The sequence below is a fragment of the Trematomus bernacchii genome, unplaced genomic scaffold, assembly GCF_902827165.1.
Source record: "Trematomus bernacchii unplaced genomic scaffold, fTreBer1.1, whole genome shotgun sequence".
Taxonomy (NCBI): domain Eukaryota; kingdom Metazoa; phylum Chordata; class Actinopteri; order Perciformes; family Nototheniidae; genus Trematomus; species Trematomus bernacchii.
Genome location: NW_022987739.1, coordinates 28,299,206 through 28,587,563, shown reverse-complemented (window position 1 = coordinate 28,587,563; position 288,358 = coordinate 28,299,206). Strand labels below are relative to the sequence as shown.

General features: G+C 39.6%; 11 protein-coding genes across 27 annotated transcripts in view; 10 read left to right on the top strand and 1 right to left on the bottom strand.

Annotated features, from left to right (window-relative positions):
* The window catches only part of LOC117495402 (mitogen-activated protein kinase kinase kinase kinase 4-like), a 113,729-nt gene extending 92,815 nt beyond the window's left edge, over positions 1–20,914 (top strand). For 8 of the 10 annotated variants that reach the window (XM_034146625.1, XM_034146630.1, XM_034146627.1 and 5 more), the window contains 11 exons: positions 271–379; positions 1,651–2,004; positions 3,545–3,659; positions 4,919–5,086; positions 6,936–7,079; positions 9,805–9,939; positions 13,595–13,695; positions 15,430–15,579; positions 16,182–16,341; positions 17,609–17,748; positions 19,801–20,914. In XM_034146625.1, the coding sequence (XP_034002516.1) occupies positions 271–379; positions 1,651–2,004; positions 3,545–3,659; positions 4,919–5,086; positions 6,936–7,079; positions 9,805–9,939; positions 13,595–13,695; positions 15,430–15,579; positions 16,182–16,341; positions 17,609–17,748; positions 19,801–19,884 (1,660 nt within the window). In that variant the 3' untranslated portion in view covers positions 19,885–20,914. The remainder of the gene's footprint in view (positions 1–270; positions 380–1,650; positions 2,005–3,544; positions 3,660–4,918; positions 5,087–6,935; positions 7,080–9,804; positions 9,940–13,594; positions 13,696–15,429; positions 15,580–16,181; positions 16,342–17,608; positions 17,749–19,800) is intronic. The other 2 variants (XM_034146629.1, XM_034146635.1) reach the window with 1 other exon arrangement.
* A 5,759-nt stretch (positions 20,915–26,673) lies between these two features.
* Positions 26,674–39,296, top strand: LOC117495401 (interleukin-1 receptor type 2). 2 transcript variants are annotated; one of them, XM_034146624.1, is made up of 10 exons: positions 26,674–26,851; positions 29,190–29,283; positions 30,015–30,276; positions 33,089–33,263; positions 33,607–33,763; positions 35,667–35,762; positions 36,623–36,688; positions 36,795–36,930; positions 37,584–37,729; positions 38,146–39,296. In XM_034146624.1, the coding sequence occupies exons 2-10, from the start codon at positions 29,199–29,201 to the stop codon at positions 38,289–38,291; spliced, it is 1,269 nt and encodes a 422-aa protein (XP_034002515.1). In that variant the 5' UTR covers positions 26,674–26,851; positions 29,190–29,198; the 3' UTR covers positions 38,292–39,296. The 2 variants fall into 2 exon arrangements, with proteins under 2 accessions (XP_034002515.1, XP_034002514.1); XM_034146623.1 differs by having other exon boundaries at positions 30,012–30,276.
* An 18,363-nt stretch (positions 39,297–57,659) lies between these two features.
* On the top strand, positions 57,660–64,572 carry LOC117495400 (interleukin-1 receptor type 2-like). Its single transcript, XM_034146622.1, has 8 exons — positions 57,660–57,769; positions 59,389–59,466; positions 60,373–60,625; positions 61,182–61,374; positions 62,114–62,285; positions 62,949–63,011; positions 63,459–63,594; positions 64,051–64,572. The coding sequence occupies exons 2-8, from the start codon at positions 59,391–59,393 to the stop codon at positions 64,229–64,231; spliced, it is 1,074 nt and encodes a 357-aa protein (XP_034002513.1). The 5' UTR covers positions 57,660–57,769; positions 59,389–59,390; the 3' UTR covers positions 64,232–64,572.
* A 9,981-nt stretch (positions 64,573–74,553) lies between these two features.
* Positions 74,554–92,760, top strand: LOC117495398 (interleukin-1 receptor type 1-like). Of its 3 annotated transcripts, none has more exons than XM_034146616.1 (12): positions 74,554–74,670; positions 79,294–79,371; positions 79,890–80,142; positions 80,700–80,892; positions 81,802–81,973; positions 82,642–82,704; positions 82,890–83,025; positions 83,717–83,886; positions 87,207–87,350; positions 88,856–89,023; positions 89,982–90,271; positions 92,235–92,760. In XM_034146616.1, the coding sequence occupies exons 2-12, from the start codon at positions 79,296–79,298 to the stop codon at positions 92,520–92,522; spliced, it is 1,953 nt and encodes a 650-aa protein (XP_034002507.1). In that variant the 5' UTR covers positions 74,554–74,670; positions 79,294–79,295; the 3' UTR covers positions 92,523–92,760. The 3 variants fall into 3 exon arrangements, with proteins under 3 accessions (XP_034002507.1, XP_034002509.1, XP_034002508.1); XM_034146618.1 differs by having other exon boundaries at positions 74,555–74,670; positions 83,717–83,871; XM_034146617.1 differs by lacking the exon at positions 74,554–74,670 and adding an exon at positions 76,599–76,628.
* A 3,488-nt stretch (positions 92,761–96,248) lies between these two features.
* LOC117495399 (interleukin-1 receptor type 1-like) lies at positions 96,249–120,647 on the top strand. 2 transcript variants are annotated; one of them, XM_034146620.1, is made up of 12 exons: positions 96,249–96,362; positions 106,510–106,587; positions 108,730–108,982; positions 109,693–109,885; positions 110,972–111,143; positions 111,888–111,950; positions 112,396–112,531; positions 114,609–114,763; positions 116,307–116,450; positions 117,950–118,117; positions 119,330–119,622; positions 120,168–120,647. In XM_034146620.1, the coding sequence occupies exons 2-12, from the start codon at positions 106,512–106,514 to the stop codon at positions 120,453–120,455; spliced, it is 1,941 nt and encodes a 646-aa protein (XP_034002511.1). In that variant the 5' UTR covers positions 96,249–96,362; positions 106,510–106,511; the 3' UTR covers positions 120,456–120,647. The 2 variants fall into 2 exon arrangements, with proteins under 2 accessions (XP_034002511.1, XP_034002512.1); XM_034146621.1 differs by lacking the exon at positions 96,249–96,362 and adding an exon at positions 98,907–98,998.
* A 3,095-nt stretch (positions 120,648–123,742) lies between these two features.
* LOC117495567 (interleukin-1 receptor-like 2) lies at positions 123,743–144,854 on the top strand. Its single transcript, XM_034146863.1, has 12 exons — positions 123,743–123,781; positions 125,818–125,876; positions 133,412–133,622; positions 134,637–134,796; positions 135,965–136,127; positions 136,649–136,714; positions 137,132–137,258; positions 138,246–138,385; positions 139,064–139,198; positions 139,733–139,894; positions 140,514–140,720; positions 142,648–144,854. Exons 2-12 carry the CDS (start codon positions 125,822–125,824, stop codon positions 142,836–142,838), a joined length of 1,617 nt encoding a protein of 538 aa, XP_034002754.1. The 5' UTR covers positions 123,743–123,781; positions 125,818–125,821; the 3' UTR covers positions 142,839–144,854.
* Positions 144,855–146,426: 1,572 nt separating this feature from the next.
* Positions 146,427–165,093, top strand: LOC117495565 (interleukin-1 receptor type 1-like). Its single transcript, XM_034146859.1, has 12 exons — positions 146,427–146,571; positions 148,376–148,439; positions 149,116–149,353; positions 149,453–149,621; positions 150,928–151,078; positions 151,779–151,847; positions 153,567–153,684; positions 153,876–154,030; positions 158,120–158,257; positions 160,174–160,338; positions 161,683–161,822; positions 164,081–165,093. The coding sequence occupies exons 2-12, from the start codon at positions 148,379–148,381 to the stop codon at positions 164,327–164,329; spliced, it is 1,653 nt and encodes a 550-aa protein (XP_034002750.1). The 5' UTR covers positions 146,427–146,571; positions 148,376–148,378; the 3' UTR covers positions 164,330–165,093.
* Positions 165,094–171,221: 6,128 nt separating this feature from the next.
* On the top strand, positions 171,222–182,100 carry LOC117495568 (interleukin-1 receptor-like 2). 2 transcript variants are annotated; one of them, XM_034146864.1, is made up of 9 exons: positions 171,222–171,291; positions 172,996–173,158; positions 173,670–173,735; positions 174,153–174,279; positions 175,266–175,405; positions 177,741–177,875; positions 178,410–178,571; positions 179,201–179,407; positions 181,312–182,100. In XM_034146864.1, exons 2-9 carry the CDS (start codon positions 173,044–173,046, stop codon positions 181,500–181,502), a joined length of 1,143 nt encoding a protein of 380 aa, XP_034002755.1. In that variant the 5' UTR covers positions 171,222–171,291; positions 172,996–173,043; the 3' UTR covers positions 181,503–182,100. The 2 variants fall into 2 exon arrangements, with proteins under 2 accessions (XP_034002755.1, XP_034002756.1); XM_034146865.1 differs by lacking the exons at positions 171,222–171,291; positions 172,996–173,158; positions 173,670–173,735 and adding an exon at positions 173,791–173,968.
* Positions 182,101–185,517: 3,417 nt separating this feature from the next.
* LOC117495566 (interleukin-1 receptor-like 1) lies at positions 185,518–201,083 on the top strand. 2 transcript variants are annotated; one of them, XM_034146862.1, is made up of 12 exons: positions 185,518–185,664; positions 187,528–187,591; positions 188,379–188,522; positions 188,622–188,790; positions 190,097–190,247; positions 190,948–191,016; positions 192,724–192,841; positions 192,961–193,109; positions 194,223–194,360; positions 196,264–196,428; positions 197,686–197,825; positions 200,103–201,083. In XM_034146862.1, exons 2-12 carry the CDS (start codon positions 187,584–187,586, stop codon positions 200,349–200,351), a joined length of 1,500 nt encoding a protein of 499 aa, XP_034002753.1. In that variant the 5' UTR covers positions 185,518–185,664; positions 187,528–187,583; the 3' UTR covers positions 200,352–201,083. The 2 variants fall into 2 exon arrangements, with proteins under 2 accessions (XP_034002753.1, XP_034002752.1); XM_034146861.1 differs by having other exon boundaries at positions 188,285–188,522.
* A 6,644-nt stretch (positions 201,084–207,727) lies between these two features.
* Positions 207,728–233,343, top strand: LOC117495986 (probable ribonuclease ZC3H12C). 2 transcript variants are annotated; one of them, XM_034147635.1, is made up of 6 exons: positions 207,728–207,772; positions 229,016–229,888; positions 230,390–230,529; positions 230,616–230,850; positions 231,229–231,335; positions 231,515–233,343. In XM_034147635.1, exons 2-6 carry the CDS (start codon positions 229,128–229,130, stop codon positions 233,026–233,028), a joined length of 2,757 nt encoding a protein of 918 aa, XP_034003526.1. In that variant the 5' UTR covers positions 207,728–207,772; positions 229,016–229,127; the 3' UTR covers positions 233,029–233,343. The 2 variants fall into 2 exon arrangements, with proteins under 2 accessions (XP_034003526.1, XP_034003525.1); XM_034147634.1 differs by lacking the exon at positions 207,728–207,772 and adding an exon at positions 219,581–219,660.
* A 6,310-nt stretch (positions 233,344–239,653) lies between these two features.
* Positions 239,654–282,966, bottom strand: LOC117496121 (radixin). The gene is made up of 15 exons (XM_034147823.1): positions 282,733–282,966; positions 274,940–275,040; positions 260,945–261,028; positions 251,990–252,085; positions 251,501–251,623; positions 250,350–250,501; positions 249,311–249,394; positions 248,822–248,968; positions 246,444–246,540; positions 246,189–246,352; positions 244,743–244,873; positions 243,517–243,677; positions 242,007–242,099; positions 241,033–241,239; positions 239,654–240,314 (listed from the first exon to the last, which is right to left on the bottom strand). Exons 2-15 carry the CDS (start codon positions 274,949–274,951, stop codon positions 240,150–240,152), a joined length of 1,716 nt encoding a protein of 571 aa, XP_034003714.1. The 5' UTR covers positions 274,952–275,040; positions 282,733–282,966; the 3' UTR covers positions 239,654–240,149.
* Positions 282,967–288,358: the final 5,392 nt, after the last annotated feature.

Below are 288,358 nucleotides of genomic sequence, written 5' to 3'. Positions count from 1 at the left end.
TCAAAAGTTGAACATTGCTCAACTTTGAATCCTGAAAATCCTGAGAATCTCCGCTCGCCTGCCCACAATGCATTCCGGCGAAAAGTGAGGGAAAGTGACGTCACCCCATTCAAAGTGAATGGGCAGAAGCGTTTCAAGATTTTTTAACGCTGCTGTGGAGACGGCCCGTAAGAGACAGTCTTTTAGATCTCGCTTGATCTTTCAACGCCTCCATTAAAAAAAACATTTTCCCCCAATTGCTTGTGTTGTAAATCTTCTTTTCCCCTGCAGTTCTTCCAGGCTGAGCAATGGAGAGACAGAGTCGGTGAAAACCATGATCGTTCACGACGAGGACGCCGGCTCGACGCCCTGCAAAGACAGCACTCTGATCGTCAGACAGGTACCAACGCGGAGGAAAACTACAGGACACACACCTTCATCATTCACCACACACACCTTCAGCTGTTTTGTTGTGTATTCTGTTCATTCATACCCCCAATGTTTTCCCCTTTTGTTTTTATGTTGTGTTGATTTTATTCTGTTGTTGTATGATTTCTGGTCAGTGGAGAGCAGCTGAATTAGCGTAGATTGGATATACAGTACGATAATACTTTATTGGCAGATTAAGTCTAAGATGGTTATTGCATCACAGCAGCTCCATTTGCAACGTCGACAAGGACAAATATTGAAGACAAGACATAAAAGGAAACAAAAATGTAACAAAACATCACGATCAACAACTGCATGGTCTCGTGCAACGAACGTTTCAACTCATAATTCAACTTCAACTTAATCATGCTAACATAAAAGCCATAGCTGATATAATAATGGGGATAAACTACATTTGTTTTTACTTTAATTTAGGTCTTGATGGTTTTCAATCCATTTAAAACAACTAGTTTTTGAAGTTATTTAATCAGAATTGCAGTTATCAGATGTGTTAAGTTCAGATAAACACCACTAAATGATCATATTATCTTAAAGGCCCCCTATTATACTGTTCTTCATCAATATATTACAGGTCTCAGATATATACAGAACCTGTCTCTGATTGGCTGAAACACCAAACAGATCATTGCAGCATTACCCATAATCCCCTCTGTTTCAGCCCTGTTTCAAAAGTGCTGATTCTCTGTCTGTTACTTTAGATGAAAATAAGGAGCCCCTCCCCACGCCCCTCTGACAGAGATTTGGTTAAAAAGAACACAATGGTGCTCTAGGAGGAGATTCAGGTGATAAGGTGGGGGGGGGTTACCTTGGTTGCTGATTGGCTAATGGTTACACAACCCTAAAAATTGTTATGACATCATAAAGTGGCCAAAATCTGATCAGCTCATTTTCAGACAGGTTTTTATAGAAATGGATCAGGATAAAAAGAGAGAGAATCTTTGTTCCTGAAACTTTCAGAGTCTCTTTACACAGAGGGGACACATGTTGATGTAGAAGAGACATGAACAAGTGGATTTTGCATAATAGGTGACCTTTAAGTTCAGATAATCAGCACTAAATGACCATCATTTTATCTTAAAATCGAATGACTAACGAGAGTTTTCCTTCCGCCTGTAGAGTAGCTACTGTAGTCGGCCCTTCGCTCTAGCAAACGCCTTCCCTTCGCCTCAGCTGCTCAGAATCACATGTAGACCCACAGTCTGCCCCTCTTTCTACTTCCAGAGTGCAGGTGACCACAGAAAGCGTCAGACAGGGGCTCAGACCCCCGGCCCGCTCCCAGGCTTTGCCCCTCACCCTGGCATCGTGTCCAGCCCGGGCCTCGGCCAGCACACCCCCAGCCCCCCCCATCATCACCACCATCACCACCACCACCATCACCCCAATCTACCCACCACTCAGCACCCGGACAGGAACGGGTTCTCTGGGCACATTCACCACCTCCCAGACCTGATCCAGCAGAGCCACCATTCCTCCCCCTCCTCCTCTGCATCCAACTCCCCCTCCTCCTCCTCCAGCCTCTCCAGCCCCGCCATGTCCCCTCAGAGTCCGCTGGATAAACTCACCCTCCTCATCGAGGTACGTGGCCCCCAGCCCCCCAAAACAGACAGGACTCTCGCTTCAGAAAGGGGACGTTTCTTGTAAAGTCTTGAACAGGAAGTGACAATCATCATGGCTGCCAGAACTGGGATCACAGTACAGTAGAAACTAGTCTGGACTAACCTCATTAGCATTATAATGTAGCTGTGATGAAGTATTGCTCACAGGTACGCGACGTATTGACTGACCGCCGCTACCATTTTTTAATTATTTTTATAATAATAATAATAATACACTTTATTTATATAGCACCTTTCATGCTTGACGAAGCCCAAAGTGCTTTACAGAGTATGACACAAAATCACAATAACAAATGAGGAACATAATTAAAATATTTAAAAACAATAAAACACTAAAACAAGAACAGTGGTACTACTACAAATGATAAGCCAAATTAAACAGATAGGTCTTTAATTTACTTAAAAAAGATCCAATGGGAGGCCGTTCCTCAGTTTGGGGCGATATACAGTAAAAGCAGAAAGCAGCCTCTCCAGTTTTCTTGTAATGTACTTTTAAAAGTGTAACATTGTGTCCTTGTGTCCTCCTTATGTTAGTGTGTCCTCTGTGGAGGCCTAAAGACACAGATCTATTCTTTCACTGCCCTCTTTTTGGTGGAAGTACAGTAAAGGGAATCGTAGGTGTTTTCACCAGAAAGGGGGCGGGCTGACGATGACCCTGCTCTCATCATCTAAAAAAAAACTATTTACATTCTGTTCAGTTCTGACCGGCCATGATGATAAGAGTCTTCTCCTGCATCTGTTTTTGAGGCCCTCTGCTGGTACTGGTGATTTTTTTTTTTATCCAGCCCTTCATGGCCCCTCGTTTGTTCTCTCTGCTGACATAGAGCTTCTGCAGAGAGATGTTGGTATTGGAGTGGTGTGCGGGGTTTTAGGGATCATTTGAAAGTACGATTCTTTAGAAAAAAGCACTTTATTTCCAAGATGTCTCCCCTGGTAACATCCTGTTACATCAAATCGTCTTTCGGGTAACGACTCAGCTGTAGTCCCATCGCTCCTCTGTGAATATTTTATTTATGATCCAAACAGACATGCTAGATCTGGTTTTTTTCTAACGTGTCCTCTGAGGTCAGCTGTGGTTTCAGAAGCATTCCCACCAAACATCTAAATCTCATTTTATTCCTTGTTGTTGACTATTTTTAGCCAACGAGTCATATTCTCACATTCCCCAGACAGTAGATCAGTTAGGAGCTCAACGGCAAGTATGTTTCCCATGGAAATACTTTGATGTTGTTTCCCCTATTTTTCTTTTTGTCAACACAATATATTCCATATGTTTTACCCTCCATTGTTTCTGCCCGTTTCCACAGTATTTATATTTTACCCTCCACTTGAATGCCCATTGTATTTGCATGAAAAAACCCTCAGTTTGACTGCATTGTCTTGTTGATTGGTTACATTATTGTTTATCTGCAAGCAACTCATTCTGTAAATATGTTTCTGATGGTTATACAGAGAGTTGATGTTCTGTCACCACTAAATCCTGTGTTCTCTCGCTGTAGAGCCAGTCCAGTAACAACATGCAGAAACACAAGTCTTCTTCCTCCTTCACTCCGTTCATCGACCCCCGCCTCCTGCAGGTCTCCACCTCTACCGGCAGCGCCCTCAACAACATCGGTAAGTCCCGCCCCCCCCCACTAGCTGCTGTGTAAACAATACCAAAAGTTCACAAACACTAAGAGTTTTAGGACATTTTTTAAAACGTCTTATCCTTCAAAAGCTTCCCATCTAAAGATCAAGAACTAGAGGAAGCTACAAAAGCTGTTTTGTGTGTGTTGAACATGTTTTCATATGCAGCTCAGGACCACCAATTACCAGAAAATCTGAAGTTATAGAAGCCCCTGTTATGCTTTTTGGGGGTCTCCCTTTCTTCTAGTGGTTTTTGTGCATGTAAACGGTCTGCAAAGGCTAAAATCCCAAAGTTCCCTAAAAAATAAAGTCCTTTTTTGAACCTTAAAGCATGGAAACATGTCACAGTAACAGAACAATATGTCCTCTTTAATATACATTTCTGTTAATGCGTCAGTTAGCCAAGAGGCCATTTTTCACCTGTAGTTCCTGGACAAATGTTGTAAAGTCGCCCTAAAAACATATCTAATTTAATTTAAAAATATCAAGCTAGAGACTACAAGTGGTGAGATACTGCTCTTTTATAAAACGGACAAGTCAAATCAAGCAATCTGATTGGTTCTTAGCCGTGATATAATGAGCGTATATCACGGGTAGAATTGTAGTTACTTTTCACAAGTCATGTATTCCTCCACGTCTGAGAAAAGCTACAACCGTTACAGCTGTTACATTACGTCCGTTACGAAACTGACTAACTAACAAAGATTAAGATGGAAAACACAATCTTGTGTTTTTGACCGATCACCAGTTGTTATTTGGTGGTTTTAAGCTTAAAATCACACTTTAAAGCTGTGGCTATTGAAGCAAACTTTGAAAAATGGGTTCCTCCGGAGCGAACAGGGGTAAAGAACCTACACAATTGAACTTAAAGGAATCTATTTACATAAGAGAAATTAAGACACAAGAAATAAACAGTCCAAAATATGTCAGAAATAGCATTAAAATAGCATTAAAAAGTGTATATATATATATATTGATGTGGCCAGGGAAAGGAAAGTTTGGGGCTCTCTGCTGGAACTGCTACCTCCGCGACCCGACCACGGATAAGCGGGAGAAGATGGATGGATGGATGGAAATATATATATACATGTGGGAAAATATACACCTGGAAATACAAAATGTGCATAACACAATGACACAAATACAGAATACACACAAACCAAAAGATTGACAATAAAGTTGACTTTGACTGAATTCTACTTCCTGCACCTAAGCCCCTCCCTTTGACCTTCCCTTTGACCTTGTAGGGTACGCTAACGACGCCCGGCTGGCGGAGGCTCTGCGGGCCGACCCCTCCCGAAAAGGATCCGTCGTCAACGTGAACCCCGTCAACACCCGCCCGCAGAGCGACACGCCCGAGATCCGCAAATACAAGAAGAGGTTCAACTCCGAGATCCTGTGTGCCGCACTGTGGGGTGAGGATTCAAACCTAACTTTATTTATTTATAGACACACAAACACTAAACACTAAATTAAAGAGAAGCACAGGACTTTGTGATTGAAAACAAAGCACTTTATTCCAACAGAATAATAAAACAAAAATTAAATACAATTAAGAAAATCATAAATAACCTTCACTTTTACCATCATTATCAAAGGTTGGGAATTCCCTAATTATGACTTGTTCACTACACAATGGGTCAGGTTATTAGTGACTTTATAGTATATATATATATATATATATATATATATTAAATAAGCTTGTCTGTTTGTCTTAAGGTATGTCTTTCATTTTTCAACCAGACCCCTCTACTTTAAACACACTTTACTGCCTTACTTTACTATTACTGCAACTTATTCTGTATATTTGTATATTGTGCACTCTCTAGATCAGGGGTCGGCAACCTTTTTGATATGAAGTGCCATTAAAAAAATTAATTGTTATCAGCGTGCCAACGATCGAGAATTATCAACGGGGGGGGGGGGGGGTTGAGGAGCTTGACGCACGTGAACTATCAACAGGAGGGCGGGGGGGCCTCGCTGCGGGGAAGCAGTATGTGGACCTGTCAGCGCAACTTACATGATGCCGAATTTAACAAACACATTTAAATAATTGGTTTAAACGGCATAATAATAAGGACGATCGTCCGTTCTGTGATTCTCCAGAACACACATGTTATGATATTAGGGTCATGCAGAGTGAGATGAGATCGCTGTCCCTTTAAGAGAGAGAGAGAGGGGTGTGGCGTGTGCATGTGTGTGTGTGGATGGTAGAGAGAGAGTGAGCGAGTGTGTGTATGTTTCTGGAAGTGAAACGAGGCAGCAGAAAAACAGGTCTGTGATGTATTTTGTGAAACAGAAGAACAGCTAAATAAATGCAACGGCCTCCCAAGAAGAGCTCGCCTCTCTCCAGTAATTTAAGCTAAAGTGGGTTATTGAACCTGAAGCTTGTTGCTTCTGCCCTCCTCGACTACGGTCTGGGAGCCGACAGGAAAGTTCAACACACAGATGGCCAGTCCGCCCCTTTGTAGCATATTATTTCAATGAGAGATGAGCAGATCGCCACTGGGCTTTCAACTAAAGACACACACAGCCACGCAAAAACTGCGGCATTTGTAAAGCTCCTTATGGGTACTGCAATTTGTGCTTTCCTCCGTGGTGAAACGATCAGCCCTGCACCACGGAGGAAAGCGGCAGAAAGTCACCTGGAGTTAAACAGAGCGGGGCTGCACTGGCACGCGTGCCAGGGGTTGCCGACCCCTGCTCTAGATCATGGCTATATATCTTTCTATTGTTAACATACATATATATATATATTAACTTTGAGTATTGTATCCTTAAGTCAGGTGCAATTACTTTTTTTTACATGCTGATGTAACAAAATAATTTCCCACATTTTGATGAATAAAGTTAACTAGTCTATTTTCTCCAACACCTCTCCATAACAATGCATGTGTTTGTGCATGTGTGTATTCAGACCTAATGTGTATAGGTCTTCTGTGTGCTTATTTGCACTGTGTATATATATGTATATAATAATAATGTGTAAACTAAATGCAGTGAAGTCTTCACCACCTGGGGGCAGCAAATCACTGATTACACTGCAGAACACTGTCTAGACTGGATGCTCGATCTCCAGCTGTACCGTGAAGCTGATCTTCTGTGTGTGTGTGTGTGTGTGTGTGTGTGTGTGTGTGTGTGTGTGTGTGTGTGTGTGTGTGTGTGTGTGTGTGTGTGTGTGTGTGTGTGTGTGTGTGTGTGTGTGTGTGTGTGTGTGTGTGTGTGTGTGTGTGTGTGTGTGTGTGTGTGTGTGTGTGTGTGTAGGAGTGAACCTGCTGGTGGGCACAGAGAGCGGTCTGATGCTGTTGGATCGCAGCGGTCAGGGGAAAGTTTACCCTCTGATCAGCCGACGACGCTTCCAGCAGATGGACGTCCTGGAGGGCCTCAATGTCCTGGTCACTATATCAGGTACACACACACACACACACACACACACACACACACACACACACACACAGAGAGAGACCTCAGTACACACACATTTAAAGATTGTTTTATTACATTTAATGCAGCCAAATTACTCCCACTGCGATAAAGAATTGATCTATCTGATGCACTTAAACACACACAAATGTAGAAATGTATTCAAACGCTTGTGTAGAGAAAATAAGAAACACACAGAGATATATACTATTATAGTTAATTATGAGACTAATAAAACGGTTTCACTTCTGTTCATCCTGCTGTAGCAGCTTATAGCACACTGTCATGTTGAAATGATTGGTCTTCCTCTCTTCCTGGATTGTACACACACACACACACACACACACACACACACACACACACACACACACACACACACACACACACACACACACACACACACACACACACACACACACACACACACACACACACACACACACACACACACACACACACACACACACACACACACACACACACACACACACCACACACCTGCAAACACACACCTGCAAACACACACTGCCCCATCCAACCAGAGGTGGGAGAAGTACTCAGATCTTGTACTTGAGTAAAAGTAGAAGTACTCAGATCTTGTACTTGAGTAAAAATAGAAGTATTCAGATCTTGTACTTGAGTAAAAGTAGAAGTACCAGAGTGTAGGAATACTCTGTTACAGTAAAAGTCCTGCATTCAAAATGTTCCTCAAGTAAAAGTAGAAAAGTATTATCATCAAAATATAGTTAAAGTAGCGACAGTAAAAGTAGTCATTGTGCAGATTGGTCCATTTCAGAATAATATATATGATATGTTTTATAATGATTGATCATGAAAGTGTTCTCAAAGCTGGTAAAGGTGCAGCTAGTTTGAATGACTTTGTATACTGCAGGGTAGCTTGTGAATTTACTCCAGGTGGAACTAAAGTCTGATTTAACACTTGATTATATTTCACATCATTCATCCACATCTGTGAAGTAACTAAAGGTATTCAATACATGTAGTGGACAAAGTAGCATAACATGGAAATACTCAAGTACCTCAGAATTGTACTTGAGTAAATGTTCTTAGTTACTTCCCACCCCTGTCTCCTGTTGCATAAATATTATTTGTGCACATGTGGTTCAGGTTTCTCAGATTGAAAGTGCTATCACGCTGCTACTTCTCCTCTTTCTCAACGTGGCGCTCACACGGCAGGCACGCTGTGTCACAACAGATATTTTGAGCTAAACGGATGTTGAGTAAATCTCAGCTCTGTGACTGTGTCGTGTGTGTCTACAATATGTAACGCTGACACACACTTTGAGCTTTCCATGGAAGGAAATCTCGCAGAGGAACACCTCCTTCCATGTCATAGTTTGATTGCGGTGCCAATATGTAAACATTTGCATCATGGAAATATTGTCACTGATTGAGAAGCTAAAGAATGACTGTACACATGTTTGAGAGGAAGCAGAACAACAACATCAGACGTAAGACGTTTTCAATGCCACTGAGAATAACATTGAAGATCAATTTTACAATAAAATACTGAGATTTTCGGGTCTTAGTGATGGTGTTGAGAGCGGCATTTGTTTTTGTTTTTTAAATAGATTATACCGATTTTATATATATTATATTAATAATTATTACTTTGTATTTATTTTTCCTTTTAAAACTTTTTTTAATTTTATAATAATGAATTTATAAACACATTTTTAAATCAAATAAATATTATAATTATTATTAATAAAAATATTATTTATAAAACTGATCTTCCCATGTCATACACACAAAAACCTTGAAAGATTTATTTAATTTTAATACAAATTAAGACGTTTTTTAGATGCATTTTCATCCTTTTAAGACTTTTTAAGGATCATCGTAAAACCCTGCAAGATTTATACAAAGGAATTGATTCCACTTGGGATATACAGTGGTGATACGAGTATATGTTTACATAAAAGGCCATATTTTGTGTCACTCTCACCTTTTTAATTATTCCAATTAAAGCACAGATCTGCTTTTATGTCCAATTACCTTATAGGAGATGTACATACTGTTCAATTGGATAAAACCATTAGGTAGAAGCCTGCTTCATAATGACAATGGCATGGACCTTAGCATATTCTTTAATATTCAGACCATTATTATATCACCCTACAACTTATATTTTTTCAAATTATTATCACATGGAACAATAGTTAAAAGTGGTACTGCTGGCGATGTATTGCTAGTTTGTCCCGACATGACCCGCACGTCCCGAAATGTTGCAAAGCCCTGCAGACCTTCAGGAGGCAGAAAAGTCCCACTGCAGCGTCTAATAATGTTTTTCATTTGTTATATTTTAGACTGATCATGGCAGCAGTAAAGATTCAAATGATATAATTAAAATGCATTTCACATGACAATAATTGCAGACTAGAATAGTAATAATAATCTCTGCAAGAACTCAGCAGCCAATAAAACTATTTTTAGTGGCTACACTTGTAGTTTTATGAATACAACGTGTTTCTGCAGCCTTCCTCAAGGCCTTACACACTGACAATATGCACAATAGAATATACCCTTTACAAAAGACTTACTTTATTCTCATTATCCTTGCGTGGATTCTTATCTGTACTGACCTGTGTTTCACTCGTATCTTATCTCGTCTTATCTTAAAAACAGGCGTAAAGGAGAGACTTTAGCTTTATTTTAGCGCCTATTTGACCTCTCTGATGTACGACAGGTAAGAAGAACAAGCTCCGTGTTTACTACCTGTCCTGGCTGAGGAACAAGATCCTGCACAACGACCCCGAGGTGGAGAAGAAGCAGGGCTGGACCACCGTGGGCGACCTGGAGGGCTGCGTGCACTACAACGTCGGTAAGATCACGTTCTCACCCCTTTTCCACCAAAACTGGTTCTAGGTACAGTTTGGAGGTAGTGCCCGAATGCAAACAAGTTCTTCCTGTTTCTACCGTGAGCTGGCCCCCAAAACTGGTTCGTATTTTGAACCAAAAAACTGTTGGTCAAGAATGTCTGACTAATTCTGACTTTTGAGAAAAAAAACGATCTATTCTTTCTTGAAAATCTTAGAATACTGAGAACCCTTTTCCACCAAAACCGGTTGTAGGTCAAGTTCAGAGCTAGTGCCCGAGTGTAAACCAGTTATTCCTCTTTCCACTATGACTGTGTATGTCATTAAGTATGGTATTCCTGTCACACTATGTTTTTTCTTTATTATTTCTTGTCGTCGTTGTAAGGATGCGTGGAAGGGTAGGACCCAAATGCAGACTATCAGAAAAGGTAAACGGTCTCGAAACAAAAACGAGCTTTATTCTAAAGCTGAACAATAGCATGGCATGAAACACATAGGTTCTATAGAAAACTGACCGTGACCAACATGGTGGGAGACAGGAGAAACAAACAATGAACCGACAGGGGAACACAGGAAGAGACAAGACTAAATACAGAGAGGGGTAATCACAAGACGAGACACAGCTGGGGTAAGGGAGGCAGAAACACAAGGGCAACAGGTGAACACAATCAAACAATCAGACACACCAGGGAAACTAAGGCCCAATCCCAAACCGCCCCCTACACCCTATCCCTACACACTACCCCTCCGTTTGCGCGTTCGCGCGGAGGGTCCGCCACATTAAGTGCTGTTCCAAACCAACGAGTGTGGAGCGGGGTGGAGGGGGAGTGGGCTATCAAGCCCTCAAACAGCGAGTCTGCATCGGTGCTGACTTGAGACCGGTCTCTACCTGACCGGAGTCATGCTGTGTGTGTCCGTCAGGAAACACGCTGTTTACAAACAGTTCCAGCAAACATCCACTGATAAATTGCGATGTTAACAACCTCATGATAACCTCATATTTTTTTTAACTTAGGATCATACCTGTGTTTAGTCTAGAAAAAGGTAAATGTGTGCATTTTGTTATAAAGTTGTGTATATTTACAGACTGTTGCAAAAACTAAGAAGCTTATAAACATCAGGTTTAAAACTAAAAGAGCTTTACAAAAAAGTAAGTGAAAGATGTTTGGAGTTTTATTTGAGTTCTTCATTTACATTTTTTGTCTAAGAGATGCTGATTTGAAACCGTTGTTACATACAGTTACGGCATTTCCTGTTTCTGCCGGAGAGAGGGGAGTTTGTCCCAAAGCTTGCCGCTGTATTTACTCCCTCCATCTGACAGGAGGGAGCCTTGTTGAGCTGCGAGTGTGGCTACAGACGGAGTTCACTCCGCCACGGAGGGGTAGGGTCGAGGGAGTGGTTTGGGATTGGGCCTCAGACAGGAAGGCAAACACAGGAAGAAGGAACAGAGAAGACACAAGGAGGAAAACATTTCAAAACAAAACAGGAACCAGAGACAGAAAAAGACAAGACAAAACACAACACAGACAGATCGTGACAGTCGTCTTCTATGTTGAAAAAGGGAAGCATGATTGACCACCCCAAAGAAGTCTGAACTATTGCTTACACTGGTATGCTTCTTCTCAATACAAATATTTGAAACATTTATTCCTCTTTCCACCACAACCGGCCCCAAAAACTGGTTCGTATTTGGTACCAAAAAATGTAATACGAAAAAATATGATCTACTTTTTCTTGAAGATCTTAGAATTCTGAGAAAAAAGTCAAAAGTGTTCCTCGAATTTTTAGTCAGGATTATGACATTTTCCTCTGAACTCTCAGGCTTACGTCATCATTAAAACCTCACCTGTTCACCATGGCCTTTGACCCCTAACCCATCACAGTCCCCCTGCTTCCACTCCTACTGCTATTTATTACATTTTTGACTTTATTATTTGCCCCTTTTGTTTGTTCACCATGTAAAGCGGCCTTGGGTCCCTTGAAAGGCGCTTTACAAATGTCATCTATTATTATTATTACGTCGTAGGCTGTGGCGAAATTAACCGTAGCAATAACAATTCATGGAGAGAGAATAAAGTTGAATGCAACCACACATTATAAAAAACACATATATATAAAGTCAGGCGACACTAACCAGGCATTTGTGTGATACTGTTTTATTTGTACCTTACTTATAATGACCATCCGTTCACTATGATTGACTGTTTTGAAGAGCAGCACACTGCTTCAGCCGCAGCCTGTTTAAAAATGTTAGGGATTTCAGAAGATAAGGATGGAAGGAAAGCCCTCGATGAAGTAATAATGCAGCGAGGGCGACTGAGTGGACACAACGACCTGTCTACAGCTCAGAATGTCCTTAGTGATGGTGGCGCTGATCGGCACTTCCTGTTGGAAACTCCTCTTCAGAGCAGACATGAAATCCATTTCCTGTCGAGGAAGTTTTATTTTATAGTGTGAATCGATTTTGTGTCAGATTTAAGTTTTATGCAAGTTGGCACATTTTTGGGAAGTAAAGGACTTTCCAAAGAAAACACATTTTAAATCTGTTTTTGTGAAATATTCGGACAAAGCGCCCCAACTGTTCTGTGACATCTTGGTTGAGTTTTCTGCACATTTAGACACATCCAAGTGTTATATTATATACTTAAAACACTTTAAATATATACATATAAAATGTTTTTTTCGACAGATGTTTGGTCAAGGAGCAGCGATGTACTGTAGGGACATTTTCAAAACTGAGACACATTTCTAAATTAAAAATTGCTTAAAGTTGAACACTCTTCTTGTCCTTTTAAATCCCGTTATAGTTACAGAAAAGTATACATTTATATCCCAGATTATATAATTAACTTGTTTTCTTAACCCTTGTGTTGTGTTCGAAAGCTGTTACCCTTCATGGTGTTCGCGGGTCAATTTTTACCCATGATTTATTTCAATCCAAAACACACACAAAAAATGACTATCATCCAATATTGTTTTAACTACATCATAACTAACTTATAATGCATTCATAACCGTACAATCCTGTTGTCATTTTATTTTATGGCCCCAAAACACATCACACCTCATATTGCCCACGTGCATATGTGAGTTCAGGTTCAAGTGTTAGTGTACATATTCTTTGAGAAACGTCGAGTTCCTGTGGGGGGAGGGGGGAAGATGGAGGGGAGACCAGGTGCATGTTGCGAAAAATGATTGTTACAGTGGATGAAGGGGGTGGGGGAGGGGTGTCTAAAGTCAAAGATGGCCAAATCTGACCCCGACTGACCCAAAACAATTCTGCTGGGTCTCCCCAGACCCGAACACCAAATTATACACTTTTTTTTTTAGAGACTTTCAGACTTGGCTAAAATGGTCAAAATCAGTTTTGTAGTGTTTATATATCTGTTGTGGAGGATATCATGAAGCCTTGTTCCGATACAAAAAACTAGAGCGTAGTTATTATATCATTTTAACTTGAAACGCGAGACCCGAACACAACATAAGGGTTAATGACCTGCAGGGACTACCTGATCACGCACCTGGCCATGATGATGGATGAGCCACCAAAGTTGCTAAAACAGTCATCAGCATCAGATCCTGTGTGCAGCTGATGCTAGTTCCTCACTCTCATGCCTTTTTTTATTATTCTAATGTTTGTTTGTGTCTTCTGCTCCCCAGTGAAATATGAGAGGATCAAGTTCTTGGTTCTCGCTCTGAAGAACTCGGTGGAGGTCTACGCCTGGGCCCCCAAACCCTACCACAAGTTCATGGCCTTCAAGGTGAGTCAACGCCTCGCTCAGCTGTGTGCTTTGACAACAAACACATGAGCACTACATCTGTAATGACAGTTTGGGGAGTGGGATCTTTAGTGTGTGTGAGGGACAGGGTTGGGGAGTAACGGATACAACAGGGATTACATGATGAGCCACTGATTTAGGCCTAGGCTCCACGGGAACGAAAACGGGTTGAATCCGCATATTTCTCATGCGTATAGCCCCTTAAGCTAGACGACGCCGTAACGGAAACGTAGAAACAGACCCTGCAAACGACAACGGGTCCAAAGGTGGATAGATCTGGGAACGGAGCGCTCTGGGGGGTCCAACGGGGCCGTGTGGTAGCCTATACGGTCATCCGTTTCTGATAATGACGACGCAATAGCCCCGCCTCTCCCCACCTCTCCCCGCCTCTCCCCACCTCTGCTGCTCACCCCCGCAAAAGTACACTGCACACTGAATTCAGATTATTTATCTTTATCTCGATATGGACATAAACGCGAGTGAAGTCTAATCTGACAGGACGGAGACACGCAGCTCCTCCCACTGTGATGCAGCGGGAGCAAAACACACACTTCAAGTCAGATCATCACCCTTAGCTATTTTAATTACCTCTCAAACTACCTAAACTAGTTATAAATATGTTTATTTTTACTGTCGAGTCATCATTACTGGATCAGCTGCTGCATGAGACAGACACTGACGCTGTGAGAAGAGAGGAAAAAGAGACAGCCTCCGTGTATTTTATTATTATATATCATTATATAGAGTCGTTATTCATTTGTTTTAAAGCTCAATAAATAACAATGAAGACCTTTGACCGGCACTTTTATAATTTTGTCCGGAAGATTTCAACTTCAACACACGTTGACCGGCGAAAAACTCTGCCCGGATCCCTCGGCCCCCACCGCAGAGAATAAACAGAAGTGCAGCCATGACAACCATTCTTCTTCGCTGCTTTTGTGGAGGAAGTTGCTGCTTTTGTGGAAGAAGTTACAGCGCCACGTACAGGCTCGGCATATGTACTGCAGCTTTTCCAGCGGTTGGATGTAAACGGAGCCGTCTCGTAGAGCTTGACACAATCCGGTGTATATTGTGTGTGGGCGGAAGCTTTTTTGCGTTTGCGTTACTCCGATGCGTTTTGCCGTATGCGTTCCCGTGGAGCCGGGGCCTTATATTCCATGGCAGGGTGCTGTTTGCCTTGGTGAGACGGCGGTGGACTTTTTGATTGTTAAGATGACGTTTTGCTGCCGACGCATAACTTGTGTCTTTTTGATTACCTTTGCCTGTCAGTGGAAAGGAAGAATCCACTGGCCTTAAATGTTACCCATAGGGCCACACTGTAGAGAAATGAAACCCCATACCTAACAAATGTCCAGCTCTTGTCATGCGATGTGTATACTCTTTAAGGAGAATATCTTAAATTGCAGTCAGCTGATGTTAAATCTGCAGTGGCCTTTTAACAGCAGAGAAACACCAGGGACACATGAATTAACCTGAAACATTTGACGATAAAATTATTATCTGTAAAATTAAAATATAATGTATATGTACATATCATACAAATTGGGGATTATTAGCAGGGTTACAATGCAAGTAAAAACCTAAAAAGAGCATTTTGTGTTTGTTGCAAAAGGGTCAGATGTTGTTCAGCTTGCTATCAATACTGATAACCTCCACCCTGGCAAATATTTACCCTCATGATGCTCGAGCTGTTTTTCTGACCTGTGTGATTCTCAGTCTTTCGGTGACCTGGTGCACAAGCCCCTGCTGGTGGACCTGACCGTGGAGGAGGGTCAGAGGTTAAAGGTCATCTACGGCTCAGCTTCAGGCTTCCACGCCGTGGACGTCGACTCTGGGGCCGTGTATGACATCTACCTGCCCACACACGTAAGAACACGCATGCATTATGTACACACACATGTCCCTTCAAAGGAGGTTTCAGAAGACAATCATTTCTGGGTTCTGGGTTAAAGTCTGACTTCTGAGAAATAATAATAACTATTCTCAAAGTATCAGAATCCATGATAAAAATGTGACATTCCGAGAAATAAATAAAAAAATCCTGAAAATCTCAATAAAAAAAAAAGTCAAATTTCAGAAAAAACAAATATATTTATTTAATTCTCAAAATATGAGAATTCTGAGAAAAATGTCAAAATCTGAGACATTAAAAAAATATACATCTGAGAAAAAAGTAAAAATTCTTAGAAAATATTTCTTTTTTTTCCTGAAAGTCTCAAAATAATTCTATCAGAAGAAGAACATCACATTTGGTCAGATCTCCAAATAAATGTCACTTGTCCTTGTCCCTGCCCTAATCCTCGTCCGTAGAGTTTCCCATTGTAGCGTCTAAATTATAAAAGGATCCATATCTTACATAATCCTCTGCTGAAGTTGATCATGAATGCCAAAGGTGCATTGTAATAAAATCACACATTTTCCCAGATAAAACTCATCACCAGACACCATGTTGTTTTCTGTTTCTGCAGATCCAGACCCACATCCAGTCTCACGCCATCATCATCCTGCCCAACACCGACGGCATCGAGCTGCTGGTGTGCTACGAGGACGAAGGAGTCTATGTCAACACGTACGGACGCATCACCAAAGACGTGGTGCTGCAGTGGGGCGAGATGCCGACCTCCGTGGGTGAGTCGCAGGGGGGCACAAGTTACACAAACACCTGTACTTTCTACTTCTTACATGTTGAACACAAACACCTGTACTTTCTACTTCTTCCATTTTGAACACAAATACCTGTACTTTCTACTTCTTACATGTTGAACACAAACACCTGTACTTTCTACTTCTTACATTTTGAACACAAACACCTGTACTTTCTACTTCTTACATGTTGAACACAAACACCTGTACTTTCTACTTCTTACATGTTGAACACAAACACCTGTACTTTCTACTTCTTACATGTTGAACACAAACACCTGTACTTTCTACTTCTTACATGTTGAACCCAAATACCTGTACTTTCTACTTCTTACATGTTGAACACAAACACCTGTACTTTCTACTTCTTACATGTTGAACACAAATACCTGTACTTTCTACTTCTTACATGTTGAACACAAATACCTGTACTTTCTACTTCTTACATTTTGAACACAAATACCTGTACTTTCTACTTCTTACATTTTGAACACAAATACCTGTACTTTCTACTTCTTACATTTGAACACAAATACCTGTACTTTCTACTTCTTACATGTTGAACCCAAATACCTGTACTTTCTACTTCTTACATTTTCCAAACAGGCTGGTTCCTTTAGTTTGAATGTGTGTTTGGTGGCGTGATCATTATTATTTAGAGTCATTGCGTGCCTATTGATTTGAACACGATCCGTGTATCCATCATTTCCTGGTCTTCTCTAAAGAAGAGGGACCAATGAAAACGTTGTCATGTTGCCGTTGTTCAGCATGGAAACATTCATGAGCTAACAATGACATTATTGTTCTATTAATATAAAGGGAGGTCAGGTACTCTTTAAAACAGCTGCTAGTTATGGGTACTTTTTACTTAAGTACATTTCAAAGCCCATACTTCTTTACTTTCACTTGAGTAAAGAAGTTTAGTCAGTACTTCTACTTTCACCAGAGTATTTTTAAACACGAGTGTCTGTACTTCTAGTAAAGATGTGTGTACTTTTGCCATCTCTGCACACCTTACAGTTTATGATGAAATGTTCCCCGATGTATTGCTCATCATTGATTAATCATTAGCTAACACATGCTAACAGCTATTGTATTTCACCCACACAACCTCGAACATTGATCATTCGCCCTACAGCTGCACTGTAAACACACACACTCTCTCTCACACACACACACACACACACACACACACTTGAAAGGCATCGGAGCATCAGTATATCGATTGGTTAACCTAAATACCTTTTTGCAGCCTACATCCGCTCCAACCAGATCATGGGTTGGGGGGAGAAGGCCATCGAGATCCGCTCGGTGGAGACGGGACATCTGGACGGCGTCTTCATGCACAAGAGAGCCCAGAGACTCAAGTTCCTCTGTGAGAGAAACGACAAGGTGAGACAGTCAACAACACATCCTGTACAGTGGGATAAGTTACTGTTCAGCGTTGGGCCTGTGTCCACATAGTGCCCTTTTTTTTGGCAGAAAGGCATCTCACCAAAAATACACTATCAGCAATATGTTGACAACGTACCACCGCTGTTGACAGGCTAGTTTCGCCCCCTTGGGTTTTATTATCTGCTTGTGCTTTCATATATTTGTTTAGGACATTTGAGAGGACACAGCTGTGACACCGTTGTCTTATTACAGTCACTTTCTTTTGCTCAGCTCTGAGAGTTGTGGAAGTACCTGCTCTAGTTTCTCTTCTCCCTTTAACCCACTTTTCAGGTCTGTTTGGACATACGAGAACAATTGTTCTTTCCTCTGTGGTTCTTTAGCGGTGCCTGAATGGGAAATGATGAGAGCTTTTGGGTACTGTAGCATATACAACGAGTTTCATTTCCAGAAAAGTGTCTTAGTCCACTTGTCATTGATTAGGATTCTGAGGATAAGTTGTCAATATATATATTTTACAGATAACTAGTAACTGTAACAGCATTAACCCTCCCAACCCAGGACATGGGAGTAACTGGGAGGTTTCCTGTTTAAACTCAAACTGCAGCTGAGTGAATAATGACAGATGATTGCACCTAATTAAGTAAAAAGTTGTCATCTTGCAATATGCTAATTTATATAAATAGTTATCACCGCAATAAACCGTATTTATTTTTTTTCTTAATTTACATTATTTATATTCATATTCTGTTCTTGTACATATCCCATATTCTATAGACATGTATATAGACTTTTTGCACTACTTTTTATTTTGTATTTTTGTATTTTATTATATATGATGCATTGTTGGAGGAGCTCAGAGGCCTGTACTACGAAGCCGGATTTTCCTAACCTGGATATGTTGGAGTTAGCCGGTTGGCCCAATCCAAAACATACGCGCTCTCGCTAAGCTGTACTACGACGCTGGTTATCAAGTGGATCGCTCAAGCCAGCCGTGTCCTATCTAGTTAGGTGCGCGTTCACATGAAAGGGGTGGTATTTGGAGCATTCGACCAATCACAAACACGGAGAAGCGTACTGACAGCGCAGCGTCATACTTCCTGAATGAAAAGTGAACTTTAATATTAGTCAAATATGAAGAAGTTAAACTTTAAACATCCATGACTTAAACACTTTATCCAGGATAAAAGCCACATAGCTGCACCTGCAAGGTGAATACAGCTGGTAAAAGAAAAAGTGTTTGAATGCGTACATTAACAGGTTTATGAAATCACTGCCCCGTCCAAGACACGAGTGGATCTGACTTTAATTAGGAGAATTTGACTCGAGTGTTTCGTCAACTTAATGTGTTGCTTAAAATAATACTTCTGCATACAGTATGTGACACTGTGAGTGTTGCACGGCCAGATACGGCTCAAGAAGCTGACTCAAATAAGGAAATATATGATACATTATGATGTGATATGATATGAATGATATGGGACACATCGACGTCTGCACTCACAGTGCCGCGGACTGTACTTAATGTTACTCTGATCCGGTTACTTATGTCGTGGCAGATATTTAAGTAAGCTTTCTTAACGCTAATGTTATAATAGTCAGATTGCTCTGAAGATGGGAGGGGATATTCTATTAATTTTCACGTTCACACAGTCAGTTGATTTTGGCCGGCCGTCTTTCCTGCAACGGCAGTTTTTCTGTATTTCCTCTATCCTGTAATATGACTTGATCGCTTTAAACTCCGCACACGGAGCTCTGATTGGTCAGCAGGCGGTGCTTTCACTGAGTTGATCTCTTAGCCTGCAACCTAACCTCCTCCCGAGGAGGTTTGCCGCTCAGCATAAGTTACCATGGAGATCTAGCCCGCTAAAAAGAGAACCAGCGTCGTAGGACCGGAAAGCCCGAGTTTTCCCTGAAGTCAGCCGGCTAAGCGAAAATCCGGCTTCGTAGTACAGGCCTCGTCAGAAGAATTGTATTGCCATTTCTACACTGTAGCTTTGAGCACATGACAATAAAACCTTTGAATCTAAAACCTCCATCTTTCTCCTTCAGGTGTTCTTCGCCTCCGTTCGGTCCGGAGGCTCCAGCCAGGTCTACTTTATGACTCTGGGCCGCAGCAACCTGCTCAGCTGGTAGAGGTCCACTTATTTTCCTCTCCCTCCTCCCTCGCTAACACTGGATCTCAGAACCCACGGTCGATGTCTTTTCAGCCCTTCGGACAAACCAAACCAGAACAAAAACCCACGAGCAACCAGCCCTTTTTTCTCCAGTGTCAACAACAAAGACTTCACCTTTCCTCCGGAGCAGCAGCCGAGCTCCGGGGCCGCCTGCGACGCCTGAAGTGACGACATAAATGATTATCAGATATATGAATGAAAGTAGAAATATATTAATGTGAATTTAAGAAAAAAAGGGGGTTAACTACTTTTGGTTTCCCTCTCCGTTTTATGGTGCGATGGGATTTCTTCTTTTTTTTTACGCTACATCCTTTCTCCTGGGCTGGTCAGTAATCTGGAGGTCTTCTACCTACTAGTACCACTTGTAATGCTACTACCTTCTGTCTTTAAGAAATCCCCCCCCCTTCGCTCTTTCATGTGAGTGTTTAAGAGGCCGGTAGGGTGGCAGTCTGTTGTATTAATACTACAGTAGTGTGTGTAAATGTACTTCTGTTTGGTCCAATTACTGCTGACATGCTGGTTAGAGGTGGAGACGGTCAGCCTGGGGGAAACTTGTAAAAAAACCCGGAGCAAGTGGGACTGGAGAGTAAATATTTGAGGTAGTACTGTAAGTCTGATGGATGGGACTCGACAGGTGGGTGTGTGTGTGTGTGTCGTTCAAGTATTGTGTTGTTTGGACAGGTGCTTTTAAAAAAGGAGGGTGATAAAGAGAGAGAAAACGCCGAAGCAGATGGATTTCAGAATAGTATTTTTTCAATTATTACTATTATTATTCCTTGAAGATAAGTGTATCTATGTGGAGTAAAACATGTCTTTTACCTTGTTTTGTTTTTTTAAGATTTACGCACATCCACCCCACAGTTAGCTTGCTTTTACTCTGAACCCTCAGAAGTGCAAGGTGTGTTTGTCTAATAAGAAAAGTGATGTGGTCCAAAAGATTTATTGAAATAAAAAAGGTGTCTCTGTATAATAAAGTTAATTGAATCTTCCAGATAGTGTCATGTTTTTAAACAGGATGAAACATGACTACATATACTCACCTCGTGCAACTCGAGAACTCAAACTGCTGTGAATAGTCAAGATATCAATTTTAAAAAAAGATATTAATGGTGGACGAAGGAGAGGAGAGAGTTATGCGTGTGAGGTCGGAGAGTTCAGTGTCATCGACAAAATGTTTTCTAGGTGGCAGAGAGATAAACGCATGGTCAGCAGAGGAGTGTTTTTGTGGATTTTCTATCTTTCATTTCAAATCATTTCCCATTTGTATGAATGCAATGCACTAAGTGTCAAGAATGTAGAAAGACGTATATTACTGTGTGGTGGTCCAAGGCATGAGATGATGTTATTTTTGCTTTGTATCTTGTCACAAGTGATCCTAGATGTTCAATTTCAAGTAAAGACAATTGAGAACAGCGGAGCCTCTACGTCAGGTGTAGATATTTTCCGTGGTGTGAGGGGGGGGGCGGGGGGGAGCCTTTTTCCAAATGCCTTGCAGAGCTGAGGAGGGTTTTTTGTTCAGACTCTGGATGTCAGTGTACCTGTGATGATGGGAAACCAGCACCACGGAGCAGGACTTCTCCTCACGGCTGTCTGCGGAGACGGAAACCCACTTTTACGTGGGAAGGAACCCCTCTTTTTTGTTTCCCCCCCCCCACCCCCCCCCCTCGACTTCCTGCTCCAGCTGTTATTTAAGTTGTGTGTATATGTGAAAGACTGGGCGGCAAACGGCAGCATCGATCTCCTTCGGGCTGGACTTTCCTCTGTTTCATCTGACATGACGTGAACTCACCTCATGTCAACACACGTCGGGTCACAAACAAAGGGTGTGCTTTCCCCTGACGATGACATTTAAACACGAGGGCACGGTCCGTCAATCTGTTACCTGCCCTCTTACAGAAAAGCAGTTCTGATCCCTCAATGCTGTGTCGTCTGAGGTGTGTGTGTGTGCAGTACTACCCAGTGTGTGTCTCTTATGCATCAAAGCCTTGATGAATGGCTGTATTGACTTCTTAAAAAATTGTGGTTTTTATTAATACAAAAAAAAGATGAGAGATAAGTCTGAAAGTTGCATTGGAACCGTGCCATGGGGGCAGCATTTAAAACATGTTAACCTATTGTTATGAAAACCACTACTTGGAAATCCATTAAAAAAAAAAAATCACTTGAAGCATTGTGTATTCTTAAGTTTTAGAGCTAGTCGGAAAGCTTAACAATAGTTTCTGTCGTTTCTGTAAGTCTATGTACACGTAACTATGCGACTGCGGTGGTTTAATATTATTACGCTCACCATAGGTGGAGAAAATGTTTACAGAGGCAATGTTTTGTTACACTAATGTGCATCACGATATTTATGTTTTAATGCATACGAGTCTTTAATTCTTTGTTTTTGAGCCCGGTTATTGCTGGATATTTTCTTTTCTTTCGTCATCCCCCCCTTCCCCACTTAATAACCTACTTACAAAACAATAAGAGAACACACGTGTTGTTCATTTCAGGTATTCACATAGCGCTGCTTCACGTGGAAACATGCAGTAACGCTCGCTGCAGGCTTGGATGTGAGGCAACGTGTTTTTCCTCTGCTGTTTCTTCCATGCTACTCTAACTTATGTCCTCTCCGTGTACGACAGGAAGTCATGTATTTTCCTGAAGGTTTTTTTCTTTGAATAAAAGTAATTTTAAAACAAAGAGTTTGTCCTCTCTCTCTTACATGCCTCTTGCTAATGTTGGTTCCCCAAAACACACATGCAAACATGTTGAAAAGAGACGTGTTGAAACGCTTCTCACACGTCAGGTGCAGGTTTCAACAGGTTTTCTTCATATTACCAAAGACACAACATTTTGCAGATGTTGGTTTTTACATTAACCCACACTGTTGAGCAATACTCGAATTATATAACATCTAAAAATTACATAAGCTTTAGTGGGTCGTAACTTCAAGTTCTTTGGGGTTTTATGTGTGGTGTTGCTTCAGTGGCTGTCTGAGCTCAGCTGAAAAGAGAAGGGTCATTTTCTGAGGATGTTATGTAAAAAGACAATTATTCGCATGAGCAGTTTGATACCTGGAAGACAGGGTTTGAAACCACAGTCTTTGGTTTCAGTGAGGTCTGGTTACAGTAGGTCTTCAATCTAATGTTAAAAACTATTGTGGTTGAATGCATGTGAACTAAAATGTCTCACTCTTGGTGACGAAACAATGGCATTTATTTTCTGTGTAGTTCCCTGTGAGAGCAGACCTGAGGGATGTCTTCAAATCTCCCTCCAACTCCTTCCTGTATCACACATTTAAAATAAGCTTCCTTAAAGAGGCCATATTCTGCAAATGCTCAGGTTCATATCAGAATGTAGTGTCTCTACTGGGACATGTCTCCATATTGTTCTCATACTGCCTGTGCTGCAGCACCTCTTTTCACCCTCTGTCTGAAACCAGAGCCCAGTCTGCTCTGATTGGTTAGCTGGCCGGCTCTGTTGTGATTGGGCAACCGCTTAGAGATGTCATGTACAATGTGTTGGAGGGCTAGCCAATAGAAGCGTAACATAGTGATGTCACTATGTTCAGGAAGTAAACAAAGGTGTAGCGGCCAAAATCATAGAAAAATAAATGAGAGAATTAACTTAAAAGTAAACTGCTGCTGAGGCACCAGATAGTGAATATTATGCAGGGGGAAATTAGAAACTCCTGGAGGGAACAGAGGGATTTTAGGATGTTGCAGACCATTTACATGCACCACAACCTATAACACACAACAGGAAAGGGAAACCCTAAAAAGCATAAAATGACCTCTTTAAAAATGTTAAAACAACGCAATACGCCTTATACATTTTGACTTCTAACTCAATTGTTGTTCCTGCATTCTCGCCAAATGTCACCAAAATAATCAGCAGTTTTTATTATACACAGCTATGCAGTTGATTCATAATATTTGGACAAAATGATTACAAGATGGGCGAATATAATAACACTGTGATTGGTGCCCGGGAGGTGAATTCCTCAGCGGATGAGAAAGAAACCGCTCGTCTCTCAAAGTGTTTAGTCATGGGTCCAGCGAGTATCAGGTCATCACAGGTGGTGAGCATATCTGGAGATTTCCCAGAACACGCAACACGTCTAACTTTCTCAATCGGCCGTGTGTTTATGAATGCAATGTTCTGTGTCGGTCACCATTTAACCTGTGGTAAATACACTGGGAGAACACTGCGGCCTAATGACTGTTTTTACTTGCTCATTTTGTACAGACTATTTCCCCCCCAGCAGACAAACATGAATACACATCAAGTCCAGGTAATGATTACACTCCCCAGGAGAAGAGTTCATGTTGTCATTTGAGTAATATTGTCATGAAGAATATTGTAGGAAAACACTGATTTTGGGGATAGAGATTTATGTTTTAGGAATAAAGCTGCAACTTTCCAATTAATACATTTGAGTTTCAAGATCAATTACAAACAAAGAACTGTATAAGATTTTACAGTGTATATAATTACCAGAAAGTAACAATATATAAATGTTTATGTATTCTATTCAAATAAGGTTCAACAGTCACAAAACATATAAAGTATTTATTTTTTAACTCACATTTTGCTGAGTAAAGGAAATCCAAAGTGCAAGGAGTCATGGGCAGAAGAAGGCAATGTGAGCAGAACTAGAGTATACACTTATATAAATGTGTATTTATTCTATTCAAATAAGGTTCATCAATCACCTATAAAGTATGTGTGATTAGTTCTGCATCCATTGCCATGCATGAGGATGGATCAGAGTATAAACTAGAGAGTAGTTGGCTGTTTCTTAACGTGATCCAGTATCAAGTGAAGTAAGCCTTTTAGTTACAGGAATGAAGAACTCCAGACTCTAAAGTATTTACTAAAGTATGTCCATGGGATCACAGTGTGTCCAATAAAGATTAGTCACATTGATTTAGTTTAAAAGTGCAGGTTGTGCTTGTAATCCGTCTCTGTAAATCCAAACAATAAACATTGTTCTGCTTCTACTCACATTGAATGAAATGCTCTTGCACTGGATCCAACCATCAACCTCCCCCAGGTATGGGATTGATGCCATGACAACCAGGCCAGACTATCTTAGATTGCAGAAGAGTACTCGTGTCATAAGTGTGTCTAATGTCTATAATGGAAAACCATCAATGTGTCAGCAGAACTGACTTATCCACAATAATGCACAATGGGGGACACCATGGTTTCCACGCAGGGAGATGACAGAGCAGTGAGTCACATCACTCTGACACAGCTGTTCCTCAACGTGTGTTTATACAGGAGAGTTGGTTTCTTCCTCTAGCACAGCCTTCAGTTCATATGTATGCAAGAATGTAACTGCTTTGGCAACAGTCTGCTCTGCACACAGACACACTCATGTCTGGGAGAATAGTATGGTGCTGAAACCAGAGGAAACTAGCCTAGATTAGCTTAAAAACTGGAAGCAGAGGCGAACAGCTAACATGTATGGACCCAAAATTAAAAAAAGAGACCATCACATGTTTCACTGTTTTGTATAAAAAGGTTAAGACACTTAAATGCAAGGGGTCCCTCAACGAAAAGCAATACATTTATCCATTAGATTGTGGAATATTGCAGGAAATAATATCTTTGGCAAAGACACGTACATGATACTTACATGTTTTGTTCAACAGGATAATCCTCACATATTAACATCACTTTTGAAACCTAAATGCAATCTGCAGAAGTATATAACTATGAACTAACTACGTGCATCACCACCGCTAAGCTAAAGGCGGACTCTGTCAGCGTGATGATGTTTAGCAGTTTATTCAGTCACTTATTATAAATCTCTTATGATAGTAGGGACAGATCTTTCAGGCAAAACACGTTCCAAAAACTTCCAGACTCATTTCTGGATATGAAGACTGACACACACACACACACACACACACACACACACACACACACACACACACACACACACACACACACACACACACACACACACACACACACACACACACACACACAGTTACAGAGAGAGCAGCTCTGGGAGAGGCTTCAAGAGATGGTGGAGTATGTTATAAAATGTTGTTGGTAATAGTTGATACACGATTCAGTCTTCAAATGGACCCTGTGATCGGTGAGAGATCAGTATTGGCAGATGAGCGCTGTCAGTGACCGGCCCCAAAATACAGATAACTTTTTGTGGAAACAGAAATGTCTCAAACACTGGGTCGTAAAAGACTAAACTATGTGCATGGCTATCTTCTTTATTTGACTAGTTTAATTGACAGTGCACATTAATAGACATTTCTGTAAATGTGCCAATCTGTAGTCCATAGACAGATGTTGTGAAGTCACCCTGAAAACAAATGACATTTAAAATAGCTAGAGACTACAAGTGGTGAGAAAATGTTCTTTTATAAAATGGGACAATCACAACATATTGATTATTATTCTCTCATGTGTAGATCATTTTATGTTTTTGTGCTAAAACATACAGAGTCCAATATTGACGCAAGAGGCAGATGATGCCAGAGGAAGAGCCACAACACACACTCTCAAACTAGACAGCTGTCTTTTTTCAGAATGAACCTGCAGGAAACAACTGCAGCTGTGTGTGTGTGTGTGTGTGTGTGTGTGTGTGTGTGTGTGTGTGTGTGTGTGTGTGTGTGTGTGTGTGTGTGTGTGTGTGTGTGTGTGTGTGTGTGTGTGTGTGTGTGTGTGTGTGTGTGTGTGTGTGTGTGTGTGTGTATACTGTGTAATGTATGTGTGTGTGCTGAGCAGTGGTGAGCTGTACGTACACTGCGTTACATTGGGAAACCTGAGAAATTTCCATTTCAGAGGGGGTGGGAACATTGAAAAGAGAACATAGGTTCCCCCTGAGCCGGCAGGGAAGAGACCACAGGCGACACCAGACACACACACCGACTCACACACCTGCCTGTCAACACCGTCACCTGTACACCGTGAGTACTGCTCTTTGTGTGTCTATTGTGTATGCAGTGTATTTAACGTATATGAAGAGAGTGTGTGTGTGGGTGTGTATTTGTTGTTAATATAATATGTGAACTATTTTTATACAATCTTTTAATGCACCCTTTTTAAATTGTAGCATTGTCACTATTTAATTAGTATTTTTTTACACTATAAATGTGAGGCTAACTTTAATCAAAAGTTTGAGATTCTGTGTAAAACCGTTTGATGTACATTACAGAATCTATTTAACAATATCTCGGTCTTCTTAATTGAATCAGTGAATGATTCCACATATTATATCCACAATTCATGAATAAATATAAGTATACAACTACACATTGTTGGTGAACATATATGTATTTTATCATAAAAATAAAATACAAACGTAGCAAAATGACTGCAATGAGGATTACTGGAACTGACTCATTAACCCTCTCTGAACAGAAACTGAATTAAACACCTACATACAGTATTATAAATCTATTATGTAATTGACACAGAGTGAGGTATGCGTGATTGTCAGGAATTTGTAGGATATTTTTAATAGTTTCATTTGATCACAGACGATGCAGTGCCTTGTGATTCATACGATACAAACCCAGTTACACCATGACACTCCCACTGGTTTATGAATGGGATTGTGCTTTGACACACTGATCCAATAAATGATTGGGGAAAAGGTTAATGACTGGTGCTGTGCGTGTGCGTGTGTGTGTGTGTGTCCTAGCATTACTATCCTTGTGGGGACCTACATCTGTTTACACAGTCACGTGTGGGGACTCGCCTCCCTTATGGGGACATAATTCCCATGAGGGGAATCATTAATTTTAGGGTGAAGACTTGGTTAGGGTTAGGTTAAGGGTTAGGGTTAGGCATGTGTTGGTTATGGTTAAGGTTAGGATAAGTCTCCAGGAAATGCATGTAAGTCAATGTAATGTCCCCTGAAGGGATGTATACATGGTATGTGTGTGTGTGTGTGTGTGTGTGTGTGTGTGTGTGTGTGTGTGTGTGTGTGTGTGTGTGTGTGTGTGTGTGTGTGTGAAAGTGCTGCCTGTCATCTGATCCCGGTAATCACAGACGAGGAAGCAGAAGTGAAAATTATCTGGTTTCTATGGAAATTATGATTTCACTGTGGAAACAAATTGGAGAATTGACCTTCCTAAAAAAAGAAAATACAAACTGAAGCAGAACAATGCAGAGTATATATTAAAATGTGTATTCCGAGATAGAATATATAGCATGTTGTGTATACAAATATATGTTATTGCTATACATATAATCAACATAATATATAACCTCATGGTAAAGCCTATTATCATTTACTCTTGTGTTAAGGAAATACTTGACATTAATGTAGGATTTTCTGATTCAATTAAAAATGGTATTACATATTATATTACAGAATCAAACAGACATCTCAGAGTAAGATAATAGTTTAATTTAACTACACTGGGCTAGTGTTAATAATAATTTTAATTATCAATTAAGACGGCATCAGAATATTTCTCTATATGATTTCCTCATGATATGACGATGCTGAAAGACAAAAGCAAACCTTACTTTCATGTTAATAAAAGTGAAACTCATCCAAATATAGGGGGCTTCTATAACTCAAAATGAGGTCTTTAATTATTTGACTAACAGCATTTTGTCCTGCTAAGTCTTAAGTGGCTTCTGGAGAATAGTTATCAGATAAAATGTCAACAAATGTTTGTATTTCTGTAAGTAAGAACCCATTTCTTGGAAAAACACTGACTTATTCTTTGCAATAGGAGTAGCAATTATCAAACAAATCACAATGACTTGGTTAAACTTGTTATAACTTATTTAATTCAGATTGGAAGAATGTGGTAAATGAAAAGGAAAAAATAATATGAGAATAAGAAATCAAGTCCTTTTCTGATTTGTTGATTGTTTTTTTTATTTACCCTGTAAACCATATCACATCCTTGGTTGATTAAATCTATTACATTATTGAATTCTTAATGTTTGATAAAGCTATTAAAGTTGTGTTTAAACAGCGGGGAAATCAAGCTTATATTTGAATTATGAATAGGCTAAATGTCTAGTTATTAATTTGCTGACCGCTGATATCCGTGGCCTGTTTAAGTTGAGTCACCTCATGTGATGCAATCGGTAAAGCCCCTGGTTAAATGTGGCTGTTGAGAGTGTGTGTAGAGAGTGTGTGTAGAGGGTGGGGGGGGGCAGGAGTGCCGGCGTTTCGATGACTACTCTTGTGATGTAAGAAGTTTAGGAAAGACTTTAAATGAAACCACGTTGGTGCAGTGTCAATCTCAGTGTCATGACTGTGAGCTGTGTGTCCTGCAGACTGCCGCCATGCTGCACTCAGGGTGGATGTTCGCTGTCATCTTCATCCAAAATGTCGCTGGACTTCCTCTACTACCTGCTCTGACTGTCAAAGGTGAGCATGCTGTGTGATCTGTCTCTGCACATGTTGCATTCAGGCATGGGGAGTAGTGGATTACATGTAACGGGATTACAGGATTCATAACAAGGCAACTGTATACCGTTACAGTTACATAAAATAATCAGATTACTGTTACATATCTAAAAATGTGGGAGTACGAGCAGGATTACAGTGTTCCTAAAAACCTAAAAAGAGCATGGTTTTCACTTTCTTTGCTTCATTTGTTCTGTTTTTAATTCAGCAGGTGAACCTATATGTTCATAAAATAGTGTGTGAGCTTAACTGTGTGTGTTAAACTAAAACGGAGCATTTTCTGTCAGCTCAGATTTAATTTCTGATTTTTTAAACTGTAGAATGTGCTCATGTGTTTCAGTGTTGGCGTATAGGCTACTGCCTGAATATGCTTCATGAAAGGCAGGATTTACTACATTTTTTATCCTAAATATATTTGTTTCTTCTTTTCTAAGGTTACATTGTTCTGTCGTCTTACAAAATACACTCAAGTCAAAAACATTTTATTCTTATTTAATTTCTCTTGTATTTAATTGCATTGCATTTGATAGTGAGGTCATCTATAAGTAGCGGAAAGTAATCAGGTTACTTTTGAATATTGACATAAGGTTACTGATTAACTTTTATTACAGGTAACTAGTGCTTTATGGACTGTTAACAGAACAACTATAAATGTAGATTTTAAAATGTTATTCTCTGGTTTCCCCCAGCAGACGGCTGCTTCCTGGCTACTGAAGGTGAGGTGGATGTTTTTGTGTTGGAGGGTGAGGCTATAATCCTCTCCTGCCCAATATTTGACAGAGTGCTCGAAGTACGTAACATCGCCCCCCCAAACGCAAACTACATCATCACCAAGGACAATGGGACGGAGGGCGTGTCCTTTCAGGGCGAGGGCCGTGTTCAGCAGAGGGACAAACAGCTGAGGTTTCTCCCAGCACAGGCCTCCGACTCAGGGTTATACATCTGCACCTACAGGTATGCATTAAGAAAAGATATATCCCTCAGCTGTGCTGACATTATCTTTACGCTGAAGAGGACATATTATATTCATTTTCAGGTGTATATCAGTATGTAGTGTCTCTACTTTAAAGAGTCCTCTCCTGCTGATGTTCAGGTGTATATCAGTATGTAGTGTCTCTACTTTAAAGAGTCCTCTCCTGCTGATGTTCAGGTGTATATCAGTATGTAGTGTCTCTACTTTAAAGAGTCCTCTCCTGCTGATGTTCAGGTGTATATCAGTATGTAGTGTCTCTACTTTAAAGAGTCCTCTCCTGCTGATGTTCAGGTGTATATCAGTATGTAGTGTCTCTACTTTAAAGAGTCCTCTCCTGCTGATGTTCAGGTGTATATCAGTATGTAGTGTCTCTACTTTAAAGAGTCCTCTCCTGCTGATGTTCAGGTGTATGTAGTGTCTCTACTTTAAAGAGTCCTCTCCTGCTGATGTTCAGGTGTATATCAGTATGTAGTGTCTCTACTTTAAAGAGTCCTCTCCTGCTGATGTTCAGGTGTATATCAGTCAGTAGTGTCTCTACTTTAAAGAGTCCTCTCCTGCTGATGTTCAGGTGTATATCAGTATGTAGTGTCTCTACTTTAAAGAGTCCTCTCCTGCTGATGTTCAGGTGTATATCAGTCAGTAGTGTCTCTACTTTAAAGAGTCCTCTCCTGCTGATGTTCAGGTGTATATCAGTATGTAGTGTCTCTACTTTAAAGAGTCCTCTCCTGCTGATGTTCAGGTGTATGTAGTGTCTCTACTTTAAAGAGTCCTCTCCTGCTGATGTTCAGGTGTATATCAGTATGTAGTGTCTCTACTTTAAAGAGTCCTCTCCTGCTGATGTTCAGGTGTATATCAGTCAGTAGTGTCTCTACTTTAAAGAGTCCTCTCCTGCTGATGTTCAGGTGTATATCAGTATGTAGTGTCTCTACTTTAAAGAGTCCTCTCCTGCTGATGTTCAGGTGTATATCAGTATGTAGTGTCTCTACTTTAAAGAGTCCTCTCCTGCTGATGTTCAGGTGTATATCAGTATGTAGTGTCTCTACTTTAAAGAGTCCTCTCCTACTGATGTTCAGGTGTATAACAGTATGTAGTGTCTCTACTTTAAAGAGTCCTCTCCTGCTGATGTTCAGGTGTATATCAGTATGTAGTGTCTCTACTTTAAAGAGTCCTCTCCTGCTGATGTTCAGGTGTATATCAGTATGTAGTGTCTCTACTTTAAAGAGTCCTCTCCTGCTGATGTTCAGGTGTATATCAGTATGTAGTGTCTCTACTTTAAAGAGTCCTCTCCTGCTGATGTTCAGGTGTATATCAGTATGTAGTGTCTCTACTTTAAAGAGTCCTCTCCTGCTGATGTTCAGGTGTATATCAGTATGTAGTGTCTCTACTGTGACATGTCTCCATTCTTTAATGTTCAAAAAGCTCTTTATTTTTCTCATACTGCCTGTGCTGCAGCACCTCTTTTCACCCTCTGTCTGAAACCAGAGCCCAGTCTGCTCTGATTGGTTAGCTGGCCAGCTCTGTTGTGATTGGTCAACTGCTTAGAGATGTCCCGCCCCTTAGCCTATCACGTGCAATGTGTTGAAGTGCTGGTCAATAGAAGTGTGAGTGTTATGGCGCATTTCCACTACACGGTCGGCCTCGGCCACGCTCGGTACGGCTCGGTACGGCTTGGCCGCGTTGGGCCTTAACAGGGCCGACTCACTTCATGCTGCGCTTCCATTACAGTTTAGGAACTGGGGTAGTTACTATAGTAACGCAGTGTAGGCGGAGCCGTGACGTCATCTTCAATGAGAACTCCAGAAACACAACACAGCCGTTAGCTGTTAGCACTCAGAGCTCACAGCTCCTTATATCTGTTCAGAAACTCGACAACAGTTAAACAAGTACAAACCACAGACTGCCTGTGTCATGGCGAATACAGTCGCTGCTTTATTTATGTCTGTATAGGCCGTTGTTGTGAGTGTGGACGGTCGGAGCATATACTGCGTTAGCTTAACCAATCTCCATCTAGAAAAACACGCATTTTAAAAGGTTTTTCACCTGCCGTCTGTCTGCAGACTTGACAAAGCATTAATTCATGGTTTTTACTAACCGGTATCAGTATGTTGTTACTTCGGCATCATTTTGAAGCGTGTATTACAATTAAATCACGGTCAAATATGTCCATCTTGTTGTAGTTGTAGCCCCCTTGCCAGCGCTCCTCTCTCTAGTTTAGCATACTCAGCCCGACTCAGCCCTGTTTGTTGGCCTTGATAGAACCACAATTTTGTCGGGCCAGAAAAGAGGTGAAAAAGTGGCCCCGGGCCGGGCCGGGCCGTGACTAGGCCTAGTGGAAGCGCAACCAAAAACGGGCACGGCACGACACGGCACGCTTAAAGCGAGCTCCGCGCTGTAGTGGAAATGCGCCATTACATAGTGATGTCACTATGTTCCAGAATAAATCATATTATAATAATTATATTATATAGAGATGCACCGATATATCGGTAAGAGATCGGCATCGGCCAATGTCAGCCCTATTCACCACCAACAGCACGTCTGTGATTACAGTCACATCCACCAATGGCAGTCTCCGATGTTTATCTTTTGCGCGGTAACCTGTACTTCCATGTTTGCTATGCTTCATTCTGAACTTTATTTTGAAAAATGAACTTTTTCTACAGTCTTTCAACCATTTAAATGTAATCCTATCTAATCTTTAAGTTAAATACATATTCAGAAAATGCAGAAACAGCTTTCTTTTGTGACCATATCCTAATTTTCTAAAGTGTGTCCTGCTGCTTTTGTCTCCAGAAATGAAACGTACTGTGTGACTGGGAATATAACGCTAAAGGTGTACGAGTCCAGGTCTGTTGTCATGGAGAAAGTCACCAACAGAGTAGAAGTCCTCGTGGGAGAGAATCTGAGATACGCATGTCCGTCTCTGGACGACTTCAACGACACGGAGACACTGATCGGGTGGCACAAGGTGAGAGGACGGATTTAAAACCCAACTTCTGCGTTTTATACAGCAACACAACACGGCTGAGCTAAACTGTTTCATGTCATCGCTTTTACTTGATTAGACTAGTTTCCAAAGCAAATCAGCTTGTTTCAAGTATTTTCTAAAATGTATTTGTTCTCAAAGTAGTTTTGCAATGGGATGTTTTTTAGACACTGGGACTCATTTGTACACGCCGTATCCAACACAGACGAGTGTGTGCAGGTCTAGTTCTCAGTGAACCATGTTTTTAAGTGAGCTGTAAAGGTGGTACGGTATATGTATGTCTGTCTTCTCCTCAGTGAGTGACGCAGTGTGTTTCTTCCTTCAGGACTCGAGGAAAGGCGGACCCTTCAGCCAGCTCAGAGGGAGACTGATCATCCCTGCTGTGAGGCGTTCACACGCAGGTCTGTACACCTGCCGGCTCACTGTGACCATCGATGAGCAGCCGTACAGAGTGAGCAGGAGCATCGCGCTCATCGTGAGAGGTGGGTGACCACATTTCATTTATTATAGTGAGTGACAAGTGTAGTGTACATCAGAGCTGTTATCAGAGACATTTCTATGTTATGTTTTGAAAAGTATTCATGAAATCTTTACAACAAAGCATAGCCAATATTGAATGATCGCCAATAAGATCAAGCATACCCTTTTGTCTTTTCTTTGCTTGATTTGCTGCCCACTGCTCCAAGTGATAGGATGGGTAAAAAGCAGAGACTACATTTCACTGTGTGTGATGTGTGCATGAACATGTGTGATCAATAAAGAGGGTTTCATCCTCCGATTCTATCCATTATCTATACTATTCTATCTATCTATTAGCTGATATCAGATCAGAAACATGTATATGCTTTGTTTTGAAAACGAATTATGAAATCTTTAAAACAAAGCATAGCCAATATTGAATGATTGCCATTAAGATCAAGCATACCTTTTTCTCTTCTTTTTTTTGGTTGATATAGAAGCTTAGCTTGATATTAACGGCAAAAACCTGATTTCAGTCAGACAACTCACGTGTTTCTTAATATGTTTATTAGAAGCAGCATATAGTTTGAGTTTGGCGTCTAGGCTCGGGCCTCATCACTCCACAGATATACAAAGAACATTGAGTGATGATTAGATAACTATCCCCCGAGCCTACAGGTGGAAGCTGGGGTGGAGCTGGGGTGGAAGCTGGGGTGGAAGCTGGGGTGGAAGCTGGGGTGGAAGCTGGGGTGGAAGCTGGGGTGGAAGCTGGGGTGGAAGCTGGGGTGGAAGCTGGGGTGGAAGCTGGGGTGGAAGCTGGGGTGGAAGCTGGGGTGGAAGCTGGGGTGGAAGCTGGGGTGGAAGCTGGGATGGAAGCTGGGGTGGAAGCTGGGTGGAAGCTGGGGTGGAAGCTGGGGTGGAAGCTGGGGTGGAAGCTGGGGTGGAAGCTGGGGTGGAAGCTGGGGTGGAAGCTGGGGTGGAGCTGGGGTGGTGGGGGGGCAGGCAAGCAGCAGCAACATGAAACACAGCAGCAGGAACATGAACGTAGCAGTAGCAAGTGAACACAGCAGTAGCAGCAGCAGCATAGCGAGGCAGAGGCAGGAAGACCTGGCAGCTTAAATAGAGCGGCATGTTTAGGAGAATGTGTTTGGTTGGTTGTAAGAGAGACGCGTCACGTGTTAATGTATCATTGGTGCTCGAGTTGACTGCCTGAACTAGCTCGCAGGCTTCGCCCCATTCCACTGAATAATACTTTTTTTTAAATAGCTCTTAATGGATTTAGCTTATTTACCATAGGGACTGACAAGGGTAAATCAGAGCTGTTATCAGAAACATTGCTATGTTTGGTTTTGAAAACTATTTATGAAATCTTTACAAAGCATGGCCAATGTATAGAATAATACTTACATTTGTTGTGTTTTTTTTTAATGCACTTAATGAATTGAGCTTATTTGAAACTAATGCACCAGCACTTACAATGGTTTGGCTTATTAAAGTAAATATGTCTGCTTTATTCTGGTTTATTGCACATATTGTAGGTATCTTTATTACAATATGTGAATTAATTGATGTTTGTATCTCCCCTGTCATGTTTCTGCTCCCATACATATACAAGAAAACAATTGTGGACTTAAATGTATTTCATTAAAAAACAAAACAATATATTGGGGGGTTTTAAGTTTATACATTGAGTCAGTACAAATAGAAATGTAAATATAAACAAATGTCAGTATTTATTAGCACACCCTGCCCTCTACTGGCCTAACTCCATATTACTTTAGATGTGAAGAAATTGCACAAGCACACAGTTACATGGTATGAATTATTATTATTATTGTGTTATATAAGTAAATGTTTCTGTCATTTTCAAGAGTTGTTTGTTTCCTTGTGTTCACACTCTGTCTAAATGTGTTTGTATGTATAAAGGTGTAGATCCTGAAACACCCAGCACCCCCTCCCCCACTTTGCTCCACCTCTCCTCCACCTCTCACCCAGAGATACTCAGCAGCAGCACTGTTCACAGTAAGCTACTGTTTTACTTTGTACAATACAAATTACCCTGAGTGGACAATAGAAAAACTTAAACTCCCACTGTACCTTTTACATTTATGTTCAATTTAATATTGAATAATCAATTTATTGCACAATTAATGTATATATAATATCCTGCATTATATTTTGTTATTGGAAATGTGTATTTCCACATGTATATTTATTAACTTCTACCTATCTATCTATCTACCTACCCACCCACCTACCTACCGACCGACCGAGCCAGCCAGAGAGCCACCGAGCGAGCCAGCCAGCCAGCGAGCGAGCGAGGGAGCGAGCGAGCGAGCGGAGCGAGCGAGCCAGCGAGCGACAGAGGAGCCAGCCAGCCAGCCACCGAGAGAGCCAGCCAGCGAGCCAAGCGAGCGAGCGAGCGAGAGACCAGCCAGCGAGCGACCGAGCGAGCGAGCGAGGAGAGCGAGCCAGCCAGCCAGCGAGCCAGCCAGCCAGCCAGCCACGAGCGAGCAGCCAGCCAGCCACCGAGCGAGCGAGGCGAGCGAGCGAGCGAGAGCGAGAGCGAGCGAGCGAGCGAGCGAGCGAGCGCAGCGAGCGAGCCAGCGAGCGAGAGCCAGCGAGCGAGCGAGCGAGCGAGCGAGCGAGCCAGCCGAGCCAGCAGCCAAGCCAGCCATCATTCCACCTATCTATCCATCCATCCACCTATCTATCTATCTATCTATCTATCTATCTATCTATCTATCTATCTATCTATCTATCTATCTATCTATCTATCTATCTATCTATCTATCTATCTATCTATCTATCTATCTATCTATCTATCTATCTATCTATCAAAAACTGATGCTGATAATTTAATGTAATCCTTTACAAATCAGCTCCAGTGATTCGACCGCCTGTGATCGTCTCGCCAAAGAATGGAACTGTTTTTGAAAGTCTGCACGGTAAGTGTCACAAATATAAATAGTTGTAATAATACATATATTTGCTAAATGCTTTAATTAAAAGATCGTCAAAGGTCTAATATTGTTGTAATCTGCCTGTCTGTAGGTTCAGGACTGGAGCTGTTCTGTAAAGTGCTCACTGACTGTCGAACAGCAGAGTCCACTGTGGTCACATGGCTCGTCAACGGCCAATCAGTGGAGTCCTCGTACCTTGATGGACGGGCTCTGCAGGGCGGAAGGAGGTAATTTCTGCTTAATTTTAGATTAAACTTTCAGTCAATTTGAAACATGAGGTCGAACAGGTGTGTACTGGTTGTAGGGAAAGTGAATGGGGACTAGCAAAACCTTAAAAAGGTTATAATCATTATTATGTTTCCCCCGAAAAAGAGACCTAGTTTCAAAAAGGAAAATTGCAACTACAAAGATATTAATACAAATATTAGTTTAAATTGGCTGCTTTTAATTGAACTATTCATATCTTACACTGCACTGTAACTTTTATTCATGTATTTTTTCTTTTAATGTTTCTTTGCTTTTTAATTTAAATGCCATTTTCTTAATGTCTTTCATTTTTGTAAAGCACTTTGAATTGCCTTGTGTTGAAAGGTGCTATATAAATAAACTTGCCTTGCCTAAAAACAAAAAAAAGGTGTAAAACTTTTTTTAGGATGCATACCAACAATTTTGAAGTGGGTTTATTATTATAATTCAGATATTACTAAACATACTCGAAACACTATAAAGGAGTGATGCTTGTTCAAAGCTGCTCATACTGGATTGTTGTTATATGAACATCTTGCCTAGGTAGATCCGATAAAAGCTAATAATTGTTTTCCCATGTAACCCACCTGCCCTATCATATATATATGTTTAAAATATGTCTCAATGCTCTCAGGGTAACCAGGGAGTCTGAAGTGTGCCAGGTGGAGTTGAGGCTTCTTGTCGTAGCGATGACGGACGAAGACGTGAACACGGAGCTGAAATGTGTCGCTCAGAACGAAGGAGGGAGACAGGAAGTGGTCGCACTGCTTCAACTAGAGGGTGAGTTGTGTGCGTGTGTATATAGAGTGTGTAATGTATTGAAATTGAGAAAATATTAAGCAGTATCTTATGTATTTTGTTCTTTGTACATTGATGTTGTTTATGATAACTAAGGATGCACATTTCCAAGCCGATACTGATATTTAGAATAACAATTTGGCAGATGCTGATTTTATTGTTATTTATTCCCCTTTTGTGCCAGGGAAACAAATAAATCTTCTAACAGATATCTAAGAGAGAGCTCTAACAAATATTGAACAGTCTTCAGCCCTTGATCACACTAACTTTACTTATTTAATGAGCTCAAAATCAATCAAAAATACATTTATGAACACATATGACTAATGGCCAATCGAAGTTTTAACAGAAACGATCCTCATCTGTATGGAAACATTAATGTACCTCTCTCTCCGCAGACTCCTCGTTCACCTGGCTGGTCGTCGCCGTGGTCGCCGCGTCCTGCTTCCTGACCGTGGTTTCCATCTTCCTTTACGTCCTCTTCAAACCTAAAAGGACAAAGAAGATGGATTACTTCCTGGCTCGGCAGAGCAGCACCTTTTAGCACGCGCTACCTCCACAAACACAAAAAGACCCTCTTTGATGAGTTCACTGTTACATTACATTTCATGCATTGTGTGCATGTGATGTCGTGCAGTGACACCTGTTGGTGATCTACACTCCTTCTGCAGGGACATTATATTTTAAACCAGTGGCTGCACTTCATTGTATACATAACAACAACAGTGATGCTACACAAAATCACAGCAGAACTTCTAATATAGGGTTAAAGAGGCCTTATTATGCATTTTACGCCTCAGACTCATTTGTTTGCTACTGAACATAGTGACACTTTGCAACACTCGGGATTCTATTAGCTAGCGCTCCAACACATTGCACGTGATAGGCTAAGGGGCGGGACATCTCTAAGCGGTTGACCAATCACAACAAAGCCGGCCAGCTAACCAATCAGAGCAGAGTGGGCTCTGGTTTCAGACAGAGGGTGAAAAGAGGTGCTGCAGCACAGGCAGTATGAGAAAAATAAAGAGCTTTTTGAACCTTAAAGCATGGAGACATGTCCCAGGAGAGACAGAAAATACAAATATGAACCTGAACATTTGCGTAATATGACCTCTTTAATACTTGGTAGAAGCTTCTATCTGCTGTATTCAACACAACCAATTCAATGTGAATTTAAACAGTTTTTTTGTCATTCAGACACTCCTTAAAAATACAGAGACTGTTGCAACTATTTAAACATGATTGTGTGTATATTTTTGAAATAAGTATTCTCAGGGGAGCATTAGAATAAACATTTGTAAATGTCTAGTAAATACCAAATCGAACTATGCTGTAAAAAAAAGTACTCTGTGTTATAATATATAATGTTATAACTATTTTTGAATAAATAATGCATTATTTAGTCTTTAAGGGGTTGATGTCTCATTGTTCTGTTTGTTGTGAGCCAGTATTTGTTGGAATTGGAAATGTATAATGAATATTAAAATGGAAATATGAAAAAGGTGCTACGATTTTAAACTATTAAAGTATAAAAGCTACTTAAATAATGGATGTGGTTCTCTATTGAATAATTTACATGTCTAATTGTTTTTTAAAGTTGTTTCCTCATACAGTAATTGTGTGTAAAGCACTCTGTGTTTCCATGTAGGTTTGATCAAATAAATACCATGTTGGCACACATTTAAAATAACCTTCGTAAAGGGGGGAATCCTCTTTTTGCAGCTTACTTATTTAAATGTACAGTATGATTTAAAGATGACATTGTAGTGTTTTTAAATAAGGCTTTTGCACAATCTGATATTTAATTTAGAGGCATTAGAGAAAGGTTTACGCTCTCCGCCAGGTTGAAAACCTGCACAATTTAGCATGTTTTACTGTATGGAGAGAACTAATTTACACATTTTTGAAAACCTCTTTTTATAACTGTGGATAATATACAAATGAATTCTGATCAAATTGGGTGTGTTTACTCATTGAAGTGCGCACAATGAGAATTTGTAATGTTTTCATATATTTAAACATAAAGCAGGAATCATTTACAGGGGCCAGAGAAAGTGGTACTGCTTTGTATAAATCAGGTATGAATGATTACTATGTAAAGTGCTTTGAGGGGTCCACAATACCTGATAAAATACAAAATAAACGATATAAGTACAGTCCATTTACTAGTTACATAAAATTGTTAAAATGCGATATCTATCATTGGTATTGATTTTACTAATCTTAGATGTAATCTTTTTTGGTTAAGCATAGGTTGATCATTTCATTTTCAGGTATTTAGGGTAATAATAATATCCTGCATTATATTTGTTACTGGAAATTTGTATTTCCATATGTATATGTTCCACATATATTACTATATATATATATATATATATATATATATATATATAAAAAACGTTTTAATGCAATTTTATTTCAGAAATATTTTGGACTGTTTATTTCTAGTGTCTTCATTTATCTTATGTACATTGCCTTTTTTTACGCTGCTGCAACGCAAACATTTCCCAAATTGGGATCAATAAAGTACATATCTATCTATCTATCTATCTATTGTTGTGGAAACTTTCACTCGTCAACAATCTGGAGATGTACTAGTAGGCTAGTAATAATAATAATAAAACTGGTCCGATGCAAACAGAGTTGTCTTGTTAGTTCTTTATTTGAAGCGCTTCAAAGGTGCATGTCATACAGAGTATAGAGTAGTCTGCAGGAGTGCACACAGAGTGAAATGTGTGTGTGTGATTTATAGAGGACCTTGGCGCTTTTTTGTAACTGTTGCTGTGCAGACAAAGAGAGATAACACTTTCTGCTGACTGTTATCTTGCAATGCTCTTTTGAGGAACAATAACTGTACTGTTCAAATGTGACCTTGGCAGGAAGCATCTGGGTGAACAACAAGTCGAACAAAGAGACATGTACTGAATACAGTTTTCATCATATAAGTGTTGCATTTGGTTTTACCATATAAAGTAATATAAGAAATTGCCACTACACTATCTCTCTATCTATCTATCTATCTATCTATCTATCTATCTATCTATCTATCTATCTATCAGTCTATCTATCTATCTATCTATCTATCAGTATATCTATCTATCTATCAATCTATCTTTCTATCTATCTGTCTATCTATCTATCAGTATATCTATCTATCTATCTATCAGTCTATCTATCTATCTATCTATCTATCTATCTATCTATCAGTCTATCTATCTATGTATCTCAAGTTGCTTCCCTGTTCAGCCACAAGAGGTCTCAAAATGACACTATTGAAATAAAGCAGCTTCCAATGAAACCATAACAAACAAACACAAGTGTTGGAAATAGCTGAACTCATAGAGATGAGATTAATAATTGCTGGATGGGATTCATAGGAAAGAACCGTCAGTGTAGGACGCAGTGAAATGTGTTTTTGTTTTATGAATTACTTCTAACTTGGTCTGTGTAAAACGTCTGCATGTGGTGTGAAAAAAAGGAAGTCGAAGCTGGAGAGGACACATCTGAGCTAAGATTTGTCTTCTGTTTTTAAAGATGTTTTGACAGGATTTCATGTGACCTGAGAAGGCTGTCTGCCTTTAAGGAAGGACTTCAACAACATCAGGCGGGTGAGTTCTCTCTCTCTAAACTCCATTAACACAGAGGGTGGATTATTGTACACTGTAGGATCAAAAAGCATCAGCATTTCTGTCCGTGACGTAGCTACAGGACTGCCTACTTCACATCTGAAAAGATCAATACTTCAGTGAATGTCAACAACGCTGGACTTTGTTTGGACAAACAAGAACCAGAACTGCTTTAGCACACTTTGCTCACCTTTTTCCCACAATTGCACAATTTGCTCCAAGTCATCTGTAGAAAATTCCACCTTATTGCAGCACTCTCGCCAAATCCTAAAACAATTTCAATAGATTTTCTTCTCCATTAAACATTTGCAAAGCCACTTTTTTCCAATTGATATGCTTTATACAGCACGTCTTTCCTGCTATTTCTTGAAACAACACTGTGTTTTTTGGAAGAAGCCTTTAAATACAAGAACAAACCTCTAAATGAGGCACCTTTAATCTAAAGTGATTGCTCAGAAAATATATCTAGAGTATTATAAACAACGCTGATTATAATTTATTGAAATAAAACATGAAATACTTTCCTAAAGCATTCCTTAAATGGCACATTTGTGTAGCTTGTCCCTGATAGACAATTAGCTTTTCAGAATGCCCTTTTGAGCTCCTCTTCATCTATGACAGCAGTCTTTGCTTAAAAACCTGTTTCACACCTTCCCCCCGGTACCGGGCGGATAAATGCGTCATTTGCAGGAAACAACGTCTAAGGAATCTTAATATTGAATAAAACTATGAATGTGTTATATCCATGTAACGGGAAGAAACTCAGCTAACTGATCTTTTTAATTTTTTTTTTCAAAAAAAAACCCACATTGCTAGCACTCAGCCTCTGAATTAGCCTCAAGCGGAAAAAACGTAACATACTAAGGCAACTAAACTCACTCTAACTCCCTTATTACTTATCCTAGATGCACAACCAACCACTCTTTTTTGGTGTCCTGGAGACACTGAATCTACCGGTGCCCTCCTCAACACTCAGTGATAAACATTCGCGACGCTCTAAACGAAAGCGTACATCATCACATGTGGAGCTAAGAAGCTAAACACGTAAATATGGCTTACCTTGGTCAAAAGTGGTCTTCAATGGCATTAAAACGATAAAAAAAAACGATGCTGCAGTTAATCCATAGGTTCATCCTATGTGTCTGTGCCTTCTTTGAAATTATTTCTGATAATCCATAAGCAATACAACTGCGTTTTAGTTTCCAAACTCCAGAAGGAGACATTCCTCCACTTTGGTTTCGTTTTCCACACGCGAAGCAACCACATTTTTTCTTTACAACGTGTCTGGGTGGGAGCCTCCCCCTTCGATTCTATTGGCTCTAACGGTCACAAGGGTATGTCAACCAACCAAATCGAGCAAGGGGGGCCAGAGATAGGTCAAATCCACCCAAATGACCCCAGATGGCCCAGTTTTTGGCTAAATCTCTCTAAAAAGGTCAAATTTCACTTGTTTTGCATCAATCTTGATACAGGGTACTTATTATATGTTGTACTTTGGATTCCTAAAGCTTTAGTCTACTAACCCATCATCCAAGGGTAGTTTTCACTATCTGTAAAAAATAATTTTTGGACGGACACTATAATTTACAGTTTTTTACTATGTAAAATCTGAATTTTCTTTAAAATAAAAAACATTTATATTGATTCTGACACTTCTACATCCAACTCACAGGTTTATCATTACTTTGAGAACAAAGATTATTAATTTAACCCTTTTAGAAGGGAAGATATGGTCATTTGTTCTGGGAATGTCATTTTCGAGCCTGAGACCTGAAAAACAGGCTCAGAGTGGAACAGGTAATATAATGCAACTCTCTCTTCAGGAGATGTCATTACATGTCTTGTTATGTCTGAGCAGAGGTCAAAAACTTACAATTACAGAATTAACTGTAATTTAAGACCAGGGAAAGCAGAACATTCGTACTTTCTTATGTAATGCTAACACTTTATTGAGCACTGAAAAAGTAATTGGCAGATTAATAAATACATCTAAATCCCCAGATACAATACACTTGTATTTTTAGCATCACAATTCCTAGGCGCTTTCACACCAAGTACTTTTCCCAGGAATAGTCCCCGGAACTTGTATTTCCTGGAACTATCTAGTAAACCGCGTTCACACCGGAATAAGTCCCTGAGGGAGCCGCTGACGTCACTTATTCTTCTTCTTCTGCTTTGGGTTTACTGGCAGGCCGAAAAAAACTTCACGGCGTATACTGCCACCCGAAGTCCCCGGCCGGAAGTCCCCGGAGTTGGGGACCTTCCGAGTAAATCGCCAGAAGCGCCGACACCTCCTCATCACTCCATTGCTCCCAAGTTTTTTTTTTTGTGTTGCCATAAGTTAGTCTCTCTCCGTTGGTGCGCTGGGCTAATGCTAATGCTAATAATGCTAATGTGAGCAAATAAAATGGCGGCTTCACAAAAACTGTTCAGAGTTTTACGGGGCATGGTGGCAATTCGCCCAGCCAATCAGAAATGGGAAACTTTTTCTCCCCAGGAGTACTTTTCCCCGGAATAGTTCCGATAGTTCCTGGGATTTAGCATTCAAACCAAAAAAATCTGGAACAAGAACTTAGTTCAACATTTTCCCCCCTTTTTATTTGCCATTTTATTTGCCAATTTATTTGCTACCATTAGCATTATTAGCATTAGCCCAGCGCACCAACGGAGAGAGACTAACTTATGGCAACACAAAAGAAAACATGGGAGCGGTGGAGTGATGAGTAGGTGTCGGCGCTTCTGGTGATTTACTTACGCTTCAGTAGAAGCCAGTCCCCTACTCCGGGGACTTCCGGCCGGGGACTTCGGGTGGCAGTATACGCCGTGAGGTTGTGTCAAGTGGTTTTTCAAGAACTGTCCATCGGTCTGAATAACATTCAAATGGTGGGAAAACTTCTCCGCGGTCGATCATCCTTCAATCTGGCTTTTAATGTGTGATTGTTATTTTATTGTTCGATTTTAATGTGATTTTTACTATATTTAATTGTTGTTCTTTTTTAGTTGTTACTACCTCTGGAGAGCGACTTTGAGCACCTGTAAAAGCACTTACAAAATAAATGTATTATTATTATTATTATTATTATTATTATTATTATTATTATTATTATTATTATCCTCTCTTTCAGCCTTTTGGTTTCTTCAATTCTTGAAATAACGGTTACTTTTATCAAGTGGTTGGTCGGAAAACTAAGTAATGTTCTCATTTATTGATTTTTAAGAAGATTTAATCGTCATTTTTTAAAATATATATATTTTTAATTATTACTTCAAAGTATCGGAATCAGAATAACTCTATTCATCCCAGAGAGGGGAAATGTACATTGTTACAGCAAAAGTGAAGAGCCAAAAATAGAAAAATAGAAACTAAGAGGCATGCATAACATATTAACGATAAAAAAAGAAATTGCACAAATTACAATTTACAAAAACACACCAAAAAAAGTACCAGTAACAAGATTGTTTTTTAAATATGTGTTAGTATGTATGAAGTAGTGTGATGGCAGCCAGGTAACAGAAGTAAAAGTGGAAGTATATATTGGAGAGGTATTATTTCAGTAGTTGAATCATCTAACTACGAGATAGCAGCCAGTACAAATAATAAATATAAAGTGATATATATACACGATATACAGTATATGGCGCATAGGTGAGTAGTAGTACTGATCCCGCTTCCATCACATTAGTATGCATAAAAAGTGACGGGTCACATCCCCCACTAATTATGCTAATGAGCCCCTTTGATATGCTAATGCGCCCCTTTGTTCGAGGTGTTATCGCGTGTAGGTGTGATATCACAGATAGGTGTGATATCCTTTGATGTGAGGGGTGAGGTGTTGTAACATGTAGGTGTGATATTCCCCATTGTAGTAGATCCTTTGTTGTCTAATCTAATTAGCCTTTGATGTATGCCCCTTTGTTGTCTAATCTAATTACCCTTTGATGTCTATCCTTTGATGTGAGGGGTGAGGTGTTGTGACATGTAGGTGTGATATTCCCCATTGTAGTAGATCCTTTGTTGTCTAATCTAATTAGCCTTTGATGTATGCCCCTTTGTTGTCTAATCTAATTACCCTTTGATGTCTGTCCTTTGATGTAAGGGGGGTGAGGTGTTCTAACATGTAGGTGTGATATCACACCGACGTGTTATAAGCCTTTGATGTCAATCTAATTAGCCCTTTGATGTCAGTCCTTTGATGTAAGGTGGGTGAGGTGTTATAACATGCCGGTGTGATATCGCACCGGCGTGTTATAAGCCTTTGATGTCAATCTAATTAGCCCTTGAAGTCAATCTAATTAGCCCTTTGATGTATGTCCTTTGATCAGTGTTTGTAACTAGTATTAAGACAGTCTCTTTGAAGTTGTGTGAGACTGTCTCGCACCCCGTCCTCCTCCCACCCCGTCCCCCTCTCACCTCTTCTGTCACCCCCCTTCCTTTTGCTGTGATGTCAGAAGATAGAGGTGGGGGTGGAGTTAGGTAAAAAAGAAATCCGTGCAAACTAGATAAAAAGCCAGTCATTTCCACTCACCAAGTCACCTAAACTTTCAAAAACGAAAATGGCAAAGAGACGCATCGATATGGGTTTAATCAGCGAGACGCCTGGGACAACTTACCGCCATCCGTCGGGAGCTCCAGTCAAGAAACGGATGCATTATCTGTGCCGGGTTCAGACCCTCCGCCTGAGGTTCTTCATGAAAAATGGAGTCTGGATGTGTGAGACTGCCTCCCCTCCCTCCCCTCCCACCCCTCCCCTCTCCCAGCCGGTCACCTCCTGATTTGGCTATCAGCCATTAATTTTCACTCACCAAGTCACCTAAAACTTTTATTGTCCTCTCTAAATTAGATTAGTTTTAATATGATTTGTGTTAACTTTGGATGTTCTCTTAAGTTGTAGGGCTTGTGAACTAATGTTTAATTATTTTACTAACTACAACAAAGTCTCTATGAGAGGAAAATAATAATTTAAAGATCTTAATGACCCCTTGATCTTGTCTTTTTATTGTTTAATTACTTTATTAACTATAAGGAAGATTTACTGGTATGCTTCCCTAGATGATGTAAATGGTCTAAGTGTCATGTTAGGGGGACATTACGGAACTCAGGAGCCCGCCCTTTGAGGCGTTGTTAGCATTAACGCTTTTTGCTTTTGTTTTTGTTACTAAGATACTTTTTAGATACACTTTTGAAGTGAGCAACACTTTACAACTGGTAGAAAGTTAAGTACTTTGTATGGAATTGGGTTTTCTTTTAGAGCTGTTTTCAGTGAGACAATGCAGTTTCTGATCATTTTAAGTTTTCAAGTTTCAAGGCTTTATGGCATATGCCCATTAGCTACAGTGTAGATATGTCAATGAAAAACATAGGTCACAGGCTCCTCCAACAGTGCAACAAATATATATATAAATATAGAGCACATAAAACAGATAAAATACTGCAATAGAATGTTTTGATATGACAGATTTGTGGGTAATTCTCTCACAAAGGAACTGTAAGATACACGTTTATGTATGGAAAACTTTATAACTTGGTAAAATATTCATTCATTTGTAATGAATTACTTGACTAACATTATTTTTTTAAATATATGTTTTTAGATGCTTTACTTTTGATTTCTTTCATGTTATTTTAACACAACATTACTTTTTTCATATTTTTCAACATACTGTGAGATTTGTTTTTTCTCTCCTTTTTCCATTATATTTTTGAATATACAGACACTCAACCCAATAAGTCCCACCCCAATCAGCAAATCATCCAAAACTAAGGACCCCCACTAAGACGAACAGATTTTCTTTAAGACTGTGACTCTTAAAGGCACTTTGGGATTTTAGTAAGACAATCCAGTTTTCTGGAAATAACTTAAATGATTTTTGTTTTTTCTCCTACAAAGATGCTTATAGTTACACTTTAATGGATGCAAAACTTTATAACTTGGTAAAATATTCATTAATTTGTAATGAATTGAGATTCTTAAAGAATCAAACTCTAAATGGAGAGTTTGTGATTTTAACACTGTTTCGATGAAACAATGCGGTTTTGATAACTTGACTTGACTAACATAACTTTTTTTTAAATATATGTTTTTAGATGCTTTACTTTGATTTCTTTCATGTTATTTTATCACAACATTACTTTTTTCATATTTTTTCAACATACTGTGATATTTGTTTTTTCTCTCCTTTTTCCATTATATTTTTTGAAAAACTACACAGTGATTTTTATCAAAATACAACATGCAACTAATACATTATACAATATTACGACTTTTTGCGATATTTTCAACACAATATACTTGTACCTTTTTTTGTAGGGCTTCAGGATATTTGGCATGTCATGCATAAAACCGGTGTCATCTTTCCTGAAACTGACGTGCTGTCCGTTTTACAAACAAGTTATCTTTCTGCTTCTTCACCCTCTGAATTTTCCTCCCCCGTCCCTCTTCCTTCAGCCATCACAACAACAATCAAGTCAGATCTGTGAAATTAAACACCTCTTCCCAAAGCGTGACTTCCCTATTGAGGGAGTGGGACAGTAGGGCCTAACCCGATTGGCCTAATATACTAACATGCAGAACGTATGGTATGTTTGAAAAAAAAAAGACTAACCATCTATCCAGTTCAAGCTGTCTTTTAGATGTGACATCGTGCTCTGACTTTTTCCGTAAAATCGTGACAAACTATTACTTATTCTTAAATTTGACCTCTTGCTGCTTGGTTGAAAATGATAGATGAAAAAGCTACAACGCTTAAAGAACTTTCTAAAAACTCTCAATTCTACATATGAATCCCCCCACTCAACGCAATAAGTCCACCCCCCACTCAGCAAATCATCTAAAACGAAGGACCCCACTAAGACGACCGTTGAAAACTAGCCAGGGATCTGAGAAAAACCAAGTCTCCCCCCGCGAGTTGCAGCCAGGAACAAACTCCTGGACTACTATCATCACCACCATTGTGGACACCCAAATCTTGCTGTACTACTGCTGCTGATGTTACTCCTGGGGCCAAGACGTCTCTGTTTTTGAACATAGTGAAATCGGAGTTGGTTGATATTCTGGAGAGGGTGCTGCATCGGTACAGAGAAGAAATCTGCAATGGATGCCGAGTCAGTCACCCCGGCCAGAGGCAACACGATTGTCTGAATGACATTCCAGAATATTTCTTCAGAAACAATTACAACGCGTTAATGAAAAGACTTTGGCTCGCCGACTTCATTACAGTGATTGACCAGAGTCTTAATGATGAAAAACATTTACACGGCTGAATGGAGGATCCAAGGCGCTTCGGAGGCTTTTCTGTACAATCTCAAAAACTGCAGACGCCTCAAGGAGAGACTTGAAAAGATCCATGCCGAGCTGGATGGAGAGGAAGAAGACTAATAACCAGCGGTTGATTGAAGCCAGGGATTTTTTTCGATACTTTGATACTTCTCTTTAAAGTAAAATAAAAAGGGGTAACTACTATGGAAAACAATCTGTATATATTTATCAGAATGCATTCAATACCTGTTTAATAAGTGTGTTGTTGATGACGATTGAAAACAGAATGAATAGTGATCCCCGTGTAAACAGAACGGCTGAAGTTTGTAAACTAGAAGACATTTTGGATATCGTTCATTCTGGCAGTACTATTCCGGGTCATTGGGAAACGATTGTAAACGAAACATTTAAAGTGGTACTGGAATCTTCATTTTCCGAAACATTCTGTAACATTACCGGAGAAATGAAACAAACACCAAAAGTGTATCATGTGCTCGCATTGTATGCTCTGTTTGTAGATGTAATGCATCTTTGTGTCAAAAACAGCATACACATGAATACTTTGGCCGAAGTGCAAAAACTCCATTATAATATTTCCCTTCATCTGGGGGATTCTGTGCTGGAAAAGATCCGGGGGATGTTGCAATCAGTATAAATGTATTATTGATTCCTATGGGGTGAAAACAATCAATTGTAAATATGAAATTCTGCAAATAAAAAAAGTGTTTTTTACATTTTAAAAAACTGTTGTCTTCAAATCATAGTATAGTATTTCCTACATATCATTTTAAAAAAGAGTCACAGTGTAGAATGTCCGAACATTTATTTTAAAAGTACTAGTATAGTATGTTAAAAGTATCTTGAAAAAAGTCCAAGTAAAGTATGTAGTTAAGAATTATATTATATAGTTTGTCTGCAATGTCAGTATAGGATCTCTAAAAAAAAAAAAAAAAATGAGAGAAAGTCATAGTATAGTTTGACAAAAAGATCCTGAAAAAAGTCATGACTTACCATGTGTTGAAATGGTTTTGAATAAACACATCAGTATTTAAAAAAGTAAAATTGTATCAAGTGCATCAGACAACTCAAATTACTCCATTTGAACCATATTATAAATAAGTAAAGAATGGTCATAGTATATAGCAGGGCTGTTTAATAGTTTTCGGTGTTTCTGTGTGTCGGTGTTTCAGTGTTTCAGTGTTTCATTCTTTTGTGCTTCTGTGTTTTTGTGTGTCAGTGTTTTCAGTGTTTCAGTATTACAGTGTTTTGTGTTTCAGTGTTTCAGTGTTTTGTGCTTCTGTGTTTTAGTGTGTCAGTGTTTCAGTGTTTCAGTATTTCAGTGTTTTGTATTTCAGTGTTTCAGGCCCCGGCTCCACGAGGACAAATACGGCAAAACGCATCGGAGTAACGCAAATGCAACCGCAAAAAACCTTCCGTCCCCACGCAATATACACCGGATTGTGTCAAGCTCCACGAGACGGCTCCGTTTACATCCAAACGCTGGAAAAGCTGCAGTACATATGCCGAACCTGTACGTGGCGCTGTAACTTCCTCCACAAAAGCAGCAACTTCCTCCACAAAAGCAGCGAAGAAGAATGGTTGTCATGGCTGCACTTCTGTGTATTCTCCGCGGTGGGGGCCGACAGAACCGGGCAGAGTTTTTCGCCGGTCAGCGTGTGTTAAAGTTTAAATCTTCCGGACAAAATTATAAAAGTGCCGGTCAAAGGTCTTCATTGTTATTTATTGAGCTTTAAAACAAATGAATAACGACGATATAATGATATATAATCATCAAATACATCTCTTTTTCCTCTCTTCTGACAGCGTCAGTGTCTGTCTCATGCAGCAGCTGATCCTGTAATGAGTGACCCGACAGTAAAAATGAACATATTTATAACTAGTTTAGTTTGAGAGGTAATTAAAATAGCTAAGGGTGATGATCTGACTTGAAGTGTGTGTTTTGCTCCCGCTGCATCACAGCGGCAGGAGCTGCGTGTCTCTGTCCTGTCAGATTAGACTTCACTCGCGTTTATGTCCATATCGAGATAAAGATAAATAATCTGAATTCAAGGAGGAGCTCCTGTAGATGTTGCACAAAGAACTGTAGCATGGTCAGTAGCGACTGGAGCACGATAGCAACCCCGCGGGGGAGAGGCAGGGAGAGGCGGAGCTATGAAAACGAATGACCGTATAGGCGACTCCACGGCCCCGTTGGACCCCCCAGAGCGCTCAGTTCCCAGATCTATCCACCTTTGGACCCGTTGTCGTTTGCGGGGTCTGTTTCTACGTTTCCCTTACGGCGTCGTGGAGCTTAGAGGGCTATACGCATGAGAAATATGCGGATTCAACCAGTTTCCGTCCTCGTGGAGCCGGGGCCTCAGTGTTTTGTGTTTTCTGTGTTTCTGTGTTTTTGTGTGTCAGTGTTTCAGTGTTTTGTGCTTCAGTGTTTCAGTGTTTCAGTGTTTTGTGTGTCAGTGTTTCAGTGTTTACAGCCTTTCTTTGCTCTGATCAACCCCCAGGGATCCTCCCCTGGAAGGAATATAGCAGGATGAGAGAAAAACATTTAAAAAAAATTATCTTAGAAGTGGCTATAGCATTTGATGCAATTCTAAAAGATAGTCAGATTCCTAAAAAGTTACAAAACGGATGCTGGAAAATAATTATTTGTTTCTTCAGCAAGGCTTCAAAAATCTTGTTAAATAATTGTTTTCCAGCATCCGTTTTGTAACTTTTTAGGAATCTGACTATCTTTTAGAATTGCATCAAATGCTATAGCCACTTCTAAGATACGTTTTTTTAAATGTTTTTCTCTCATCCTGCTATATTCCTTCCAGGGGAGGATACCTGGGGGTTGATCAGAGCAAAGAAAGGCTGTAAGCACTGAAACACTGACACACAAAACACTGAAACACTGACACACAAAACACTGAAACACTGAAACACAAAAACACAGAAACAAAGAAAACACAAAACACTGAAACACTGAAACACTGAAATACAAAACACTGAAATACTGAAACACTGAAACACTGACATACAAAAACACAGAAGCACAAAACACTGAAACACTGAAACACAGACACACAGAAACACCGAAAACTATTAAACAGCCCTGCTATATACTATGACCATTCTTTACTTATTTATAATATGGTTCAAATGGAGTAATTTGAGTTGTCTGATGCACTTGATACAATTTTACTTTTTTAAATACTGATGTGTTTATTCAAAACCATTTCAACACATGGTAAGTCATGACTTTTTTCAGGATCTTTTTGTCAAACTATACTATGACTTTCTCTCATTTTTTTAATTTTTTTTAGAGATCCTATACTGACATTGCAGACAAACTATATAATATAATTCTTAACTACATACTTTACTTGGACTTTTTTCAAGATACTTTTAACATACTATACTAGTACTTTTAAAATAAATGTTCGGACATTCTACACTGTGACTCTTTTTTAAAATGATATGTAGGAAATACTATACTATGATTTGAAGACAACAGTTTTTTAAAATGTAAAAAACACTTTTTTTATTTGCAGATTTTCATATTTACAATTGATTGTTTTCACCCCATAGGAATCAATAATACATTTATACTGATTGCAACATCCCCCGGATCTTCTCCAGCACAGAATCCCCCAGATGAAGGGAAATATTATAATGGAGTTTTTGCACTTCGGCCAAAGTATTCATGTGTATGCTGTTTTTGACACAAAGATGCATTACATCTACAAACAGAGCATACAATGCGAGCACATGATACACTTTTGGTGTTTGTTTCATTTCTTCTGTAATGTTACAGAATGTTTCGGAAAATGAAGATTCCAGTACCACTTTAAATGTTTCGTTTACAATCGTTTCCCAATGACCCGGAATAGTACTGCCAGAATGAACGATATCCAAAATGTCTTCTAGTTTACAAACTTCAGCCGTTCTGTTTACACGGGGATCACTATTCATTCTGTTTTCAATCGTCATCAACAACACACTTATTAAACAGGTATTGACTGCATTCTGATAAATATATACAGATTGTTTTCCATAGTAGTTACCCCTTTTTATTTTACTTTAAAGAGAAGTCAAAGTATCGAAAAACATCCCTGGCTTCAATCAACCGCTGGTTATTAGTCTTCTTCCTCTCCATCCAGCTCGGCATGGATCTTTTCAAGTCTCTCCTTGAGGCGTCTGCAGTTTTTGAGATTGTACAGAAAAGCCTCCGAAGCGCCTTGGATCCTCCATTCAGCCGTGTAAAGGTTTTTCATCATTAAGACTCTGGTCAATCACTGTAATGAAGTCGGCGAGCCAAAGTCTTTTCATTAACGCGTTGTAATTGTTTCTGAAGAAATATTCTGGAATGTCATTCAGACAATCGTGTTGCCTCTGGCCGGGGTGACTGACTCGGCATCCATTGCAGATTTCTTCTCTGTACCGATGCAGCACCCTCTCCAGAATATCAACCAACTCCGATTTCAATATGTTCAAAAACAGAGACGTCTTGGCCCCAGGAGTAACATCAGCAGCAGTAGTACAGCAAGATTTGGGTGTCCACAATGGTGGTGATGATAGTAGTCCAGGAGTTTGTTCCTGGCTGCAACTCGCGGGGGGAGACTTGGTTTTTCTCAGATCCGTGGCTAGTTTTCAACGGTCGTCTTAGTGGGGTCCTTCGTTTTAGATGATTTGCTGAGTGGGGGGTGGACTTATTGCGTTGAGTGGGGGGATTCATCTGTAGAATTGAGAGTTTTTAGAAAGTTCTTTAAGCGTTGTAGCTTTTTCATCTATCATTTTCAACCAAGCAGCAAGAGGTCAAATTTAAGAATAAGTAATAGTTTGTCACGATTTTACGGAAAAAGTCGGAGCACGATGTCACATCTAAAAGACAGCTTGAACTGGATAGATGGTTAGTCTTTTTTTTTTCAAACATACCATACGTTCTGCATGTTAGTATATTAGGCCAATCGGGTTAGGCCCTACTGCCCCACTCCCTCAATAGGGAAGTCACGCTTTGGGAAGAGGTGTTTAATTTCACAGATCTGACTTGATTGTTGTGATGGCTGAAGGAAGAGGGACGGGGGAGGAAAATTCAGAGGGTGAAGAAGCAGAAAGATAACTTGTTTGTAAAACGGACAGCACGTCAGTTTCAGGAAAGATGACACCGGTTTTATGCATGACATGCCAAATATCCTGAAGCCCTACAAAAAAAGGTACAAGTATATTGTGTTGAAAATATCGCAAAAAGTTGTAATATTGTATGTTGTATTTTGATAAAAATCACTGTGTAGTTTTTCAAAAAATATAATGGAAAAAGGAGAGAAAAAACAAATATCACAGTATGTTGAAAAAATATGAAAAAAGTAATGTTGTGTTAAAATAACATGAAAGAAATCAAAGTAAAGCATCTAAAAACATATATTTAAAAAAAAGTTATGTTAGTCAAGTCAAGTTATCAAAACCGCATTGTTTCATCGAAACAGTGTTAAAATCACAAACTCTCCATTTAGAGTTTGATTCTTTAAGAAACTCATTTCATTACAGATTAATGAATATTTTACCAAGTTATAAAGTTTTGCATCCATTAAAGTGTAACTATAAGTATCTTTGTAGGAGAAAAAACAAAAATCATTTAAGTTATTTCCAGAAAACTGGATTGTCTTACTAGAAAATGCCTTTAAGAGTCACAGTCTTAAAGAAAATCTGTTCAGAAAAAAGTACTCCCTTCACTTTTTGTAACTCTTTCTCATAAAAAGTCCCCTTGATCTCTTCTCCATCATAATCTTTGAGTTTGTAAACAGATGGTTGACGAGGTATGCGTTCGGACGCCGTAAATAATTTGTCGGTATAACTCTGTTCATATTTTTTATCAAAGACCCCCTCTCACCTTGGAAATTCTTACAAGTTCCCCCTCCTTAAAGTTCATTTTCGTAGCACCTTTCCCCTACTGATGCTAGTGACCCCCCCCCCCCCCCCCTTTGTATGCTAATTAATTAATTTTAATGATATTTTAATATAGCATATTGGCGGAGATAATATTTACGGGCCCTTTGAGTAGAATGTTAAAAAGTAAGCTAGTCCCTGACTGTTGTGCCCACTCCTTAGGTTGGCTCCACTTAGGTTAAATTACTTTAGTTAAAATGAGGACATTCTAAATATGGTTAAAGTGGAGTAATTTGAGTTGTCTGATGCACACAAGCCTGTTTTTTGTTTGTTTGCACTGCTGTGTGCACTTAAATTGATGTTGATGGTTAAATGAGTTATTGGTTCAAATGTACTGAGTTCTGAACATGTCATCTAAATATAGAAATACCTTGGGCATATGGTTCTTGTTTAAAAAACAATGCAGCATTTTATTTATTTGTTTGTCCTGCTTTTACAACATACAGTATAAGCACTCCTATGTTGTTGTTGTTGTAGTACTTTACCGTATCTGTAGCTATTAACATGATTGCTCATATTTCAAGCCATATTATTCCTGACCCCTTATTTTGGATCAGTTTTCATCAACCAGCCACCATTCAAAACCGCATACATACATCTGTTTTTTCCCCCTCACAACTCGCCTTTTCAGAATTTTAAAAACCCTAAATCTAATTTAGAGAGGACAGATAAAAGTAGTAGGTGACTTTTTTATAGATCAAGGCTAATTAGATTGACAACAAAGGGTCTGAGAGTCTCACAGTCTTGTCCTCACAACAGTGTAAAATAAATTTGATGCAGCAGTGAGCCAGAGTCATTGCAGTTCATTATGTGTTTGAATATATCAAAATGTTCTAAGAAATGTTTTAAAGCACCCAGGACTCTCATTTTTGCCAAGACATGACTTAATACACGATACAAGTTTTAAAGCTTTGCCTGGAAGTAGCAGATTAAGTGATTTAATGGTGGAGCAGGATTGTTAAGAAACCCAATTCCTTACAAAGTACTTTATATTCTACCAAGAAAACAAATACTAAAATCCCAAAGTGCCTTTAAGAGTCACAGTCTTAAAGAAAATATGTTCGTCTTAGTGGGGGTACTTAGTTTTGGATGATTTGCTGATTGGGGTGGGACTTATTGCGTTGAGTGTCTGTATATTCAAAAATATAATGGAAAAAGGAGAGAAAAAACAAATCTCACAGTATGTTGAAAAATATGAAAAAAGTAATGTTGTGTTAAAGTAACATGAAAGAAATCAAAAGTAAAGCATCTAAAAACATATATTTAAAAAAAGTAATGTTAGTCAAGTAATTCATTACAAATGAATGAATATTTTACCAAGTTATAAAGTTTTCCATACATAAACGTGTATCTTACAGTTCCTTTGTGAGAGAATTACGCACAAATCTGTCATATCAAAACATTCTATTGCAGTATTTTATCTGTTTTATGTGCTCTATATGTATATATATATATATATATATATATATATATATATATATATATTTGTTGCACTGTTGGAGGAGCCTGTGACCTATCTTTTTCATTGACATATCTACACTGTAGCTAATGGGCATATGCCACAAAGCCTTGAAACTTGAAAACTTAAAATGATCAGAAACTGCATTGTCTCACTGAAAACAGCTCGAAAAGAAAACCCAATTCCATACAAAGTACTTAACTTTCTACCAGTTGTAAAGTGTTGCTCACTTCAAAAGTGTATCTAAAAAGTATTTTAGTAACAAAAACAAAAGCAAAAAGCATTAATGTTTACAACGCCTCAAAGGGCGGACTCCTGAGTTCCGTAATGTCCCCCTACCACGGTACTTGGAGGGAGGGGAGGCAGTCTCACACATCCAGACTCAATTTTTCATGAAGAACCTCAGACGGAGGGTCTGAACCCGGCACAGATAATGCATCCGTTTCTTGACTGGAGCTCCCGACGGATGGCGGTAAGTTGTCACAGGCGTCTCGCTGATTAAACCCATATCGATGCGTCTCTTTGCCATTTTCGTTTTTGAAAGTTTAGGTGACTTGGTGAGTGGAAATGACTGGCTTTTTATCTAGTTTGCACGGATTTCTTTTTTACCTAACTCCACCCCCACCTCTATCTTCTGACATCACAGCAAAAGGAAGGGGGGTGACAGAAGAGGTAAGAGGGGGACGGGGTGGGAGGAGGACGGGGTGCAAGACAGTCTCACACAACTTCAAAGAGACTGTCTTAATACTAGTTACAAACACTGATCAAAGGACATACATCAAAGGGCTAATTAGATTGACTTCAAGGGCTAATTAGATTGACATCAAAGGCTTATAACACGCCGGTGCGATATCACACCAGCATGTTATAACACCTCACCCACCTTACATCAAAGGACTGACATCAAAGGGCTAATTAGATTGACATCAAAGGCTTATAACACGTCGGTGTGATATCATACCTACATGTTACAACACCTCAACCCACTTACATCAAAGGACAGACATCAAAGGCTAATTAGATTAGACAACAAATGATCTACTACAAGGGGGAATATCACACCTACATGTCACAACACCTCACCCCTCACATCAAAGGATAGACATCAAAGGGTAATTAGATTAGACAACAAAGGGGCATACATCAAAGGCTAATTAGATTAGACAACAAAGGATCTACTACAATGGGGAATATCACACCTACATGTTACAACACCTCACCCCTCACATCAAAGGATATCACACCTATCTGTGATATCACACCTACACGCGATAACACCTCGAACAAAGGGGCTCATTAGCATATCAAAGGGGCTCATTAGCATAATTAGTGGGGGATGTGACCTGTCACTTTTTATGCATACTAATGTGATGGAAGCGGGATCAGTACTACTACTTAGGTGATATTGCACAACAGAGGTGGTATACTTTGTTGTTATATGTGTGGTTATCTACCATGGTTGTAAAGTTAAGTAGAAGTTGTTATAAAGGTTTCCGCTCAGTAAGGCTGTTTTATTTTGAGGTAAGTTATTGTAGTCAGAAGAAGGGGAAGGTTGTGCTGCAAAAAGCAAAGGAAGGTATGCAGAGATTTGACCGAAGCAATGAAAACATTGTGAGTTATCTGGAGGTGGTACAGAGTTGAGTCAGAGGGGCACGGGTAAGGTTTCCTCTGAGCGCTGCTGTGTAAACGATTCACTCCTTCCTGCGTCTGTTCCCTAACCTGTGTCGCTTTCTCTTAGGTGAGTCAATATAATCTGCTCAATTTTGCTAATCAAGTGTTTAATTTTCAATTTCTGATTTTGTAATAGTTACTCTTGCCACCGAAAGCATGTAAAACAGATCAGATTCAGTTAGCTTTGAGCAGCACACCGTTAAGCATTGCATGTTTAAGAGAAGTGTGTGTAATACCAACCACAGTGTAAACACACTTCCTTCAACATTATGTTAGAGGCACCTGCTGTATGTAAGCCATTCATAGAGAGTGATATACCTAACCTCAGAGGTGGAAGAAGTAGGGAGGCTGTGGCTCAGTGAGTGCGATGAACATCGAATCAGGGGGTAGCAAGTTCGAGTCCCACTGCAGTCAGCATGTCGTTGTGTCCCTGGGCAAGACACTTCACCCCAAATTGCTCCTGTGGGGATTGCCCACAGTATTGAATGTATGTAAGTCGCTTTGGATAAAAGCGTCTAACAAGTAACATGTAATGTAAAAGTACTCATACTTTTACTCAAGTACAAGATCTTAGTACTAGAGTGTAGGAATACTCTGTTACAAGTCCTGCATTCAAAATGTTACTCAAGTAAAAGTAGAATAGTATTGGCAGCAAATTATAGTTAAAGTACCAAAAGTAAAAGTAGTCATTGTGCAGATTGGTCCATTTCAGAATAATATATATGATATGTTTTATAATTATTGATCATTAAAGTGTTCTCAAAGCTGGTAAATGTGCAGCTAGTTTGAATGACTTTGTATACTGCAGGGTAGCTTGTGAATTTACTCCAGGTGGATCTAAAGTCTGATTTAAGACTTGATTATATTTCACATCATCAATCCAAATCAGTATTCTTGCCTTTCTCAGTTTTACAAGTTAGCAACATGAACAAGCTTCTGTAACCACAAATATGCTTTGACCTACGCATTGTTTAACCAACTAAAGCACAAATTACAAATGTTGAGACACGCTCTCAGAGAAAGACATACTTGTGGTAAGTCACCATTTAACGTGATGGGTACTGTTAATCCCACTAGAGCCATCTACAAAGGAAGTCATGCCAAAAACTGACTTGACTTGGCACAATAACTATATGGTTACAAGTTGAGACAGGGCACCAGTTTTCTATGAGGGTTCATTCACAGATGTCACGCAAGGCTGAGTAGGAACGCTCGATTGCATAAGGCGATTTTCAGGAATGCATGGACTCCTTCCAAAGCGTTACGCAGAGGTTTTTGCACAAATGACTCACTAGATATAAAAAACATTTGTCACAACTGTTTGTACAAGTGAGGTAGAGAGAAGAGGGCTTAGACAATTAAAGGATTTTTAATGTCTGTTTATACTTTGTACAATTACGTAAAATGCTTTTGCAAAATATAGGAAGCAGTAATAAATGTATACATAGAGTGAAGCAAAAGTTGCTTTAGAGAGGAAGAGAAGAAATATAAGGGGAATTAAAGTTTGGCTTTAAGAAAAAAATAAATTACATTTACATTCCCTCGTGACCGGTCAGTGTCACCGGACAGAAGAGGTCCAGTAAGTTGTTGGCTGTTTGCCAGGATTACAGGCTATCCCTCTGGTAGCACTTTGACTAAGGCTGGTTTTAAACACTCATCTCTAACTGTTGTTTATCTGTTTTCCAGCCATGGGCCGGTGGTCAACCCTAGGAAGCCTTCTGTTTTTCCTCGGGCTATCTGGGATCTGTACAGGATTCGAACAAGGTGAGTCCCACTGTGCTCTCAAATGACTCTTTACTAGAGCTCTGAGAAAAACATAACCATGTAATGTGCATATATCTTAAAGGAAATTACAGTTTATACGTTTTTTGCCAAGTATGACTAACATCCATCTCCAGTATGTAGAGAAGTATTTTGCTGCCCTCTGATGGCCACTGGTGAAACTGCAGTGACTTATTCTGTCAGTTCTCAGCATTTCTAATAGATGTGAAGGTTGCTGGCTCTAATCCTGGACAGTCAGGAAACAACAAAATTATAACTTGTAAAATGCAAGACATTAAAGGTGGGGTAGGTCATTTTGAGAAACCAGCTCGAGATACACTTTTTGTTATATTCCATGGAATGCTCTTAACATCCCGATAGCAATGAATATCTTAAGTGCTTTGACAAAAAATCCATTAAAAAATGTCATCTGTGGAAGCCGTAGTACTGTAAAAAGCACGACCAATCATTTTAGCCGGCCCGGCGAAAATAACTGGATGGCCTACCTGCCTGTCAGCCTTCCATATGTGCACAAACTTATATCGTGCCCCCATTGGTCATGTGCGCGTTCGTGTGTGTTGGAGGAGGGGCTCTGTAAGGAAGTGGCAGATTTTTTCCGGCTGTGTATTTTCAAATTCTAGCGCACTCGAGCTGGTTTCTCCAAAATTACCTACCCCACCTTTAAGTGCTACAGTGACTCAGCTGGGATAAGAATCTGACCAACTAACCTTCATTTACAGAAACCTGAACCTGGTCAGAGCTACAGACTAAACCTTACTTTTTCAACCTTGTTAGTCCTTAAGTGACTTTAAAGTTAAACACATTGAGTTGTCTTTTAGTAAATGGGCTATACTTGCCTACTTGCTGAATAAATGATGAATCCGTTCTTCACTGATATTTGTTTTGCAGAGAACTGTACCAACTACATGCTCCAGTTCAAGAGGGTTTACTCGGTTCCCGGGGATGTGGCTATGCTAACCAGCACCCTGGCGTCTTATGACATCTTCAACATTTCAGCGGTGCCCTACAACATCACCTGGTACGACTCAAAGACGCGCCAAGAAATAAGTAACGAGACCGGACGAACCGTGGTGCGCGGAGAGACTCTATGGTTTCTGAACACAAAGCTGGGCGACGATGGAGAATACGTGAGCGTACTGAGGTACTGTCACATCAGAAGGAATTCATGTCCTTTTGTTTTGTGTGGCTGTCTTCAATGTAGAAAATACTGAAGAAGAAATCAATAACATCTACATTTTACAAGCATACATATTTTGAGCATGAGACCTCAACCTGAACATTTAGGATTGAACAGTTCTTGCTTTAAAGACTCCTACTTGCCTTGGAGCTTGTGTGTATTATTGATAAGAATAAACAGCTGTTTTCTGACGAAGATAAAATATAGTATCATGTTTTTTAAGTAAAATCAGAAACTTGTGTCGCAGCAGGTATGATCCTTATGTTTCAAAATACTTAAACCTGCATTAAGCTCCTGCTCACTAAAACTTGCAAAACATTGTGGTGTTTGAATCAACATGTAAACAAGTAACAGATAACCTAAATGTACACTCTAGGAATCAGCACCTGCCTCTTCTAAATATCAACGTTTGACTGGTTTTATTTAACCCTTTATCGGGCGAGGAACCATATTTGGGTTAGGGTTACCCAAACATGGTGAGCCCCAGAAAATGCTAACTTCATCTTAATTTGTACACCAGAACTCCCTCTAGGTGCTACAGGCAGAACACCAGGCTGATAGTGGAGCTGCCGGTTCCTGGAAAGTGTGGCAGGCCGAGGAAAGCTTACCAAACGATCACCAAGGGGGTCACCGACTACCTGGGCTGCCCTCTGAAGGAATACATCAGCAAACTGAACAGCTACAACACCACCTTCTCCTTGATGTGGTACAAAGTGAGTTATGGGCAAATCTTGTTGGACACTCACATAAAATATTCTTGTCAATGATTACAATCTGGGGACAACGAGCAGTTTACATGGAGATTGCATACCACATATTTAATTAGAGAAACCAATTGTTGGTGGGTTTTAAATGTAGCAAAATGTTTAACTATATCTGGTAAAAGATACAGCATAGGTGTTAATTAAACATTAATAATTTATACAAATCTTACTTTTACTGTATACACTGCGACTAGATATTTTTTTGTTTTGTTGAAAACTAAGACTTTTCTTTGTCTATTCTGTAGAGTGACTATCCCTGGCAAAGCATATCACCTAGTATTACTTTTGATTATAGAGATTATGTTTGGTCTATATTGATATCATGACTATTCACCATGATTAATGTTTGATTGACTTTTGATAAATAGAGTTATGTTTTTAAAATTGTAAACCTGAATGCATTCTTTTAGTGTTTCTTTTCCAGCTTTTCCCCTGTGTTTTCAGCTGTTTTATTGCCATGTTTCAAACACAACTCCCTTTTATTTGTCATTTAACAGAACTGGCATCCCGTTCACACTGAACAAACGGAATTGTGAATGTGACTGCAGGTTATAGTTAGCATTGAAAATAGAAATATTGAATATAAAATGTGGTATTTTGTTCAAAGAAATTTGCCAGTTAACCATAGGACTGCCTTGAATCATAAGTGTTTTTTTACATATAGTCTCCCTTTTCTTTTCTCCTCTAGGGCTGTGCCCCCATTGTGGATGGGAATGACAGCTATAGCTACGAGGATAACGCCAAACTGAAGATTGATAAGGTGGAAACTAAAAGCCAACAGTCCTACACCTGCACTCTGACCTTCACTCTCGATGGCACCGTCGGATCTGTTTCAGAGTCGATTGAGGTGTCAGTCACAGGTGAGAACAGACTCAGCACTTGACTGTTCAAGTCAGGTTCTTTATGCAGTTTATCCAGAACACGATTCAATAATGAATCCTACTGTGGCATCCACAAGTTAGCGAGGTTTACAACAGACTGACAAGGGCTGGAAATCATTCCTGTTACCTTAAATCAGGGGTGTCAAACTCAAGGCCCGCGGTCCAAATCCGGCCTTCAACTTCATTTTATGTGGCCCGCAAGAGCTTGCAAAGAATATAATACGTTTATTATACGGTTACATGCCGCTTTACAGAATCACCTTGTCCATAAACGACATGCCCCACAATGCATCTCATTTTGTGACATTCTCACTGAAGAGACTTGCAATTATTTGCCCTAGACTTCTGCTTTCAGACGTAGTTAATTATGAAGTTATTACCCTATCCGATAATAATCCAATGCAGAGGCAATAATGTAATATAATACATTATTTTATATATGTATATTTATTTAGTCTTAAAGTTACAACCGGCCCTTTGAGTGCAACCATATTGCTAATGAGGCCCGCGATGAAATGTACTTTGACACCCCTGCCTTAAATTGATAACAAAGAAAGGCTAATTACTCTTTGGTATTATTGCCTACAGTATTTTTCTGTAAATAGATAACCTAAAGCTCCGTCATGTTGTCTGTCTTTTCAGCAAAGTACTCTTTGACACCACAAGTGCGCCAACCAGCCGGTGAGATAATCAAGTCACCGATAGGTAGGTCCTTTCTTGCTAAGTATTTTGAGAAAGATGGGGTTTTAAAGGTCAAAAATGTGAATTGTTGAAACTGACTGAGGCTGCATTCAGATCAACTTTTGCATTGCACAGCTTTACAAAAAGTAATTTTGGGTAGATTCATTTGTTAGGGTATTATTTAACTGTTAACCTTACTTTATATCAGAAAATCAAATGATTTGAGTTCTATAATCCTGATTCATTGTATTATTTACAACTAAGGAGCAAAGCTGTGGCGTTAAAATAACTATGACTTAGACTGGATTTCATCTTTTCAATGGCACCTGTAACAAACTCAGGACTATTTTTGGTATAAAAGCTAGCTCAGGAACCTTGGCAGCACAAAACTATTTCACAGATTTTAAATGTAGGGGTTTATGGATACAGAGACATTTTTTGACTTGTTTTATTGTTTATGCCTGTGTTTAGGGTCAACTTTCAGCCAACTGTGCCAGGTGTTTGTGCCTTGTGTCGGGAAGCCTTCGGTTGATGTTTATTGGTCCGTCCAAAGAGATTTAATTATGGAAACAAACGCCTCCAAACGTGTCTACACATCAGAAAAACTGTGAGCATCCTTACCTTTCGTTTTATTTGTTTTGTTTATTTGGCTGCTTTTATGGTACAAGTGAAAACTATGATGAAGTCCACGGTTGTAATGAGACAACTGACTCAGGTCTGATTCAAACATTTTAACTTACGACAAGTTTGTTCAGAGTTTACAGAAAATTGACATAGTAAACACAATATTTACGCCAATATTTACACCTCCTTATTTTTTTGCAACATTCTGAAAAACAATACCATGTTGAAATCCCCTGGTGGATAACTAGTGAGCATTGTCAATTGTTCTTATAAAGGGAAGTATTAGTTCTTTTTTACATGCAAACTGTTCTGATTGCATGTAGTTACTCCAATTGATTTAACAATGTGTCTTCTACTGACAAAAAATAAACTTTCTCAAATATCAATCTCTAATTAAGCACATTACCATAACATTTTATAATCTTTCTGTGCCCCCCAGGACTAGAAGCCAGACTGTTCCTGTTGAGGGTGTGTGGATGGAGCGTGTGCTGACGATTTCTAAGCTACAGGAGAAGGATTACAACATCAACTACACTTGTCGTGCGTTCAGTGCCAAAGGAAACCCTCTGAGCTACTTTACTCTGCTGCCAACAGGTCAAAACCCAGCGCGTAAAGTTTAAACCTCTGTTGTTTTTTTCATTCTTTGTGGGCTGTCAGGGAAACCTGTGTTAACATCTCCTATTGTTTGTATTATCCAACCAAAAGGTCAAAAAGTAAGACCCTTAGATATCATCATTTATTCACAAGTTAAATAAAAACAAAAGGTACAATCATGAGACGTACTGCGGACACCAGTAGAACATTTTCACCACTTTAAAAATTGCAGTACACATCAAGAGCTGTACACATGCCGCGTTCTTTGCGTGGCTGTGTCTTTAGCTGTAAGCCCAGTGGCGATCTGTTCATCTGTCATACTAATCATACAATAAAGCCATTGAAAAGAATAGGATAAGTACAAGTACTTCTGGGTCTCTGTGTGTCATTCAAGCTGGCCTCTTTGTGTGTGGCACGAGCGCATTTTGTGTGAGTGAGAGAGCGAGAGAGAGAGAGAGCGCACCGGTACCGGGGATTGTTGTTGTTAGCATCTGGTTAGCTAGCTGCGCTAACGGATATAAGAAGCTGTTTCTACAACAAGGTGGAGGAGAGCCCTCTCCTGTCAGACTGAGAGAGATAACTACAGCTCAGTGAGGTACAGGACTCTCTGAGGGTTTAGATAGTTACCTTTAGTTATCTCAGTCTCAAACCTTTAGGTCACTATTTATGTAAACAAGTATTTCCAAGGCACACCTTTATATGATCTTTATAGTTGAAAAAGAATAAGAGAATAAATCAAAACAGGTATGAAATAATTCCAATTCATACTATACAGTAGGACAGTAAAACAAGAATACAGTTTAAAAGGGGAGCGATTAGTAAAATATGCATAAAGAAAAAGTAAATCTGTTTACAGTTCTGTTTCACATGGGTGTTGTTGAGATCTGTATCCATAGATCTAGTCCTTAATTTTGGCCTCAAAGTGCACCAGATTGATGCATTTAACTTCAAAATGTTACCGGGGGAGCATGCCCTGGGACCCACCTTGAGGATGTTAGGTCCATCCCCCAATTAAACATGTTCAAATGGATAGGATACTAAATACATTTACACACTTTTTATATCGTAAACTATATCCATATGCTTCTGTTTTGGTGGTCGTGCCACAACATGCATGCGCGAGTCATAGGTGCACTCCGGCCCTTGTAAAATTAGCACTTGTTGAGGTCTCCATATTAGGTTGAATAATTCAAACGAAAGTTAATATAATCAAATATAATCAAATATATTCTTGTATAACCCACAATGAAGATGCATTATATTTCATGTTGTTCTATAATCACAGTATATACAACCACAAGAGGTTTGTTAAATTGAGTTTAGAAGCCTATTATAGTTTCACTATAGGGTGTCACTGTTTAAAGAGGGGAGACAGTTGTCTTCACTCACAGTTGGCTGTGCACAGGGGGGGGCCCTGACTCAATGGAAAAGTACTGCGGCCCCAAAATGTGTTTAGTCCATGGCATAGGAGAATATGTCTGGACATGTCCAGTCCTGCACACCAGAGGTCATGACCTTTCCCCACATATATGGGTATGAAGGAGGTGTCTTTGGGTTTTTTCTGTCCCTGTGTGGATCATAAAAACACTGGCTGAGAGGGAGAACGCGAGAGAGCGGGGTTTTTCCCCTGGTAAGCTCTCTCCTTGGTAGGTTCTCTCCAACTTGGTAAGGTCCCTCAAATAGATTTGTTGAATGGTTGGAGTAAATTGTTGAATGAAAGTTTGAATGTGTTAGATCCACTGACTATTTATGAGGAAATCCCTCTAAATGGTGTCGGACTCTAGGCTTGAATGTGTTTTTAGCACTGGCGATTTATGAGGAGATTCCTCCGGATTCTGTCGGAAGATTTTAATGTCACAAATGAATTGGGCAGTTGAAGTTACATATTAGAAAAGGACCAGGGGCCTAATTTATAAAGGGATATTCGCTCAAAAAATGGCGTACGCCAGTTTCTACGCAATGTTTGCGATTTATAAAATACTAACTTGACGGGAAAATGTGCGGTCCTCCACGCAAACTCTAACCCATGCGTACGCACTAAGCACACAAACGGGAGAGACGAGAAACTGCGACACCGTTGGCAGAAGGAAGAATGGAGAGAAATATGTGGAAATAATACCATAAATAAAATGTTACCTCTCATTTATCAAATATGAAGAATTCATTTTCAAACATTGATTAAAGCCAATCTTAAAATGATTAAACAAACGCCTGTTTGAGACTCCTCAGTGCACACAAAAACATATAACTTGGAGAAATAAATAAATATATGCTATTTATATATTTATATATTTAAAACCACCTCGAATATGTTGTGTTAATGTTATGAAATGTTTTCTCATAAATGATGCGGTAAGCAGGAGGACAGAATTACGTCTAAACTGACGCCGTTTTGCATTTCTATAGGTTGTAGATACGAGCATGGTTTTATATACTATCACGTTTAATCGTGTTTTATGCCATTTGCCAAGACTTGATAAGTCGCTCGTAAAACACAGGAGGTATGGAAACTAAGAACACCGGTAAATTGTACAGCTAATATAACACAACACATTAGTTGTATTTCCTTTAACTGGTGGATTATGGATATATAGTTGCTGATCGACAGCTGGAACACAAACCACCAAATACAACAAAATAATTCAGATCCAGTCGTCATGACTCCACTCCGGAGGGATTCCCCCATCATTTCTTACAGTTTCTCATCAAGGGGGTGGGTCTCCTGTCCCCGGGACAAACACACTGCCTGAGGAAGGTTATGTGTATTTTTTTTGTCATTAACTTTTTTCGGACCACTTATTTATTTATTTTGGTGACGATCCGACCTCCATGCTGCTGCTCTGGTTCAAACTGCATCCACCAAACAATATGATTTATCTCGACCTCCCCAAAATAACCTAAATCTGACACGGTGTGAGATGTCTTTTTTAGTTGTTCGGTCGTAATTTCCTGCGATCTTCTTCATGCAGTCAGTCAAAATGAATGAATGAATGAATGGGCGTTTCTTTGACTATTTATAGGCAAATATGGGCGTTACGAGTCGATTGTGATTTATAAAGGGAAACAGGCGTAGGAAGTGCCGTACGCACTTCCCTCGCCGGTACGCAATGTTTTGTGAATCGGAAAATGGCGGAAAATGTATGTACCTATTTTTGTGCTTTGTACTACGTAAGCAACCTTCCTACGTCCATCCTACGCTATGTGTTATAAATGAGGCCCCAGAGCATGATATGTTTTGTATGATTGTCATATTCTAACGAGAGAAGGTAAAAACCCTGTACAAGTGTGGACCATTTTTTCTTCAAATAAACTGATCCCACCCTTTCGGATTGGGAGAACTTAAAAGAAATCTGCGCTCTCCTCTCCTGCTTAAAAGGTAAGATTGCACAACTGCCACACACACACGTACTGTAGGACCACACCTTATTACTGATACCAAAATCCTTCGGGATCGCTTAAACAGATTTAGCGTGTCTTCTGATTTGAAACAGCAGTTCATTGAACCTGGTTCTTCAGGAGTTAATAGAGGTGAGACCTTGCTGACCTTGGTGGATCTGAGCCAAGCAGTACACTTACATAGACTCAATAGCTTCTGTCAGGTCAATTAGTAGGTCTGAGTAATTTGCCGGAATAAATTAACAGGCCTCCCGACTCCAACATGGCACCCAACGTGGGGCTCTGTTAAAAGTTAAACTTTTACAGAGTTAAACTACAAGAACCAAATCGGCCTAGTGACAACGGTCAATGAGTTTCAATCAGCAAAATACAGGCTGAAAGTCTTATAAAATACCTACCCAAATCCTAGAAAAAATATTTAAACCTAAAAGTGTAGTAACTAATGTTGATACTATTGCACCGGACTGAGGGTTATATTATATCGGATATTGCTGTCTGTTTAAAGAAGCTAAAGTAGGCGCTTCTTCCCCTAGCCAAACTAGGAAGCCCCTGTGGTCCCTAATGCACAGGTTTGGTGGCTAGTAGTTATTAGTGAAGTCAGCCGTAGGAGCACTGCTCAGTACCTGTCTAATTACTTTGAAACTTATAGGTAGGATTTGACAAAGAGCTGCGGTTAGACCATTTGCGTTAAAACATAACGTGGTGAAGAGTTAATAGGATATTTAATAAGATAAACCATAGGTCTAAAGGGTACCTAGGCTGTTGGAAAAGCTCAAAGCTGGATAGTTGAGGTATCCGCATGCACTAGCTGAATCCAGGAGAGTAACCTAGAACAAAGTGACGGTATAGTCGGACTGATCATCCGGCGTGATTAATAGCCTAGGAACTTGCATGTGTATAAAAGAGTGAACTTAAACCCTTAAAAAATGGCGGATGAGGTTAGAACGCAGTTCAATGACTCAGAGCCAGCCACAGAATGGGAGGGATACACAGAATTCCGATCCGGCCCTTCTGCCCCACCTGGTCGTATTAGCCCAGACCCACGGGCTTGCTGCGACCTAACTACCTACCTTGTAGACTACCGCTTAGACAGAGAGCAACAAGCAGGTGGTATAATGTCTGAGACCCTACCTCCGCCGTATGGAGATGATAACTCACAAACGCCATTTATGAGTAACCCATCTAATACTCCTAGAAGAAAACACATTGTTAGACATGATATTCAGGGCAAAGGAATGTTGAAAATAATAATGGCCGATATTGAACATCTTAAACTGGATCAAACAACCATGTTAATGAACCCTGCTAATATGGATCTCCAACATGCAGGAGGTGTAGCAGCAGCTCTGGCACAGAGAATAGGTCCTAGCATGCAAACACAGAGCAATAATATAATAAGGACTATTAAACTGTCAGAAGGCAATGTGGTCGTCACTCGAGGGGGTGATGAGCCACAAATACCGGTCGTTTTGCATGTACCTTTTAAACATATGTGGGAACTACAAACCCCAACAATATCTTCAAAACCAATATGAGGAAGTTTTTCGCAAAGCTAAAGCTCAAATACTTTACCAAAATCAACAAAACTATGTGCTCTTGACCCCTCTTGGAAATGGGATTTTCCGTTACACAACAGAAGACTCAATCCAGGCCTAAAAGAACGCTTTACAAACAAGTCAGGGAGAGTTAAATGTGGTGCTATGTTGCTCATCTCACAGTGATTTTGCACATGCTTTGAGGGTGCTTACCCTTTTGGAGCAAGAACTCCCCCTTTTCTCTGCTCTTGAGGGGCTGCAGACTCCAGTGTTAGGAAGAGCTCCAGTCACACCTATGAGACAGCCAGACCCGGCGCCAGAACAAATCTAAAGGGAGGGCATATGATTTTCATGGGAGGGCACACAAAACCGTCATGTGCTGCGGGCCTGCGGCACAATATATATCAAACAGCAAGGCCAACAGCATTGCGTAAAGACGCACACTTATCGCAAATACATACACAAATAAATGGCAACATAGAAACCACTTTTGAAACATTGTGTGCGTGGCAGCACAAACACTGGTAGTAAATCACGAGCAAGGCACACTGGTTAAGGATGGCAGCTTCCTCATTGTTGCACTCGGAGAGAAATAGTAGAGACGGAGACGATGAACTGTTTAGCCCGCCTTGGGCATGGTTTATTTTCCTATGCACTGCAGGTGCATCCTTTCGCTCAGCCGAGCTAACTTAGAACAACAACACACATAGATCTGGACATGTGCATCAGGTGAACACACCCTCATTTACATATGACGAAAGCCTGCGTCCTATAACACTTCAGTGCCTCACAGTGGTACAACAATAATAACATGACATCCCTTTGTGAGCTTGAGTACAGAATAGATATAATATATATATATATAATATAACAACAACTGAGGACATATGTACACATTTCCCTTAACACACACATTTGAAATACAAACATAACAGCAACAGCTTTGCTTGGGCCACCGTTGACCAGAGCAGCAAACATAATAATACAGAGAGGGAGCGACGCAACACCACATTATGCAGTGCGTAATGTGGCGCAGTAAGCACTGACATATTGACATGCAAACATTATACTTACTGCTTTATGCTAATAAAGCTGGAGACGCCGTTTGCCTGAAGAATGAAATCGCCTCAGCAAAGTGTCCTTCTACTCATCCCTGCATTTCCTGGTCAAGTCCTTTTCAAACTCGAGTTGAATAAGGTGAGCTGGTGCAGCATGCTCCGTCGGTGGTCACTGAAAATGTTTTTCAGGGCTGAAAACGAGTTCTCGCAGGTAGCAGTGGAGGCCCCCGAAAGTTAAGGCCGACTTAAATGCCCCTATGACACTTGGCATGGCTTCCAGAGTCTTGTGGAAGGTGGTGAGGAGTGTTTTAATGGTTGGCATCCCCTCTGTCTGCAGTGGCTATGGTCAAAAGCCGCTCTTTTATCTCACAGTTTGCATTGATAAACCGAAGAACAATGGAAATATTCTCCTGCCCGGTGGGATCCTTGCATTCAGCATCTACCTTTCTTTTTTTAGCGGACATTTTTTTGAGGGCTAAAGTCGTCTTGTGACAAGGATCCAATAATGTGCACGTCTTGATATACGTATTGCGTCATTATGCACGTGAATAAAAAACAACTTCAAAATAAAAGCAATGCAGCTTTAGTCCATGCATGAGGTAAAGTTAGAAAATATGTTTATTTTGTAATTTCCAATTAGCCTTACACGGGCCGGTCAGAGTCAACCAAAGGGCCGTATGTGGCCCGGGGGCCGTACAATGCCCAGGTCTGCCTTAAATGATGACTTCTGGTGATGTTAGAGGGGGGGGAGGACAAATTGAGGCTTAAAAATACGAGATAATCCATAATCTTCAGTCTGGTTAGCTATGAATCTTCCAAAACTCTGCAACAGTACAGTAGGCCCACAGAAACTGCAGAACACTGGTGCTTTGGGAACACTCAAATTATTTAATTCCCATTTAAAATCAGGAGACTAAATACGAACATTGTGTGTGTGTGTGTGTGTGTGTGTGTGTGTGTGTGTGTGTGTGTGTGTGTGTGTGTGTGTGTGTGTGTGTGTGTGTGTGTGTGTGTGCGTGTGTGTGTGTGTGTACTCGCCAACCCTCCCGATTTTCACGGGAGACTCCCGATTTCATTGCCCTCTCCCGGTTTCCTCCCGGGGTCATATTTCTCCCGCATTTCTCCCGATTTCTGACAAAATCTGATTTACTCACGACTGTTTCCACTCGGACTTTAATACAGCTACACCATTGTTTGGTTTCCATGGTAGCACGTCTCTTTAGCAGCGCGCGCAACTCAAAGTCTGAGAGGGTGAGGAAGATGAAAACTGAACAAGAATCGACAACTCGACCCACTGTTCACTCCTTTCCTGTAAAATACAGGTCCAGCCCACACATATGCTCCGGCCGCCACTGCTAGTAGGCTAGTAATAATAATAATAAAACTGGTCCGATGCAAACAGAGTTGTCTTGTTGGTTCTTTATTTGAAGCGCTTCAAAGGTGCATGTCATACAGAGTATAGAGTAGTCTGCAGGAGTGCACACAGAGTGAAATGTGTGTGTGTGTGATTTATAGAGGACCTTGGCGCTTTTTTGTAACTGTTGCTGTGCAGACAGAGAGATAACACTTTCTGCTGACTGTTATCTTGCAATGCTCTTTTGAGGAACAATAACTGTACTGTTCAAATGTGGCAAGAAGCATCTGGGTGAACAACAAGTCGAACAAAGAGACATGTACTGAATACAGTTTTCATCATATAAGTGTTGCATTTGGTTCTACCATATAAAGTAATATAAGAAATTGCCACTACACTATCTATCTATCTATCTATCTATCTATCTATCAGTCTATCTATCTATCTATCTATGTATCTCAAGTTGCTTCCCTGTTCAGCCACAAGAGGTCTCAAAATGACACTATTGAAATAAAGCAGCTTCCAATGAAACCATAACAAACAAACACAAGTGTTGGAAATAGCTGAACTCATAGAGATGAGATTAATAATTGCTGGATGGGATTCATAGGAAAGAACCGTCAGTGTAGGACGCAGAGAAATGTGTTTTTGTTTTATGAATTACTTCTAACTTGGTCTGTGTAAAACATCTGCGTGTGGTGTGAAAAAAAGGAAGTCGAAGCTGGAGAGGACACATCTGAGCTAAGATTTGTCTTCTCTTTTTAAAGATGTTTTGACAAGATTTCATGTGACCTGAGAAGGCTTTCTTAGTTCGAACTAAAGAGTTCTGATGAACTAAAGAGTTCCGGGGAACTAAGTGCTGGGAACTAAGTACGGCAAAGTACTCGGTGTGAAAGCGGCTAAGGTTCGCAAAGAAAAGTTGTAGCTCCAGATCTTTTTGGTTTGAACGCAAAATCCCAGGAACTATCGGAACTATTCCTGGGAAAAGTACTCCGGTGTGAAAGCGCCTCATAATTCATCTGGAAAGGGAACTTTTTCCGGGTACATTACACATTCCTTCTAGTCTACGCTAATACTGGAAATGACCACACAGTTCAAACTTACATATATTGAAAGCAATGACAATGTCAATTTCAAAGTTTATTAATGACTGTAAAGTTAAGCATTTGCAGATGGTGCTTTTACAAAGCGATACTTTCTGTTGTGATTTTGTTAACTAAACTTGTCTATCATGCACCAACATTTAATACCGTTTAAGCAATTCACTTACATTAGCATCATCAGTATTCTCCACCAGTTTCTCCACAATCTTTCCTTTTTGCTGCCTAAGAGGAAAGGTTTTTTGAGGTTATTTTTATTGCAATATACGTTCGATTATAGTGTATATTTTGATACGTCTTCAACCATTTTATTAGAGATATTTCAACTTCTACTGCTGTGTTCAAATAAGTGTATTAAGCTTTTTCTCAGACATGCTAAATAAAGCACTCAAGAACTGCTGGGAAAAACAACTTAGTGGAGAAACTTGAACGTCTTCTGTTTTTAGTATAATAATCACATGTGGCCCGAAGTCTTTACCACAAAGAAGTTCCAACGGTTGAAAAAACGTAAGCTTTACGAGACCGAAATGAGAACAAAGCACTTAATGTGAGTGATGTTGGAAAGTATGTCCTAACCTCACGTTCTTTCTGTGGTGAAACGTTGACATTTACTCAGGGATTTGAGATGCGGGGTAAGACTCACAGCTGAATAAAGCCTGTGTTCTGGGGATGGCTCTCTCCAGGGGGAAGCCCAGGTGTGGCTGTACGCCTCTGCACACCGCACCTCACTGTCAAGTGGTTTTTCAAGAACTGTCCATCGGTCTGAATAACATTTTAAATGCTGGGAAAACTTCTCCCCGGTCGATCATCTTTCAAACTGGCTTTTAATGTGTGATTGTTGTTTTATTGTTCGATTTTAATGTGATTTTTACTTTATTTAATTGTTGTTCTTTTTTAGTTGTTACTACCTCTGTAGAGCGACTTTGAGCACCTGTAAAAGCATTTACAAAATAAATGTATTATTATTATTATTATTATTATTATTATTATTATTATTATTATTATTATTATTATTATTATTATTATTATTATTATTATTATCCTCTCTTTCAGCCTTTTGGTTTCTTCAATTCTTGAAATAACAGTTACTTTTATCAAGTGGTTGGTCGGAAAACTAAGTAATGTTCTCATTTATTGATTTTTAAGAAGATTTAATCGTCATTTTTCAAAATATAAGCCCCCTTTTGTACATAACTTGTTGAAATCTTTGTTGCTTGGAATATCACAACGCTGTTTCCTTGCAAAGGTTGGGATAGCATATCACGGCAGAGAGGAAAATCTTCTAATTTCTTACATTGGTGAATTATTACTTCAAAGTATCGGAATCAGAATAACTCTATTCATCCCAGAGAGGGGAAATGTACATTGTTACAGCAAAAGTGAAGAACCAAGAATAGAAAATAGAAACTAAGAGGCATGCATAACATATTAACGATAAAAAAAGAAATTGCATAAATTACAATTTACAAAAACACACCAAAAAAAGTACCAGTAACAAGATTGATTTTTAAATATGCGTTAGTATGAAGTAGTGTGATGGCAGCCAGGTAACAGAAGTAAAAGTGGAAGTATATATTGGACAGGTATTATTTCAGTAGTTGAATCATCTAACTACGAGATAGCAGCCAGTACAAATAATAAATATAAAGTGATATATATACACTATATACAGTATATGGCGCATAGGTGATATTGCACAACAGAGGTGGTATACTTTGTTGTTAAATGTGTGGTTATCTACCATGGTTGTAAAGTTAAGTAGAAGTTGTTATAAAGGTTTCTCAGTAAGGCTGTTTTATTTTGAGGTAAGTTATTGTAGTCAGAAGAAGGGGAAGGTTGTGCTGCAAACAGCAAAGGAAGGTATGCAGAGATTTGACCGAAGCAATGAAAACATTGTGAGTGATCTGGAGGTGGTACAGAGTTGAGTCAGAGGGGCACGGGTGAGGTTTCCTCTGAGCGCTGCTGTGTAAACGATTCACTCCTTCCTGCGTCTGTTCCCTAACCTGTGTCGCTTTCTCTTAGGTGAGTCAATATAATCTGCTCAATTTTGCTAATCAAGTGTTTAATTTTCAATTTCTAATTTTGTAATAGTTACTCTTGCCACCGAAAGCATGTAAAACAGATCAGATTCAGTTAGTTTTGAGTAACACACTGTAAGCATTGCATGTTTAAGAGAAGTGTGTGTAATACCAACCACAGTGTAAACACACTTCCTTCAACATTATGTTAGAGGCACCTGCTGTATGTAAGCCATTCATAGAGAGTGATATACCTAACCTCAGAGGTGGAAGAAGTAGGGATGCTGTGGCTCAGTGAGTGCGATGAACATCGAATCAGGGGGTAGCAAGTTTGAGTCCCACTGCATGCACAGCATGTCGTTGTGTCCCTGGGCAAGACACTTCACCCCAAATTGCTCCTGTGGGGATTGTCCACAGTACTGACTGTATGTAAGTCGCTTTGGATAAAAGCGTCTAACAAGTAACATGTAATGTAAAAGTACTTACATCTTGTACTTGAGTAAAAGTATTAGTACCAGAGTGTAGGAATACTCTGTTACAAGTACAAGTCCTGCATTCAAAATGTTACTCAAGTAAAAGTAGAATAGTATTGGCAGCAAATTATAGTTAAAGTACCAAAAGTAAAAGTAGTCATTGTGCAGATTGGTCCATTTCATAATAATATATATGATATGTTTTATAATGATTGATCATGAAAGTGTTCTCAAAGCTGGTAAAGGTGCAGCTAGTTTGAATGACTTTGTATACTGCAGGGTAGCTTGTGAATTTACTCCAGGTGGAACTAAAGTCTGATTTAAGACTTGATCATTCATCCAGATCTGTAGAGTAACTAAAGGTGTTAAATACATGTAGTGGTAGTGTAAAAGTACACCATTTACCTCTGAACTGTAGTGGAGTACAAAGTAGCATAACATGAAAAAATTACAAGTATCTCAACATTTTACTTAAGTACAGTACTTGAGTATTTAGTTCATCTACACCACTGTCTAATTTCATATTAGTGCTATGGCATTGAAATGAAAAACTTTGAGTTATTATGAAACTTGAATAGGTCTATGCTCGCCTTCCAGATTAAAGAAGGTCTTGTCAAATATTTTCAGAAACAATATTGCAGATGTTTTCACTTTATCATGTCCATCTGAGCCAGGCTGAAAGAAACTCATAAATAAGAGCCACTGACCAAGATAGAACTGAAACTAAAGCTTTAGTGTGTTAGACTTTGATATCTGTGGGTTTTAATAACGACTACTGAGGTTTGGTTAGTGAAGCAAAAGCATTTAAAGACTTCATTTTATTGACTGTTCACTGTGCAAACCCTGCACCCATGATGTTTGTTAACAGGGGTTAAAGACAAGTCATAAAATGTCATTTTCTATCAGTTTTAAACTCATCTTTGTGTTATTTCTGCACATTTGTACAGCCTTTTCGAGTTGCAGATGCACCCTGCTGCGTTGTTTGTTGTTAATGCGTTCTGCTGCAGCCGCAACCACCGTTACCAGATCTAGTGAAGTTTAACAAAAAAGAAGAAGAACCGCAGTGGAAAAAGCAGCCTTCACCACAAAACGGAAAGGGTGAAACTTGTTCGTTACCGAGAAATATACCTCGTCTCACTTCACACTAAAAACTCTGCGGTTGGGTAAATCCCATTTAATGCGCCAAATGAGTCTTTCATTTTGATATATCCTCCCATAGGCTGATGAGGTGGCTTCACCCTCCACCAATCCTAACTCAGAACTTGAACTAACCTCACAAACTTCCCTTAGAACATTTTTTGACATAATATTCAGGGTTTTTCTCATTTCCCCACTTAATGGTTGATTGACTAGGTTTATTGCTGATGGATTATCAGAAATCATTTCAAAGGGACACAGACACATTGGATTAACCTATGGATTAACCTTCAGCAGCGTTTTTATCGTTTTAATGCCATTGAAGACAACTTTTGATCAGACAACGACAAAGGTAAGACATATTGCCGTGTTTGCTACCTAATGCCACGTGTTGTGATGTCTGTTTTTGTTTATAATGTTGCGATTTCTGATCATGGAGTGATGATATAGATACCTATCGATTCTGTGTATTCTCACGATGCTAATCGTTCTTTTGGATGTGCAGTTACGATAAGTAATAAGGGTGTTATACCGTGTTTTCTGTGCTAACGGCGTTAGCATTTCTTTGCTTGGGGCTAATTCAGAGGCTCAGCGTTAGCCTTGTGTTTTTTTTTGCTAAAAAAAGAAAAATCATCAGTTAGCTGAGTTTCTTCCCGTTACATGGATATGAAACATTCATAGTTTATTAAATCTTAAGAAGCCCTCAGACACTGTTGCTTGCAGATGTTGTGGTTTTGGACCCGCCGAAGGGTCCGTGGGGCTTAAGAGGTAAAGGACATTTACAGTCAAAGGGCAAAGAAGCGATCATGTGAAAGTTGTGATGGGAAAAGTTGGTTATGAACACCAAACCACAGTATGTGCAGCACTTCATATTCTCTGCAGCCTGCAAAACCACCAGTGCACCTCTACCTTCAAAACGGTTGCTATCTGTCTATCTGTGTCAGCAGTGGGTCTTCCTGTCGCCAGATGGAGAGGTGCAGATATTGTGGTTTGGAAAATGTTCCCCCATCTTGTTGCTACCGTTTTCTTGTCTTTTCTTTGTTTCACACCTCTGCATACAGCCCACAAAGTACAAATGTCAAAGAGTTCAACTTATATTTGCCAAATTCCTAGCTGTGATCAAAATGTAAGACTTTTGTAACTCCATATTTTACCAATTTTTTTGGCTTCTTGCTTCTGGATGTTTCTTTGCAAGAATAAATGTATTTTTTTGTAATATATTTTGTATTGACATTTGGCAGCAAACAATTACACAGTGTTTTTTCAAGACATAATGTAGTAATTGTACATCTTAAGTTTGTCTGTCCAAAATGCCTTTTTCTTTTTTTACACAAAGATAAACTAAAAACAGTAAAAATTACGAACAATACGAACATTAGGGAGTGATCCGGACTTCACAGTAAAATCATACGTTTGTAAAAATAAACTCTGGCCTATGAGGTTACATCTGTGTTCTGGTTGGGTCTGATTAAGGTTAACTGCATTTGTGGACACCATTCCCATCATGATTAAAATTTGAATAAGATAAGATGGAATTTTATTTATCCCTTTGGAGAAATTCAGCCGTTTATAGCAGCAACCGGGTCAGAGTGGAAAAAAAACAGGATTCACACAAGGTAAAAATAAAGATAAAATAGAATACAAATGTAAAAAATTATACAAAAAAAAAAGAGACATTTATAGAGTAACTGTTGAAACAAGATATCACAGTGAAACGTTGCGTATTTGAATGGACATGTTACATATATATTACATAAGAATAACTCTTCATCCTTCACCTCAGGGGCTGAGAAGGTTTTCTACAACAGGTTTCAAAGCCATAACTGGATTGAAAAAATGCGTGAAATTGTGGAAAGGGATGAGAAACTTAGTTGTAAAACTTGGCTTTGATTTGAAGTTTGAGTTCATGAATTAAGATCCAAGTGGAAAGCTACAAGTTCTGTGGAACAGAGTCAGTCCAAACACATGTTTCCAGCTTTAGTCACGTGCTTTGATTACAGTCCAGGGAGATGACTCGATAGACAATGGTAGATAGATAGATAGATCTATCCATCTACCTACCTATCTATCTATCTATCTATCTATCTATCTATCTATCTATCTATCTATCTATCTATCTATCTATCTACCTACCTACCTACCTATCTACCTACCTACCTACCTACCTATCTATCTATCTATCTACCTATCTATCTAATGAACACACCTGAGCTCTAACCTCAGCAGTGTTGTTGCCTTTCTCAGTTTTACAAGTTAGCAACATGAACAAGCTTCTGTAACCACAAATATGCTTTGACCTACGCATTGTTTAACCAACTAAAGCACAAATTCCAAATGTTGAAACACGCTCTCAGAGAAAGACATACTTGTGGTAAGTCACCATTTAACGTGATGGGTACTGTTAATCCCACTAGAGCCACCTAGAAATGAAGTCGTGACAAAAACTGACTCGACTTGGCACAATAACTATATGGTTACAAGTTGAGACAGGGCACCAGTTTTCTATGAGGGTTCATTCACAGATGTCACGCAAGGCTGAGTAGGAACGCTCGATTGCGTAAGGCAATTTTCAGGAATGCATGGACTCCTTTTAAAGCATTACACAGAGGTTTTCGCACAAATGACTCCTGAAATACTAGAACATTTGTCACAACTGTTTCTACAAGTGAGGTAGAGAGAAGAGGGCTTAGACAATTAAAGATGTTTATTGTCTGTTTATACTTTGTACAATTACATAAAATGCTTTTGCAAAATATAGGAAGCAGTAATAAATGTATACATAGAGTGAAGAAAAAGTTCCTTTAGAGAGGAAGAGAAGAAATATAAGGGGAATTAAAGTTTGGCTTGAAAAATAAAAATTACATTTACATTCCCTCGTGACCGGTCACCGGACAGAAGAGGTCCAGTAAGTTGTTGGCTGTTTGCCAGGATTACAGGCTATTCCTCTAGTAGCACTTAGCACTGACTAAGGCTGGTTGTAAACACTCATCTCTAACCGTTGTTTATCTGTTTTCCAGCCATGGGCCGGTGGTCAACCCTAGGAAGCCTTCTGTTTTTCCTCGGGCTATCTGGGATCTGTACAGGATTCGAACAAGGTGAGTCCCACTGTGCTCTCAAATGACTCTTTACTAGAGCTCTGAGACTATATAAAACATAACCATGTAATGTGCATATATCTTAAAGGAAATTAGAGTTCATACGTTTTTTGCCAAGTATGACTAACATCCATCTCCAGTATGTAGAGAAGTATTTTGCTGCCCTCTGATGGCCACTGGTGAAACTGCAGTGACTTATTCTGTCAGTTCTCAGCATTTCTAATAGATGTGAAGGTTGCTGGCTCTAATCCTGGACAGTCAGGAAACAAAACAATTATAACTTGTAAAATGCACAACATTTAGTGCTACAGTGACGCAGCTGGGATAAGAATCTGACCAACTAACCCTAATTTACAGAAACCTGAACCTGGTCAGAGTTACAGACTAAACCTAACTTCTTAGACCTTGTTAGTGACTTTAAAGTTAAGCACATTGAGTTGTCTTTTAGTAAATGGGCTATACTTGCCTGCTTGCTGAATAAATGATGAATCCTTTCTTCACTGATATTTGTTTTGCAGAGAACTGTACCAACTACATGCTCCAGTTCAAGAGGGTTTACTCGGTTCCCGGGGATGTGGCTATGCTAACCAGCACCCTGGCATCTTATGACGTCTTCAACATTTCAGCGGTGCCCTACAACATCACCTGGTACGACTCAAAGACGCGCCAAGAAATAAGTAACGAGACCGGACGAACCGTGGTGCGCGGAGAGACTCTGTGGTTTCTGAACACAAAGCTGGACGACGATGGAGAATACGTGAGCGTACTGAGGTACTGTCACATCAGAAGGAATTAATGTCCTTTTGTTTTGTGTGGCTGTCTTCAATGTAGAAAATACTGAAGAAGAAATCAGTAGCATCTACATTTTACAAGCATACATATTTTGAGCATGAGAACTCAACCCCAATATTTAGGATTGAACAGAAAAAAGACTCCTACTTGCCTTGGAGCCTTGGTGTGTATTATTGATAAAAAAATAAACAGCTGTTTTCTGACGAAGATAAAATATAGTATCATGTTTTTTAAGTTAAATCCGAAACTTGTGTCTCAGCAGGTATGATCCTTACTGTATGTTTCAAAATAAACCTGCATTAAGCTCCTGCTCACCCAAATTTGCAAAATATTGTGGTGTTTGAATCAACATGTAAACAAGTAACAGATAACCTAGATGTACACTCTAAGAATCAGCACCTGCCTCTTCTAAATATAAAAGTTTGACTGATTTAAAAGATTGATAGTTTTTTCTTTAAACCAAGAAACTGCAGACACAGCTGCTCAATGCCTAATGTGAACAGAAAATGCTAACTTCTTCTTAATTTGTTCACCAGAACTCCCTCTAGGTGCTACAGGCAGAACACCAGGCTGATAGTGGAGCTGCCGGTTCCTGGAAAGTGTGGCAGGCCGAGGAAAGCTGGCCAAACGATCACCAAGGGGGTCTCCGACTACCTGAGCTGCCCTCTGAAGGAATACATCAGTAAACTGAACAGCTACAACACCACCTTCTACTTGATGTGGTACAAAGTGAGTTATGGGCAAATCTTGCTGGACACTGACATTCATTATCTTGTCAAGGATTCAAATCTGGGGACAACGAGCAGTTTGGCTTAAATGGAGATTGCATACAACACATTTAATTAGAGAAAATGGTTGTTAGTGGGTTTTAAATGTAGCAAAATGTTTAACTGCTGCTATTTGTCAGCTTAAAAGAAACTCTCGCAGAGCAGAGAGCCAGTGGAGGAAGAGTAAATTAAATGTCGATCTAGATATTTTAAAGTTTCACATGAAAATCTACAATAATACTGTCAGAAAGGAAAGGCAAGCCCACTTCTCAAGGATCATCTCTGATAACAAACATAAACCAAAAGCAAAATGTTTAACTATTAAATAAACTTTTTTGTTGAAAACTTCCTTTAAGTTTGACTAATTTAAGAGTTTTCCTTGTCTATTCTGTAGAGTGACTATCCCTGGCAATGCATATCACTTAGTATTACTTTTAATTATTATTTTGGTCTATGTTGATATGACTATTCACCATGATTAATGTTTCATTGACTTTTGATTAATCAAGCATTTAGGAGTTATGTTTTTAAAATTGTAAACCTGAATGCATTCATTGAGTGTTTCTTTTCCAGCTTTTTCTCCGTGTTTTCAGCTGTTTTATTGCCATGTTTCAAACACAACTCAACACAAACTTGTCATTTAACATCAGAACTGGCATCCCGTTCACACTGAACAAACGTAATTGTGTATTCTATAGTTAGCATTGAAAATAGAAATATTGAATATAAAATGTGGTATAAATGCCCTCCTCCCCCCCCCCCCACACAAACTGTGCCAACCATTCTGCCTGTTAACTATACAGTAGGACTGCCTTGAATCATTAAAATAACTTGTTTTTACATATTGTCTCCCTTTTCTTTTCTCATCTAGGGCTGTTCCCTCATTGTGGATGGGAATGACAGCTATAGCTACGAGGATAACGCCAAACTGAAGATTGATAAGGTGGAAACTAAAAACCAAAAAAACTACACTTGCACTCTGACCTTCACTCTCGATGGCACCGTCGGATCTGTTTCAGAGTCGATTGAGGCGTCAGTCAATGGTGAGAACAGACTCAGCACTTGACTGTTCAAGTCAGGTTCTTTATGCAGTTTATCCAGAACACGATTCAATAATGAATCCTACTGTGGCAACCACAAGTTAGCGAGGTTTACAACAGACTGACAAGGGCTGGAAATCATTCCTGTTACCTTAAATCAGGGGTGTCAAACTCAAGGCCCGCGGGCCAAATCCGGCCTTCAACTTCATTTTATGTGGCCCGCAAGAGCTTGCAAAGAATATAATACGTTTATTATACGGTTACATGCCGCTTTACAGAAGCACCTTGTCCATAAACTACATGCCCCACAATGCATCTCATTTTGTGACATGCGCACTGAAGCAATTATTTGCCCTAGACTTCTGCTTTCAGACGTAGTTAATTATGAAGTTATTACCCTATCCGATAATAATCCAATGTAGAGTATAATATAATACATTATTTTATATATATTAAATATTTATATATGTATTTTTATATATGCTTAAAGTTACAACCGGCCCTTTGAGTGCAACCATAATGCTAATGTGGCCCGCGACAAAATTTAGTTTGACACCCCTGCCTTAAATTGATAACAAAGAAAGGCTAATTACTCTTTGGTATTATTGCATGTACAGTATTTTTCTGTAAATAGATAACCTAAAGCTCCGTCATGTTGTCTGTCTTTTCAGCAAATTACTTTTTGACACCACAAGTGCGCCAACCAGCCGGTGAGATAATCAAGGCACCGATAGGTAGGTCCTTTCTTGCTAAGTATTTTGAGAAAGATGGGGTTTTAAAGGTCAAAAATGTGAATTGTTGAAACTGACTGAGGCTGCATTCAGATCAACATTTGCATTGCACAGCTTTACAACAATTTATGGATACAGATAAATCGTTTTTTGAGTCTAACCTTTTTTTTTTTAATGCCTGTGTTTAGGGTCAAATTTCAGCCAACTGTGCCAGGTGTTTGTGCCTTGTGTCGGGAAGCATTCAGTTCATGTTTATTGGTCCGTCCCAAGCAATTTCATTACGGAAACAAACCCCTCCGAACGTGTCTACACATCAAAAAAACTGTGAGCATCCTTACCTTTCGTTCTATTTGTTTTGTTTATTTGGCTGCTTGTATGGTACAAGTGGGAACTATGATGAAGTCCACGGTTGTAATGAGACAACTGACTCAGGTCTGATTCAAAAATGTTGAAACTTGTTGGTACTCGGGTTTTTAACTTACTACAAGTTTGTTCAGAGTTTACAGGAAATTGACATACAGTAGTAAACACAATATTTACGCCTCCGGGAAGCACCTTATTTTTTTTTGCAACATTCTGAAAAACAAGACCATGTTGAAACTTAAAATATTGAATGATTGAAGGAGATTCTCTTTTTTTAACAAAACCAGTATGCAAAATAAAGGAGCGTTTTTTGAAGTACATAGGTTGGATACATTTCCATCTGCTATCAAGAATCATGGAATCATATTGGTCAAAACTACTTCAATACTGGTATCCTGAATCCCAATCCCTAACATTGCATAAATCACTCTATATTAAGATTTCCAACCCCAGAAGAAAAATCTTAACTTTATACGGACATATTCCCAGGGAAATATTAGTTCTTTTTTACATACAAACTGTTCTGATTGCATGTAGTTACTCCAATTGATTTAACAATGTGTCTTCTACTGACAAAAAATAACTTTCTCAAATATCAATCTCTAATTAAGCACATTACCATAACATGTTATAATCTTTCTGTGCCCCCCAGGACTAGGAGCCAGACTGTTCCTGATGAGGGTGTGTGGATGGAGCATGTGCTGACGATTTCTAAGCTACAGGAGAAGGATTACAACATCAACTACACTTGTCGTGCGTCCAGTGCCAGAGGAAACTCTCAGAGCTACTTTACTCTGCTGCCAACAGGTCAAAACCCAGCGCGTAAAGTTTAAACATCTGTTGTTTTTTTCATTCTTTGTGGGCTGTCAGGGCAAAAAAGTAACACCCTTAGATATCGTCAACATCATTTATTCACAAGTTAAATAAAAAGAAAAGGTACAATCATGAGACGTACTGCGGACACCAGTACAACATTTTCACCACTTTAAAAATTGCAGTACACATCAAGAGCTGTACACATGCCGCGTTTTTTGCGTGGCTGTGCCTTTTGTTATAAGCCCAGTGGCGATCTGTTCATCTGCCATACTAATCATACAATAAAGCCATTGAAAAGAATAGGATAAGTACAAGTACTTCTGGGTCTCTGTGTGTCATACAAGCTCGCCTTTTTGTGTGTGGCACGAGCGCATTTTGTGAGTGAGCGAGCGAGAGAGAGCGAGCGCACCGGTACCGGGGATTGTTGTTGTTAGCATCTGGTTAGCTAGCTGCGCTAATGGATATAAGAAGCTGTTTCTACAACAAGGTGGAGGAGAGCCCTCTCCTGTCAGACTGAGAGAGATAACTACAGCTCAGTGAGGTACAGGACTCTCTGAGGGTTTAGATAATTACCTTTAGTTATCTCAGTCTCAAAAATGTAGGTCACTATTTATGTAAACAAGTATTTCCAAAGCAAACCTTTATATGATCTTTAAAGTTGGGTGTTGTTGAGATCTGTATCCATAGATCTAGTCCTTAATTTTGGCCTCAAAGTGCACCAGATTGATGCATTTAACTTCAAAATGTTACCGGGGGAGCATGTCCCCGGACCCCCCTAGAGGATGTTAGGTCCACCCCCCAATTAAACATGTTCAAATGGATAGGATACTAAAAACATTTGCACACTTTTTATATCGTAAACTATATCCATATGCTTCTGTTTTGGTGAAGCAAAACCCTAACCCAACATGCATGCGCAAGTCATAGGTGCGCTCCTGCACTTATAGAAATAGCACTACACCCCTGGCGGACACGTAAAATGGGACACCCCCCAATAAGCTATAGTAAGCTTGAGAACAGGGGCCCAGACACTAACAATTAAAAATATTTTCATTATATATAATTAGAACAAATGGAATTGAGAGAGTTTCCCGAAACATTACAACCCAAAAACAAATCCCAAACGAAATTTGGGAGAAAAGTGAACTTCTGTCGAAGTCCACAGCCATTCAGCGTATACAATCTATGACAAGTGTTGCCTTACGCGCTTTTTAAAAGACAGACGAAAATAAAGAAATGTTTTATAGTTATCAATCTCATTCCACACTTGAGGACCTCTGCAGACACACACACTAAAGCTGCTAAATTTAGTTTACTGTCAGACTATTGCTGCCTTTACATGACCAGCAGTTATTTTAGTTTTTCCTACTTACGCTTGAAAATGCCACCGAGCGCTGCGCAAAGGCAAGCAGGACAGGTAACTATAGAACGAAAACTAACTCGCTGTTTTCACCACAAAGCTCTGCGCTCTACATCGTGGTGAGAAAGATGCAAATCTCGAAAATCATGTGAAGGCAGCTTACTGTAGGAAACCCAGCAAAGAACACAGAAGAAATTCTCAGCCAGAACCAGAAGGAGGATCCTCATTGAGCGGAACGTTTTTGAGCCCTCAGGTTGAATCCCCTAGGCGCCTATATGCTCTCTGTTGTAGGCTATAATACAACAGAGAGCATACTGAATGAGAGTATGAGCTACATTATAAACCACACAGAAGAAGAGTCTGCTCTCTGTCCCCAGAGTCAGAACTAAACATGGAGAAGTTCAGTTATTATGCTCCAAATATCTGGAACAAACTACCAGACACATGCAGGTCCGCTGCAACTCTTACTACTTTTAGATCCAGGCTGAAGACTTTCTTTTTGCCGCTGCTTTTGATTGAACTTTTCATATCTTACACTGCACTGTAACTTGTACTCATGTATTTTATATGTAATCTTGTTTTATGTTTATTTTATTCACTTTTAAATACAAATGTTTTAATATGATTCCGCTACACTATCTGTTAATGTCCTTAATGTTTTTAAATGTTTGTAAAGCACTTTGAATTGCCTTGTGTTGAAAGGTGCCCTGCCTTTAGGTGTGATCCAGGGTTTCCCACACATAGACTTTACTTGGGCGGGCCGCCCAGGTATATTAACGGCCACCCAAGTATATTTCGCGACCCATTTAGGTTTTTTTATTTTTTATTATTATTATTTATTTATTTTTATTCGACCACGAATCTGCGATCGATTAACTTGTGGACAATGATCCCTCGCTCTACGCCTCCTGTACCCAGTCCCGGACTGGCCATCGGGAGGACCGGGGGGTTTCCTGATGGCCTGGCTTGTTAAGTGGCCTGCCTCGCACAGGGTGGCTGGCTGTCTGCATGATGTGGCCTGCCTCGCACAGGGTGACTGGCTGTCTGCATGATGTGGCCTGCCGACATGGCCACTGTCATACAGATCATAAATCAAAGCCCTTGATTGGTCTCTGTGTCATTCAAGCTCGGGGTAACCTCAGCTCAGGTGAGGTAAAGGACTCTCTGAGTGTTTAGATAGTTAACTTAGTCTAAGTTCTCAGTGGGTCTCAAACGGTTTGGTCACCATTTATGTAAACACATATTTCCATTTGAGGGGGTAGTGATTAGTAAAATATGCATGAATAAAAAAAAAAAAGTTAACTAGGTGAAAAAAGATAAGATACACTTTTAAAACTTATTGAGAGCTAAAACTAGTCTTTGCTGCTGCCTCAAAGAGGAGCAGAGGGAGAGGAGGGAGAGGGGGGAGAGGAAGGAGACAGACGAGGCTGATTCAGGAGCAAAGACACACTCACAACTATAAATGAACTAAAAATAAATAAAGTTTCAGTGTTTTTTCATATTGGAAATGGTATGTTATTGGTTATGGCCATGATTTAATGATTATTGAAATGTATACAGTTCTGTTTCATATAGGTGTTCCCATAGATCTAGTCTCTTTATGTTCCCCTCAAAATGCACCAGATTGATGCATTTAACTCCAAAATGACATGGATAGGTTCCTAAATACATTTACCATTTTTTTTAAATAGTAACCCATGTCCATATGTTTATTTGTGGGTAGTAAATTTAAACTATAGGGCTATCACTATGGGCCCTGCCTGTACCTGTTCGCTCTGCCATCGCGTCAAGGGTCTGCTAACAAGCGACCAACAGAAAGGTTAATGTTAATGTTGTTACACGTCACAAAGGCACGTCACACTGCCCCCCCCCCCCCAAGTATATTTCAGATCTGTGGGAAACACTGTGTGATCCTATAACTCTCTAAATCGAATTTGTTTTTCTGATATGTTTGATGTTCATACAGATCCAGACATGAGACTTCCCATTGGAATGATTCTTGGAAATGTGGCGGTTCTCTTTATCGTCTCCGTCATCATCTACTACCTTTTTAAAGTCGACATTGTGCTCTGCTTTCGGAGGATGTTTCCAGTCTTCTATACAAATACAGGTAATATTTACAGCAGATGTGTGTAAGAACGTATGTGTTGTTAGGGCTAGGCAATATTGATATCATGATATAAGAATAGATATCTGCAGAGATTTTGGATACCATAATCATAAGTGTTTTCCTGGCTGCGCTACAGGAAAGTGATTTCATTTTCTAAACGAAACAGACTATTATTTGCTTTACTCACTTTTATCTACATTACTGATTATTTATAACAAAAAAATGTTCTGGTCAATGGTCAACTCTACAATATTGACGCATTATTGATTTAAAAAAGGTACTTAGTCAAAAATATTGAATACACAGTACATACACAGTATAATGTGTATGGATATATAGGGATATACAATTATGTGGGTGTGTATACAAAGGTTATATATCCACAAGATTAATGATAATGAATAACCTTATTGTGTAAATGTTGTATGAAAGCAACACAAGTTAACCCTATAATCTTAATATCAAGGTATTTGGTCCAAATATATTGTGATATTTGATTTTGCTGAACACGTACTGTTCTTTACTGTAGATCAGCAGTTCCCAACCTTTTTCAAATCAGGGCCCACTCTAAAAATCTAAGAATCTAAAAAATGTTCGCGGCCCACATTCAACCATAAACAATACGGAGGCTAAATAAAGTTCTGATTGGTCAATTCAGAACATGTGACACGTTGTTAATCTAGTAGTACAGACCGCTGTTAAGGACTGTAATGACCGTTGCTAAGGAGGATCAAGAAAGAGAAAGAAAAGGAGGTTAAAATAAAAATAAAAAATCTTAATAATGAAATGTTTCCACACAAATCATAATGTTTTGCAAATTATTTGGCGGCCCACAGGTTGGGAACCACTACTGTAGATAAAAGACATCTCATCTCACAATACTCGTACACTACACACAGAAGTCCATGATGGAAAAACCCACAGTGATGCCTACACATTGCAACACACACAGAGTACACACACATCTCACAGAATCTGGAGCTCTACTCCATACCTGACCGCAACTGTCAACAGTGAGCGAACAAAGGAAACTAACTAACCACAGGCGCTCAGAGTTTCTGATGAAATGTCATCTGCTGCCTGCTTATGAAACAGAGTAAACTTTGTCAAACACTACTGACTGTAGGTACATTTACTCAAGTACTGTACTTAAGAACAATTTTGAGGTACTTGAACCAACACAAAAATCTACCATCAGCGAAACAGGTTACCTGATATCGTCATACTGTCCAATTCTTCTTTTTTACACCTTTTCTTAAATCAAATTATGTTGTTGAAACACTTTAAATCATTTTGTAAAGAATCAAAAAGCTCAAAGCACATTGATCATCACCTCAAAATCTGCCTTAAATGTAATAATCAAATTATTAATAAAATGTGCATATAGCAGGTATAGATAGGTATAGATAGCACGGCTGAATCTGACTTGAATAAAGCAACTTGTGCAGACTGAACGGCCACAAAAACAACCTTTAATGAGCTCTTCTTCTTTGTTCCTGAGTCAGATTCGGATGGGAAGCTGTATGACGCATATGTGGCGTACTCTCAGCCCAACACAGAGGGATTCAGCAATGAAGTGGAGGCGTTTGTCCTTCACACACTACCCGAAGTGTTAGAAAAGGCCTGCGGCTACAAACTCTTCATAGCAGGCCGTGACTGCATGCCCGGGATGGGTGAGTCCCCTTCATGGCAGAAGCAGCATTGTAGTATTTCTTACCTTAGATACAAAAGCATCTGTTTTTTCAATTCCAAATTCTTCAAAGTTATAATGAAAGGTTGGTGCAGAGGACCTTTTCTTATTACTACAAATATTACAACCATTTCAATTTACACCAGCATTTGTCATATATGTTATTTATGATCGTTATTAATCATGTTCTTAATCATAGCATTGTTGGTTGAACCTAGTGTTGGTTTAGGGCCCTTTTTTATTCCACAGATACAGACAACTGCCTTTTGTTTGGGACCATTAATTAAAGTTTACTGACACATGTTTTAAATATTTAAAATATCAGATATCTGATAAACATAAGAGAGAATCTTAAAGGTAGGGTAGGTAAGTTTGAGAAACCGGCTCGAGATACACTTTTTGTTATATTCCATGGAATGCTCTTAACATCCCGATAGCAATGAATCCATAACAAAATGTCATCTGTGGAAGCCGTAGTACTGTAAAAAGCACGACCAATCATTTTAGCCGGCCCGGCTAAAATAACTGGATGGCCTACCTGCCTGTCAGCCTTCCATCTGTGCACAAACTTATCTCGTGCCCTCATTGGTCATGTGCGCGTTCGTGTGTGTTGGAGGAGGGGCTCTATAAGGAAGTGGCAGATTTTCTCCGGTTGTGTATTTTCAAATTCTAGCGATCTCGAGCCGGTTTCTCAAACTTACCTACCCTACCTTTAAGAGGTAACATTTGGATAAATCACAAGAAGGCTAAGTGATTAAAAGTTAGTCCGATACACATGCTTTTTTATCAAAAAAAGTTAGTTTCTGCTTAGTTATCCTGCTTATCATCTATCAGATCTGTCTTGCACTACCACAGGTCAGGTTATGAGTAGCTACGTTGGGGATCATTATCTATTAAACTCTTTTGTTTAAACTAATATCACTGTATTTTCCTCCCTGCAGCCATAGTGGACTCGGTGGAAGAGAACATTCAAGCCAGCCGCCGCCTCCTCCTGCTCTACACCGCCTCCACTTTCATGAGAAAAAGACTCACAAGCAGTATCAGTAGCAAAAACAACATCACAAAGAGCAGTGATAGCAGGGATAGCACCGAAAACAGCGAAAGCAAGAAGGAAAATGACCGCAGCAGCAACATGAGTTTCGATGGCGGTGAAGAAAACTATCCAGACTCAAGACAGCAGCTGGAGCGTCTGGCAGCGATGCACAGGTCTCTGCTGGAGGGATCTCTCAAGGTGAGGAAGCAGACCTTTAATATATACGTAGGGAGATTCAGGGTGATTGGGCAGAGATGGCAAAAGTACACACATCCTTTACTCAAGTAGAAGTACAGATACTCGTGTTCAAAAATACTCTGGTAAAAGTAGAAGTACTGACTAAACTTCTTTACTCAAGTAAAAGTAAAGAAGTATGGGCTTTGAAATGTACTTCAGTAAAAAGTACCCATAACTACCAGCTGTTTTAAAGAGTACCTGACCTCCCTTTATATTAATAGAACAATAATGTCATTGTTAGCTAATGAATGTTTCCATGCTGAACAACGGCAACATGACAACGTTTTCATTGGTCCCTCTTCTTTAGAGAAGACCAGGAAATGATGGATACATGGATCGTGTTCAAATCAATAGGCACGCAATGACTCTAAAGAATAATGATCACGCCACCAAACACACATTCAAACTAAAGGAACCAGCCTGTTTGGAAAATGTAAGAAATAGAAAGTACAGGTATTTGGGTTCAACATGTAAGAAGTAAAAAGTACAGGTATTTGTGTTCAAAATGTAAGAAGTAGAAAGTACAGGTATTTGTGTTCAAAATGTAGAAAGTAAAAGTAAAAAGTGGTCAGAAAAATAAGTAGTGGAGTAAAGTGATACCAGAAAAATTTACTTAAGTACAGTAACAAAGTATTTGTACTCCAATACTTCCCACCTCTGTGATTGGAGGATGATTTGGTGTACTTGTAATATATTATTATAATAATAATAATATTAATAATTAATAATTAATATTACTTTTGTCGGTAACGGAGTAGTGTAACGCGTTACTTTTATAATTCAGTAATCACACTACAGTTACTAACATTGCCCGACACGCGTTACTTCGTTTAGCCTACTAACATAAAGAATGACTAGATTCTCCCAGAGCCGTGGATTCTCCCTTTGACAGACAAGAGGGATTTCCACCGCAGGTTTATATTTACGTAACATTTGCGCGACTTGCGCGTCCACATGCAGTGTATAAATATGGCTCAATCAACAGCGAAACTTTCGAGGGGTGGAGGTATGCCCATTATTTTGAGTTTGTCCGAAGAAAGGACAGGAATGTGACAGTGAGGTGCAAACTGTGTCCAGGAGAGAAGCTTTTATCCACTGCTGCAAGCACAACGTCAAACCTCAACAAGCACCTGCAAAGACAACATGCTAACATGAAGCTAATAGCTAAGGACCCCCGAACCCAGAGTGAGGATGTAAACAGGGCCGCCCCCTCCCGCTCACTCCGCAAAATGAAGCACCCTCCGCAGTCTGCGTGATCTGCCTGTAGGGAGGGGCGGCCCTGACTAAAGTAACGAGTAATGTAATGAGTAAAGTAACGCGTTACTTTATGTAGAGAGTAACGAAGTAAAGTAATATATTACTTTTTTTTAAAGTAATAAGTAATATGTAATATATTACTTTTTTTGAGTAACGACCCCATCTCTGCCTGTAACACTATGCTTGGACCCCCCTGCAAAATAATACATCTTTATTAATGCAATTTGTTATGGTGTTGCAGCCAATACTTGCCTGCAACCTTGGCCTAAGATTACAGGAATGGGTTTTTTCCTCAGTAATGTAATTTAAAAAATTGAAACTAAGTTACTGAAACAAATGTTGTTACTAAAACAAATACCAACAATTATTAAGAAATAAAACAAAAACAAAGTTTGGCTGCATAAATGATGTATTTATTAACCCAAACTGCATTTAGGTTGATGGTAAAGTGGTAAACTGAACTAAAAGTGCAACTAAGTCATTGACACAAAATTGTATTTTATGTTTTTTTTGTGAGCTATGACTTTATACTGAACTGAAAAAGTTTAAATCTTGAACACTGTCTTTGATCAATAACTGGCCCTATTGCGCTATTTCAGAAATGTTTAGCTGTTGGCCACATGCTCAAAAAAGCCCTCTGATTTATAATTCCTGCACTGCCTTACAGGTGATTCTGGTGGAGCTGGAAGAGATCACCCCTGCTCAGCTGGCTCTCTTCCCAGAGTCGGTGCGTCACCTGAGGAAGAAGCAAGGCGCCGTGTGTTGGTGGAAGAACCAGAGCAGGTCGCGAAGATGGAGGACATGTATGAGGACGAAAGAGGACGAGGAGAAAGGTGGACAGCTATCGCAATCCCTCTCCCCTTCCTCCAGGTTTTGGAAGGATATGAGGTACCATATGCCGGTAAAGGGCAAGAGGGCGATGTGCCCCGAGAAAGCGACCCTGCTGAACATGTAATGAAGTCATGAGAGTATCTCGATTCCAATGTAAATGTGTATTGATCCTCTCACAGAGAGACAATTAAGAAATGCTGTGTTGTCACAACAAGCTGAGGATACATGTTGAGAACCAAAAGGTATTCTTTAGCAGTGCTCGACTCCAACTTTTGGTACCCAGTATTTTTCTGCTACAGATAAAATATTCTTAGTAATTAGCTGTTGAAGCTTGACACTGGGACATTCACTGAACGCTTTAATTGGCAAACAAAAAGGAACGTCTGCGATTCACCGACGATATACCTTAAAGGGGACCTATTATGCAAAATCAACTGTTTCATGTCTCTTATACATCAACATGTGTCCCCTCTTCTTCATGTCTCTTCTACATCAACATGTGTCCCCTCTTCTTCATGTCTCTTCTACATCAACATGTGTCCCCTCTTCTTCATGTCTCTTCTACATCAACATGTGTCCCCTCTTCTTCATGTCTCTTCTACATCAACATGTGTCCCCTCTGTGTAAAGAGACTCTGAAAGTTTCAGGAAAAAAGATTTGCTCTCTTTTTGTCCTGATCCATTTATATGAAAATCTGTCTGAAAATGAGCTGATCAGATTTTGGCCACTTGATGATGTCATAACGATGTGTTGGCTTGTGTAACCATTAGCCAATCACCAACCAAGGTAACCCCCCCGACACCCCACGTTATCACCTGAATCTCCTCCTAGAGCACCATTGTGTTCTTTGTAACCAAATCTCTCTCAGAGGGGCGTGGGGAGGGGCTCCTTATTTTCATCTAAAGTAACAGACAGAGAATCAGCACTTTTGAAACAGGGCTGAAACAGAGGGGATTATGGGATGCTGCAATGATCTGTTTGGTATTTGGAGCCAAACACTTCAGAGACATGTTTTGTATATATCCGAGACCTATAATATATTGATGAAAAACAGTATAATAGGGGACCTTTAATGCCACGCTAAGGGATGATTCTTTCTGACCAATCCGTGGTCTGCGGTGTTTTAACGTCACCTTTTAGTATCGGCTCATCACGCTAGGAAGTTGGTGCGAATATAACGCTGCGTTGGGACTAGGAGTGACGTCATGTTGCACAGTTTCATAGATATTACGAAGATTATTTGAGGTCTCGTCAGGAGAACGTTAATATAATACGTCTTTCCCCCTATTCATTTCTATTGATGGCAGCGTCCATGTAAAGTTAGCCTCAACCCTCACGGGGTGAAAACAGTATTTCCGGTCTGGAAGTTTTCATAGTAAACCGGAAGTATTCCCCTCACTGTCAAATGATTTAACAGTGATATCTGCCATACTCATCCATTAAAAAACATCAGTTTCTTCTTGTTAATTACACAACATTAATTGGTTTAAAGGTGGGGTAGGTAAGTTTGAGAAACCTGCTCGAGATACACTTTTTGTTATATTCCATGGAATGCTCTTAACATCCCGATAGCAATGAATATCTTAAGTGCTTTGACAAAAAATCCATAAAAAAATATCATCTGTGGAAGCCGTGGTACTGTAAAAAGCACGACCAATCATCTGAGCCGGCCCGGCTAAAATAACTGGATGGCCTACCTGCCTGTCAGCCTTCCATCTGTGCACAAACTTATCTCGTGCCCTCATTGGTCATGTTCGCGTTTGTGTGTGTTGGAGGAGGGGCTCTGTAAGGAAGTGGCAGATTTTTTCCGCTTGTGTATTTTCAAATTCTAGCGCACTCAAGCTGGTTTCTCCAAAATTACCTACCCTACCTTTAAATTGTGTACAATGCTTTTGTGTTTTTCCCATAGGTTTTTCCCTTTCGATTCTGAGAGACACGTTTCTTTTTTCAGAGATTTTGATAGGCGGAAACCTTTAACCTTTGTGAGACATGTCACAGTAGAGACACTACATACTGATATGAACCTGAAAATGTGCGTAATATGAACTTTTTAATACTTGGTAGAGGCTTCTACAATGGTTATATCTGCTGTATTCAACACAACCAATTAAATGTGAATTTAAAGTGTTTTTTTGTCATTCAGATACTCCTTAAAAATACAGAGACTGTTGCAACTATTTAAACATGGTTGTGTGTATATTTTGAAGTACATATTCTCAGGGGAGCATTAGAAACAACATGTGTTTCTATTTACATACCAAATCGGACAAAGCTGTACAAAAAAAATACTCTGTGTTATAATATATTAATGTTATAACTATTTTGAGTAAAAAATGCATTATTTAGTCTTTAAGGGGTTGATGTCTCATTGTTCTGTTTGTTGTGAGCCAGTATTTGTTGGAATTGGAAATGTATAATGAATATTAAAATGGAAATATGAAAAAGGTGCTACGATTTTAAACTATTAAAGTATAAAAGCTACTTAAATAATGGATGTGGTTCTCTATTGAATGATTTACATTTTTAATTGTTCTTTAAAGTTGTTTCCTCATAAAGTAATTGTGTTTAACGCACTCTGTGTTTCCATGTAGGTTTGATCAAATAAATGCCATGTTGGCACACATTTAAAATAACCTTCGTAAAGGGGGGAATCCTCTTTTTGCAGCTTACTTATTTAAATGTACAGTATGATTTAAAGATGACATTGTAGTGTTTTTAAATAAGGCTTTTGCACAATCTGATATTTAATTTAGAGGCATTAGAGAAAGGTTTACGCTCTCCGTCAACTTGAAAACCTGCACAATTTAGCATGTTTTTACTGTATGGAGAGAACTGATTTGCACATTTTTGAAAACCTCTTTTTATAACTGTGGATAATATACAAATGAATTCTGATACAGTTATCTGTCTGTTTACTCATTTGAAGTGTGCACAATAAGAGTTTTGAATGTTTACCGTACATATATTTAAACATAAAGCAGGAATCATTTACAGGGGTGACTGTGTCTCATCTTTCAAACCAGAAGGTTGTTGGTTCGATCCCAGCCCGTGCAGTCAACATGTGGATGTGTCCTTGGGCAAGATACTAAACCCTGAGTTGCTTCCGATGGCCAACGGTGTGTGTGTGTGTGTGTGTGTGTGTGTGTGTGTGTGTGTGTGTGTGTGTGTGTGTGTGTGTGTGTGTGTGTGTGTGTGTGTGTGTGTGTGTGTGAGAGAGTGTCAGCTTCCCTAGAGCAAGTGGTACTGCTCTGCATGAATGAGGTGTGAAAGGGTGAATGACTTGTCGTATTTAAAGCGCTTTTAGTTGTCCACAATACCTGATAAAGCACTTTATAAGTACAGTCCATTTACCTTTACATACAATTGTTAAAACGCGATATCTATCATTGGTATTGATTTTACAAATCTAACATATATGTGTTATTTTTTTTGGTTAAGAATAGGTTGATCATTTCATTTTCAGGTATGTATCTCAAGTTGCTTCCCTTTTCAGCCACAAGAGGTCTCAAAATGACAGTGTTAAAATAAAGCAGCTTCCTATGACACAATAACAAAAAAACATAAGCTTCTGTATTGGGAAAAGCTGAACTCATAAAGATGGGATTAATAAATGCTGGATGGGATTCATAGGAAAGAACAGTGTAGCACGCAGAGACATGTGTTTTTGTTTAATGAATTACTTCTAACTTGTTAACTTGTTCTGTGTAAAACATCTGCGTGTGGTGTGAATCATATGCAGGATCCAGACTGCTCTCCTCCCAGTTATTGCTCAAGACATTTGGACACACGCTGGCTTTCAAAAGATCCTTAAAGGAAATTGCAACATGTGCTGAGGGCTCCAGAAAAAAAGGAAGTCGAAGCAGGAGAGGACACATCTGAGCTAAGATTTGTCTTCTCTTTTTAAAGATGTTTTGACAGGATTTCATGTGACCCTTTAAGGAAGGACTTCAACAACATCAGGCGGGTGAGTTCTCTCTTTAAACTCCATTAACACAGAGGGTGGATTATTGTGTGTGATCAAAAATCCCTGACATTGGCATTTCTGACATTGGCATTTCTGTCCGTGACGTAGCTACAGGACTGCCTACTTCACATCTGAAGAGATCAATACTTCAGCAAATGTCAACAACGCTGGACTTTGTTTGGACAAACAAGAACCTGCTTTAGCAGTTTGCTCACCTTTTTCCCACAATTGCACAATTTGCTCCAAGTCATCTGTAGAAAATTCCACCTTATTGCAGCACTCTCGCCAAATCCTAAAACATGTTCAATAGATTTTCTTCTCCATTAAACATTTGCAAAGCCACTTTTTTCCAATTGATATGCTTTATACAGCACGTCTTTCCTGCTATTTCTTGAAACAACACTGTGTTTTTTGGAGATTTATCAACAACTGTCTGTTGAGTCAGAGGGAAAAAATACAAAGTAGAAGCCTTTAAATACAAGAACAATAAATGAGCATATGTCCCCCTTTAACCCAGGTTTTGGAGCAGGGTTAGGCACATCTAATCTAAAGTAATTGCTCAGAGAAGATATCTAGTGTATAATAAACAACGCTGATTATCATTTGTGAAAGTAAAACGTCTAATACATCCATTAAAGCATCCCTTAAATGGCACATGGGATTGTAGTATTCAGGATTGTTGGAAACGTTATTTCGATCTCTCTGTCTGTACAAACACACAGAAAAATGTACATTAAAGTTGACTTTGACTTTTTGACATTTGTGTAGCTTGTCCCTGATAGACTATTAGCTTTTCAGAATGTCCTTTTGAGCTCCTCTTCATCGATGACAGCAGTCTTTGCTTAAACAACCCATAATCTCTCTTCAGGAGATGTCATTACATGTCTTGTTATTTCCGAGCAGACGTCAAAACTGTAGAATTACTGAATTAACTGTAATTTAAGACGAGGAAAGGCAGAACATTCTTACTTTCTGACTTAATGCTAACACTTTATAGTATTATTGACTCCTGAAAACGTAATTGGCAGATTAATAAATACATCTAAAAAGATCTCCCCAGATACAATACACTTCTTATCTCTTTTCAAAGCAGGCATTTGCCAACTTTTCACAGCTTGTCATTGGTTAATCTACTTATTCTAATAACTACTTATATGTTTAGCATCACAATTCATGATTCATCTGGAAAGGGAACTTTTTCAGGTACTGTCACAAACGAGCTGAGGACCAAAATGCAAAACACGGGGAAACCAGGGATAGTCTGTAACCAGCTTTATTGAAGGCAATAACTGGTAGGAGACGAAAAGGCAGGTAGTAGGCAAAGGGCTGGTCGGGGACAGGCGAGGGTTCCAGGAGAAGGCAAGACGGGAGTCGCAGGTACAGACCGGGTCAGGGAGCAGGCGTGGCAGAATAGTCCGGGTACAGGCAGGGTCAGGAATCAGGCGAGGCAGGCAGGTCAGGGACAGGCAGGGTCGGAACCGGGAGAGCAATCTGGGAAGTAATGCTGGAAAGACTGGCATGCTGCAAAGTACGATCTGGCACTGAGGTGAGAGTGAAGTGGGCCTATATACTACTGGAGCTGATGGGTGTAACAGAGTGAAAGAGAGACAGGGTGTGGCTACCAGGTGACTAAGGAATGTTAATGCAGAAAATAGGTGAGTGAGAAAGCAGACTGTGACAGGTACAGTATACATTCCTTCTAGTCTACGCTATTTCTGGAAATGCCCACACAGTTCAAACTTACATATATTGAAAGCAATGACAATGTCAATGTGCTACAAAATACACCTTCTAGAAGCAAATATATGAGTAAATTCGAAGTTTATTAATGACTGTAAATGTAAGCCTTTGCATAGACGGTGCTGGTTTTTACTAAGCGAGGCTTTCTGTTGTGATTTGATTACCTAAACTTGTCTATCATGCACCAACATTTTTATTATAATATGTGTTCCGAAGTCTTTACCACAAAGAAGTTCAAACCATTAAAAAAAACTTTACGAGAGGGAAAAGAGAACAGAGCCCCTAACGTGAGTGATTTTGGGAAGTGCATCCTAACCTCACGTTTTTTCTGCGGTGAAACTGTGACATCTACTCAGGGATTTGAGAGGCTGGGTAAGACTCACAGCTGAATAAAGCCTGTGTTCTGGGGATGGCTCTCTCCAGGGGGAAGCCCAGGTGTGGCTGTACGCCTCTGCACACCGCACCTCACTGTCAAGTGGTTTTTCAAGAACTGTCCCTCAGTCTGAATAACATTCAAATGGTGGGAAAACTTCTCCCCGGTCGACCATCCTTCAAACTGGCTTTTAATGTGTGATTGTTGTTTTATTGTTCGATTTTAATGTGATTTTTACTTTATTTAATTGTAAAGTAGATATTGTTATAAAGGTTTCTCAGTAAGGCTGTTTTATTTTGAGGTAAGTTGTTTTACTCAGAGGAAGGGGAAGGTTGTGCTGCAAAAAGCAAAGGAAGGTATGCAGAGATTTGACCGAAGCAATGAAAACATTGCGAGTGATCTGGAGGTGGGACAGAGTTGAGTCAGAGCCGTCTGAGCACAAGGGGCACGGGTGAGGTTTCCTCTGAGCGCTGCTGTGTGTAAACGATTCACTCCTTCCTGCGTCTGTGTCACTTTCTGTGAGGTGAGTCAATATAATCTGCTCACTTTTGCTAATCAAGTGTTGTTTAATTTCTAATTTGACTCTTGGCACCGAAAGCATGTAAAATAGATCAGATTCAGTTAGCTTTGAGTAACGCACTGTAAGCATTGCATGTTTAAGAGAAGTGTGAGTAATGCCAACCACAGTGTAAACACACTTCCTTCAACATTACTGTATGTTAGAGGCACCTGCTATATGTAAGCTATTCATAGAGAGTGATATACCTAACCTCAGAGGTGGGAGAAGTACTCAGATCTTGTACTTGAGTAAAAGTAGAAGTACCAGAGTGTAATACTCTGTTACAGTAAAAGTCCTGCATTCAAAATGTTACTGAAGTAAAAGTATTAGCATTGTGCAGATTGAATGACTTTGTATACTGCAGGGTAGCTTGTGAATTTACTCCAGGTGGAACTAAAGTCTGATTTAAGACTTGATTAAATGTACCATCATTCATCCAAGTGGAGTAAAAGTACACCCTTTACCTCTGAATTGTAGTGGAGTAGAAGTACACATATTGTTGCAGTCATACTGTACTCTCGCGCTCTGCTGTTGGGTAAATCCCATTGTCTTTAATGCACCAAATGAGTCTTTCATTTTGATATATCCTCCCACAGGCTGATGAGGTGGCTTCAACGTTAACCCTGCATCAAACTCAGAAATTGAACTAACCTCACAAACTTCCCTTAAAACCCACTTAATGGATGAAATCTGTCATTTATATTTGAGTATTCCCACATTGTTTGGTCCCTAATCATTTCCAGCAGAGTATCATTTAGTGATGTCTCTCGAAATGTCCGGTCACTGATAATACTGCATCTTTCATTTCAGAGATATTTTCTCAGACGTGGTTAAAAATAAACTTCTTTAGAGGCAGGACATGAGGATCAGACACAGTGTTCCTCGGATGGCGAGCATGTTTTATTTCGACAATCCTAAACCGATTTCTTTGTTAGAAAAAGTGGTGGGGACACTTTTCAGATAAAAAAAAAAAACACTAAATGCCCCTGCAAACATTATACATACCGGTACATATGTTTACAATACTTTTTTTTGACAGCTAGTGCAGTAAATATGCTACGCTGCTGCTTTACCATTATCTATTGAATTATTACTAATATTACGCAGGTCCAAACTGCACCACTTGGGTTACTAGAAATACAACTAAAAGTGTGAACAGTCCCTTGAGATTGTAGATCTCTTGTGCAAGTTAACCTTCCTCAAAGTGTACAATTCTGTGCAATTCTGTTCCAGAACATTTTAAACACATTTTCCTAATGCCTTTGGCCATTTCCAAAAGTTGAGGGGACACGTCCTCAGGGTCCCCAGTATAAACGATGCCTATGGTCAATGTACATGACTCTGTATGCAAAATACCATAGATATAGATCAACTTACAAATTAAATTATTTTTGCAAAGGAGCTATGAGCTCTTAGATGAAAAGGAAAGCTTCACTGGTTTGACTCGTCGACTGGGAGGGACTGTCAGTCTTCTGGAAAAAAATGTGCTGCCATGTTTTGAGGTCATCTATTAAACAAATAATCTGGGTTTCAATTCTCCATTATAATTTGGGGTCACATCCTCTTCCTCAATGTGTTTTTTGCTTTCTAAGCACTTTTCCATCACTCTAGTAACATGAGATGTTGCATTCCCGCAGCTCACATGGGCGCAGGTTCCCGAAAAGCATCTGAAAGTAGAGTTGACCTTTGTCGGATGCTACTTTTTAATGTACGTTTGAGGAGTCTGCCACAATTTAGTCGACTGCAATTGAGCCCCAAAACCAAATTCAGTCGAATCCAAAACCAAATTCAGTCGAATTCAGGATGGCCCTGAGGTTGAGGTTGAGACCAAATGTAATCTATGACAGTGTAAACGGAAACATATTCGCATGTGGAGAAGGGTACAAATAAACTCTTGAACATTCAATTGATACTGAGCTCTGGGAATACAGACTTTCTGACTTTTTATAGAAGACAACAACAATTATCACAGGGAAGACTAACCAATAATGATGGAATTATAGTGAGTTGTAACTCCAATATCAGTGTAATTTCAATACTTGCTTCAGCATATTAAATCTGAATGTTTGGTGAGATTTTGTAATAGGAATTCTTTCAGTTTTTCTCAGTTTTTGCTTATAGGAAATGGCTAAAAACGATGTGTAGTTCTGGGGAGTCTGTGTCTAATATAATGTTTTCCTTGCAGGAGTTAAGTGTTGTTCCACTGTTGCACAGTGTGTTTGTTGAACAGCGTGAACTCTGGCTGCGGTGCTTCCTCACGTTTGTCTCGTCAGTAAATAATGACAGGAATCTTCATTTTCATGGTGACTCATAACATGACTCATTTTGGTGCAATAAATCAAATCACTGCTACGGTATCACCGCTTTATTGTGTCGAAGCCAAAGCCATACTCACATTTTATTGGCACTGCACTAAAAACTACGTTGAATTATCTACAGTGAAAGTAATAGCAAAAGTAAAATAAGATTACTAATATACTTGATTGCCAGCATGACACAGGACTGTAAAAGCACTGACTCACTTTGTTTATCGAGCGTTTATCTGTTCTATAAACTTCATGTTGTCCTGACCTTGGACCTGTGATCCCTCTTCAGGCTGTTATTGCTATCGCTGTCCCAGAAACAGATGGACAAAGGTCGCACAGCTGAGCAGATTTGTAATTTGTACGCCAACAAACGTAACCAGCACTTAACCCAATGCAAACAGAAACTAATGGACACTTGTTCCTTTCAGTCAGTGACATCAAACATTACATAAAAGTATTTACATGTAGCCTGGTTCCTGTCATGAAAGCATTCTCTACAACACTGCCTTAAATCTCAGGTCACCTTGTACAATTAATAATAAGTAAGTTACAAACTTGTTGGAGATTATAAGAATGAAAATGTCTCTGTCCGTGACCCCCTACATGGTGAGGATAAACACATTAGTAATAATGTTTACATTAGCCTTTCCTGCCTTCAGAAAACAGAAGATGGGGCCTTGCTTGAAGAAGAAAAGTCCTTTAGTTGTTTTAGGCTTCAAAAGTATCCAGCTGATCTTCCTCCAATTCTCCCACTGTTGTTTTAATATCGCTGCGTCCAATTCAAGAGGCTGGATCCTCAAAAGACTAAAAGCTAACAAATCCAACATGCTTCAAACCATGGTCCTGTTTCAAACACTAAATACTAATGAATTACTAATACTAGTACTAATTCAACATTTAGAAATGGGGAGAAATAACAGGGTTTTTGTGCTTCTAGAACAAAGAGCCAACTCAACTAAGCTATGATTACTTTGTACTGTGAATGCCGTAATTCTGCCATTACCAGACAACACATTGTTTGGCGCCATGAAATCTTCCCAAAGTGCATTGTTTTGGTGTCCGATAAGCCTCTAGAACTGGCTGGCTTTACAAGTTGAAAAGGAGGACTTCAATGAGGGTCTCTGTGAGGATTAGACTTTGTTCTGTATGGAGGTAAAACAGCTTCAACCTGGATCTTAGATTTTCTGAAGACAAACCATTACAGGCCTTCAGAAGATCCGACCTGTTGATTAAACAGTCCTTGATATGATGGCCGTGTGTTCTTACAATAATAGATCTGTTTTGCACGACCTGAATGATTTCGTCTGAGTAGCAATGTCAGTGTTCTTAGCCTGAAGGTTAGAAAAGCAAGCATGGATATAAAAAGGCACAAACATTTTGGCAGGGGCATCCTCTTTCTCTTTCAACAGTTTCCTGCCAGGAAGCATATTTCCATTGGCTGTCTAGCTGTTGTCTGCAGTCGAGTGCAGAGAAGGTTTCAGAGTCATTACTTTAGTCAAAGTAATAATACTACACTGTTAAAATACCAGTACTTCATTTAAAAAGGTACTTAAGTGTTAACTATGACCAGGATAATGTACTTAAAGTGTAAGAAGTAAAAGTACATATTGCAGAAAGAAACAAATTTTTTGTTTTTAAAGTTCTTCATACATTTGTGTGTAAAAATCTGGATTTATAAAGTAACTAAAGCTATAAAATATGTAGTATTATGTAGTAAAAAGTTTCAACCCCTTGAATTGTAGTGGAGTAGAAGTATGAAGTGGCACAGTAAGAAATTACAAGTACCTGAAATGTGTAAATAAGTACAATACTTGAGTAAATGTACTTAGTTACTTTCCACCACGTTACCATTAATATGTGAGGGTTAAGTTAAGATGTGCAAAAATGAAAAGATGCTTATACACTGAAACGTTGACTTTAATTAAATGTATTCTGTCAACAGATTTCACATAACTGTATTAGGTTAGTTGAAAGCAATACTACTTAGTTTACATTTTTAAAAGTCGGTTCAACTTAATATTATTGCTTTCAACTAACCCAATACAGTTATGTGAAAATGTATTTAAAGGTCAACATTTTTTTAATGTACAGTGTTTTTACCAAGTGTGAATGAACTGAGAAAGCATGTGTTATATACTCATCAAACCGTCAGCCCAACAGTGTCTAAATCACTGCTCAACCCACCGCCAACACCTTTAGCCCTCCCTAAACATTTCTCTGCTCAGTCATATCCGTTTTTCTCAGCCTCATCATGTGTGACTCCCACATTCACCACAGCCTGAACCTGCACATCTCTTCCCACGCTCCTCTCTGCCCGGGCTCGTCCCAGAGCACAACTACGCTTCCTAAACGCTCTGAGACTCGAGAACCAGAAACAACATACAGAAGCAGAAGATGAAGTCTGTGCCTCGACAAAAAAATATTTTTACTTGGTATAACCTCCAAGCTTTAAAGGTCACCTATTATGCAAAATCCACGTTTTCACGTCTTTTATACATAAACATGTGTCCCCTCTGTGTAAAGAGATTCTGAAAGTTTCAGGAAAAAAGATTCTCTCTCTTTTTGTCCTGATCCATTTATATAAAAACCTGTCTGAAAATGATCTGATCAGATTTTGGCCACTTTATGATGTCATAATGATGTTTTGGCTTGTGTGCAATCACCAACCAAGAATCAGCACTTTTGAAACAGGGCTGAAACAGAGGGGATTATGGGATGCTATCTGTTTGGTGTTTGGAGCCAAACACTTCAGAGACATGTTTTGTATATATCTGAGACCTATAATATATTGATGACAAACAGTATAATAGGGGACCTTTAACTTATATTTGCCAAATTCCATATCTGTAATCAAAATGTAAGACTTTTGTATCTCCTTATTTTACCCTTTTTTTAGCTTCTTGCTTCTGTATGTTTCTTTGCAAGAATAAATGTTTAAGGACGAAGCAGGGAGTAGACCATCGTAAACCTCAGTTGAGCCCTTGAAAACACCCTATATTGTAAAGATCAGTGAGATATACTTGTAGAGGAAACACGTTTGATTTGGTATTGTGAATGCATGTGGTGAAAAGCGTGGTAAGATTAGATCAGTTTCTATCAGATAAGACTATGAAGCTGAATGAGGTACACCAAGCTCAAACTCAATACTGTTGCACAATATGAAAGGGATTGTTATGAATCTCCTAAAGGTTTCTCAACATGAATCTCTAATCAGACTGTTTTGAACCAGAGGGTGGAAACATGACACATCATCATGCATCCAAATCATCCTGCTTATCTGTGTTCTGGTTGGGTCTGATTAAGGTTAACTGCAGTTGTGGACACCATTCCCTTCGTGATTAAATTAGAATAACTCTTCATCCTTCACCTCAGGGGCTGAGTAGGTTTTCTACAAGTTTTGGAACAGGTTTCAAAGCCAAAACTGGATTGAAAAAATGCGTGAAATTGTGGAAAGGGATGAGAAACTTGGTTGTAAAACTTGGCTTTGATTTGAAGTTTGAGTTCATGAATTAAGATCCAAGGGGAAAGCTACACAAGTTCTGTGGAACAGAGTCAGTCCAAACACATGTTTCCAGCTTTAGTCACGTGCTTTAATTACAGTCCAGGGAGATGACTCGATAGACAATGGTACTGGTCATTTATCAAAACAATCAAAAGTGACAGCGTTGGTCAAGGGAAATAAAAATTACAATGCATTTTTCTCTGGAAAACTAACAATGTAATGTTTTTGTTATATAGATATATCGGCATAGTTCAAGTTCTTGTGACACTCTTTTTATGACCATTTCCTTACTTTTTTAATAGTTGATCAGCATCCTGTCAAGAAATGGATGGTGCCATTTGGTACCAAAGTGTACCAAATCTATGTAGCTTTTTGGTACTGTCCAATTTACCAAATATCAACAACTTTTATGGGAAAATATTTGTTTATATTCATATTTTCATTTATATTATTAAACTTTTTACATTTGTAATGCTATTTTATTTCTGAAATATTTTGGACTGTTTATTTCTTGTGTCTTAATTTCTCTTATGTACATTGCCTTGTATTTTTTATGCTGCTGCAACGCAAACATTTCCCAAATTGGGATAAATAAAGTACCTATCTATCTATCTACCTACCTTCTATCCATCTATCTATCCATCCATCCATCCATCCATCCATCTATCTATCTATCTATCTATCCATCTATTTATCTATCCATCCATCTATCCATCCATCCATCTATCCATCCATCCATCCATCCATCTATCTATCTATCTATCTATCCATCTATTTATCTACCTATCTATCTACCTATCTATCTATCTATCTATCTATCTATCTATTTATCTAATGAACACACCTGAGCTCTAACCTCAGCAGTGTTGTTGCCTTTCTCAGTTTTACAAGTTAGCAACATGAACAAGCTTCTGTAACCACAAATATGCTTTGATCTACACATTGTTTAACCAACTAAAGCACAAATTACAAATGTTGAGACACGCTCTCAGAGAAAGACATACTTGTGGTAAGTCACCATTTAACGTGATGGGTACTGTTAATCCCACTAGAGCCATCTACAAAGGAAGTCATGCCAAAAACTGACTCGACTTGGCACAATAACTATATGGTTACAAGTTGAGACAGGGCACCAGTTTTCTATGAGGGTTCATTCACAGATGTCACGTGAGGCTGAGTAGGAATGCTCGGTTGCGTAAGGCGATTTTCAGGAATGCATGGACTCCTTCCAAAGCGTTACGCAGAGGTTTCCGCACAAATGACTCCTGAAATACTAGAACATTTGTCACAACTGTTTCTACAAGTGAGGTAGAGGGATGGTGAGAGAGAAGAGGGGTTAGAAAATTAAAGATGTTTATTGTCTGTTTATACTTTGTACAATTACGTAAAAATATTTTGCAAAATATAGGAAGCAGTAATAAATGTATACATAGAGTGAAGCAAAAGTTGCTTTAGAGAGGAAGAGAAGAAATATAAGGGGAATTAAAGTTTGGCTTTAAGAAGAAAAAAAAAATTACATTTACATTCCCTCGTGACCGGTCACCAGACAGAAGAGGTCCAGTAAGTTGTTGGCTGTTTGCCAGGATTACAGGCTATTCCTCTAGTAGCACTTTGACTAAGGCTGGTTTTAAACACTCATCTCTAACTGTTGTTTATCTGTTTTCCAGCCATGGGCCGGTGGTCAACCCTAGGAAGCCTTCTGTTTTTCCTCGGGCTATCTGGGATCTGTACAGGTTACGAACAAGGTGAGTCCCACTGTGCTCTCAAATGACTATTTACTAGAGCTCTGAGACTATATAAAACATAACCATGTAATGTGCATATATCTTAAAGGAAATTAGAGTTCATATGTTTTTTGCCAAGTATGACTAACATCCATCTCCAGTATGTAGAGAAGTATTTTGCTGCCCTCTGATGGCCACTGGTGAAACTGCAGTGACTTATTCTGTCAGTTCTCAGCATTTCTAATAGATGTGAAGGTTGCTGGCTATAATCCTGGACAGTCAGGAAACAAAATAATTATAACTTGTAAAATGCAAGACATTAAAGGTGGGGTAGGTCATTTTGAGAAACCGGCTCGAGATACATTTTTTGTTATATTCCATGGAATGCTCTTAACATCCTGATAGCAATGAATATCTTAAGTGCTTTGACAAAAAATCCATAAAAAAATGTCATCTGTGGAAGCCGTGGCGCTGTAAAAAGCACGACCAATCATTTTAGCCGGCCCGGCTAAAATAACTGGATGGCCTACCTGCCTGTCAGCCTTCCATCTGTGCACAAACTTATCTCGTGCCCTCATTGGTCATGTGCACATTCGTGTGTGTTGGAGGAGGGGCTCTGTAAGGAAGTGGCAGATTTTTTCCGGCTGCGTATTTTCAAATTCTAGCGCACTCGAGCTGGTTTCTCCAAAATTCTCCTCATCCTCCTGGACCTCTCTGCAGCGTTTGACACCATCTCTCACAACATCCTCCTCACCCGCCTCTCAGACCTCCTAGGTGTCACTGGCATAGCGCTGTCCTGGTTCACATCCTACCTCCATAACAGGAAACAGTTTGTCTCCATCAGTGGCTCAAACTCACCCCCGGCCCCAGTCCACCACGGTGTACCCCAGGGCTCTGTGCTTGGCCCCCTCCTGTTCACCATTTACATGCTCCCCCTCGGCCAGATCATCAGACATCATGGATTAAATTTCCACTGTTACGCTGATGATACCCAACTGTATCTCAGCACCACTCCATCCTCCCAGCTCCCCCCTCAGTCTCTCATCAACTGCCTGCATGACATCAAAGCATGGATGTCTTCCAACTATCTCAAACTAAACAGCAAGAAAACAGAGCTCATGGTTGTGGCACCCAAGGCCCTGCTCCAGAAGGTTGGTGACTTCATCCTCGAGGTCGACGGCTGCTCCATCTCCCCATCACCTGAAGCCCGCAACCTGGGTGTCATCCTTGACTCCACCCTTTCCTTCCATTCCCACGTCAAATCTGTGACCAAATCGGCCTTTTTCCACCTGAGGAACATTGCCAGACTCCGACCGTCACTCTCGGAGTCGGTTGCCGAAACCCTAGTACATGCATTCGTCACCACCCGCTTGGACTACTGCAATGGTGTCCTGTTCGGGGTTCCCAAAAAAAACCTGGACAGGCTCCAGTATGTTCAAAACTGTGCTGCTAGGGTACTCACACACACAAAGCCGTGGCAGCACATCACTCCCACCCTCATCCACCTACACTGGTTGCCGGTCAAGTCCCGTATATCTTACAAAGTACTCCTCCTCACCTACAAGTCCCTCCATGCCCTTGCCCCCCAGTACCTATCGGACATCCTTCACCCACATGCCCCACCCCGGAACCTGCGGTCCTCAGACTCTGGCCTGCTCACCACCCCCCGCACCAAACTGCGAACCTTCGGGGACAGAGCCTACAGTGTGGCAGCCCCCACCCTCTGGAACGCTCTCCCTGCGGAGATTCGCAACATCCCCACACTCGACGCCTTCAAAAGGGCCCTCAAGTCCCATCTGTTTGCCAAGGCTTTCGGCCCCTAATTGATCTGTTGTTTTGTCTGTCTGACTTTTGTTTTGTTATGTCTGTTTTTGCCCTATTACTGTACAGCGACCTTGGGTCCCTTGAAAGGCGCTATATAAATGCAAGCTATTATTATTATTATTAGTGACTCAGCTGGGATAAGAATCTGACCAACTAACCTTCATTTACAGAAACCTTAACCTGGTCACTGCTACAGACTAAACCTTACTTTTTCAACCTTGTTAGTCCTTAAGTGACTTTAAAGTTAAGCACATTGAGTTGTCTTTTAGTAAATGGGCTATACTTGCCTACTTGCTGAATAAATGATGAATCCTTTCTTCACTGATATTTGTTTTGCAGAGAACTGTACCAACTACATGCTCCAGTTCGAGAGGGTTTACTCGGTTCCCGGGGATGTGGCTATGCTGAACAGCACCCTGGCGTCTTATGACGTCTTCAACATTTCAGCGGTGCCCTACAACATCACCTGGTACGACTCAAAGACGCGCCAAGAAATAAGTAACGAGACCGGACGAACCGTGGTGCGCGGAGAGACTCTGTGGTTTCTGAACACAAAGCTGGACGACGATGGAGAATACGTGAGCGTACTGAGGTACTGTCACATCAGAAGGAATTAATGTCCTTTTGTTTTGTGTGGCTGTCTTTTCTTTTAATGTTTATTTTATTATCTTTTCTTTTTAATGACTGATTTCAAATGCCATTTTCTTAATGTCTTTCATTTTTTTGTAAAGCACTTTGAATTGCCTTGTGTTGAAAGGTGCTATATAAATAAACTTGCCTTGCCTTGCTTTGCCTTCAATGTAGAAAATACTGAAGAAGAAATCAGTAGCATCTACATTTTACAAGCATACATATTTTGAGCATGAGACCTCAACCCGAACATTTAGGATTGAACAGTTCTTGCTTTAAAGACTCCTACTTGCCTTGGAGCCTTGGTGTGTATTTTTGATAAAAATAAGCAGCTGTTTTCTGACGAAGATAAAATATAGTATCATGTTTTTTAAGTAAAATCTGAAACTTGTGTCGCAGCAGGTATGATCCTTATGTTTCAAAATACTTAAACCTGCATTAAGCTCCTGCTCACCCACATTTGCAAAACATTGTGGTGTTTGAATCAACATGTAAACAAGTAACAGACAACCTAAATGTACACTCTAGGAATCAGCAACTGCCTCTTCTAAACATAAACGTTTGACTGGTTTTCTTTAACCCTTTATCGGGCGAGGAACCATATTTGGGTTAGGGCTACCCAAACATGGTGAGCCCCAGAAAATGCTAACTTCATCTTAATTTGTTCACCAGAACTCCCTCTAGGTGCTACAGGCAGAACACCAGGCTGATAGTGGAGCTGCCGGTTCCTGGAAAGTGTGGCAGGCCGAGGAAAGCTTACCAAACGATCACCAAGGGGGTCACCGACTACCTGGGCTGCCCTCTGAAGGAATACATCAGTAAACTGAACAGCTACAACACCACCTACTCCTTGATGTGGTACAAAGTGAGTTATGGGCAAATCTTGCTGGACACTGACATTCATTATCTTGTCAAGGATTCAAATCTGGGGACAACGAGCAGTTTGGCTTAAATGGAGATTGCATACAACACATTTAATTAGAGAAACCGATTGTTGGTGAGTTTTAAATGTCGCAAAATGTCTATATCTGGTAAAAGATACAACATAGGTGTTAATTAAACATTAATACTTTATGCAAATCTTACTTTTACTGTATACACTGCCACTAGATATATTTTGTTGAAAACTTCCTTTAAGTTTGACTAATTTAAGAGTTTTCTTTGTCTATTCTTCAGAATTCATTAGTCAAGAGAGTTTTCTTGACTAATAGAATGAATTCTGGGGGTTGGAGCTTAGACTTTCCAGCTTTCGATTTTAAGGACCACCCTAATGACTATTCACGATGATTAATGATTGATTGACTTTTGATAAATCAAGCATTTAGGAGTTATGTTTTTGAAATTGTAAACCTGAATGCATTCATTAAGTGTTTGTTTTCCAGCCTTTTCCCTGTGTTTTCAGCTGTTTTATTGCCATGTTTCAACCACAACTCCATTTTATTTGTCATTTAACATCAAAACTGGCATCCCGTTCACACTGAACAAACGTAATTGTGAATGTGAATGTGACTGCAGGTTATTAGTTAGCATTGAAAATTGAAATATTGAATATCAAATGTGGTACTTTGTTGAAAAGAATGTACCTGTTAACCATAGGACTGCCTTGAATCATTAAAATACGTTTTTTACATATAGTCTAGGGCTGCTCGATTATGGCAAAAATCATAATCTCGATTATTTGGGTCAATAATTGATATCACGATTATTCAAAACGATTATCCATTTACTTTGAAAACATCCATTTATTGGAGAAAAAAATGTGAACAGTATGTTTTGAACAGTTGATTACCTTGAACTTTAAGTATAATTCAACTGAAAAACCAATTAAAAAAAATCGTTTTATTTCGATTATGTTGTTTTCATAATCGTTGCAAGCCAAAATCGTAATTGCGATTAAAATACGATTAATTGAGCAGCCCTAATATAGTCTCCCTTTTCTTGTCTCATCTAGGGCTGTTCCCCCATTGTGGATGGGAATGACAGCTATAGCTACGAGGATAACGCCAAACTGAAGATTGATAAGGTGGAAACTAAAAACCAACGGTCCTACACTTGCACTCTGACCTTCACTCTCGATGGCACCGTCGGATCTGTTTCAGAGTCGATTAAGGCGTCAGTCAATGGTGAGAACAGACTCAGCACTTGACTGTTCAAGTCAGGTTCTTTATGCAGTTTATCCAGAACACGATTAAATAATAAATCCTACTGTGGCAACCACAAGTTAGCGAGGTTTACAACAGACTGACAAGGGTTGGAAATCATTCCTGTTACCTTAAATCAGGGGTGTCCAAACTACAGCCCGGGGGCTAAATGCGGCCAGCAGACCATTTTGAATCGGCCCTCAGCAAATTCAAAAAGTATAATGGAATATGGCCACAAATGAAACTTGTGCTCGTCTTATATTGTATTTCTTAACTATACATGTACAAATATATATATAAGACCATTCTTCAAATAAATTCAGTCAATTAATGTTGGAAATAATTTCTAACATATCTTAGTTGATAAGAAAAAAGCCCAATTACTTATTTACATAAGAGCCTTGAAGTATAGCCTTATATTTCTCCTTATTATAATCAATCTGAGGCTTCTGTTTTAAGCGATGAGCTGCCAATACTCACAGCATAATTTACCTACATTTGATTGATTTTGCTAACTTATAACTGAACTTATGAGGCAATATACCTCTAGTGAGTGGCCCAGCCCTTCATATATTTTTCTGTAGGTGGCCCTCGGTGAAAAATGTTTGGACACCCCTGCCTTAAATTGATAACAAAGAAAGGCTAATTACTCTTTGGTATTATTGCCTACAGTATTTTTCTGTAAATAGATAACCTAAAGCTCCGTCATGTTGTCTGTCTTTTCAGCAAAGTACTCTTTGACACCACAAGTGCGCCAACCAGCCGGTGGGATAATCAAGTCACCGATAGGTAGGTCCTTTCTTGCTAAGTATTTTGAGAAAGATGGGGTTTTAAAGGTCAAAAATGTGAATTGTTGAAACTGACTGAGGCTGCATTCAGATCAACTTTTGCATTGCACAGCTTTACTTTACAAAAAGTAATTTTGGGTAGATTCATTTGTTAGGGTATTATTTAACTGTTAACCTTACTTTATATCAGAAAATCTAATGATTTGAGTTCTATAATCCTGATTCATTGTATTATTTACAACTAAGGAGCAAAGCTGTGGCGTTAAAATAACTATGACTTTATGAGGATTTCATCTTTTCAATGGCACCTGTAACAAACTATTTTTGGTATAAAAGCTAGCTCAGGAACCTTGGCAGCACAAAACTATTTCACAGATTTTAAATGTAGGGGTTTATGGATACAGAGACATTTTTTGACTTGTTTTATTGTTTATGCCTGTGTTTAGGGTCAACTTTCAGCCAACTGTGCCAGGTGTTTGTGCCTTGTGTCGGGAAGCCTTCGGTTGATGTTTATTGGTCCGTCCAAAGAGATTTAATTATGGAAACAAACGCCTCCAAACGTGTCTACACATCAGAAAAACTGTGAGCATCCTTACCTTTCGTTTTATTTGTTTTGTTTATTTGGCTGCTTTTATGGTACAAGTGAAAACTATGATGAAGTCCACGGTTGTAATGAGACAACTGACTCAGGTCTGATTCAAACATTTTAACTTAGGACAAGTTTGTTCAGAGTTTACAGAAATTGACATAGTACAATATTTACACCTCCTTATTTTTTTTGCAACATTCTGAAAAACAAGACCATGTTGAAATCCCCTGGTGGATAACTAGTGAGCATCGTCAATTGTTCTTATAAAATGTCGTTTTTTACGAGAAACTTAAATTATATTTGATTGAAGGAGATTCTCTTTCAAAACCAGTATGCAAAATAAAGGAGCGTTTTTTGAAGTACATAGGTTGGATACATTTCCATCTGCTATCAAGAATCATGGAATCATATTGGTCAAAACTACTTAAATACTGGTATCCTGAATCCCAATCCCTAACTAGGGATGGGTATCGTTAAGGTTTTAACGGTACTACTACTTTTATCGATACCGCTTATCGGTCCGGTCTTTTAACGGTACTCTTATCGGTTCTTTTGGAGAGAAAAATGAGGTAAACTAACTATATGTTGTATGTCAGGGACGACGGATGGAAATTAGCTCAAAGCTCAAATCTGGCATATTTACACTTGAAGCTAGGGTGACCAGATGTCCCGCTTTGCGCGGGACTGCACAGCATTTTCACGACTTTTGGTGCGTCCCGCAAATTGAGACGATGTCCCGCATATTTCATTTTGATTGGCCAAAACGCTTTTCTGCCATTATGATATGTTTTAAACGGCATTATGTAAGTTGCGCTGACAGGCGACAGAGGTCCACAGTGTACACCCCCCCCCGTTGACAGTTCATGCGTCAACATTACATTTACATGTCCCACATTGTCCCCCACAAATATACTCTCTGTCCCACTTGTGGCTTTCTGTCACCTGGTCACCCTACTTGAAGCATTATTTGTCTAAAGTGTTCATTAATGTGCATTGTCCCTATTCAAATAAACGATTAACTGAAAATTAACAAATTGTGAACAAAACTAACATTGCTTTTTATTTAAATGAAATGCATAATATTTCACATCAACAGAAACAACAACGTTTTAACAAATCATATTAAATAATCTGATGACAGAACTGTGAACAGAATGGCTGAAACTTTAACAAACTAAATAACTCAGTTACCTCTAATCATTAACCCATGTTTAAATCATTGAGTTAGCTCCGTGTGTTGCTGCTAGCATACATAACACCTGACGTGGAAACGTTACTCGTGGATGGGGCTACAGAGCTACTAGAGAGACAGTCGAACCCAGTGCATTTCTCCGTCTGAACGTGGTGCACTTTTGCAAGATGTTTAGACAAATTGCTCGTGTTACCGCCCTGACATGCTAAACTCTTATTGCACTTTAGGCAACGAGCGAGACGGGTAAAGTTTAACCACACCTCGGAGCGCGTTCTCTCCGCCATCTCCTCCGTGTGTGTGTGTGTGTTGCTGCATGTAGCAGCTGCGTGTGTGTAAACTGCCCCGCCCCCTCGCAAGCAGGCGGGGGAGAGAGATCTCTCGTCTGGATTGGAGAGATCGAAAATACTAAAAATGACGCATTTTGCAGTCTTTTTGCGTATTAGAAACGGAGTTGGCTACACTAAAACTGCAATATAATGTTTGTGTAGCAATAATACACATGACATATTTTTTAGATGTCTCCAGTACCGATAAAAAGACCGATAACGTCGGAGCTTAACGGTACCACGGTCTTTAATAATTCAGCCCCGGGGCCCGTTTAATACCGGGGCTCGGTACCCATCCCTATCCCTAACATTGCATAAATCCCTCTATATTAAGATTTCCAACCCCAGAAGAAAAATCTTAATCTTAACTTTATACGGATATATTCCCAGGGAAGTATTAGTTCTTTTTTACATGCAAACTGTTCTGATTGCATGTATACTCCAATTGATTTAACAATGTGTCTTCTACTGACAAAAAATTAACTTTCTCAAATATCAATCTCTAATTAAGCACATTACCATAACATTTTATAATCTTTCTGTGCCCCCCAGGACTAGAAGCCAGACTGTTCCTGTTGAGGGTGTGTGGATGGAGCGTGTGCTGACGATTTCTAAGCTACAGGAGAAGGATTACAACATCAACTACACTTGTCGTGCGTTCAGTGCCAGAGGAAACCCTCTGAGCTACTTTACTCTGCTGCCAACAGGTCAAAACCCAGCGCGTAAAGTTTAAACCTCTGTCGTTTTTGTAATTCTTTGTGGGCTGTCAGGGCATGTGTGTTGACATCTCCTATTGTTTGTTTGAACCAACCAAAAGGTCAAAAAGTAAGACATAATTTAGTTACAAGTTAAATAAAAACAACAAGGTACAATCATGAGACGTACTGCGGACAGCCGGACACGTAAAATGGGACACCTCCCCAATAAGCTATAGTAAGCTTGAGAACAGGGGCCCAGACACTAATAATGTAAAATACTATCATTATATATAATTAGAACAAATGGAATTGAGAGAGTTTTCCAAAACATTACAACCCAAAAACAAATCCCAAACGGCGTTTCGGAAAAAAATGAACTTCTGTCGAAGTCCACAGCCATTCAGCGTATTCAATCTATGACAAGTGTTGCCTTAAAGGTAGGGTAGGTAAGTTTGAGAAACCGGCTCGAGATACACTTTTTGTTATATTCCATGGAATGCTCTTAACATCCCGCAATGAATGAATATCTTAAGTGCTTTGGAGGAGGGGCTCTATAAGGAAGTGGCAGATTTTCTCCGGTTGTGTATTTTCAAATTCTAGCGATCTCGAGCCGGTTTCTCAAACTTACCTACCCTACCTTTAAGTGCGTTTTAAAGACAGACGAAGATAAAGACATTTTTTATAGAGTTACCAATCTCATTCCACACTTGAGGACCTCTGCAGACACAAACACACTAAAGCTGGTAAATGTAGTTTACTGTCAGACTATTGCTACCTTTACATGACCAGCAGTTATTTTAGTTTTTCCTACTGGGTTAGGGTTAGGCTAAAAAATGGCACCAAAAATGCCACCAAAAATGCCACGAGCGCTGCGCTCTAAGTTAAAATTATTTTGAATTTGACTGACCATTAAAAGCGCTGCTCATGAGAAAACAGCTGAATGGAGCCGCAAAGGCAAGCAGGGCAGGTAACTATAGTACGGAAACTAACTAGCTGTTTTCACCACAAAGCTCTGCGCTCTACCTCGTGGTGAGAAAGATGCAAATCTCGAAAATCATGGGAAGGTATAGTTCAGGTTGAATCCCCTAGGCGCCTATATGCTCTCTGTTGTAGGCTATAATACACAGAGAGCATACTGAATGAGAGTATGAGCTACATTATAAACCACACAGAAGAAGAGTCTGCTCTCTGTCCCCAGAGTCAGAACTAAACATGGAGAAGTTCAGTTATTATGCTCCAAATATCTGGAACAAACTCCCAGACACATGCAGGTCCGCTGCAACTCTTACTACTTTTGAATCCAGGCTGAAGACTTTCTTTTTGCCGCTGCTTTTGATTGAACTTTTCATATCTTACACTGCACTGTAACTCGTACTCATGTATTTTATATGTAATCTTGTTTTATGTTTATTTTATTTGCTTTTAAATACCATTTTATAATGTGATCTCTTAATGCCCTTAATGTTTTTTTATTTTTGTAAAACACTTTGAATTGCCTTGTGTTGAAAGGTTCTATATAAATAAACTTCTGATATGTTTGATGTTCATACAGATCCAGACATGAGACTTCCCATTGGAATGATTCTTGGAAATGTGGCGGTTCTCTTTATCGTCTCCGTCATCATCTACTACCTTTTTAAAGTCGACATTGTGCTCTGCTTTCGGAGGATGTTTCCAGTCTTCTATACAAATACAGGTAATATTTACAGGAGATGTGTGTAAGAACTTATGTGTTGTTAGGACTGGTATGATATGATATAAGATATATCTTCAGAGATTTTGGATACCATAATCGTAAGTGTTTCCCTGGCTGTGTTACAAGAAAGTGATTTCATTTTCTAAACTAGACGGACTGTTCTATTATTTGCTTTACTCACTTTTATCCATATTATTGATTATTTATAACAAAAAAATGGTGTGGTCAATGGTCAATTCTACAATATTGACTTAAAAGGTACTTAGTCAAAAAGATTGAATACATATACAGTACATACACAGTATAATGTGTATGGTTATATAGGGATATTAAATAATGTGGGTGTATATATATATATATGGATACAAAGGTTATATATCCACAAGATTAATGATAATTAATAACCTTATTGTGTAAATGTTGTATGAAAGCAACACAAGTTAACCCTATAATCTTAATATCAAGGTATTTGGTCTAAATATATTGTGATATTTGATTTTGCTGAACACATATTGTTCTTTACTGCGGTTCCCAACCTTTTTCAAATCAGGGCCCGCTTAAGAATCTAAAAAAAATGTGCAGCCCACATTCAACCATAAACAATACGGAGGCTAAATAAAGTTCTGATTGGTCAATTCAGAACATGTGACACGTTGTTAATCCAGTAGAACAGACCGCTGTCAAGGACTGTAATGACCGTTGCTAAGGAGGATCAAGAAAGAGAAAGGAAAGGAGGTTCAAATAAAAAAGAATCTTAATAATGAAATGTTTCCACAAATCATAATGTTTTGCAAATTATTTGGCGGCCCACAGGTTGGGAACCGCTGCTGTAGATAAAAAGACATCTCATCTCACAATACCCGTACACTACACACAGCAGTCCATATTGGAAAAACCCACAGTGATGCCTACACATTGCAACACACACAGAGTACACACACATTTCACAGAATCTGGAGCTCTACTCCATACCTGACCGCAACTGTCAACAGTGAGCGAACAAAGGAAACTAACTAACCACAGGCGCTCAGAGTTTCTGATGAAATGTCATCTGCTGCCTGCTTATGAAACAGAGGAAACTTTGTCAAACACTACTGACTGTAGGTACATTTACTCAAGTACTGTACTTAAGTACAATTTTGAGGTACTTGAACCGACAAAACACAACAATCTACCATCAGCGAAACAGGTTACCGGACATCGTCATACTGTCCAATTCTTCTTTTTTACACCTTTTCTTAAACCAAATTATGTTTATGTATGCTTTAAATCATTTGGTAAAGAATATTTTTCAAAAAGCTCAAAGCACATTGATCATCACCTCAAAATCTGCCTTAAATGTAATAATCAAATTATTAATCAAATGTGCATATAGCACGAGATAGCACGGCTGAATCTGACTTTGTTTTGACAGCTTTGTACGAATAAAGCAACTTGTGCAGACTGAACGGCCACAAAAACAACCTTTAATGAGCTCTTCTTCTTTGTTCCTGAGTCAGATTCGGATGGGAAGCTGTATGACGCATATGTGGCGTACTCTCAGCCCAACACAGAGGGATTCAGCAATGAAGTGGAGGCGTTTGTCCTTCACACACTACCCGAAGTGTTGGAAAAGGCCTGCGGCTACAAACTCTTCATAGCAGGCCGTGACTGCATGCCCGGGATGGGTGAGTCCCCTTCATGGCAGAAGCAGCATTGTAGTATTTCTTACCTTATGGCAGGGTTTTAGCGCGGTTGAGGTTCCAAGCGAGCTGAAAATATGCTAAGGTAGTGACGTAAAACACTGCCAACCGCTGATTGGTCAGAGAGAATCGTCACAATGCTTGCGCAAGTTAGTCCCCAAGCGTCGCATAAGCACCATTTTTAAAACAGACGAGCTACAGTCAGCAAATATTTCAAATTTCTAGATACAGATAATATTTAGATCCAGGGGTAAAAAGCATCTGTTTTTTGAAAATTCCAAATTCTTCAAAGTTATAAGGAAAGGTTGGTGCAGAGGACCTTTTCTTATTACTAAAAATAGTATACTCTTAGTCACAACCATGTAAATTTACAAAAGCATTTGTTATGTTATTTATGATAGTTATTAATCATGTTCTTAATCATAGCATTGTTGGTTGAACCTAGTGTTGGTTTAGGGCCCTTTTTTATTCCACAGATACAGACAACTGCCTTTTGTTTGGTAACATTAATTTAAGTTTACAGACACATTTTTTAAATATTTAAAATATCAGATATCCGATAAACATAAGAGAGAATATTAAAGGTAGGGTAGGTAAGTTTGAGAAACCGGCTCGAGATCGCTAGAATTTGAAAATACACAACCGGAGAAAATCTGCCACTTCCTTATAGAGCCCCTCCTCCAACACACACGAACGCGCACATGACCAATGAGGGCACGAGATAAGTTTGTGCCCCGATGGAATGCTGACAGGCAGGTAGGCCATCCAGTTATTTTAGCCGGGCCGGCTAAAATGATTGGTCGTACTTTTTACAGTACTACAGCTTCCACAGATGACATTTTTTAATGGATTTTTTGTCAAAGCACTTAAGATATTCATTGCTATCGGGATGTTAAGAGCATTCCATGGAATATAACAAAAAGTGTATCTCGAGCCGGTTTCTCAAACTTACCCTACCTTTAAGAAGTAACATTTGGATCAATCACAAGAAGGCTAAGTGATTATAGGTTAGTCCGATACACATGCTTTTATATAAAAAAAGGTTAGTTTCTGCTTAGTTAGCCTGCTTATCATCTCTCAGATCTATCTTGTACTACCACAGGTCAGGTTATGAGTTTTATGAGTAGCTACGTTGGGGATCATTATCTATTAAACTCTTTTGTTTAAACTAATATCACTGTATTTTCCTCCCTGCAGCCATAGTGGACTCGGTGGAAGAGAACATTCAAGCCAGCCGCCGCCTCCTCCTGCTCTACACCGCCTCCACTTTCATGAGAAAAAGACTCACAAGCAGTATCAGTAGCAACAACAACAACATCACGAAGAGCAGTGATAGCAGGGATAGCACCGAAAACAGCGAAAGCAAGAAGGAAAGTGACCACAGCAGCAACATGAGTTTCGATGGCGGTGAAGAAAACTATCCAGACTCAAGACAGCAGCTGGAGCGTCTGGCAGCGATGCACAGGTCTCTGCTGGAGGGATCTCTCAAGGTAAGGAAGCAGACTTTTAATCTTTGTGTAGGGAGATTCAGGGTGATTGGGCAGAGATGGCAAAAGTACACACATCCTTTACTCAAGTAGAAGTATGCATACTCATGTTTAAAAAATACTCTGGTAAAAGTAGAAGTACTGACTAAACTTCTTTACACAAGTAAAAGTAAGTATGGGCTTCGAAATATACTTAAGTAAAAAGTACCCATAACTACCAGCTGTTTTAAAGAGTAACTGACCCCCCTATATATTTTCTTTCCTCAGTAATGTAATAAAAAAAATTGAAAACTAAGTCATTGACACAAAATGATGTTATTAATACAAAAAACAATAATTGTATTTTATGTTTTTTTGTGCGCTATGACTTTATACTAAACTGAAGAATTTTAAATCTTGAACACTGTCTTTGTTCAATAACTGGCCCCAGCACGGCCCCCCCAGTAAAGTTGGTCTAGAACCACCATTGCGCCATTTCAGAAATGTTTAGCTGTTGGCCACATGCTCAAAAAAGCCCTCTGATTTATAATTCCTGCACTGCCTTACAGGTGATTCTGGTGGAGCTGGAAGAGATCACCCCTGCTCAGCTGGCTCTCTTCCCAGAGTCGGTGCGTCACCTGAGGAAGAAGCAGGGCGCCGTGTGTTGGTGGAAGAACCAGAGCAGGGCGCGAAGATGGAGGACATGTATGAGGACGAAAGAGGACGAGGAGAAAGGTGGACAGTTATCGCAATCCCTCTCCCCTTCCTCCAGGTTTTGGAAGGAGATGAGGTACCATATGCCGGTAAAGGGCAAGAGGGCGATGTGCCCCGAGAAAGCGACCCTGCTGAACGTGTGATGAGGTCATGAGAGTATCTCGATTCCAATGTAAATGTGTATTGATCCTCTCACAGAGAGACAATTAAGAAATGCTGTGTTGTCACAACAAGCTGAGGATACATGCTGAGAACCAAAAGGTACTCTTTAGCAGTGCTCGACTCCAACTTTTGGTACCCAGTATTTTTCTGCTACAGATAAAATACTCTTAGTAATTGGCAAACAAAAAGGAACGTCTGCGATTCGCCGACGATATACCTTAATGCCACGCTAAGGGACGATTATTTCGGCCCGGTCTGTGGTCTGCAGTGTTTTAACGTCACCTTCTAGTATCGGCTCATCACGCTAGGAAGGTGGTGCGAATATAACGCTGCGTTCCCTTTCCATTGGAAGTTGGAGGTCGGGACTGGGAGTGACGTCACATCTGAGTCGACTGCGTTCCAGTCGCACATGTCGGAAAAGATGGACGGAAAGTTGTTTGCCTTGATGTAACTACTCTTTTTTGTTGTATTTTGTCAACACAAACATCGTAGCAGCATATTCACAGATAGAAGATGAGCAGTACCAAATGTACAGTTGATTTAATGTGACACAAATAATACAGAAGAGCTAAAAATATTATTTATCAAAGAGGATCTCAGGTATATTGAGGTATCTCCGAGTTTCCAAGGTAGGAAGTCCAACCTCAGGGGGCGTTTCAGTGGAAATTTCTGACTGTGAACACGGATACTCCCACTTCCCAGTACAACTTGAACGCACCATAAGTACCTGGTACTCTCCGCAACTTTTCCAAATGGAAGACCAAACAATAGCAAGTTGTGTTTAGTAGCAGTGGGAACACGGCATTACTGCAACTATCACCAGAGTAACTTATAACAAAAGTTGTATTGAGTAAAAATTCCTCAAGCGCATCATTTGCCTTGAAGATTGTCAGTGTCGGAGTTCACCAGCATCTGTAAATGTACTTGAATAATGTGGTTCAAAGGACTGATATATCGAAATGATCTTGTTTCACTGTAAAATGTACAGATGTATGAGGACAAATGTAAATATGTAAAAAGAAACAAAAAACAAACATTGATTTATTTATAAAAAAGTTACATTTGATGCAGTAATGTTAAACTGTTCGAAGCAGAATGCAAAGCATATAGGAGCTTGACTGTGTTGTCAATAAATGGACATTTTGTAAAGAGAACGTATGTGGAAGGCTTCTTACATGTTGACGTTGTTTGTGTGATCCACATGTTCAAGCCCACAGCTACTTATTTCAGGTGTTGGGTGATAACTTTACATGAGGTTTTATTCAGCGCTGTTGAGCAGTTGTCCCTATCATGTAAAAAAACAAGATGGTGACAGCCAAAATGCCAAAGTCAAGGCTTCAAAACTGCAGTCCATAAATCCATTAGGTGAACTGACGGTGAACATGTCCACTTATTATATACAGTGTAGGATTGTCATACATAGTTGTTAGCTTCACTAAAAGCTGGTCCTGCCTTTAAAGATACCCAGTGTTTCCCCTATACAAATAGCGGCGGCGCAGCTGCTAGGGGGCGCCAGCCAGGTACCAAAAAAAAAACTTTTATTAAAATAATAATAAGTAGGGATGTCCCGATCACCTTTTTTTGCTCCCGATCCGATTCCGATCATTTGATTTTGACAATCTGCCGATACCGATTTTTCCCGATCCGATCTTTATGCAATGTATTAAGAGAAAAAAAAGGTAACAGATAACGGCTGGTCATCCAACGCGATGAATTCAGCTATCTTGGCTGTTATTTTTTTGGCCTTTTCACTGTTCTGGGGCAGCTTCTCTTTCCTTTTAAAAGTCTCTGAAAGTGTTGGTTGTTTCAGTGCCGTTACCTGAGTGGCCGCTGTGTACTCGTCGTGTTGTTGTTGGTGTTTGTTTCTCAGGTGGCGTATTAGATTGGTCGTGTTGAACGTAGCTCTGTTCTTTCCACCACGGGGAACCTCCGCCTTGCAAACATTGCATCTGGCTGTTACACTGCCTTCGCTTTCAATTTTATAATACTTCCAAACTCCTGACATTTTCTCTGTCCCGACTCCCGAGTCACCAGCTGAACGTAGCCTCTTGTTAGCTTACTGCTACTATTAGACACTGCGCCCTGCCCACTCTGTTGCCAGATTTGAGAGAAATAAGCAACCAGGTCTATGAAAACAAGCCCAAAAGAAGCAACACATACATGATGTTGTGTAATTTTAAACCAAAACTAAGGCCTCAGGATGACTTTAAGACGTGAACATGGTCATTTTTGTTTTGTAACATTAAATCAAATAAAAATATTTTATAAAAAAAAAAAAAAAAAAAAAAAAATATTCCCGATCCCCGATTTTTTTCTCCCGATTCCGATCTTTTGAAAATCACGTGATCGGCTCCGATCCCCGATCACGTGATCGGATCGGGACATCTCTAATAATAAGTGGCGACCCTTTTTGATTTTTGATTGTTTGTTATGTGGATTTGTAGTATTTGTGTTACTGTATGTTCAATAAAGGTGTATTTTGCTAAATCTTGAGACATTGCCACTGTATGTACTAGGCCTCAAGAGCCTTTCTTGTGCTGGCAGACACATAGAAACATATTGGCGGGGCGCACTTCGCACGCGCACACACTGAAAAATGCCACGCGCTCCGCTCTCACATTTTGCTGGGCCTTAGCACCGCTGCTATGACTCCATCCTAGGGGAAACACTGATACCACTGTTGATCCAAGGTGTCATAGCTTTCTGTTTTTTGTATAAATGATATGAAGAAATAAAATCAACAAAGCAAAGAAACAGCAAACCTAGATATGAAAAGGATACTCTGAATGAAGTAATTTCTCACGTTTTAAGGGTTACTGGTGGGCAGGTCTCTGGAATCATGGCTTTTTTGTTTTAATGCAATGTAATGTTTTCTAAACTTGACAAAAGTTTATGATGGATTCACTTGAAGTATCAGGAAAGAGATGTGGAGAATTTAACAAAATCCATGATAGCTTGAATAAGAAAAAGTGATCTATATCTTATGAGTTTCTCTCTCTAACAGGTATGCCTTGTACAATGATAAACGATGTCTTTATTGCTTTAGGTAAACATGCAATTGACACTTTCATAACTGAAGCAATTGAGGTCTGATGGCCTATATTTGAGCTCTATTTCTGCTGGGGATAAAACTTTTGTGGTGCGAATAAAATGCAAAACGAGTGGTACGTTTTTGATGTAGGGTGGAAATATAATGCAGGGGTTGGAGGAACAGTTTGATATGATGTGCAGTCTAGAGGAGGGAAAGCCCAGTAGCTCTGAAGAAGGTTAGTAAGAAGGAGCCGTCTTTGAGCTACAACTCTGCCTGGTAAGTTATAATCAAAAAGTATGTTCTTTTTTATTAGTGCTTGGAAATATACGATATCATTATTGAGACTCAGTATCCGCTTAGATTTTGGATAGCGTTATATTGTAACGAGGAATAAATATAGACCATTCCTGGAGTTAAAGGCTGCATTACAGTAAATGTGATGTTATTTTCTGGACTTACCAGACTTTTTTATTATTCATAATATCAACATTACTGATGATTATTTATAAAAATCTTCTTGTGTAAATAATTTGTGAAAGTACCAATGGTCAACTCAACAAAATTTCTGCAATATAATTCTTGGTCCAATATATATATTTATACATATGCAGTATAAGTATATATACAGAGTAAGGCAGCAAGATTTGAAAAAGAATTCTGATGAGGTAATGATTATTTAAAAACGATTATTCACATTATCGCTAAAAAGGTTTATCAAAACCATCATGGCATTAGTCAGAGGTGGGAGAAGTACTCAGATCTTGTACTTGAGTAAAAGTAGAAGTACTCAGATCTTGTACTTGAGTAAAAGTAGAAGTACTCAGATCTTGTACTTGAGTAAAAGTAAAAGTACTCAGATCTTGTACTTGAGTAAAAGTAGAAGTACCAGAGTGTAGGAATACTCTGTTACAGTAAAAGTCCTGCATTCAAAATGTTACTCAAGTAAAAGTAGAAAAGTATTATCATCAAAATATAGTTAAAGTAGCGACAGTAAAAGTAGTCATTGTGCAGATTGGTCCATTTCAGAATAATATATATATGATATGTTTTATAATGATTGATCATGAAAGTGTTCTCAAAGCTGGTAAAGGTGCAGCTAGTTTGAATGACTTTGTATACTGCAGGGTAGCTTGTGGATTTACTCCAGGTGGAACTAAAGTCTGATTTAAGACTTGATTATATTTCACATCATTCATCCACATCTGTAAAGTAAAGTAAAAGGTATTAAATACATGTAGTGGAGTAAAAGTACATCACTTACCTCTGAATTGTAGTGGAGTAGAAGTACAAAGTAGCATAACATGTAAATACTCAAGTAAAGTACAAGTACCTACAAAGTTTACTTAAGTACATTATATCAGTAAATGTACTTAGTAACTTTACACCACTGGTGTTAGTTTTTTGGATCTATACAAAACTATTTATTGAATGAATTTGAATACTGCACTAGAACATATTGCGATTACAATAACATTTTTGATTCATTTTTGGCAACTCAAATACACAGTTTAATATTTGTATGCATTTTCCGATAAACTGACTTCCTATTGACTCATTGAATCATTGTGTTGCAAATTAACTTGGATAACTATATTATATATGCTCTGATATGTCAGTGTCAGGGGGAAAACTAGTTATTATAAAATATCCTACAATTAACAACCTTTAAAGTACCCAATTGTTATCTATTGACCATAAAATAATCATTACCTTTCCAGGATTAAATGTGCAATTAAAAGGTGACATAAAATAACTCGGTATGTGAGCATACCTGCTTATGGACTGTAAGATTTATTTTAAAAGTACAGCACAAAAGACAAATAAGTCATACCTTACCCAGATTGCCATTTCCTCCAGGCTAAATATAAATATCCGAGTAAGTCCATGTCTCAGCAGCAGTATAAGAAAGGACCGCACTGCATATTTGGAATTGCTTTAAAAAAAATGACAAAACCAGTTGAACCTGGTCATTAAAATAGAAAGAAAATGTAGATCAATAGTATGAGATGGTTTGAAAAGAGGTAGACCAAGAAAGAGAGAGCTCCTTTAAATCTTTGACCTTTTCCACACCCACTCCTGTCAGTGGAACTTCCTGGGATTTTACTGGGAGTGTTTTGGCCCGCCTTCCTTGTGTGAGCAGTAAACGACACCTCTCACTTCCCTTTATTGGAAGTTGTTCAAGTCAGTGGCCCGTCAGGAAATGTGCCAAGAAATCTTGTCTTATGCAGAGCGTCAGAGTGGCTGAAAACATAATGTCTGAGAAATCAAAGGGGACTTTAATGAAATGTATCCTGTCTTTATCCACACACAAGGACAATGACAGCAGCCGGCTGGGTCATCTTGCTGTCTGTCACATTCACCGTGGCACAAAGTGAGTATTTGTTTATCGTCTCTTTCTTCCATTCTTTAAAGATGTAAAAGCTTCTGCTTTTGGAAATCATGTATAAGAACCAGACACTAGCTGATTTACAGGAAATGTACAACACAAAAGCGTTTGACTTGTGTTGAGCGTTGATTTGAAATATTTGCTGACTGTAAGCATTTTCAGTTTCAAGTCCTTCTTCAAGACAAGGACTTAACATGGCTTCTATGGATTGTGGTGAAAAAGTAACACTTTTAAAGACAGTATGATTACCGAACCTGAAAAGTAGATAGTAGAAAGTAGAGTGACACAGTTCATATGAAGGAGTACACATCCGTAGGTGTGTTGCAACACTGGTTTCCTGTTTATAACCTGTTCACAGGAGTCGACAGACTTGATAAACAGGCTTGACATTGAGAATGACTTGTAAAGAATTCACCTCAAAAGGGAGGTATCCAGAACATATTGCCTGCCTTTTTTTACAAAGGAACAACACACTTATAATCTTAGAATTTAATTGAAAAGTGTCATCATGAAGTATAAATATTATCACCACAAAAAAGTTACCCATGGGCAACCCAGTTACAACTTACATTTGAATTAGTCTAAAGGTTAGTTACCATACACCCTTTTACTGCTGAAGTCATAATTACGTCACAGGGTTATCTAGAGGCCAAACAAAGGGGAAAGGCAAACACAGATCACCTAAGAGAAGTAAGCTTAAAAAACAACAACATGTCCTTTTACTGTGCTGCTGCATGCGATAGGGATGGGAAAGATTCATCGAATATTCGAAATTATTCAGGTATTCGAATATGAGAATATGAGTTATGAATATATATATATATATATTTTTTTTTTGGGAGGGGTGCCTAAGTTGATTACATATGATCAAATGGAATAATTCAATGTGTACGACAGTGCTATGGCTAAGTGTGTTAGGTCTAAAGGTGTGTTTTGCTCCGCTCACCGGTCCCTCACAGAGGGCAGAGCTGCTGGTGCTGATCTCTCTCTCGCGTCCGGTTATACTTCACTCGCGTTTATGTCCAAATCCATCAGATCTAGCTAGTTCTAGCTAATGATATGGCTGCTGCCCCTCCCTACACGCAGATCACGCAGACTCAAACCTCATCTTATGCCCAAATTCCAGCTGAGAGGGTCTTCTCTACAGCTGGCCTGATTGTGAATCGTCTCCGCACCCGCCTCTCCCCTGAGTAGACATGCTCATATTCTTAAACAAGAATGAGTATTGAATAGCTGCATTCTGTGCATAGGCCCAGGTTGTTGATCTCTGTTGTAATAGGGTTACGTTACCCTAACCCGTTATGTTGTTCGTGTATGATCCCTCTTTAATTTAAAAACCAAGTTATGTTTTAAGAATGAAAGCTGTAGGCCTATAGCTGTCAACTGTTCAAACTGTGATCACCAGTTCAACACATTTGACAAATTCGACTTGGTTTTCTATATTTATTTGAACATGTATTTTTTTATTTTTTTTATTTTTTGTCAACATTTTTCCCACATTTTTTTTATTTTTATAGGATATGTACATTTCGGTTAATCGGTTAACCGTTTTTTTGGGGGTCGAATATTCAAATATACATTTGCTTTCAAATTCCCATCCCTAGTAGGTATAGGTATGTATATAAAGTTATGTCTGTGTCCTCTCACTTTCTACAATAACCATAGGTGCGATACGAGGTTTGACATTAATCATGGACCAGTGAACCGCGACAATGTTTACTTTTGCAATGTGTCCTAACTAACCGCTAGCCACATGCAACTGCATCAGTGGGAGCTGAACATTTGTAAGGTGTTTCAATATACATTTTCCTGTTACTTGTTCTAAGAGCAACTCAATTGACAAGGAACGGCTGACGCCTAGGGAAGGTTCAATTGACTTCATTTGAAGAGATCTATTCAGTGCTCTGTGACAAAACGTCAACACTGTGACTTTATCACATTCTGGTGATAATGTTAGTTATTTTGTTATGTTTTAAGTCTTATAATGGTAGGGAAACACTGTTGTGTGTGTCACCAAACGTTGGTTTCTTCATTCCTATATAAAAAAAACACATTTAAGATAATCAACCATCCTAAACTAGGCTGCAAAAAACACTAACTTGATGCATTATAGCACATTTTTCTCCTATCGGGCTATCGGCCATCAATAGGACAATCTGAAAACATAAACAGCTGCCTAGCCAACAGGTTAAATACTGTATCTGTCTCAAAACAGGCCTGAAACTACATTTACCTCAAGATATAAAAAGATGTTAGAGTGGAAAAGTTTGTAAGGTGAGTATGTTCTTTCAGTCTGACACCTTTGTTTATAGGTCGAATAGTTAAGATTGAAACTTCAGAAAGTCCCTTGCTTGAAAGACGTCAGCATGGCGTTAAAAAGGAAATTCTTCACCTAATGTTATGCAACACAACGCACGCTTAACATAGGAGGCTTAAGATAGTTATTTAAAAGAAAGGTGAAACATAAGGTGTTTCCTTAAAAATAACTTGGCTCAAACACTACAGAGCAAGAAATAGGAATCCTACCATTCTGCAACCATGTTGATATTCAAAGTTTGGTTTTACACACAACTAAGAGTGAAACCTGAACAAAAATGAAGAGAAACACTATCCAGTAGGCCTTAAATCCATAGCTAGATAAACCATGAACATACATTGCCATCAAACAGATTGTGGCCTGTAGTCCCTATATAGCCTACAGACAGTGGCGTTTTTATATGTACAAAAGTGGTGGGGCACAAAAAACGTAGATGTCTATATATAAGCTTCTGCAGTGACGTGCAGTGAGGTTCATGGCTGGTGAGGCACTGGCACTGACTCTTCAGGTTTACAAATATTATATTTTGACCTAAACCAAAATATAATATTATTTTCAAAAGCTTTTTTTGTCTGATGCTTCGATTAATTTTAAACAGACAGTTCAACAAAAGGATACCCAAAAAATGTAATTTTATCATTTAAATATTGAATTGTTCTCTCTTAGTAAGATCCCATTTTCAACAAAAGTGCGGTCTTACCTTGACTTGAAGATGAAGTCCATTTGCCTATCCTTCTGGACAAAAATCTCTATTACTTTTTTGTAAAAGTCCTCCTTATCTTCTTGTAGTTTCAAAAGTCTATCATAAATCTAATCGATAGATTTATGATTCAAAAATTATAAAATTAGGGTAGACATGTGGATATTATCCGGCTGAACAAAACGTGCATTTATCTAACAGGTACGTTTCCCACAGATCTTATTTCGAGCTATTTTCTAAAATCCTATGGAGAAATCTCATTGCTTTTTTGTCGAGGGAAGCCATGCGCAGCTTACTTCCGGGTTTTAGGACGCGTCACTGCACCTCTCTCGTCTCCTCTTCACACACCACACTTTTCGCGGCACACCTACTTACAGCCAATCAGCTCTGAATTATGTGAGATGACGTATGGTGGGGATGGCAGCTCAGTGCCCCTATGGTCATTATTTTTTTGCCACACACATTAAATAGGAAAATACTCTGAGCATGCGCAGTGTAGTTTTTACAGTCACCATTCACTTAGACCAGGGGTCTCAAACTCAAGGCCCGGGGGCCAAATCCGGCACGCGACTTCATTTTATGTGGCCCCGCAAGAGCTTGCAAATAATATAATACGTTTATTATACAGTTACATGCCACTTTACAGAAGCAGGTTGTCCATAAACTACATCCCACAATGCATCTCATTTTGTGACATGCGCACTGAAGAGACTTGCAATCATTTGCCCTGGACTTCTGCTTTCAGACGTAGTTAATTACTAAGTTATTATCCTATCCGATAATAATCCAATTCAGAGGCAATAATGTAATATAATACATTATTTTATATATTTATATAGTTACAACCGGCCCTTTGAGTTCAACCTTTATGCGAATGTGGCCCGCGATGAAATTGAGTTTGACACCCCTGACTTAGACAGTGAGAGGGAGGGGCATGATCGGGTTTTGTCCCACATGGCTCTAAACAGCTCAATAGGTACACACTGTGACTGTAGACACTAATTAGAAGAACACAGACTAAAACAGCAATGTACAGACAAATCAGATGATTAAACATGATCTTAAAATATATTTTATATTTATTTTTTGCATTTTTTGTAATACTTTCTGCTGACACTAGGTGTGGCTGTGCCCCACCTGCCCCTAATGACCAGTCGCCACTGCCTACAGATAGTTGGATGACGACACACAAACATTGCAGATGGCTGCCTCTAAATCAGCAGTGAACATTAGGCATTGCAAATATGTGTCCAAACAGGATTGACTCAGTAATGCAACATGCTGCAGGTAAACCAGACTGTAAATCATCCATCCTCTGCTGAAGACTTCCTGTGAACAGTCATAAAGCATGCTGGGATTTCCAGTCCAAATCCTACTATAGCAAACTGTCTGCCTACTATCAGACCTGAATTGCACCGTTGCCTACAGATCTGTAATCCAAAACTAGATGTAACCTAACAAACAAAGCAGTACAACCAGTGGCGTTTTTATATGTACAAAAGTGGTGGGGCACAAAAAACTTAGATGTCTATATATAAGCTTCTGCAGTGACGTGCAGTGAGGTTCATGGCTGGTGAGGCACTGGCACTGACTCTTCAGGTTTACAAATATTATATTTTGACCTAAACCAAAATATAATATTATTTTCAAAAGCTTTTTTTGTCTGATGCTTCGATTAATTTTAAACAGACAGTTCAACAAAAGGATACCCAAAAAATGTCATTTTATCATTTAAATATTGAATTGTTCTCTCTTGGTAAGATCCCATTTTCAATAAAATGGCGGTCTTACCTTGACTTGAAGATGAAGTCCATTTGCCTATCCTTCTGGACAAACATTTCTATTACTTTTTTGTAAAAGTCCTCCTTATGTTCTTGTAGTTTCAAAAGTCTATCATAAATCTAATCCATAGATTTATGATAAAAAAATTATATAAGTAGGGTAGACATGTGGATGTTATCCGGCTAATCAAAACGTGCATTTATCTAACAGGTACGTTTCCCACAGATCTTATTTCGAGCTATTTTCTAAAATCCTCTGGAGAAATCTCATTGCTTTTTTGTGCTTACTTCCTGGTTTTAGGACGCGTCACTGCAGCTCTCTCGTCTCCTCTTCACACAGCACACTTTTCGCGGCACACGTACTTACAGCCAATCAGCTCTGAATGATTTGAGATGACGTATGGTGGGGATGGTAGCTCCGTGCCCCTCTGGTCATTATTTTTTTGCCACACACATTTCATTACAAAATACTCTGAGCATGCGCAGTGAAGTTTTTACAGTCACCGTTGACTTCACAGCGAGAGGAAGGGGCATAATCAGGTTTTGTCCCACATGGCTCTAAACAGCTCAATAGGCACACACTGTGACTGTAGACACACTAATTAGAAGAACACAGACTAAAACAGCAATGTACAGACGAATCAGATGATTAAACATGATCTTAAAATATATTTTATATATTTTTTTATTTTATTTTTTGCATTTTTGTAATCATTATTTGTAATACTTTCTGCTGACACTAGGTGGGGCTGTGCCAGCAAATAAGTGAAATAAAACCTACAGCAAGCAGATGACAGCAAAACACGAGACTTAGGAAAAGCTTCTGCATACAATTGCAGATATATTTGACGGATAAATCAATCAAAATGAACAATGAGATCAACAATAAAAAATACTTTTTGCACATAAAAATAAATGTCATAAGAATCCAAATCAAGTCAATATCGCAGTGTGTTTAGAAAGTAACATCACATTAACAGCTAGCTAGCTATAGCCTATCTCTTAAGGATTCTCGAAAGTAAATCTCCCGCTCACCCAGCAAGTCACACACACACACAAACACATTCCCCCATGGCCAAATAACTGCAGCAAACAAACACACAAAAAGCTGGCTGAAAGTCAGCTGTCTTACCTGGGGTTTCATAGCCCTCCTGTGTGCAGAGGTATCCACCGCCATGTTACTCCCCAGGCTCCTCAGACAACTCTTTACTTGCATCGATATCAAATCCAAACCTGGGTAACTTTGCCGTTTTCATCCTCCTCATGTCCTTACTTTCGGTTATTCAAATGTTTTTGCCGCGTGTTTCTTCATTTGCTTCGGTTTTACAACCAGCCTGTGGTTTGTTTTCTTTGCACTAACTTCGGGTTTTGCACATGGTCTTAATGTTGCATCCATGGATAAAATAGCCCGAGTGTTGCCAGATCTCGTGAGAGAAACAAGCAAAGTACAAATAATCAGAGGTGGGAAGTAAAGTACATTTACTCAAGTACTGGACTTAAGTACAATTTTGAGATACTTGAGTATTTACATGTTATGCTACTTTGTACTTCTACTCTACTACAATTCAGAGGTAAATGGTGTACTTTTAATCAGACTTTAGTTCCACCTGGAGTAAATTCACAAGCGCTACCCTGCAATATACAAAGTAATTCAAACTAGCTGCACCTTTACCAGCTTTGATCAAACTTTAATGATCAATCATTATAAAACATATCATATACAGTATATTATTCTGAAATGGACCAATCTGCACAATGAATACTTTTACATTTGGTACTTTAACTTTATTTTGATGCTAATACTTTTCTACTTTTACTTCAGTAACATTTTGAATGCAGGACTTTTACTGTAACAGAGTATTCCTACACTCTTGTACTTGTACTTTTACTGAAGTACAAGATCTGAGTACTTCTCCCACCTCTGATTAGAATAATAATAATAAAAGAATCCTAGAAGAAGCCTGAAATTGGTCTTTATTCATTCAAAAACACATTTCCTGATTCAAATAACTTACTGCTCCTTGAAAAGGCCATTAACTATTTTTATTTTTATTGAATTATTCCAGGATTGGCTATGAGAGGTCTGCTGAACATGATTTTACATCTGAAATCTGGGTTAAACCATAGACTGTATATCTACACCAAGTGTGTTTTAAAGGTCCCCTATTATACTGTTTTTCATCAATATATTATAGGTCTCAGATATATAAAAACACGTCTCTGAAGTGTTTGGCTCCAAACACCAAACAGATCATTGCAGCATCCCATCATCCCCTCTGTTTCAGCTCTGTTTCAAAAATTCTCTGTCTGTTACTTTTGATGAAAATAAGGAGCCACGCCCCTCTGAGAGATATTTGGTTAAAAAGAACACAATAGCCGTGTTCACACCGGAGTACTTTTCACCGTACTTTTTAGTGAGTTTAGTTCCGTTAGTACCCCTTATGTCGCGTTCACACCAAAAAGAGTTACCTTGGTTGCTGATTGGCTAATGGTTACTCAAGCCAAAACATCGTTATGACATAAAGTGGCCAAAATCTGATCAGCTCATTTTCAGACACGTTTTTGGATCAGGACAAAAAGTGAGAGAATCTTTTTTCCTGAAACTTTCAGAATCTCTTTACACAGAGGGGACACATGTTGATGTAGAAGGGACACGAAAAAGTGGATTTTGCATAACAGGTGACCTTTAATGACTTGTCCCCCCTTGCACTGTCCCATGCAGAACTCAGTGGGGAGGCAGACACCTACCATGTGAGTGCTGGTTACCTCTTTGTGCTGCGGTGCCCTCCTGAAGTCAAACACACGAACGTGACGTGGAGCCGAGGGGGGGGGCACAACCTGAGCCTGCCGTCCGGAGTGGAGGTCATCGACGGGTTACTCTGTTTCCTACCTGTGCAGATGTCTCATAATGGATCGTATACCTGTGAGAAATGGTAAAAGAACCTTTTTTGTGTGACGAAGTAGATTAGACTGAATCTGAATCTAAATTTGTGAAGTATAGACTTGGGTTTTAATATTTTGTCCACTTAAATGATATCAACAATCGAGCCCTATAATGAGATCTTACGGCAGATCTCATCTTTGTATTTCCCTAACTGAGGGTCTTAAAGAGGCCCTATTATGCTTTTTGGGTTTCATTTTCAATGTAAATGGTCTACAAAGGCTAAAATCCCCGTGTTCCCTCTAAGAAACACCTCCATTGGACTCCTTTATTTACTTCCTGAACATAGTGACATCATTATGTAACATTCACGCTTCTACTGGCTAGCGCTCCAACACATGGTTCGTGATAGACTAAGGGGAGGGACATCTCTAAGCGGTTGACCAATCACAACAGAGCCGGTCAGCTAACCAATCAGAGCAGACTGGGCTCTGGTTTCAGACAGAGGGTGAAAAGAGGTGCTGCAGCACAGGCAGTATGAGAAAAATAAAGAGCTTTTTGAACATTAAAGCATGGAGACATGTGACAGTGGAGACACAAAACACAATTATGAACCCAAAGATTAACAAAATAAGGCCCCTTTAAGATTTTAGAATCAGTATAACATCATATTTTAAATCTCTTTTCCAGAAATCTCTTTTCAAAAGAGTCTTAAGCACTCTGCTTCTTTTCAAACTTGTCTAATTTGTTAATTTATCTGATTTTAACAGGCCTGAGTCCTGTAATGTTTTTAGTCTTGGCTCCAACCCCGTAAAGCATTTAGTAACTTTATTTTGAAAGGCTGTTTACAAATACAGTTGTATTTATTTATTCATCATTACGGATTCAAAGTAAAACTATATAATGGAACATCTATCTATAACTGTCTTCTAATCATTCCTCCAGTAATTGTCTTTGTTACAGTAGTTGTTTTTTTCTTCAAATAAACAAGATGTGTACATTTTGTTATTGCTAGAGTTTAGGTTGGCCTGTCCTGAATCTGCCTCACAGTTTATTTCCTCTTCAGGGGTGAGACTGGTGTGACCATCGGGCTGTCAGTGTCCAGTGAAAAGTGTCCTGAAGTTCCTGAAACCAAACCCATCTCTGCGGGAGTCAATGATGGTGTTCCCTGCAAACAACCAGAGATTTTCAATCTGAAAACCACAACGAATACACGATGGCTGAAGGTATGCACAGATCCATGTGTTTTTTTTAAATGCATTTTTATGTGCTCTATGTTTATTTTCTTTGAACTTAGTCTTAAGTTAGTACAAATTACCAATCAGTGAAAGCATAGAAATGAAAAGAGCAACTAAAATAAATAAATAAACGTTGTCCCCCATTTTTAGGGACAACGTTTATTCTTTATTCATGGTTTAAAAACACAAAACGTTTTGGGATTACTGCATCATGTCCTGTACGTTATTGCTTGAAAAATGCAACACTGCCCCCTGTTGTGCACATCAGGAACATGTATACCAAACATCTTCCCTACATCCAAATGATGTTGACATTGGTTCATTTAGTTGTGCTGTTGTTGTATATAAACTATATGTACAGTACAGTAGATCATAAAACAATTATATGTGTATTATCAAGCTTATTTTTGTAGTATATACTATATACTAAAACAGTGTAAAAATCATTTGTGGTTTTATGGGAGTTTTATGGGAGCGTTCAGTTATTATGCTCCACTACGACTCTTACTACTTTTAAATCCAGGCTGAAGACTTATCTTTTTGCCGCTGCTTTTAATTGAACTATTCATATCTTAAACTGCACTGTACATTTTTATTCATGTACTTTTTATTCATGTACTTTTTATTCATGTATTTTTTCTTTTAATGTTTCTTTTATTATCTTTTCTTTTTAATGACTGTTTTTAAATGCCTTTGTCTGAATGTCTTTCATGTTTGTAAAGCACCTTGAATTGCCTTGTGTTGAAAGGTGCTATATAAATAAACTTGCCTTGCCTTGCCTAGGTTGTCTCATCAAGGCATACAACTGTGTCTTTGTCTCACGCATAAAACAGGTCCCCTCTTGTTCAAATGACGTGTTTGCTTTTACTATCATTCACTTTAAATGTATTGCTTTGTATGAGGCACTTCAATTTTTTGGAAAGTGCTCTTTAAAGAGGCCCTATTCTGCAAATGATTAGGTTTCACATTATGTATTTAGTGTCTCTATGTAACATGTTTCCATGCTTTAATGTTCAAAAAGCTCTCTCATACTGCCTGGGCTGCAGCACCTCTTTTCACCCTCTGTCTGAAACCAGACTGCTACAGGAAAGGGAACACCTCAAAAAGAATAAAAGGGCCCTCTTTAAATAAAATCTTGTCCTTGTCCTCACTCCAGGACTGCGAACCAGTGCAGAGGTACATCTCTGTAGAGGAGCGTGGCTTAATGAGACTGAATGGATCCTCAGAGAGCGATGCTGGGAAATATACCTGCATGGTAGACGTCACCTTCAACGGCAGGAAGTTCACGGCGGCACGCAGCATACGGTTGGCTTTCAAAAGTAAGTAAGGTCACTCCAGCCTGAAGATATGTCCTTATATCCTGATTAGACATCAATATGCTTTTGTTTTTATCAAGAGAACTCTTTCATTATTATGTAAATGTTCTATATTATTAGTGATGCCATTTATCTGAAAAATAAAACTGTATTTCAAAAGTTAAGGATTATCCCTTACACAACATGCTTATATTTTGGGTTGTGAAAGTCAATAAGTAACACTCACTCATTTAGTTTTCTCTGATTTGGGAGGCGTGTGGTGCAGTGGGTTGTGCGTTGGTGTTCGGATCAGGGGGTCACAGGTTCAAACCCCACTGCAATCAGCATGTCGTTGTGTCCCTGAGACACTTCACCCCAAATTGCTCCTGTGGGGATTGCCCACAGTATTGAGTATGTAAGTCGCTTTGGATAAGAGCGTCTAACAAGTAACATGTAATGTAATGATTTACCCGTGGCTCCTTCTCAGAGATGACTGGCCTTTCCTTCTTATTGTGTTTTCTTTTACAATGATTATGTGTCTTTAGATATTGAGATTGCAGTCAAGCCTGAGGTGATTTACCCTCAACAGGATGTCGTCGTGGTTAAAGAGGGTAAGTGTCATTCTTTAAAAAATTCAGACTAACACACACATACTGTATGTCTCTCAGGTTTGAGATGTGTGAAAATATCACTGTCACTTATAACAATCCAGTTGGAAAACAATTCCAACCTTAGTTTGAGCTTTCTTTCTGAGCGTTAACTTGTCAGACATCTTTAATTCCTAATGATAGGAGGAGGAACCCCCAATGGGACATGGACAGAAAAACTAAAACAGCTAGTGAGCGTGAGAAACATTATTTGTTTAGTTGTTTTTGTCCATGTCAACTTACGAGTCTTTTTGAAATGTAAAAGTATTCAAGGACTTATTTCAGCAACTTATTACAGTGAATGTAAAGAGTTCCTCTCCTCTCAGTGACACTTTGTGATATGAGTATGATGAGCTGTTTGTTTCTCTCTCTGATGCCCAGGTACGACAGCGGAGCTGAAATGTAAAGCCTACATCGGCATTAGTGAGGAGCACGACACCTACATGTATTGGACTGTCGACAACATTTCGACTGACGATTTTACGCAGCTCAGTGATTCCTGGCAATCGTGAGTTTAGTTTTTCCCGTTATGTTATTTCATGAAGACCATGTTCAGGATGCTGTAAATCAAAACAAGTTGAGCCCATAAAACCTTCTTGACTAGTTGTAAAATCATTACCAACACTAATTTGTTTAGTAATTAAATAAGACTGTCAATGAGCACGTTTCTTGGATAAGTAAAAACATGAGGCAACAATCTCGAATACTTTTGTACACAGGGAATATTCTGTGGATTTTCAGGTTCATATCAGTATGTACTGTAGTGTCTCTACTTTAAAGAGTCCTCTCCTGCTGATGTTCAGGTGTATATCAGTATGTAGTGTCTCTACTTTAAAGAGTCCTCTCCTGCTGATGTTCAGGTGTATATCAGTATGTAGTGTCTCTACTTTAAAGAGTTCTCTCCTGCTGATGTTTAGGTGTATATCAGTATGTAGTGTCTCTACTTTAAAGAGTCCTCTCCTGCTGATGTTCAGGTGTATATCAGTATGTAGTGTCTCTACTTTAAAGAGTCCTCTCCTGCTGATGTTCAGGTGTATATCAGTATGTAGTGTCTCTACTTTAAAGAGTCCTCTTTTCACCCTCTTTCTGAAACCAGAGCCCAGTCTGCTCTGATTGGTTAGCTGGCAGGCTCTGTTGTGATTGGTCATCCGCTTAGAGATTTTCCTCCTCTTAGCCTATCACGTACCATGTGTCGGAGTGCTAGCCAATAGGATCGCAAGTGTTACAAAGTGATATCACTATTTCACAAAAGTAAGCAATGGAGTCCAATGGAGGCGTTTCAGGCAGGGGGGCAGTGTGTGGGAGAGAAACTTCCTCTGGAGAGAACTTTGGGATTGTAGCCTTTGCAGACCATTTACATGCACAAAAAACCTATATAACAAACTACAGGAAAGGGAGAACCCCAAAAATCATAAGCAGAATAAACGAAAAAGAAAAGCATGAAGACGACATTTTAACTGATCGATAACTGTATGACTGTTCCTTTTCCTTCAAGTCTCAGGGAAGAAGGCAGAGTGTTCGGTTTGTCCACCCTGTCCATTTCAGAAGTTCACCGTCAGTTCATCAATGTCCCCATTTCCTGCTGCGTACGGACCACTCTTGAACGTAAATGTGGTGTGGCGAGGCTTCAAGAAGGTATTTATTTCTCTTTTTCTCCATTTCTATCAATAATTACACAGAAATATCAATGAGACAATGCCAACCCAAAGGAATTTAAAACTATAAACAACACATTAAAACACAAATGGTTTCAGCTGTGACATACATTACTTTTGGATAGATACTACTGTATATGTGGACCCAAATATTTTTTAATACTTTTGAGTCTCGCCCGGAGCAAAACACACAGACTTGTTAGTGATTTTGCTTCTTTTTGTTGTGATTGTGTGTGTCTTTGTAGTTGCTACACATCTCTCTGTGGTTGTATGTCTCTGTGGTCTTTTTTTTTGGTGTAACTTTGTAATTGTTTTGGTCTTTTTTTTCTTTTTTTTTAACTGTGGATATTTGGAACCTTATCGTAGTCTTTGTGGTTTCCTTTTTCATAACTGTTGTGAAGCTCTTTGTGTCTCCTTGCAGCTGTTTTGCATCTCCTTGTACTTGTTTTAGTGTTTTTCAAGTCTTTAGTTTTTCTCTTTTCTTAGTAGTCATTTTTAACCATTCAAGGCATCTCTTAAACATTCCTACATATCTTTCATTGGTTACTTCTCAACACAAACCTCCACAGAATTGATCCTTCATGAAAGACTTCCCGGAGTCCTTGTTTATTCTTGTTTGGTTTACATGTGTGAACGTTTGAATGTTTCCTCCCTCCAGCGGACCACAGTGCGCTCTACACCAGCGTCTCTCTCTGCATCTCAGCCTCCCTCGCTGTCGCTGCCTTCCTCTTCTTTAAAGTGGATCTGGTGTTGGCCTACAGGAAAGTCTTGAGACATTTCTCCAAACAACAAAGTAAGTGTTTGTTGAAGGTGCTTTTCAGGAGGAATCATCTGACTACCTGGAAATCTCTTGTTTACCCAAATTGCACAAGACGTAAATAATGTGTCAGCCTTATGGAATGAACACAACTTAGGTACCATACAAAATGTTAACATTGTCAGGAGGTACTTCACATTAACGATGAATAATTAAGGAGGACATAAACATGAGGCCACAAACAGGACTCCATGGGGATTTAATACTTTTGCACACAGGTAATATTATGCTCATTTTCAGGTTGATATTAGTATGTAGTGTCTCTACTGGGACATGTCTCCATGCTCTAATGTTCAAAAAGCTCTTTTTTTCTCTCATACTGCCTGTGCTGCAGCACCTCTTTTCACCCTCTGTCTGAAACCAGAGCCCAGTCTGCTCTGATTGGTTAGTTGGCCGGCTCTGTTGTGATTGGTCAACCGCTTAGAGATGTCCCGCCCCTTAGACTATCACGTACAATGTGTTATAGCGCTAGCCAATAGAAGCGCAATTGTTACATAGTGCCCTCTACAGTTTCAGATGGGAAGCTTTACGACGCCTATGTGAGTTTCCTCCATCCAGACACGCTCACTTCAGATGTAACGGCAAACTTCGCCCTGCAGATCCTGCCGAAGGAGATGGAGAAACACGGCTACTCGCTGTTCATCAGAGGACGAGACGACTGCCCTGGAGAAGGTCAGGAACACACACACACACACACACACACACACACACACACACACACACACACACACACACACACACACACACACACACACACACACACACACACACACACACACACACACACACACACAGCACCAGTCATTAACCTTTTCCCATGTCATCACATGGCAATCCCATTTATAAACCAGTGGGAGTGTCATGTTGTAACTGGGTTGGTCTCGTATGAAACACAAGGTGCCGCATCGTCTGTGATCAAATGAAACTATTAAAAATATCCTACAAACTCCTGACAATCACTCATACCTCACTCTGTGTCAATTACATAATAGATACTGTATGTAGGTGTTTAATTCAGTTTCTGTTCAGAGAGGGAAGATTAGTCAGTGCTGTGGTTTACATTTAAAGTTGTAATGAAGTTGCCCTGTGGAGATTTATTGGAAAAAAACACTGTTGAGCATCTCTCTCCAAAATGCAGATATTTGAAATGTACTTAAGAAAACCAATCACTTTTTTTGCAATTGCAATTGCTGCGTTCCTTAGTTCTGCATTCTAGGACACTCTTGCATTCGAAAAACAAATATTTGGCCTTTAGCTGAATTTGTTCTGTTTCCTGTGTTATCTCTTGCAGCGGTGCATGACGTCATCGCTGCTATGGTGCGCCGATGCCACAGGTTGATTATCATCCTGTCACCAGACATAAGATCCTCCACTGAGGGCGAAACGGAGGAAGTGGAAACCCTGTGTGACAACCAAACTCAGCTGTGTTATGAGCAGAAAATCGGCGTCCACGACGCTCTGACCCGCAACGAGCCCCGAGTCATTCTGGTGGAAATCGGTAAGGAATCAGGTTTATATCATTCATAAAAAATGTTTAATAAACTAATACACACATGTACTCTTATGGATGGAGATACTTTTTTTTTTGATCAAATTTGTATCGTTTAATACACAACATGTACAACCAAAAGCACAACATTTTATTACTACTGTAGAAGTACATAAGAAAAAGAAAAATGAGACGACAGCAATTACTTACAAAATATACAAAATGCAGAATACAAAATACATACACACAACACACACACACACACACACACACACACACACACACACACACACACACACACACACACACACACACACACACACACACACACACACACACACAGGATGTTCACTGTTGGGTGGAGATCCTTTAACAGCTGCCAAATTATATAATAAATATTTTGCCCGAAAATGGCCACCTTGGATAATCAGTACTTTATGATTTGGTATTTAAAGGTGGGGTAGGTAAGTTTGAGAAACCGGCTCGAGATACACTTTTTGTTATATTCCATGGAATGCTCTTAACATCCCGATAGCAATGAATATCTTAAGTGCTTTGACAAAAAATCCATAACAAAATGTCATCTGTGGAAGCCGTAGCGCTGTAAAAAGCACGACCAATCATTTTAGCCGGCCCGGCTAAAATAACTGGATGGCCTACCTGCCTGTCAGCCTTCCATCCGTGCACAAACTTATCTCGTGCCCTCATTGGTCATGTGCGCGTTCGTGTGTGTTGGAGGAGGGGCTCTGTAAGGAAGTGGCAGATTTTTTCCGGCTGTGTATTTTCAAATTCTAGCGATCTCGAGCTGGTTTCTCCAAAATTACTTACCCCACCTTTAATTACACATCCGAAAAGTTCTTGGTGGACCTAATTTGTTTTAATTACCCAAAAGTGTGAGAGGCAATACGTAACAACAGCTCATTATGCGGTATATTTGGTCAATGAGAAAAGTCAGTTTAACCAAATTAGTTAGCAGTTTATCTTTTGGGGCCTGTGGAATGTCGAATGCAAGAGTGTCCTTGAATGCAGAACTAAGGAACGCAGCAATTGCAATTGCAAAAAAAGTGATTGGTTTTCTTAAGTACATTTCAAATATCTGCATTTTGGAGAGAGATGCTCAACAGTGTTTTTTTCCAATAAATCTCCACAGGGCAACTTCATTACAACTTTAAATGTAAACCACAGCACTGACTAATCTTCCCTCTCTGAACAGAAACTGAATTAAACACCTACATACAGTATCTATTATGTAATTGACACAGAGTGAGGTATGAGTGATTGTCAGGAGTTTGTAGGATATTTTTAATAGTTTCATTTGATCACAGACGATGCGGTGCCTTGTGATTCATACGATACAAACCCAGTTACAACATGACACTCCCACTGGTTTATGAATGGGATTGCCATGTGATGACATGGGAAAAGGTTAATGATTTTCTCCGGTTGTGTATTTTCAAATTCTAGCGATCTCGAGCCGGTTTCTCAAACTTACCTACCCCACCTTTAAGTATGTTTTGCTGCATTACTTAAGTAACATTTTGAATGCCTGAAATGCCTCCATTGGACTCTTTTGTTTCCGTAACAGAGTGACAGCTATACAGTATTTAACACTTGCGCTCCTATTGGCTAGCACTCTAACACATTGTACGTGATAGGCTAAGAGGCAGGACATCTCTAAGCGGTTGACCAATCACAACAGAACCTGCCAGCTAACCAGAGCTTTTTTCTTTATTTTTTAATTAAATTAGCATCAGATTACTTTTTCCACTATTGCTATAAACTAAAAACTGCAATTACCAGGAGCTCTGAAAAGTGTCATTATGAAACATGCTAAAGTGGTCTCTCTAATCATTGTAAAGGTTTGCTAAAGTAAACATGTAAATGTATGAATATCTTTATTTAAATATATGGTCAACATTTTATTGTATTCCTCTAGGCTCGGTGGATTACAGATGCCTTCCGGAGTCTCTGCGCTACATCAAGAGGAAACAAGGAGCTTTGAAGTGGAAGAAACCCTCCCTTAAAACCAACACATGTATCAAGTTTCGCTCCAACAGAAACTTCTGGAAGAGTCTGAGGTACAACATGCCCTCAGTGCCTTCAGGGAAACTCCACACCATTGTTTAAATGCCTGTTTCCTGGGAATACTTATTTTGACGTAGAAGACATCCTGGATCGGTTTGTTAGGTTAGGTTACATGATTCATGTAAACAAACAAGACTGATAGCCTGGCTCGTTGCACACTGAATGCAACCCAGAGAGACATCTGCTGGATTTCTTCCTGGATTCAAACTCCTTAAACAAATCTGCTCAACATGTTACAGACTTTCAGCTATGTTCACATTACTCAACAGTTTACCAGTGTAATGTACTATTATATTTATATGATGCGTGTTTTGTATATATTCAAGTCATTAGACAGTCTTTATTTAAAAATGTCCTTGTACCTGGACATGGGCTTAATGAAGAAGAAGAAATACACCTTCCAAGAACAGCATAGCTGTTTCTGTTTTGAGCTTCTTGCAATGTTTTTCCGTGAAGTTGGTGAAGATGTTTCTTCATTTGCTTTGTTTTGGCACATTTGTGCTGCGGGTTTCTCCTAATGGAAATGTTTTGGGCCGTTGTAGTGTGTTGGCACCTGTCAGCCACCTTAGAAAAGGGTTTATAGACTCAATGTGTAATACGTTTTGAAAGGATGTTTACTCAACACTGATATCAACCTGTATTTCATTATTACTGAGTTATTCTCTGCCTCATATCATCCAAGGGTGTTATTTACCACTTTTGCCTAAAAAGTCATGGTTTCTGGAAAAGTATTTATTCGTCAGCCTGGTTCTTGAGAAGTGATGTCCAGGAATTTCTGATTTTTCTATTCCAGCTTTCTGGAATCCAGCTTGTTTAGACTTATACAGTATGAGCCAACTATTTAGTGGGAATCTGCTTAACATGACCAAATTCATTCAATCGAACGTCATTTGAAACCCACATTTGGATCAGTCACTGGGTGAGGCTTTTCCACTTGTACAAACATTAATGAAACGCAGATTAAACTATTTAATTGTGAGGGTATGACGTCCCTGGAAACTTCATTTCGATCCTCAGCCTTACACTTCTGGCCAATCCCATCTCTTGGGGAAGCTGGAAAAATCAGGAAATAATGAAGTTGAGGACGTTTTTGAAGTGATTTTGCCTGTCTTTCCTACACCAGCAAACCTAATCGAGGTGTTGTTGTTGTGCAGGGACTCGGGTCTTCACCGTTTGGTTACAAAAAGAAAAACAGCAGCATGTGACAACCAGAAGCAGGAAACAGGTGCTAAAACAAAAACAGTTTAACCAAGGTATTACAAAAACTGTGTGCATAACAATATGTAACTTTATGGTGTGATTTAAATGTATTTTATTTCTCTTATGAGGACTGTATTAAGCGCTGTGGAAACCTTGTATCTCCGGGTCTTGTTCTCGAGTTAGGGGACAATAGAGCGTGAGATGGATGGATCGAAACCTTGGCATTTTTCAAGGATCCTGATACACACAAGGGCATTTCTGCTATCATGCTAAACATTCCTTGATGTTTAGCTAGTATTTTGCTCACCAACAACCAAAATATTGCAAATGAAATGCCTAAACCATGCATGTTCTCTAAAAAAACTCTTCATACGCAAGTGTGGGAAGAGAAAGGCCCTTTTAGACTGAAGTAACCCTTCAATAATGTTTCATTATTGAATCATAGTTTGTCTAATAAGGGTATCATTGTTTATGCGTTTTATAACTTTACATATATAGTTCAACCAGTAGAACATGTATAAGTGAGTGCGTGCTCTTACACTCTTGGCGAGTGACAGGATCTCCCTTATCAACAAATTCGAAGAATCTTGCAAAGATATTTCCTGTTCAGCTTTCCAGAGAAACATGTTCTTATCTTTGTCGACTTATCTCACTTTCTCTCAAACATCCTGTACTTGCATTTTTTTTCAACCTCATTCTCTATATACCCGAAAATAACCGAATAATATTGTTTTTATTTGTAATATTTGACAAGTCTATGAAACATTTTGTTTGTTGGCAACTTTTCTAAACGTTGACTTGCAAATATAATGTTCCTAATTCAAATGTAACTTTTATATAAGGCTGAACAGTTTGCTATCTGAGACATAAGTTAACTTTTTAACTTATAGGACATAAAAGGATTTTAGCTTCTGATCATTGACCTAACACACCTGCAGCATGACGCCCATCGAAACACTTGCACCCATTGTTTTATATTTTAGTTTGTGCACCAATTCATTGACAGTGAGGGCATCGAAACACATCTTATCTCTTCCCCCAATCACAGGCCTTTTGCCACTATAAGCGACATCAACAAGTCCTCGCTGTGGTCTTTTAGGGTAAAAAAAAAGAAATCTGATGCTAAAAATACGAGTGTGTATCCTTCATACATTTGATCAGGGCTGAGAGGTTGACAGATGGAAACAAAAAACGATTTTATTTATAGGAAAACCTGCCTTTCATTCAGCATATTCAGGCAGTAGCCTTTACACCAACAATTAAACACATGAGCACATACTACAGTTTAAAAAAGCAGAAATAAAATCTGAGCTGACAGAAAATGCTCAGTTTTAGTTGAACACACACAGTTAAGCTCACACACACTATTTTATGAACGTATAGGTTCACCTGCTGAATTAAAAACAGAACAAATGAAGCAAAGAAAGTGAAAACCATAAAGAAAAACAGTTTTGCCAAAAGCTTTTTAAGGAATTGGAAACCAGGTTGAGGGAAAACCATTGAACCAAATGAGTGTAAATAAGGTCCGTCGAATAACAAGCCTAGTTCTCCCGAACCAAATAACTCTAATGCTCTGAATGCCATATACTGTAACAGTGGAGCCTTTAAGTGTTTCTGCATTAATGTCGCCCACAACCTGATCCGTCTGAACAGAAAATGAGCATCACTGTGTGGAAGCACTTCCCATTTCAGATCTCTTTATCCTTGTTAAAAAGCTCTTACAGTCGATTAGTTATTCAGTGGAGACACTCATTGTCTTAATTTCACTCAGCGGGAATCAGTATCCGTGGTTTGTTTGCTTTGTAAAGCATTAGTTCATTGTGGGGAGATTCCACAGGACGCTGTTGTGTGTTGATTTTGATGAGTGGCAGTATAGGACATAATAACCTTTACTGGCATCTCATGAGGTCAGCTGATACCTAGCTGGAAATGTTTACCCCCTAAATCTATGAAGCGTCATTCCTCAACAGCAGGCATGAACCACCCGCATCACAATGTCCTATGCTTAAAAGATTATGGAGTCAGTTACAGGATATGAGACCCACCGATATTTTATCTCGTTCATGGTTTCTTTTCTTTCTGAGGTGTGGTTTGTTGGGATTCGTAAGGGATATTTAGAGGTCATTTTGTGTGTGTGTGTGTGTGTGTGTGTGTGTGTGTGTGTGTGTGTGTGTGTGTGTGTGTGTGTGTGTGTGTGTGTGTGTGTGTGTGTGTGTGAAAGAAAGAAGAAAAGGAAAATGGGAGGAGAGAGGGAGGAGGAATGGACACTGTGTGTGTGTGTGTGTTTGTGTGTGGGTATGTTTGTTTGAGTATATACAGCATATGAGTGTGTGTGTGTGTGTGTGTGTGTGTGTGTGTGTGTGTGTGTGTGTGTGTGTGTGTGTGTGTGTGGTGTGTGTGTGTGTGTGTGTGTGTGTGTGTGTGTGTGTGTGTGTGTGTGTGTGTGTGTGTGTGTGTTGCTTTTTCTTGCTCTCATGGTGTTACTCACTCACACTTCTCACAGAGGAGACATAAAACCAGGTAGAGGAGAAGAGTCTCACTGAATCCACTCAAGTTTTCTCGCACACGCTATCAGGTAAGCAAACGGTTTCATTTTTTCTTCTGCATGTCTTTTTGAAAAGGAGTTCAACTGTAGAAGTACAGAGTATGTTTATTCAAGGTTTTAGGCAAGGCAAGTTTATTTATATAGCACATTTCAACACAAGGCAATTCAACGTGCTTTACAAAAATTAAAGACATTAAGAGCATTAAGAAACATATTATAAAATGATATCTAAAAACACTCATTGAAAAGCAAAGATAAAAAGCAAAGATAATAACAGTTACAGTGCAGTTTAAGATGTGAATAGTTCAATTAAAAGCAGCGGCAAAAAGAAAAGTCTTCAGCCTGGATTTAAAAGTAGTCAGAGTTGCAGCGGACCGGCAGGTTTCTGGGAGTTTGTTCCAGATATTTGGAGCATAATAACTGAACGCTGCTTCTCCATGTTTAGTTCTGACTCTGGGGACAGAAAGCTGACCAGTATTTAGAGAGAATACTGCCAGTTAAGTCGGTACGGAGGTACTAAAAGCTTAAGACAAAAGAGAACCTTATTTTTGTAATGTACTTCATTACAATTCATTCGTGACTTTTGCAATTCGTCAACACATTTTGGCATTAAAGAAAAATATTCCATATTATTCATAACTGCCTGTTGCAAAGGAAATAACACATTTGTTTTACATTAATCATTTATTTTAAATCCATTAATTCAGAGTTTTTAAAAGTGTCTCAGCTGTGGCACAGAGAGCAAATGTTTACCGGGGCTTCCTCTATAAATAACCACACTTGTTTCGTAATCACAGTTTTTATTTGTGTTGTGCTGTGTTAATGTTACGCCGGAGATTATTGCACGTTCCTGAAACAGCAGCCGTGCAAAGAAGTGGAAGACATCAATAAAGACAGACTGTATGATATGTTTGATTATTTAGTTGATCTATTTTAATAGTATCCTTGGAGCATTGTGTACTTTGAAGACGACATATTTGACTCCTTTCCAGGTTCATTTTTATATTCTGTGCCTCTACTGGGACATGTCTCCATGCTTTAATGTTCACCCACACCTTCACTCAATCCTGAGGGTCTCCTCAGCTCAGAGCCTGACCCCAAACATTGACCTTGCACCCAAGATGAGATGCCAAGTATCTGGCTTGAACTAGCATCACAGAGCAGCACACTGAGTTTAATGGATGTTTCCATCTGGAGGGAAATTGTTTTTTTGAAGCTGTTGTTGGCCTGTGGAAAAATGTAATCATAAGAAATGACTCTGGAAAAACTGCAGATAGAGCCATGAGAAATGAATGCAACTGATTATTTAATGTTTAATGTTGTTTTTATAGGCAATAATTTAAGCTTTGTTAGTTCCAGGTTTAATATGTGCAATAAGTTCATTTCAATAAGTTCTGCAATAAACATTGAACCAGTCCGGCCCTCGACTAGTACCCATTTTTTTATTTTGGCCCACTGTGTATTTGAGTTTGACACCCCTGTTTTAGAGGGAGCCTTTGCAGACCACTTACATTCACAAAAAACGATATAACACACTACAGGATAAGAAAAACCAGAAAAGGCATAATAGGGCATCTTTCAAATACACAGGAAACCATGTTTTTTGTCCTTAAAACACAAGATATATTCTCCAGGTAATTAAGAAGTCCTAGTGTATCCACTATGCAAAAGAAGGTCATACAGATAAACTATACCAGGGAATTTAATAAAGGCAATGTCAACATACGGCTGCAAATTTCGTACAAGACTCATTTCAAAAGGTTCATGATGGTATCGGTGTGTATGGGTGGTGCAGAAGCATGTGGTTTAACTCTGAATTCACTCTGTCTCTCAGAACATGGACACTTCCCGACTTCTCCTCCTCGTCTACATGGTGATAACTACATCTGAATGTTCAGGTAGGGTAATATTATGATCTGTTTACTCAGCTCCAACCACGTTATCGACCCACACATCCAGTTAATACACTCCTAGAGGATGTGGCGAAAGTAGAAAGCATAAATCAATATGAGACATTAAACACGTTAAACCCTCATTATCAGAGATTTTGAAGAATTTGTTTTGCATTTGACTTGACTGCACTGGCTGGATTGAACAGTATACTATAAAATAACAATTAGGTAAAGCTGTTTATACATATATACAGTACACATGTTGTTGTGCTAGTGCAAGTCCAAAGCAGGTACAGCCGTGTTGTAGTTTGTTTATAGCCCAGCATTAGCGTTTTACTTCTGCCGATTACTTTTAAGCTTCAAAAATAACAAAGTGGCACCAGAACTTGTATCAGCATTATAAGATTGTGTTGGCCAAGGAGCTTTTTTTGTGCATTAAAATCCCATTGCTTTTTGTCGAGGCCTACAAAAACGCATCCTTACTGCACCACTCTATTTGTTGTAAATATAGAATAAAGCTAGCATTTCGTATTTTATAAACTATTTCATTAATTTGTCCTTCACTCTAATCAACACTCTAGTCATGAAAAGCCGGTCTACCTGTACATTTACACTACCAAGAAAGATTAATACCATCATCTTCATAAAGCTCATCTCTTCCATCTTTTCTCCACATTTTCAGAGACAGCAGAGCCCAAATGTTACGACCTTGACACAAAAATTTACAAACTTAATGAAGGGGATGCGTTTAATTTTGTGCATGACTATCTCGACATCAACGTGCCTGATGAAGAGATCACATGGTTCAATAATGACCAGACTGAGATCACTTCTGACGAAAATGAGACCGTGCATTACCATGGTGGATCTCTCTTTTTCTTAAACCTTCTCCCCGAGGACTCTGGATTGTACAGCGCCCGGTGAGGATACTAAAATTGACTCTTGATCAACCTTTTCTCCACAGAAATGATCTGTAAACATGTTCCCTGGTTTTGAATCAATCTATTTCTTCCCCTTAGGCATAACACATCATCAGGGGTGTGTATAAACTATACATTAAGAGTTAACGTCCTCAAGAAATTCGTCTACGATCCTATCAATAACTCTGACATTAACAAAAAGGTTACATGCCCAAATCATGTCCGCCGCACATGTGCCACATTGAGAGGAAAAGTCACCTGGAACAAGGTACCTGCACTAAGTGAGAACTGTGTGTGAATAGAAAGTATGTTTACAGGTTATAAAAGAGAAATATGCACTGTTGACCCAAATGTTAAAAACTGGTTAACAGATTAACCAGTTTTGAGGTTTTTAGGTAATTTACTTAAAGGTGGGGTAGGTAATTTTGGAGAAACCAGCTCGAGTGCGCTAGAATTTGAAAATACACAACCGGAAAAAATCTGCCTCTTCCTTCAGACTTCCTTACAGAGCCCCTCCTCCAACACACACGAACGCGCACATGACCAATGAGGGCACGAGATAAGTTTGTGCACAGATGGAAGGCTGACAGGCAGGTAGGCCATCCAGTTATTTTAGCCGGGCCGGCTCAGATGATTGGTCGTGCTTTTTACAGCGCCACGGCTTCCACAGATGACATGTTTCAATGTATTTATTGTCAAAGCATTTCATATATTCATTGCTATCGGGATGTTAAGAGCATTCCACGGAATATAACAAAAAGTGTGTCTGAAATAAATTACATACCCCACCTTTAAAGGTAGGGTAGGTAAGTTTGAGAAACCGGCTCGAGATACACTTTTTGTTATATTCCATGGAATGCTCTTAACATCCCGATAGCAATGAATATCTTAAGTGCTTTGACAAAAAATCCATAAAAAAATGTCATCTGTGGAAGCCGTAGAACTGTAAAAAGCACGACCAATCATCTGAGCCGGCCCGGCTAAAATAACTGGATGGCCTACCTGCCTGTCAGCCTTCCATCTGTGCACAAACTTATCTCGTGCCCTCATTGGTCATGTGCGCGTTCGTGTGTGTTGGAGGAGGGGCTCTGTAAGGAAGTGGCAGATTTTCTCCGGTTGTGTATTTTCAAATTCTAGCGATCTCGAGCCGGTTTCTCCAAACTTACCTACCCTACCTTTAACAGAACCTACATTTAAAAACAGTTCCATTTTTTGTATTTTTTTTATTTTCGCTGTCATTTTCAATTTTTGCAGTTCATTTCACAGATACATTTTGATTACCTTCAACAATTTTGTGGATTAGTAAGCACTAATTATAAGTAAAGATGTACCTGTCCTGTGCTGAGTTATATTCTTTATTTGTGTGTGCATGCATCTGTATGTAATCAAAACATTGAAGCTTTGAGAACACTTCTTATTTTTGCCAAACAGATTAAATCCTATTTCTATTTTTCATTTTTTGATTGGGATTATTACATGATAACAGGGTTTATTAGGGTTCTGTCCTTTTTTAAAATACCTTTCCTATGACATGCTTAATTGTTCTCCTCCTTTCGTTTGTGCCCCGGCTTCAGGACAACAAGACCCTTCATGGTCAAAATGAATACACTCTTTGGGTTGAAAATGCTAATAAAACGGACGAGGGAATCTACACCTGCGTTTGCACCTGGACACACAACGGCAAGAAGTACAACACTTCAGGGCATAGGAGTCTAACAGTTCAAGGTGAGAGAGCATTTTAAGGTAAATTGGATAAAAAGTTCACAAATAAAAGTGAAGTAAATTTAGCATGTTGGGAGTTGGTATTATTCTTTATTTAGGAGGTCAAAATATAACGATATAACCAGTGGTGAGAGAAGTATTCAGATGCTTTAGTAAAAAACATTATTGTCAAAATACTTCATTATGAGTAAAAGTCCTGCAATCTAAATCTTACTTAAATACAAAAGTACTACAAAATGTAATGAAAGTATAACAAGTAGAAGTTATCATTGTGCAGAAGAATTGCCTATATGTGTGTGTATAATTATATTTATATATGTAACATTTTCTAGATAATATTGTTGAATCACTTAGCATTTTACTGTTGTAGACAAACACAGTTATGATTTACTTTTTTTTAAATATTTAAGTAATTTGACTCTTTCATGACTTAAAGAGTTTAATTTTAGAGATGCATTTGGTTAAGAGTAGCTATTAGATAAATTTAGTGGAGTACAATCACAGTGCTCCCTTTTAAATGTAGTGGAAAAGAAGTATAAAGTAGCATAAAAGGGAAATTGTGCCTCAGTATATTTGAATATACTTGAGTAAATGTACTTAGTTACTTCCCAGGATATGACATTGAAATGTGAAAGTTATCAAGTGTCCTGTAGAGCCTCGTAAAGGAGCACTGATCACTAAGTTTGTTTTTGATTGTCTGCAGGAGACAAGGTGGCCTACCATAACCTAGTGATCATCTCACCGACCAACAAGGAGCAGTTTGCTGATGAAGGTAGATGAACAGCTGATAACTCCACAGTGCTTAGCTTCATAACCCTGAAAATACAACAATGCCTTTATTGAAAAAATGATACCTATATGTGTTAACGACTATTACTGCTTTTAAGTGAATAATCTGTTGGTTGTTAGAATCGTGCTGTTAACGGGGCAGCAGCAACATTTATTTTGAATACCTAAAAAAAACAATAGAATGTAACGTTATTTTATATAAAGATTATTTTCACAGCTTTACCTCGCTGTCAGACCTCTCTCTCCAGCAGGGAACCAGAGCCATGACCTGTGGTCTCATCAAAGCACTGACCTGTTTTAATTGTTCTTAAAGGTCTCCTATTATACTCTTTTTCATCAATATACAGGTCTCAGATATATACAAAACATGTCTCTGTGTTTGGCTGAAACACCAAACAGATCATTGCAGCATCCCATAATCCCCTCTGTTTCAGCCCTGTTTCAAAAGTGCTGATTCTCTGTCTGTTACTTTAGATGAAAATAAGGAGCCCCTCCCCACGCCCCTCAGAGAGAGATTTGGTTAAAAAGAACACAATGGTGCTCTAGGAGGAGATTCAGGTGATAAGGGGGGGGGGTTACCTTGGTTGGTGATTGGCTAATGGTTACACACAGGGCTTGAATTGGAATAAAAAAGGTGCCAGTACTCTAAATCAGCAACTGTTTCAAGTCCATTTTATTTATACAGCCTAAAAACAAGAATTTGGCTCAAAGGTCTTTACAATCTGTACAACATACGACTCCCTCTATCCTTATCCTCATATCTTTGATTCAGTCCTTGTCCAGTGTGTATTCCCAAATATTTTACCTCTTTACATATCCGACATCCCAGCTTTTTGTCTTTAACAATGAGCCATTCATTGGTCTTGCAAAAATATTCCACCTGGTCCCTTGTCCAGCAGTCAGGTGCATCGCTTTGCCCGGTGTTGTTGGTGGTGGCAGTTGCGCCAGCAGCAGCTAACGTTAGCGGGAGAGAAGGCTCTGTGGGAGCTAGTGCTACTGAACTTTGAGCAGGAGGCTCGACCAGAGAAGGCTCCCCGTCAGACAACATTTCTAACACAGCATTTTCTGTATTTGCAGTTGCATCAGTATTAACTGGAGTTTCTTTCGGCTCCTTGTCCGGCGACAACCGCTTTCTTTTCGCACTATTAAGCCATGCTAACATTTTCGAAATGGTAGCTAACGTTATGTATTTTCTGCTTTCCTTCTCTCCCGTGCCTGCTCTAGTCTATCGCAGTCTACAGAGCCACCTACTGGGTGGGAGTTGCAACTAAGCATAAACACACAAATACACAAATATGCGCAGCGTACCTAGATGCGTCATGAGGTGCCAGTACACAGTAAGAAGTAACGGTACGCAGATGGGTAAAAATCAGAAGTCCCGGTACTGCGTACTGGTGAGTACCGGCCCAATTCAAGCACTGGTTACCAAGCCAAAAAATCGTTATGACATCATAAAGTGGCCAAAATCTGATCAGCTCATTTTCAGACAGGTTTCTATATAAATGGATCGGGACAAAAAGAGAGAGAATCTTTTTTCCTGAAACTTTCAGAGTCTCTTTACACAGAGGGGACACATGTTGATGTAGAAGAGACATGAAGAAGTGGATTTGCATAATAGGTGACCTTTCAAGACAGTGCCTAGATTTGTGTATATATTCATAACTCCTCTTTAATCTCTGATATGAAAACCTCTCTCGTACAGGTGTTGGGATCAAGCTATACTGCAAAGTTTACTGCGGGATAAACATGAAGCGTGACTGCAATGCTTCCTGGGAAGCTAACGGAGTCTCTGTGGACAGGATTAAAGGATACAGTCAAGTGTAAGTCTGGCCTCACCAAACCACTCTACTCTCTGTAATCGACGACGATGATGATGATGATGATGATGATGATGATGATGATGATGATGATGATGATGATGATGATGATGATGATGATGATGATGATGATGATGAGGAGGAGGAGGAGGAGGAGATTTGTGTAATTTTCTTTTATGTGTGTTCTCTGTTAGTGTCACCAAGGAGCCTTCAAATAATCTTCAAACCATCTTCACTGCAGTCCTGACCATCAAAAAAGTGTCTGCTAAGGATTTCGTGGCTGAATTTAAATGTCTAGGCATCGGCTCCATCGAAACGGTGCATGCTAACTTAACCCTGAAGAGGAGAGGTCAGTAACAGGATATCATGTACGCAGTGGTGTAAAGAAACTTAGTACATTACTCAAGTACTGTATGTCACGATCTGTCTATGTTTGATTTTGTCCTATCTAGATCTATCTTTGTTTTCCTGTTTTAGTTTGAAAAGTGTTCACCCCTCGTCTTGTGTGTTGCTTCCTGTCTCTGGGTGTTTCTCAATCGCGAGTACGCTTGCTTGGTAGCACATGTCTGCCGAGCATCTTGCTTCAGAAGCGAGTCAAGAATACTTCCTGGCATTCGGAAAACGAAGTGTGGAACACGCTAGCAAGTGTGCAGGTGTGCGTCATATGAGAGGCCCCGCCTCTTACATCTTCCGCCACAGATTTGGGGAAATTGGTCCGTGCGCAAAGCATTGTGTGGATTTTAAGACCGCGGAGTCTACTCATGTGGAGCCTCGATATTTCTCCAAACGGAGTACGCCGGGCTCGGTAGATTTCCAAGTATGCTGGAGATTGGAACAGTACTTCGGCGGCACTTGATGACGTAGTATGCTTGAAATAGTGGCTCTGCAGCAGCTTTACTCGCGATTGAGAAACACCCACAGTGTTCCCTCCTGTCTGATTACCCGATTAGCCGCGTTCACACCAAGTACTTTCCTGTACTTAGTTCCGGCACTAAGAGCCCTGGCGCTTTTAACCCCAGGGCACTTAGTACAGATCGCGTTCACACCGGAGTACTTTTCCCTGAGGGAAGATTACAAGTACAGTAGGTGGCGGTAAGCACCTTAAAGTTGTTTGCAATCCGCTACAAAACAAGAGAAGAAGAAGAAGAAAAACTTCCCGCGTATACTGTCTGTTGTTTACCTTCCGACCTCAGACATGATGGAGATGGAGTCGACTGAAGTTGTGCTGTTTGTGCTCATGTTATACAGCTTTGTAACTTCGTTAATGCGGCCAGAGCCTGAGCCTATTAGGTGTCCGACACAAATCCGGAGCCGCCACACGTCGAATGCTATAATCGCAAAGTTTCTTCAGCATCAAAGGCAGTTCAAAAGCTTTAGGAAAAGGATTGGCCGACGGAAAGCACACATGATTGCCATGTTTCACCGTAGGATGGCTGATACAGGATCTGTTTAATCGCCATGTCGGTTTTCTTTATTGCACTCTCAAGACATAACATTAAATAGAAATATTTTAAATGTAACTAAAGTGTCAGTTGTACATGTCAGTAAACATTGTCAATATAAAATAAAGTGTCAGTTGTACTATATAATAACAGTAATAACAATATAAAATAAACTCCCAGGTGTAGGGAGTCTCAGCAGCAAAACCCACCTTAATGATATATATATATATATATATCTTCCTGAGACCCACTGCATCCGTCTGCCATAAACACTATGCAAACATACATGTTAGTTTTGGCCCATAGTGGACTCCATGTTGTGTTGTGTGAAATGGGGGGGAATTAAAAGTTTAGGTCAAATAATATTTAAAATGATATAAATTGTCATATTTGTGTATGTGCCGCTGCCATTCCCCCACAAGGTTGCAACATTGATGATAAATAAATGACAAATAAAGCTTTGCCAGTTTATAACCGATGAAACATGATGGTATCAGAATAATCACTTACATGTGATGTATAGGATGCTACACAGGTCACAAAAGATAAAGTGTTTGGAGAAATAAGCTTAATCGCCATGTCGGTTTTCTTTATTGCACTCTCAAGACATAACATTAAATAGAACAATTTTAAATGTAAATAAAGTGTCAGTTGTACATGTCAGTAAACATTATATATAAAATAAAGTCATAACAGTAATAACAATATAAAATAAACTGTCCCAGGTGTAGGGATATTCTCAGCAGCATACACACCTTAGTGCAACGTTGTGTGTCGTGTGTCAGTATTTACAAAAACTATACCAAATAAACTGTTATTAAATGCAGTTTGTCGCTCATCCTGCCGCTGCGCCGACGCTTCCTCATGGCGCAGCGCCCACACTTCATCCTGGTGCTGCTGGCGCTCCATCTGCTGCTTGAACACTTCTGCCTGGCGCTCCATTGAGGTGAGCATCTTGTCCTCCGTTTCCTGGGCCTTGGTGAACAGCACCATCTGATCTCCACGCAGCGACTCATTCACCACGGCACGCCGGTCCTCCAACGCCTGGGCGGTGTCAAAGAAATTCGCATCCCGTGTCCGCTTTCCTAAGAGGGGAAAATAAGCAATATACAAGATCTGTTTAGTCGCCATGTAGTTTTACAACATACTAGGAATGTGTTTTTTGTATTTTCACAAATAGAATTAAGGTTTCACAAATCTGAAACTGTGTTATAAAGAATCTTTTGACTCTCTGGGATAATCCAGTCCAGATTTGATGAGTCTAGGTATAGTGGTTTTAGATCAGGACCTGGTCTAATGTGGTCTACATGTAAAAAAAGCACTGAAATCTCCCTTTTTTGTATTTTCACAAATAGAATTAAGGTTTCACAAATCTGAAACTGTGTTATAAAGAATGTTTGGCCTCTCTGGGATAATCCAGTCCAAATAAATCGGCTATGCAGCGATTTAAGAGGTTCAAACACGGAGGATTGTTCCTTTTTGAAGAGTGCTTCATGTATGCTTGAACTTTGTTTAATGTTGTTGAGGCAAGTTAAACATAAAATATGATGAATATTATGAAATAAACATGATTGTGAACATCAGTTCGATGCGTAACGTTCTTTCAAGACAAAGTTACAGTGTGTGTACCTTTTGCGTTTGGTTGCTGGTAAGGAGGACGACCAAGAACTGTGATCTAGAATGCAAAGCTCGCTTGTTTCCAATCCCGAGAGTTGTCCATCCTCGCCTGAAACAGACGATTAGTGCCATGAGTTAGTGAAGCAAATTACAGAAACACTGCACAGTTATTCACAAGTCAAAACGTTTTCATAGCGGCCGAGAATATCTAGCTAGCTAGATGTAGCTAGCTCGGGGCCAGTGTTAGCCTATTATGGCTAGCATGGCTAGCTTGATCTACTGAGCAAATAAAAGTACATCTGAGACCATTAAAACCCCAGTGTATGTAGTTGATTTTACCTTCGTCGTGGTAGTCATCGTTGGCCACTGAATCCGCCGTTTGTAGTCCTGAGTTTCTTTATATTTAGCCGGCTGTGCACAATTCCCAGGTCGAGTGAAAGCTACCGAACTGGCTTCAGTAGCATTCCCTAGATCTCCAGAAGCGCCGACACCTCCTCATCATTTCTTGATGCTTGCCATAACTGCTTTCAAAAACAAACACAACGCACGGAGCGTTGTGTTTTTGTAGCGAGGAAAAACAATGGTGTCTCCACACAACATTTTCAGAGTTGTACGGGCGTGGTTTGCAATTCGCCCAGCCAATCAGCACTGGGGCACTTTTGGAGCACTTTTCACCCACAGAAAAGTACGCTCTCTGAGCTGGCTCTAAAAATGGGGGTAAAAGTACCCGAGATTAAGTACGATTTTTGGTGTGAACGCGACATAAGGGGTACTCACGGAACTAAAACGCGAAAAGTACGGTGAAAGTACTCCGGTGTGAACGCGGCTAATGTGTTCACCTTGTGCCCCTGTGTTTTCTCCCTCCTCCTCACCTGTGTCTTGTTTGTTTGATTAGTCCTGTGTGCATTTAGGTTCTGCTTTTTCTGTTAGTCTTTGTGAGATTCTTGACGTTGTTGGAAGGGTTTATGTTCTGAGGAGTCTCGTCTTTTTTTTAAATTGGGACAGCCTTCTTTCGGCGGAAGTGACGTATGTGGTCTACAAATGCAGCCTCCGAAGGGTGCAGCCCCTGAATTGAGACACGGCCAAAGTCATTCAAACTAGCTGCACCTTTACCAGCTTTGATAACACTTTAATGATCAATAATTATAAAACATATAATACATATTATTCTGAAATGGACCAATCTGCACAATCACTACTTTGAGTAACATTTTGATTGCAGGACTTTTATTTGTAACAGAGTATTACTACTCTCTGGTACTTCTACTTTTACTTAAGTACAAGATCTGAGTATTCTCCCACCTCTGTATATTCTTGTGTCTTCATCAGGTTTTTGGCTGATACTTGTTAATTGAAATGTTGTCTTTTGTGTTTTCCAGAGTCTATAATCCCACTGGTCACTGGTGGAGTGTGTGTGTTGTCGCTGTGTGTGTTTGCCGCCGTGCTGATCAAGTGCTTCGCTATCGACATCGCTCTCTTTTTCAGACCATTCCTCCCAAAAAGCAGTTACAAGAAAGGTAAGGAAGATATATATTTTTAATTCATGAAGGATTGAGAAATTAAAGAATGATAGGCTAGTTTAATTATCCTATCCAAACTATAAATGTTTGTTTTCTCCTTAATTTCGGATAAATCAGTCTAAAACCCCTATCATTTTGTACAGTTCTGCTTGTTTACAGATTTAACAAACAATGTACAATGTGTTAATAGGTTAGCTTCAGACGTTAGCTGCTAGCACCTGCTTTAAGTCTTTATGCTAAGCTAATCGCCTGCTAATGGAGGGCAATTGTACACATCATAGTCTGATAAAAGGGCCTAAGAAGTAGCATTGCAAAGTCTGATAACGTGCCTTAACCCAAGACTAATCTTTAGTTGAGGCTAGCAGCTTGACGCTACATAAACCGCTAACACAACGCTAATCTCCAACCAAACTCTCACTGGGGTAGTTGCATTGTGGGTAATTTTAATATTATTTAGTGCCAAAAAGTGACTGGTTTAATAAGGTACACCATGAAATAGAAATATAATGTTGTGGGTGTAAAGTAAACAAGATGTAGGTGATAAATTAGTTGAACATGCTTCCAAACATGCGAGGTGTTGTTTTGAAATGTTCATGTGGTACTTTCATACGTGTTCAGATTTTAAGTAACATGTTAAAGTGACAGTGTGATGAGAAACATGTTGAGTCGGTGTAGATCCACAAAAAACATTGTCCAGAGAAGCATAATAACTCCAGCCACACTTGGAGAATACTTTTGGGAATGTTGCTCATTGAGTTTATTAAAATAAGGAGTCTGATGATAAAATCAGAGCTGCTCATGCTGGCCTCTTGCAGCCCCACTTCTGATCCCTTGGATTTATCCTTTCTCTCACCCCTGTGATTTCAGTTGTGTCTGGTTGTTCGTACAGAGCGAGTGGAAATAAAATAACTTCACAGGCTTCATAAGCACAAACAGAATTGTGATTTATCCAACCCAGTCTCACGGCATTTCGTGTTATTAGTCACGAAATTAATTTAATCTATTGATTCGTGTTCACCAACACGATTTTCACCTTTTTTTCGTGTCACACAGAATGATTTTAAATGCAATGTATTTCTATTGGTTGTATGTTTCATGCCTGCAACACGTCTTTTTGTCCGGTCGGGTCTTGGAAGACCAGAAGCTGTGTGGTTCATAAAAACATGTTCTTACTCAATATCTTACCCTAAGCCTAACCCTATCCCTTTTATTTTAAATTGTATAATGTCTGAGTTTTTGTGCCGTCAGTGAGGAAAAGAAATGGCTCAGAGCCTCAGAATACTGACATCTGTATTTTTGTCATCTTTTTTTCCTTCTAATTTGTTATTATTTGGTGCAGGCACGAAACATACTATCAATATAAATACATTGCTTCTAAAATCGTTCTGTGTCAGAATACTTAAATCTGTATTTTTTTTAATGTGTTTTTCCTTCTAATTTGTTATTATTTACATTGCTTTTAAAATCGTTCTGTGTGACACGAAAAAAATGGCGAAATCGTGTTGGTGAACACGAATCAATAGATTAATTTTGTGACTATAACACAAAATGCCGTGAGACTGTGTTGGATTTATCGTAGCCTGGGTAACAATGAGTCAAAGAGATATTGTTTCTGGAAGAATCAGACAATGAGACAACCTTTCCTTGTATAGGTTGGCCACCAGTTAACCGAAAACAGATGGGAGATTTAAGAGCTACAGTATTGTTGGCAAGAGTAGGATAAATGACTGCAGTGGTGTATTTTTCCAGGGAAACTCTTTGGGCCAAATGTAAATGTAGGTTCGCCTCATTAAGTAAAAGGCACTGTGTGGAGACAAGGCTGCATAATGTTCTCATAACAAGGACAAAACTGGCAGACTAAGATCGGAACAATCCTGAGAGAAAGCTTCAGTAAATGTGTTTGTATTTCCCAGATTCGAGGGTGTACGATGCCTACGTTGTGTACCAAACGCAGAGCATGGACAAGGTCACTGAAGACTCCCTCTGTCAGTTCATCACAAAGACTTTGCCCTCTGTCCTCGAGGAAAAGTGCGGGTATCGACTGTTCATCCACGGGAGGGACGACATACCCGGGGAAGGTCTGAATGTTTTTCAAAACATATCGTTACTTTGAGCACAAATACAGATAAAACCACATCTTCTGTCACAGGGATAAGGAAATCAGGACACAAAAAGTGTGGAGGCAGTGTAAATTAAAGCTCGTACCAAAAAACACAAAACTAATGGAGCAGGAATGGTTAAACAAATGGAAAGCAGCAAACATACGAAGGACAAACAGGATGAGACGACTGGAAACTTGGGAAGCTGAACGAGGGGAAGACAATAACGGCAGGAAACATCAACAGACTAGCCAAAAACACTTGGACGGACAGGCTTATATAGAGACAGGACTAATCTCAGAGAAAAGACACAGCTGGAGGTCAAACACAGGGGCAGCAGGTCATATAATCACTCAGGCAGGAAAACAGAAAAGACAGGAAGTAAAACAAGACAAGACACAAAGAGAAACCACATTTCTAAATAAAACAGGAAACATTAAATACAATGTTGTGGATCCGAGATCTTAAACACTCACAACATTACCAAATAACCAAATAGAAACACATTAAAGCACAGACACAGAAGTGGTTGAAGTTAAAATATGATATTGTTGTACAGAATAAGAGACAGATTACCCCTTGCATCCAATGAGCAGAGTCTACAGAAGGAGAGACTATTACAGTATTTATACACCTTTTGAACATGCTTGGAACTAGATTTTACACAATCATATGTAAACACAATAATGTACCTTTTGACATGGTGTGATCATGTAACACATGACAATGCAGGACTCAACTCAAGGCATGATTTACAGCACCTTATTATATGTCCATTGTTAGAAAAATATCACTCGTCACCGGCTTGAGCTTCAATATCAGGATCCATGTATTTATTTATCCTCTCAAGAATGGAAGTAGTCATCACATACAGAGCATTGGGTACAACTAGTTCCTGAACAGTGTCCTTCACATGCTGATATACAAGAGAGGGAGTTACACAGTCACAAGATGGAGGAATACTGGTTCAAAGCAGTATACAATGTTTAGTTCAGATAAGCTAAGGCCCGCGTAAGCAATAAACATGAAAATCATATGCCTATCTCCCGAGGGGCTGTGTCATCATGTTTAATCGTTGTCATATAGCTATCATATGCCTAAAACAGTCCTGATGCTCTTCTAGGTAATCATACATCCTGTCATGTACACTATAGCTACAGTTGGGATACCTTTGTTATCATGTGCTACTCTGATATTGGAAGAGTACATTCAGTATTTTCTCAACATCCATGATTCCCATAACAACACGATCATGAGAGTTTGTGGCACCCAGGGATGTAAAACATAAACTTGTGTGTCCGTATCATTTTGTGTGACCTGCAGACCGCCTGGAGCTGGTGGAGGACCGCATGCAGCAGAGCAGGAGACTGATGGTCCTCCTCACCCCGGGGTCAGGACCAGAGAGCAAGGAGGAGACTCTCACCTCCACTCGGGACTCACTGATAGGAGGATTTGACTGGCAGGTAAGAGTCTTACTTTTTTCAAAGGTTTTATTGTCATATGCACATAAGCTAAAGCGTAGAAATGGCAATGAAATTCTTCCGACCTGAGCTCCTCCAACAATGCTAATGCAAACAATATACTGTATAATAAAATACAAAAATACAAAAAGAATGAAGTTCTCTTAACATTTATTACATAATATAGATAAATACTAATGTCGGGCATTCTAGCAGATTGGGTGAGTTTTTATCCGCCCATGTTCAAATACAATTAAAATAAGGATCTATATATTTTTTGAATTAAGGCTTAAAAAACATTCATAGTAAATATCATTGAGTAAAATATTTGTTTTATTATTAATAATAATAAACATTTTATAGAGTGCTTATATATAGGTACTCAAAGACACTTTACAAATACATATTACAAATGTATAAATCAATTGTAAAATCAGTAAGCAGAAGAGGTGAGTTTTCAATTAGGACAGATTGGTGAAGTCACGTCCAGTGTGTTCTCTAAAGCAGGGGTGTCCAAACTATGGCCCGCGGCCCATTTTGAATCGGCCCCCAGCTAATGCCAAAAGTATAATGAAATATGGCCCACAAATGAAACTTGTGCTTGTCATATATCGTAATTCTGAAATATATATGTTAACATATATTACACAGTAGTATTCATGTGTTAATGAGCCCACTTTTCAAATAAATTCAGTCAATTAAAGTTGGAAACATTTTCAAACAAATCTTAGTTGATACAAAAAAAAGCCCAATAACTTATTTACATAACCAGCTTGAAATCTACCCTTCATATTTCCTCTTTTTATAAGCAATCTGAAGCTTCTGTTTTAACCTGTTTTACGCACGGCCCCCCCCCGGTACCGGGCGGATAAATGCAGGAAACAACGTCTAAGGAATCTTAATATTTAATAAACTATGAATGTTTTATATCCATGTAACGGGAAGAAACTCAGCTAACTGATCTTTTTAATTTTTTTTCCAAAAAAAACCCACAATGCTAACACTCAGCCTCTGAATTATCCACGAGCGAAAAAATGTAAACCTAAAACAGCACTTAAACTCACAATAACTCCCTTATTACTTATCCTAGATGCACAGCCAACCACTCGTTTTTGGTCTCCTGGAGACACAAAATCTGGGGGTGCCCACCTCAACACTCAGTGATAAACATTTGCGACGCTATAAACGAAAGCGTACATCATAACATGTGGAGCTAGGTAGCTAGAAACGCTAACATGGCTTACCTTGGTCAAAACTGGTCTTCAATGGCATTCAAACGATAAAAAAAACGATGCTGCAGTTAATCCATAGGTTAATCCAATGTATCTGTGCCCTCTTTGAAATGATTTCTGATAATCCATAAGCAATAAAACTGCTTTTTCGTTTCCAAATGCCAGAGCTAGAGATCGGTCCACTCTGCTGCACATTTACATGCGCGTAGCCCCCACCTTTTCTCTTCACAACGTGTGTGTGTGTGGGGGCCTCCCCCTTCGATTCTATTGGCTCTAACGGTCAGAAAGAGGTGTCAACCATCAAAATCGAGCAAGAGGGGCCAGAGATATGGGAAAAAAAACATTTTCACCCAAATCACCTCAGAGGTGGGGTGGTTTTGGCTAAACCTCTCTAAAAAGGTCAAATGTCACTTGTTTTGCATCAATCTTGATACAGTGTACTTATTATATGTTGTACTTTGGATTCCTAAAGCTTTTAGTCTACTAACCCATCATCCAAGGGTAGTTTTCACTATAAGTAAAAAAGAATCTTTGGACGGACACTATCATTTATAGTTTTTTACTATGTAAAATCTGAATTTTCTTTAAAATAAAAAACATCTATATAGATTCTGACACTTCTACATCCAACTCACAGATGTAACCTTGCTTTGATAAAAGAAATTATTCATATAACCCTTTTAGAAGTTAAGTTGTAGTCATTTGTTTTGGGCATGTCATTTTCGAGCCTGAAACATGAAAAACAGGCTTGGTGCTTAACAGGTTAAGGGATGAGCTGCTAACACAATAAATGAAACCCTTCTGGAGAGCTGTGATGTACGCTGTTGTGTTTCTTAAAGCATTTTCAAGTATCAAGCATAATTTACCTACATTTGATTGATTTTGCGAACTTATAACTTAACTTATGAGGCAGTATATCTCACCTCTAGTGAGTGGCCCAGCCCTTCCTATATTTGTCTGTATTTAGCCCTCACCGAAAAAAGTTTGGACACCCCTGCTCTAAAGGGTTAAATATTCTTCATTTTGCAGGTGGGCCTCCATCATGCGCTCCTTCAGAGGGAGATGAGTGTGATCCTGATCCAGCTGGGGGCCACGGGGCCTCAGGGATACTCTCAACACCCCGCTGGCCTGCAGCACCTGATCGAGAAGAGCGCCCCCATCAGGTGGCCCGAGGGGTCGCGAGGAGCCGCCGCCTCGAACTCACGCTTCTGGAAGAGAGTTCGATACCTGATGCCTGCCAGACCGGCCAGAAAACATCCTCCGTCTGCCATCATCTGAGACCAGAGGAGTAGCTTTGGATCTTCCTGTAATGATAGATGTGCATGAGCTCCTAAAAGAGACCAAACCAGTCCAATCCTGTTTGTAAAAAACTTGTCAGAAAGAAATGTGTTATTTTCACGAGTACTTTAACACAGGAGAATAATTTGATGCTGTGAAAAAGCAACTTCTTTGTTTATTGTTTTTTTTTGGGTCAACAGCATACAGTACAGTTATTCTATCAGAGCATGTATCAAGGTAAACGCATCTTCACTTTTTAGAAAAATAGGTAGAGTAACAATGTAAATACTTGAAAAAGCAACTTCACCTGATTTCTGTGACTGTGTGTTTTTATTTTAAATGTATTTATGTATTTATTGTATTTTGTGCAGACGCAGCATTCCCTTTTATTTCTACTGTACTTACTGTATTTTTAATGAAAAGAAAGCAACTGTGTTTGTATACAGAACAGGTTGTTCTTTAAAAATGTATGATTAGAAAGTGGCAGGCTCCTCCGGTGTTGTTTTTGCACATTGAGATGCTTTGGCAACAGAAGAAAAAAAGTATATATACAGAGTAAATTAAAAAACTATTAATATGAGTAGCTGTTTTAGTTTTGTATTAGTTTTTTCATTCCTTCTGTTTGTTGGCTTATTCCTATAAAAGAATGTCTCTATTCATTTAGAAGATGCTCATTGTTTCTTGTATAATGTCTATTGTTATGGAAAAGTGTAATGAAGAAAGTTTTTTCCTTTGTATTGGAGAAATAAAATTATATATTATTGAAGTTATACAGAACAAGAGGAAACCATGTATTTTCTCTGCTTAACCATACAACATGTTAGGTACCACTTTACACTAAGATACACCTGCAACGCTTCCTAGGTTTAAGGCTTTCTCTCCGGGTAGCTTTGGTGCAAGTAGTAGTGCCAAACTGAAGGTTCGTCTTGCCCGTCTTCAGCTGGAGGCCCAGGAGAAGGAAATGGTGCGTAGAGCGGACTATGATTTCAAACTGCAGATTCGCAAGTTAGAGAGATAGAGATAGAAGCTGAAATCACGTTAAAGCGGCTTGAAGTTGATGCCCTGAGAATCTCTTCAGAGCAGACATTTGAGAGGTCAATACCTTCGCATGCAGTCCATACAAGAAGTTTTGATGTCAGTAAAAATATTGCTTTAGTGCCAACTTTTAGAGAGTCGGAAGTTGACTCATATTTTTGTGCTTTTGAGAGAATTGCTACCGCACTAGAGACATGCACCGGCCTAAAGACATGTGGCCAATCCTACTTCAGTGCAAATTAGTGGGTAAAGCTCAGGAAGTGGTATCTTCACTTTCTTTGGAAGAAAGCTTGCAGTACGAAGTGCTTAAAGAGTCAATCTTGCGTGCTTATGAGCTTGTGCCGGAGGCTTACAGACAAAAGTTCAGAAACCATAAAAAGTCTGCTACGCAGACATTTGTTGAGTTTGCACGGGAGAAGGGCATTCTCTTTGATAAATGGTGTGCAGCTAATGAAGTGAAGGATCATTTTGAGTCTCTTCATCAGTTACTTCTCTTGGAAGATTTTAAGAATTCTTTGCCTGAAAGGATGGTGATATTCTTGAATGAACAGAAGGTCAATTCACTGGCTAAGGCAGCTGTCTTAGCGGATGAATTTATGCTCACTCACAAGACTGTGTTTTCTTCTCCCTTGCGCCCAGATAAAGCTTCAGTATCACAAACCGGAAGACCTGATCATGGCACCACAACTTTTGAAAGGTCTAGAGGACCACCGTCACCTCCACGGGGGCCCCGTGAGTGTAACTACTGCCATAAAACAGGACACCTTATTTCAGGGTGTCATTTCTTAAAGCGTAAACAGCAATTTTCGCAACGCTTTCAAACGCCAAAAGGCATGGGACTCATTAAAGGAGTGTCCCTATCAGACATAGGAATGTCCCAGGAAGATGATGTACCTGATCCCTGTTTCAAACCCTTTATTTCAAAGGGCTTTGTTTCTTTAACAGGGGATCCTAAAGACCAGCTGCCAGTACAGGTACTTAGGGACACAGGAGGTTCTCAGTCTATTATTAGAGAAGGCATCTTACCTTTAAACTCCAGATCATCATGTGGATCAAGTGCTGTTGTTCAAGGGGTAGGCATGACACTAGTTGCGGCTCCTTTGCACAATGTTTATATTCACTCATCGCTTGTCAAAGGATTCTTTAAAGTAGCTGTCCTCCCTGCCTTGCCCATCAAAGGTGTTCATTTCATCCTCAGTAATGACTTGGCTGGGGGAAAAGTTAATCCAGTACCTGAGGTCATTGATTCTCCTGATCTAAGTTTAGACACAGGGAAATCAGCTGAAGTACCTCCCGAAATCTTTCCTGCTTGTGTGGTTACAAGGGCCCAGTCAAAGAAATATGGAGAGGACTTGTCTGATTCTTTTCTTGCTACAGGGCAGTTTCTTGATGCCATGACTGTGTCGGACCGACTGCCAGAGGAGGCCCGGTCTGCTGGTGCTGGATCACCCAGTAACAGCTCAGGGCTTGTACAACTGCCTGCCACTCGGGAAGAATTCAGGGTTTACGAATAGTTTGTAATTCATTTATTAATTAGGTTGTGAACACTTTATAAATCCTTAATAAGCTTTTATAAGACATGAGATAAACAGGGCAACTGTGACCGGTTGCTTGCCAAATAGTGAGCCCACATTTATCTGTACTGCTAAGTCTTATATTGGCTACCTAGCTTACTTCGTCTCCTTCATCAGCCAGCATCCTTGGTATCTGTTGTTCACTGAGTTGATTCTCGCTAAGTAGCCAATATAAGGCTTAGTCATCTTGCCAAATAGTGAGCCCACATTTATCTGTACTGCTAAGCCTTATATTGGCTACCTACAGTAGCTTACTTCGTCTTCTTCATCAGCCAGCATCCTTGGTATCTGTTGCTCACTGAGTTCTTCTTCTTCGAGTCCGTAGCAATCTCAGATGTCATTCTGCCAGTATCGGGCACAGGCCACAGCTGATGGGGTAGGTTCTGCCAGGTCTTCTGGACTGCACCGGGGGGCATCGGCACATTCCAGTAGGTGGGACATTGTCTGCACTGATCCACAGCTGCACTGAGCTCACTGAGTTGATTCTCGTTAAGTAACCAATATAATGGCGCGTTTCCACTACACGGCCTCGCTCTGCCCCGCTCGGCATGGCTGGGCCTCGTTAGGACTGGCTCACTTTATGGCGCATTTCCATTACAGTTTAGGAACTGGGGCAGTATCTATAGTAACGCAGTGTAGGCGGAGCCGTGACGTGATCTTCAGAGGACCCCAGAAAAACAACACAGCCGTTAGCTGTTAGCACTCAGAGCTCACAGCTCCTCATATATGTTCAGAAACTAGACAAAAGTTAAACAAGTACAAACCACAGACTGCCTGTGTCATGGTGAATACAGTCGCTGCTTTATTTATGTCTGTATAGGCCGTTGTTGTGAGTGTGGACGGTCGGAGCATATACTGCGTTAGCTTAGCCAATCTCCATTTAGAAAACAAGCATTTTAAAAGGTTTTTCCCCTGCCGTCTGTCTGCAGACTTGACAAAGCATTAATTCATGGTTTTTACTAACCGGTATCAGTATGTTGTTACTTCGGCATCATTTTGAAACGTGTATTACAATTAAATCACGGTCAAATATGTCCATCTTGTTGTAGTTGTTGCCCCCTTGCCAGCGACGCTCTCTCTAGTTTAGCATACTCAGCCCGACTCAGCCTCGTTGTCTCTGGCCCTAGACCCACGATTTTATGAGGCCAGAAAAACTGTGAATTAGGACCCGCCGGCCGGTACTAGGCCAAGTGGAAACGCAACCAAAGACGGGCCGCTGACGTCACAGCCCTCTTAAACCGGGCTGCGCGCTGTAGTGGAAACGCGCCATAAGGCTTAGTCATCTTGCCAAATAGTGAGCCCACATGTATCTGTACTGCTAAACCTTATTAGAAATGGTAGTATGGTGATTTGTTTACAATAAGGCTCCCTTTTGGCAATTATAAATGTTAGTAACTCGTAAATAAATGGTCATAAGAGATGCCAAGAAACATCAAGATGGATGGGGGGGGGGAAATCAACTCAGTGAACAACAGATACCAAGGATGCTGGCTGATGAAGAAGACGAAGTAAGCTAAGTAGCCAATATAAGGCTTAGTCATCTTGCCAAATAGTGAGCCTGTGTTGATGTATGAAAACTATGTTAGAACTGGTTTATAAATGGTTCTTAATGATTAATAAAGTGTTTACAACCTAATTAATAACCTAATTATGAATCCTTTATAAGGGTAGTCTTATTGTAAAGTGGTACCGCATTTTCTCTCCGGTATAATTCATGTTTGTGGATATGGACCTTCTGTTAATCTACTGATGTTGTTGTTGCAGCAGTTTTCCAGAAGATGGAGACACATCTCTGTTTTCTTTTAATGCGTTGCGATATGTTTTACCTGTTTCAGAAGATAATGAATTCCCCTGTGATCACCTTGTCTTGTCTTTCACCAGTTACACCTGCGTTAATACTCCATATGCGGTAAGGAATATGAAATGTACTACTTGAAGTATTCAGAGAGCCTGGTTGGTTGTCTTTATTGTACATTAGATCAGGGGTTCCCAACCTTTATTGTGCCAAGGACCGGCAGATACATTAAAAAAAAATCGCGGACCGGTTGTCAATTTTAACTGATTTTAATATTTACTCACCACCAGCAGGTAGCAACAGAGGCTAATTGTATGTAACAGCCTGAACAAATACTAGAACAATATGCATCCAAAACATATTAACAAAGTTTAAAAAAGAACCGGTGTTGTTTTTTGGTTTTTCGGAAAACCAAAAAACCGACGTTATTCAGTTTTTAAACCAAAACGGGAAAACAGATAAATCAACGTTTTGGTTTTGTTTGTATGATTTACGGATAATCCAGTGAATGCTGGGAAAACGAGGAGAAGGCGCATTATGAAGTGTGTGTGTGTGTGTGTGTGTGTGTGTGTGTGTGTGTGTGTGTGTGTGTGTGTGTGTGTGTGTGTGTGTGTGTGTGTGTGTGTGCGTGTGTGTGTGTGTGTGTGTGTGTGTGTGTGTGTGTGTGTGTGTGTCACTGGCATTTGTTTTCAGAAGATATTATGATAGTGTCGTTCGTTCCGGTGCACTCCCGACAGCATAGCACTACATCGAGATTAAGATTAAACTAATTTATTTTGGGAACAGCCGCATATGCCGGTGTCGGACAGACACAAACACACCGAACACACAGAGCTGAGCTGAGCAGAGCACATACACACACACATCATGCGCCTTGGTGACTGACTGGACATATCCTTCATAAAACTAATAAAAGGGGGAGTAATCGGGCAGTTCGATGTGTGTAGAGGTGTGTGTGGTTAACACGTAGCAGCCTGCAGTCACTCTTAAACTGTTCTGATTAAGTTAAACACAGCGAAGGCGGTGCGTAAAAAGGCACAGCTCTTTACCGAGTATACGTCCCGCTGCCTCCTGATGCTTCAGCCATTTCATGAAGTGAAGGAGGGTTTCCTTCTATAAAACAGCTGCGGGCAGCAGATACCGTGAGAGTCCCGGACATTAATTCATAGATCAAGGCAGACTGGTTTACTCTCCTGTTTTGCCAATCCGGTGCTTAAACAAATAGCTCTACACCCCTGGCCGACATGTCCTTAAAATGAAGTCCGAGTTTGAAATCTATCTCAAATAATGTATGCACCACCATTTCCCCACATAAACATAACAGTCTGCAATCAAACGGTTGTCTCCTGTGCGCTCCTCTTCCTACTTGGCGCACCGGTAACATGCTTGTGCGCACAAGAGGCTGAGACCTTAGGCTGAGCCGCCGAATCCCTCGGAACATCATAAAAGCCATTTTCAACGGTTTTCTGGTGAAAGATGAACTAGCTACTGGATGAAATAATATGACTGGTGGCATAGGTGCGAAAATTAAACACTTTTTGAAAAAAATATTATGATAAAATATTTTTATATATTTATAATTCTGCAAATATTACGATAAACTCACAGCTATTTCGCGGCCCGGCAGTAACACCTCCGCGGCCCGGTACCGGTCCGCGGACCGGGGGTTGGGAACCCCTGCATTAGATTACCAAGATATCACTAAAGCCACTTTATCTTAAGGGTAGCAAAATCTAACATGTCCTTGTTACTTTTGCAATGAGAAGATGTTTCCATGAGGCTTTTACTCCAAATGATTTTGGAAGAATTTCCCTCCCTATTGATTGAAAAAGTATTAATAAAATAAAATAATAATAATAGTTTTTGTTATGATTATTATAAGTTTTCAAAAGCAAATTATTCCGATATCATTTGGAGTAGAAATCTATCATTATTTGTATTATTATTAATGTTGGACCGTTTGAAGCGGAATATAATTTATTTGACAGGAGAAACAACGTTTTGTCTATGAAACAAACAAAAAAGTGTAAAAGGATAAAAGTCGCCATTATGATATGGCCTGGATCAAATCACTACACTATGACACATGTATGGACACAAGGCTCCTTAATGTAGCAGCAACAGTATGTATATTATTGCTGTAATTTGGCCCTTAAATAGTGTTTTATCTGTCAGATAGTTTACAGATTTGTGTCTTCACGCTGATGTATTATATTTTCAGTTAAGTTCTGTTTTATCTTCTCTTTTGGGATGTTTACATAGTTTAATTGTTTGTTTTCTAAAAAAAAATGTATGTCTCATTAGTGCAATACTTTGTTTTACATTCCCAATTTGGGATTAATAAAGTATATCTTATTTTATAATGTATACTGTACGTGGGCTGATGCTGGTGGTTGCCGCTAGATGGTGACAGTGAGCACACAGAGACATTCTGTGTCTGCAGAAGATGTAGAAACACACTGTTCATACAGCAGGAGGTTATATTTCCACTTTCTGCGGGACGGTTCCTTATTCTGTGATGGAGGATTCACACAGGACGGATTGGATGCTACGTTAAAGTAAGTGTGACCTGCTGTCATTCCTCTTTTTTACCTCGATATGAAAGATAGTAGGTAAAAACGTCTATTTAACGTCAGTAAACAACACAAAACGGTACTTTGTTATTGAACAAAAAGCCTCCTAGCATGCTAAATTAAGTCAATAAATACTTGTTTACTAAAATGGCGTCGTAATGGCTAGTCCAAAGTAAATGATTAGCAGAAAAAAAAGCAGATTAAAAATAAATACATTCTTAAATCATGCAGTATAATTGTACTTTATGCTGGATACAATAAAGTAATTTTCTTTTTACAACAGTCTTCTTCAAAGCAGTTCATTACCTGTAGTAAATTCGTTATAAACTCTGTAGTGTGTATACTGTTTACCAGTGGTGGAAGTACATTTACCAAGTACAGAGAGTTCAGACTGTCAGAGACTGTCTACAGAAGATGTAGAAACACACTGTTTATTATACAGCAGGAGGTTATATTTCTGCTGCGGTTCCTTAGTGTGTGATGGAGGATTCGCACAGGACGGATTGGATGCTACGTTAAAGTAAGTGTGACCTGCTGTCATTCCTCTTTTTTACCTTGATATGAAAGATAGTAGGTAAAAACGTCTATTTAACGTCAGTAAACAACACAAAACGGTACTTTGTTATTGAACAAAAAGCCTCCTAGCATGCTAAATGAAGTCAATAAATACTTGTTTACTAAACTGGAGTCGCAATGGCTAGTCAAAAGTAAATGATTTGCAGAAAAACCGTAGATTAAAAAAACTCTGTGTAGTGTGTATACTGTTTACCAGTGGTGGAAGTACATTTACCAAGTACTGTACTTAAGTAACATTTTGATGTACTTTGGTGCTGCTTTATACTTCTACTTTGCAAGTTCATATAATTAACACAAATTGTAAATCAACTAATATATTTTGATAACTCTTTAGCAGCTGCAAAATGAACATATTGTACACATTCATGGATAACTAATTATAAGCCATTGATATAATATATATTATTCTAAAATTGTTCTTTCTGCATAATGAGTACTACTAGTTTTGGTACTTAGCTTATTTGTAAGATTTTGAATGCAGGACTTTTACTTGTAGGAGAGTATTTTTACACTGTGCTTTTATCCACTTTTATTTATGAAAATGATCTACTTCTTCCAACTATGCACCCAAACTGTCTTTAGTGTTTCTGTTTGCATTATACTCACTCAAATCCTGAAGAAGATGTAGTTTATTCAGACAGCTCTTAGGCTGCTGAACATGTACAGTTTGCTCTTCTCAAACAAACACACACACACACACACACACACACACTTTATCCTGCCGTAAATCAACATTTTCTTTGTACATACTGACATGCATAAGTATAGTCAGACATTCCTAAAGTAGTAGTTGTTGAGTTGTTTTGTCATTATACACAGATATTTAGTTAAATCACTGGTTTGGCGACTCTTCTGCGCTTGGAAACGTTTCATGTTGCGTTTTACTGTATTGTAAAGACGCATTTTCAGGTTCATATCAGTATTTAGTGTCTCTACTGTGACATGTCTCCATGCTTTAATGTTCAAAAAGCTCTTTATTTCTCTCATACTGCCTGGGCTGCAGCACCTCTTTTCACCCTCTGTCTGAAACCAGACTGCTACAGGAAAGGGAACACCTCAAAAAGAATAAAAGGGCCCTCTTTAAATAAAATCTTGTCCTTGTCCTCACTCCAGGACTGCGAACCAGTGCAGAGGTACATCTCTGTAGAGGAGCGTGGGTTAATGAGACTGAATGGATCCTCAGAGAGCGATGCTGGGAAATATACCTGCATGGTAGACGTCACCTTCAACGGCAGGAAGTTCACGGCGGCACGCAGCATACGGTTGAATTTCACAAGTAAGTACTGAAGGTCACTCCAGCCTGAAGATATGTCCTTATATCCTGATTAGACATCAATATGCTTTTTGTTTTAACTCTTTCATTATTATGTAAATGTTCTATATTATTAGTGATGCCATTTATCTGAAAAATAAAACTGTATTTCAAAAGTTAAGGATTATCCCTTACACAACATGCTTATATTTTGGGTTGTGAAAGTCAATAAGTAACACTCACTCATTTAGTTTTCTCTGATTTGGGAGGCGTGTGGTGCAGTGGGTCGTGCGTTGGTGTTCGGATCAGGTTCAAACCCCACTGCAGTCAGCATGTCGTTGTGTCCCTGGGCAAGACACTTCACCCCAAATTGCTCCTGTGGGGATTGCCCACAGTATTGAGTATGTAAGTCGCTTTGGATAAGAGCGTCTAACAAGTAACATGTAATGTAATGATTTACCCGTGGCTCCTTCTCAGAGATGACTGGCCTTTCCTTCTTATTGTGTTTTCTTTTACAATGATTATGTGTCTTTAGATATTGGGATTGCAGTCAAGCCTGAGGTGATTTACCCTCAACAGGATGTGGTCGTGGTTAAAGAGGGTAAGTGTCATTCTTTAAAAAATTCAGACTAACACACACATACTGTATGTCTCTCAGGTTTGAGATGTGTGAAAATATCACTGTCACTTATAACAATCCAGTTGGAAAACAATTCCAACCTTAGTTTGAGCTTTCTTTCTGAGCGTTAACTTGTCAGACATCTTTAATTCCTAATGATAGGAGGAGGAACCCCCAATGGGACATGGACAGAAAAACTAAAACAGCTAGTGAGCGTGAGAAACATTATTTGTTTAGTTGTTTTTGTCCATGTCAACTTACGAGTCTTTTTGAAATGTAAAAGTATTCAAGGACTTATTTCAGCAACTTATTACAGTGAATGTAAAGAGTTCCTCTCCTCTCAGTGACACTTTGTGATATGAGTATGATGAGCTGTTTGTTTCTCTCTCTGATGCCCAGGTACGACAGCGGAGCTGAAATGTAAAGCCTACATCGGCATTAGTGAGGAGCACGACACCTACATGTATTGGACTGTCGACAACATTTCGACTGACGATTTTACGCAGCTCAGTGATTCCTGGCACTCGTGAGTTTAGTTTTTCCCGTTATGTTATTTCATGAAGACCATGTTCAGGATGCTGTAAATCAAAACAAGTTGAGCCCATAAAACCTTCTTGACTAGTTGTAAAATCATTACCAACACTAATTTGTTTAGTAATTAAATAAGACTGTCAATGAGCACGTTTCTTGGATAAGTAAAAACATGAGGCAACAATCTCGAATACTTTTGTACACAGGGAATATTCTGTGGATTTTCAGGTTCATATCAGTATGTACTGTAGTGTCTCTACTTTAAAGAGTCCTCTCCTGCTGATGTTCAGGTGTATATCAGTATGTAGTGTCTCTACTTTAAAGAGTCCTCTCCTGCTGATGTTCAGGTGTATATCAGTATGTAGTGTCTCTACTTTAAAGAGTCCTCTCCTGCTGATGTTCAGGTGTATATCAGTATGTAGTGTCTCTACTTTAAAGAGTCCTCTCCTGCTGATGTTCAGGTGCATATCAGTATGTAGTGTCTCTACTTTAAAGAGTCCTCTCCTGCTGATGTTCAGGTGTATATCAGTATGTAGTGTCTCTACTTTAAAGAGTCCTCTTTTCACCCTCTTTCTGAAACCAGAGCCCAGTCTGCTCTGATTGGTTAGCTGCCCGGCTCTGTTGTGATTGGTCATCCGCTTAGAGATTTTCCTCCTTTTAGCCTATCACGTACAATGTGTCAGAGTGCTAGCCAATAGGATCGCAAGTGTTACAAAGTGATATCACTATGTCACAAAAGTAAGCAATGGAGTCCAATGGAGGCGTTTCAGGCAGGGGGGAGTGTGTGGGAGAGAAACTTCCTCTGGAGAGAACTTTGGGATTGTAGCCTTTGCAGACCATTTACATGCACAAAAAACCTATATAACAAACTACAGGAAAGGGAGAACCCCAACAATCATAAGCAGAATAAACGAAAAATAAAAGCATGAAGACAACATTTTAACTGATCGATAACTGTATGACTGTTCCTTTTCCTTCAAGTCGTTGGGAAAAAGGCAGAGTGTTCGGTTTGTCCACCCTGTCCATCTCAGAAGTTCACCGTCAGTTCATCAATGTCCCCATTTCCTGCTGCGTACAGACCACTCTTAAACGTAAATGTGGTGTGGCGAGGCTTCAAGAAGGTATTTATTTCTCTTTTTCTCCATTTCTATCAATAATTGCAACACACTCTCACTCCCTAAGCGTCCAGGAGCGACGCTTGGTCAGGGTCCCGTGGCGTCCAGTTGTGACGCGCCGAGGCTCCTTCAGCTTCATAAAGGGACGCAAAGAGCTTTCAACTGATTGCAATGTATTCCCATCGGCGGCGGTATTTGACGCTTAGGGAAGCACGGTATTCGTTTGTGTCGGAGGCTGTTAAAGGCAATGTGAGCGTCCATTCCCATTGGATAACGGAGAATTGTACACCCGGAAGTAAGTATTCCCCTTACTGTCGATTGATTTGACAGTGATATCTCCACTACTCATCAACTCAAAAACACCAGATTATCCTTGTTAATTAAACGACATTGATAGGTTTTAGTGTGTGTACAATGCTTTGGTCACGCTTTCCCCTTCAATTCTGAGAAACAAGTCGTTTTCTATGAGTTTTGGATGGCCGAAGACATTACATTACCCACAATCCTCTGTAGCAACCATAGACTGTATAAAAAAATTAAATAATACATTATTCCGAGTGTGCTTGCTTTTCTCTTTCAAAGTCATCACATAACGGCATTGTAATACACGTTTCGGCTGCATTAAATATGACATATCTGCCGTAGTTAACTCTATTTATAGAGCCCTGATGACAAGACTTCTAGACAAACAGGAACTGCCGCCAAAACTGAAAACTTGACGTGGATCTTAAATATATAAGCAATTAAACAACATCTTACATTTCTTTTCACACAATACGTCTCCTTGCAGTATCAACACTAATTCGGCTGACTTTTATATTTGATCCAATTGGTAGATAGGCTGTATTTACGCCATAACGGTGCACAGCTGATAGAAAGGGACACCTACTGGTTAAAGCACGTTATTGCATTTTATAATTTTATTATTAGATATTAAAGGTGGGGTAGGTAAGTTTGAGAAACCGGCTCGAGATACACTTTTTGTTATATTCCATGGAATGCTCTTAACATCCCGATAGCAATGAATATCTTAAGTGCTTTGACAAAACATCCATACAAATATGTCATCTGTGGAAGCCGTAGTACTGTAAAAAGCACAACCAATCATTTTAGCCGGCCCGGCTAAAATAACTGGATGGCCTACCTGCCTGTCAGCCTTCCATCTGTGCACAAACTTATCTCGTGCCCTCATTGGTCATGTGCGCGTTCGTGTGTGTTGGAGGAGGGGCTCTGTAAGGATTGTGGGTAATGTAATGTCTTCGGCCATCCAAAACTCATAGAAAACGACTTGTTTCTCAGAATTGAAGGGGAAAACGTGACCAAAGCATTGTACACACACTAAAACCTATCAATGTCGTTTAATTAACAAGGATAATCTGGTGTTTTTGAGTTGATGAGTAGTGGAGATATCACTGTCAAATCAATCGACAGTAAGGGGAATACTTACTTCCGGGTGTACAATTCTCCGTTATCCAATGGGAATGGACGCTCACATTGCCTTTAACAGCCTCCGACACAAACGAATGCCGTGCTTCCCTAAGCGTCAAATACCGACGCCGATGGGAATACATTGCAATCAGTTGAAAGCTCTTTGCGTCCGTTTATGAAGCTGAAGGAGCCTCGGCGCGTCACAACTGGATGCCACGGGACCCTGACCAAGCGTCTCCTGGACGCTTAGGGAGTGAGAGTATGTTGATAATTACACAGAAATATCAATGAGACAATGCCAACCCAAAGGAATTTAAAACTATAAACAACACATTAAAACACAAATGGTTTCAGCTGTGACATACATTACTTTTGGATAGATACTACTGTATATGTGGACCCAAATATTTTTTAATACTTTTGAGTCTCGCCCGGAGCTAAACACACAGACTTGTTAGTGATTTTGCTTCTTTTTGTTGTGATTGTGTGTGTCTTTGTAGTTGCTACACATCTCTCTGTGGTTGTATGTCTCTGTGGTCTTTTTTTTTGGTGTAACTTTGTAATTGTTTTGGTCTTTTTTTTCTTTTTTTTTAACTGTGGATATTTGGAACCTTATCGTAGTCTTTGTGGTTTCCTTTTTCATAACTGTTGTGAAGCTCTTTGTGTCTCCTTGCAGCTGTTTTGCATCTCCTTGTACTTGTTTTAGTGTTTTTCAAGTCTTTAGTTTTTCTCTTTTCTTAGTAGTCATTTTTAACCATTCAAGGCATCTCTTAAATATTCCTACATATCTTTCATTGGTTACTTTTCAACACAAACCTCCACAGAATTGATCCTTCATGAAAGACTTCCCGGAGTCCTTGTTTATTCTTGTTTGGTTTACATGTGTGAACGTTTGAATGTTTCCTCCCTCCAGAGGACCACAGTGCGCTCTACACCAGCGTCTCTCTCTGCATCTCAGCCTCCCTCGCTGTCGCTGCCTTCCTCTTCTTTAAAGTGGATCTGGTGTTGGCCTACAGGAAAGTCTTGAGACATTTCTCCAAACAACAAAGTAAGTGTTTGTTGAAGGTGCTTTTCAGGAGGAATCATCTGACTACCTGGAAATCTCTTGTTTACCCAAATTGCACAAGACGTAAATAATGTGTCAGCCTTATGGAATGAACACAACTTAGGTACCATAGAAAATGTTAACATTGTCAGGAGGTACTTCACATTAACGATGAATAATTAAGGAGGACATAAACATGAGGCCACAAACAGGACTCCATGGGGATTTAATACTTTTGTACACAGGTAATATTATGCTCATTTTCAGGTTGATATTAGTATGTAGTGTCTCTACTGGGACATGTCTCCATGCTCTAATGTTCAAAAAGCTCTTTTTTTCTCTCATACTGCCTGTGCTGCAGCACCTCTTTTCACCCTCTGTCTGAAACCAGAGCCCAGTCTGCTCTGATTGGTTAGTTGGCCGGCTCTGTTGTGATTGGTCAACCGCTTAGAGATGTCCCGCCCCTTAGACTATCACGTACAATGTGTTATAGCGCTAGCCAATAGAAGCGCAATTGTTACATAGTGCCCTCTACAGTTTCAGATGGGAAGCTTTACGACGCCTATGTGAGTTTCCTCCATCCAGACACGCTCACTTCAGATGTAACGGCAAACTTCGCCCTGCAGATCCTGCCGAAGGAGATGGAGAAACACGGCTACTCGCTGTTCATCAGAGGACGAGACGACTGCCCTGGAGAAGGTCAGGAACACACACACACACACACACACACACACACACACACACACACACACACACACACACACATACACACACACACACACACACACACACACACACACACACACACACACACACACACACACACACACAGCACCAGTCATTAACCTTTTCCCATGTCATCACATGGCAATCCCATTTATAAACCAGTGGGAGTGTCATGTTGTAACTGGGTTTGTATCGTATGAAACACAAGGCGCCGCATCGTCTGTGATCAAATGAAACTATTAAAAATATCCTACAAACTCCTGACAATCACTCATACCTCACTCTGTGTCAATTACATAATAGATACTGTATGTAGGTGTTTAATTCAGTTTCTGTTCAGAGAGGGAAGATTAGTCAGTGCTGTGGTTTACATTTAAAGTTGTAATGAAGTTGCCCTGTGGAGATTTATTGGAAAAAAACACTGTTGAGCATCTCTCTCCAAAATGCAGATATTTGAAATGTACTTAAGAAAACCAATCACTTTTTTTGCAATTGCAATTGCTGCGTTCCTTAGTTCTGCATTCTAGGACACTCTTGCATTCGAAAAACAAATATTTGGCCTTTAGCTGAATTTGTTCTGTTTCCTGTGTTATCTCTTGCAGCGGTGCATGACGTCATCGCTGCTATGGTGCGCCGATGCCACAGGTTGATTATCATCCTGTCACCAGACATAAGATCCTCCACTGAGGGCGAAACGGAGGAAGTGGAAACCCTGTGTGACAACCAAACTCAGCTGTGTTATGAGCAGAAAATCGGCGTCCACGACGCTCTGACCCGCAACGAGCCCCGAGTCATTCTGGTGGAAATCGGTAAGGAATCAGGTTTATATCATTCATAAAAAATGTTTAATAAACTAATACACACATGTACTCTTATGGATGGAGATACTTTTTTTTTGATCAAATTTGTATCGTTTAATACACAACATGTACAACCAAAAGCACAACATTTTATTACTACTGTAGAAGTACATAAGAAAAAGAAAAATGAGACGACAGCAATTACTTACAAAATATACAAAATGCAGAATACAAAATACATACACACACACACACACACACACACACACACACACACACACACACACACACACACACACACACACACACACACACACAGGATGTTCACTGTTGGGTGGAGATCCTTTAACAGCTGCCAAATTATATAATAAATATTTTGCCCGAAAATGGCCACTTTGGATAATCAGTACTTTATGATTTGGTATTTAAAGGTGGGGTAGGTAAGTTTGAGAAACCGGCTCGAGATACACTTTTTGTTATATTCCATGGAATGCTCTTAACATCCCGATAGCAATGAATATCTTAAGTGCTTTGACAAAAAATCCATAAAAAAATGTCATCTGTAGAAGCCGTAGCGCTGTAAAAAGCACGACCAATCATTTTAGCCGGCCCGGCTAAAATAACTGGATGGCCTACCTGCCTGTCAGCCTTCCATCCGTGCACAAACTTATCTCGTGCCCTCATTGGTCATGTGCGCGTTCGTGTGTGTTGGAGGAGGGGCTCTGTAAGGAAGTGGCAGATTTTTTCCGGCTGTGTATTTTCAAATTCTAGCGATCTCGAGCTGGTTTCTCCAAAATTACTTACCCCACCTTTAATTACACATCCGAAAAGTTCTTGGTGGACCTAATTTGTTTTAATTACCCAAAAGTGTGAGAGGCAATACGTAACAACAGCTCATTATGCGGTATATTTGGTCAATGAGAAAAGTCAGTTTAACCAAATTAGTTAGCAGTTTATCTTTTGGGGCCTGTGGAATGTCGAATGCAAGAGTGTCCTTGAATGCAGAACTAAGGAACGCAGCAATTGCAATTGCAAAAAAAGTGATTGGTTTTCTTAAGTACATTTCAAATATCTGCATTTTGGAGAGAGATGCTCAACAGTGTTTTTTTTCCAATAAATCTCCACAGGGCAACTTCATTACAACTTTAAATGTAAACCACAGCACTGACTAATCTTCCCTCTCTGAACAGAAACTGAATTAAACACCTACATACAGTATCTATTATGTAATTGACACAGAGTGAGGTATGAGTGATTGTCAGGAGTTTGTAGGATATTTTTAATAGTTTCATTTGATCACAGACGATGCGGTGCCTTGTGATTCATACGATACAAACCCAGTTACAACATGACACTCCCACTGGTTTATGAATGGGATTGCCATGTGATGACATGGGAAAAGGTTAATGATTTTCTCCGGTTGTGTATTTTCAAATTCTAGCGATCTCGAGCCGGTTTCTCAAACTTACCTACCGCACCTTTAAGTATGTTTTGCTGCATTACTTAAGTAACATTTTGAATGCCTGAAATGCCTCCATTGGACTCTTTTGTTTCCGTAACAGAGTGACAGCTATACAGTATTTAACACTTGCGCTCCTATTGGCTAGCACTCTAACACATTGTACGTGATAGGCTAAGAGGCAGGACATCTCTAAGCGGTTGACCAATCACAACAGAACCTGCCAGCTAACCAGAGCTTTTTTCTTTATTTTTTAATTAAATTAGCATCAGATTACTTTTTCCACTATTGCTATAAACTAAAAACTGCAATTACCAGGAGCTCTGAAAAGTGTCATTATGAAACATGCTAAAGTGGTCTCTCTAATCATTGTAAAGGTTTGCTAAAGTAAACATGTAAATGTATGAATATCTTTATTTAAATATATGGTCAACATTTTATTGTATTCCTCTAGGCTCGGTGGATTACAGATGCCTTCCGGAGTCTCTGCGCTACATCAAGAGGAAACAAGGAGCTTTGAAGTGGAAGAAACCCTCCCTTAAAACCAACACATGTATCAAGTTTCGCTCCAACAGAAACTTCTGGAAGAGTCTGAGGTACAACATGCCCTCAGTGCCTTCAGGGAAACTCCACACCATTGTTTAAATGCCTGTTTCCTGGGAATACTTATTTTGACGTAGAAGACATCCTGGATCGGTTTGTTAGGTTAGGTTACATGATTCATGTAAACAAACAAGACTGATAGCCTGGCTCGTTGCACACTGAATGCAACCCAGAGAGACATCTGCTGGATTTCTTCCTGGATTCAAACTCCTTAAACAAATCTGCTCAACATGTTACAGACTTTCAGCTATGTTCACATTACTCAACAGTTTACCAGTGTAATGTACTATTATATTTATATGATGCGTGTTTTGTATATATTCAAGTCATTAGACAGTCTTTATTTAAAAATGTCCTTGTACCTGGACATGGGCTTAATGAAGAAGAAGAAATACACCTTCCAAGAACAGCATAGCTGTTTCTGTTTTGAGCTTCTTGCAATGTTTTTCCGTGAAGTTGGTGAAGATGTTTCTTCATTTGCTTTGTTTTGGCACATTTGTGCTGCGGGTTTCTCCTAATGGAAATGTTTTGGGCCGTTGTAGTGTGTTGGCACCTGTCAGCCACCTTAGAAAAGGGTTTATAGACTCAATGTGTAATACGTTTTGAAAGGATGTTTACTCAACACTGATATCAACCTGTATTTCATTATTACTGAGTTATTCTCTGCCTCATATCATCCAAGGGTGTTATTTACCACTTTTGCCTAAAAAGTCATGGTTTCTGGAAAAGTATTTATTCGTCAGCCTGGTTCTTGAGAAGTGATGTCCAGGAATTTCTGATTTTTCTATTCCAGCTTTCTGGAATCCAGCTTGTTTAGACTTATACAGTATGAGCCAACTATTTAGTGGGAATCTGCTTAGCATGACCAAATTCATTCAATCGAACGTCATTTGAAACCCACATTTGGATCAGTCACTGGGTGAGGCTTTTCCACTTCTAAAAACATTAATGAAACGCAGATTAAACTATTTAATTGTGAGGGTATGACGTCCCTGGAAACTTCATTTCGATCCTCAGCCTTACACTTCTGGCCAATCCCATCTCTTGGGGAAGCTGGAAAAATCAGGAAATAATGAAGTTGAGGACGTTTTTGAAGTGATTTTGCCTGTCTTTCCTACACCAGCAAACCTAATCGAGGTGTTGTTGTTGTGCAGGGACTCGGGTCTTCACCGTTTGGTTACAAAAAGAAAAACAGCAGCATGTGACAACCAGAAGCAGGAAACAGGTGCTAAAACAAAAACAGTTTAACCAAGGTATTACAAAAACTGTGTGCATAACAATATGTAACTTTATGGTGTGATTTAAATGTATTTTATTTCTCTTATGAGGACTGTATTAAGCGCTGTGGAAACCTTGTATCTCCGGGTCTTGTTCTCGAGTTAGGGGACAATGGAGCGTGAGATGGATGGATCGAAACCTTGGCATTTTTCAAGGATCCTGATACACACAAGGGCATTTCTGCTATCATGCTATGTAAACATTCCTTGATGTTTAGCTAGTATTTTGCTCACCAACAACCAAAATATTGCAAATGAAATGCCTAAACCATGCATGTTCTCTAAAAAAACTCTTCATACGCAAGTGTGGGAAGAGAAAGGCCCTTTTAGACTGAAGTAACCCTTCAATAATGTTTCATTATTGAATCATAGTTTGTCTAATAAGGGTATCATTGTTTATGCGTTTTATAACTTTACATATATATAGTTCAACCAGTAGAACATGTATAAGTGAGTGCGTGCTCTTACACTCTTGGCGAGTGACAGGATCTCCCTTATCAACAAATTCGAAGAATCTTGCAAAGATATTTCCTGTTCAGCTTTCCAGAGAAACATGTTCTTATCTTTGTCGACTTATCTCACTTTCTCTCAAACATCCTGTACTTGCATTTTTTTTCAACCTCATTCTCTATATACCCGAAAATAACCGAATAATATTGTTTTTATTTGTAATATTTGACAAGACTATGAAACATTTTGTTTGTTGGCAACTTTTCTAAACGTTGACTTGCAAATATAATGTTCCTAATTCAAATGTAACTTTTATATAAGGCTGAACAGTTTGCTATCTGAGACATAAGTTAACTTTTTAACTTATAGGACATAAAAGGATTTTAGCTTCTGATCATTGACCTAACACACCTGCAGCATGACGCCCATCGAAACACTTGCACCCATTGTTTTATATTTTAGTTTGTGCACCAATTCATTGACAGTGAGGGCATCGAAACACATCTTATCTCTTCCCCCAATCACAGGCCTTTTGCCACTGTAAGCGACATCAACAAGTCCTCGCTGTGGTCTTTTAGGGTAAAAAAAAAGAAATCTGATGCTAAAAATACGAGTGTGTATCCTTCATACATTTGATCAGGGCTGAGAGGTTGACAGATGGAAACAAAAAACGATTTTATTTATAGGAAAACCTGCCTTTCATTCAGCATATTCAGGCAGTAGCCTTTACACCAACAATTAAACACATGAGCACATACTACAGTTTAAAAAAGCAGAAATAAAATCTGAGCTGACAGAAAATGCTCAGTTTTAGTTTAACACACACAGTTAAGCTCACACACACTATTTTATGAACGTATAGGTTCACCTGCTGAATTAAAAACAGAACAAATGAAGCAAAGAAAGTGAAAACCATAAAGAAAAACAGTTTTGCCAAAAGCTTTTTAAGGAATTGGACCAAGTCGAATAACAAGCCTAGTTCTCCCGAACCAAATAACTCTAATGCTCTGAATGCCATATACTGTAACAGTGGAGCCTTTAAGTGTTTCTGCATTAATGTCGCCCACAACCTGATCCGTCTGAACAGAAAATGAGCATCACTGTGTGGAAGCACTTCCCATTTCAGATCTCTTTATCCTTGTTAAAAAGCTCTTACAGTCGATTAGTTATTCAGTGGAGACACTCATTGTCTTAATTTCACTCAGCGGGAATCAGTATCCGTGGTTTGTTTGCTTTGTAAAGCATTAGTTCATTGTGGGGAGATTCCACAGGACGCTGTTGTGTGTTGATTTTGATGAGTGGCAGTATAGGACATAATAACCTTTACTGGCATCTCATGAGGTCAGCTGATACCTAGCTGGAAATGTTTACCCCCTAAATCTATGAAGCGTCATTCCTCAACAGCAGGCATGAACCACCCGCATCGCAATGTCCTATGCTTAAAAGATTATGGAGTCAGTTACAGGATATGAGACCCACCGATATTTTATCTCGTTCATGGTTTCTTTTCTTTCTGAGGTGTGGTTTGTTGGGATTCGTAAGGGATATTTAGAGGTCATTTTGTGTGTGTGTGTGTGTGTGTGTGTGTGTGTGTGTGTGTGTGTGTGTGTGTGTGTGTGTGTGTGTGTGTGTGTGTGTGTGTGTGTGTGTGTGTGTGTGTGTGTGTGTGTGTGAAAGAAAGAAGAAAAAGGAAAATGGGAGGAGAGAGGGAGGAGGAATGGACACTGTGTGTGTGTGTGTGTTTGTGTGTGGGTATGTTTGTTTGAGTATATACAGCATATGAGTGTGTGTGTGTGTGTGTGTGTGTGTGTGTGTGTGTGTGTGTGTGTGTGTGTGTGTGTGTGTGTGTGTGTGTGTGTGTGTGTGTGTGTGTGTGTGTGTGTGTGTGTGTGTGTGTGTGTGTGAAAGAAAGAAGAAAAAGGAAAATGGGAGGAGAGAGGGAGGAGGAATGGACACTGTGTGTGTGTGTTTGTGTGTGGGTATGTTTGTTTGAGTATATACAGCATATGAGTGTGTGTGTGTGTGTGTGTGTGTGTGTGTGTGTGTGTGTGTGTGTGTGTGTGTGTGTGTGGTGTGTGTGTGTGTGTGTGTGTGTGTGTGTGTGTGTGTGTGTGTGTGTGTGTGTGTGTGTGTGTGTGTGTGTGTTTGTGTGTATGAGGGAGGAGAAAGGGACACTGTGTAATTTATAATTATGTCATTATGTCAACGCCTCTCTTTCTCTCTCACTGCCTGTGTGTTTCTGTGTGTGTGTGTGTGTGTGTGTGTGTGTGTGTGTGTGTGTGTGTGTGTGTGTGTGTGTGTGTGTGTGTGTGTGTGTGTGTGTGTGTGTGTGTGTGTGTGTGTGTGTGTGTGTGTGTGTTGCTTTTTCTTGCTCTCATGGTGTTACTCACTCACACTTCTCACAGAGGAGACATAAAACCAGGTAGAGGAGAAGAGTCTCACTGAATCCACTCAAGTTTTCTCGCACACGCTATCAGGTAAGCAAACGGTTTCATTTTTTCTTCTGCATGTCTTTTTGAAAAGGAGTTCAACTGTAGAAGTACAGAGTATGTTTATTCAAGGTTTTAGGCAAGGCAAGTTTATTTATATAGCACATTTCAACACAAGGCAATTCAACGTGCTTTACAAAAATTAAAGACATTAAGAGCATTAAGAAACATATTATAAAATGATATCTAAAAACACTCATTGAAAAGCAAAGATAAAAAGCAAAGATAATAACAGTTACAGTGCAGTTTAAGATGTGAATAGTTCAATTAAAAGCAGCGGCAAAAAGAAAAGTCTTCAGCCTGGATTTAAAAGTAGTCAGAGTTGCAGCGGACCGGCAGGTTTCTGGGAGTTTGTTCCAGATATTTGGAGCATAATAACTGAACGCTGCTTCTCCATGTTTAGTTCTGACTCTGGGGACAGAAAGCTGACCAGTATTTAGAGAGAATACTGCCAGTTAAGTCGGTACGGAGGTACTAAAAGCTTAAGACAAAAGAGAACCTTATTTTTGTAATGTACTTCATTACAATTCATTCGTGACTTTTGCAATTCGTCAACACATTTTGGCATTAAAGAAAGATATTCCATATTATTCATAACTGCCTGTTGCAAAGGAAATAACACATTTGTTTTACATTAATCATTTATTTTAAATCCATTAATTCAGAGTTTTTAAAAGTGTCTCAGCTGTGGCACAGAGAGCAAATGTTTACCGGGGCTTCCTCTATAAATAACCACACTTGTTTCGTAATCACAGTTTTTATTTGTGTTGTGCTGTGTTAATGTTACGCCGGAGATTATTGCACGTTCCTGAAACAGCAGCCGTGCAAAGAAGTGGAAGACATCAATAAAGACAGACTGTATGATATGTTTGATTATTTAGTTCTACTGTATCTATTTTAATAGTATCCTTGGAGCATTGTGTACTTTGAAGACGACATATTTGACTCCTTTCCAGGTTCATTTTTATATTCTGTGCCTCTACTGGGACATGTACTGTATCCATGCTTTAATGTTCACCCACACCTTCACTCAATCCTGAGGGTCTCCTCAGCTCAAAGCCTGACCCCAAACATTGATGACCTTGCACCCAAGATGAGATGCCAAGTATCTGGCTTGAACTAGCATCACAGAGCAGCACACTGAGTTTACATGGATGTTTCCATCTGCACTTTCTTTCTCACGACAACAGGGCATGTTTGTTTTTTTCTTTGAGGGAAATTGTTTTTTTGAAGCTGTTGTTGGCCTGTGGAAAAATGTAATCATAAGAAATGACTCTGGAAAAGCTGCAGATAGAGCCATAAGAAATGAATGCAACTGATTATTTAATGTTTAATGTTGTTTTTATAGGCAATCATTTAAGCTTTGTTAGTTCCAGGTTTAATATGTGCAATAAGTTCATTTCAATAAGTTCTGCAATAAACATTGAACCAGTCCGGCCCTCGACTAGTACCCATTTTTTTATTTTGGCCCACTGTGTATTTGAGTTTGACACCCCTGTTTTAGAGGGAGCCTTTGCAGACCACTTACATTCACAAAAAACGATATAACACACTACAGGATAAGAAAAACCAGAAAAGGCATAATAGGGCATCTTTCAAATACACAGGAAACCATGTTTTTTGTCCTTAAAACACAAGATATATTCTCCAGGTAATTAAGAAGTCCTAGTGTATCCACTATGCAAAAGAAGGTCATACAGATAAACTATACCAGGGAATTTAATAAAGGCAATGTCAACATACGGCTGCAAATTTCGTACAAGACTCATTTCAAAAGGTTCATGATGGTATCGGTGTGTATGGGTGGTGCAGAAGCATGTGGTTTAACTCTGAATTCACTCTGTCTCTCAGAACATGGACACTTCCCGACTTCTCCTCCTTGTCTACATGGTGATAACTACATCTGAATGTTCAGGTAGGGTAATATTATGATCTGTTTACTCAGCTCCAACCACGTTATCGACCCACACATCCAGTTAATACACTCCTAGAGGTGGTGGCGAAAGTAGAAAGCATAAATCAATATGAGACATTAAACACGTTAAACCCTCATTATCAGAGATTTTGAAGAATTTGTTTTGCATTTGACTTGACTGCACTGGCTGGATTGAACAGTATACTATAAAATAACAATTAGGTAAAGCTGTTTATACATATATACAGTACACATGTTGTTGTGCTAGTGCAAGTCCAAAGCAGGTACATACTGTGGTTATGCACAGCCGTGTTGTAGTTTGTTTATAGCCCAGCATTAGCGTTTTACTTCTGCCGATTACTTTTAAGCTTCAAAAATAACAAAGTGGCACCAGAACTTGTATCAGCATTATAAGATTGTGTTGGCCAAGGAGCTTTTTTTGTGCATTAAAATCCCATTGCTTTTTGTCGAGGCCTACAAAAACGCATCCTTACTGCACCACTCTATTTGTTGTAAATATAGAATAAAGCTAGCATTTCGTATTTTATAAACTATTTCATTAATTTGTCCTTCACTCTAATCAACACTCTAGTCATGAAAAGCCGGTCTACCTGTACATTTACACTACCAAGAAAGATTAATACCATCATCTTCATAAAGCTCATCTCTTCCATCTTTTCTCCACATTTTCAGAGACAGCAGAGCCCAAATGTTACGACCTTGACACAAAAATTTACAAACTTAATGAAGGGGATGCGTTTAATTTTGTGCTTGACAATCTCGACAGCAACGTGCCTGATGAAGAGATCACATGGTTCAATAATAACCAGACTGAGATCACTGCTGACGAAAATGAGACCGTGCATTACCACGGTGGATCTCTCTTTTTCTTAAACCTTCTCCCCGAGGACTCTGGATTGTACAGCGCCCGGTGAGGATACTAAAATTGACTCTTGATCAACCTTTTCTCCACAGAAATGATCTGTAAACATGTTCCCTGGTTTTGAATCAATCTATTTCTTCCCCTTAGGCATAACACATCATCAGGGGTGTGTACAAACTATACATTAAGAGTTAACGTCCTCAAGAAATTCGTCTACGATCCTATCAATAACTCTGACATTAACAAAAAGGTCACATGCCCAAATCATATCCGCCGCACATGTGCCAAATTGAGTGGAAAAGTCACCTGGAACAAGGTACCTGCACTAAGTGAGAACTGTGTGTGAATAGAAAGTATGTGTACAGGTTATAAAAGAGAAATATGCACTGTTGACCCAAATGTTAAAAACTGGTTAACAGATTAACCCGTTTTTAGGTTTTTAGGTAATTTACTTAAAGGTGGGGTAGGTAATTTTGGAGAAACCAGCTCGAGTGCGCTAGAATTTGAAAATACACAACCGGAAAAAATCTGCCTCTTCCTTCAGACTTCCTTACAGAGCCCCTCCTCCAACACACACGAACGCACACATGACCAATGAGGGCACGAGATAAGTTTGTGCACAGATGGAAGGCTGACAGGCAGGTAGGCCATCCAGTTATTTTAGCCGGGCCGGCTAAAATGATTGGTCGTACTTTTTACAGTACTACGGTTTCCACAGATGACATTTTTCAATGTATTTATTGTCAAAGCACTTAAGATATTCATTGCTATCGGGATGTTAAGAGCATTCCATGGAATATAACAAAAAGTGTGTCTGAAATAAATTACATACCCCACCTTTAAAGGTAGGGTAGGTAAGTTTGAGAAACCGGCTCGAGATACACTTTTTGTTATATTCCATGGAATGCTCTTAACATCCCGATAGCAATGAATATCTTAAGTGCTTTGACAAAAAATCCATAAAAAAATGTCATCTGTGGAAGCTGTAGAACTGTAAAAAGCACGACCAATCATCTGAGCCGGCCCGGCTAAAATAACTGGATGGCCTACCTGCCTGTCAGCCTTCCATCTGTGCACAAACTTATCTCGTGCCCTCATTGGTCATGTGCGCGTTCGTGTGTGTTGGAGGAGGGGCTCTATAAGGAAGTGGCAGATTTTCTCCGGTTGTGTATTTTCAAATTCTAGCGATCTCGAGCCGGTTTCTCCAAACTTACCTACCCCACCTTTAACAGAACCTACATTTAAAAACAGTTCCATTTTTTTTATTTTTTTTATTTTCGCTGTCATTTTCAATTTTTGCAGTTCATTTCACAGATACATTTTGATTACCTTCAACAATTTTGTGGATTAGTAAGCACTAATTATAAGTAAAGATGTACCTGTCCTGTGCTGAGTTATATTCTTTATTTGTGTGTGCATGCATCTGTATGTAATCAAAACATTGAAGCTTTGAGAACACTTCTTATTTTTGCCAAACAGATTAAATCCTATTTCTATTTTTCATTTTTTGATTGGGATTATTACATGATAACAGGGTTTATTAGGGTTCTGTCCTTTTTTAAAATACCTTTCCTATGACATGCTTAATTGTTCTCCTCCTTTCGTTTGTGCCCCGGCTTCAGGACAACAAGACCCTTCATGGTCAAAATGAATACACTCTTTGGGTTGAAAATGCTAATAAAACGGACGAGGGAATCTACACCTGCGTTTGCACCTGGACACACAACGGCAAGAAGTACAACACTTCAGGGCATAGGAGTCTAACAGTTCAAGGTGAGAGAGCATTTTAAGGTAAATTGGATAAAAAGTTCACAAATAAAAGTGAAGTAAATTTAGCATGTTGGGAGTTGGTATTATTCTTTATTTAGGAGGTCAAAAGATAACGATATAACCAGTGGTGAGAGAAGTATTCAGATGCTTTAGTAAAAAACATTATTGTCAAAATACTTCATTATGAGTAAAAGTCCTGCAATCTAAATCTTACTTAAATACAAAAGTACTACAAAATGTAATGAAAGTATAACAAGTAGAAGTTATCATTGTGCAGAAGAATTGCCTATATGTGTGTGTATAATTATATTTATATATGTAACATTTTCTAGATAATATTGTTGAATCACTTAGCATTTTACTGTTGTAGACAAACACAGTTATGATTTACTTTTTTTTAAATATTTAAGTAATTTGACTCTTTCATGACTTAAAGAGTTTAATTTTAGAGATGCATTTGGTTAAGAGTAGCTATTAGATAAATTTAGTGGAGTACAATCACAGTGCTCCCTTTTAAATGTAGTGGAAAAGAAGTATAAAGTAGCGTAAAAGGGAAATTGTGCCTCAGTATATTTGAATATACTTGAGTAAATGTACTTAGTTACTTCCCAGGATATGACATTGAAATGTGAAAGTCATCAAGTGTCCTGTAGAGCCTCGTAAAGGAGCACTGATCACTAAGTTTGTTTTTGATTGTCTGCAGGAGACAAGGTGGCCTACCATAACCTAGTGATCATCTCACCGACCAACAAGGAGCAGTTTGCTGATGAAGGTAGATGAACAGCTGATAACTCCACAGTGCTTAGCTTCATAACCCTGAAAATACAACAATTCCTTTATTGAAAAAATGATACCTATATGTGTTAACGACTATTACTGCTTTTAAGTGAATAATCTGTTGGTTGTTAGAATCGTGCTGTTAACGGGGCAGCAGCAACATTTATTTTGAATACCTAAAAAAAACAATAGAATGTAACGTTATTTTATATAAAGATTATTTTCACAGCTTTACCTCGCTGTCAGACCTCTCTCTCCAGCAGGGAACCAGAGCCATGACCTGTGGTCTCATCAAAGCACTGACCTGTTTTAATTGTTCTTAAAGGTCTCCTATTATACTCTTTTTCATCAATATACAGGTCTCAGATATATACAAAACATGTCTCTGTGTTTGGCTGAAACACCAAACAGATCATTGCAGCGTCCCATAATCCCCTCTGTTTCAGCCCTGTTTCAAAAGTGCTGATTCTCTGTCTGTTACTTTAGATGAAAATAAGGAGCCCCTCCCCACGCCCCTCAGAGAGAGATTTGGTTAAAAAGAACACAATGGTGCTCTAGGAGGAGATTCAGGTGATAAGGGGGGGGGGTTACCTTGGTTGGTGATTGGCTAATGGTTACACACAGGGCTTGAATTGGAATAAAAAAGGTGCCAGTACTCTAAATCAGCAACTGTTTTAAGTCCATTTTATTTATACAGCCTAAAAACAAGAATTTGGCTCAAAGGTCTTTACAATCTGTACAACATACGACTCCCTCTATCCTTATCCTCATATCTTTGATTCAGTCCTTGTCCAGTGTGTATTCCCAAATATTTTACCTCTTTACATATCCGACATCCCAGCTTTTTGTCTTTAACAACGAGCCATTCATTGGTCTTGCAAAAATATTCCACCTGGTCCCTTGTCCAGCAGTCAGGTGCATCGCTTTGCCCGGTGTTGTTGGTGGTGGCAGTTGCGCCAGCAGCAGCTAACGTTAGCGGGAGAGAAGGCTCTGTGGGAGCTAGTGCTACTGAACTTTGAGCAGGAGGCTCGACCAGAGAAGGCTCCCCGTCAGACAACATTTCTAACACAACATTTTCTGTATTTGCAGTTGCATCAGTATTAACTGGAGTTTCTTTCGGCTCCTTGTCCGGCGACAACCGCTTTCTTTTCGCACTATTAAGCCACGCTAACATTTTCGAAATGGTAGCTAACGTTATGTATTTTCTGCTTTCCTTCTCTCCCGTGCCTGCTCGAGTCTATCTACAGAGCCACCTACTGGGTGGGAGTTGCAACTAAGCATAAACACACAAATACACAAATATGCGCAGCATACCTAGATGCGTCATGAGGTGCCAGTACACAGTAAGAAGTAACGGTACGCAGATGGGTAAAAATCAGAAGTCCCGGTACTGCGTGAGTACCGGCCCAATTCAAGCACTGGTTACCAAGCCAAAAAATCGTTATGACATCATAAAGTGGCCAAAATCTGATCAGCTCATTTTCAGGCAGGTTTCTATATAAATGGATCAGGACAAAAAGAGAGAGAATCTTTTTTCCTGAAACTTTCAGAGTCTCTTTACACAGAGGGGACACATGTTGATGTAGAGAAGACATGAATAAGTGGATTTGCATAATAGGTGACCTTTCAAGACAGTGCCTAGATTTGTGTATATATTCATAACTCCTCTTTAATCTCTGATATGAAAACCTCTCTCGTACAGGTGTTGGGATCAAGCTATACTGCAAAGTTTACTGCGGGATAAACATGAAGCGTGACTGCAATGCTTCCTGGGAAGCTAACGGAGTCTCTGTGGACAGGAATGAAGGATACAGTCAAATGTAAGTCTGGCCTCAACAAACCACTCTACTCTCTGTAATCGACGACGACGATGATGATGATGATGATGATGATGAGGAGGAGATTTGTGTAATTTTCTTTTATGTGTGTTCTCTGTTAGTGTCACCAAGGAGCCTTCAAATAATACCATCTTCACTGCAGTCCTGACCATCAAAAAAGTGTCTGCTAAGGATTTCGCGGCTACATTTAAATGTCTAGGCATCGGCTCCATCGAAACGGTGCATGCTAACTTAACCCTGAAGAGGAGAGGTCAGTAACAGGATATCATGTACGCAGTGGTGTAAAGAAACTTAGTACATTACTCAAGTACTGTATGTCACGATCTGTCTGTGTTTGATTTTGTCCTGTCTAGATCTATCTTTGTTTTCCTGTTTTAGTTTGAAAAGTGTTCACCCCTCGTCTTGTGTGTTGCTTCCTGTCTCTGGGTGTTTCTCAATCGCGAGTACGCTTGCTTGGTAGCACATGTCTGCCGAGCATCTTGCTTCAGAAGCGAGTCAAGAATACTTCCTGGCATTCGGAAAACGAAGTGTGGAACACGCTAGCAAGTGTGCAGGTGTGCGTCATATGAGAGGCCCCGCCTCTTACATCTTCCGCCACAGATTTGGGGAAATTGGTCCGTGCGCAAAGCATTGTGGGGATTTTAAGACCGCGGAGTCTACTCATGTGCAGCCTCGATATTTCTCCAAACGGAGTACGCCGGGCTCGGTAGATTTCCAAGTATACTGGAGATTGGAATAGTCCTTCGGCGGCACTCGATGACGTAGTATGCTTGAAATAGTGGCTCTGAAGCAGCTTTACTCGCGATTGAGAAACACCCACAGTGTTCCCTCCTGCCTGATTACCCGATTGTGTTCACCTTGTCTTGTTTGTTTGATTAGTCCTGTGTGCATTTAGGTTCTGCTTTTTCTGTTAGTCTTTGTGAGATTCTTGACGTTGTTGGAAGGGTTTATGTTCTGAGGAGTCTCGTCTTTTTTTTAAATTGGGACAGCCTTCTTTCAGCGGAAGTGACGTATGTGGTCTACAAATGCAGCCTCCGAAGGGTGCAGCCCCTGAATTGAGACACGGCCAAAGTCATTCAAACTAGCTGCACCTTTACCAGCTTTGATAACACTTTAATGATCAATAATTATAAAACATATAATACATATTATTCTGAAATGGACCAATCTGCACAATCACTACTTTGAGTAACATTTTGATTGCAGGACTTTTATTTGTAACAGAGTATTACAACTCTCAGGTACTTCTACTTTTACTTAAGTACAAGATCTGAGTATTCTCCCACCTCTGTATATTCTTGTGTCTTCATCAGGTTTTTGGCTAATACTTGTTAATTGAAATGTTGTCTTTTGTGTTTTCCAGAGTCTATAATCCCACTGGTCACTGGTGGAGTGTGTGTGTTGTCGCTGTGTGTGTTTGCCGCCGTGCTGATCAAGTGCTTCGCTATCGACCTCGCTCTCTTTTTCAGACCATTCCTCCCAAAAAGCAGTTACAAGAAAGGTAAGGAAGATATATATTTTTAATTCATGAAGGATTGAGAAATTAAAGAATGATAGGCTAGTTTAATTATCCTATCCAAACTATAAATGTTTGTTTTCTCCTTAATTTCGGATAAATCAGTCTAAAACCCCTATCATTTTGTACAGTTCTGCTTGTTTACAGATTTAACAAACAATGTGTTAATAGGTTAGCTTCAGACGTTAGCTGCTAGCACCTGCTTTAAGTCTTTATGCTAAGCTAATCGCCTGCTAATGGAGGGCAATTGTACACATCATAGTCTGATAAAAGGGCCTAAGAAGTAGCATTGCAAAGTCTGATAACGTGCCTTAACCCAAGACTAATCTTTAGTTGAGGCTAGCAGCTTGATGCTACATAAACCGCTAACACAACGCTAATCTCCAACCAAACTCTCACTGGGGTAGTTGCATTGTGGGTAATTTTAATATTATTTAGTGCCAAAAAGTGACTGGTTTAATAAGGTACACCATGAAATAGAAATATAATGTTGTGGGTGTAAAGTAAACAAGATGTAGGTGATAAATTAGTTGAACATGCTTCCAAACATGCGAGGTGTTGTTTTGAAATGTTCATGTGGTACTTTCATACGTGTTCAGATTTTAAGTAACATGTTAAAGTGACAGTGTGATGAGAAACATGTTGAGTCGGTGTAGATCCACAAAAAACATTGTCCAGAGAAGCATAATAACTCCAGCCACACTTGGAGAATACTTTTGGGAATGTTGCTCATTGAGTTTATTGAAATAAGGAGTCTGATCAGAGCTGCTCATGCTGGCCTCTTGCAGCCCCACTTCTGATCCCTTGGATTTATCCTTTCTCTCACCCCTGTGATTTCAGTTGTGTCTGGTTGTTCGTACAGAGCGAGTGGAAATAAAATAACTTCACAGGCTTCATAAGCACAAACAGAATTGTGATTTATCCAACCCAGTCTCACGGCATTTCGTGTTATTAGTCACGAAATTAATTTAATCTATTGATTCGTGTTCACCAACACGATTTTCACATTTTTTTCGTGTCACACAGAACGATTTTAAATGCAATGTATTTCTATTGGTAGTATGTTTCGTGCCTGCAACACGTCTTTTTGTCCGGTCGGGTCTTGGAAGACCAGAAGCTGTGTGGTTTATAAAAACATGTTCTTACTCAATATCTTACCCTAAGCCTAACCCTATCCCTTTTATTTTAAATTGTATAATGTCTGAGTTTTTGTGCCGTCAGTGAGGAAAAGAAATGGGGCTCAGAGCCTCAGAATACTGAAATCTGTATTTTTGTCATCTTTTTTTCCTTCTAATTTGTTATTATTTGGTGCAGGCACGAAACATACTATCAATATAAATACATTGCTTCTAAAATCGTTCTGTGTCAGAATACTTAAATCTGTATTTTTTTTAATGTGTTTTTCCTTCTAATTTGTTATTATTTACATTGCTTTTAAAATCGTTCTGTGTGACACGAAAAAAATGGCGAAATCGTGTTGGTGAACACGAATCAATAGATTAATTTTGTGACTATAACACAAAATGCCGTGAGACTGTGTTGGATTTATCGTAGCCTGGGTAACAATGAGTCAAAGAGATATTGTTTCTGGAAGAATCAGACAATGAGACAACCTTTCCTTGTATAGGTTGGCCACCAGTTAACCGAAAACAGATGGGAGATTTAAGAGCTACAGTATTGTTGGCAAGAGTAGGATAAATGACTGCAGTGGTGTATTTTTCCAGGGAAACTCTTTGTGCCAAATGTAAATGTAGGTTCGCCTCATTAAGTAAAAGGCACTGTGTGGAGACAAGGCTGCATAATGTTCTCATAACAAGGACAAAACTGGCAGACTAAGATCGGAACAATCCTGAGAGAAAGCTTCAGTAAATGTGTTTGTATTTCCCAGATTCGAGGGTGTACGATGCCTACGTTGTGTACCAAACGCAGAGCATGGACAAGGTCACTGAAGACTCCCTCTGTCAGTTCATCACAAAGACTTTGCCCTCTGTCCTCGAGGAAAAGTGCGGGTATCGACTGTTCATCCACGGGAGGGACGACATACCCGGGGAAGGTCTGAATGTTTTTCAAAACATATCGTTACTTTGAGCACAAATACAGATAAAACCACATCTTCTGTCACAGGGATAAGGAAATCAGGACACAAAAAGTGTGGAGGCAGTGTAAATTAAAGCTCGTACCAAAAAACACAAAACTAATGGAGCAGGAATGGTTAAACAAATGGAAAGCAGCAAACATACGAAGGACAAACAGGATGAGACCACTGGAAACTTGGGAAGCTGAACGAGGGGAAGACAATAACGGCAGGAAACATCAACAGACTAGCCAAAAACACTTGGACGGACAGGCTTATATAGAGACAGGACTAATCTCAGAGAAAAGACACAGCTGGAGGTCAAACACAGGGGCAGCAGGTCATATAATCACTCAGGCAGGAAAACAGAAAAGACAGGAAGTAAAACAAGACAAGACACAAAGAGAAACCACATTTCAAAATAAAACAGGAAACATTAAATACAATGTTGTGGATCCGATATCTTAAACACTCACAACATTACCAAATAACCAAATAGAAACACATTAAAGCACAGACACAGAAGTGGTTGAAGTTAAAATATGATATTGTTGTACAGAATAAGAGACAGATTACCCCTTGCATCCAATGAGCAGAGTCTACAGAAGGAGAGACTATTACAGTATTTATACACCTTTTGAACATGCTTGGAACTAGATTTTACACAATCATATGTAAACACAATAATGTACCTTTTGACATGGTGTGATCATGTAACACATGACAATGCAGGACTCAACTCAAGGCATGATTTCCAGCACCTTATTATATGTCCATTGTTAGAAAAATATCACTCGTCACCGGCTTGAGCTTCAATATCAGGATCCATGTATTTATTATCCTATTATATTAAGTAGTCATCATATACAGAGCATCAACTATTTCCTGAACAGTGTCCTTCACATGCTGATATACAAGAGAGTGAGTTACACAGTCACAAGATGGAGGAATACTGGTTCAAAGCAGTATACAATGTTTAGTTCAGATTAGCTAAGGCCCGTGTAAGCAATAAACATGACAGTCAGATGCCTATCTCCCGAGGGGCTGTGTCATCATGTTTAATCGTTGTCAAATAGCTATCATATGCCTAAAATAGTCCTGATGCTCTTCTAGGTAATCATACATCCTGTCATGTACACTACAGCTACAGTTGGGATACCTTTGTTATCATGTGCTACTCTATTTTCCAAACACAACATAAACCTGTGTGTCCGTATCATTTTGTGTGACCTGCAGACCGCCTGGAGCTGGTGGAGGACCGCATGCAGCAGAGCAGGAGACTGATGGTCCTCCTCACCCCGGGGTCAGGACCAGAGAGCAAGGAGGAGACTCTCACCTCGACTCGGGACTCACTGATAGGAGGATTTGACTGGCAGGTAAGAGTCTTACTTTTTTCAAAGATTCAAGATTCAAAGGTTTTATTGTCATATGCACATAAGCTAAAACGTAGAAATGGCAATGAAATTCTTCCGACCTGAGCTCCTCCAACAATGCAACATATATAATAAAATACAAAAATAATGAAGTTCTCTTAACATTTATTACATAATATAGATAAATACTAATGTGGGCATTCTAGCAGATTGGGTGAGTTTTTATCCGCCCATGTTCAAATACAATTGAAATAAGGATGTATATATTTTTTTTAATTAAGGCTTAAAAAACTTTCATAGTAAATATCATTGAGTAAAATATTTGTTTTAATTAATAATAATAATAATAAATATAATAATGGTAATAATAATAAATAACAAAAATTATAATCATAATAATAATAAACATTTTAAACATAGGTACTCAAAGACTTTACAAATACATATTACAAATGTATAAATCAATTGTAAAATCAGTAAGCAGAAGAGGTGAGTTTTAAATTAGGACAGATTGGTGAAGTCACGTCCAGTGTGTTCTCTAAAGCAGGGGTGTCCAAACTATGGCCCGCGGCCCATTTTGAATCGGCCCCCAGCTAATTCCAAAAGTATAATGAAATATGGCCCACAAATGAAACTTGTGCTTGTCATATAACGTACTTCTGAAATATATATGTTAACATATATTACACAGTAGTATTCATGTGTTAATAAGCCCACTTTTCAAATAAATTCAGTCAATTAAAGTTGGAAACATTTTCAAACAAATCTTAGTTGATACAAAAAAAAGCCCAATAACTTATTTACATAACCAGCTTGAAATCTACCCTTCATATTTCCTCTTTTTATAAGCAATCTGAAGCTTCTGTTTTAACCTGTTACGCACGGCCCCCCCGGTACCGGGCGGATAAACGCGTCATTTGCAGGAAACAACGTCTAAGGAATCTTAATATTTAATAAACTATGAATGTTTTATATCCATGTAACGGGAAGAAACTCAGCTAACTGATCTTTTTAATTTTTTTTTCCAAAAAAAACCCACAATGCTAACACTCAGCCTCTGAATTAGCCACGAGCGAAAAAATGTAACCTAAAACGGCACTTAAACTCACAATAACTCCCTTATTACTTATCCTAGATGCACAGCCAACCACTCGTTTTTGGTCTCCTGGAGACACAAAATCTGGGGGTGCCCACCTCAACACTCAGTGATAAACATTTGCGACGCTATAAACGAAAGCGTACTTCATAACATGTGGAGCTAGGTAGCTAGAAACGCTAACATGGTTTACCTTGGTCAAAACTGGTGTTCAATGGCATTAAAACGATAAAAAAACGATGCTGCAGTTAATCCATAGGTTAATCCAATGTATCTGTGCCCTCTTTGAAATGATTTCTGATAATCCATAAGCAATAAAACTGCTTTTTTGTTTCCAAATGCCAGAGCTAGAGATCGGTCCACTCTGCTGCACATTTACATGCGCGCAGCCCCCACCTTTTCTCTTCACAACGTGTGTGTGTGGGGGCCTCCCCCTTCGATTCTATTGGCTCTAACGGTCAGAAAGAGGTGTCAACCATCCAAATCGACCAAGGGGGGCCAGAGATATGGAAAAAAAACATTTTCACCCAAATCACCTCAGAGGTGGGGTGGTTTTGACTAAACCTCTCTAAAAAGGTCAAATGTCACTTGTTTTGCTTCAATCTGGGTACTTATTATATGTTGTACTTTGGATTCCTAAAGCTTTTAGTCTACTAACCCATCATCCAAGGGTAGTTTTCACTATAAGTAAAAAAGAATTTTTGGACGGACACTATAATTTACAGTTTTTTACTATGTAAAATCTGAATTTTCTTTAAAATAAAAAACATCTATATTGATTCTGACACTTCTACATCCAACTCACAGATGTAACCTTGCTTTGATAAAAGAAATTATTCATATACCCCTTTTAGAAGTTAAGTTGTAGTCATTTGTTTTGGGCATGTCATTTTCGAGCCTGAAACATGAAAAACAGGCTTGGTGCAGGTTAAGGGATGAGCTGCTAACACAATAAATGAAACCCTTCTGGAGAGCTGTGATGTACGCTGTTGTGTTTCTTAAAGCATTTTCAAGTATCAAGCATAATTTACCTACATTTGATTGATTTTGCGAACTTATAACTTAACTTATGAGGCACCTCTAGTGAGTGGCCCAGCCCTTCCTATATTTGTCTGTATTTAGCCCTCACCGAAAAAAGTTTGGACACCCCTGCTCTAAAGGGTTAAATATTCTTCATTTTGCAGGTGGGCCTCCATCATGCGCTCCTTCAGAGGGAGATGAGTGTGATCCTGATCCAGCTGGGGGCCACGGGGCCTCAGGGATACTCTCAACACCCCGCTGGCCTGCAGCACCTGATCGAGAAGAGCGCCCCCATCAGGTGGCCCGAGGGGTCGCCAGGAGCCGCCGCCTCGAACTCACGCTTCTGGAAGAGAGTTCGATACCTGATGCCTGCCAGACCGGCCAGAAAACATCCTCCGTCTGCCGTCATCTGAGACCAGAGGAGTAGCTTTGGATCTTCCTGTAATGATAGATATGCATGAGCTCCTAAAAGAGACCGAACCAGTCCAATCCTGTTTGTAAAAAACTTGTCAGGAAGAAATGTGTTATTTTCACGAGTACTTTAACACAGGAGAATAATGAGATTTTTTTTTAGGTCAACAGCATACAGTACAGTTATTCTATCAGAGCATATATCAAAAGTAGGTAAACAAATCTTCACTTTATAGAAAAATAGGTAGAGTAACAATGTAAATACTTGAAAAAGCAACTTCACCTGATTTCTGTGACTGTGTGTTTTTATTTTAAATGTATTTATGTATTTATTGTATTTTGTGCAGACGCAGCATTCCCTTTTATTTCTACTGTACTTACTGTATTTTTAATGAAAAGAAAGCAACTGTGTTTGTATACAGAACAGGTTGTTCTTTAAAAATGTATGATTAGAAAGTGGCAGGCTCCTCCGGTGTTGTTTTTGCACATTGAGATGCTTTGGCAACAGAAGAAAAAAAGTATATATACAGAGTAAATTAAAAAACTATTAATATGAGTAGCTGTTTTAGTTTTGTATTAGTTTTTTCATTCCTTCTGTTTGTTGGCTTATTCCTATAAAAGAATGTCTCTATTCATTTAGAAGATGCTCATTGTTTCTTGTATAATGTCTATTGTTATGGAAAAGTGTAATGAAGAAAGTTTTTTCCTTTGTATTGGAGAAATAAAATTATATTATTGAAGTTATACAAATATACAGAACAAGAGGAAACTATGTATTTTCTCTGCTTAACCATACAACATTTTAGGTACCACTTTACACTAAGACTACCCTTATAAAGGGTTTACGAATAGTTTGTAATTCATTTATTAATTAGGTTGTGAACCCTTTATAAATCCTTAATAAGCTTTTATAAGACATGAGATAAACAGGGCAACTGTGACCGGTTGCTTGCCAAATAGTGAGCCCACATTTATCTGTACTGCTAAGTCTTATATTGGCTACCTAGCTTACGTTGTCTTCTTCTTCAGCCAGCATCCTTGGTATCTGTTGTTCACTGAGTTGATTCTCGCTAAGTAGCCAATATAAGGCTTAGTCATCTTGCCAAATAGTGAGCCCACATTTATCTGTACTGCTAAGCCTTATATTGGCTACCTACAGTAGCTTACTTCGTCTTCTTCATCAGCCAGCATCCTTGGTATCTGTTGCTCACTGAGTTCTTCTTCTTTGAGTCCGTAGCAATCTCAGATGTCGTTCTGCCAGTATCGGGCACAGGCCACAGCTGATGGGGTAGGTTCTGCCAGGTCTTCTGGACTGCACCAGGGGGCATCGGCACATTTTTTTTTTTTTATGTCAATTTATTGAACATGTCAGAAACAAAACATACATCAATACTAATAATAATATATATTGCTTCTTCCTTTTCTTCCTTCTCACTCATAATAATAATAATTATACCAAAGTACAATAAAATAAATAATAATGATAATGCAAAAAAAAAAAGAAATAAAAAGAAACAACAACAATAAATCTTAAATTAGTCTCTGTCGTGTTCAACAGGGGCAAGAAGAAGCTTAAAAAACTTTTCTGGTCCTACCCCTTCTAGCGTACATTTTCCTTGCAGTATAAATGAAGTAATTAGGTCATCGTCATCAGCGACATGTTTGTCTTGATACTTGTTTACAAAAACAATCAGGAAGTAATTACTTTTATAATTACAGGAAATGACAAAAGGAATTTTTACAGGTACTGTTCATAACCACTAATGGTTTGGCTCTTGAATAATACTTTCATTTTATATAAAGTTGTACAATTTTTCAGTGCATCACTACATTTATTCCACAGACTAACACCTTTTGATGAGATGCAATGAAGTTTGGCATTTGTACGTACGGGTGGTTTTTTGAAAATGCAGTTTCCTCTCAACATGTGCATGCCTTCTCTCCGTGTAAAAAGTCCCTGGACACCATGAGGCAAATGATGATTTGCGGCCTTGTACATAATTTGAATGGTTTTATAGTCAACCAGGTCTTGTAGTTTTAGTGTTTTTAGTTTGATAAATAATTTATCTGTTGGTTCTCTGTACGAAGTTTTGTGTATAACTCGTATTGCTCTTTTTTGCAGGATGAAGATAGGATGTGTATTTGTTTTGTATGTGTTCCCCCAAACCTCCACACAATACATCATGTATGGAAGTATGAAGGAGCAGTACAGCATAAACAAGGAAGCTTGATTAACTAGGTATTTGGCTTTATTTAGAATTGCTATTGATTTGGATATTTTGGCTTTGATATAGCTTATATGTGGTTTCCAACTTAATTTATTGTCTATGATTATTCCAAGGAATTTTATTTCCGTTACTCTTTCTAGTTGGACGCCATTTATAGTGAGTTTCTTCTCTGTATTGGTCGACCGATTCCCAAATATTATGAGTTTGGTTTTGCTTGCGTTCAATGTTAATTTATTTTGGTCAAACCAGATCTTCATCCTGCTCAGTTCCTTTTCCATTGTGACCAATAGCTGTTCTAGATTGTCCCCACAGCAGAGTAGACTTGTGTCATCTGCAAAAAGAATGGTTTTAACAGTTTTTGATACTTCACATATGTTGTTAATATACAGAATAAATAATAATGGCCCCAAGACAGAGCCTTGAGGCACCCCGCATGTAACCTGTAGTAGTTGTGATGTATGACTTTGTATTTCAACGTACTGATTCCTGTTATGTAGGTAGCTGGATAGCCATGATAGTGCAACACCTCTAATTCCATATCTCTGTAGTTTTTTTAATAATAGTTCATGGTCAACCGTGTCAAATGCTTTTTTAAGGTCCAGAAATATCCCTATTGCATATTCTTTCTTTTCTATTGCCTTAGTAATGTGTTCCATAAATTCTATAACTGCAAATGATGTGGTTCTGTTTGCTCTGAAACCATATTGTTGTTCATAGAGTATGTTATGTTTGGTGAAGAAGTCATTTAGTCTTACATAGTAGATTTTTTCCAGTATTTTAGAAAACTGTGGGAGCAATGAAATTGGTCTATAGTTTGACAGTACATGTTTATCTCCAGATTTATGTATCGGTATGACTTTAGCAGTTTTCATTTTATTTGGAAATACACCGGTTTGTATTGACTGATTACAGATGTGAGTTAGTGGTTTGGCTATACATTCAATAATGTTTTTAACTGTATACATGTCAATATCATGACAGTCTGTAGACCTTTTACTCTTTAGTTTTTTAACTGTGTCAATAATTTCATTTTCATCAGTCCCTCTTAAGAATATAGTTTCCTTCACATTTATATCTTTACTTTCTACACCTTCACTACTACCAGTATTTGGAATTTCCCCAGCTAGACAAGGACCAACATTAACAAAATACTCATTAAACTGTTCAGCAACTAAGGTCATGTCATAAATGACTGTATTGTCTTTTGACAGAAAACTGTTTGGGTGCTGTGCTTTTCCATTTCCTTTTTTAATAATGGTATTTAATACATTCCATGTGTTTTTAATATTATTTTTGTTATCTTCCAATAATTTGTTGTAATGATCCATTTTGCTACATCGTATTATCTTTGTTAATTTGTTTTTGTATGTCTTGTATTTTTGTTCAGCCTCTACTGTTCTATTCTTTAACAAGTCTTTATATAATTCATTTTTCTTTTTACAAGCATTTTCTATTCCCTTAGTGATCCATGGTTTTTCAGCATATTTTTGTTTCACAATTTTCTTTACACGAGGACAATGTTTTTCATACAGCCCTGATAGAATATCTAGAAATGATTCATAAGCTTCATTTACATCTGGTACATACACTTTGTTCCAGTCTTGTTTACGTAATTCTTCTTTAAAAGAATTAACAGACTCTGGTGTTTTGTGTCTTGTAATTACGACTGTTCTGATGTCTTTTTTGATCCTAGTACAGTTCTGTATTGTTGCAAAGACTGGCAAGTGATCACTTGTGTCATTTATTAATATTCCACTTATTACTTTCCTATCCATAACATTTGTGAATATGTTGTCAATGAGTGTAGCACTGTGTGATGTTATTCTGGTCGGTCGTGTGATTGTAGGATATAAACTGTTGCTATACATAGAATTAATCAATTCTGTAGTTGCATTGTGTTCTTGTGGGTTCAGCAAATCAATATTAAAATCTCCACATACAAAAAGCATTTTCTTGCTGCTTGTGTAGTTATAAAGTTCAGCTAGCTTTTTCTCAAATGTGTCAACACATGATCCTGGTTTTCTATACACGCAGCTTATCAGAAGGTTTTTTGATTTTTTATTTCAATTTCTACTGTTATGCATTCCATGATGTTGTCTAAAGCAAAAGACATATTACTGACAGATCTACTTTTATAACTTTTGTTAATATAAAGTGCAGTCCCCCCAGCTTTAGAATGAGTCCTATTAGTAAAAAACATGTTGTATCCCTCGATTTCAACCATGTCAGCTTGCTCATCACTAAGCCAGGTCTCTGATATTGCTAGGGCTGTAACTTGTTTCTCCAGTTGCCTTAAACAGTGTTTGATCTTTGATACATTTGAAATTAGGCTTCTGCTATTGAAATGTAATATTGATATTGATCCATCCATCAATCCATTTCTTTTGAGTTGATCTTCTGTATAGTATTCACATTGGTTATGGATGTTCTTGTAGAAATTATTTTCAGGGTCAATATCCTTTTCAATGTCTTGCGATTTATGTTCCGTGTATTTGAAACATTTCAAGTCCAGTTTTTTATATTCAGCAATTTTGTCCAAGCTTATCATGGGTGTTCTTAGTGTGTTCATTTCAGTGTGTAGCGATTGAGTTACCTTATGTTGATTTTGATGTTTCATTCATCAAACTGATCCAACTCGGTGATGTCCCTGATAATGAGCACTTTCGCCATCTCTGCTGTTGATCCGTTTAGTTTGATGAAGATTTTACAATTTGTCGACCATGTTGCTTGAATCTTGTTTTGTTTCTTCAGTATACGTGCTCTCCTTGCGATGTCCGCGTTCTTCTTCGTAAGGTGTTCGTTGATGTAAACATTGGTCCCCTTCAGTTTCCTTCCTTGTCTGAGGAGTGCATATTTATTTTTCCTGTTGATGAACCGGATTATTATTGCTGGGGTGGCTGTTGAGTTCTTGCTCCGCAGGGCATGACAGGCCTCAATATCTCCGCTGTCAACAGATATGCCCTTGCTGTCCAAAAAGCAAAGCACCTGTTGCTCCAGCGACTCACGGTCCACCTCCGGAGCGTCGGCTCCACCTCTCCCGGCGGCGGAGTCCTCTGAGGCCGCTGCCACCCTGGCATAGCTCCGGGGTCTGGTCTTCAGACCGTTGATAATCAAATCGTTCATCCTGGTGTATTGTTCGAGGTCGTCCACTCGATTCTCCAGAAAAGTGATCTTTTTGTCCTTTTCAATGTTCTGCATTTTCAGAGATTGTATTTCTCCCATCAGCTCCATGATTTTATTTTGCTGGGCCGCGACTGTTTTAATTTCGGCTGACAAGAAGTCGAGAGAATTCTTGATCTCCTCCACCTCGTCAGAGTTTGGATTTTTCCTGGGTGCCATTTTTGCTCTTTAGTTATGTTTATTTATGTTATCTCTCACGTTCTCTCAGGTTTTTGTAGCAGCACTCGATTCCATGTGTGCACTCACTTCCGCCCCATCAAACATTTGCGGAGTAACAGGATCTCCAGAGGCATGTCGTAAATGATGCGGTAAGCAGGAGGGTTGATTGGTGAGACCAGGGCATCGGCACATTCCAGTAGGTGGGACATTGTCTGCACTGATCCACAGCTGCACTGAGCTCACTGAGTTGATTCTCGTTAAGTAGCCAATATAAGGCTTAGTCATCTTGCCAAATAGTGATCCCGCATGTATCTGTACTGCTAAACCTTATTAGAAATGGTAGTATGGTGATTTGTTTACAATAAGGCTCCCTTTTGGCAACTATAAATGTTAGTAACTCGTAAATAAATGGTCATAAGAGATGCCAAGAAACATCAAGATGGATGGGGGGGGGGAATCAACTCAGTGAACAACAGATACCAAGGATGCTGGCTGATGAAGAAGACGAAGTAAGCTAAGTAGCCAATATAAGGCTTAGTCATCTTGCCAAATAGTGAGCCTGTGTTGATGTATGAAAACTATGTTAGAACTGGTTTATAAATGGTTCTTAATGATTAATAAAGTGTTTACAACCTAAGTAATAACCTAATTATGAATCCTTTATAAGGGTAGTCTTATTGTAAAGTGGTACCGCATTTTCTCTCCGGTATAATTCATGTTTGTGGATATGGACCTTCTGTTAATCTACTGATGTTGTTGTTGCAGCAGTTTTCCAGAAGATGGAGACACATCTCTGTTTTCTTTTAATGCGTTGCGATATGTTTGACCTGTTTCAGAAGATAATGAATTCCCCTGTGATCACCTTGTCTTGTCTTTCACCAGTTACACCTGCGTTAATACTCCATATGCGGTAAGGAATATGAAATGTACTACTTGAAGTATTCAGAGAGCCTGGTTAGTTGTCTTTATTGTACATTAGATTACCAAGATATCACTAAAGCCACTTTATCTTAAGGGTAGCAAAATCTAACATGTCCTTGTTACTTTTGCAATGAGAAGATGTTTCCATGAGGCTTTTACAAATGATTTTGGAAGAATTTCCCTCCCTATTGATTGAAAAAGTATTAATAAAATAAAATAATAATAATAATAGTTTTTGTTATGATTATTATAAGTTTTCAAAAGCAAATTATTCCGATATCATTTGGAGTAGAAATCTATCATTATTTGTATTATTATTAATGTTGGACAGTTTAAAGCGGAATATAATTTATTTGACAAAAAAGGAGAAACAACGTTTTGTCTATGAAACAAACAAAAAAGTGTAAAAGGATAAAAGTCGCCATTATGATATGGCCTGGATCAAATCACTACACTATGACACATGTATGGACACAAGGCTCCTTAATGTAGCAGCAACAGTATGTATATTATTGCTGTAATTTGGCCCTCAAATAGTGTTTTATCTGTCAGATAGTTTACAGATTTGTGTCTTCACGCTGATGTATTATATTTTCAGTTAAGTTCTGTTTTAACTTCTCTTTTGGGATGTTTATATAGTTTAATTGTTTGTTTTCTAAAAAATAATGTATGTCTCATTAGTGCAATACTTTGTTTTACATTCCCAATTTGGGATTAATAAAGTATATCTTATTTTATAATGTATACTGTACGTGGGCTGATGCTGGTGGTTGCCGCTAGGTGGTGACAGTGAGCACACAGAGACATTCTGTGTCTGCAGAAGATGTAGAAACACACTGTTCATACAGCAGGAGGTTACATTTCCACTTTCTGCGGGACGGTTCCTTATTCTGTGATGGAGGATTCACACAGGACGGATTGGATGCTACGTTAAAGTAAGTGTGACCTGCTGTCATTCCTCTTTTTTACCTCGATATGAAAGATAGTAGGTAAAAACGTCTATTTATCGTCAGTAAACAACACAAAACGGTACTTTGTTATTGAACAAAAAGCCTCCTAGCATGCTAAATTAAGTCAATAAATACTTGTTTACTAAAATGGCGTCGTAATGGCTAGTCCAAAGTAAATGATTAGCAGAAAAAAAAGCAGATTAAAAATAAATACATTCTTAAATCATGCAGTATAATTGTACTTTATGCTGGATACAATAAAGTAATTTTCTTTTTACAACAGTCTTCTTCAAAGCAGTTCATTACCTGTAGTAAATTCGTTATAAACTCTGTAGTGTGTATACTGTTTACCAGTGGTGGAAGTACATTTACCAAGTAGGTACAGAGAGTTCAGACTGTCAGAGACTGTCTACAGAAGATGTAGAAACACACTGTTTATTATACAGCAGGAGGTTATATTTCTGCTGCGGTTCCTTAGTGTGTGATGGAGGATTCGCACAGGACGGATTGGATGCTACGTTAAAGTAAGTGTGACCTGCTGTCATTCCTCTTTTTTACCTTGATATGAAAGATAGTAGGTAAAAACGTCTATTTAACGTCAGTAAACAACACAAAACGGTACTTTGTTATTGAACAAAAAGCCTCCTAGCATGCTAAATGAAGTCAATAAATACTTGTTTACTAAACTGGAGTCGCAATGGCTAGTCAAAAGTAAATGATTTGCAGAAAAACCGTAGATTAAAAAAAACTCTGTGTAGTGTGTATACTGTTTACCAGTGGTGGAAGTACATTTACCAAGTACTGTACTTAAGTAACATTTTGATGTACTTTGGTGCTGCTTTATACTTCTACTTTGCAAGTTCATATAATTAACACAAATTGTAAATCAACTAATATATTTCGATAACTCTTTAGCAGCTGCAAAATGAACATATTGTACACATTCATGGATAACTAATTATAAGCCATTGATATAATATATATTATTCTAAAATTGTTCTTTCTGCATAATGAGTACTACTAGTTTTGGTACTTAGCTTATTTGTAAGATTTTGAATGCAGGACTTTTACTTGGAGGAGAGTATTTTTACACTGTGCTTTTATCCACTTTTATTTATGAAAATTATCTACTTCTTCCAACTATGCACCCAAACTGTCTTTAGTGTTTCTGTTTGCATTATACTCACTCAAATCCTGAAGAAAATGTAGTTTATTCAGACAGCTCTTAGGCTGCTGAACATGTACAGTTTGCTCTTCTCAAACAAACAAACACACACACACACACACACACACACACACACACACACACACACACACACACTCACACACACCCACACACACACCCTCTCTCTCTATCCTTGATCTTATATGCAAAGTAGATGTCTTGGCAGATGAAACAAAGAAGGCCTTTAGCCGCTGACAGCCTACTTTCATCATGCCAAGGTGATTTTGTGCAGTAACTCAACACAGATTACAGAAACACAAAAAGCCCACGCTCAGGTTTGACAGAAGTGATAGAGGGGAGTGACTGAAGACTTAAACGGCAAAAAGTAGACACATTTAGCTAATGTACTTTATCCTGCCGTAAATCAACATTTTCTTTGTACATACTGACATGCATAAGTATAGTCAGACATTCCTAAATGATTGCAGTGCAGTAGTTGTTGAGTTGTTTTGTCATTATACACAGATATTTAGTTAAATCACTGGTTTGGCGATTCTTCTGCGCTTGGAAACGTTTCATGTTGCGTTTTACTGTATTGTAAAGACGCATTTTCAGGTTCATATCAGTATTTAGTGTCTCTATGTGACATGTTTACATGCTTTAATGTTCAAAAAGCTCTTTATTTTTCTCGTACTGCCTACAGTACAGTACCTCTTTCCACCCTCTGTCTGAAACCAGAGCCCTCTAAAAGCATTATTGGGCCCCTTTAAATCTCACATATTGGATAATTCAACTAATTGGCTCATTATATTAATATGTGGCTGGCCTTCTGAGCAAAATGCCCTTCATCTCTGCTGTCTTATTTATTTTTAGTATCAGATTTCATTGTTTAAGTGCAGAAGAATAATTAATTATTTGTTCGTAAATTGCATTAAGAGGTTAGACAACAATGTGGTTGGTTTTTATTAGAAAGGATGATGCATTATTTTATCACGTGCATCTGCATGATGGCATCTGGCAGTACATTTAAAAAAAAGTTTTATTCACCCAGGATTTTCTTTGTCTTCCTTTGTCTCCAACCCAATGCAATGGAGACGAGTGGAATTACATCTGGTCACTCCGGTTACTGAGGACACATTTTAACGTTTTTAGTGACTATTTCTCTGCTTGGGAAAGTGGTTCAAAATATAAACTCACAGTTTATTGAGATATTGTTCTCATAGGTGGATAACTCAGGACTATGGGCATTGGGCAGATAAAATCAAAACTATTGGAGGTTAATGACAGAATATTCAGTTGAACTGGACCGTTAAAGTATTTTTGTACTGATTTAAAAGATTGTAGAAAAGTGACAAAGCATTATTATTTAAATGTACTAGTCCACTCAGAATAGGCCAATCTTCCATAGTTGGTGCTTTCACTTAATTATACTTAAGTATTTATGTTGGCACTTTAACTGAAGTAATAGATCGGTATAGTCAGAAATTAAAAAGTGAAGAAAGTGGGAGTCCAATAGTGTCAACATTTAACATCCTTTATTTCCTGCACTTTTCTATACAGTCGCACAAGTAGGCTGCTACATCAGTGTCTTTTTGTGTGTCTTTTAACGGTCTAAATGTTGTTAAAGTCTGCAGGGAAGCACTGATGTGTGAGTTCAGATGGTCGTCTGTGTTGTGCATCTGCATCCATGCATGCTCTGCATATGTCCCCAAGTGCCCTTTTACCCTTTCGCCTGCTGCAGCCAGCTCAAGACATGACTGTGGACTGCTGGGCGGGACATATGTGTGTGTGTGTGTGTGTGTGTGTGTGTGTGTGTGTGTGTGTGTGTGTGTGTGTGTGTGTGTGTGTGTGTGTGTGTGTGTGTGTGTGTGTGTGTATAAATGTGCATGTGTCAGCAGAAGCAGGACCGCGGCACGCTCCCTTTGAAAGGAAAGGGGGATGTGGCTGTGTGACGTTTGGCCCGGCAGCTGGGAGCTGCTCCGCTCTTTTGTTCCTCTGTGACCCCTGTGACCCGGCACTCGCCCCAGTGTCACACACACACACTCACACACACACCTGCACACGGTCAGACACATGGCCGCAATTACGTATATACACACACACACACACACATACACACACACACACACACACACACACACACACACACTTAAGCATGCACTAGCATATATGGAAATGTTGATATTTGCACACACCCCCTGTTGGGACGATCTATCATGACTTAATTAGAAGGCAGTGAATGTATAAGTGTGTATGTGCGTGTGTGTGTGTGTGTATATGTGCGTATATGTGCGTATCCACTCTATAAGACATTTCATTGCAACATTAGCGCTGTTGATGTAACATTTCATGACGTTTCCATTAATGTGTACATAAACAATCCTTATGTGACTAAATCCCAGATGTTCCTATCTCTTGGAAATGTCCCTGATGTCCTCTTTTGGAATAAACCCCTCAAACTCTGGGCTTCAGGAATCCGAGGAAGATCAGCAACTCTGAAACATTTAAAACGTTTCCATAGTTAACCATTTGCACTCTTTCGGAGAGGGGGACAGAATAATTGAGGCCAGCTGGATGCAGTGTATTTGTATGGGAACTTTTTTTGTTGGGAAACATAGTTTCTATCTACCATTTATCAGGTTCCAGGTTCTCAAAAGTGAGGATTTGCTGCTTTTCTTATGGTTTGGTGAAAAATATCCTTAGTTGCGTTTCCTCTTTGGAAACTGAACATTTAAAGAGGTTGCCTTGGAAGTTTTTATTGACCTGAGTTATGTGGTAAATCTCAGCAATGTGTCCTGCTTTGTGTGTCTGCTGAATCACTCCATCTCCATTACACCAAACGGGAGCCTGCGCGAACAGCAGGTGGTGTGTGTGTGTGTGTGTGTGTGTGTGTGTGTGTGTGTGTGTGTGTGTGTGTGTGTGTGTGTGTGTGCGCGCACATGTTTTCATGCTGCCTCCTTGCCTCCTTAAGTGACCCAAAGGGCACTGGGCCTAAGGCCAATCTTTTGTGACTTCAAAAAAGTCCTTGGTGACCTTCTCTCTGACCCATCCCCCCTCTACACACACTCACACACACACACACACACACACACACACACACACACACACACACACACACACACACACACACACTCTCTCACAGCATGTGGTCTGGTTAGTTTGGCTACCCTCTGCAAAGGTAGGAGCATGTGGGGGCTGTTAGTATAGCATTAAGCCTGTGAAGTGTGTGTGTGTGTGTGTGTGTGTGTGTGTGTGTGTGTGTGTGTGTGTGTGTGTGTGTGTGTGTGTGTGTGTGTGTGTGTGGATGTTACCAGCTGGACTACCTCTCCTTCCTCTCCCAGCATCCTCCTCTCTTGTTAAGGGGCAGCAGTAATCCGTGGATCAGTGTTTGCTCGGTGTTCGGCTGCAGCCTCTCTCCTGCTGCTTCTCCACTCTCACATTCATCCATCCCTCTGCTCGGATTATCTCCACACCTTCCCCTTCTTCTGCCCTTTCTTCTCTTTTTATCCTCACTCAGTAGATTTATTTCAGTCAGTGTGAAAAGGCTTCCACCTAACCCCGAAGCCTTTCACTATAATCAAGCAGGAGGAGTAGTCTCCACTGCTCATGGTGACAATGGTGCTAAACGAGTATGAAGTATGTCGGTCAGAAAGGTACAATTACAATTCTGCAGTAACTTGTTCACTTACAACATTCTTTGTTTGTAGACATGTCGTTTACTTCACTGCATTAACATTGGTCTTGCAACATAATCTTGCACTATTTTATTCTACTCTGATTCTTCTTGGACTATTTTATGTATTTGCTTTATTGTTTTATGTCTCATATATATTATGTTGCACTGTTGGAGGAGCATGGGACTTTAGATTCTCATTGCCACATCTACACTGTTGCTACTGTGCATATGACAATAAAGCCTTGAATCTTAAATTATTTGAATATAGGAAGCATTTCTACCTATATTTTTTTTCATAAATATGTTGAAGAAGGAAAGGATCTGATCATTCATGAACTTCGAGAAAGAGAAAAGCACGAGTCATGGTTGAGGTTTTAGCTCCCGTGTATGTAAGCTTTATTTAAGTACGTTGTCTCGTTGAAGTCATTTCATTTCATTTCAAACCTTTATTTATCCAGGAGTATCCCATTGAGATCATTGCTCTCTTTTTCAAGGGAGACCTGCTCAAGTAGGTTCCACATGAAACATAAAAACAGAAACATAAAAACAAAAAAAGTCAAAATCATTTTTACAAGAAAGACTTGAGTACAGAAGGTGAAACAAAACAGAGATACAGCAAAACACAGCAACGCAAAGGTGCATAAACATTATCAAAGCAATCTCAGATTCATCTAAAGTCGGTGTTTCTGCCACATTGCGAAATGAACTGTGAGAAAACAGAAAGAGTGAACAGCTGTGGAGGTGCGTTACTAATAAGAACACTGTGTCCTTTGCTAATTATGGTCATTTAAATCAAATCCACAACAATGTGATGTGGAGTTGTTTTTTGTTTGTTCCAACATGTCTTAAACTGTATTTACACCATCCTGCTTGGGTAGATTAGAGGCGGTAGAAACTATATTTGTTCACATAGCTTCAACAAAATGTTCCTGCAGAATTTGAGTCCACAAATTATCTGAAGACTTTCTGTGTGGAGTTTCTTCTAACTCAAAGAAATGCCACTAATTCGACTATCAATGTCTTGATTTCTGAGTTTGTTTGCGGGTTCGTTTGTTGTACAGAATACAACTTTTATTTTCTTCCAAAAACAAGTCATAGCTAATATTCTGAAAATGAAATTTAGAACTGTTTACATCCATACAGATTCATTCGGATTGTGTACAATGGGAAATAGTTTTACCTTCCCAATAATTGTATTTAAACTTGAAGATAGATAGATAGATAGATAGATAGATAGATAGATAGATAGATAGATAGATAGATAGATAGATAGATAGATAGATAGATAGATAGATAGGTAGGTAGATAGATAGATAGATAGGTTACGGTAGGTAGGTCGCTCGATAGATAGATAGCTAGATAGATAGATAGCTCGCTCGCTCGCTAGCTCGATCGATCGCTCTAGATCGCTCGGTCGGTCGCTCGGTCGGTCGGTCGGTAGCTCCTGCTCTCTCATCTCGGTCGGTCGCTCGGTCGCTCGGTCCTCGGTCTCGGTCGCTCGGTCGCTCGGTCGCTCGGTCGCTGGCTGGCTGGCTGGCTGGCTGGCTGGCTGGCTGGCTCGCTCGCTCGCTCGCTCGCTCGCTCGCTCGTCGCTCGCTCGCTCGGTCGCTCGCTCTTTCGCTCGCTCGCTCGCTCGCTCGCTCGCTCGCTCGCTCTCTTTCGCTCCTCGCTCGCTCGCTCTCTCGCTCGCTCGCTCGCTCGCTCGCTTCGCTCGCTCGCTCGCTCGCTCGCTCTCTAGGCTGCTGGATGGATGGATGGATGGATGGATAGATAGATAGATAGATAGAGTACAATGCAAAATGTTCATTGATGCTTTTCTTGGTTGCTATAATATAATACAATGATCCATGTTAGAAACAACGTATGAATGGATACATCCATCAAACAAAAACAGTTGAAACTGACTCAGAATTACAATAACAGGCTTTTACTTTCATGTCAGATTTGGTGGCACTTCCATATGTCTCGTCTTTTGTTGGACGTAGGAGAGCCACACAGGTCAAAGAGAATCACTCCGGTTTATCTTGTGTAAACAGCAGCTTCTCTGCGTCCACAGGCTGGGTAAGGTGCAGCCGTCGGCAGGGAGCAGGACACCTGTTCATCCCGCTGCACGAGCAGATGGTGCACAGGCTCCTGCTCCCCGAGGGGAAAACTGTCAGCTGAGCCCCAATTAAAGAGTCACTGCAAGTCAGGGGGGAGGGGGAGCAGAGAGCAAAATCTATCTTAATAAAATGACTGTAAGGTGATAAACTAAGTCACTTGTTATTGTAATAGAGGTGGGAGGAGTACAAATACTTCCTTACTGTACTTAGGTAGATTTTTCTGGTATCAGTACTTTACTCCACTACTTATTCTTCTGACGACTTTTTACTTTGACTTCTTACATTTTGAACACAAATACCTGTACTTTCTACTTCTTACATTTTCCAAACAGGCTGGTTCCTTTAGTTTGAATGTGTGTTTGGTGGCGTGATCATTATTATTTAGAGTCATTGCGTGCCTATTGATTTGAACACGATCCGTGTATCCATCATTTCCTGGTCTTCTCTAAAGAAGAGGGACCAATGAAAACGTTGTCATGTTGCCGTTGTTCAGCATGGAAACATTCATTAGCTAACAATGACATTATTGTTCTATTAATATAAAGGGAGGTCAGGTACTCTTTAAAACAGCTGCTAGTTATGGGTACTTTTTACTGAAGTACATTTCAAAGCCCATACTTCTTTACTTTTACTTGAGTAAAGAAGTTTAGTCAGTACTTCTACTTTTACCAGAGTATTTTCAAACGCGAGTATCTGTACTTCTACTTGAGTAAAGGATGTGTGTACTTTTGCCATCTCTGCATTGTAATAGAGTGGTGCATTGATTCCTAAAACCCGGAAATGACTTAGCCTTTTACCACTTCTGCTTCTCTCGTCTCGAAGTCAATGTTTCTTTGGAGGGTAGAAGCCTGAAATAAGGTCTGTGGTTAAAACAATCCAAAGAGTAAATAGTAAACACCCCAGTGGTGAATGTCTGATTCTTCATAGGTCATATGTAGCAGTGGTTGCTAACAAATGACTGGATATTCTACCAAACTTAAATGCTGAACAATAACCGCCGTTAGCTAAATGGTGGTGATAAGCAGCCATGAGACCGTGATGTCGTTTTTTTTATAGCATAACGTTAGCTTTTTATTTCTACTGATTGCATTTAAAAATCAAGAAGTGCTGTGAATATGTGGAGATTATCCTGCGGAACAAACAGTGATCAGTATCATAAACGTTTGCTGGAAAGCTTATTTTCTGCAATATACCCATGGGAAGTCCCAGGGAACTCACGCAGCGTCAGAAAATAAAACCCTCTCTCTTTTCCTCCGTACCCAAATCTCTAAAAACGGGGGTACAACGGAGCTCATCCAGATTTGCGTCCGATATGACGTAATATCGGCAATGCAGACCCACAGCACTATCAGAAACGTTGCTATCAGAAACAATGCCCGACTGTTTTGGACGTAATATGGTCGGTGTTTACATTAGCATCGCTAACACTCAGAGCTAACCTGTACTGGAGAGCATGTGTGTGAAGAAGCAGGAAATAAAAAAGGAACTCACCTTGTGTAAGTGCTACTGCATTTAAAAAAAAGATTTGACTTAATTATGTGAAATGCAATGCACTATTTTTTAAATGGAATTGGTAAACATAGCAGATAATTAAAGCAGGATGTCTGACCTGATATTAATAAATATACCTTCCTGACTGTCAGTTACGGGTCTCATTTCAAAAAGATGAGCAAACCTTTTCCAAAAAAACATGGAGATTTTCTTTATGTAACCTACAGTTTTGAGCAAGGATGTCTACATCGCATGACAACATTTCCATTCTGTCTAATTTAACAAATACCACAGGATTTACCAATAATCAATTTTTTATCAGGTTAAAATCAGCTTGAGCCTACTCTAAAACATCAGTGTTAACAAACTTCTAAATGATGCTGAAGACAGTAAAAAAGGATACGTTTAAATACCGCTGCAGGCGTGTTGGGTAAACTAAGCCAGAACAGGTCTGGCTTTGTAATAAAACTGAGAAAAAAGAAAGAAGGCACATTTGCATATTCAATTTCAATGAACTTCACCGTAATTAATGGCTCAACTATGGATGGATAAATATTGTGGATTAAGACTAAACACACACACATGCACACTGAAGGGAACAGAAAGTAAAGGCACAAATATTGAAAATGGCTTAGGGCAGGTGTGTCAAGCTCAATTTAATCGCGGGCCACATCAGCATTATGGTTGCACTCAAAGGGCCGGTTGTAACTTTAAGCTATATAAAAATACATATATAAATATTTAATATATATAAAATAATGCATTATCTTACATTATTGCCTCTGCATTGGATTATTATCGGATAGGGTATAACTTCATAATTAACTACGTCTGAAAGCAGAAGTCTAGGGCAAATAACTGCAAGTCTCTTCAGTGAGAATGTCACAAAATGATTTCAAAAGACAAGCCAAATTCTGGAAAAACATTTTGAAAAAACGTAACAAAAAGAGGCATATCTAAAAAAAAAAAAAAGTCAAATTCTGAGAAAAAAGTCACATTTGAGATGCATTGTGGGACATGTAGTTTATAGGCAATGTGCTTCTGTAAATCGGCGTGTAACCGTATAATAAACATATTATATTCTTTGCAAGCTCTTGTGGGGCCACATAACATGAAGTCACGGGCCGGACTTGGCCCATGGGCCTTGAGTTTGACACCCCTGGCTTAGGGGCTGGATATATCAAGTCGTATACTGTGCATGATGCTCCAACAGGTCCCGCAAACTGTGAAGGACTTTCGGTAACATAGGTGACATTTAAAGATTTTCATTTTGAATGGTATACGTCCCACAAATCCCCTTTCATTCAGACTGTGACGGCACGGCTGTGAAAACATTTTACCCAAATTGTCTTAACTGGAACCATTACAGAAATCACTTAAGACAGGAAGAAGCTAGTAAATGTTCAAACTGTAAACTACAAAAGGTCGAATTATGGTTGGGTATCTTGACATTGAAATTGAGATTAAACTCCAAGAAAGTCATTTAGTTTAATCTAAAACAAGAAGCTGTCCAAGAACTTTGCAATAAGTAAACTAGCAAACATTTAATGTAAATCATGAAAATAAAATATAAACAAAGACTATAAAACTGATGCCTGCTTTCAGTACTTAACAATTCTCAAAGCACTGCTTCACAGAGCTGCTGTCGCCTCAGAAAGGCACTTATTCTTACTTTGACATAATGATAATTTATTCTGAAATATACTATTGCCCTTTTTTTACTAAAGTAATGCTCTATGATTTACTTGTTGTATAATCGTATTATATTAAGGCATTTCTCGCTTATTGCACAAGGATTTGATTTCTTCTTGACAGCTTGTTTTGGCATGTATTCACACCCTTTTCTATAAAGGGTAAGTCATGTTTTGTTCCATTGGCAGAGGTAGGAAAAATAATAAACCTCCTCCTTTCTGAAGTTAAAATAGCCTGGTTGCTGGACCTGTTTAAGTCCAGCCTGACAGGCAGTGAGTCTTTGTATCTGACTTACTCTGAGCCTTTAAGTAATACCCCTCCTCACAATCTGAGGCCTTTGAAAAGACCCCGCCATTTTGTCAGGCCTGTGTCGGAACAATAAAGCCTTCCCCTCTCTTTTTTAACTCCTTTTCCTACTCTTTTCCTTTACTGCACCTCGTTAGTTTCAAGGCTTTTACCCTTCACAGCTTCCTACTCCACCTGCTAACTTTCCGTCAGACATATGAACACACACACACACACACACACACACACACACACACACACACACACACACACACACACACCACACACACACACACACACACACACACACACACACACACCACACACACACACACACACACACACACACACACACACACACACACACACACACACACACACACACACACACACACACACACACACACACACACACACACACACACACACACACACACACACACACACACACACACACACTACTTTTAACATAATTCGTTTCATTGTCTGAGTCAAGCCAATCCCCCAACCGTGAAACAAAGAGGTCGGAGCGGCAGCCGTCCCCAGCGGGCCAGGTGTTCCACAGGGCTCAGTCCTCGGTCCTATGTTTTTTTTTTCATTCGCTCTTTCTCCTCATGTATCTGTATTTGTGCGTGTGTTTGTGTGTGTGTGTGTGCGTGCGTGCATGTGTGTGTGTAATGGCCCTGAGCATGGAGAGTGTGTGCAGCTGCCCGCCGAGGGTCCTCCTTTGTGTCCCCCTCCCCACCATTGTCAACTCACGCCTTCTCGTCCATTCATGGCTCAAGCCGGCGGATGGGCTGGTGGTGTGTGTGTGTGTGTGTGTGTGTGTGTGTGTGTGTGTGTGTGTGTGTGTGTGTGTGTCTGTGAAGTTTTGGGTGGGGGGAGGAGATATCCTTGCTTATCTTAGTGTCCCTTTCTATTGGTGGAGAGAGGGGTGATTGGTGTGTGTGAGTGTGTGTGTGTACAGAATCGACAGTGAAGACAGGAAAAGTGAGACGTATGTGTCTGTGGTCAGATCTCTGCCTTCCTATTGGTCAGGAGGCAGACCCAGTGTGAGGAGGAGGAGGAAGCTGCTAGATGCTTTACACTCCATCTGTTTGTCAGTCACACTGCTTAACCTGCCGCCTCAGGACATTGCACTCTGCTTCTCAACCAAAAACAAGGCTGTTCTCATAGGATTGCTGCTACCAGGAAACTAATTTTGCTCAGACTCTTGGATTGAATCAAAGCTTTACTTTCTCCAACTCTTTAAGTACTGGATACTGGAGATTGGATACTGAGATTTTGCATGAATAAGGAATTTTGGGCTTAATTTACAACCACCATTATTGGGAAACTCCCCCTGAAGTTATTTTTGACTTTGTGCTTTACTGTTGGAATGACCAAAGGTACCGTTGCTGGAAAGAATTTGTAGGAGTTGTTGCCCTGTTTTGCTGCGTTTCTGTTTTCTTGGAGCTGTGAGGTAAGTGTTTTTTATTTCCCTGTGCTTTTGCCCTGGGTTTACCTCAGTTTTGCATATTAAGGAATACTGAAAGCACCCTTATCATGTTTTATCATAAGTTGTAGTATTTTGACCATATATGACCAAAATGCTGCAAAGAGTTAGCCAGACAAATAAACTGTAAAAGTTATTCTGATGGTTGAGTTATTTTCTCTAGTTTAAATCAGTTTTACATGTTAACAGTTGCAAATCTTTACATTAAGATAACACTAAAACAGTTACATTTATAGAAACGCAAAGCCTAATTAAAGAATAGTATGTTTTAGCAATGCTAACAGATAGCAATGTCCATCCGTCTACAACTTCCAGCATAACATTTATCAAATCTCAACAACTGCAAAGAGTTAGCCAGCCAAAGAAACTGTAAAAGTTGTGATGGTCTTTCTTAAATCTGTTTTACATGTTAAAAGTTTCAAATCTCCATATTAAGAAAACACTCAAACATGTATGTATAGACACACTAAGCCTCTAATAAAAGCATAGTATGTTTAAGCTATGCTAACAGATGGTAGCAATGCCCGTTCGTCTACAACTTCTAGAATGAAATCTCAACTATTGGATGTGTCGCCATGAAATGTACCAAGTAGTTTATGCTCCATTCACTTAGGAAGCTTTAAGTATATATATATATAAAGTGTGTTCACGAGTGAAATTGAGGTGGACGGAAAGGCTTTGTGTGACATTCCTTGGGTGTCCCCAACAATGCAATAACAAGTTCAATTTCACTCCAATTTAATAAATAATAATAATAGTACTAGTTTTTTTTAAGGGTGCCTTTCATGTCACCCAAGGACACCGTACAATTGTATAAATACTGCAACAAAACATGATAAAAACACAAACAGGCAAACATGGAGGAGACAATCAAAGTGGACACAAATGATGGGAACAGATAATGGTGAGCACTACAGGGAGTAGGCTTATTTGAACAGGTGGGTTTTTAGTTAGGATTTTACTGTGGTGATTGTGTCAATCCCAAACCAATAAGGATATATTGTATTTAGTGATGGTTGTGGAACAAAATATGAAGAAATATGCTCCTGGGTTCAGTAACAGGGGAGTAGAAACAAGACGTAAGGGACTGAGAGTTTGCACAGCTGAGATGTGAAAGTGACTGCTACCCACAGACAGTGGTGATATGTATCACTGAGGCTGAATCTGGACACCACCAGTTGCAGGAGGTGGGGGGGAGGATGCTTTCATGGAGGTCCCCTGTGGTTTCAGGAGGCATCTGTTGCCCCCTCTGCCCATATATAGCCCCACCCCCCCACCCTGAACACCCCCTTTGTCCCCCTTCCCAGCCGGTCTCTGTGTGGCAGACTGGCTCTCCGGGCTCAGCCGGCAAATGGCAGCCATGCGTCGGCCCTGAGGGACCGGTCAGGGTCTGCCTCGGGGGGGATCATCCCTCCATACACTCCCCCATGGGGGCTAACCCGGGGATCATCATGACACATACTGAGATACAGAGTGCAGGCAGGCTGGGTCACTGAGGTGGAGGCCGAAGCATCTGCTCACTGTGGAAAGATCCCCCCACCCACTTACACACCTATAGAGAAATTATTTGGTAGATGAGTTTTTCTTTCCTTATGTTCTTACGGACTTGGATTCCAAACCCTGGCAAATGGAATCAGAATCAGAATCCCTTTATTCGTCCCACATATGTACATTGTTACAGCAGAAAAGAGCCAAAGACAGCTTAATGTTACCTAAGAAGCATGCATAAAAAAAGTATTAAAGATACAAATATTATAATAAAAAAAGTTACACAATTTACAAAATACACATCCTGTAACAGTTCTGAGGACTTAGTAGCCAGGTATATGTTGCACAGTTATTATCGGCATAATATATATATATATATTGCACATATTGCACATATTACCACTTTTATAATGTGGTAATTGTTTGAAAACCTTTTAAGGCCCGGACACACCAGCCTGATTTTGGGAGTCAGAGGCCGTCAGAGGCCGTCAGAGGCAGTCGGGGCATTCGCGGCGCCCTACTCAGGTTTGTGTGTCCCGCACCGTCGTCTCTTTACGGCACCTTTTCACACCTCCCGACGCCTCCCGCGGCCGCGGGAGGTCAGAGAAAGTCGGCCCAAGCAATCACTCTGATTTGCTGTTCACACTACCGCTGCCTGCTGGTAAGGACAGTTATTGCCACTCGTCGACTGAAGTATTTGCGGTGTGTTCGTAGGCGGGCGGCGTAGGCGGGCGGCGTAGGCGGGCGGCGTAGCGGGCGGCGTAGCGGGCGACGTAGCCGACGCAGCCGACGCAGGCGACGAAGCTGACGTAAAAGTCGGGACGCCTTCGGTACGCGTTCTTTGGTCTCAGGTGGGTGTGTAGCGGCCTTTACTAAGATTGAGAAGCCTTTCTGAGCTGAAATAATCTTTATGAACTATTATTATCATAACATTAGGACGTTTAAAAATGTCATGTTGAGTTTGCAACCAACAAATCTGAATTACTATGCAAATAAATGACGACCAGTTGGAGCGATTTTGTTCAACAGAAAAGTTGCTAAATGTTTGTTGCTGAAACCAAAAACAGGTCAAATTGCAACTTATTCTGTTTTATATATGACATTGAAAGCCATTGAATGAAATACAGAAAATCAATTTTGTAAATCAATATTTTTATAGTTTTGATTTGCAGAGAACACCATAAACCAGCGATTACAGGCTTCTTATGTTATCTATGTTATTTTTAATATCAGATTGTCAGTCCGTACAGCAATCATTTCCACAAAATCAGCTCATAGCACAATCTTCCCAAACAGTACATCATTTCTTCCTGTGCAGATGTATATAACCGCAAAACCCTTAAAGCAGGTCTTTACTGGAGAAAGTGATCAGTTTTATGCTCGCCTATAAAGTTTATTTTGGGTTAACTGTTTTTAGTTCCATATATATCAATATCACCAACATGTCAGTACATTAAATTACACTAAAAGTCATTCTTTCAAAAAGAGTTTTGATTGCAACAAATGGTTATAAAACGTTCCATAATGAACATATCATTTAGTTTGGTATCAATCGTTTTGTATCAATAGTTTGGTTTCTGTTGGTTTTTGTAGATCATTAATTGTTTGTTCATTTGTGACATTTCGCTAAAGCTATTTTGTGTCAACATCCATGTTCTTCACAAAAGAAAATGCAACGTCTGTAATATTCCACAGCAGCCACTTTCATAGTATTGAGATAAGATAAGATATACTTTATTGATCCCAAATTGGGAAATGTTTTCGTTGCAGCAGCATGTAAAACAAAGTATTGCACATAATAAGAAATAAAGTAAAGTAGAAAATAAACATTTAAACAATATAAACATCTCAAAACAGAACTAAAACAGTGAGAATATAAATAGTATTTGCTGTGGAAAGACTGCGAAATAATAAGAGACAATAATATTTCACTAAATCTTAAGTGATGATGAGCATTAATACGTTTCAGGTTGTATTACATACAAAAAGGTAGTAGGAATGTTACATTGTTACAGCAAAGAAACACTACTGATGAAGACAGTGTTTAGTAAAGTGGCATGCAAACAATAATGCACATTTAGAATCAAATAATTATTTAACATTCCAATTACTAAAAGGGTAAGCAGCAACATTATATAAAATGAAGTGAATAAGTAGGAAGTAATGAAATAGCTGCTAGATGAATGTATACGCATTATATTTGCTGTGTTATATTACAACTTTGTAGTTACAGTATTGGGTAGTGCACAAAGAACTAAGGACAGCATTTTAACATATTGCACAACAGTGATGTTATTGTACTTTTATAATGTGGTAATTGTTCGAAAACAGCTTCTGTTTTTCCAAAATGAGATTTGCTTTAATGTAATTTACTTTCATTAACTACGGCAGATGCTTTTTGTCCTCCATATTTGATTATTTGGGCTTTTTTTCACCATAGGAGAGCTTCTAGAGTAGATCCACGAATATGATGTTATATTTGTCTTTACCTTGCTTATTTTACATATTTGTGTAAAGTCAGAGCAGAGGAATTAGAGCCATATTGACTGCGATGATAATGCATACAGTCTGATTCTGACGAGGTCATTCACACTCGCTGGGTCACTTTCATATTTCTGCTGACTCCTCAAAGTCTCCGTCTGGCAACCTGTGACCCAGGCTGGTGTGTGTGTGTGTGTGTGTGTGTGTGTGTGTGTGTGTGTGTGGTGTGGGGGTGAACGGGTTTAAAAAGCCCCCCAGCCTCCGTCTGTGCACGCTGCTCGGGAGTGGAGAACAATACCACCGTCACAGGGGGACAGATTGGGAGGCAGCTGCATTGTTGAAGGACGGCAAGCCAGACACACTTCTTCCCCCCACCCCCTGACACACACTCACACACACTCTCACTCTTTCCCTTTGTGCCTCTTTTGTTGTTGGTGAACTAAATTATTCCAGCTCTCTTGTGGCATTCAGGGTGACAAACAGTGGCGTGGCAGCTGAGACGTCGGGGTCGAGACATTAAGAGGACCCTGCTTTCCGGTGCTTTAGCTAAGAGACTTTTGACTCAATTTGTTGGGAATGGTTGATAAAGATTGTGTTTCAAGTGCCTAAATAAAATGGGTTAGGGTGCTGAACTTTTACTTACTTAGTTTAAAGTAATTTATTGTTCAGGTACTAATGTTAAAGAGAGCAACATTATTGCTGTATCTCGAAATTGCAGTGCACTATGAGTACCCAGGTGGTTTACTTGTACATGTCAAAAACTTGGACCCTTATGATTGCTTCAATAAATATTGCATTCACTACGTTCAACTAGACTGATGTTAGAAGTAAATTGTCTATTTGGTCAATTTAGCATTCTGTAATGATTTTAACAAAAACTATTTTCGAATGAGTGTACAGCAACCATGTTCGATTTGAGACCCCACCACCCGGTCCAAATTCAATAAGAAAGAACAGTGTACGACAAGAAGGTCCACTAATGGAAGTATCCAAATTGACACTAGCAAAACATTTTATTTTAAAGAGATGGTTGTATGTATCAAAATGTAGGGATAATATGAGTAAGCTAAGAAGTCTTGAAAGTAGCTGTTCTCACGATAATCATGGAAAACTTGACGTTCACTCAGCATAGTAAAACAGTCTCGTTATATTTCCTGCTGAAGTATTATCTGTGTTGCACAGCCTCTTTTGTCTTATGCAAAATCAGCACTATCAAGGGTATTCTTCCTGACAGGTTTACTTTCTTTATCTTCTTGCATTTAAAAAAGGAATCCCCTTCATAGAAGCACAGTAAAAAAATGTATCAGCTACAAACGGTTTAACATCCAAAAAGCTGTAAACCTACAATTGAAATGCTTAATAGACACTGCTTTCATTTACATTACATTACATTACATTACATGTCATTTGTTAGACGCTTTTATCCAAAGCGACTTACATACATTCAATACTGTGGACAATCCCCACAGGAGCAATATGAGGTGAAGTGTCTCAGGGACACAACTGCATGCTGACTGCAGTGGGACTCGAACTTGCTATCCCCTGATTCAAAGTCCAGCACTTTATCCACTGAGCCACAGCCGCCAATTTGGCATTTAAGTGGTTCACTGTCCTGCAGTAACAACGTTTAACCGACCTGGTATCAGTTTGATGCTTTGGAAAAACCCCTCATGGGTATTTCCACGGATAAATAACCTAACAATCAAACACTGACACTGGTTGTTTTGTGTGTGAACCGGTGTTAAATGCATTGGATCCAGTGAGCGCCGATCTTTGACTTTAAATAATTTTTTTGCGAAAAGACAAGTAGAGGCAACTGTAAGAAGGACCTTGCCCATTGTTCTCATTTTTCATAATCTGCACCACAATGAACAAAAGCCCTGATGTTGCACTAAGGGAAAATGATGCATCAAGCAAACAAGACTGAACTAGATCCGAGGATAAAGATCATTTAAGGAGACCTTTGTTAAGTATAGCTATGTGTGTTTGTGTGAGAGATGTAGGAGCAAGCAACACATGTTGTTTATTTAAAAGGGGTCACCACACACAACAGATCCCTCTTTGTTTTATCAAATCAGTGAAAGGAAAAGAGGCTGTATGGACCTTTTATTCTATTAAGGGTACTTAAATCCTTCATGAAAAGCCTATAAATCCTGCTTTGACTTCAGTGTGAGTAGATCATTGCTAGGTGGAGCTGCTCCATTGTTGAGGTGATGGAGTATACAAATCAAAAAATAGCATGAAACACATGACTTTCATCCAGGAAGCTGGTGTTTGCTGAAGGACAACATTGTGTTGTTGATGTGTTTCACTTGGTTTGGCAGATATTTTGACCCAAAACACAATCCTTTCAAGAAACTAAACATCAGTTTTGTTATCTAAACCTAAAGACGTTGTTTTGTTTGTGTTCAAAACATCACGCTTTATGCGGTTTAACAATGCTTTGGTTTCATTTTCACGAGGTACAGTTTGGCCTGATTGATGCATTACAATGGCAGCGATTACCATTAATAATGACCATTTAAACGGCTGATAACATTTAAAAATGGTGTTTGTGAAACAGCACACAACAAAGCAAAAGATCCCTGTAGGCTAGGCATCTTAAAAAACCTTTAACACAACACTCTGCAGTGTTTCCCACAGATCTGAAATATACTTGGGGGGGTGGTGGTACCGGGGGGGGGGGGGGGTTGAGGTGATGTGCCTTTGTGACGTGCAACAGCATTAACATGAACCTTTCTGTTGGTCGCTTGTTAGCAGACCCTTCACGCGATGGCAGAGCGAACAGGTACAGGCAGGGCCCGTAGTGATAGCCCTATAGTTTAAATCTACTACCCACAAATAAACATATGGACATGGGATACTTTTTTTTTTTTTTTTTTTTTTTTTATAAATGGTAAATGTATTTAGGAACCTATCCATGTGATTTTAAGTGGGGGTTGACCTCAAATCCTCTAGGGGGGTCCGGGGGCCTGCTCCCCCGGTAAGATTTGTTTTAAATGTTGGAGTTAAATGCATCAATCTGGTGCATTTTGAGGGGAACATAAAGAGACTAGATCTATGGGAACACCTATATGAAACAGAACTGTATACATTTCAATAATCATTAAATCATGGCCATAACCAATAACATACCATTTCCAATATGAAAAAACACTGAAACTTTATTTATTTTTAGTTCATTTATAGTTGTGAGTGTGTCTTTGCTCCTGAATCAGCCTCTCCTGTCTCCCTCCTCTCCCTCCTCTCCCCCCTGCTCCTCTTTGAGGCAGCAGCAAAGACTAGTTTTAGCTCTCAATAAGTTTTAAAAGTGTATCTTACCTTTTTTCACCTAGTTAACTTTTATTTTTTTTATTCATGCATATTTTACTAATCACTACCCCCTCAAATGGAAATATGTGTTTTCATCAATGGTGACCAAACCGTTTGAGACTCCCTGAGAACTTAGACTAAGTTAACTATCTAAACACTCAGAGAGTCCTTAACCTCACCTGAGCTGAGGTTATCCTGAGCTTGAATGACACAGAGACCAATCAAGGGCTTTGATTTATGATCTGTATGACAGTGGCCATGTCGGCAGGCCACATCATGCAGACAGCCAGTGACCCTGTGTGAGGCAGGCCACATCATGCAGACAGCCAGTGACCCTGTGCGAGGCAGGCCACTTAACAGGCCAGGCCATCGGGAACCCCCCGGTCCTCCCGATGGCCAGTCCGGGACTGGGTACAGGAGGCGTAGAGCGAGGGATCATTGTCCACAAGTTAATCGATCGCAGATGGCGTCGTGGTCGCGGACGAAAAATAAATAAAAAATATATAAAATAAAAATAAAACCTAAATGGGTCGCGAAATATACTTGGGCGGCCGTTAATATACCTGGGCGGCCCGCCCAAGTAAAGTATATGTGTGGGAAACCCTGCTCTTGAGTAACAGGTTATGTGTTGCTGTTGAATTGAAAAATGTCAGGTTTTCTACTATAATATGATGCATTCCTTATAAGACAACATTTCCCCAAAAAATACAGTTGTATCTTTCAGGCAAATGGAGAATTGTTCCTTTAGATAACAAGACTTCCAGCTCCTGCTCTGTTGCTTTGGTTGCTGTAATGTTTTGCAGGTTTGACACGTCAGCCAGTGATGAGGATTAATGAATGTTTGTTATGGCAAAGGTTCCTTCACACGTGTAACATTTATAATCTGCAGCCTAAGGCTCAAGCTCTGTTCACACGTTTTTGGATTCATAAATAACTGGGAGTGGCTGTCTGTAGTATTTTGTGTTTTTAGCTCACAGCCAATGAGGGTTTTGCAATTGGCAATACACAATGGCAGGCCCATCATGGCATGTACAATGGGAGGGGAGGAACACGCTTATATTAGGTCATCAGAGCAGTTTGGCTCAGGTTTCTGGTATCTGGCCTCAAGTCTTATTGATGCTGCTTTGACTAAAATGCTCCTCATTGCTAAAATGCAAATGAGTAACTAAGTGGGGGGGCAGGTAAGGGAAGTTCCAACTTGCCCCTTTTACCTTTAAAAGCCTGCTGTATTCAATGCATCATCAAAGGACTTGCATTTAAGATCTGTATTTAATGTATTTAGTCAATTCTGTGGTGAGAGCTCAATAGGTACATTTGGAGCTGGAGCTGCCAGACTTTTAAAGACAATGGGCTCTACTTATTTCCATTTTTCTGATGAAGAGGGTAACTGGAGTTGTTCGCATTGCTGAGGTTGCTTGAGATCGCAGGAGAGGCAGATAAAGGTGATCTTTAACTCAGAGGTTTTGACTTAGATTTGATCACAATGTGAGCCAGACGCCCTTTTGATCTGAGAGAATCCTGAAGGTAGGGACTTTTATTTCTCTGTGGGCTCCTTTCCCTAGTGTTGTCAGATGATTACTATCGGAGTCTGTCAGTGGCAAAAATACGACTTGCAACTTTAAGCGTGCATTGGGGGTGCATTGCAACCAATTTCATGGCTGCCGGCTGCAGCAGTCTTGCTATATAATGGACCATGTTTTGTACGGATTCATTTCATCTTTATTGTCCTACTAGGGGAAATTTGGAATGCAGTATAGAGAACAACAAACAGAAAAAAATTATCTTTTAAATTATGTACATTCGTAAGGTTGGATAAAAGTGCTTTGGTCTGAAGTGTGAGCATATTACTGCATTCACCTTTTGTGCAAATTAAGCATCGCAAAAGGGACATATGATTTTAAATGAATTGCATTTTCCACTGAGAACGTGATACCTCTGACCTGATGTCACACAAAAACATTGACTAATTGTCCGGGTTGAGAATTACCCTTTCATGCAGTCCTCAGGAATTTAACCATTCACTTCCTGTGTCTCCCTCAAGCTTCACTCCCAGAACAAGTCGGTGAGCTGTTTTCTACCTGCAGTAACAGTGGGGTCTGTCAGGTACTCAGGAGGTCACGGAGGACGTGGAGCTGGATGTATGAGACAGCTTCATGGGCGTGAAGGACCATCTGGAGGATGGAACAGGCCACATGCATAGCCTGGAGCTGGATCTGGACTACCTCCACGTGGAAGGTGCTGAACGGCAGGTCGGCCTGAGCACTGTGACGGTCGCTGGTAATTTAGGGGTCTTACAGGTCACAGAAGGTGCCCAGAGTAACAGCAGTAACAGTAGCACAAGCTTTAGTACTAATTCATGCTACAGCAGCAGCAGTAGTTGCAGTAACTTCTCTGACAGTGACGATGAGCGGCTCCAGAATGGGTCCAATTCTGAAACTCCAAACCCTCAGCAAGAACAGCAGGATCTACACCTCCAAGAGTCCTCTTCAGTCTTTCAGACAGTCAGGCTGGACCTGTCTCCAAACCGAACCCCTGCAGACCCCCCACAGCCAGAAACATCATCTCCCACTGACCCCGCCACAGAATACCGCGCCAAAGTGGAGTTTGCTCTCAAGCTAGGCTACTCTGAGGCGCTGGTGCTGCTGGTGCTGAGGAAACTGGGCCCCGACGCACTCATCAATGACATCCTGGGTGAGCTGGTCAAACTGGGAACCAAGACAGAGATGGAGCAACAAGGAGGTTCCACTGCCTGCCAGTCTCTCTCCTCCTCTCCTTTGTCCTCTTTGAACGGCTCCTTCGCCTCCTCTAACAACTCCTCTCTGGACTCCTGTCGGATGCTGTGTCCGTCCCAGCTTCTGGACGACAAAGACAACCTCAGACCAGTTGTTGTTGATGGAAGCAACGTAGCCATGAGGTGAGGAAGACCACATTTTGGAAGTAAAAGGTTTCTGCCTTCTACGTAGCCATATTTTACATTGTGAATGCACTAATGCTTGATGCTTAATGCTCGCCCGTATAAAAGCCCATCTTGTAAAATAGAATAGAATAGAATAGAATATATCTTTTTGGTCATCATACAAAGTACAACGAAATTTCTTTGGCAACTCTCACTGCAGTAAAAAATAGACACAATACATAAATAAGAGTGGTAAAAGCAGAGGTAGTAGCGATGACAGTGCAACGAGATAAAATACAATGTCAATGTGCATATTTACTTACAGTCTAAATATATATTAGTAAAAAAAAAGCAAAGGAACTATTAACCACAGTAAATGATTAATATTGCTGATGTAGAGTATAAGTTGACAAAACTAGGTCTTATTAAGTTTTCAATGCAGCAGTTTAAATGTTGGTAGTAGGACAAGTCTTTTGTTTGCATTCACATTACTGATTGTTTCCTAAACATGTCTTTCAGTCATGGAAATAAGGAGGTATTCTCCTGCCAAGGCATCCAGCTTGCTGTCGATTGGTTTTTGGAGCAAGGCCACAGAGACATAACTGTTTTTGTCCCTGCCTGGAGAAAAGAGCAGTCCCGTCCCGATGCTCTTATCACAGGTAACAATTGCTAACGTTTTTATTCATTCAATGACCAAACATGGAACTTTCTTCAACTTTTTGAACTGAATTCTGTCTTTCTTTAGACCAAGACGTCTTACGGCGACTAGAGAAAGAGAAGATTCTGGTCTTCACTCCGTCTCGCCGTGTGCAGGGACGCAGAGTGGTTTGCTACGATGACCGCTTCATCGTCAAACTGGCCTACGAGTCCGCCGGCATCATTGTTTCCAATGACAACTACCGTGACTTGGCCAATGAAAAGCCAGAGTGGAAGAAATTCATTGATGAGCGTCTACTGATGTACTCCTTTGTAAATGACAAGTAAGAAACACATGCCTTAGGGATGTTCAGTTTGAGTAAACTATAGAGAATAAACTATTTTAGAACATGGAAAACAACTTATTTTCTGTCAGTGCAAAAGACACTTGTAAAAGATGTTAAAACCAAGCCGGTTTTCCTCTACCATTTGCATAGTGCGTTTTTGCAGAAAAAATGTTTTGAGGACTTCCCTTTTGCTTATAAGACACTTTCATTTCCTCATTTATGTTCCTTTGATCTTTTGACTGTTCTTCACTATTGCTTCACCGATCAAATCCCCTCTGTACAAAAGATACTCCATTTGTCAGTTTTATCTATTTATTTAATATATTGTTTAGGAATATGTTTGATTGCTGTTTAATCTATTAATTGTGTATTCAGGTTCATGCCACCAGATGACCCTTTGGGACGACATGGACCCAGTCTGGAGAACTTCCTGAGGAAAAGGCCTATTATTCCTGAGCACAGGAAGCAGCCGTGTCCTTATGGTAAAAATATTAACTGTATTTTTTGTTGTGCCTTCTTACCCCCAGTTGTTTCTATTTTGTAAATACATGGAATTAACACAGATTAAAACGATGCGAAAGTTTTCCATTAACCAACATGCTATGATATATTTTCATTCCAATGCATTGATAAAGAATGTTTTTCTTTCTTTGTCCCTTAGGTAAGAAATGCACATATGGCCACAAGTGCAAGTTTTACCACCCTGAAAGAGGCAGCCAGCCCCAGCGTGCCGTGGCTGATGAGCTCCGTGCCAGTGCCAAAATGTCATCAGTAGCTTCTAGAGGCCTGCTGGAAGATGCCCTGACAGTGAAAAGCCAAAGTTATGGTGTAGCAGTAGGAATGGCCGAGGCTGAGCCAAGTCAGAGCACCCCAAAGAAACAGCCGAACCCCAGCCTTCAGAGCTCCTTAACTGACCTCGTGGAGGACAGGTTTCGTATCCAGTCCAAAGTGGACGGGCGTCGGGGAAGCAGCAGTAGCAGCAGCAGCTGTAGCAGCAGCCTTATTGGGTATCCTGCTCCAGGCGGGCCCCCGTCATTAGGAAGCTTTGACCACTGGGAGCATCCTGGGGTTACTGGTGGAGGGAGGGCTTCTGGAGCCTCTGGACCAAGCCAGGCTGAAACCTACCACAGATGTGAGTCTCCAGAGCCTAGCTACAGCTCAATGGTAAAGAACTACTCCAGCCTCGGTCTGGTTGTGCCACAGAGTCCTGAACGCTTCTTCCCTGCTGATCTGAGAGGTGGATCGCTGCTGTCAGACTTTAGCAGTGAAGGAAGCTTAAGCTCAGACTCGTTCTCCCCTGACCCTGTGTTAGACGATGGTCACAAGTGCCACCATCACCACCACCATCCTCCCCACCATCATCACTGCTCTGGCCAGTTTTCCCACGCTGTAAGCCGTGTTCCTCCTGGATTTGGCCAGCATCCTCATGGCTATCCTGTTCCTCAAGCTCTGCGGAGAAAACATGATTATGGCCTTGAAGACCTGCCAGCTTCTGTTACCTCTCATGGATCTCCTCGTCCCTTCCAGTCCCCTTCAGCCTACATCCCACCCCACTTTCAGCATCCATTTGGGAGCAGTTTCCAAGGGGAATTTCCAGCTCGGTCACCCCAAACGTCCACGGCTCACTCCCACGTTCAGAACTCCCCTCTTGGCCGCAATTTGATGGGCTCCGTTTGGCAGGATGGTGGGCTCCAGGACTCCCAAATGTACAAGGGGTCGCCACTTCAATCCCGAAGGAACCACTCTGTGATTAACCCACCACTACAGCATCAGATGAACTGGGACCCACATTACCAGCAGTCCCCTAAGCCTTGTTATGATCCGTATGCTTTCCAGAGCCTTCCAGAAGTCCACGAGAAGGCTTGGCACTCTCCTTGGGGCAGGCAAACCCATTCGTCACCGCATGGCCTTTCAGCATCAAGTCTTCCACCCCTTCACCAGTTATCCCTTCCACCCATTACTACCCACAAAAGCCACCTGCCCTCAGTGCCTCAGCACCAGGAGCCTCCTGCCTTAGGTCGATACCAGGACCTCAGGGAGAGGGTGTTTGTTAACTTGTGCCGCATCTTCCCACCAGATTTAGTGAGGATGGTAATGACCAGGAATTCTCATATGGTGGATGCTCAGGAGCTTGCAGCTGCGATTCTGATGGAGAAATCGCAGCACGGTTCTTGAATGAAGTTACAGTTTCATCTTAACTGAGATGTCTTCTGCAGGTTTATCACCTACGGTCATCTTAGTTATTCAAGTCAGGTTGGACTTACATAGACCAAAAGCACAAGATACAAAGCTCCTTAAGTTGTTAATGGACTGCTTATTTTATTGCAGGGAAGTCTTGTTAATTCTAAATGGTATTTTTTGTAAAGGGAGAACCCCAAATTGCCATATTTTTCTATAATATGTCCGCTATTTCAGCACTTAAGATCAGGTAAAGTCGGGGTTTCATTTTATTGTTTGAGCAAGGGAAATTGGGGTGCTTAGGGAGGCTTTAAATGTGTCATAAAGGGTGACAGTGTTGTCAATTTTAAATTAATTAATTTGTTATATTTTAAGTTATTTACATATTTTGAAATTATTATGTTTTTTTGCACTTTTTTGTTATTGCTGTGTTCTCGCAGCTTTTCTTTTCGGCAATCATATCAGGGTATAGCTCAAATACGTACTTTCCATCTGGGTGAAATACTTCTGTTTTCCAGTCACTGAGATGATGACAGCTTGGGGTGTGTAAAGGAATCTACTAAATTGTAAAACTTAAATACACATTTTGAATATCTTCCTACCGTATTTAATGCTCAGATTAGCTCAACAAACGGAGCACGGGTTTCTCTGTATACTGACAGGTGGCCGATCAGTTGATTTGGTGATATTTGGTGGATTTTCCCCACAGGGAAGTGAAACTCAAGAGGCACCCACAAAAGAAGATAGCAAAAACTCCACTCGAAAACCCCAAGCTGTTGTTCACTTTTGAAAAAGAGTTTATTTCCTCTGGTAGGATAGCCCTGTCAGCTGACTTCACGCTTTATCAGCTTTCAGTGCTGACTTATTTTTTTGTTTTGTAACACAACACAACTTCTGTTCTTTTCTATCTTTAAATCATGTCAAAGTTCAATATCATATGACTGTGGCAGTAGAGCATGGTCACCATAAATGTTTAGGTGAGAGAAGAAGATTGTTGGTATTTTTATGATTTTAATTTAAAATACGTGTTAATTTATTACCTTTAATGTGTGTGAATGTCTGTCTTGCATGAAACACAGGGTCTCCTTTGTCAGTGGTGACACCAAAGGGAAGGTTAAGCCGCTCAAATAGGGTATAACTCCCTTGTGCCCCTCTGTTACATTCATAGCTTTGCAGTAAAAGACAGGACAGGTGAAAGTTGGAAAACGCCTTCTTAAAAGTCAAATCTTCCCTCAGAGTATGACAACACTGGAAATACTTGTACTTAGATCGTAGTTTTTAGTTTCACAAACTTTTTCTCAGAGGCTCTGATTATCTCATTGGTTAAATTACAACTTAATGGTTGAGTAAATACATCAGGTTAATTTAAATAAAAAATTATAAGTGGTAATAATATTTTTTAATTAATTTCTGACCATCAAGCAGCATGGTCATCAGAATACAATTATTAAGGCAGCAGTAAGCTAATATGAATTGTTGAAATGTGGCAGCCTAGATGGCTTTTTTCTATGTATTAATTGAATTATCACACTTAAACAAACCTCTATGTAATCTACATTTTTTTTTTAAAGAATCGGAAGAGATCATTAGTATTATTTATATAATAACAGATATTTGTATTACTACTATTTCATTACCATGTCAACCAATGGGATTATCTCAATGTCTGAAGAACTGTTTGGAGAACTAAACTAACTTTTGCCTGATTATCTTAATATCTATTAGCCAGATGACACTTCTCTTTGTTGATACAAATTGTATCCTATAAACATTTTTAAGATCATAAGTTTTATAAAAGAATATATGAAAAAAATATATATTTCGAGTTGAATATTTTGAGTATTTGTGGCAAACTTTGTCACATTTGGTACTTAGCCTATATTTATATGAGGGGGTTTTTTATTCCCTTTTTTCAATGGGCAAGAAACAGAAACTGATATTGTTTCTTTAAACTGAAAGCATGATACAAGCATGGTACTGTGTAGCCCAAAAGCTACTGACAGTGGTTGAAAGGTGTTCAAAATAACAAATATGGTTAAAAGGGATGTAGTCGTATTTCTCATGAGACAGATTGGAGCCTTGCTAGTGTCACAGTCCACCACAGAACAGCATTTCTGAAACCTTTGGAGTGAGAGTTGAGAAATACAAAAATACAACAAAAATGTACTGAGTGTTTGCCGTTAAAACAGAGGAGTTACAACCCAGTCTCACGGCATTTCGTGTTATAGTCACGAAATTAATCTATTGATTCGTGTTCACCAACACGATTTTCGCATTTTTTAAAAGCAATGTATTTCTGTTGGTAGTATGTTTCGTGCCTGCACCAAATAATAACAAATTAGAAGGAAACAGTTTTTTTTTTAAATACAGATTTCAGTATTCTGAGGCTCTGAGCCCCATTTATTTTCCTTGCGGACGGCAACAAAACTCCGACATTATACAATTTAAAATAAAAGGGTTAGGGTTAGGCTTAGGGTAAGATATTGAGTAAGAAAATGTTTTTATGAACCACACAACTTCTGGTATTCCAAGACCCGACCGGACAAAAAGACGTGGTGCAGGCACGAAACATACTACCAATAGAAATACATTGCTTTTATCGTTCTGTGTGACACGAAAAAAATGCAAAAACCATGTTGGTGAACACGAATCAATAGATTAAATACATTTCGTGACTATAACACGAAATGCCGTGAGACTGGGTTGGGAGAATATAACGAGCTTTCTTCTCCTTTGGATGCCTTTCCCAGGAAGCTTAAACCACAACATTTTCTTCATTGTTGTCTCGAAGCTCTCTTACTTGAAAAGCTCTTTTCTCAAGGGCTGTACTGTAATTTCAACCGTGTTGGCCTCAGGAACAGGTCCTCCATAATTCCTGTCTGTCTGTCAGTTTATTTTCTGGTTTTCTGACGCTCTCATGCTTTAAAGTAACGGCTGATTAAGTCAGTCATACAGTAGGTCTGGCTAGCACTGTGTGCTTGTGTGTGCTACAGGGTTAAGATACTCACAACTTTACTAAACAAACCTCTTAAAAGGTGTTGTGTTAACATTCCTGTGGATATTTAAACCCTAATAGTGTATTGGGGAACAAATATTTTCTATTATCATGAACTTGTTAAGAGCTATTTTTCTAATTGTACATGTTTATCTGCAAGAAGAGATTCAAGTCAGTATTGCTGATTAAAGGGATTTACACGTTGCTAACTGTGCTAATGTTGTGTTTGGTTTTTTCCACAAAGGTTACTTGACAGTGTTCAGGATTGAGCAAATGGCCACCTCGCTTTATTTATATGAATTTGACTGTCTTTATGGTTCATGTTTTTCAACAACAAACAGTACTAGCTCTACTGGTGTTAGCTAGCAGTTCGTTTTTTAGCTAGCAACATGTGCTCTAGCATGGTGTGTTTGTATGTAGTGTGTGTGGTGTGTGAGACAGCAAACTTACCATTGCAGTTCTTTCTGTTATTTTTCTCAAGCTTCTCTGTAAGTAAGAATGAGTTCTTCAGCTTTGGAAAATCACACTTTTCTGTCTGCACGTCAACCTCCACTCGAGTAGCAATAAGCTAGCTTGTTAGCAAACGTTTATAGGTCTTTCTCTCAGCACAGGTGTAAGTAGTTACATTAACAATGGCTTTGTTGTATTCAAGTGTCTCTGTGAGCATGTAAACCACACCAGCAGTCAGAAACCGAAGCAGGCTAATTGAATTCAGCTGTTTTGAGCATTTACACCTGTGCTTGTTCTCATGTGACGTTGCAAAATGTCCTCTGGCAGAACGACCTATAGGCACCCTATGGCTGTGTTCGAAATCACATACTAATGTTTTGCATACTACACTCGATCTTTATGTTCTGCATACTTTCTACTAGATCAAAGATTAGGAATGCCATTTCCAGCAGCAGGTAAACTCAATGCAATTTATCTGCTTAACATGACTGTATTTGAAAGTTAAAGGTACGTGTGACCGTTGAATTAAAATCAAACATAACTACCCCCATTTCATTTTTTACCCAGTTTATTTTAGGCATATTTACATCTAAAGTACATTATGTATTGTTCTAGCATTTTCTTTTCATCAATCGTAATTATCTTACATGACGTTCAATTATTTGAATCTGCTGGGCTATTTCCCATTGGACGGTCTAAAAAGCAGCATTTTGGGTAGTTGAGTACAGTATGTCCAGTAAGCTATAGTCTCATACTTCGAAATTCCTGCTAAATTAGTTTTCGCTGGAAATTCCTTTGCACATCATTTATCATGCCAAGTTTAGTGTATATCCTGTATTGGTATGCGATTTCGACACAGCCTTTTACTTTCTAAAGAGGGTATGTGACTTCAGGTATGAGTTCTTCTGTAGCATTGTTGTAAAAAACGGTAGCAAAGGTTTTCACCCTTATTTGCTTTAAACATATCAGGGATCAAATCCATGCTGCAGGCTCTCATAATACCTTGACAGACATTTATACTGAATATTTGTAACCTGTATTCCACAGTGAACACATCCTCTGGCATTTTTCTCCTTTCTCGTTGAGTCTGAATACACTTTTAAGAATTTATGTGGGTTTCATTTGGACAAATACCCTGCTGTTTTGTAATGTCTTGCTCTTTTGTCTAAAATGGACTCAGGTTTTTTAAATCCAATGTGAAAGAAATGTAAAAATGCAACAATGTCCCTGTTTTATCCCAGTTAATCCCATCTTTATTTCTACTGTGCTTTAATACCGCTTTGTATCTGTGACAGAACAAAATAAAGTGCCACCTTTTTTGGGGACCAAAGCCAAGTAAGATGCTGTTTATTGCTTTTCAATGTTTCCCCTTTGCTCAGGTCAATGGTGGTTATGTTAAACCAAAATGTAAAAGAAGATATTAAAGTGTTTGACCATTGCTGCTGTTTCACCGTGTCCTACTGGCAGATGAAGAGTTTTATTCCAAAACATGTGTACAACTGTGCTGATTTATAAGGTATATTGATTAAGCCCAGTCAGAAGTACCTACGCTTTTGGGTACAATACAAAGGCATTGTTTAAAACTGCAACAAAAATGTCTGAATTGCTTTTCCACAAACAAGTTTTATCTGGTCTTTTTTCATGTATTTATTATTGTAGGAAAACATGTCTTTTGGAGTGGGGCTCTTCAAATGTTTGTGCTTTACTGTAGGTGCGTTGAACTTTACTGAGCTTTAGGCAATGAAACCCAAAACTGAAGCACGAAAAACAAACCTGTCATACCTAAAGACTCTGGGAAACTGTGGCCAAATGAGACATGTTGACTGTTCTTGTGTGTGATGTAAAAGTAAGCAATAAAAGCCCTACTCAAGCTTTCATGTGTTCCTTATGGGTTTCCTTTTTTTCTCAATAAAGTGGTGCGGTAATGAGTGTTCAAATCCAGAAATGACTCAGCCATTTCCCTATTTTGTGTTCACTTGTCTCGAAGTCCACGCAGTCAAATAATTCACTAACGGAAAAGTAATTAAAGACACACAGGCGTCAGGTTACGAACATTTATATCTGACACAAAATCTTCTATGAATGAATCCAAATCTACCTCAGTCCGGACTCATCATCATACTGTGGCTTCATAGTTACAAATATAAATTCATTCTTTATTGTGGGGCAAAATATATATTTGAACAAATGTCTAACTGAATGCAGAGTGTAAAATAAGCAAATCTAGTTTTCTCATCAGAGTGAGCATTTGTAAAGTGACAACCATTCATGGCTTCATCGGTCTGCGACCTTCAGCTCTCACTGGATCGGTTCGCAACCGAGTGTGAAGCGGCTGGGATGAGGATCAGCACCTCCAAATCTGAGGCCATGGTTCTCAGCAGGAAACCGATGGACTGTCCACTCCAAGTAGGGAATGAGTCCTTACCCCAAGTGAAGGAGTTCAAGTATCTCGGGGTCTTGTTCTCGAGTGAGGGAACAATGGAGCGTGAGAAGGGCCGGAGAATCGGAGCAGCGGGAGCGGTACTGCAGTCGCTTTACCGCACCGTTGTGACGAAAAAAGAGCTGAGCCAGAAGGCAAAGCTCTCTGTCTACCGGGCCATTTCCGTTCCTACCCTCACCTATGGTCATGAAGGATGGGTCATGACCGAAAGAACGAGATCGCGGCCGAGATGGGTTTTCTCCGCAGGGTGGCTAGCGTCTCCCTTAGGGATAAGGTGAGAAGTTCAGCCATCCGATAGGGACTCAGAGTTGAACCGCTCCTCCTTCGCGTCAAAAGTAGCCAGTTGAGGTGGTTCGGGCACCTAGTAAGGATGCCACCTGGGCGCCACACTAGGGAGGTGTTCCAGGCATGTCCAGCTGGGAAGAGACCAAGGGGTAGACCTAGGACCAGGTGGAGGGATTATATATCTTCGCTGGCCTGGGAGCGCCTTGGGATCCCCCAGTCAGAGCTGGTTGATGTGGGGAAAGGGAAGTTTGGGGCTCTCTGCTGGAACTGCTACCCCCGCGACCCGACCACGGATAAGCGGGAGAAGATGGATGGATGGACAACCATTCAAGAAGAAGAAATAAATTAGCTGATATAATATTAATTATTAACAATGATAACTAAATGTCTGACTTTCCTAACACAAGACAACAAAAAGTAACCCCAGACTGAAAGGAAATGAGACAATAAGGCAGGTTTTCTTTTTTAAACAAATTATTTAAATTGTTGACATAAAAGGAAGGTACAGATATTAAAGCGTTACGGAAAACCGTGCCGGCAACATCGACGAGCTACAAATGGCCTTTTCATTTTGTTGAGTCAAAGCACGACATCAACCAATCCTCCGGTTGTGTCTAAAGGTCCTGTCGTTTAACTATCATACATGCAAGCTTTTAAAACTGTCAGTACTGTAAAAGGGGGGAGAAGTCCAGGTTCATGCCAGGATATGTTGCGTGTGCTTTGTTGGGGGGGATGGGGGCGGAGCTCTAAAAAGCAGGAAGCAGTGTGATTGGCCAACCACTGCTAGGCAGAGCTTTGGCGTAGCTACAAAGCCCGTCAGCCGGTCTTTCTCCTGGATAGAAAAATAAGATCAGGAGTTCCTGGGGTGGCAGCAGGTTATTTGTGAGGCGTTGACATGGCAGACTAAACGGTCTCTTTTCATCGTGGTGTCCACCCTTCTTCCACGGCTCACATGGACTCAAACTCATCGATGCGCTGCTTTGTGTTGCCCTGGCGGATCTGGCGCAGGGTTTTGTATTTGTCTCTTCCCGCCCTGACGTTCTCAGCGTGCAGCATGTCGTTCTGAGTCTTCTTGGTGTCATCGCGGGCCTCGGCCAACTCTGAACTCAGAACCTGGACAGAAGAGAGACAGAGATATAGATGAGATCAGTGGTGGAACATTTTTTAGAGGCCACGATGCATCAACTTAAATGTATCAAGCCAGTATTTGGATGCATTATGCAAAGCGTCTTTGAGCACTAGGAAAAGCGCTATACAAATGAAATGTATTATTATTATGTCGTTATGTATTACACTGGCATGGCTTGCTATGTGACACAGGGCTGCACGATATCAGCAAAATGTGCAAGGTGTGTGGAAGGTATGCTAAATTGAATAATGTAAAAAAATAATGTTTAAGCTGTACCTGAAGTTCTTTCTTCAGATTCAGATTGCATGATAGCAAGTAAAAATAAATAACAATACATTCTGTGACCGATCTCAATAAGAGCCTGTTTGCAAATGTAATGAACAATAAAGTAATCGGAATCTGAAGATGCTATCATATCGTGACTTTCTAGCGACTTTCTTGCACTAATGTACATTCTCAAAGATATTGAAGTGACTGTTATTTTGTATATATATTGATTGTTGTGCTTTTATTTAGGTCTTAATGTGTGCATATGTATAAATGTGTCTTTGATTGTGTATATATAAGTCTATACATATTTGCATACATATTTTTATATATATTTGTTTTTGTATATACTTTGAAAAGTAATCTAAATCTGAAGATGCTATCATATCGGGATTTTCAACAAGATTTTAAAAGAGAGTAATGTTTGAGCTGTACCTGCAGTTGTTTCTTGACGCGCTCGTTCTTCTGCGCCTCAGTGACGCGCTCCTCTTCGCTGTGGTGGATCACGCCCTCGCTGAGGAGCTTGGCGCTCGCCTCGGCGCTCGTTTCGTCCCCCTCGTCGTTTTCTGGCGCCGGAGGAGACGTCATGGCCGACTTCAGCTCCTCTCTGGTCTTCTCCAGGTCGTCCTGTGCTGACAACGCCTGCAAAAAGACACACATGGAAACTTATAGTGAGTCTACAGAAAGATTTGGACAATTTAATACTTGAAGACTTTTACAGGCACTGGGTAGGTTTGCCATCCAAGTCAAATAACTTTTTAAACAAATGTTATAATAACAGTATGAATAGTGAGTTGAAACATTTATACAATTAACGGTAGGGTAGGTAAGTTTGAGAAACCGGCTCGAGATCGCTTGAATTTGAAAATATACAACCGGAGAAAATCTGCCACTTCCTTACAGAGCCCCTCCTCCAACACACACGAACGCGCACATGACCAATGAGGGCACGAGATAAGTTTGTGCACAGATGGAAGGCTGACAGGCAGGTAGGCCATCCAGTTATTTTAGCCGGGCCGGCTCAGATGATTGGTCGTGCTTTTTACAGTACTACGGCTTCCTCAGATGACATTTTTTTATGGATTTTTGGTCACAGCACTTAAGATATTCATTGCTATCGGGATGTTAAGAGCATTCCATGGAATATAACAAAAAGTGTATCTCGAGCCGGTTTCTCAAACTTACCTACCCCACCTTTAACTAGAGAATAAAATGAAAAAAATAAATAATAATTCATAATAATACAATAAAAACAAGAATACACATTTTTTTATAATAATACAAAATATAAGTCTAATCATATAATTTATAATAATACAAATAATAATAATAATTACGAATTGATTACCAGTTGTTGTATCCCAAAATAAAAGCAGAGAATATTTATGTAAATAAAGGGGTTACATTACTTTGTGTTGCCATTCTGTTGCTTCATCTTCTTTTTTCCTCTTGGCTTCCTCGAGCAGAGCGATTTTGGCAGTGAACTCCGCTAACTCAGCAGCCTGTCCAAAAATAACAACACATGTCAGCTAAAAGTGAACAAATTGAGCTCATTCTGGCGTCCAAACAAAAGTCCTGAAAACCTCAAAGGTATTTCCAGTTTAATATAATATGAAACAGACAATATGGAAACAAAACTTGGCTTATTTGAGAAACTGATAGTAGATAAATGTCCTCTTCTTACATGTTATATGATTTGTACAGACCCCTGTGTTAGTATGATGAAAGCCTAAACCAATGAAACACTGTCTGTTATTACTTTTTATTACATGTTGTTGTTCTTAAGCCTTTAACCGAGGTGACTTACACAGCCCTTAAGACTACATGCTAAATGGATATATTTTGGGGTTAGGTACATGTTGACATGCTGTCTTCTAGCCCCTGCGCCAAAGTTAATTGATGTATAGTAATACACTTTAAGCAGAGTGTAAAATGGGTTTAAAGGAAGAAAAACTAAACAGGAAGTACAAGTAGAATAAAAAGATGTAGGTTTTTAAAAGGAAAGTCACATTTAATGGATTGATTGAAAGATTAGCATATGCCTTTCAAGGTAAAGTCATTTTGTATGTATGTAAGTCGCTTTGGATAAAAGCGTCTAACAAATGACATGACATGTAATGTAATTTTAACCAGTAGTAATGTAGGAGTGGAGAAGAATGGCTGTGAATGGTGTGTGTGTGTGTGTGTTGTAATGGGTTTGACCTTTAGTTCATGTCTAACTGAATGCAAAGTGTAAAATAAGCAAATCTAGTTTTCTCATCAGAGTGAGCATTTGTAAACTGACAACCATTCAAGAAGAAGAAATAAATTAGCTGATATAATATTAACAGAGCAATGATAACTAAATGTCTGACTTTCCTAACACAAGACAACAAAAAGTAACCCCAGACTGAAAGGAAATGAGACGATAAGGCAGGTTTTCTTTGCCAGTCAGAAACAAGTCTGACAAATAATAATCAAATAAGGAAAGAAAATAGTTAAGTCAAACCATGCACAAAGTCATTCAATAATCCAGCACATAAACCTCAATGCAGTACAAAACGAATCACTGTCTCCTTCTTTTTCTCTGTGTGTGTTTGTGTGTGTGTCTGTGTGTGTGTGTCTGTCTGTCTGTCTGTCTGTCTGCGTGCGTGCGTGCGTGCGTGCGATAGAGGTTAGGTTTCAGAATGTGGATAAAATATTTGCGAACGTCGGGATGAGAGCAGGAAAAAAGAGACGGAAAACTCACACTTAATAAGAGTTGTTGCTTTCATATTAGACGCGCGCGTGTGTGTGGTGTGTGTGTGTGTGTGTGTGTGTGTGTGTGTGTGTGTGTGTGTGTGTGTGTGTGTGTGTGTGTGTGTGTGTGTGTGTGTGTGTGTGTGTGTGTGTGTGTGTGTGTGTGTGTGTGTGTGTGTGTGTGTGTGTGTGTGTGTATACCAGTTGCTCCTGGTTCTTCATCTGGTCTACAGCCTGCTGAGCCAGCGCTGTCTTGGCCTCCTCGGCCGCCTGCCTCTCTCTCTCCAGCCGCTCCGCCTCCTCCTTCGCTTTCTTCCTCTCCTGCTCCAGATCCAGCGCCCGGCGCGTTTGCTCCTCCAGCTCTGCACACACACACACACACCCATGAAAATACATCAGACCACCTCATAATGTACAAGTGAACATTACATTTTTATCTAGCTGACAATTTAATCTCCAACACACACGGAAATAGATGAGTCTCAGACCACCTCAAACCCCAACACAAGTGAACATTACAATTCATCTCGCTGATTCAATCTCTGATTTAATCTCCAACACACACAATACATCAGACCACCTCGTAATGTTCAAGTGAGCTTACATTTTCATCTAGCTGACGCTTTTATGTGCATTCAACCATTTCATTTCATTTCATTTGTTCCGTTCATGGTATGCACAACTTCATGTATAACAGTTATTTACAAAACATGTCTCTATAAACACACCATACCCGAAAAGGAGCATGAAGAAACAAACTGAAAAGCAGCTACTTTCCTATCTATAATCCAACCAGAGTAAGTGATACTGCATTCCCTTCACTTAAAGCCAAATCATTTGTAAGTGCTACGTACAGAAGAGATTTATTTTTATTTTCTATCGTTAGCAATGATGCAGTCGAAACACGTGAGTTTTCAGTCTGGGACCAAATAGGTGTAGACTCTCTGATGTCCTGATATCAAGGGGGAGCTTGTTTCACCATTTAGGGGCCAGGATAGCAAACAGGCGTGTTTTGGTTAAGTCCACTTCGCAGTGAGTGAGTAGCAAACCGATTGGCCGATGCAAAGCGAAATTAAAGTTAATTGAAATCGTGAAATATACACTAATGTGCAATTTACCCTATATTTTCTTTACTTGTTATTGTATTTGTTAACATTACAGACTCCTTCAAACTTGTATATGTTCACTTACTTAAAAATGTGCCACTTATTTATTTCTTTACGATGGTGTACTTACAGTGTTTCAACTGATTTGCACACACACACACACACACACACACACACACACACACACACACACACACACACACACACACACACACACACACACACACACACACACACACACACACACACACACACACACACCACACACACACACACACACACACACACACACACACACACACACACACACACACACAGTACCTTTCTGAGCTCTGTGCGTCTGGCCTTCGATCTGCCTCAGCCTCTCGAGCAGCTCGTCCTTCTCTCTCTCTATCCGATCCTTCTCCTTCTCCGCGTGTTCTCGTTTCTTCTTCTCGTTCTCCAGCTGAGCTCTGTCAGGAAAACATAAAACAACGGTCACAGCCAGCAGGTGAACATTCTAATCATACACCAGAAAATCAGAAGCAAACTGCATGTTATGGACTTTTTTAAATTGGAATTTTCTAAATTGACACATTGATATAGGAAAACTTCATTGCATGTTGTCATGAGCAAATAAATAACAAAATATAATGTTTTTTTAACTAACATTAAAAGAGCTATGTTGCGGTTGTGGTGTTTTACACTGAAACATCAGCTCCTGCCCTGCACATGAGTACGTTAGCATGTTAGCATGTTTCCTTCAATGCAGCACTGCCCCCTACTGGCCATAGAGCTTTATCAAAAACCTTAAACAAAACATCAGATGATATTTGTTAAAAAATAAATGTCTCAAACTCCTCAATCCCACACAGAATTCACTGGAAAGGAAAGCCACTTTTTACAGTTTGGCAGTGTCAGATGTATTATTTGAATAACTCCAATATACGTATGTTTGTATGCTGTCACCAATTAAAAGGTAGTATTTGTGCCAGTGTTTATAAGATAAGATAAGAAGTACTTTATTGATCCCAATTTGGGATTGTTTGTGTTGCAGCAGCATAAAAAGACATTGTACAATAAAAATTAAAAGACTAGAAATAAACAAGAAAGTAGAAAATATACATGTTGAATGAATTATGTAGAGTAGACAAAAGGGCACATTGGAATAATGGAAAAACAGGTACATCTTAATTTCCAGCAGGAATACATGTAAAATGATGCTTCCAATCCAACCGCCCTTCATGTATTATATTTTGAATTTATTGATTTAATTAACAGGTACATTAAAGGAGGGGTATGTCATTTTGGAGAAACCAGCTCGAGTGCGCTAGAATTTGAAAATACACAACCGGAGAAAATCTGCCGCTTCCTTACAGAGCCCCTCCTCCAACACACACGGACACGCACATGACCAATGAGGGCACGAGATAAGTTTGTGCACAGATGGAAGGCTGACAGGCAGGTAGGCCATCCAGTTATTTTAGCTGGGCCGGCTAAAATGATTGGTCATTGGTACGGCTTCCACAGATGACATTTTTTTATGGATTTTTTGTCAAAGCACTAAAGATATTCATTGCTATCGGGATGTTAAGAGCATTCCATGGAATATAACAAAAAGTGTATCTCGAGCCGGTTTCTCAAACTTACCTACCCCACCTTTAAACTTTGCTGAAAATGTGCCAGAGTTATCCAAGAGGCAATTTGTCATCTGTAGCCCCTAGAACTATGTTTCAAAGTCACCTTATAATAAATAATATTTTAGAAAATACGCAGCGTGTAGTGTACCTCTCCATCTGTTTGTGGTGCTTCTCCTCCCGGGCCTGAGCCTTCATCTGCTGCACCTCGATGGTGTCGGGCTTCCTCCTCCTCATGTACAGCTCGTGGTTTCCCATGCACAACGCCAGGATGCGCTTATTGATCCGCAACCGAGGGGCGTAGAATACAAAATCCTGCAGGAGATACGAGGGATGGAAGGTGTTCAAATATACTGAATTTAATAAGATATATATATCTTCAGTCACACAACGTTACAACACTTACTGGGGCTTTCTTGTCGATGGGCTTGATGACAAACTTCTTGTCGTTGAAGGAAATGTTTCTGATCTCACTCCAGGGGAAGCCGATCTTTGGGGACAACCTGAGAGGAGAGATATTTTATTAAAGATTAAAAGATTGATGGAGATGCTTTACCTCTTAAATATTTGAACACAATTTTATAAGCAAATGTGCATGCCTTGAAAGTAAACATAAACTATAATATTTTGAAATATCAGAATAAAGGCTTTGATGAGTTTTAGTTTTCTGTCAGGTTGTGCATCAGCTGTCCAAAAGAGGGCGCTGTTGTAAAACCCATTCAATCCAAGGTCCTCAAGAAAGCTGACAATGTGTACACTTTAAATCGACAGTGGAAACTAGAGAACAAGACCCATTTTGGATGTATTGAATCCCAGTTTATAAACCTACATTTATTTTGAATTAGAAGAAAATATGTTCCATTATGCTCCTTAAGAGAGGTTCAACCAGACAAGTGCAACAAAGGGAAACAAACGTTTTATTAGGTCCTGAACACCAACAACGTCTGGTTGTAGGACCCTATATTCACGATATTTGACAGGCAGGTGTAGCACACTAGAATAAAACTCTCTTGGGGCGATTATCTAAACTCAACAGGAAGTTATCCATTTTTTATTTAGTGGGATTTTTCGTTAATGTATTTTTGCCATTTTCAGGCTCCGTACTTTATCCTCTATGGATTTATTCCAACTTTACTTTTGTTAAGTACCTCGCTAAAACCATAAGGGTAAAAAGTTATTCAAAGTTTTCTGTTACATGCAAAGTAGCTTGAGACACTTGCCATGATACAAGATATTGGTGCAACTTCTGAGCATTCTCCTAACTGATCCGACTGTTGTGTGCTTGATAATAAACCTGGCCTCAGGATTTAGGCAGGTCAATGTTGAGTCAGAGTGATAGCGCCACCTACTGTAAACAGGAAGTCAGTCCTATGTGACCAACACCATCCAATTAAGGTGGATTGATTTACAATTCAGTCATAAATATCATGTCCAGGGTTCATACACTTTTTCACCAATGATTTTCAATTACTTCTCCATGACCTTTACCTAATTTTCCATGACCTAAAAAATTACTCTTTCTCAGCGGTACCACTGAAAATGGTTTATTTTAACATGGAACAGGAAAATAAGGTCTGAAACATGTTGGTCCTATCTAAAACAAATCAAATAGTAGGCTTACTAGCTTCTACACGCTAAAGCAACTAAAATCTCTCTCCAGCAAAATACCTCATCAGTTAAATGCCATTTTACGTTTCCTTACTATACGATACAGTATGTATTATCATTATAGTATTACTATTTCGGCGATTAGATAAAATATAAATTATATTTGATGCAACTTTAGTTACATTTCCATGACTTTTCCAAAACTTTGGGAAAAATATTGTTTTCCATAACTTTTCCAGGGCCTGGAATTAGCATTTTGAATTTCCATGACTTTTCCAGGTTTTTAATGACCGTAAGAACCCTGCATGTCACTTCCAGCTCAGCCCATTCAAGAAGTGAAGTCCACTTGTTTGGTCCAGTCTCCAATGCTCAGCCCAACTTTCATTTCATTGTTTTAGATATCAAAATGTGAATTTGTTGGTTGAGAGATGTTGCCATTTAATATACATTTATAAGAGATGTATTGCTCTTAGTAAAGTATATTGCTGTCACTTACTGCAGCAGGCTATCTTCCTAAAATAAACTATTTGAGTGGGCGTTGTGGTTTCATTTTCTTCCTGTATTTTTATTTCAGTTTTTTATGACATGCTGATAACATCAACTAGACCCAAGCAATGTCTCACAAGCTCTTAAAATAAAGCTGTTCTACCTAATAATAATAATATTAAATTGAATTTATATAGCGCTTTTCATAGTCTCTAAATCGCTTTACAGTTTGGAGGGGGGAGGGGGGGAGAAGGACAGACGAAGACGAACGAAAGACAGGAATCGATGGGGGGGGGGGGGGGGGGCTATGAGTGTACTGATGCGAAGAGATGGGTCTTGAGGCGGGACTGGAACAGGGTGAGGGACTCAGAGTCACGGAGGTCTTGGGGGAGGGAGTTCCAGAGCTTCGGGGCTGCCACAGAGAAGGCTCTGTCCCCAAAGCTCCGGAGTTTTGGCCTAGGGGGTGGAAAGGAAACCGGCTGAGGTGGTACTGAGGGACCGGGGGGGGGGGGGGGTTGGTAGAGGATGAGGAGGTCAGTGAGGTAGGGGGGGGGGGGGGGCAGATGGTGGAGGGCTTTGTACAGGGAAGCCAGTGGAGTGTGTGTGTGTGTGTGTGTGTGTGTGTGTGTGTGTGTGTGTGTGTGTGTGTGTGTGTGTGTGTGTGTGTGTGTGTGTGTGTGTGTTGGTTACTTGTCTTCGTGCTCGTAGATGTTGAGTCCCAGCGCGTCGACCCCCAGCCACAGCTCTGTGCCCTTCTTGTTTTTTATTTCAAAGTAGTTTACACCGTACATCTCCAAATCCTGAGCTATCTTCAGGTACTCCATCATTGCATCCTCCCTATACACACACACACACACACACACACTAAAACACACACACACACACACACACACACACACACACACACACACACACACACACACACACACACACACACACACACACACACACACACACACACACACACACACACACACACACACACACACACACACACACACACACACACACACACACACACACACACACACACACACACACACACACACACACACACACACACACACACACACACACACACACACACACACACACACACACACACATCAATGTCTTCAAAAAGCTGAATCTTCAAGCGTTGATTAAACAGTCATTTCTCTCCTCTTCACACTCTCTTACCTGAGCAGGCTTCTGTGTTCCTCATGCCAGCTCTGTATTCGGTCCTCCCATTGTTCCTTTGTCAGCTTGTGTTGCTCCAGAACTCTACAAAGAAGTGCATCAAGAAATGTTTCAATAAACACCTCAGGATGTTTTCTCTGTTAGCTGTTGCCAGTGTGTTTATACAACAAGCTCACTTTGAAACATGTATAAAGTGTTTCTGTCGGTGGTCTGTGAGTGAGTCTGGGCCAAAATGCATTTTGGTAATGCAGACTGCATGAAGAGTCTCTTTGGAAATTGAAATAAACTGTATTCGCTGTTATTTTCCACCGGCTTCTCATTTCTAAATGTTGATCATAGTCTTGTACAGGACACTGGAACCCAAAACTGGTGACAAGACCACACAAATGAAGGTGTATAAATGAATGAGTGAAGGAATGAAATGCAAACTGTGAAGCCCTTTGTCAGCACACCATTTCCCTATATTTCTCTTGAACCCCCCTAATTAACAAGATGATAAATAAACCCATTTTGGGAAAAGTCTTAAAGTGACAGGGTTGTATTTCAACAGAGAAACATGTATTTAGGATTCACTGGACCATCCCTTACAGCTAATTTATGTAAAACGATTTAGTTTTCACCCTCCACATAGCTTAGGGGTAAGGGGATCAATAATTCCAACGTGGGTCCTCACAAACACAGTATCAAATCAAATCAAGTTTTATTGATATAACACATTTTTAAACGATTTTTGGTCGAGCCAAAGTGCTGTACATATAATAAAAATACCCTACAGTAAAGACACTTTACAGCAAATACAACAGCACAGTTTGTTCAGAATATCAGTATGAGAAAAACGACACCCACTGTCCTGAGACCCTCACATCGTACAAGGAAAAACTTCCGGAGAAAAACCCACATTTCAAAGGGAAAAATGGGAGAAACCTCGGTATAGTATAGTGTGAATTGTGTGTGTGTGTGTGTGTGTGTGTGTGTGTGTGTGTGTGTGTGTGTGTGTGTGTGTGTGTGTGTGTGTGTGTGTGTGTATGTGTGTGTGTACCTTTGTGGCAGTAGCCGGTCGGAGGCCAGGTAGCCGGGCTTGTGAAGGTCTTTGTTGAAATCTCCGTACTTCGCCTGGACGGCGTAAGAAGCCACGAGCACGGCGGTCTCTGGAGGACAGTAGTTCTCATCGTTCAGGATGGCCTCCTTCACCTGCAGGGAGAAGACGTTCACACACAAAATAATAACATTTTAAATAAAGTATTCTGATTGATTTTAAAGCGTAGCTGAGTAGAGCTAATCGTTATGTTATATATTACCTGCACTGATACCAAGAATATACTTTAATAGACACCAAACTTTGACAAATTGAAAAAAATACATAGCTTTCTAACATTTATCATTTAAAAAAAAAAGATCCCAACAGTTATATGTTAATTACTAAACACAAGCATTACATTGTCTAACACAATCCAGTCTGATATTGGCAGCAGAGGTCGCGTTAACCGAATATTTTCCGTCTATGACCGATTTTTTTTAACAATGACGGAAAAATCTGAAAGCAGTCCGTCATTTTGACAGATTAGAACAAACTCAGAACAGCACCAAAGCTTCCCCGCAGCGAGGCTCCGGTGTTATGCATGCCCGGCTAAAAGGAGATGATATCGTTTCCAAACCTAACTTTGCCGTACAAATCATTGAAATATCTGTGAGTGCTTTACGCTGTGGCGCACTCCCGCGAGGTGCAGTGGGCATGCATAACACCGGCGCTAACAGTTCACGAGCGTCACCCCCGCTTTCACATATAGAAAACCGCTGTGAAATTATTAGGATTTATGACACGGCTTGGGTGATTACTTGATTCTGACTGATCCATTTGGACATTCCAGAGGTCTGCTATCTTTTGTGAACAGACCGTTGCTAACACAGTTTGGGCACTGGCAGTGTTTAAAGACCGTGAAAAGAAACTGTGAACAGACTTGGACAGTTACAGAAACCTCGATCTGTGCTGTCGTCATTTTAAGTTACGTTGCTGTTGCTGCATTTCCAGCCGTTGGTACACAGTGTGGATCTTTTTGTCTTAGTATATCATGGTGGTTAAGGCTTTTTTGACCGCCTCGATGCACATCATCCCTTACACTAGGTGTTTTTGGGTTGACCTCAACACCACAACATCTTGGCCGTTACAGAGATCCGTCAGTTGCACAGTACCTGCAGGAAGAATAGTTTCTGTGTGATCTCCTGGATGAGCTCCTCAGAAACATCCTCAGGGAAAAACTTTGCTCTGAACTTGAACTGCAGAGGATTCTCCTTCTTCACGTCCTGCTGCGTCACCTGGAGAGAAAACACACACATCTCTCACCATTAACATACAGCGGGGAAACATACAGTATGAGTAAGTCTGGAGTAAATCTAATTAGAATAAATTAAGATTCAGGAGGATTTCAAAAAACATGTTTTCACTAAAGCTTGGATTAAAGCCTCAGAATATTTAGATTTTAAACTACTTCTAAAACATTCTTGCGTGTTACAGTTCAAACCACAGGAGTCTTTACTGTGTACATCATTTAAATATCATGTTTTTTCAAGTTGTGGGGATGCATTTAGCTGCATAAATAATGAAAATTGAAATAAATAGTTTGTCTAAAAGGGGTTACATGCACAGAGAGTCTTGTAGAGGTTGCGTTCAGGGTCTCCCACCTTCTTGTTGAGCTTGAGCCACGTGATGTAGCCTTTACTGTCGGTGTACTGCAGCCCGAAGAACCACACCTCCCTCAGACCCACCGTCTTCACCACCTGAAACACAGCACAATATATTCACATTTATATTGCATTTTTATCGTCGTTTTACCGGTTAAATGAGAGTGTGTCGTGTGAATGTGTCACCTACTAGCTAATATGAACTAATGCCTGTCGTGTAACCAGCTTTAGATAATAATAAGATGTGTATGTGTGAGGAAAATTGTCATTTAGTGTGTTCAGCGGGATGTTTTGATATTGTATATTTGATGAAAGGTTGAGAAGGTCAATGAATGTTAAACCAGATGCATCACATATTAGACCGTGTCAACATAATGCAGTGATTTGCTTGTGTTTCTGTATTTTCAGAACAAACAAAGTAAGAGAAACTCGTGTTAAACTTATGCACGCCTGGAAGTCCATTTGTGTCCAAGTGCGGTGAAAAGAGGTGCTGCAGCACAGGCAGCATGAGAGAAATAAAGAGCTTTTTGAACATTAAAGCATGGAGACATGTCACAGGAGAGACACTACATACTGATATACACCTGAACATCAGCAGGAGAGGACTCTTTAAAGTAGAGACACTACATACTGATATACACCTGAACATCAGCAGGAGAGGACTCTTTAAAGTAGAGGCACTACATACTGATATACACCTGAACATCAGCAGGAGAGGACTCTTTAAAGTAGAGACACTACATACTGATATACACCTGAACATCAGCAGGAGAGGACTCTTTAAAGTAGAGACACTACATACTGATATACACCTGAACATCAGCAGGAGAGGACTCTTTAAAGTAGAGACACTACATACTGATATACACCTGAACATCAGCAGGAGAGGACTCTTTAAAGTAGAGACACTACATACTGATATACACCTGAACATCAGCAGGAGAGGACTCTTTAAAGTAGAGACACTACATACTGATATACACCTGAACATCAGCAGGAGAGGACTCTTTAAAGTAGAGACACTACATACTGATATACACCTGAACATCAGCAGGAGAGGACTCTTTAAAGTAGAGACACTACATACTGATATACACCTGAACATCAGCAGGAGAGGACTCTTTAAAGTAGAGACACTACATACTGATATACACCTGAACATCAGCAGGAGAGGACTCTTTAAAGTAGAGACACTACATACTGATATGAACCTGAACATCAGCATAGTATGGCCCCTTTAAGCAGACCAGAAGGGAATGAAATTGTGCTAAATTGTGTCTATATTTTCCTCCCTTCTTACCTTCCCTACGTCCTAACTTTGCCTTCGCTTCCTACTCCCTCACACATAATCACCTGTTTTGTCATTCACTTACTGTTGTCCGTTTAACAGCAATAGAGAGAGAGAGAGTGAGTCTCTGGGGGGTTGCAGATGCTACTCACACTCTAATGTGATTTACACAGTCAATACCGCCACACTCACCAGCATGTAATTAACACACACACACACACACACACGCTGACGCAGACATTAAACACCCATGTGTATCAATAATCACATGCATAAACAAATCCAAACACACTGTAAACATCCATCCAAAACATGTTGTGGTAACTGTGCATTCAATTACAATTCTCTCGCACGCACACACACACACACACACACACACACACACACACACACACACACACACACACACACACACACACACACACACACACACACACACACACACACACACACAACACACACACACATCACACACACACACACACACACACACACACACACACACACACACACACACACACACACACACACACACACAACACACACACACACACACACACACACACACACACACACACACACACACACACACACACACACACAAGGGGGCCCCCAGCTGGGAATGCAGTATGCAGGGGCAGCAATGCGGATGCTGCTTGGCAGATATAGAGGTGACGTTTCAGAATGTGGATAAATGATTTGGGAACGTTGGGATGAGAGCAGGAAAATCACACTTTATAAGAGTTGTTGCTTTCATATTAGAGGAAAACTGTTGTTCATAGAGAACAGTGAGAGTGTGTGTGTGTGTGTGTGTGTGTGTGTGTGTGTGTGTGTGTGTGTTTCATCAAAGTGTTCGTGTTCAGAGGCTTACATGCTGTCGTTCGGTTTGATTGAGTCTGATTAAAAAGCATTCCCAGCTCACTAAGGCCTTTTATCATGTTGTGTGTGTGTGTGTGTGTGTGTGTGTGTGTGTGTGTGTGTGTGTGTGTGTGTGTGTGTGTGTGTGTGTGTGTGTGTGTGTGTGTGTGTGTGTGTGTGTGTGTGTGTGTGTGTGCGTGCGTGCGAGAGAGCTTATAGGTGTTTTATATTTAGCTTGTGAAAGCCTCTTTATCAATGAAGCCCTCTCTCCTTTCATGTGTGTCTGCACCATTTGGAAATGAAACAGCTTTCATTCACTGCTGCACAAGTGATTTCCTGTTCCGTGTGTAATCTCCACACCTATATTTATCGCTTTAAATCGTTCTAGGTCTGCAAATAAATTATGTAGGTTTATCTCTGAAATTCTAATGATTTTTCACTTTAATCAATTTTTTTATTATATTGTAAAAATAACCCATTTTCATTTGTTTGTATATTTATCAAGAGGGAATCAGAAAAGCAGCAATTTTCTTTTATCCTTTATTTCTTCTTTATATCTCTGGAGATGTTTCATTTTTCATCTTGTTGGGGGATATTTTTTGACACAAGGTAAAATTAAATGTAAGCCTGCCTTTACAGTGGGATTCAGAAATATAAAAGCGTGTCCAACAAAATAATAACCCTCACTTACATTATCACCCATAACACATTGACCTAAAACAATATACAACAGAGAGCTTAACATAAAAAAGTTCTGATGATTTTTTACACAAGTCAGTATTTAATTATATATCAATGACCCATTTTGACTGTACCAGGGTATATGCAGGAATCCTGAAGTCAAATGTAATACCTTTGAAGACCTTTTAAGACCCTTTCCATACATTTTAAGACCTCATCGCCACTTTGAGTTCTAACCGGTTACCTTGGCGACACACTTTACCTCACATTGATTATACACAGTATGGATTGTCCTTCCTCCTTATCTTCCAACCATTTGGACGCAAACTTGCATTTCCCCTTAACGATGTTGTTTAACAACCGGCGTAAACGGACGTTCGCGCGCTATCAAGCAGTGAGCGTGCGATGTCCTGTTCAGATGACGTCAAATCCAACGGGATGCCATAAATAAACTACACAGAATCACACTACACACCTACGCAATGATTACATTCAGGCAGACTGTAGAATACAACCTCTTTGGACAATTTATATACTTATTGGAAACAAGCTACTAAATGTAATACCTTGGAAAATGCCGTTTAATACTTTTTAATAGCCTTCATTTTCGCTAAATTGATTTATCAACTTTTAATACTTTTTAAGACCCCGCGGACACCCTGTGTACCAAGTATATGCAACGAGAAGGAAATTAGAAATGTAGGGATTTTATTTAATATTCTTTCAATGTTGTTCTATATATCTGCACGTTACCTTGTAAAAACAAGTAAAAATAATTAAAGTGGACCTATCATGCTATATTTTAATAATATAGTGTAGGACCATAACTACAGATGGAGCGTCTTATTTTGGACAGTTTGAAACGCGAGGGTCGTGATTGGCTCGTGCACGTTCCGTGATCGGCCCGAGATCGGCCCGTGATGAAGAGCCGGCCCCCAGTCTGACTTGATACCGCCCCTGTGATAAATAAATGTAATTATTGTGAAGCCAGCTGCAATGGATCATTGATCCACCAGGGGGTGCAGTGGGGTTCCACACTGGAGTCATGTGAAATCAACTTCGACACAGTAAACTGGATGTACAGTATGTCTGGTACTAATGTATAGCGGATCTTTGTTAAGATCCATATGGCACGGATAGGATCATAGTCTGTGCTAAATAAGACATGTAATCATTTACAAAACATCACCATGTTGTTATTTAACAAAATAATGTTGTTTAGTCGAAAAAAACGAACGAGCCGGCTCTCCCAATTTTTAATCCTAATTTAATCATCATCATTGATGTTTATGTTCGCCGAATTGACATGAAATCACTGACAAATATGAATATTCTGTATTCAACTTCATTGAAACGATCAGGATGGGTGTTATTTTTCCCCACAATGACCAAGTCGCTGCAAATTATCCCGTTTATTACATGGCCACATTCTCAACAAAGTAACGTAACGAAACATTCTGTATTCCTTGCTTACTTCCTTAAACCTTTTCTCCTCCTTATCTCTTTCATGACTTTTTATTTAATGCTTTATAACAGCTGTAATAGTTCGTTTAGAACAGGCACCTCACTCGCAATCTGCTCCTCCGCAACGCCTCCCACCTACCTCCGGCTGAAATTATGAATGTACAGTAAGGCATAGTAATCATAGATAACACGGCAGGGTCCGTTACAGTTTGTTTTCATCTGATTTCAAATAAACAAAGTCTTGGCTTTCAGAATATTAAACTTGTTTCGGCAAATTTAGATGATAAATACAACTATGAAGCTTGTAACGGCATAATTACTTAAGCGGAGAACGGAGTAAGTTAACGTTACAGCAGGCATAACAACAGCCGGTGTTTTTTTTATTATAATATATAGTCGTTATTCATTTGTTTTAAAGCTCAATAAGGAAGATTTAAATGTTCACACACGTTGACGAAAAACTCTGCCCGGTTCACCGACCCCCCTCTGAGTGAATACCTGTTAACTTCACAACTTGTCACAAGCTTTTTGGAAGAAAAGACTGACCCAAGATATCTTGGTTTGATTTGGAGAAGGCTTTTAAAGCCTATTGTATACTAACTCTTCCCGTCAAGAATATGAATAGAACTTAGATAGATCACTTTACATTTCTGCGAATGAATAGCTTAGCTACTTGGCACTAAGAGTACAGATATGTCTACCCTTTCTTTTCAGAGTGTAATATCTGCATTTTCTCTTTTGGTTTGAATAGGAGAAGGGCAATGGTTATCGATGGTGCTTTTAAAGCCTATTGTATACAAACTGTGTGATTTATATTGCTTTTCAAATGCATATAAGCCCCCCATTTACACTGCACTTCCCGTCAAGAATATGAATAGCACTTAGTTAGATCACTTCACAGATCAGGTTGGACCAGCCCTGTCGCTACTCTCTGCAGGTCCGCTCCATTTCCTACTGCAGATCAAAAAAAGCTAAAAATATGTATTTCTTAATAAACTAAATAGGCCACCATTGGTAGCAGTTCTCATTATATACTTCTCAGTAACTGCTCCCCTTAAATTAAATGTAAACGTTCACCATCCCCCACCCGCCTACTGTATGTTGCTTTTTGACATGTAAATGGGTAACTACCCCCCTCTGAGTGAATACCTGTTGTACCTGTCCGGGGCTAAGCCCATAGGACGATGCTCTGATGTCATCACCCTCGCACATTTGTCATATGTTTACAAAAAACGATGTTAACACTTTCTCGTTCTTAATATATGCTATATTTAGGGTCGATATGTGTTGAATTTACTTTAAAATAGCAGATCACTGTGATTCGGCTTAGTGAACGTGTGTCTCTTCTCTGCGGCTCCTCCGTGCAGAGAGGCCCCCCCCCGTTGACAATTCACGAGCGTCTCTCCCCCCTCCCCCGTCGCACCTTCTAACAGAACCCCCCCACATATCAAATCCCAATTTAACTGCTCTGGAGCAGAAATGAAAGAGTTTTAAAAATGTTTACGTTTTGGTAAGTTTTTAGGGAAATGTTGTACTATTGCAACGTTGGCCTTAGGTGGGAGCAGAATTTCTGTATTTCTACTCACATTGTCTGAATAAATATATTGAACAACTAAGGGTTCATTTGCAGGATTGATTGCTTACTTAGCCCTATATCAGTATATAGCATGAATAATAATCACACATCACTCATATTTGTTATGAATAATCATTTATCAAATAAGTAAGTTGCTTTGGATAAAAGCGTCAGCTAAATGCAATTTATGAAAGCCTCACTCAGGATTTTTTTAACAAGTGTTTTTCGACAATGTCAATTTCACTTTCCACTATGTCCACCGTTGTTTTTCACAACCAATGGCAGACCTTTATTGAGGCCTGTAATTAGTCAACTACAGGTCTCTTGGGTCAGTCTTTTCTTCCAAAAAGCTTGTGACAAGATGTTAAGTTAACAGGTATTCACTCAGAGGGGGGTCGGTGATTTATTGCTCTTGGGGCAAAATATTCTGAAAGCCAAGACTTTGTTTATTTGAAATCAGATAAAAACAAACTGTAACGGACCCATATTATTCATATTCTGAGTCATAAAGACTTTATTTAAAATAAACATTTATAACTAGTTTATTTTGTTTGAGAGGTAATTGAAATAGCTAAGGGTGATGATCTGACTTGAAGTGTGTGTTTTTTGCTCCTCCCGCTACCATTCACAGCTACCATTCTTTAATTAGATGTTTGATAAGTGCATGCAGATCACATAGTAAAACACGTACACAGATACATTATTTTGTATTTTTATTAAATTCGACAATGTCAATTTCACTTTCCACTATGTCCACCATTGTTTTTCACAACCAATGGCAGAACTTTATTGAGGCCTGTAATTAGTCAACTACAGGTCTCTTGGGTCAGTTTTTTCTTCCAAAAAGCTTGTGACAAGATGTTAAGTTAACAGGTATTCACTCAGAGGGGGGTCGGTGATTTATTGCTCTTGGGGCATTAAAAATAAGATTTTAACTTTAGTTTTTTATATAATATCTGCATTTTCTCTTGTGAAAAACTAAGTCTTAGTTTGGCCATAGTTATTTAATATATAGCGCCATCTCCTAGTTAAATCCTGAAATTGAAAATCTGGCAACGCCCTCTTGGAAAATAGTGGGAGGGCTTAACATTCCCAGATACTGGTCTTTGGCAGGTCTTAGGCAGGTAACTGGCTGGTAGTAGGCAGGAAGCTGTATGCTGGCATCCGAAATAAGATGCCCCATCTGTATATAAGGCATATTTATACTTTTTTTTTTTCAAAATACCAAACAGATCATGCATTTTAGCCATGCCTCATTTTGCTCAATTTGACATTTTTTAGATCTGTTTTAGCAAGGGCTGATTCTGTGAGAACAGCACCACCTACAGGCCTGGCATATGTACTACAACGTCTCCAGTGCTTTCGAACGGCAATGGCCGTGGCTGTCTCCTCCTGATTGGTGGAGTTGGCCCAATAGCCATAGCGCCACTGTCCTGACGTCAGGACAGTGTTCAAATCTGGATCAGTTTTGATCAGATCCGTTGCAGCCCCTTTTTTAGAGATTTGGGTATGGAGGAAAATAGAGAGGGTTGTGTTTTCTGACACTTGGTGAGTTCCCTGGAACACCGGGGACACATATTCATGTATAAAAGACGTACAAAAGTGCATTTTGCATGATAGGTCCCCTTTAACAAAGAACAATTTCTTAAATGCCAGGGCTCTAATAAAACCGTCAAGCAGCTTTACCACCCTCTGAATATTTAGTTGTATCATAGACATGGCAAATCATTGTAAATACGATATTATAAGATCCATTTTATCTGCACCTATTTTAAGTCTATGATGGACGTATGAAACTCCATCCACCACTGAGCTCTGTCAGGACTTTGGTTCGAGTCCCGATCGGATCAAAACTAGACAGAGTGTGAACTGGAAGTAGGCGGGCTGGAAAAAACTGGTAATTCAATACTATAAGAAATGTGTGCATGTGTGTATTCAGACCCACTGTGTATAGGATTTATGTATTTGTACAGTATATAGTGAACACCTGAATTATAAGGGATCTTCTTCTTCTTCTTCCAACATGAATAATTGATTTTCAAACATGGTTATTTGTTGTTTTATTGACTCGTTTCAGAACTCTTTCCTTTTTAATATATTTATATTTCTTTGTCTTTATTTGACATCTTAATCTCTCTTGCTGTGTCATTATGTTTGTACCATTAGCAAATTCCTCGTCAGTGTGAATGGATAAACCTGATTCTGATTACATGTTCATGATGAGGTGTGATACACACATGTTTTGTTCCATAACCTTGTCTCGTACAGCCTTAAAAGCTTTTTTCTGTTTTTTGATCTCATACTATAAAGCAGAGCGCAGATAAAAGAGCAACCACAAAAAAAACATGAATAAAAAACGTCTCTCTCGTTCTGTCGTCCTCAACCCCAGCAACCTTTAGAGCCCGACATGAAACAATGCTGAAAGCTGCCCTTTCACTTCCCCAACACACACACACACACACACACACACACACACACACACACACACACACACACACACACACACACACACACACACACACACACACACACACACACACACACACACACACACACACACACACACACACACACACACACACACACACACACACACACACACACACACACACACACACACACACACACACACACACACACACACACACACACACACACACACACACACACACACACACTCATAAAAGCCTCAAGCTTAGACAAAGAGCACTTTGTGTGTCATCTCTGCACAGAACCAGTACCAACCCAAACCCAGCCAAGCACCCACTGGCACACACACACAGACAAACACACACAGACAAACACACACGGACACACACACAGACAAACACACACGGACACACACTCTCCATATTGCTTTCCATTAGCAGTGGATAACAAACAATGTGATTCTTCCAGCAGGGCACAGAGTTCACTGACTCCCGTCTTTGGACAGATGACAGAAGCCTTTTTCCTCACTATGTACACAGTTGAAATAAATACATTCAAAACATGTGTGTATGTGTGTGTGTGTGTGTGTGTGTGTGTGTGTGTGTGTGTGTGTGTGTGTGTGTGTGTGTGTGTGTGTGTGTGTGTGTGTGTGAGTTACCTGGTCAAACAGCTGTTTGCCTGTCGTGTTGGGCTGGATGGCAAACTCCAGCTCAGCGTCCATGGTGGTGACGCGTACATTGATCTGCAAGAAAATTAAAAGGACGCAACTCGATTAATAGATATTAAATATTACTCACATTAGATTTTAAAATCTTAAACATTTGAAACAAACGCCTGATTTCCACTTCTTCTAATACTTCTACAATCCTGTTCCTTCATACATATCTAAATTGACATCTAATATCAATACTTCAATCGATCGATTGGTCTCCGGGCCGGCTAAAATGATTGGTCGTGCTTTTTACAGTTCTACGGCTTCCACAGATGACATTTTTTAATGGATTTGTTGTCAAAGCACTTCAGATATTCATTGCTATCGGGATGTTAAGATCATTCCATGGAATATAACAAAAAGTGTATCTCAAGCCGGTTTCTCAAACTTACCTACCCCACCTTTAATTATATGTTATCTTATAAAGTATTATAAAGTGTATTCTATAGATATGGTTCTACTGTTGATATTCATTTAATTTTACATTTTTAAATGTTTATTGTATTTTTAACTCATGTACAATGCCTTGTCAACAAAAAGATTTTAAACAAAATAACACAAAACGGTCTTAAAGTGCAAAATAAAGTGTGAAATAATAAAGAAAGTGTGATGGAAAAGTTCATCACAAAATGTGAAAGTGGAAAGTAAAACAAGCTGGAAAAGCAGTAAGCCTCCGAACCCCTGAGACCCTCTACAGTCTGCTGGTCCGTAGCTTGTGTCCATATCAGACATCTATAAATATTCTTCACACGCACGCACGCACGCACGCACGCACGCACGCACGCACGCACGCACGCACGCACGCACGCACGCACGCACGCACGCACGCACGCACGCACGCACGCACGCACGCACGCACGCACGCACGCACGCACGCACGCACGCACGCACGCACGCACGCACGCACGCACGCACGCACGCACGCACGCACGCACGCACGCACGCACGCAACGCACACACACACACACAACACACACACACACACACACACACACACACACACACACACACACACACACACACACACACACACACACACACACACACACACACACACACACACACACACACACACACACACACACACACACACACACACACACACACACACACACACACACACACACACACACACACACACACACACACACACACACACACACACACTGTTAGAGCCATACAAGGCGCCGGCTCATCTTTCTGCCAGGAAGCTGCAGAGAGGAAGTTGCTTTTCCTTCACACTAATGAGGAAAACATTAAGATAACTCCACTGGGCAAACTAAAACACACATGGATTATAATCAAGTTTCCACTTATTAATAATTCATATAAAAATCAACTGTATTTTAGAGACGAGAGGAAAGAAATTCCACTGAGTCCTCGAGCCGTCTGCAATGAAGCGTGACAGAGTGAACTTTTGCACCCAACAAAACACGATAATGAGTGAGAATCAGTCCTTTGCTCTCAGGCAAGCCAATAACTGATGGAGAAATTATCATGACTGCATAAAGAATGAATCAATAGGTACATATTAAATCCCATCGGCAGCTATTACTAATAAATCCAAGGTTTTTCAATTTGGGATACTATCAAATAGTCTTATTCCTCAAAAAATGAAACATAATAATGCCCCCTGGGCCCTGTGAAGAGAACTGAACTCACACACTCTCCACAGAACAATATGCAATCAAATATTTGTCTGTGTGTGTGCGTGTGTGTGTATACCTATCCCATTTGAGGTGTACTACATTATACTGCATTATACATTATACTGCGCTGTGGTGTTTGTGCTGCAGTACGCAAAACCAACTGCAGAGAAACCATCTCACTCTGTCCTCAAGTAACCCTGAGGGAGAGACAGAGAGAAGTAACAATGGTAGAGTACAAACGTTTAACCTGCCTCAGGGATAAAACTGCTGCATCAGTACAGTGTGTGTGTGTGTGTGTGTGTGTGTGTGTGTGTGTGTGTGTGTGTGTGTGTGTTGTACTTCTACTCTACTTGGACATTGTTATAGGATGACTGCTACTTGCAAAACACACTTATTTATTACAATTTATTAATGCTGTTACCAGCTGCTTTACCATTGATGTGTACTTTTATTATTATTGCTTGCCTCTTTATTTAATAGATAAGTCTACTTGACAAATAAAATAATTCTGAAATGTATACTTTGTTGTACTGCAAGTGTGTGTTCTGCAGCTCCAGATGAGGTAGAAATAGTGACAGTGGATGTTGGGATACTATGGGAACGCTACCATATGGTATTAGAGTCTGTCTGTCTGTCTGTCTGTCTGTCTGTCTGTGTGTGTGTGTGTGTGTGTGTCAGTGAGACATACATCTGTCTGTATGTATGGGAGTGTAGCCATTTGGTGGCTTCCCATGCATGCACAAAATGCAAACACACACAAAGTGGCATTTTTTTTCTTCGTTCATATCAGTGCATGTCATGTGTCTCTGTTTTCTGGCTGATAAGGTTTCCATAGCAACGCCCTTGTGGCTAATCTTATTGTAATTTTCTAAAAAGCCTCGTGGGCGTCCCGAAGAGGGATTTTAACACTTGGTGTGATGACCCAGAGAGGATTGACCTCTCTAAAGCGGAGATACGAGATTAACATGAGGCGACGGGACAATAAAACAGCAGATAAATCACTGAGCTGCAGACAAATGTTGGTTTTCCAAGTCCTAAGAAACACAATAGATGAGGGTAAAAGGGAAGAGTTACACAAATGGTGAATAATATTGATTTCCTTTGTGCAATGCAGTCAGAAAACTGTGTTAATATATTCTACTTTTGTCTGTGAGGAGAATTGCATGAATCAGAATCAGAGTACCTTCATTCTTACCAAAGAGGGGAAATGTACAAGACATTTATACATCCGAGTACTTCTCCCAGCTCTGGTGGTGTCTCACAGTGAGATGCTGCAGGTGCTTTCACATGAGAATACCACTGCTCATGTGCACATACACTTTTGTACAGTTGATTATTGTTAATGTGTTCATGTCTCTGAACATTTCTATATATACACTTTACATACTTTTATAATGCTGATACTTATTTTCATTTCTTTTTACCATGGATGTGTACATAATAAATTGTATTAAGTGTGTGTGTGTGTGTGTGTGTGTGTGTGTGTGTGTGTGTGTGTGTGTGCAGTACAACAGAGATACATAGAGAAAGCAACATGTCTGCTAGCTGATAGCTACAAACGTTAGCAGATAAAGCAGCTGAACACAATCCTCTGTCGCCCTTGACCAACCGTTTTTTTAGCTAAAAACATTTTTGGCTGTGTGTCAGGGGTACATTATGCGTTGAATACTACACATACACACAGGAAGAAGGACTATGATGATACTATTACATGCAGTACTGCACTAGTTATAATGTAGATGTTACAGTAATGATCACTACTCCCAATACCATGCACCTATAACGTTTATCAGTGAATTAGCCATTTGAACTAATATATATTACCTTTTTTCCTATATAATTATTTTCTTTAGACACTGCCAGAGCCCATATCATGTTCCTGTTAGTGTTTACTTCCTGTCTGTCTTTGTTTCGTATTGTGCTCTCCAAAAATATATACAATTCATATTACAGAAGTATTCCATGATGTTGCTGAGGGAAAAAAACTAATTAGTTTGTAGTCCACAGATGAGGTTAAATTGACCGGACTTCTTTCTGCGGATTGATATGACTGCACATAGTCCCTTGATCCCCCTTAGTAACAGTCTGATAACTAAAATTAACAACCTCTGAAATGTCACAATTGACCAATCAAAATCGCATATTCAACTTAGCCATGTAAAAATAATTAAAATACTGAACTCAGTCAACAGTCCAATAAAAACAAGCTTGTCGGTCTAATAGATTAGTATTGTTCACACATGTTGTACCTTATCCTTTCCAGAGTCATTAAAAAAAAAAATAATATGATTTGACGGATTAGTCGGCTGCCCTTTTCAAGCTAAGAGCACAAATAATTTCAGTAGACAGCATGAAAACAGCAGTATAACAAACGTGAAATTACAAAATACAAGCAGTTTTAATCCTTGAGATTGTGAGAAAAAGCATTTGGATCTCCATGTCTGTATCTCACACGAGAAGATTGACAATAAAGTTGACTTTGACTTGACAAATAGATGGATGATGGAGAGATGGAGAGATGGATAGATGGATAGATGGATAGATGGATAGATAGATAGATACAAACTTTATTGATCGATTATTGATTGATTTCGTCAAAGAAGCAGAAGTGTGTTCAGAATTTATAATACAATACTTCAAATACTGGAAAAAGTGGATACATCATAAAATAGGGCAGGATGGAAATCGGGTGGTGGCTTAACAGAGGTGTATTACAGAGAATATGTTGCAGATTCATTTTTTAATGACGAGACGTGAGATGTAATTGGATTTTATTTTGTTGTAAGAACAATCTGGTTATATCTTTGCTCATGAGGCTCTGGGGAGTTTGCAGTTTACTGTTTTTATCTCAGTTTGGCTGTCTGTGTTTACCAGCTTTCTCCACGCTTCCATATTATTCATAACAAGTAGTGACAGCTAAATAGAAAGCTAGTGTGTACACAACCCACCTGTTGCCTGTGTGTGTGTGTGTGTGTGTGTGTGTGTGTGTGTGTGTGTGTGTGTGTGTGTGTGTGTGTGTGTGTGTGTGTGTGTGTGTGTGTGTGTGTGTGTGTGTGTGGTGTGTGTGTGTGTGTGTGTGCGCCTCAGACAGGCATAATTAAAAGCTGTTGGTAGCTAAGCTGAGGCTTTAAAAGGCAACCAGGGCCACGCTGCCTTCTTCACCTTTTCGATCCTCTGTTGAGAGTGTCATTATTCACTCTTTCCTCTCATCTACTTGACATGTCCTCTTCGTTCTTCACCTCCACTTGTCTCTCCTCACCTCCCATATTGTCCACTCAGATTGTGACTCTTCAAAACCAATGTTCCACTCCTCTTGATGTCTCTATATGTCATGGCATATTCAGTAAAGAGAGTGTCTCTATTCAAACAAATAGAGAAATATGTTTATGGATATCTGGGCTGATTCAGATTGTAGGAGGAGTTAGAACGGCAGACATTTAGCTATGGAAACCATGAACCCGTCTTTAAACACTGCCGGAAACCACACATTGTTCCTGTTAGTGTTTACTTCCTGTCTGTCTTAATTCATCTGACGTCCAGCTCTCAGTCTTTTAGCCTCTTTCCTTCTCTTGCCACCTTGTTCTTTTCTTTACTGGGGACAGTTTAGTTGTGGATGATTATGACTGCACATACAGTCCCTTAATCAGAGCGTCCCACCTTAGCAACGGTCTGCTCTCCTTAGCAACGGTCAGTTATCGTACATGAACAACGTCTGGAATGTCCAAATTGACCAATAAGAATAGAGTATTCACCTAAGCCGTGTAATAATATTGCACCATACACTTTCTTTTACACTCCAATTATTTGTCTTGAACTTTGCTTTGAATCATCCATCACTATTAGCACTGGGGCCACAGTCAATCATTATTTTCTGAATTGATTTATCTGTTCTTCTCTTTTTTAAATGAACTGATTAATGTCTAAAACGGTATAAAAAAGCCGACCACAAGGTCCCAAAGTAGAAGGTTATGCTGTAAAATGATTAGTTCCCCCAAAGCAACAGTTCAAACCCAATAGAAAACACATAAAGAAACACACAATATGGCCAAATGTATGTGTACACTTTGCACTAATAAGTGATCGAGAACGGCTTATTTCAAAACGATTAGCGTTCAATTTCGGCTATTTAAAGCTTCCTATAAAAGAAAATTCAACATTTCTTCATGGAACTGTATTTCTGCATCGGGGCAATGCCATGCTTAAGTGTAATATTGTCTACAATAAACTGTAGTATATAGTTCACATAGTATCTCACACTATACTATAAATCCTACTGAGCACAGCATTAGAAGTTAATGTTAAAGTTTTATTCAGCAAATACAGCTTTCTTGCTAAATTCCAGTAAGGCAGTGACTGACGTTGGTGGAGGTTATGGAGAGGAGGTTATGGAGAGGAGGTGGGAGGAGAGCTGAACTTCACACCCTCCCTCTAATTAGACTTAGTGACTTGGATAATTCCCATTATATTAATGAAAATGGCCCTCTGAAATATTTAAAGCCTCCACCACAGGCTTGCTGCCCCCCCTCCCATCGCCAGGAGGGTCAACATGTGCAAAACGCCGCAATAAATTAATAATGTACGACGTCCCGCCACATCTCACACCCCGGATTAACAGGCCTCATGCACGCTTATTCAAACAGATGAAAAAAAATTACTTTATGTAAAGCTTTCCCCTCACGAAGGCAGATATATGGATCAAATATCAAATAGACAGAGATGGCAAAAATACACACACCCTTTACTCAAGTAGAAGTACAGATACTCGTGTTTAAAAATACTCTGGTAAAAGTAGAAGTACTGACTAAACTTCTGTACTCAAGTAAAAGTAAAGAGGCTTTGAAATGTACTTCAGTAAAAAGTACCCATAACTAGCAGCTGTTTTAAAGAGTACCTGACCTCCCTTTATATTAATAGAACAATAATGTCATTGTTAGCTCATGAATGTTTCCATGCTGAACAACGGCAACATGACAACGTTTTCATTGGTCCCTCTTCTTTAGAGAAGACCAGGAAATGATGGATACACGGATCGTGTTCAAATCAATAGGCACGCAATGACTCTAAATAATAATGATCACGCCACCAAACACACATTCAAACTAAAGGAACCAGCCTGTTTGGAAAATGGAAGAAGTAGAAAGTACAGGTATTTGGGTTCAACATGTAAGAAGTAGAAAGTACAGGTATTTGGGTTCAACATGTAAGAAGTAGAAAGTACAGGTATTTGGGTTCAACATGTAAGAAGTAGAAAGTACAGGGATTTGTGTTCAAAATGTAAGAAGTAGAAAGTTCAGGTATTTGTGTTCAACATGTAAGAAGTAGAAAGTACAGGTATTTGTGTTCAAAATGTAAGAAGTCAAAGTAAAAAGTCGTCAGAAAAATAAGTAGTGGAGTAAAGTACTGATACCAGAAAAATGTACTTCAGTACAGTAACGAAGTATTTGTATTCCACTACTTCCCACCTCTGCAAATAGATAACCATATGTACACATGTTTTATTCTTACACATGCACACACATATCTATACCCCCCAAAACACATGCACACTCACATGAACAAACACAGATCTATACCCCCCCCCCCCCCCCCCTAAATGCACATACACAATGCCTCCAGGGTAACGCATGCACTGACCAAAACATGTGGGAAATCAATACATCTTTAAAGGATTCTCCAGTGACATTTAACCCCCCAGGGCTTTTTGGATGAGATTTGTTTCTGTCTCGTCTCCATGTTTGCTATTTTCTTCCTTTCCCTTTGTCCTTCTCTTTGTCCCATCTCAAAAGCATTGGTTTCAATTGTAAAAGAAAGGGGTCAGTCTGCTTTAAACTAGAGCCACTTTCAGACAGTCTAATTCAAAGTGTCTATCCAATGTCTGGACAAGCACCCTGGTCACTTTATTGGCAATCTTATGAGGTCAGATGTAGTAACACTTGTCTGAACTGAATGCTGTCAGATCCATGAAAAGGCTGTAGAAACATAAAGAGATGTCCAATACATGTCTTTTACTGTCTTTTAAGATTATTGTGATAAATGTATTATCTCAAACATCATCTCTCAAATGCGAAAACAGTCAAATCAAATAGGAAATTATATCAAAAAGTACCATTTTAATATTATAACAGAGCAGTAAATAAAAACAATTCAGGAGGGGTTAAAAACCAATATTAAGCTTACTGAACAGTCTCTTCCAACTGCTTCTGAGTGAATCTCCAGAAAAACAGCAGGATCAAATAAACCATCAGGACAGTTCAGCCATTATGAATCAAAGTTTCGTACTTATAACAATTATTATTCAAAAAGTAGTCCTTGGTGTTTTCTGATGGAGGAAAAACTAATGTTTTTAGTCCAAAGCTGACGTTGAATTGACCAGACTTCTTTCTGCAGATTGATATGACTGCACATAGTCCCTTGAATCTCCTTAGCAACGGTCTGTTCTCCTTAGCAACGGTCTGTTAGCATTAATTAACAACCTCTGGTATTCAAGTATTCAACTAAGCCTTTAGAAAAAATACTTAAAAACATGACGTAAAAATGCAATTATTTCCCTTTAAAGAAATCTATACTGATGAAATACTGTTAGATCATGCAACAAGCCCATTTACTCTGTACAGCTTATCATGTTTTATTAAAGTTGGTTATAGTATCTTTAAAAAAAGAATTTTATTTCATGGCATTTCCTCTTCTAATTTGATGTAGTCACTTCCTGTTTGTCCAGTTCTGGTTAGCCTGCTTAGCCCAATTTGATATACACCCCCTCTTGAACATACCTTGAATACCTGAGTACCAGCGGACACCCATGTTGTGTTAGGGGTGCATGCAAACACAGAAACACCATTAAAACACAGCCTAAAGGAAGGTTACGGCCCAGGCCAAAATCACTTGTAATAGCATGCCTGAGGCCGACTAGCCTTTAGCTAGTCTGGCCTTTTGGGAGACAACAGACGGTTTCTAAGTGGCACGCAGAGCAGAGACTCTTTAAAAGGCCTTGTGGGGGGTTCACTTCCCTCACCTGTACAATTCTCCATCTCTTTATATTGCTCTTTTGTACTTCTCCATTAGCTATGAGCTAATAGACCCGTGCTAGCTTACTTGTTCAATTATTATTAGCCTGCAGGGACCTCTCAGCTTTAGCTCTTAATCCAGTGTGACATTTAAGTGTCTTCTAGCAAAATAAACAAGCAGAGAACGCACAGCTGAAGCAGTGAAAGGGTTGATGTGTTTACTGTCCAACTGCCGGGCTTAATGTCAAAGCCAAGCCTAATGTAACCGGAGTGGGAGTTCCCCTCGAGGGCGGCTTGGGTGTCGTTTTTCTGGACTGGATATGAACAAAGTGCCTGTCACTCAGTCCTGTCCCAAATCCTCTTTTATCCCTTTGTTTGCCTTTTTCTTCCCTACGGTCGGTGTGTGAGGATAATCTGAGACTAACTCGTTGGTTCCAACTTTCTCTTTTATCTCCGTCCTCACAGCTCCTCTCCCGACTCGTCGTTTCTCAAACTCACAGATTAAATTCAGTGACTGCTTTGGATTGATGTTTCTCAGTAAACTGAATCATTTTCCAGACAGGTATCATTTAGAGCAGGGGTGTCCAAACTTCTTTCACTGAGGGCCACATACAGAAAAATATATGAAGGGCTTAGCCACTCACTAGAGGTGAGGTATACTGCCTCATAAATTCAGTTATAAGTTAGCAAAATCAATCAAATAAATTATGCTTGATACTTGAAAAAGCTTTAAAAAACACAACAGCGTACATCACAGCTTACCACAGGATTTAATTTATTGTGTTAGCAGCTCATCCCTTAAAACAGAAGCTTCAGATTGCTTATAAAAAGAGGAAATATGAAGGGTAGATTTCAAGCTTGTTATGTAATTAAGTTATTGGGCTTTTTTTCTTATCAACTAAGATTTGTTTGAAAAGGTTTTCAACTTCAATTGACTGAATTTATTTGAAAAGTGAGCTTATTAACACATGAATACTGTGTTATATATGTTTGTGTTACATATATATTTAACAAGTACTATATATTACAAACACAAGTTTCATTTGTGGGCCATATTTCATTATACTTTTTGAATTAGCTGAGGGCCGCATTTGGCCCCTGGGCCGTAGTTTGGACACCCCTGATTTATAGGTTGTGAAAAGACACTTATTCATTTCTGTTGATTAAGTATTCCTTTATTGTTTTTACGAACATTTTATGACATTGAACTGCAACAAGCTCAAATTGCACTGAACACAACCTTCAAAGCTGGTTCATGCAAACTCTCTCGCTCTTTTCACATCCTATCCTCTTGCCTCCTTTTTTTCCAACACATGTCCCTAGTCTCTTTCCAGGAATTGGTCCTGCCCTAATTCCCCATTACTGAGATTGATGGACGGAGGGATCACTACAATCTGTCAGGCTGTAGATAACTGTGAAACAGCCAGGATGTACAGGCGGCAGGACTGTAAACACACCACAACTACAGGCTTCCCATCAATCCTATCAATCTATTTGTAGTTCATGTGAGTATAAGAATGTAGGATATGTTTACAGCCAGGCTTTGAGTTGCTTACACAACAAAATGGATTATAAACACATAATCATAGTTTAGGTTGAAGGAAAAAAAGATTACGGTTATTTAAAACGGGTTGTTGTTGACACTGGTATTGTATTGTAATAGTTACATTCTGTATGCTACTATTTTAAACATGTCCAAAGTGAAAGAAAGCACATTCAATACGAATTTCATTTTTTCTAATCACTGATTTTGTTATGGCGATGCTAAACTGACAATGCCCGTCTTCATATCATGAAAACAAACATTAAACTTACATAATACAGCTATTATAATTAATGATATAACATCCACTGACTACAACACTGTGATTTAAAGCTGCACATTCAGCCTGTGTGTGTTTGTGTGTCAGAGAAACATGAAAGCTCCCACTGTCCTTCAGACCAAAAATAGAGCAGCAGAGAAAGCCCTCTTTGTGTTTGTTCTGGACAACAAACAGGACACTTCCACAAAGTGACCGCAGTTCTGCTTCTGTGTGACTGTGAGTGTCCAGGTTTTCCCAACACTTTAAAAACCCACAGATATAGCAGGTATGAATGAACAACAGCTTCATAGTGCACTATAGGATCTAAGAACAAAGGCCTTCTTATATTGGCTTCTTACCAATTGCTTATCAGTGTGTGAAACCCATCCTCCTGATCGTACTCAGTCAAGCCAAACGGAGAGTATTGTTTATCTGAACACACATATTGTACCTGTCTTAACTATGAGTAGAGTGTGATGGTAAAAACAACAGCTCATGTTGTTAGACTCAATCTTTAAAGCAGGAACTCATTCTTGAATGTTGTAAAGAGCCAAATTAGCAACTGTGACAATCTAGTGGTCGCTTGATTAACCGTCCTGTTGTCTTCGGGTCAAATCTGACCGATTTACTACTTTCATCAATCATAACTTTTTTGTTTTACATTCGATTGCATCAAGGCTTTATGATATCCTTCACAGTAGACATTTGAACATATACAATTGCTGATCACCACTTTCATTGAACTCTGGATGATTTAGTCAACTTTGTAACACCATGGTGTTCCCGGGCAAAAATGACCGCCATAAAGAAAAGGAATTAGTAACCATCCGGATCAGATAAAACACACACACACACACCCACCCACCCACCCACCCACCCACCCACACACACACCACACACACACACACACACACACACCACACACACACACACACACACACACACACACACACAACACACACACACACACACACACACACACCACACACACACACACACACACACACACACACACACACACACACCACACACACACACACACACACACACACACACACACACACACACACACACACACACACACACACACACACACACACACACACACACACACACACACACACACACACACACACACTTCCCGCTCTTATGTGCCCATCCCCCCACATGAATCACACCTGGCACACGCAATACATGTTCAGTGTCTATTCTTTGTATATTTACTGCAGTTTTTCATGTGTACCAGTAGTCTGATACAATATTTACAGTTTGAAAGGGTGTTAAAGGAAATTTGGTGATGATTAATGGTTTTTGTGTTAATGTAATAACAGTTAAAACAGGACCGGTCAAATTTGACCGCTAACACCAAAGTAAGGGGGGGAACGAAGACAATAGGAGGGTTAAAGCTGCTCAAACATGAAGCTTTCTGCAGACTGAATTCTGATTAGATTTGTTTTCCACTAAATCGCCTTTTAAGTCAAGGATAATGTGCAGGGAGGCGGTCTTTAGCAGTAGGTGGATTTAAAATTATTGTATTTATTTATTTTCCATTTACCGGTCACACTGCCAGAAGACCCTTGATCAGAGCAATCTCTTTAGCAACAATCTGCTCTCCTTAGCAACAGTCTGCTAGCGATAAATAGCAGACCTCTGGAATGTCTCAATTGACCAATCAGAATAGAGTATTCAACTCAGCCGGGTAATCATTTCTGATAATACTATGAATACTCGTGTTTTACAGCGGAAAGCAAACTAACTTTGTTCTTAAATGGAGATTCAAAGCTCACATAGCTCAAGCTTAAACATTGTAATCAAAACATATACAAACACACCAGCTGTGCCAGTCTTATTTTCTTAACCAAAATACAACTATTAACGACAAGAAGTCATGGACACAGCTTTAAGATGTTATTTCTTTTGTCATTGTGAATCAAAATGCTCATTAAACTCAAAGGAGCCGCAGATGTTGAAGAGACTTGAGGCAATGCAAACCCACCAATAACCTCAAACAGTGAATTGGGAATAACAGACAATGTAATAACTGTAATGGCGCGTTTCCACTACAGCGCGCAGCCCGGTTTAAGAGGGCTGTGACGTCAGCGGCCCGTCTTTGGTTGCGTTTCCACTTGGCCTAGTACCGGCCGGCGGGTCCTAATTCACAGTTTTTCTGGCCTCATAAAATCGTGGGTCTAGGGCCAGAGACAACGAGGCTGAGTCGGGCTGAGTATGCTAAACTAGAGAGAGCGTCGCTGGCAAGGGGGCTACAACTACAACAAGATGGACATATTTGACCGTGATTTAATTGTAATACACGTTTCAAAATGATGCCGAAGTAACAACATACTGATACCGGTTAGTAAAAACCATGAATTAATGCTTTGACAAGTCTGCAGACAGACGGCAGGCGAAACACCTTTTAAAATGCTTGTTTTCTGAATGGAGATTGGCTAAGCTAACGCAGTATATGCTCCGACCGTCCACACTCACAACAACGGCCTATACAGACATAAATAAAGCAGCGACTGTATTCACCATGACACAGGCAATCTGTGGTTTGTACTTGTTTAACTTTTGTCTAGTTTCTGAACATATATGAGGAGCTGTGAGCTCTGAGTGCTAACAGCTAACGGCTGTGTTGTTTTTCTGGGGTCCTCTGAAGATCACGTGACGGCTCCGCCTACACTGCGTTACTATAGATACTGCCCCAGTTCCTAAACTGTAATGGAAATGCGCCATAAAGTGAGCCAGTCCTAACGAGGCCCAGCCATACCGAGCGAGGCCGAGCGAGGCCGTGTAGTGGAAACGCGCCATAAAAGTCTGGCAACAAGCCCCAGAACCTCTGCAACCTGACAGTGAGTTGTGCCGCAGATTGAGTGGATGGTAAAGCAGGATGTCAGTAGAGGCAGCAACTCTCTACATGATCTACACAGAGGGGTCGCTGTAAATCAAATACTAATCTCCAGCTGACACAACCCAGTCTCACGGCATTTCGTGCTATAGTCACGAAATTAATGTAATCTATTGATTCGTGTTCACCAACACGATTTTCGCATTTCTTTCGTGTCACACAGAACGATTTTAAAAGCAATGTATTTCTATTGGTAGTATGTTTCGTGCCTGCAACACGTCTTTTTGTCCGGACGGGTCTTGGAAGACCGGAAGCTGTGTGGTTCATAAAAACATTTTCTTACTCAATATCTTACCCTAAGCCTAACCCTATCCCTTTTATTTTAGATTGTATAATGTCTGACTTGTTTTGCCGTCCGCAAGGAAAAGAAATGGGGCTCAGAGCCTCAGAATACTGAACTCTGTATTTTTTGTCATCTTTTTTTCCTTCTAATTTGTTATTATTTACATTGCTTTTAAAATCGTTCTGTGTGACACGAAAAAAATGGCGAAATCGTGTTGGTGAACACGAATCAATAGATTAATTTCGTGACTATAACACGAAATGCCGTGAGACTGTGTTGGCTGACAGGTACTCACAGGTTTGGGCATCTTTCTCCTGTCCTGGCCCGTCCCCTGTTGATGAGAAAACTGAAAGAAGTCGTCGTCCGTCTTTCTGCCTTTCTTCAGGGCAGCAGCGCCTGAAACACAGCAACAACAAAAACAACAATCAACAAACACATAGCATAATTCAGATTGAGTGTACCTTACAAGCTGTCATGCAGTGTCCCCATAGCACATCTTTACCAACATCTAACGGTCTAAAAGCAAGATTCGGAGTAAATAGAGGGAGAGATTAAGATGGAACAGTAAGAGAAAGTACTAAGCAAACGAGAAAAATGTATAATATAGTATAAATGTTTATAGGAATAGAAAGACACTCCACATTTAATTCAAACATCATCGATTATTTCCCCTCGCAGTCTCCAACCAATCAAAGAGGACTTATTAAGTTAATTGTCATGTGTATATCAGTATGTAGTGTCTCTACTTTAAAGAGTCCTCTCCTGCTGATGTTCAGGTGTATATCAGTATGTAGTGTCTCTACTTTAAAGAGTTCTCTCCTGCTGATGTTCAGGTGTATATCAGTATGTAGTGTCTCTACTTTAAAGAGTCCTCTCCTGCTGATGTTCAGGTGTATATCAGTATGTAGTGTCTCTACTTTAAAGAGTCCTCTCCTGCTGATGTTCAGGTGTATATCAGTATGTAGTGTCTCTACTTTAAAGAGTCCTCTCCTGCTGATGTTCAGGTGTATATCAGTATGTAGTGTCTCTACTTTAAAGAGTCCTCTCCTGCTGATGTTCAGGTGTATATCAGTATGTAGTGTCTCTACTTTAAAGAGTCCTCTCCTGCTGATGTTCAGGTGTATATCAGTATGTAGTGTCTCTACTTTAAAGAGTCCTCTCCTGCTGATGTTCAGGTGTATATCAGTATGTAGTGTCTCTACTTTAAAGAGTCCTCTCCTGCTGATGTTCAGGTGTATATCAGTATGTAGTGTCTCTACTTTAAAGAGTCCTCTCCTGCTGATGTTCAGGTGTATATCAGTATGTAGTGTCTCTACTTTAAAGAGTCCTCTCCTGCTGATGTTCAGGTGTATATCAGTATGTAGTGTCTCTACTTTAAAGAGTCCTCTCCTGCTGATGTTCAGGTGTATATCAGTATGTAGTGTCTCTACTTTAAAGAGTCCTCTCCTGCTGATGTTCAGGTGTATATCAGTATGTAGTGTCTCTACTTTAAAGAGTCCTCTCCTGCTGATGTTCAGGTGTATATCAGTATGTAGTGTCTCTACTTTAAAGAGTCCTCTCCTGCTGATGTTCAGGTGTATATCAGTATGTAGTGTATCTACTTTAAAGAGTCCTCTCCTGCTGATGTTCAGGTGTATATCAGTATGTAGTGTATCTACTTTAAAGAGTCCTCTCCTGCTGATGTTCAGGTGTATATCAGTATGTAGTGTCTCTACTTTAAAGAGTCCTCTCCTACTGATGTTCAGGTGTATATCAGTATGTAGTGTCTCCTTTTCACCCTCTGTCTGAAACCAGAGCCCAGTCTACTCTGATTGGTTAGCTGGCCGGCTCTGTTGTGATTGGTCAACTGCTTAGAGATGTCCCGCCCCTTAGCCTATCACGTACAATGTGTTGGAGCCTATAGAAGCACAAGTGTTATATTATGTTACAGTAAACAAATGAGTCCAATGGAAGCATTTCGGGGGGGGGGTATATAACACACTACAGGAAAGAGAAGACCCCAAAAGACATAATAGTTCCTCTTTGGGATTAGGGACCCTTGACCTCCTTACTGTACGTTTTCTGACGTGTGAACATTGTGGATTCGTCTAGAACTGCACGTCTGCTAAATGACCAGAATTTGAAATAGAGAGAAAGCTGGCAGGCGTCCCGAAGGTGCAGATCTTTGTGATGCGTCAGGACAGAAATAGACCTTTCTCAAGTGTCAGCGCTGAGAATTAAAGCAGCCTCGATCAGAAGCTCAGTCTGAGGACAGAATCTAACTTAAAAACACCTTTACTTGGTATTACACACAAAGGTGGATTAATAGGCTTGATTCAAAGTGTTATTGTTATTATCAGCAGTCTTACAAAAAATATATTTAAGGTCATGGAAACAATGGTTGGATTTTAAAATCAATTGTTTCTTTAGTAACTAGTTTCAGTAAGTCAAAAATGCTGATAAATATTATATTTGTGATGGAGTAAACTCACATGCTTTCTAGTTTCTTTTTCTAGAACAGAAACCTGGAATAATGTAATATTTTAAAAGATACATTTGAGGACTTTGGGTACAAAACGAAACACAACATTGCCTAAAAGATGGTGGTCACTCCACTTGTTTCGCATTTTTATTATGATTTTATTATTATTTTCTGTTCTTTAACTACCATATGTGCCTGGTGTGTTTTGTGCGTGTGGATAATTGATTGTGTTTTTATCTAAAATGAGAAATAATGTCATGTTTTTATGTGTTTAAATACTAGGGGTGGACTAGTAAACACATAACAGAAGACGCAGAAAATGTAGGGGACACAAATATGACTTGTACTATTGATATTATACCCAGATGAATTTGTTGGACCTCTGCTTTAATTTGTCTATGAATCTGTATCTGTTGTGAAATGATGGCATCAACTCTGGCTCATACAAGTTAATGTAGGTCAGAGATGCCTCTCTTACTCTCCTTAATGTTTCCCTTTCCATTTGGATCATATTCCTGACTGAGAGAAAAGGGATTTCTTTCTACATATTTGAAATGCTTTGAATATTCTGTAGGAAATCTGCAAAAGTTGTAATCACATCAGAGAGCATTATGAAATACTCAGCCGTAATTCTCTCTTTCACATTAGAGAATTCTCTTTGATGTGTCACATAGCCGGGGGGGCACGTCCTGCGAATCAATGCTCAGCGCAGTCAGACCCTCCATCCTCCATCACAGATCTTTTGGGGCCAAATCCAGAAGGTATGGGGCCCGGGATATGTCTTTGTTCCCAGTGAGCGCTGGCAATCACACCGACCTCATTGTCAAGACACAAAGCAGCTCAACTAACCCAGAAATGATTTCAACTGTCCTCTTTACCACTTTCACATCAGAAAAGGTTGAAAGACAGAGTGAACTATGTTATAAAAACATGCTTTCTAGTTTATTTTTCTAGAAAAGAAACCTGGAATAATGTTATATATTTTTTTTTAAGGATTTTGGGGTACCAAATGAAACACGACATTGCCTAAAAGATGTTGGAACAGCTGGTCATTCCACTTGTTTCACACTTTTATTATTATGTTATTGTCTGTTTCTGTTCTTTAACTAACCTATATGCCTGGTGTGTTTTGAATGTATGTATAATGTGTTCTGTTTTATCTCAAATGAGAAATAATGCCATCTTCTCAACTAACCCAGAAATGATTTCAACGGTCCTCTTTACCACTTTTACACCAGAAAGGGTTGAAAGAGAGAGTGAACTTTGTAGGAAATTAACATCTATATATCACTAAATAATATATGATACCACACCCATCTTAAAACGTAGCTTTTAATTCATTTTGTATAAGTAACGAAGGGAATAATACACCTCCAAAGTCTAATGTTTCCTGGTAGTGTGGCCTCACCCAGAAGAGACCGATACACACCCTGTCTTTGTACCCGTTTTAATATCAGCCCCACATGAGTGAAAACACCAAAATCTTTATCAGTGACAGTCCCTTACCTAGAACTTTAATATCTAAAGGCAGTCGACTTAATAAAACTTCTCAATATTCAGCATGTGGGCAGATTATCAGCTGGGTCCCCCCGTGCAAATCTGTGAGGAGTGGAAGAGTGCACTGGCGGGAGAAAATAGACAAAGAGTCAGCAAGGGGAGCGACACATAAGAATTCAAAGCCTGCCTTGACCCATTTACCTGCAGCCGGTTGATAGGCAGAGACGCTGAATACTAAAATAACTGACTGACTTAAAGCTGTCCTGCTGAATGTAGACAGTTAGAGATGATAGCTCAGTACGCAGGGCTTTATTTAACCATGAAGCAAGTTGTTTAATGTTTAGAGGAAGATACATCATTCTGGACAAAATGCCACTTCACATGCAATGTCTGTATCCTTTGTCTGTCAATACTTCAGGTCTAAAAGCCGATGATAACATCAGCTTCATTCAGCAAGGTGAAAGTCATTAGTATCTACAAAATGCAATAGAGTTAAATGCTCAAGGCTTTATGGAAACGCACAACCCCAGGCCTACACACACACACACACACACACACACACACACCTTAGGGTGACCTTTAGTGTGTAGCTGAAAGCATCCGGAGCTTTCTAAAAGGAACACAGGTCTGCTCTGTTTAGCAGCCCACTGCCTCGTAAACCTGGAGCTGTAAGCCTTCAGGGTGTGTGTGTGTGTGTGTGTGTGTGTGTGTGTGTGTGTGTGTGTGTGTGTGTGTGTGTGTGTGTGTGTGTGTGTGTGTGTCCATTCAGGGAAACCAGAGGGTCGCTCCCAGGCGGATACAGCTTCCAGGTCACCATTCATGCAGAAAAAAACACTCCTCTCTGTGCACATTACACTCTTTCATGTCTCCCTGTCTAGGTTTGTTCGAGTGAATGTCAACACACTGTTGCATTTTACACACACACACACTTTTACGAAGTGTCCTTTACAGATTCCTCCTCTTCATCCTCCTCCTGTGCATTCCTCTCCCCTTCAACAATACAGCAAGTTGAGAATTCTGAATCTCCTCATCAAGACTGACTGATATATTGCAATGTGAGCAGGAAACCAATTGTATCTTGAAAATACCAGAAAACTGCAGGACCGCTGCAACTCACAACTTTTGAAGACTTTCCTTTTTGTCACTGCTTTTAATTAAATCAGAAAAATCTTTTAATTTAAATGTTATACCAAATTCATTTTAGCTTCTATCATACAAACACACAACTTCCAACGGCTGTTATAACAACAGGAAATTCTACCAACTGATTATTTGAGTGTAAGGAGCACAAATGGCCTGTCCAGGGTGTGAACTCACAAACATAAACACACAGAATAGACAAATAATGGAGCCGCTATAAATGTAATTGTAACGCTGTTTTGATGCCACTGAAAGGAGGTAAAGATCAAGCAGAGAATCCCTTCAATGCAAGTTAAACTGAATTCATTAGAGGCAAAAAAATAAATAATTGAGCACAATATGTCCACTTCAAACAGATAAAAACATTGATCTAAGTTCACATAAACCTACACAAGTAAATAAACCTCTGTGACAAATAATGCTCTTTCCACTCTTGGCTTGAATAGTCCAATAACAAGACAGTTAAGACAACATTAATATTCATTTATTCAATATTTACTATAATAAATATTCACTTGGCTTAACAGACGGTGACAGACAAAGCTGTTTTAAGAGCTGTTAAAATGAGAGGACATCTGACATGAATGGCACCATCGCTGCAGTCTGTCTGGACTCACTAAGGACGCTTTAAAAGGATTTGATAGATAATAATATGCAGATGATATTCAGTGTTTTGCTGAAGGACTGGTGTTAGATTGAACACTGAGATTATATTCTGCATATGGAGACGAATAAAATATCTAAACATGAGGTTCTGAATCCCAAATATCCAACCTCTTCTTTCCAATGTCCTTTAGTGACTGTACCTGCTGCTTCATTTAACATTTCTGAGCAGCGTCACATGAATGATATCCAAACAGAAAGTGGGAGGAATCAAACAGCAGAGACAGAGATACGCTAAAGGTGAGGGACGGAAAGAGAAACTGGATCGTGTCTGTGAACCTGGCTGGGATGGGAGTTGTGAAACTAAAGCGTTCGCTCCCTGAACCGAAACTCAGACACCTGCTTTGTATCTTTGGGCTGCAACATATTTTTGTATTATTATTATTGATGATTCAATTATTTTTTCTTGATTAATGATTTGGCATAAAATGGCTGTTATGTCATAAAAGTGCAAATCATTTTTTGTAACCTGCTAAACAATAAAATAGCGAATGAAGAAGATGTATACAAAAAAACATTAAAACAAATCTGAGAGAAAGAAAGGGATATACAAACGACCTCCAAAAAGCTCAATGAGCCAATATACTATTCAGTATCACAACCAACAGTGTCATTGTAGACCGGTGTCAGACAGTCTCACAGCAGCAGCTGGTGTGTGACGAAAGCGTCAAGATTTAGTCAGCTTCATCAGTAGAAAGATATTTGGCTAATATGGTGATTTGTTACATTAATTACTATTAAGGCTTGTGCAAACGTGCAATAAGTATTCCTAACCTCTTCACTGTCTGCTCTATAAAACAATACTGCTGTAGATATTGCTTTATTAAAAGAGTTCAAGGTCAGGGCTAGTTGTGTATTTTTCTGAGAGAGAAACCTGTGGAGGGAATTTGGGGATTTTAGCCTTTGCAGACCATTTGCATGCACACAATCCTATAAGAACACACTACAGGAAAGGGAAACCCACAAAAAGCATAAAAGGGCCTCTTTAAGTTTTCCAAATCTTAACTCAACAGGTTTTTAAACGTGCACTAAGGTTGCATGACAACCAAAAACAACAGAAAGCAAACAACCCTATTTATTTATGTAATTCAGGTGAATGTGCCCGATAACATAACATTGTCCAACTCTGACCTGAGGGCATGACATTATTCAACAGGTTACAAAAAAATGGCCTTGCAGAGGGAAATCTAAAACCAGCAGTCAAAGGTATCTGATGTCATGATGCAGCAGCCTCTCTCTCAAATGAGTTGTAATTCGGTCCCCAGAGGAGGCGGAGCCAACAGCAACAGGAGGGTTTGAGTGACAGGGCTAATAGCCAATAAACTCATTTCCTCTGCTTTAATGAGGCCTATCAGAGCCGGCTAACTTCCCTAGAGCTGAAGGAGCATCTGTTTGTGCCAGATGGAGCGCTGCCTGTATTCAGGACCGCTGTTTACGCGCAAAAGCTGCACTAGTCCGTGTTACAAGCGGTGTAATTCGGCGTGGTTTCCAAGGAGCAGGGTAAACTCACACACACTAACTTAGTGAGGAACTGTTTCCATGTACAAACAAGCATCAATCCTGGAAAATGCATGCTTATTATCATGGTAAAGCGAGCCAAAGTGCATTTATAGTGCACCGCAAGTATTTCACACTGCATAAATATGCCCAGCAAAGCACACAGCAGCATTCAAGTGGCATCATGCTAATGATGTTGTATATTGTCGCTGCTGTTTGCGACATCGCTGCGGGGAGAAAGGCGCTCCGTCAGCAGCAGGACTCGCTCTAATAAAGTTGCAAACGGCGCCAGAAACATTGTCTCTCCCTCTCTGAGCTTCACAAAAGAGCAAAGAATGCAACATGAAAAACATCCACTGAATTTCATCACAAAGCTGTTTACCACCGTGCTCGTCTGGGTGTCAGTGGTGGGATAATTAGCCCCAGCACTGACACCAAACTGTGCACAAATGTAAACACAATCTGTATGCAGGCACCCCAATATGAGCACTGAACATTCTGGAAAAAAGGGACAAGCATCTAATTAAACTCCCTATAAGCTTCTTTCTGTTGCATAACATTTAAGTGACACACAGCACCTGAGCGCAGTGACACCACTTCACTCACCCTTCCTCCCGTCAAAAAACGTGCAAGAAGCCGGTAAGAAACGAAGATGAAGCAAAAAAAGAAATGCACCACGCTGTCTTTCACCTGTGTGAACGGTGTGTTATAACTTATACCCGATACGGTGTTTTGACAGTCTGCGTAAAAACGCCTCTAACCGCTCTCCAGCAGCCCGCAGAGGAGAATAAATCCCCCGGTTTGAACGGCTTAAAGGAAGGAAAACTCACCTATCGCCCGGCTGCGCTGAGGATGTATCCGACTGTCACCCCCCCAGCTGGCAGCTGTACTTTATATATCCACAGCGAGGGTAAAAATAGACCTTCCCGTCCTCTGCGCTGTTTACCGGGCACGGTGCGTACCGACAGTGATACTGGAGACTCCTCCGCCAGGCTCCCACTACCGGAGGAGAGGTACAGTCAATATGGCTGACTAACTTACCGTACCGAGGCGTGGTGAGCCTATAGTCCTGCAGACTCCCTCCCTCCCTCACCCCGTGACTGACAGTCCACAGAGAGCCTGCTGCGGGGTGCGCACCGGGGTACACTCTGTATCACCCCCCCAAAAAGGAGATTATAACAGAGGTTCTGGTAAATGTGTCAGTTCTCACTTTAGCTTACCATTGATAGGAGAAGAACTCAGATCCTTTACTTAACTAAAAGTAAAATAACTTTGGACTGAAAACACTTCACTACAAGAGTATTCAAATATACACTCTCTCTCTATATATATATATATATATATTGTAGTAACGTACTGCATACACATGTCATGTGTTTTTTATGTAAACTGTAGCTGGTGGTAATAATTGTAGTGCAGTAAAAAATACAATAAATGTTCCAAAATGTAAGGGAGTAGAAGTATAAAGTAGCATTAAAGGGAAATACTCAAGTAAAGTATGACAAAATAGTACTTAGGTACAGTACTTGAGTAGATGTACTTTGTTACTTCCCTGCTCTGTAGCTCAGTGCTGATCATATAGGTGTCATTAACACTGAGGACGCAGGGGATATGTCCTCACAACTTTTTGAAATGGCTAATGTCCCCAATTTCCAAGCCTACATTTTTTAAATGGAAAACAGCTTGCACCAAGACATTTAAAAAAAGAAAATGAAAACACTTTCAGAATTTGTACCAAAAAATCGTATCATAGAGAATGGTTTAATGTAAACAATACACACATTAAGTTCAAGAGTTTAATTCTCAGGTTGGTTTCAGAGGCTTCTACTAATGGTTCAACATTTGTTACCCACACTTTTCATTTTCTGCTGTCTCCCTCTCCTGAAAAAGCTCTCCATTCATCACCGCCTGCAAATGAGGGCTTTATGAAACTAGATGTGTAAACAAACCCATGAGGTTGTGAGGAGGAGAGATGTGTCATCTTCGAGTGACGGGCATGCAGCTTTCCTCAACCTGAAGTCATAATGAGGAAAACAACACCAGGACACCATCAATGGTCTTACATTGGGAGCGTTACTTAAAAATGACTTCTTATTCATTAGAAAACCTGCCTTTTATGAAGCATTTTCAGGAAGTGTGTGAGCTTGTGTGTTAAACTAAAACGGAGCATTTTCTGTCAACTCAGATTTTATTTCTGCTTTTTTAAACTGTAGTATGTGCTCATGTTTCATTGTTGGTGTATAGGCTACTGCCTGAATATGCTTAATGAAAGGCAGGTTTTCCTATAAATAAATGATCCTAAATATCTTGGTTTCTTCTTTTCTAAAGTCACATTGTTCTGTTGTCTAACATAATACACTTAAGTAAAAAACATCCTATGAGTTGATATTTTCTCTATTTGCATTGCATTTGTTATTGAAGTACTCCAAAAGTAACAAAGTAATCAGGATACATTACTTTTATATTTTGATACTCCGATTAGGATACTGATTACGTTTTCTTACAGGTTACTAGTAATTGCAACAGAAAACATTTTTAAAGTAACCCTCTAACACTGAATCCTTCTGCCCTTTGCAAGGCCACGTCCTCCCGCTGTCAGTCACCAGTGTGTTCAGACAGAGGTTTGAGAAAGTAATGTAGTCCATTCAATGGGATTAAGGTAATCTCATGGTTGACCTCAATGACACAACCAGTAGCGTAACTCTCTTCCAGTAACACAGGTCAATTTTAGTACTTTAAGACTTTAACTATGACACCAAGTTATACAACATTAAAGTGCAAAGATAACTTATTACGTCATAGGCTATACATATAAATATCTCACAGAAAACTGAATGTGTATATTTAAAGTAACACTTAATCTCATGTTTTTAATCTGATTAATTAATAAAAAAAAATATTATTTCAGTTTTTCTTTGTTACTTGCAGATTTGAAAATGTGAATTTCTTTCTTTTGCAATAAAATATAAAGCATCTTATATTGTTGGCTTTTAATAAAGATCTATTATTCAAATATATATCTTAAAACTGGCATTAAATAAATGGATATATTATAAGCTTGTATGAGCCTGTACAATTTGACTGGTGCTTTGGTTGTTTTAGTATTTGTTATTGTGCAACACTGACACCTTGTGGCCACTTTTGGACATGACAACAATTTCTTGTCTCCAAGGCAACAAGCGATACAAAGGCCCTGCTGTGAAAACCTTGCTCTAATTATTTTTGTAATGATCAGTTTTGTTTTTCAAAATCTGGACACGTAAAAGAGAAACTGGGTTCTGGTTCACAACAGAATTTAAGTATTTTATCTTTATTTCATCTGCTCACTCGATTTTATTTCCTCATCTTTGATTGTCTTTGACGTACTTCCGGTTACAACTACCATTAATGATGACAGATTATATAAAATAGGGAACATTTATAATAAATTTCAATAAATCATATACATTAGGAAAGTTAACATTACATTAAATGGTAATAACTGGTGCAATAGGATTTGTATTGTCATATTTCAGCAGCAGTCCTCCCACTACAATAAAAAATAAAAATGTGTACAACATTCAAAGGGTATTTATTTTTGGTCTATAATTTGACTTAACTAAACTTAGCATCATAGACTAATCCTAACTATATGAAATAGTTTTCAGTACCATTACTGGTGTTTTATCATGTATAAATAGCCTGTGAGCCTAAATTTCGTTTACGGCCATACTATCAATGAGAAGATTTGAAATATGATCATTTGAAGTACAGACAAGTTTTTTTATATATGATTTATTTTTGAGATTTTCAATACACAAAGACAGCAGCAATACAATACATTACATTGACCCTGCTATTGCTAACAAAACAACCCCAAGAAACAATACATCAGTTACAATTAGACAATAATGTAATAATGAAAAAAATAAATAAAAAATAAATAAATAAATAAAAAAAATAAAAAAACCTTCAAGTAATTTTGTGAGCATTCCTGTGAACTGCTGCGGTACAGGGGGGCGACTCAGCCAATGGGGACAGGCTCCAACTGGAGGGACTTAACATGTTCTAAGAAGGGTAGCCAGCCACATTTTTGTGAACTTTAAGTCTGAGCCCCTAATACAGCGTTTAATCTTTTCCAATTTCACAAAGTATAGGGCATCCTTTATCCAATGTGTATGAGAGGGGGGGACGAGGACACTTCCAATGCATCAAAAGCTACAAGTTCAGCGAAATAGGATGGCAGTAAATGATCAACGGGCAAGACACCAAACAGGCCAATTAAGGGTGAGGAATGGATGGTAACAGACGTGATAGCTGAGAGTGAGTCAAAGACAGACTTCCAAAACGGAGATAGGGTGGGGCAAGTCCAAAACATGTGGGCGAGATTAGCTGGTCCTAGATGACATTTATCACAGTTAGGATCAGTGCCAGGATAGATGTGAGCTAGTTTAGTTTTGGACCAGTGCACTCTGTGGACCACTTTACATTGTAAAACCCTGTGGCGGGCACAAATGGATGATGTGTGGACACGTTTCAAAATAGACTGCCAAACCTCAGTCCCTATCTCTATATTGAGGTCCTCTGACCAATTAGTGCGAAAGTTATCAGAGGGCAGAGGGTGGCATGTGAAAAGAGTATTGTATAGCTTTGAAATGGTACCCTTGAGGTTAGGGTTAATACTTAAGAGTGTCAACCCAGGTAGAAAGAGGAATAGCAGGGAAACTTGGAAAACGATTACGAATAAAATCTCGGACTTGTAAATATCTAAAGAAGTGGGACTTAGGTAGATTGAATTTACGGGCTAGCTGATCAAAAGATGCAAATGTTCCATCAATGTAAAGTTGTTTTACAGACACAATCCCATTGATCTCCCATATTGAAAAGGCAGCATCAGTGATAGAGGGAGTGAACAGCGGATTGGAATGCACAGGGGACAGTAGAGGTATTCCCTGGAACCCAAAGCGCCGTTTAAGTTGAGTCCAGATCTTGAGACAGTTTTTAACTACAATATTTTTGGAGTATGTTGAGGATGGTAACGCCAGGGGGAGGCACAAGAGGGACAACAGAGAAGAAGAGCCACATGAGGCATTCTCAATCTGCAGCCACGGTGGAGGTCGTTTGTTAATACAACGCCAGGACAATAAAGTTTGAATGTTCGCGGCCCAATAGTAAAATAAAAAGTTAGGCAATGCTAAGCCACCCATTTCCTTGGTTTTTTGAAGAATGTTTTTTCGAATTCTGGGTGTTTTCTTGTTCCATATAAACTGAGAAATTGAGCGATCAAGTGAATGGGAGAAATGTCTCGGAATGAAAACAGGTATACACTGAAAAAGATATATAAATAGGGGGAGCCCAAAAAAATCGTGCATATGTGTGACGAAGATGGCTTCGTCACTGTGGACTGACAGCTTCGGGCTTTGTATATTGCACATGTGTTTTATTTTGAAAAGTGTTCCCTTTCCACATGTCTGTTGCTCCTGATTATGTTCACCTGGTACCCTGTGTTGTCTCCTCCCCCCTCACCTGTGTCTTGTTGGGTTAACTAGTGTGGGTATTTAGGCTCTGTGTTTCCTGTTTTGTTTGGTGTGTGAGATCCTTGTGGCTGGTGACTGTGCTCACGTGAACAGCGAGATTGAGGCTGTGTCATGTGCCCGCGAGTAATAAATGCCCAAATATTAATAATATTGTATTTTGGACGTTCTGCCTCTGCCTCCTTGCTTGGTCGGGCCGCTCAACGGTCAGCTTCACAATATGTGTCACACAGATTAGAAATGTTGAGTTTCTGTAAATAAAAGTTCTTGAAATAAATAATAGTCATTGTTTATTACAGTTTCTGAATATTTGTTTCATATTTGTGAATATTTCTGGGTGTTGCCATCTGTACGTGGCGGCGCTGCATTCTTTACGCTACTTGCGTTGCTATGGTTACGGTGGCGATGCCAGCGCGGTATTTGAAATGTTCATATTGATATTTTTTTAACTCTGGCTTTGTAATAAAAAAATATGGCGAAACCAAAACAGCCAAGCCTCGCAGCTTTTGGATTCACAAGCAAAGAAGCGAAGGAGTCTAAAATTTACAACGTGAACGGAACAACTTTTAGTTGGCCGGCTGTAAGCGGCGTTAGGGTCGAGTTTGACAGCTCCACACCGAGGGAGAGGCCTGCCGATGCAGAGCCTGAAGAGGCTTCAACAACAGCCACAGCCGCCGGCGTAGTGACACCGTCTGTAGCAGAGTGTTTTTATAGCAATTGATCGAATCCGCGCTGCTGCGCCTGTCGACAGAGCGTGCGTGTGACATATTTAGTAGCAGGATGTGCACTGAAAAATAGGGCTCCCCCGAAAGCAAATGGGTAATTCGAACACTGAGTTAGTGTATGTTATGAATGTCTTGGATGTGCCAGGGAAAGTAATAGGAGACATAGATAGTTTAGTAAGTTAGTTTTTGTGGGGTGGGAAAGGGGTTAGAATAGCTAA

Coding starts and splice junctions, on each gene's coding strand:
- LOC117496121 (XM_034147823.1), bottom strand. Junction 251,624..251,989: donor GGCTCAAGCTCAACAAGAAG/GTGGGAGACCCT, acceptor TTTTCTCTCCAG/GTGACGCAGCAGGACGTGAA. Junction 243,678..244,742: donor GACGCACAGAGCTCAGAAAG/GTACTGTGTGTG, acceptor GTGTGTGTGCAG/AGCTGGAGGAGCAAACGCGC.
- LOC117495400 (XM_034146622.1), top strand. CDS start 59,391: ATGGGCCGGTGGTCAACCCTAGGAAGCCTTCTGTTTTTCCTCGGGCTA. Junction 59,467..60,372: donor CTGTACAGGATTCGAACAAG/GTGAGTCCCACT, acceptor TTTGTTTTGCAG/AGAACTGTACCAACTACATG. Junction 63,595..64,050: donor GTCTACACATCAGAAAAACT/GTGAGCATCCTT, acceptor TGTGCCCCCCAG/GACTAGAAGCCAGACTGTTC.
- LOC117495568 (XM_034146864.1), top strand. CDS start 173,044: ATGAGACTGAATGGATCCTCAGAGAGCGATGCTGGGAAATATACCTGC. Junction 174,280..175,265: donor CTCAGTGATTCCTGGCACTC/GTGAGTTTAGTT, acceptor TTTTCCTTCAAG/TCGTTGGGAAAAAGGCAGAG. Junction 175,406..177,740: donor TGTGGCGAGGCTTCAAGAAG/GTATTTATTTCT, acceptor TCCTCCCTCCAG/AGGACCACAGTGCGCTCTAC.
- LOC117495566 (XM_034146861.1), top strand. CDS start 187,531: ATGGACACTTCCCGACTTCTCCTCCTTGTCTACATGGTGATAACTACA. Junction 188,523..188,621: donor TCTGGATTGTACAGCGCCCG/GTGAGGATACTA, acceptor TCTTCCCCTTAG/GCATAACACATCATCAGGGG. Junction 197,826..200,102: donor TAGGAGGATTTGACTGGCAG/GTAAGAGTCTTA, acceptor TTCATTTTGCAG/GTGGGCCTCCATCATGCGCT.
- LOC117495399 (XM_034146620.1), top strand. CDS start 106,512: ATGGGCCGGTGGTCAACCCTAGGAAGCCTTCTGTTTTTCCTCGGGCTA. Junction 109,886..110,971: donor ACTCCTTGATGTGGTACAAA/GTGAGTTATGGG, acceptor TGTCTCATCTAG/GGCTGTTCCCCCATTGTGGA. Junction 111,951..112,395: donor GATAATCAAGTCACCGATAG/GTAGGTCCTTTC, acceptor GCCTGTGTTTAG/GGTCAACTTTCAGCCAACTG.
- LOC117495986 (XM_034147635.1), top strand. CDS start 229,128: ATGGGCGTGAAGGACCATCTGGAGGATGGAACAGGCCACATGCATAGC. Junction 230,530..230,615: donor TCCCGATGCTCTTATCACAG/GTAACAATTGCT, acceptor GTCTTTCTTTAG/ACCAAGACGTCTTACGGCGA. Junction 230,851..231,228: donor TACTCCTTTGTAAATGACAA/GTAAGAAACACA, acceptor TTGTGTATTCAG/GTTCATGCCACCAGATGACC.
- LOC117495567 (XM_034146863.1), top strand. CDS start 125,822: ATGACAGCAGCCGGCTGGGTCATCTTGCTGTCTGTCACATTCACCGTG. Junction 138,386..139,063: donor TGTGGCGAGGCTTCAAGAAG/GTATTTATTTCT, acceptor TCCTCCCTCCAG/CGGACCACAGTGCGCTCTAC. Junction 140,721..142,647: donor AGTCATTCTGGTGGAAATCG/GTAAGGAATCAG, acceptor GTATTCCTCTAG/GCTCGGTGGATTACAGATGC.
- LOC117495398 (XM_034146616.1), top strand. CDS start 79,296: ATGGGCCGGTGGTCAACCCTAGGAAGCCTTCTGTTTTTCCTCGGGCTA. Junction 80,893..81,801: donor TCTACTTGATGTGGTACAAA/GTGAGTTATGGG, acceptor TTTCTCATCTAG/GGCTGTTCCCTCATTGTGGA. Junction 89,024..89,981: donor TGACTGCATGCCCGGGATGG/GTGAGTCCCCTT, acceptor TCCTCCCTGCAG/CCATAGTGGACTCGGTGGAA.
- LOC117495565 (XM_034146859.1), top strand. CDS start 148,379: ATGGACACTTCCCGACTTCTCCTCCTCGTCTACATGGTGATAACTACA. Junction 153,685..153,875: donor ATTAAAGGATACAGTCAAGT/GTAAGTCTGGCC, acceptor GTTCTCTGTTAG/TGTCACCAAGGAGCCTTCAA. Junction 161,823..164,080: donor TAGGAGGATTTGACTGGCAG/GTAAGAGTCTTA, acceptor TTCATTTTGCAG/GTGGGCCTCCATCATGCGCT.
- LOC117495401 (XM_034146623.1), top strand. CDS start 29,199: ATGCTGCACTCAGGGTGGATGTTCGCTGTCATCTTCATCCAAAATGTC. Junction 35,763..36,622: donor CAGCAGCAGCACTGTTCACA/GTAAGCTACTGT, acceptor TTTACAAATCAG/CTCCAGTGATTCGACCGCCT. Junction 36,689..36,794: donor TGTTTTTGAAAGTCTGCACG/GTAAGTGTCACA, acceptor GCCTGTCTGTAG/GTTCAGGACTGGAGCTGTTC.